This window comes from Falco punctatus (assembly GCF_963210335.1).
Source record: "Falco punctatus genome assembly, chromosome: Z".
NCBI classification, from domain to species: domain Eukaryota; kingdom Metazoa; phylum Chordata; class Aves; order Falconiformes; family Falconidae; genus Falco; species Falco punctatus.
In genome coordinates this window covers 83,556,443-83,800,235 of record NC_137586.1, presented here as the reverse complement: position 1 = coordinate 83,800,235, position 243,793 = coordinate 83,556,443, and the positions used below count along the sequence as shown (strand labels likewise).

The following is a 243,793-nucleotide window of genomic DNA, read 5'->3' as shown; positions in this document are numbered from 1 at the left end:
CGCAAATTTCTCTGAAAATGGCAAATGAACGCCTGTACTCTGACTCCACCCACTCACCACCATTTCGTTTGCAGGGCACATGAACAGAAGAGCAAAATTTGCTGTTTGTACACACAAGGCGGCATAACTTGTGCCTGCACAGAGGACACTGAACTAGCCAAAATTCAGATTTACTTGTTATTAGTCACACAGATTCCATGACAAATTTTGGTAAATTTAGTCCGACTTGAGGTAAAAGGGGAAAAATAAAAGGAGGGGGTGGGAGGGTGGGGAAGAAGGAATAAAAGGTAACCTCAGTGTGATAGTTTGTCTTCTGTACTCTTGGTTTGTATACTCCCATTGCAGCCTGACTTGTAACAAACTATGTAAAGTATCTCCCTTTCTAACAAGTGTTAAAAGCTGGTCATCAGCTCCAGCTGAGAGCAAATTCACACAAGGTTAACCAGAACACTGTAATCATGACTTTCTTGTCCTTGTCAATAGTTAGCATTTAAGTGCACACCTTTTCTTTTTCCCTTTATCTAGTATTTCCATTTAAAAAGCACTGTTTAAATGTTGAAATAGTATCTGGAGTGTCTGGAATATTTTGATACTGAATTGCGTGTTTAGTATTCTCACGGAGTAACTTTTTAACTCTTCTTACTAAAAGCACCCAGTTACATATGTATTACTATCTCCTGGAGGGTTTGTGTTATGCATATTTAATAATCAGGCAGGCGTAGAGAATGTATTGTATGCGAGTAAAGATAAATCTGGTGCAGCATGTTCTGCACTAAAAAAACCCCAGCCTGGTAATGGTGGGGCAGTAGATGCAGCTACAATAAACAGAAAGAGTTTGTGCATTACAGTCACCGTCCACAGTTAGCTGGTGTAACGATTTAATACACAGATGAAATGAAAGTAACTGGAAGAAAATGCTTTAATCTCTTCAGAGTGCAACCAGTGTGTATTCACTGAAGGCTAAGTCCTATACTCCTAATTCAGTTACAGCTGAGGGAAAACATCAGAATTGACTGCATCGTAAATAATCAACTAATGTTTTAAAGAGTCCTCAGAATAGTAGATATGTGTTACCTGGTGCTAACTAGGTAGTGTCCAAAATGTCTGAAATCAGATACATTTTTTTTCTAAATCTAATCTGAGCTATAATCTCTGCCGTATTTTACACACAAATTGCTTTTATTTTAACTGCCTTGTAACTGTAAGTGCATCTTGTGCATATTTCTAATCCAAACCCATTATTTACCATTCATGAAGATGCTAGTACAGTATCTGGGCAGAACAGCAATAATCAAAAGTCCATGGACACAAGGCATCTTTGCAGGACCCTATGACTGCTTCCACTGAAGCTGGTGACAAACCACACACCCCCACCCCACCCCCACCCCCCGTCCCGAGATCTCATGGGTACAGGATCAGTTTTCTAAAAATACTGTGGTAATACAGATAAACAGAAATAATAATAGTAAAAGGGGAGATGAGTAAACAACTGGAAAAACAAAGTGTTCCATGGCCTACGCAGATGAAATTAATGTTTTTCTGAAGTTCTCATGCTTACTTTTTGTTCTTCCCTGCAGTTGATAACCATCTCTATGATGTTTTGTGCAAGAGTAATTTTATGTTAGTGTTGATGCCAGTTTTAACCCAAGAATAGCTTGCCTTAAGTTGGAATCTGTGGCTGTTTTATAATGTGTATCATGTTTTTACATGTTCAGCAGCAGTGCTAATGAAGGTATGATATGCAGAGGGTGTGCTAATTTTATGTTTAGCAAAAACATGTATAATGCTTAGGTTTGAAAACGAAGGTGGTAAAAACTAGATTAATGAGGTCTGGATAAACCATTGCTAATGGATTAAATTATAATAAATACTCAATGTATTACTTTTTTTTTTCTAACAAAAATTGCATTGTACTGTCTAACTGTTAGAGAAATTTCTTAGCCTAGAAGGAACAAATGCTGAACAGAATAATTTGATAACTTAAGAGTTATTATCTCTTGAATTGCTTTAGATTTGGCCAGCAGTTTATTTATTGGTACAGTGGCTAGCAATCTTCTAGTCATGAATCATGGCAGACTATTTAAGTTACCTCTGTGGACAAAATCTTAAATCTTTCCCTCCTATGGCAGAGCTTACAAAATGTTTTTGCTCACTGTTTTAGGAAATTACTTAAATAATGCACCAAATGCCCATTTAGCATGTGGCTTGATTCATTAATATATACAATAAGAAAACATAAACATTGGAAGTGTGGCTTTAGCATTTCCGTAGCTCTCTAAAACGTGAATACAGTCAGCAAATGAAATTGCTAGGAAACTGAAAGCTATATTTATATCCCACTAATGATACAGGTCTCAACCACAGAGCAAAGGAAGGCAATAGTGACCGCACAGTCCTGTGTCTGACAGTCGTTACGTAAGGTAAACCTTTGTGCTCACTACCTCATTAATTATTATTGTCTGGGCAGAGGCTTACTGCTATATTCATGATGATGCATAAAACTAACAAACATCCAGCTTGTTCTGTTCTTTATGCACTTTCTCTGTTTGCATTTCTTTTAGCTCCACAAGTTAACAGTCATATTAATCTTAATTTCTGTTTGCAATAAATCTTACAGAAGACAGAGGAGGTAAATATGGGAAGTATTAAGATGCAGCTTCTGTCAGGTAAGTTTTCTGACTATTGAAAGCATTTCAATATGTAACATATGTCAGAAAATTTTATTCTGAATCCTGGCTGCGCGGCTGGTGAGTTAGGGTGCCACTTTGGCAGTACTTGGCTCCTCTGATCAGTCAGGGGCCAAACCTTGATCCAAGTGTTGAGCGATTTCAGAGACTTTGTGCACCTCTGTTGCTCAGATACACAGTATGACCAAGAACTTTGAGACTGATCTTGAGAGAGTCTCTTCCCTGCTGAAAAAAAAGGGTCATGATCTACACTTTGTTGATCAGAAGGAGGAGAAGGAGGTCTGATGTGGGTGATGTCTGCGGTGGCTTCAGGAGGTGCAGAATGGCCCGTTGCAGGAGGAAGGGATCAGTGTGATGCAGTATGAACAAGGACAGTTTTGGAAAGAGAATGAGTCTCCTGTGGTAGTACCAGCCCATGCTAATGGACAGCAAGGTAGCCTGGCGGAACCGTTCTTCAGTTCAGAAGTGAACATGGCTGTCCCCTGGAGCAATCTGGAAAAGGTGATTTTAGAATAGTGCAAAATGATGTTTTCATATACCTCCGTGTGCTAGTGCAGCTCCCACAAACTGTAGCTGGAGTTACAGTGTAATACACCAGAGCTAAATGGCATGCCACTTGAAAAGCACTCTCAGTCTTTTGCCTGTACATTTTTTGAAGGAGTGCTGTGATGCTCTCAGATTGCATGTTAAATGTGTCCTAAAATTAAAAGTGTTTTGACTGATGATGAGAAAGATTAAACCTGTCATCTAGAGCCAACTGTAATAATACAGGGATAGGGAGCTTAGCTAGCAAGCACATTTAATACTGTGTTTTGATACAAAAACGTAACAACAGTTTAAAATGTCCAAATACTGTTCACAAAAATCCCGTGAGAGCTAATTCATTCTCCATAGCCTTGCAAGGATTCATCATTGGCTGCCACCCTGCTCAACCTTAGCTTTAATTTACTGTTCTGTGGTAATAAAACAATGTATCCTGCCTGTTCTGTATTACTAGTAGTTAAAGGCAAAGATGTAAAAAGTTCTCCTCCAAAGTGAAGCACATCAGCATAGTTTGTAGGTGCACTCCTGCTGAAACTAACTAGTGTAGTAAAGGACTTTTGTGAACAGAATTACACTGGTTGATCTGATTGGTTCTCAGAAATGTGTTGGTTATGTAATTACATAGCTATTGCAGACTGGCATGCTTGTATTTATAACTCTTCTGTGTTACTACTATAGTTTTTCTGCACCGTTTCGTGTGTCCTTCATGTTTTCTTTTTGGCGGGTGGCAGTGGCAGGAAGTGGTTACTGCTGTTGTTAGACTGTTAAGTCTAGATATTAGTATTTTTGGCTGGGGAGAATGGCTGTAACATCACCAGACTTGCATAGATCTATGCAAGTATTCTAAAAATGTACATGTTGTAAACTGGGAGGGAATAATAGGAGCATGGAAGACTGTAGCTGGTGTTAAAGAAGCAGATTACTCAGTTGTACAGAGTAAATTGTATTCCCTCTAAAAAAAATTAGCCGCGTAGGGTGTAATAATCACAGACTCATTTCTGGGAGCTGAGGAGGAAGAAGTGAAACCAAAGCAGAGCTAGTGCTGCTGTTTTTTAAAACAGGGTCTGTGAGGTATTTGGAGAAAGAGAATGTTTGGGCAACATTTTTTTTTTTTTTGCCTGAAGAAGGAGAGAGGAGGAAAAAAAAGACTAAGCCAGTTCCTTTAAGTTTTTTTGGAAAGGGAATAGTTTAGAACTTCTGCTCATTTTCCTGGAAGAAAAAATCCTCTTGATATGTTAGGAGGTCTTTTTTCTTGCACATTGAGGAGGAAAGCAATAAAAGAGTAATTCCTGAGGGACCCAGGATCCCCCTCCCCCAGCTAGCCCAGACTTTTCTTGTGGGTTTGTGCAAGAGCAATGACAGTACCAGAAAAGAAGTTCTTGATTTTAGTCCCCCTACTAAAGTCTTCTTGTGTTTTTGGGCTACAGAAATCATGAGGAGATAATAGGTGAGCGATTCTGAGAGGTTGGAAGTGACAAATCGGCTCCCAAAGCAACAATGGGATCGCTCCCTCCATCTCTGGGGCTCAGGCTACCCACCAGCTCAGGCTGTAGCACCACCCTTCCTCTGGTCTCATTGGAAAGCTCTAGTGCTTGAACTGCAGAGCTGCCGCAATTCAGTCACAGGACGGTTCTCTCTTAGTTTATCCAACACCTTAGTCTTTGTTTCCGTGGAGAGGGTTCCAAGCCAGCCCCCTCCTGTGATTACCAAACTCCTTGCCTGCGAGAACTGCATGCCCCTGGTCTCCCGTCCCTGGTCTTTGCCTGCATGCATCTCTTCAAGCCTCTGCTCTCTGAACTTTCTGTTCTGATGTATTCTGTCCCTTCTGTATTTCCCCCTAATCCAGGCCTAATACACTCAGTTCATGTGTTTTGGTAACTCTGAGTACTAGACCAGCTATTTTAAATGTATTTGTGTTACTAAAAGTTTATTGTAAGTGGTGTGGTATGGATAGTAACTTCCTGTGACCGAGACGGCTCCCGCTGACGTGTTCAGTTGGTAATAACTTTGCCAGTCTTCTGGCTGAAGTTTTCCAGACCAGTTGTCCACATCCAACTGAGACACATAAACATGCTTATCTATCAGTTAGGTGGTCATGTGTTGTTTTTCACAGGCGCTTTCCCCTTGTCAGTGCTCAAGGTGGACAGATGAACTGTGACTTGTAGGAAGTGAGGATGTTTTCTGTAGGACCTGTAACTCATTTGGTCTGGAAGGTAGAAGGTATTTGGCTGGTGAGTCAGGATGTTGCTAACACAGAAAGGATGCTTTAATGATTAAAACCATTGAATGCTGCTCTGTTAAATCCCATGACCGGGACACAGTCCTGTCACGGGATTCATATGTGACATGAAGTAAGGAATTTAATCAAATTTATCACAGGTGGTCATTGTCCTTGCCCTCCTCTTTTTCTAGCTTCTAGACTGGAGACTCTGTGACCTAATTTGTGGAAGCTGTGAGTGCCCATGGCTGCAGACAAAATCAGAGGGGACTGTCCTTGGCACATATAAGTTCTCTGAAAAAAAATGAAGTCCTAGGCACAGCAAATTAACAGATATCTCTGGTTTTCTTATGTGCACCACAGTTCTTTCCTATGAAACAGTGTACAGCCATAGGAAGTACTGCCCCGTGTCACACAGGGACTGTGAAGACGCCTCTGATGAAGTGGAATGCTTCCTTTATCAGACTCCCCAAAAAGCAATTAATAATTCAGTCTCCCAAACAGGGCTTAAATTCTGTACAGTAAATCAGACCTGCAAGAACATACTAGAGAATGCAGAAAAGCATAAAAAGTGGTAGCTGCTCACTGAAAGAATGTCATCTATTCTGGGCTCTGAAAAAGTGGGCAAGCGCTGAACAATTCAGTCACTAATGACTATAACAGAATGCTGATCTGTAAGGTGGGCAAATCAAAGCTTAATTCTGTATTTTGTGACTTTTGAGTACTTGACTTTGCAAGTGTAATGATATTTTAACATATTCTTTTGGGTACAGTGTGTGTAAGTGCTGATAGTTTTGCTAATACAAATATTGCTCTTCAGAGGGCCACTTCACTAGTGGGAGGGTCACTTAAAGTCCTGGGCAAATCCCCATTTTATAAAAGCAAAAAAATAATAAACATAAAAGTGCCCAAAGAAATAAGCCTCTATATAGATTTTAGTCCCTTAGCAATCTTCCTAAAATACTAAAGGGCACTTCTCCTTAATGAGGCCAACACAAGCAAAATCAAAGCAAAGATTCCAGAGAAAAGTTCAGCTAAAATAAAACCAAAAAGCATTTTCAGGTTGCTTTCCAAACAGTGCAATTCAGGATCTTATTTTACGTATTTTACCAACATCTCATTTAAAAACTTACTTGGAAGTGAGAAAGGATGCAAAATTTTAGGGGCGGTTGTTTTTTTACACAGAAGCTAAAAAGTCCAAAGGGAAGAAAATGCTTAGGAATGTGTTTATATCAAAAAGCATTTTTAAAAATTTTTTTAAATCTTTTTTATATTTATCTTTTTTATTTTTTTATATATTTATCTTATTTTAAGATTAAAAATTTTTTTTTACCTTATCTGGAAAGTAGCTATTGCAACCTTTTAATGCAAGATCAGCACAAATATGAAGACAGAGATGATGCAAAGGTGAAGAGGCTGGTTTTGCTTCATATGGCAGGGTTTGGAGAGACAGATGCAGTGATTTCATATTTGATTGAAAACTGCAGCTTTTCTGAGGAATTATGTTTTAATCGCATAATAAACAACTGTACAGTAAAACTGAGGTCTGTGACAAAAGTCTTAAGATGTCTGAATATAGTGGTATTTGTGCAGGAGTGTTACACATTCCTATAGCTCCGAGTGCTGACATACACCCTGCCACTTCAGATAACAAAAGTAACTCCTCGGCTTGTAGGATAATCCATGCTGGAAAGGGACTTCACAAGGTCTCTAGTCCTACCTTCTGCCCGAAGCAGGGTGGCTTACAAGATCAGAACAGATTGGTCAGGGCTTTTCTCAGTTGGGTCTTGAAATTCTCTGAGGCTGGAGACTGGAGACTGGAACACCTCTCCAAACAACCTTGACTGTCCTCATAAGGCAAAATTTTCTGCCAGTATCTAAGCCAGAACTTCTCTTGTTTCAGCCTATGGCCACTATATTTTTTAAAAGTGTGTTTTAATTGGATTGCAAATTATTATACCTGACTCTCATTGATGACATTTTCAGTAAGTACATAATTTCAGCTGTAGCTGAAACTGATTGATGCTAAAAGTGATTTTAGTATGGAGTAGTAAATTCCTATGATTAAAATGTTTCAAATTCCAAACAGAATTGTAACACTAAAATAGAAAAATCACTGGATGATAAAATACGTTTGTTTGCACCATTACCGTAAATGATGAACAATGCAGGTATTCCCCAATGAAAGTAAAACGCAGCAAAATGAATTTTAAAAAAACATTAAACAAGCTCAGATTTGTACAAACTTGTCCTGCACACACCTTCAAGTAATATTATGTACTGCTGTGATCAAAAGAATCATCTGCAGTTTCCATGATACCATCATTTTATGACTGGCATTTAGTATTCTAGCTCATGGATACAAACTTTGAAGAATATGAACAATATCCCATCTAATGACCCTGTGTCTTTTATATTCTCTGTCTCAGCATGCCTGCTTGGAGAGAGACTTTCTTCTTTCTAACAAGTTTCTCTCAGTACCATTCAAGAGGTTTGTGACATTATTAGTTCACAGTGACCGAAGACATACGTGGCACTGAAGTGCTCATTAAATAAATCAAAAAAAGAGCATAGAATGACTAGGAAGGAGACATTCCCTCACACTGTCAAACTTCTCTCACTCATCCATCCCATTAGGCAGCAGGTCAGGGCTAGAGTAAAGTACATGTAGGGCATGTAGGACAGAAAAGTTCCCGTTGTGGAGTATATGCTTTTTCTAGCATACATTTCTGTGGGTAAAAAGTGAGTCAGAACATTGCAGCATTTCAGGCTACTTCTTTATAAAGCTGCAGGACAAATGATGTCTAAAACACGTAGTGAGACTTGGCTGCCTATAACCAGCTGCTATAGATGCTATAGAGTTGCCTTAAAAAGACTATTCACAAATAGTAGAGGATAAAGGGATCTATACTTACAGGATGGATACATGCTTCAGAGGTAAGACCAAGTGCCAACAGAGTAATGAAGATTATGTTAAGCATTACGCTGTAACCACATGCCCTGGAATGAATGATTGAGCTTCTTAAATGGTCATGCTAATGTTTTTACTTATGAGTTCTTACCTGTAGAGGTATGGTCTCATAATTACTGTAATTACAAGGCTTATGAGTCTCATCAGTCAAATCACCTTGCTCCCTCAAGACATTCTCAAAATTGCTATCTGTCTGATTCCCACACACTAAAAAGGTAATTCTGGAGTGAAGTTTTCAGACTAAAAAAACAACCCAAAGAGTCAGAGGAAAGAAATATGCAGCTATGTCATTCAACCCTTTACACAGTCACAGGTTTCCTTTCTAAGCCCCTGCCATGTCGTCCCCACCATCCACAGCTGAATCACTGAACCCCTCTACCTCGGGCTTGCACACCACAGCATGTACAATTAGGTTCTGGTGACAAGCACCGTTGGTGTAGATTGCTCACATTATGTAGTGAAAATGACTGCTCATAGTTTTCTTAACTGGTATTTGAGTTCATGTCAGGCAAGAGATGGTGATGGAGAAACATCTAGCTGCAGTTCCACTCTTGGTACTCTAATAGCATCAGCTACAGTACTGAGAGCTGCACTAAAGGGGTTACACTGGCACATGTACTCAGGAATCAGGTTGCTGAATATTTCTTGGGTTTTTATTTTTTCTTCAAAATTGTAGAATGGTTTGGGTTGGAGGGTCATCTAGTCCAGCCCCCCTGCTGTGGGCACGGACACACCCCCCATCCCAGGCTGCCCCCAGCCCCGTCCAGCCTGGCCTTGAGCCCCCCCAGGGACGGGGCACCCACAGCTGCTCCGGGCAGCCTGGGCCATCTCACCACCCTCGCCGTACAGAATTCCTTCCCAATATCGAATCTAAACCCACCCTCCTCCAGTCCCAAACCGTCGCCCCTCGTCCTGTCACTACAGGCCCCGGTAAAACATCTCTCTCCACCTTTCTCGTAAGCCCCCTTTATGGGTCAGGAGCCCACAAGAAGGTCTCCCCGGAGCCTTCTCTTCCCCAGGCTGGACAAGCCCAGCCCTCTCAGCCTGTCCTGACGGGAGAGGTGCTCCAGCCCCCTGACCATCTTCGTGGCCCGGCTCTGGACCCGCTCCAGCAGGTCCGTGTCTGTCCTGTGCCGAGGGCGCCGGGGCTGGACGCAGCGCTGCCGGGGGGTCTCACCACAGCGGAGCAGAGGGGCAGAGCCCCCTCCCTCGCCTGCTGGCCAGGCTGTGGGTGGCGCAGAGCCCGGGGTACAGCCGGCTCTCTGGGCTGCGAGCCACGTTGCTGGGTCATGCTGAGCTTGCCCACCAGCGCCCACAAGTCCTTCTCCTCAGGGCTGCTCTCAATCCGCTGTGCGCCCAGCCCGTGTTTGTGCTTGGGATTGCCCCGACCCACGTGCAGGACCTGGCACTCGGCCTGGTTGAACCTCATGAGGCTCACATGGGCTCACTCCTCCACTGCCCAGGTCCCTCTGGATGGCATCCCTTCCCTCTAGTGAATGAGCTGCACCACGCAGCCTGGTGTCAGCTGCAGACTTGCTGAGGGTGCACTCAATCCTGCTGTCTATGTCACTGATGAGGATACTCAACAGTATTGGTCCCAGTATGGACCCTTGAGGGACACCACTCATTACTGGTTTCCACTTGGATGCTGAGCTTACATTGTTGAGTTACATTGACTGTAACTATCTGGACACAGCCATCCAGCCAGTTCCTCATCCATCCAACAGTCCATCTTTCAAACCCATCTCTCTCCAATTTACAGCAAAGTCTGCATTCACTTAAGCATCATGTAGAGTTAAGTAGTTCCCCTGGCTATCAATGCAGGAATTATTTAGAATGCAAAAGAAATCTTCTATCCTACAGGGAACAGCTGTATGCTTGATTTTGAAAGTTCAGAATTGCCTTATGGCTAAATATGTGCATGTGTGAAATCCAAAATTTGTGGAGATGGTGGCTGTTTAGCCCCAAAATACATAAAAGAAAAACAAGAGAATATGTAAAAGAGGAACATAAAGAAACGTATCGTCTTTCACAGTCCCAAAGAATTTGTAAAGAATTATTGTCTTTTGAAAAAATACTGGGTAAATTTTGTATCTAAATTCAATTATTAAAGATACCTTAATTCTGCTTTATGTGCCTAATTACTGCCTTATTGAAACTAACGAGGAGGGGCATCCAATGAAGAGAGAGTATGCTATAAATAGAAATCCCAACTAGAGGACTGCTAATGGAATCTTCATGATACTGTGTAATCTAAACAAGGAGATAAACTAAAGAAAGTTTTAATAAATGAAATGTAGGGTATTATAACTTACACTCTCTCAGTGTTATATCTCATTTATGTCTGATTTTACATCATCCATGGAACATTTATAGTTAAACCTGATTTGTGACAACCTGAGATTTATAAATGTCATCCCTTTAGCCTTTTCTGGATTGAGTTGCAGATACTCCATTTCATGAAGTACTAAATGTTTTCTGAAAAAGAACATTAGCTACAGAAGTAACATTGCCTTCTTAGGAGCAGCCAGGGGACTTGAGGGCAACGTGGGTTAGTTTGGACCTTTCATCTCTAAACAAATCCAAATATGGCAAATCTTCAGGTACTTTTTGATTACATAATTCTTAAAAAGTCTCACTCATATTGTCTGCAGTAGGCCTTTATCTGATGGTATAACCAATAATAATGAGACAGTAGGGACCTAAATCTGGACTTACCTTATAATTGTTGTAATCACTGGGACTGTGAATATGGTTACAGGATTGGGCCCTTAAGTTACTATTTTACAAGGTTTTATTTCCAGTACTTCTGCAACATCTTGCATCTTGTTTCAGATACTGACACAGGAAAAAAAATCATTAAGAAAATAAACATTGTTTGGTAGGAAAACCCTCCCCAAGCTCAATTAAGTATTCTGCTTTTTACTTAATATCATGTCTCAAAATCCTTCAGTTCCAGTGGTCTGGTTATTTTATCATCCTGCCTTCGATACCCTTTTACTCTGAACGATAATGTACATTTTAATAATAATTATGCTTTGATTTTCTATACACCCATGTTTTCACTTGAGTGTCTGAAAGGGCCTAAAGTACTGTTGAGTTAATCTTCCAAACAACGATTACATTATCATTCTCATCCTCGTTCCACTGTTAGATGAAGGTAACAGCAAGAAGCAAGTAACTTGCCAAAGGTAACAGAGAGTGGTAGTGGCAGAGATGGAGGCAGATGTGAGCTAAGAATGGATGACACCACCCTCATCATTATCCCCCAGTAATTCTCCAGTTGATAAAACAGGGTACAGCAGCTGTTTCTCAACTTCTGGATACCTGCAAAGAGCTGTCATCTCCCAGGGCACTAACCACCGCTTTCAGCTGCCTCTGTGTCAAAACATTTTTCTAAAAAAAAGGGAAGATATCTACCAGACAGACAACATTTTTAACGGCTATTGAAAAGGTACATGAAAATTATTTTTATGTAAACAAAATGTGTCCACCCATAAAGCCATGTTGTTTCACTGTGAGCAGGTAAGGGGCCAGGAAAAGTTACAAAGTGCGGTGATAAAGGGGATTAAACAGAAAGTGACCTGAATTTGTGTAAGCCTTCTGGATGGCAAACAAAAGAAACAGGGCTGGGAAAACACAGCACTCCAGTTCTGCTGGGTGGGTCTCATTTGAATTGGTGCTTGGGGGTGCATTCCACTATTGTTAGACACGAAATTACTACCTCTCTGCCCTCTAAATTACAAATCCCGTACAGTATGTATACATTGTACATTAGGGATCTACAATTTAAATTTACATCTTATTTTGGCTTTGCTTCTTGAATTTGGCTGTTTTTGTGAAAATTCCTAGGAAAAGAAATCTGTCTCTTAAACATGATTTAGTTTGAGTCATATCCAGTTAACTCTCAATTATCTGTAGACAATATGTGCCAGATGTGGCCCATTTTGGTATAGAGCTATATGTAAGCTAAATGCTTATAAGCTATATTTTAGCTATATATCAGCTAACACACACACACACACCATCACTACCCCCCCACTAAATCCACGTCAGCTCTGTGCAGATCCAGCCATAAATCTCAGCATTGTCCTCCAGCCACACGGAACATGGGGATGCAGTTGCTTTTCTGATTCTGTGTGGACCTATCCAGCTGACACTGAAATGTAGCTGGTAAATCCGGCCAGCGGGAACCTGATTCCTGCACCATTGCACTGTGCTGCTCTGTGCTCGGGATGGATGCACTAGCTCTGCAACATGTACCTGGTCTGCAGGGGTTTGGAGCACCATACAAAAGATACCTGAGAAGTTCAGCAGAAGTCATTTCACCTCCAGTTCTGGGCCTGGGGTGGCTGCACTGGATCTCAGTTATATCCCAGCACGGTCACACGGGTGATTTCAGCCATGCGCCACAGTACCTGTGTTATCTGGGTTTGTCATTCGTCATTCAACACACCACGACTCCAGATAATGGAGAGTAATGGCTGGACTAAATTAATTCTGACATACCTTCATCGACTTCAGCAGAGTTACATCGGAGGTGAATTTGGCCCATGGATTTCATTGCTATGTTAAGAAGCTTTCAATACTGTGTACAAATTAGGGGAGCTGACACTGATGAGCTGGTGAAGCTAAAGTGTGTTATTTCACAGTGTTATTAAATAAATCAATCCCATTTCAGTCACAGTCATAGAATCATGGAATAGATCATATAACCATTTAGGCTGGACAAGACCATCAAGTCCAACCATTAACACAACACTGCCAAGTCCACCACTGACCCATGTCCCTAAGTGCCACATCTACATGGTTTTTAAACACCTCCAGGGGTGGTGACTCAACTGTCTCCCTGGGCAGCCTGTTCCACTGCTTGACCACCCTTTTGGTGAGGAGTTTTTTTCCTAATATCCAATCTAAACCTCTCATGACACAACTTGAGGACATTTCCTTTTGTCCTGTTGCTTGTTACTTGGGACAAGAGACTGTCACCCGCCTCGCTACAGCCTCCTGTCCAGCAGCTGTGGGGAGTGATAAGGTCTCCCCTGAGCTTCCTTTTCTCCAGCCTAAACAGCCCCGGTTCCCTCAGCTGCTCCTCACAGGGTTTGCTCTCTTTACCAGCTTCATTGCCCTCTTTGGACATGCTCCGGCACCTCAGAGTCCTCCTTGTGGCGAGGGGCCCAGCCCTGAGCCCAGGGCCCGAGGGGCGGCCGCACCAGTGCCCCGCGCAGGGGGACGGGCACTGCCTGGCCCTGCTGGCCACGCTGCTGCTGACACCGGCCAGGGCGCTGCTGGCCGCCTCGGCCCCCTGGGCACGCCGGGGGCTCACGCCCAGCCCCCCCAGGCTGCTGCCCAGCCCCCCCAGGCCCTTTTCCCCCGGCCCTGCCCAGCCCCCCGGCCCAGGCCTGCAGCGCTGCCTGGGGCTGGTGTGACCCGCGGGCGGGGCCCGGCACTCGGCCTTGTTGAACCTCATCAGTTGGCCTTGGCCCATCAGTCCAGCCTGTCCAGCCTGCTCTTCATCCCCGTGTCTTCCTGACTTTCTTTGACTCTTACTGTATTATTTCCCTTATGAAAATGCTGCACATGACTAAAGCAGAATGAGAAGCTCAGGACTGGAAATGGTTTGCATAACCTCTACACCTTCCCTGCGTGAAATATTTTAGTGCAGTGTGACTGTGTTATGAGTAAATAGAACTTCAGCGAATGAAGTAGAGTTGCAGCCTCTTATACCAAGGTAAATTTGGTCACCTCAGTCAGTGCATTTGGGAATCACAGGCAAGAAGTAAGAAATTCCAAGGTGAGTATTAGGAGGAAAAAAAGTGTGCCAAGATTGCAAGATAACTTATTTTGAAATTCTGGTGACAGTGGTTTGAAGGACTGGACCCCTTTTTTTTGCGCTCATTTCTGTGGTGGCAATCATCAGCAGTTTCAGGGTCAGGAAATTATTCCCACGTCATACAAAGTATCATCTTACTTGATATACACAATAATTTTATGCAGCCATTCTGCCAGTTCAACTATATCTGAATAAATGTACAGTTTTTTCTGGGGAGAAAAAAAATTACAAACTGGATTTGGTAATACCTCAGTAATTCAATGGGTGATTTTAATTTTGAAGGTCTGGTAAATTTCTGGACTATGTAATTCAAGCAATTCAATTCAAAGTGGCCTTTGGCCTTGTCCAAATAAGGATAAACAAAAGCATGAGTGTCATATATTAGCTTACATTAGTCAACAGATAATTTTATGAGGTTTAGTATAGAGATGGTATTTTAGCACATGCTAACAGTCAATTGCTCAGGGCTTACTTTTATCAGGATGGCTTCTGATTTTTTCCAGTCTTAGCAACTGACGTATATTTTTCAGGGAACAAGAATTTCCTTTGTCAGTTAGAATTGATGAAGAAACAAACTTAGCAGACTGACTCCTGAACTCTCCATTGATAGCCTTTTCTTCCACTGGGCCTCTAAAAATCTCATTTGCATATCCTGATGAAAACTCCATCACTGGGGGAAATGGCGGTTTTGTCTTGCATTCTGAAGCAATCAGTACATTTGTAATTTTGGCAGTAAGTTTGGAATACAGGACTCATGACCATAAAAGATGATGTGTTAGGATCACACATCATGTGTGATCATAGGAGTATAATAAAATAAATGTAATTTTAGAACATTCTTACCATGCTGAGGCTATTCACGTGCTAGATTTCTCACAAACGGAAGAAAGAGGTATAGTAAAAATACTGAGTTAGAGGCCATGATGTTACATTGATGATGACAATAAAGTATGGGGCTTTTCTCCAGCGCTTTACATCAAACTAGATAAACACTCTTCCACCCCCCCCCCCCCCCCCACCCCCCCACCCCCCCCCACCATCCCCCCATTTCTGTGACAGGCACTTCAAAATAAGAATAGGTGACTATACCATTTGGAAGGTTGAACAAGTGGTGAACAGTCCAGCTGTTCAGAAAATAAGAACCAACAACTGACAATGTGTTTGAGAAACAATACCAAGTGAGGAATACAGGAGGCGGACTTGGCAGCTATGGAAAGGAATTGGCAACAGAAAGTAAAACCCTAAGAGACAGCCTGGTTGGTGAGATGAAGGGCTCACGTAGCCGACTAGTCTGCCTCTGGTAACAGCAGCAGCAGAGGTCATTTCAGGGAAGAAAGCGAGCCCAGGCACTTCTTCGGTCTGCTCCTTGCCATCCATAGTTGCTCTATTAGGAACAGCAGAGAGTAATAAAACTTTTGAAAGCCTTAACTTCAGGCACAAGAGGCCTGAAGGAGAACTGTGTAGTCACCCAGTGCATCCACAGCGGATTTTATTGACTACCAGGTCTACGGTGGTTAGTGCAAGGGCTGTGCCAGTGCAAACCCATCCCATTCCTTGCTGTACACAGCTGTACTTACTGGGTTTGGAAATCCTGTGGACACCTTCAGCCTTGGCATGGAGAGAGGCCAACACACTTGACCTTCTGCTTGGCCCAGCGCAACAGGCGTAACAGGTATCAGGAAAGGCAGATAGGGGGCTCGCCAGGCGGCAAACAATTCTCACTGCACCTGGCTGCAGCTACCGCTTTCTCTGTTGCATATTACAGTTCAGTTCAGTGGTTTAGATTACTTTGTTTCTTCAGCCATTTAGCTTATACTTTGAAAAGTTACATTGAACTGGTAACAGAAAGATCATCACTAGGCTATGCACCTGCACTTGAGAGATACTTAATAACATTTTTTCCAAGTAAACTTGTAAACTACTTGGTGAAGTATCTCCAATCCGTTCATAAACTTACAGTAGTGTTAACAGGCGTACTTTCTGACAGCACAAACCAGTTTAATTTCAGTAATGTAGGTCCATGTTCAGAGCCTAGTGAATGTTTTTTAGGGTATAGAGGTCTAGAGTCATGTCCACAACTTTTTACCTAGGCTGATATCAGAAGTGATTTTCACAGCACCTGTGTGTCTTCAGTCACCCAGATGCACACTCTAGTTCCACTGTTTCACTGCTACATATATAACTGGTTTTCCTTTTGGGACCTGTGTAGTTAGGGAAGGATGTCATGGTCTTTAATAAGAGAAATTAGTTGTTACAAAAGTAACTGGGAGTAGTAATACTCCATGGGTAACATGCTACTGGGAAGGAGTTTGACTATGAGCTTAAGCACTAGGGTTCATTACTTGGTGTCACAGGCCTTACCGTATTTCCCACATTGCTGTTCAAAACACCATCCTTGGCATCCATCAAGACTTTACTGAGCTAGAGTGCATTGTGCTTTTGACTGGCGTAACTTTTTAAGGACAAACTGGGTGCATCTGCACACCCTTCATATCTCCAGAGCTATCTGGGACCTCATTCAGCTACAAAAGCGTTTGTCTCTGAAAGCCATTTATTTCCTCTTTTGCAGCTGCAAGGGGATAAATACAGTTTTGCAAAGCAAAATAAAAACCAAGAAACAAACTAATTCCTGGAAAGACACCTATGACGATCCCCAGAAATTCTGAAATCAAATATGTAGATCATATAAATCCCTAGTGTGCAGGATGTTGTGTGCATACAATGCTGTGACACGAATAACATACATGAAGTCAAACTTGCTGGGATATAGAATGCGCTGAACTATACATAAACACTTTTTAACAGGCATGATCTTGTTGGCTGTACATTAAATGCTCAGAGGGGGTTCCATGGCAAGAAAAAGGTATAGCATGGATTGGAAAAAAGCCTCGAAGGGATTATTTCAGCCACTGAGTGACCATAAAGGAAAGTTTGTCTCCTGAAATGAGGAAAGGTGCTTGCCTTTCTTTCACTTAGCTGCAGCATCAGTGCAGATAAGACTAATACCCTGATCCAAATTGCAGGCAGGGTTCAGAGTATATTTTGCCTTGCACAGAACTAACAACAGAACTTGTTAAGAATGAACTGCAAAAGAGTTACTGGTATATACCCCTTGGATGAGGGTGCACACCTGCAGTCAGGAATTTGCCATGATAGACAAGATCAGCTCTTGATCCTGTCATAGAATCATAGAATCATTTAGGTTGGGAAAGACCTTTAAGATCAAGTCCAACCATTAATGTAGCACTGCCAAATCCACCACTAAACTGTGTCCCTAAGTGCCACATCTACACAGCTTTTAAATATCTCTAGGGATGGTGACTCAACCACCTCCCTGCACAGCCTGTTCCAGTGCTTGACCACCCTTTTGGTGAAGACATTTTTCCTAATATCCAATCTGAACCTTCACTGGTGCATCTTGAGGCCAGGCCAGGCAGATTTCCAGCCACTCTTACCCAATGCTAGCGTTGCCTTGGCTTGTTGTGATCCCAGTGCAGGACCCAGCACTTCTTCTGGAATCTCATACAATTGGCCTCAGCCCGTCAGCACAGCCTGCCCAGGTCCCTCAGCAGAGCCTCCTGCCCTCAAGCAGATCAACACTCCAGCCGAGCTTGGTGTTGTCTGCAAACTGACTGAGGGTGCACTCGGTCCCCTTGCCCGGATCATTGGTAAAGATATTGAACAGGACTGGCCCCAGTACTGAGCCCTGGGGACACCGCTTGTGACTGGCTGCCAACTGGATGTAACTCCATTCACCAACACTCTTTGGGTCCAGCCATCCATACAGTTATTCACTGAGCAAAAAGTACACCCATCCGAGCCACAAACAGCCAGTTTCTCCAGCAGAATGCTGTGGGAAGCAGTGTCAAAGGCTTTAATAAAGTCTAGGTAGACAACATCCACAGCCTTTCCCTCATCCACTAAGCAGGTCACACTTTTGCCCTCTCCCATACAACAACTCCTTGGTAGCTGCATGTTGGTCAGATTGGTCAGAAAGAGGTGCCCAAACAGAGTATCTTAATAAATATGGATTGGTGTTAGATTTGTGTTAAGACTTCTACCAGATTAACTAAAAACCAACATTTTTTTTAAAGTAATGTTCTATGCATTTTGGTGGAATTTGAATTCTTGTCACTATTCATTTGTTCAAAAGTATCTGCCTCATAATAACAGGAATTCACCTGCAATTTTGACTAATGATCAGTAACATCATGTGATGTCTGCTTCTACTTGTATTTATTCTTGCTTGACTTCTAAATGAACAATTTCTTCATAATATTTTTCTCTGCAAAAACGATAGTGGAAGGTGCAAGCTTCTTTTATTTTTTTTTCCCCTCAGTTTTGGGTAGTTTCTGCTGTTGAATTACCTTACCAAAAAATGTACAATCTGCCATTCTTCATTCAGGAAGAAGTTCTCCCTCATTCTTCAACTTGGTCACTCTCCTTAAATAATAGAGTTCTTAACTTTTACAATAAACCTTCAAGTTAAACTCTGAGTCTTTCCTCTACACAGGGCAGATGATAATTGGTCTGCTCTTGCCTGTCATTTCTCATCCAGGCAGCTTTCCTCTTGACCTTTCTACCTATCATCCAAGGAAAATATACTCCAAACCTAGATCTACATGTCACATTATATAATTTTGGGCTCATAATATTTTGTAGGAATCAAGAATAAAATCCTGTTTTCCCATCAGCAATATCTGTGTGTCTTCACTCTCTTCAGTGTTAATTAACGAGCTGCTAATTTTATATGTGGGTCTGTAGACCTATACCAGATGAATAACTGGAACAATTTACTCTGGAGTTTAGCAGTAGGCTTTATGTTATGTACTTTGTATGTGTACAATGAATCATAGTTCTGATCTAGCTAACAACCGGAATAAAAATATTTTACCATCACAATTTGAACTGGTTTCTGATTTGCTGATTTTAGCAAACTGGACAGTGGTAGCATAGGTTTTCTGGTTTAATAAAACAAGAGAGACAGACGCTAACTTGCTTATTTACTGCTATTATATATATTTACTATAGGTTCTTATAGTATTCTTTTATCGTACTTTCATATAATCCTGTTCTAATGACCTTTGCTCCATCATCTGCAGATATATTTTAATGCTGTTTTGACCATGAACTTGTAATCTGATTTCAAAATTTATCTTTCTTTATCAATTAGTCCTCCTCATTACTCTCAAAATCCCCCAAATCCAATTTCCCTGCTTAGGAACAAATTTTTTAGGCCTTCAACTGCTATTATCTTTTATATTAATGACCTGAGTATTTCATATGTAGCCTGTCTCAAGCTGATTTCCATATGTCTTGGTTTAATAAGGAAAATACCAAAACAAAACAAAAGAAATTCATGAACGGAACACGAATAGCAGTAACAGAAAGAGAAAACAAATGAAAAAAACCCCAACACCAACCTTGAAGCCTGAAAGAAGAATTAAACTTTTAGATAAAATAAGTAGAAAGAAGTAGGAAAAATTGCTGAAAACAGAAGGTGGCAACAATTGCTGCATTATGCTAGTACTCTCTTCAGTGCTGGTTGGTAGCTGCTGGAGTGGAATAAAAATACACATGAAAAATGAATGCTGTTTGTATACCTCTTGGTTTGTTTCCTTTTGAACTTTCTCTCAGAACTATCACAGGGCCCAAGAGCAGGTATGCGGAAGGCACAGACCATGCGTCTACAAAATTCAGCTCCATTCGCCAGCCTAACACAGTCACCACAGCCTTCAACAGTTGAATTAATTCCCCCTTTTTTGCCAGCAAAAGGAAAATAACACTACTTGTCTACTTCATAAGAGCACTGTAATAGTACAGTGATTACTGGAAGATAAGGTTTGTTAACAATTTTGAAATAGTAACTCTCCACCTACCAAGATCTAGCTGGGAATTTTCAACTATCAAGTCTCCTAAACAAACAAGGCAAAAGAATGTTAAATACGTTACTTTTAATTCTTATTATTTATTATTTGTGCAGAATCTCCATAAGCACTGTTAATTTAATAACAGATTATTACGACATTTGAATTAAGCGATCAGCCATGGTGAATAGTTGCTAATATCAACTTCAGCTGGAATGAAATCCACCATTTAACTTTTGCTGAGGTTGCCTGTATATACAATCCTTCTCAAACTGTAGATAGGGTATGTTTGATGCTGTGACTATATCAGCACAGCAAACGAAGAAACTATTTGTTATCGTACAAATGATATGTTGGGTTTGAACATGCTGTCTGATAGCCTTATGAGACATTTTCGCAAGCATTTCAGTTTGGCTATACCATTTCTTATTTGGCTTATTTAGCAATATTCTTTTATTGTCAAACTTTGGGACCCAGGTACTGCCAGGTGCTGGCCATAATAGATTTTCATCTCTTTTTGTTTAGCAACATTGCTCAGCCTTGAAAATGAAAATTAAGAGTAATGAAAAAACAAAGTGGAAGGAATAGCATTAGAATTACTGTGAATTGCTCAGGATCCAAACCACACTAAGGAGGATTTGTGAAACTGGATTTAGTACATTAATACAATAGTACCTTGTATTAATTCTATCAGCCTGAGAGCTGTAATGTTAACTTTTTTCTTTGGACAGTAGAATGTTGCCTGAACTGCATGACTGTTCAATGGGTTTTGGTCAAAACTATGTTTCCTGGGACCAAAAAACAGAACAAAGAGATGAAAAAGACCTTTTAGAGATCATTCAGTTCACTGCCTGGCTGATGGACTATTATCCATGATCTTTATTTAGTTCAGTTCTAAAATTCCCAACCAACAAAGGTCTTACAACAACTGTAGTTTACACTCAAAAATTATCAATATGTGATAATATATCAAAAACAACCAATATGTGATAATGTATAAACAACCAACAATACGTGATAACAATATTAATCTACATAGTATATTAATATTTTGAATAAAACAAACTGGTCCAATGACCTATTATGCATTTGTTTGAAGTATATAAACATCTAAGTAGTGACACAAGGAGCAGGACTATTAAAATGCTTTTGTATAGCAGAGACGAGATGGAAACCTGAGGCATTTATGCAGAGTATGGGCAAAAGAAGGAAGAGAAAGGAGAGAAACCCCCATAAAGGGACTTCTTGTCAAGTAATTTTAGAACTATAGCAAATGCATTTCCCTTGATAAACTGGCACTCAGAGCAACTTACTGAAATGCCCTGGCAACAATACTGGAGATGACCAAGATGATACCAGATGCTGTAAGAATATACCGTGAATCCGACCTGTTCTGCAGACAGACAAAAAGGGAAATGGTCAAAGAAAACTGAAACTATTATCCCAAGTTTGTCAACAGCAGAGCCAAGATTAGAATCCACCTCTAGTAGGTACAGTTTCCTCCCTACACAGAGATATATATAGTATTTCTGTTAGCAATAATGTATGGATACTAACAATTTATCAAAGTTAAGTATTTTAGATCTTAACTTCTGCAACACAAAGAGTTAGTGACGCTTGACATTAGGAAGCCAGCAAGTCCTTAAAGAGGATATTCAGGTCAACAATTTATTATTTTTAATAATACCTAATTACTTCAGATTGTATATGTTCAGTTTAAGATCCATAGATAATATTGCTTGTTTGTGACACTCCAGCAGTATAGCTAAAGCCTATACTCTTTAATAATTACAACTATGTTGAGATCCTGGATGTCCTTGTCCTTGATTATAATGGGGGCTGTGTACTCACAATTTTAAATAAAGTAAATGGATCTGAATATACGAAAACTATGGCTTAATTTTCTGGAAACTACCAGTCATGGTGACTCCTTTGGTAACTTCAATGCAAAATCAGGGGTCTATCACCCACTTTTTAAATGAGCTATGTCTTAAACCTGATGATTCTTTCCCTAAGAAAATCCAGAGAGGCAGTAACAAAGCTAAAATTAGAAATCAGGAGCTGTAGCTTCCAAGGGAATGCACATAACGTGACATTTTTTCAATACCACAGGCATTTTCTGTTAGTGAAAAAGACTTACAGAATATACTCCACAATGTAAAAATCTTCCTTCGAAACTCAGTGTTGGATGACAACAATGGTGTTTATTTACCAAATTTTAAACCCCTAACATTTAAAAGAAACAGTGGAGAACAATATAAATAATTAATTCTGATGACTAAATAACGACTATAGCATCACAACTTGTAGTTACAATGGTATCACCAAAGCTATGCAACTGCTTTAAAAAATAATACATGCAGTCAAAACAGTAATCTGTGGAGGTACCATAATTTGTTCAAGGCACATCATGCAGTTAATCATTCTCCAGAATACCTTCATGAAACAAAACTTTGCTTATATATACACCCGATGCTGAAAACTACAGACTTGGGTGGAACATTTCATTGTTCACAGAGAGTGGTGAAAACCGTCTGTAATTACAAATCATGGCACATATTTGAAGAATGCAGCTGCTAACAGCCAAAATACAGAAAATGGAATTTTAAGAACAAAGAGAAATGATTTATCTCAGGAATATTCCAGCAAAAAGTTTTGGCCCCTGTGAGCTCTCCACACCCAGCAAGTCACAAGCAAATTAGGAACTGCACAGTTGGAAAACGTCACATTACAACCAGCTAGAGCAAAGCACCATTTGCATATGGAGGTTCCCACTGAGGAGTATGGTCTCCAAAAGCTGATGGGATAGCTCTTGTTTACTCTTAACGCAACAATCATAAACCTCTTTAAAATAATGGTTTACAGCTGAACAGGTAAAGCCAACATTTTACATTCCACTTAAGTCTACTGAAATGCAGTGCGCTCTGCAGATACTATGGTTTGGATAGCTTAGTCATGCCAGACAAGACTTTACCACTGAGAAATATAGGGTTTAACAGACTTGTAAATTTGAAAATAATTCTTCTAACATTTGCATAGCAAAGCAGCCTCTGTGCACCTACCACATTCTCAGTTCTAAGAGCAATTGCAAAGGCAACACAGCTGGGTCACAAAATGAGCACTGGGCATATGCTGGGCATCTCCTGGGAACAGCTCCGGGCCACGCTGTGGGGGACGACCTGCATTTCTCCTCATTTTCATCCAGACAACTGTATAACCGACCACTTCGGATTACTCTTCTACTGACCCCCATGTTGTGTTACACGACAGTGCTTAGGTGACCAGCCATTTTAACTTCATGTTACCCCCTCCTCACCTTCGACAGGGAGTAGTAGTAACATTATATATCTACATGGTAGGGGAAGAAGGGCAATTAAGTTGGCGAAACCGATTAGAAACATCGAGATAAAAACCGGCACTGCCGAACTCCTGGAAGAAGGCCAGCCTAAACTACCGTTATCTCGGTCTAATATTTTTTGGGGGCGGTAGGTGGAGGCGGGCAGCAGCCCTGGGCGAACGGAGGGCCCTTCCAGAGGCTTGCTGGAAACGCCCACGCCCGACCGACTCATACATCGCCTCACACAGCGGCTACGCAAGGCCAGAGGCCGGCGGGGGCAGCCGGTCCACACCCGGCGCCGCCCGCCACAGCTTCCCGCCCCGCGCGGCTGCGAAGGGCGCCTCCCGCTGGCCCCGGCCCGCGGCAACGCGCATGCGCTGTGGGCGAGTGTGCGGCCCGGAGCTGCAGGGAGAAGGAGGAGGAGGAGGAGGGCGGCACGGTACGTGGAGGGCGGTGCGGTGGGGCTGCTCGCTCCCGCTTTCCCCTGCACCCTTCTGTGGGGCCGTGTCCTCGGAGCTGCGTCCCCCTTTCCCTCCGTTCGCGGCTGGCACCGGGCCTCGCCGCGCCTCGCCTCAGGCGGGACGGGGCCGTCCGCGCCTCCGCCCGGGCCCCGCCGCTGCCTTACCCCCGCGCACGGTGCTGCCGGTGGGCGCCACCTGCCTGCCCCGGTCGGCGGGACCCGGCGGGGGACGTGAGGGGGCGAGGGCCAGGGGCACCCGCCCGGCGGGGCGGGGGGGGCTCGGCAGCGCGTGGCGGGCACGGAGGAGGCGGCCTGGCCTTGCGGCCGCGCGTGGCACAGTCGGTTCGGGTCTGCTCGCCGCTCTTCGGGGTAGTTTACAGAAAGGAAGAAAGCGAGGTGCGCCGCACAGGTGCCGGCAGCCTGGTATCCCTTCACAGCCGCTCACTTCCTAAAGCACATAACTCTCCTGAAAACGTGTGTGAGAGATACGCACTCATTAGGTGCCCTTGCTGCAGTTTTGCAGTCTGTCGTCTGGACTGGGGAGTTTGAGAGTCACAGAAACATTTATAGTGTCAGTTTTCCACGTTTCCTCTTTTCTGACATGCTGACAGCACAAACAGTAACTGGGGCTTGGGTTAACTGCCATTGAAAATAATTTATGTTCAAGTGCTAGATAATTTATGTCATGGGCAGGCAGGATGATGTTATGATGCAGGGCCGGATCCTGAAAAATAACAAACATCGTATGAGGTGCTGTGCCCTTTGTATTTCTTGTTAGGAAAAGGTGTGTTCTAGGTGTAATAGTTACTGAATATTTGTGGTGCTGCAGTGATGCCTGATGTCTATGAACATATCGAAACAGCTACATCGAAAATGATACATCTTTTTTGAAAGGGGTAAAAAACTAAAAACTGGCCAGATTTTCTGAGAGAATCTTTCTGTTAAGACCCTGGGAGGACAACATTTGAGGGGCAGGGAAGGCGGTCATTTGAAGCAGGCTATAACCCCCTGAAGCCACGTTGGCCTGCTGGCATGAGAAGGAACAGTTGCATTAGCTGGACTCTGGCCATCGTGAAGGCTCTGAGGCCACAAACACTACAGTTGTTAAGCTCCTGTGAGCCATTCAGTTTCCCCAACAGAAAGATGCTAGGCCCGTGGAAGTAGCCCACAGGTGGATTCAGGTTTCTGGTCACCAGTTGAACCATACTGCTAAGGAAGCATATGTCAAAACTACAGTACTGTGTGTCCAGTTGTGGGCTCCCCAGTACAAAAAAGACAATGCCATACTGGAGCAAGTCCAGTGATGGGCCACAAAGATGATTATGTGTGTCTGACATGTGAGTTGAGGCTGAGAGAGCTGGGACTTTTCAGCCTGGAGAAAAGAGAGGCCAGTGGGATCTTATAAATGTATATAAATACATGATGGGAGGGAGTAAAGAAGATGGAGCCAGACATTTTTTAGTACTATGCAGGAAAAGCACAAGAGGCAATGAGCACAAATGATACATTAATTATTTTCATTTAAACAGAAGAAAAATTATGTATGGCTATGGTAATTGAACACTGGAACAGGTTCCCTACAGTGGTGTCTCCATCCTTGGAGATAACCAAAACCTAACTGCAGATCATCCTGAGCAACCTGCTCTGGTTGACCCTACTTGAACAGAGGGATTGGACTAGACAAATCTCCAGAGGTCCCTTCCAACCTTGCCCATCTATGATTCTCTAACGTACTTGTAGAAATGTGTCTTTGTTTTATCTAAAGAAACAGGTTTGGTTTTTTTCCCAGTGCTTTGTTGTTTTACTATTCAGTTGCTGTAAAGCAGTGAAAGTTTTTAGTGTTCATTTTATCTGTCATTAGTAATACTTAGTTTGCTCTGCAGATGTCCTGTAGCATGGCTGGTGAAGAGGACTTTGTTTTGGAAGAAAAAAGATTCAAGCAGTACTGTGAAGAATTTATTAAATGTTCACAGCAAATAGGAGATGGTTGGGAGTGGAGAACTAGCAAGGTAAAGTAATCATAGTGGTACTTTTTAGGTACCCTTGCTGGCATTTTCTGACATTTTTGAGCTGTTGAGAACACCACAAGCTGAAACATCCTTCAGGGGAGTTTACAACATGTGAAATAAATGGCATTTTACACAGCTGGTCCAAAAACAAAATAGTGCATAGGTGGTTTATATGAGGATTTAGGCCAGTACGTGTATTGAACGGGGTTTGTGAATTCAGAAACAACTGCTGGGATAGTCTAGTGCCACTTACGTAACAGAGGTGTAGGATTACCTGAGGTGATATCGATCTTGATCAGAAAATGTCTCTTAAGGCATTATGCAGTCTTCATTTTCAGAATTTCCAATGATGGGAAAACAGTCTCAGCTCTTGACAAGACTTTTGAATGGTTGGCTATGCTTAAAATTAAACTATTTGAAAAAAACCAAAACACTGTTACTTCTAAATTTAACTGCCCAGCTTAATCTTCCAGCCATTGGTAGTTATACCTTGTCTGCTAAGGTGAGGAGCCGCCTTTTATTAGAATTCTCCCTGTTTTGGGACTTCAGTTTCAGACCTTAACCTTGTCATTGTAAAAGCAAAACATGCTGAGCTCCCTGACTGTTAGATGTTTTCTAGTATTTTAATCATCCCTGTGGATCTCCTTTGAATACTGTCCAGTATATGAAAATCCTTTCTCAGCTGTGAGCAGAACTAGACAATGAATGTGCTATCACTGTGAAATTCAAACCTTCCTACTCTGGGCAAGTGCTTGTGCTTATATATCGAAGGATAACTTTAAACCTTTAAGCTAAAACAGTACATAGTCTTTGTTCTAGGTGTGTGACTTCATGTTTTGTATTAAAATACATGTTAGTTGCATACAGCAACCTGAACAATCTGTCTGTATTAATCATCAGTCCTTATTATTTGCTGCTTCCCCATAATTTTCAAACCTCACCAACAATAATTACATATTGTTTCTAGGTCATTAATCAAAATTTTAAATAGCGTGGGGCCAAGACTAGTCCCACAGGACACCATTAGAATAATTTCTTTTATGATCATTCTCTATTTTTTAAGTTACACTTGAAATCTATGAATTAATCATTTTTTCATTTGTTAGTGTATGTCAGATTAGTGTGGGATTATTTTAGTTTTTTAATTTCTGCTGATGGAATCAATAGTTGAGCATATATTGTTACAACGTTTATGCTTATCAACCAAACATGTATTTTTAAGTTACCTGACAAAGTCTATTTTTCTTAAAAAATAACTACATTTATTGAATATATTTCTACCCAGTATATAAAAATAGATAGATTTATGCTGGCTTTGTCCAAAGTTCAGTTGAACTTCCACAGTGCTTGAAGACTTAAATAAGATCAGCATTTCTTACATACTGATTTAAAAATATCTAATGATAGCCATTTCATGCTAGTGTCCAGCTTAACCACTGCTGTACTAAAACCTTTGTAATAGTTATGGATTATGGCTACATGATTTGTGTTTGTTCTGTAATAGCGGAAAGATTTTGAATACTTGCTTTTTCTACTTTGTATGCTTCTGTTATTTTCCATCTATCAGTAAATTCACACTGTTTTAGGATTTCATTTTGCCACACTTTTTATGATGGGTGAGCAATATAGGTTTTCGTATGTTTATTTGCTTCTCTGACCAGTTTTCTGTATTGGATGGTTTGCAATACTCATTATTATCTGTGTATTACTTCTTTGTGCTGTAGAAAATTTACTGCTGTAGCTTCCCTGGCTTCCCCTGCTGCCACTTTAATTAGTGGTTTCCCATGCTTTCATGAATTTTGAGGAGAAAAACCATGCTTGTACCATTTTGAAATGCAGGAAGTCTCAGGGTAAATGTATGCCATCATTTCTAGATAAGTCATTGTCCATTAGCATTTGTAACACTTTCATCACTGATGAAACAGAATTGCAGTAAGAAGCAGGATTTTGGCTTAGATGCATTCTGTTTAGAAGTCTTTAAAAGACTGCAAATATTAGCCAAGTGTTACAATGCACCCTTTCTTACAGGCAACCATTTGAAACTTTAGTTTTCAGTCCAAGGTTATATTTGTGCGGATTTATTCAACAAGGAAAGATGCTTTAAGCCTCTATTGGGAATTTAATACGTGGGTCAAAGTTTGAACTTACTGTGAAATAGGAAGCTTTGCTGGAAATAGCAGAATGAGGTAGATTTTTGTTCTCACGGATAAAAAAAATGTAAGAATCTTTTTTTTTTTAATTGGTGACTCCATGATTTCAGTGTGTGATAAAAACCTGACTATTGAGACCATCCTTTTATAGTGCGTAGTCTGGGAAGGAAGCTTTTTGTTAACAAGATGTCTCATTGTCTTTTTGTGGGTTTTTGTTTGGGTTTTTTTTTACCAACATATGTGTTGTGGGTAATTTTGCTGATGTAATGCACTTGGATCTCATTCCTCATTCCATACTCACGTGAATACACCCATTGATAGCAATAAGACCACACAAGTAAACCAGTAGAACTGTGTTCTTGTGTTCCCATGTTTTCTGTAGAGATTAAATTTAGATGATGAAATACTCATTGTTTTGATGGAGCTGGATCTTGTGGCATAAGTTCACATGGGCAAAGCAGAACACTGTATTTACAACTGTGAGTGAAATGTTCTAAACTATGTTATTTTTATAAACTGTGTTGGTGGGTTTTTTTTCCCCAAGAAGAAAGCTGTAAAAAATCCAAGAGCACCTCTGCTGTCGGACCTGATGGAGCTAAACTTGGGTGCTGTGTTTAGGGATGGATAGCTAAATCAGGGTGTGAAGGCTGTCCCGTGTTTGTTTTCTGCTTTATGTATTTCATATCTAGTTAGGTTAATCTAAGTAATCATATCAAAGGCTTTATTAGTTCACTTTTGTTTATGATACTCACAAGACAGCTGGAGTAGAAATGGACTCCCTTTCCACATTAATGAGATCAAAGTCCTTGTTAAAGTATCGATTTATTTACAGGGGTGGAAGTGTACAAGATACGTGACACTACAGGGAGTGCAACAGGAAGGGTGCTTCTCTTCCTTGCTACCTCTCCTCTAGCCTTTGACATACAGCTCTCAAATGCAGAGACTGCTAACTTCATGTTTCTGTCTATCCATAGATATTTTTTCATGGCACTCAAATACTACAGAATTTAAAGGCAATGGAGCTTGGCTCTTTTATGCTGACAGGACGAACTGGTTCGGGGAGGTGAATGTTGCATCCAGCCCTTCTCTGGCAAAGCTCATGGTGCCTGGGGGCGTTTACCTCTGTGGGTGGCTGTAGTACTTCGCTGCTTGTAGGGAGATAAATACCTGTGCAGGTCACTTTGCTCTTGCTGACACTCCCTTGAAGCTGCAGGAGAGACTTGAGAGTGAGAAAAGTGGCTTTGGTATCACCACGTTAAGCTTAATTTTTTTGTCACTGTTGCATAATTCTTCACTGCACAGGTTGCAGTTGATACTGCAGCTAGAACATCCAGCACAGTTTGGCGTATTCATGCTTTTGATGAGATTTAGTGAGAAAATAAGGCATGTGGTAGGAGAAGTTATGAGCAAGGTAATTGCTCATAGTATGATTCATGCTTGAAAATTCATGGACAAAAATACATGTAGAGACCATTACTGTTTTTTATGTGTGAAACTCAGTAAGAACAAAGTAAACAAGTAGCCCATAGTGATTTTGGAGGTACGTATATTCTATACTGTCCTTGAAAAGAGAGAACTAGTGTGTCAGAATAAAACCTATGTTGATTGAAAGGTCAGAATACATGAGATAAACTGTCAGCAATGACAGATTAACCGGAGTTGAATTATAGTTAAATTTGCAGCCTTGTCAAGCAACTTAGTGCTACAGTAATGAATTTTATATAGAGACTGTTTTGAATAGAATCCTTTTTCATCAGATGTTCCACATGTGCTTTCTATGTTTCTCTAAAATAAAACATAATGAAACAGCTAATAAACCCCTGATTTGTTTCCTTTGAGAAATAAGTTCTTAACATGCAACTACTGATCTTTGTGTTGTGCATACTCTTTTCTCCCTTTCAGAGTGTATGTTTTTCCAGTGATCAGTTATTAAACTTTTTTTCTCTTCTAATTAAAAAAAAATAATGTTTATGTATGTGTGTGGATAGTCAGGTCAGCAAGGGGGAAAAGCTCCTAAAACCTTCTCCTGCCACTCTGAAATTGCACAAGGGTCTTTTACAACAGTAGACCACGTGGCCTGGGAAGCAGAATGATAAAAAGGGAACTGGAAGAAGGTACAGCTTTCTCTTACCTTTGGCCCTCAGAGGTGATTAAGAGAAGGGAACAAACTGTGACTGCACGCATAAGTTCTGAAGTGTCTTGTCTGGTTTTTTTTGGGTTTTTTGAGGACTTTGATGAGAGCGAACTGAGCAAAAATAAACCAATCTAGCAAGAATTGGGAAGTTTATACTGGGGTGAATTCATTGCTTGAAATAGGTCAAAAATGTTAATAGCTGTTCCTCTCTTCATGACCTTAGTGAGCTGTTTTCCAGTTCTCTGGCACTCATCCTGATCTCCAGGTAGCAGTTGTCTTATTCAATTAGTAGCTATATTAAATTTTATTTTTACTGTTCAGGTGTTTGACTTCCTTTAACACCAAGAACTAGTGCAAAATACCTGTGAGAAGATACTGAGAAGCAATGCAGTCATTGGTGCCTATAAAAAGACTTGGAGCTTATGCCTAAATAGCATGCTCTGTTTATTTTCTAGAACAGTGATGGCATTTAGCATTTTGGTTACAGAAAATGTTTTTCTTTTTTGTTTTCTGAACACAGGACCTTGGTGATGGTTATCTTAGTAAAACACACTACCAAGTAAGAAACAGAAAAATCCCACCAGATCTCAAGGAGAAAAACCATGATAACTGTGAACAAATGTTATGTACACATGTTGAAGTAAGTACACGTTTTAGACTTTTGTGTTTATAAAATAATTATCAGAATTTTGAAAAAATACTATACTATTATGTCCCTCCAGAAAGATTACAGAACTTAAGTTAGCAGTGGCTGTTAATTATTCTTCCTACAGTTGTACTTGTTCAGTTTCATAGCTATATTGGTGATGAAAACTGGGAGGAAATGCAAAGGCTCCAGCATTTTTTATATATGTATTTTCCTCACTGAAGGGTAATGTTTGTTTGTACGTTGATTCACTAACATTAAGGAAACTTTCCTTTTCTGGACAAAGAGTAAGCATCAAAGTTTAATTATTTTAGAGATAAATATTAAAACACAGAAAACTTCTTGAGGATAATATTATTTTGAAGTGATATTTACTGAATAAGTTATGTTCAAGAGTTTTATACTGGGTGTATGCTTTTTTACTGTGAAACTAACTTAAAATACTGAGCATTTTTTTTGAGACTGGTGGTAGGAAATAAAATAGATTTTGTATTCTTGAAGGAGAATAAACTTTCTTCCAGAAAATGAAAACCATTCATTAAACTCAGGGTGAGCTTATCTGAATAATTATTTGCTTGTTTGATTCTGTGTTAAGACTTCCAGTTTACTGACTAATCAAGATATAAACAGTAGAAATTCACTCACTTGTTATGTTGTTACCGTAAATACAAAAAGAAAGCTTAGATTATAATTGACTGAAAACAGTGTGTTCTATATATTATAAACTGTTGAGTAGATGGCTATGGAATATTTTTCAGTTACCTTGTTCTGCATCAATTCCTTTTCCTTTTTCATCAGCACACTGTTGTTTTTTTTTCTCCCACAGAGACTCCGATACGGGGTCTGAAATGAGTATTCTTTTGGCCTAGTTTCGAAGGAAATGGCATTTAAAACAATCATGCTGTCATGTTAGTCTGTAATTTAGTTATTTCTACTGATTTTTTGAGTTCACTTGCAGGTTTCAGCTGTATTTTAAAGAGGGGTAGATACCAAAAAGTATTTGTTTCTTAAAAATTTTGTGAAAGCAGTTGGCTGGCTAGATGAGCATTACTTTTACTAGTAGGTAGAAGAATGATCTTTATGTTCTATTTGGCTAGGCAGTGCGCGTACAGAACTGGACTGAAGCAGCACCTTAGTCACTCAGAGTGCCATGATGGACACCTAGGGTTCACATAACATAAGTAAGCTGGAAACAAGACATGGTTCTGTTACCCATATGGCAACTTTATTCAAACTACTAACAAAAAAAAAAAGAAAAAAGAGAGCGAGAGAAAATTTTACAACTTTATTGCTGATAACACCAGCTTTGATATGAATTGAAATCCATATAATCTTTAGAATCTTTTGCTTGCATATGTTTGATAAGTACCAATTATAAGTATAGTATGTAAGTTATCTGAAGGGTAACTGAAGCATTTAAAGTGTTCCTTTAATTTAAATTCTAATGCTTCTTAAAATTAAGGCTAATATCAATGCTTCAGAACTTGTTACTTAATTGTCACTACAGCAGTGTTTGTATGCTTTTGTCCTGACTTGTAAGAACAGATTTTTATTTACATTCAGAACGGTTTTTGACGATTGACTTTATTTTAGTAATGAATCGAATCTTCATTACAGAGCATATTGTAAAGGAACATCTTGTAAAAAGCTGTTGAGTCCTTCTTCTGGAAAGAAGTATCAGCTATAGACAAAGTACCACAACACAAAAAGGGCTTCAGAGCCTGTAACATACTGAAACAGAGTCTTTAATATACTCAACCGTAATCATAAACAGTCTTTCATAGACTGAAATATGATTCCGGGCCAAACTATGGTTTATCAAGATAATAATATTAGTAAGTACCTACTGAAATACTGTGAAAGATTTCCACGTTTTGAATCATAGAAATATCTAGGTTAGAAGGGACCTTGATTGCTAGCTGGTTCTCTTTGAGAAGGCCTTTGTTCATGTGTAGTGAAAGTAAAGGTAAGAGTGAAGCAAGCAAAAGGTCTTAGAAATTTTTCTAGGTTATGAGACCTGAGGGTGTGGAAAAAAAAAAGCTTCCTCTCCAAAATACTCACTGCCTAATAGAAATTATGTCAAATTTATATTCGTCATTGGACTGAAGGGTAACCAGGCTGTTAAAGTTACTTAATCTAGAAAGTGGGAGAAGCACACCAATAGGTTGGAAAATGAATTTTTCTATGGATACATAAAGTAGGACTATATATTTAACACTAGAAGAAAGATGGGAATGGTGACTGCAGAGGGGGATAAATTTGCTCAGGCAAAGCAGTGTATGTATAAGATGCATTTTTTTTTCTGCAGATGTTGCATGTGAGAGTCTTGTTGCATTGTTCTAATGCTCTGTTACTTAAATAGGTTTTGTTTTTGTAAAAATACACATTACACCCATAAATCACATGGGTGTTAATGGAGTTACTGCATCTCTTTCAATTAGTTATAGAAATCCATTCTGATGCATAGAGTTCAGCAAAAGTTGTGGTTTTGGTAGAACTTTGAAAGATTTCCACTGGTTATATGCATTCAAGGTTTAGCATTTTTTTTCCTTAGAAAATCTGTCTGTCTCTCTATTTGAAGACTAACGGAGCTCTAGACAAGAATTTTAATTTATTTTGGAAAAAAAATTGGCCATTGTCTGATACTTGCATATTTCACAATTTTCAGTTCCAGAATTGCTGTTACAATTAGATTTTTCTATATTGTATCTCTACTATTTGTGTCGTATTAGAGATATTTCCATCTTTCAGTAGTCTGATCATCTTCTTCAAGGCATGATAGGACATATGACACAATTTTACATAAGATAATTAACTAGGAACAGTAAGAAAGGGAAAATAAGGAAAGTAAGGTCCCAGTGGTCAATATCCATTGTTAGGAACAGACAGTGTTGACAAAAAGAAAAGGGAAAAAATGTACTGTAGTATATTATGAGGCACAAGAAGCCACAAGATTTTCTTCTCCTATTCCTGTGAATCCAATTCAGAGATAACAAATAGAAAGTTAGTTTTGGTAGGCAAGCTGAAAATTATGAAGAAAATTAGAAGACAGATTTTTGAAGCTGGGTAGAAATACAGGAAAGTTATCCATCGTGGGGCTTTAACTCCTGTTTAAGTAGTTGAACCAAAGACACATCAGGGTAGAGGTGATGTTGAATATATCAGTGAGTATATTGTAGCGAAGAGTAGAATTAGGATGTTGAAACTGCAAAGAAGCAATATTATTACTGTTCTGTTCATTTTTAATCTGTGAAGGGATACTGAAGTCTAACGATACATATAATGTTAGGGAAAATAGAATACCTGAAGTAACTTTATTCAAATAGAAAATAAGTTACCACAGTATCAAAAATGCACTAATCTTATGGGATCTCCAGGGAACCTGGTCAAATTATTTATTGTTTATTTTGGCTCATTGGTCTTATAGATAGTTAAGGTTTCCAACTTGCCATCTCATTGTCTGGTATCTAAATACCTGAAGCCTTTCTGGTGAAGGAGCGATGAATAACTATGTATTCTGGTCTTTTCTACAGAGCAGTCTGTATTACGTGGTGTGCTTGCTTCCATTTATACAAGTTGTATTTTCATCTGAATACCAAGAATAAAATTGTGTGTGGGTTTCTTTCCGCTTATTTTAGATATCTGCAATATAGAGCTTGTCACTTAAATCTTTGTTTCAGCCTGAAGAGGTAAGAAAGCATGTTGAGGTATAAGTCAGTCAAACTATTTTAGGTGTCTCCTCTAGGAGGAAGGTGAGTCTAAAAGTGTCTGATTTTCTTCACTGATAATCAAGAGAAACTAGATGGTTAACCTGGATATCTGCATTTTGTCATCTGAATCTCATACAACAAAATATGGATCTGAGCAATTTTTGCTGGTGATTTCTCTGAGACCAAGATTTCACTGTGACAGCAAAGCTTGTACTTTGTAGAGGACTGTATTTTGTAAAGCAGCAACTCAGGAGGAAAAAAAAAGGGATTTAAGGATAAACTGTTTGAGCAACTGACATTGACTTAAGCTTGATTGAAGTCTTTACATTGAGACTGGCCTGCTTGTGTAGTGAAATGCTATGGCCTTTGTGATACTGGGGGTTGTCAGACTGGGCAGTTACAGTTAGTGCATGTAATGGATCTGCACATGGTAGTATGCCAGAGTCCTTTTTTGGGGGTGATGTAGTGGTGTGAGTTGCTGCATTCTAGCTCCTGTTGGAACTTCTTACTTGCACAGAGGTTCCTGTATTGCAGGTATTGTGAGATAGTAAGGATTAGCTGATTGGCAGTAGGTTGCTGTAATGGGAGGCAGCCTGCTCTGTAGGACCAGCAGGAATACGGCAGAAGCTAAGAACAGGTTTGGGAGCCATTGTGCTGTACTGCAGCAAGTTGGCATGTTATCTTGTATAAAGCAGGTTTTCCCTTTTCTGGAACTGAAGGGTTCTGTCATATGCATAATAGTTAATTGATGGTTCCTTCAGCGCATTGGCAAGACTGCAGAGTTCAGACTGTCTCCTTGTTACCCTTTTGCATGTCAGTGAACCTTTGATATCTGCTAGTTTGCAGACGCACTCTTGCTAGTTCCCGAGCTGTCCCAGGCAGTGTAGGAATTACCTTATGAACTCATACGAGGACTGTATAGGGTATTGGGAGCTGTGAGAAGCTCACAGCTGTAAATGGGTACAGTATAAGTGCCATCAGTTGGGTTTTACTCTTTGTATTGAAATGACCCAGCTTAGATGAAGGTAGATGTAAAAAAGCATTTATGTCCACGTAGATGCACTAACAGTATAAAGAAAGGTATCTGGAGACAGGTATGCTGATATGATAATATCTACTTAGAGCAGTTTAAGAAAGTTTCTCTCTTTATACTTGGCAGTAACTGAGTTGTCAAACTGTTTATCTAAGCAGGTGCCTGGGGATCCTGTTTTATGCAGACCCTATCTTTCCCTTTGCCATCTTACTAGAAAAGAATTGAAAATGTTCCTCTGGAATGTCATTCCGTGGTTTATGTTGGTTTAGTGTAATCAAGATGTTTGTTTTAACGTCCAGATTGGTAAACAGAAACTACTAATGATGTTGTGACTAGCCATAAACAAACTTTTGACTGAGTTTGTGAAGGATACCCTTCTAGCCAGTGAGATCAGATTTGGTCCCTAGGATGTGAGCTGAAGAGTTCATAAATCTTCTAAGAGTATCTTCCAATAAAATAAAATCATCATGAGATGCAGAGCAAGGAACTGATACAAACACATGGTGCCATTTGAAAATTTTTAAGTTGCAGTCTTGTTCTGGTTAAATTTTTATTGAATCGATTGTTGCCTTTCTGTGCTGACTTTATGCCAAATGAGTGTCACTTATACTTTTCCATAGACAGCATAAATCTTGTGTAACCACCATACTGTTGTTCTGGCTAATTCAACAACAGTTTTCAGCGTATATTCTTTCTTGATCCAAATCAAATCTGTCCTGCCAAGAGATATGTCAGGGTCTGTATCAATGAACGTGGAATTGTTTCTTCTTTTGTGTAACTTATATGTGGAAATATCTTTCAACTATTTTGTTATTGACAGTCTTATACTACTTAAATTTATAAGAGAGATTCATATAAGTTGTTCATCACAAGCTCTTCATTGAAACGAGATGCAATGGTGACCAGCTGTGGGGAGTATTAAGTTTGATGAACTTAACCTGGGCTTGGTGTTGAGGGATGCTGTGGCACTGGAATCTTGACTGTGTGAGGTAGTAGCTTCTGTTTCCAGTGAAACTGGAATCTTACCCTTCTATATTTGTGGGGTTTTTTCCCTTTTCAGTCATCCTATTTTGTTCCACTTCAAGTAAGTCACAGTGAAGAGAATAGTTTTTCCTGCCTGTGCTTAGAATGCATATTCAAACGCTACAAAAAAAAAGAATATTTCACTCCCTTTAATATAAGCCCAGGTCGCCAACTGCACTGAAAGGATGCCTTTCATTCTAGACTTTAGTATTTACCATCATCCTGCTTCAGCTTTTGTTAAGTGCTATGTAGACACATTTTAAGCAAAGACAGAACAATTACATACATTATTATGTGAATTGTTGATAATGTGAAAATATGGTACAAAATTCAAAATGAAGATAGTCCTCTTGGCTCAAAGAGCTTATGTTCTAAAAGAGTAAAATAGGAAAATCTGGATTCACTTTATGCATTCTTTTTGTTTGGTATTCAGATAGCTCAAGGGAAGTAATAACTTGGAGTAATAATTCCTGCGTGTGGTTTGTCTCGGCTCTTCTGGATATTGCAGAAGAAGTGAGTCAGCGTGGAACCATTTCTGAAGCTAGAGCCATTGCTACTTGTTGAAGGAGTGGGCAGGTTGGGAACGTCGGTTTGTTAATACCTGATGAGCTTCACAAACATGTTAAGTTACGTATTTACGTTTACATGGAATCCACCTTTACTGGCAGATGTTCATTAGTGTTGGTGAAGATCTGCCTGATGGATATATGGGAAAGAGTCTGACATCTATCTTAAACTTCATGATACAATGTGATTTGCTGTTTAGCTGTGCTGTTCAGTTTATAACTAGAAAATTACATTCTTAGTAATTATTAATCACTTTTTCTCTAAACAAATCCAGTGTTTTTAGAATTAAGAACAACTCTTTTGGTGCAAAACTAAATAAGATGAATTCAGTGTAAACATTTGCATAACCACCATATTTGTTGGATGGTTAAAACATGTGAAGTAGAAACCCAGCAACGGTATTTAAGGAGAAAAATGTAAATACATTTAGTGGAATCTAGCACTCATTGCAGAAAATAATGAAAAGACCTTAGTAAAAAGGGAGAAAATAAACTATTACATACTCACCTAAAACATCAGTTTGTAATGAGTGATCCAAGCTTAAGAGCAGTGCAGTCGCTCAGAACAGGTGAGTTTACCCCTAATTTTTTTGGTAGTTTCCCTGTTGCTCTGAGAAGGGAAGTAAATCATGCTGCCATCTGTGTTCAACCCAGAATACGTTCCCTTGAAAAACTGATGTGGGAAGCTTTGGTAGCTTTGATGAGAAGGAAAATACTCTTAATTTCAGTTTGTTTTGGATCTGCTTGGACCCTTTTCATCATGCTTGGCTTCCTATTCCAATTCGTTTAGGTCTCCAGGGAGTGAGCTCTTCCTTTGGTGCTGCTGCCCATAGTGCTGTTAGTCAGCCTTCGCTGGGCAACAGTACATGCTAATGCCCCATAATTCTATGTTAGCCAGGCCAGTATTTGGCCCCATCTTCCAAATTCCTTCATGCTTCATTGTCTAGCATATATACCAGCAACCTTTTCAAATACCAGATCACAGAAAGGAAACCCAAATTGTTGATGGAAACCTGTAAAAAAATAAATGAAGAAACAACGTATTCTAAAGGAGATCTAGTGTGTTGCAAAATACAGTAACGCTGCTTGTGATTTTGCATAAAAATGTATTAATCTGAAAATGGAATTAGCCTTTATTGAACCACACAAAAAAATTCTGGTGTGGATTTTATTAACTGTTTTGTACATGAAAAAGCTTGGCAAAAGAATGACATTGTTTAGAAATACCAAGGCGGGAAGAAACTTCAACGTTACACCCCTTTCTTGAGCTGGAGAAACCTCAGTAGAGTGCTGTAGTGACAAGTAATTTGAATTCTAGATATGTCTTGCTTCTGGGTTCCTTCACTGATGGGATGTCTTAGTCTTCATGGAAGAGGCTAAATGTTGCTTATGTAAAGTTCTGGAGACATGGGAAGTTTTTGTCTCCCATGCATGGACCTTTGTAGATAATTTTCTGTGTCACTTTGGTGTCCTGGCAAATCTTGTTAACAGTAGTTACATTTAGTTTTCAACAGCTTTGATGATCTGATGATCAACAGCTTTGACTGTCATTGTGGGTTCTGGGACTTTGATCTGAATTACTTATTTTGTATATTCTTTGATTGCTGTTCTGTTTTACACAGTAGGATATACCTAATAAGTTTTCACAAACAGTAGAAATTGTATCAAAGCAAATATATAAACTAATTATGAAGCTTTTGGGAGAACTGAAGAAGCCATATGACCTCCAAAGGTGATTTATTTTTAGTTTAGATGTTAGCATACAGTGTTTTGAACTTTTTGTCCACTTGTCTTAGTATTCAGTGTTATTGATTAATATTAGCAAATAAATGCTACATTAAACACAGGAAAAGAAGCTCTAAGTCAGATTTAGTAACTGAATATGACAGTTTAGTTAGAGTTACCATAGTTGAAGGCATGGTGTAATCCCAGCAGAATGTCTTCCTTCTGCAATAAATAAATCCTCATCTCCTATGGAGCACACATAGAGACTGGTATAGGTATAGATACAGCTATACATATAGCTATAGATACAGCACACACAGAGCACACATGGTAAGTGAAGATGGTTTTCCCAGAATCTGATCTTTGAGAGACCATTAATGCCACTGACAAAATTATTTATAAGCTCCCTCATTTGGCCTGGTGATGCTATATTATAGGTATTAAAAAGAAGTATTTTTATTTTATTTCTATTTAATGCATTTATTCATGACATCTAGAAAGTTGTTTTGAAAAATGTGTCATTTTAGTGCATCTAGAAAAAAAAATCCAGACTGAAGTCTTTAAACTTTTGTAATTTTTCAATTTAAAATACAACTAAATAATTTGTAAGTAAGATTTAATTTCATAAGTGTACAGTCTTTCTTTTCATGTATGCCTTTATTATGAGATTGTAAAAAAGAATTTTATTTTTTTAATTTTTAAAAATAATGACAGGGTGGACTTCAACAGCAGTTTTCTTTGCCCTGTAAGTTATGCTGACTGATTTACATTAAAGCTGTAATTGCATATATAACAGAAGTGTCAGTGGTATGTAGGCCACACATTCAGATACTTATGTTCCTGGGCTGTGTGCTTCCCCTCTCAGCTTGCTAGGGTAGTGTCTTTTTTTTTTACAAGTCTTCGTGAATTTTGCATCAAATGTTTTGATAGCCACATGCTTACCATGCCCTGATCCAGAGATTCCAACTTTTACAGTTTCATCAGTGGAACGACTTGTGAGAAATTAAAATCTGCTTTTCTGTTTTCAATTTAAAAATATACTATAGTAGTCTTAGTAAGAAAAACTGTTATAAAAATAGGCACTTGTTTGTAGATTTACTGATTTTTAAAAGAAACATTCACAATAACAGTGGGGTTTGTTATGCTGTATTGTGTTGTGTGTCTGTTCCCCTCTGCCCTTTTCTTTTTCCCTCCAAAAAAGATTCAAATTGAGTGGAAGAGTTACTGAAGTCATGGGCATATCAACAGTACTTACGGTGGCACATACAGCCACACTGTGGCATCATTATTATATTTTTTAACATATTACAACTTGTGCATGTTGTAACGTAGTATCATTTTGGCATTTCCTAAGCATTGCTGTTCTTGGGGATAATGGAAATGAAGTTTTGAGGGAGCATATCAGTAGGATACAGTGGTTCTTCATCACCTATGAGCAAGCAGATACCAAACACTTCTGCAGTTAAACCTCCAAAACTAGATTGTTCAGGAGTTGAAAGAAGCTGTACACTACAGTGTTTTTACTCAGTACAACTCATAAGTGGGGTGGGCATATGGTTAAAAACGTCTATGTTTATGGAATGCATAAAAGACCCACATGCACTACTCTGAATTTTACTATCATAGTTGGCTTTATCTCTAAATTGTGAGCATTCTGTACTAAGAGTATACACTTCAGGGTTCAGTAGAACACAATATGTATTGGTGGTAGTTCAGAATTGATTAAGCACTGAGATACGCAAAAAGATTATGCTCCAAGCATGTACATTGAAACTAACAGTGATGTTAAATATAATAGAAAGATTAAAATAGAAAGATTGCATTCCTAAAAACAATTATTTGTGTATGTTTGGAACATTCTGGCCTTAAGAAAGTAAAGGGGAGGTGTTTTTGAGCAACAGAAATACTTCTGAAATGAAATGCTACAGAATTATATTTTGGTTTGGCCATTGTAGAGTATGGAGATATGAGAGAGCTGCCCGAATCATGAGTGACATTTTGGAAGCCTGGATTTTAAAGTGTACTTCTGTTTTATGCCCGTACATACGTCATAAATTAGTGATGGTGGCAAACAGGGAAGGACAGAGTGAAGGAGAAGGAGCCTTGCTCCCAGCAGTCTGGGTGGCATTGCTGCCCCAGCACATTGGGTGGTATATGCTGTGCCAGGTGTAGATTAGTTTGCTCTCTCCCAGAGCGGCAAGGGAGTCCTGAGGGAGATTGCAACAACCCTAATCAGAATTTCAGCATTTGGCTGCTCCAGGGGCAGTCTAATGATGTGCTGCCCTAACTCTGGGCAGAGTATTGTCTTTTTGTCCAGACTGTATTTTTCAAATGTTTATGGCATTAGCTCACAAACAAGAAACATGACACTATAGTATTTGTCAATACTGCTTTACCACAAAGGAAACAAAATCACAATCCAGTCAGTTGTTAGCATTTTCCTTTTTATGGTGAACCTCAAAATACTTTGTGTTGCCAGTCTCACATATATGCCTGCCTTTGTTTCTTTTAAATTAAATTGTACTGGTACAGTATTCTATGCTCTAATTTTCTGGAGACAATGCTCATCTGTATTGGAGAAATACTTTTATTTTGGCCAAGTGCCTGTATTTTCTAGCAGTGTTACATGATTCATCTTTCAGTGTGTTTGGATTGTTTGCCTGCAACACACAGGTCATGTTGGCTTGGAGTGAATATTGCAGATTTAGAGCCTTAGAGTGAGCAGTGGCTTCCTGAGAACCAGGCAAAATGGCCAAACTTCCACATGTCTGTGCTTTGCAGAAAATTCATTGTTATTGCCCTTTTAGCTGTGAGGTCTGACTGTGAGTTTTGTTACCTCCCCAACACCATCTCACCATCATTGTCTCTGAACTGTTCACGTGGGTCACTCTCAAGATCATAAAACAATCCTTTTCTCCCCTTTGTTAGAAGGAACAGTTATAATTTCCTACTCTGGAAAAAAATGCAGTCTCATACTTTTTTTCTGCATGGTAAATCTTTCTATGCTGCAAATCTTGTTAGCCTTATTAATTAAAAAGCAGCCACTGCTGCTTTTATGTGAATACTGTAAAGGTAGCAATTTAGCTTTCTTCCTAAGGTCAGAATGCGGTGTTCACTGAGGACATTATATAGTTGTACTGTACAATCTCTGTGTGATTTTGAGGTCTAATCCTTCCTAGAGATAACTAAAGAGCATTGAAGTTGATGGAGATTTAGGAACTTCCGCTGCAGGAAAATACATTCTAGAGATACAAAATACTTTGTTGTCAGGAATAACTGGTGGGGGCGTATCGGCAAACACACAGTGAGGAGACACTGCTTTCTTACCTTTTAGGAGTCGAGTCTTGGTATACCTTTTTTAAAAATGTAGCTATGAAAATAAGACTTTTTTTTGATACTCAACTGGTATTCGACATGATACTGCCAAAGCAGAGTGTTAAAATTTGGTACGAATGTTATTATGAACACCCCAATTTGAAAGTTATTTGTTGCAGAATGGCTGTGTGATCACGGCCATGACTCCCTTAAAGATCTTTGTGAAACAAAGTTAGCGTAAGTTAGCTGAAGCAGGCCTTGCAGCTGTGCTGAGGCATGCTGATAAGGAAGCTGAGAAAAACACTGACCTTGTGCCTAATGTTGTAAATAACTTTGAGGAATTCGCGTAGACAAGAGAGAAAAAAATATATGTAGCTAGCTATCCGCTGTAACCGCAAGTAGGAGGACGTATGAAAATGTAACCCTTTAGAGCTTAGCCAATTAGCAGATGATTTGTAGGCATAAATTAACTGGAACTGTATATAAGACATAATCGCGCCGTAATAAATCGAAGCTTGCTTTATCACTCACATTGAGTCGGCTGCTTGCTTCCCCTCGCTCGTTGCAGTTATTTTTCTGGTTTACAGCAGAAATTAACTTGGTTCTCTGAATTTGTATGAGATAGGTGTATTCCTGAATGACTAAGAGAATATATCTTTAGTACATAGCAAGTATTTTTTACTTGAATTCAGGTTATTAATGTTGTGCAATCTTTCTGCTCTGGTTTGCCAGGGACTAGTTCAGGCATCACTTAGACATGCTTATTGATAATTTAGATGGGGCACTCAGTTCTACTGTATAGAAGATACTGAAAGTACATACTAAGCAAAGGGAACATTGTTTAAATGTTCATAGATGTTTAGGGACAAGAAAATACACTGCTTAGCATAAATGGATGTCTGTAATTAGGAATATTTTGCTGGATGCATAGCTCTTGCATGATCTGTGGTGGTAGCAATGGAAATTAAGTAATTTGAATTGACTCAAACATCTTTTACCATTTTGCTCTGAATTTTGAAGGAAGATGTAATGTCATGCTGAAGAAGATTTAAGTTTGCTTCTGAAAAAGATAAAGTGTAAAAACTCCTTGGGATCATGAGATAGACATTTCTCTGGGATAAATGATTAAGATATGGAAAGGCAGACGTCTCTGGTACAGAAGAGAAAGCTGCAGCTTGTAAGAGGTGGAAGGCTTGTGCTGTAGATAACAGGTCATACTTTATAATGTGGGCTTTGTGTCTATTTAATGATTTTTGTAATATGATCATTATATTTATTTCCATCTATATTTTGTATTTTTCCCTATTTGATAGCTTGCCAATATAATTTCTTTCCCAGACAGCTGAACCTAGCTTGCAGACTGACAGGGCACAGAAAAAAACACCTTCAAAGGAAAGCACATTAAAAAGCTTAGAAATCACCAGGAAGCGTTAACGGCTCTGTTGGCTGTTACACAATGGGATGCAGGAATTGCAATAATGTTCTTCTTCCATCTGGTGCCTGCAAACTTGGTGTTTTCAGAGGCTTTCATTGCTGTAGCAAACTGTTCACTTATTCATTCATGTGTAGTTGCCCATTATTCTTTGGAAAAGACTTGGGTTGAAATAGGCTCTGTTCTTTGTTTCAGAAGTGCTCAGTGTCAAACGTATTACAAGAAGATGTCAGTCCAAATGCAAATATGATCAAATTTCAGAGCATCTCGGCATGTTGTATATATTTGGAATGTACTGTGAAGGTGTAGTCCTGGGAGTGAGGATCTTGACTGACAATACTCAAAGGAAAATCATTCAAAATCTGTGCCAAAATGTCTGTCTAAGACTGAAATTTCAATTTCTGTTTTAAATTTCCTGGCTTATGTTAGCTAACATCCCAGCCTTAAATGTCTTACTTTTCTTAGGATCTCTGTAGTTATTTTGTTTGTTACATCTGGACTGTTAATTTTCAGGACTGAGAGATAGCTACTGACTGGAAGTTGTCACTTTGAGAGGGAAGAACGGTTTTGTGAAGTAACGGATGGGGAAGAGGTGGGCCTGACACGTTTCACTCCCAGTAGCAAAAGGAATGTGCTTATATTTCCTTATATTGGTTGGCAACTGGGGCGATACTGGGGTCGCAGCTTGTCACTTTACTGCAGAACAAGGACCATCTTAGATCCTCATGAGGAATATTTGGAGGAAAGACAAGCCCCAGTCTGCTGACAGGGTTAGTATTTACAGCTTTGATAGGAAAAGCTTCAGAGTTCTGTTAGGAGGAGAGCGAGTGAAGATGAAGACAGGACACTTACTTCTTATTGCCAGACCAGGAGATAAAGCAGTTAGTTTGTAATTTCAAAGCACAAACCAGTTAAAAATGTCCATCTCTTGGTCCTCCCTAAACATCTGGAATAACCATGTTCTTATGGCAAGAGACACTGATGATGTGTTCACAGTAAGACAAGCTTGTTGGGTTAGCCATCACCTATTGTACATTCTGTTCCTTCAGAATATAAATTAATCTCTTCTGTCCCATAGTGGTAAGCAGGTAAATTAACTTTATTGTTTTCCTGAAAGTATTACAGGAACTCCTAGTATTCTGCCCGTTTAGTTAAATGTCATATAATAATATGCATTTATGCAAATCTTGTCTAGCTTTCAGAAAGTGTGAACAGCAAGGGGGTTCATTTTGGCATATGGGAACTTCTAGGTGCTTTACTGTATAACTGTCTTTTTCACCTTTTTCTTGAAGAATTTGGTGTTCTCTGTATTCATGTAACTATGATAATTGATGGTGGAATTTGTCTCTGTGTTGTATACCTACGTGCTACAGGTGCAGTGACTGAAATACTAACCACCAGTTACTGGACTGAGGAACCTGTGTGAAGAAGGAGCAGTTTATAGCAGCTAGAACATCACTGATGTTCATCTACTATTGATATGTTACTTAGGGAATTAAAAAAAATCAGTATTTCATGGAAAGGAAGAAGCTCAATTAAGCAAAACACTTTTGGTATTATAGCTAATGAGAGAAGTTTGAAGAAATGAGCTGTAATTGGTAGGATGGCGGTACTGCAGAAAAAAAAAATGGGAAGGTGTAAATGATGTCCAGACACATAGAACTGCAATGCATGCAGTAAATGTGCTTATAAAAGTTTCTTTAAAATTGTACTGTGTTTTCTCCCTACACAGTTTTAAAATGTTCACATCCTGGCCACTTTTTACAATCTATTACTATAACAGGCTGAAAACGTACACATTTCTATTTCAAACAAGATCTCAAAATAAGTAAATACAAAACTTTGTATGAAGTGTGGTTTATGCTAAGGTCTTCCCTAAAGCCTTTCATTGTTAAGGACATTTAGGATGAAAGCATAGCTCCTATAGGCAGTAATATGGGAAAGCCAGTGATTGTGAGTAACCATTTTTTGACTGACTGGCTTCATAAATGATCTTAAAGAGCTCATACTGTCTGTCTGTCACTCCACCACAACGTACTTTTGAAGTTGTTTGCCAAGATCAGTCACATCTGGCAGAAGTTGCTCATATTCTGAAAATGCTAAGTTCCTGACATGTTTTGAAATACCAGTCAGTAAAATGGAGAAGAAAGGCACTGGTAATAACTCAAATGACTGATTTCTACTCAGGGATGTAGAAGAGAGGAGGGAAGGATGGGAGGCCGTAGTGAGATGCGGAGATTTAGCCTGTGTCTACATTAGTGTGAGTGTTAAGAGAAATAGTATAGTTTTGGAGCAAAGCCCCCAGATGTCCCTGCTTACCCTGAGTTGGTTAGTTTCGTGAACATGAACTGGAATACTTTTGGAGGAAACTAAACTAGTTGTACTGTATGAGCACCAACTTGTAACGGAGGTATGAGGGTCCAAACCAATGACTGATTGTAGGTACAGGTTTGACCCGCATGTAGTTGGTCTTTCATTTCAGAGAATTGGGCTAAGTCCAGGCTGCAGCAAAATCTTGGAGCTGGATACAGTGTAGGTTTTGTGATCTCCACACCAACTATTGGTGCCCTTGATCTATTCCTGTAGTGCTGTATTACTTGCTGATGCAGATGTAGCCCTAAGCACCTTAGTGTACCATCACTTGTGCCTAGTAAAGTAGTCCTCCTAAAATAAGGACCTAAGTTCCTCCTGTGTGGTCAGTGAAGAGCAGTATGTGCTTTTGAGTATCTGTAAATAAAGATCTTGTCTGCTTGAGTTTAGGAAGCAGTTATGCAGAGATGATCTGCTTCTGGAGACATTCAAAGCCCGTTACTTCTTCACCAGCTAAGTTAAGCCCTGAATCTGAATTAATGAATCTGAATTAAGTGTCTAGCTTAAGCAAACTGAATCCCATGTTCCACCTGTGTTAGTTCTTTGGCTTATGAAAGTTTTGTTTTCCCTCCTTTATGCAGCGCTTAGGCAAATCTACACATTGGAGATGTTAGCAGATAATATTTATCATGTTAGAAGCCAGGTGACAGAGGAATCAGTTAAACTTTACTAAAGATCATCCCATTTTTGGTATCTGGACCATCCTTTGGCTATCTTTAGTGGAAGCTTCTGAGTACATGATGCTTTGGAAAATTGGGCCACATAAATAGAAACCTGCTAATCTAAATGGAAATTTCTAGTTTTGAGGGTTTTGTCCAAGATTCAGAAGCTAAGGCATGGTTAATTGTCTGGAGTAGTTACTTGGTTTTTACTTGGGTTTGCAGAAATCAGCACAAGAACAACAGAAAGCTACCTATATGAAATTCTAAATCCCAGGTAGGATGCATGGAATGCATTTAAATACCTCCTTTGCAGGATCCTTGTGCTTCAGCAGTGTCACAGCATATGTTTTAGTGTACGTTTAATGTATGTTTAACCAGTCCAGTGATTTAAGATGTAGAATTGCATTTAAAAGAACAATTACAGAGAGCATGCAATCAAAATTTTGATGCTGTGGTCTGGTATTAGCTAGAATTATTTAGCTTTCAAAAATAAATATTACAACTACAGCCATTTAAATACAAATTAAATGGTAGAAACTCTCATGAGTTTCTAATTTTTAAAAATTTTTATTTGCTGTCTGTTGTTAGATGCTTATTTTCATGTTCTCCAGGTTTTTTTCCCCACATTTTGAAAGGGTGGAAACATACTTGCCATTTAACATCAAAGACATAGTTTTTGTGTAAACTGTAACTGCATGAATTTGAATTCTAAGAAAAATGTTAAACATTGGAAAGATGAGAATGTGAAAGGTTTTCTGTTCCAAGATTTAGCAAGGTATAATACTCTCCTTTGGATTGTATTAGAAAAACTGTTTTGATCTGATTTTCTGTGATGTGAGTTTCTGTCTCTGCCCTTGCCTCAACTCAGAAATTCTTCCATCAGTGGAATAATGTTAACCACATACGAGCAAGGTAGAGGTTTTTAAAGATAATTAAGCTCCTGTAAGTTTTATGGAATTAAATGGCTGAGTGGAGGACAGAGACCATAAAAGTTCTCTGCCTGAGGGAAAACTTGCAGCATATGCTGATAACTTTACTGTGTCCCAGAGAATCCGCATGAGAAAAACCTTATAAATGTCCCAGCTGAAGGAAAAGCCCTGTCCTTCTTTGGACCTAAACTCAGTTGACCACAAGATGCAAAGCTGAAGGAAACAAAAATCAATCAGACAAAACATTTCAAAAGAATTCAAGGTAATTGTGGGTGTACAATATTTAACAAGCAACTTGGATGAACTATTTCAAAATATTTTGTCATGTGGATTTGATGCAATATGAAAAAACAAACATAAGTTGATTGTAGAACTATGCTCACATAAATTAAAGATTGTTTTTATGCTGTGGGATTTTTTTCCCCCCTCTTTCCTCAAGTGCCTATGCTTTGGGATGCCAGGGAGTGCATTTGACTAACTGTGAGTAAAGTCTCTCAATGGGCAGCCTTGTAGCCTGTGAGAATATGCTGGGTATATGGATATTGAAACATTGCATTCCTTGGTGAAGCCCAGCATACCTTTGTTGATGTAACATCTGTCCCTGTGAATGGAAGTATTGAATGCTTCTGAATAGTAAAACTGTGCTGAACCTTTCTGATAGCATTTTTGATCCCACATTATATAGATATTCAGGTCTTGCTAAGTCTGTCCTAAATCTCTGGACACGTACAATCCTATCCAAATTTGCTCTGTGTGTATGTGTGCATAGTAAAGTAAATGCATAATCTATACAGCAGGCGCAATGACTCCACCAAGCTTTATTACCCAGTTCTTCATATATACAAAAATTCTTAACACTTCCAAGGAAAACACTGGACTTACTGTGCAGGCACTCTGTAGTGCTAGGCATCTTTCATATTTGTGGGAGATGGCCATCTTTGAAGGCAAGATGTAATGGAAATACTCTTTTTCAATTCACTGTGAGGAGTACTTACTTTCCTTGTCTTTTTGCGTAGTTGAAGGTTTCTTTTCTGGTTGATTTCGTAATTTTATAACTGTAGTATTGCATGGGCATTGGTTGCTGTAGCAGATTTCAGAGCAAGGATATATTAAAATTCTATCCAGCTGTGTCTGATTTTGCTTTACAGGTAACAGTGTTATTAGTCAGACATGCAAAGCTCTTTAATATCCAAGTTTTTGAATGAAAGTGAATCATACCTTACTGATGAAGTAAAGGTATTTCTAAAACTGTTTTCAAACAGTGGAGCTAGTCTAAGCTTCCTTTATCTAGAGCTTCTTGCATACCCAGAATAGTCTAGCCATCAGTAATCTAGGCAAGGTATTTTTGCCACTGCTAATCAGATTTGTTGTATTAGACTTTTATCTACTGCTCCATGTAGTTCTCCAGGTTTTCCACCTCTTCTACCAACTTTGCTTACTCTATTTGCTCCACTTGAGATGGGCATTCTGCTGCAGCATTAGAGTCTCATTACGGAATTTTATTTCAATCCCATCTCTAGGAATACCTCTAAAAATAACTAGACTTTAATGTCCTTTTTTTTAAGTCTTGTTTCTGAAAACTGTCCAGATACCACTGTGACAGAGCCATCAGTAAAAAGGAAGAGATAGAAAAATAATAACATGAGTGGGGTCGTTATTAATGTCTTTCTGTTAATGCACTTCATTATCTTCAAGTGAAATCACTATTGTAATCTGATACGCTTATTTTTCTGGGAGGTGTCCTCACAGGAAAAAAACTCACAGTATTTTATTCAGCTAGTCCTTTCAGATTTTTTCCATTGGTATTTTAAACTGTATCTAAGAATTCACTTCTGCCGGTTGTTTTTCAAAGGCAGCCCTTTATCATAGATCTCCTGACTATGTGTAAACATCAGTTTTATGAGTCTGCTGTACAGACAGCTGGTTATGTTGTAGGTGTTCCAGTGAACGGAATCTCTACTTTCAGTCAGGTCTAGAAATCTTGCTGTGATGAGCTTTTCCCTTATATGTGTGAAGTACTTCATAAAGGACAGCTCTCTTCGAAGATGTAAATAATATGGAATTAAAAAACATAATCAGTTTTCTTTAGCGGTAGAAGAACATTTAATAACCATACATGAGTAATATGGCAAAGTGCTTAAGCAAACCAAATCAAAATCAAGTGCCTCAAAAATTTTTAAATAATTATTATTAAGAACTGAACACTTAACATTTTGAACGAAACTCACTAATAACATGTAGACATACAAGGAGTGAATGGATGACTAGAAACTAGTGTTAAGAGTAGGAGGGAAGTGAGCTAATGCCAGTACTTTGGTAAGGAAGGGGATGAGCAGATTCTAGTCAGACCCTACCTTTAAAGCAGTTTCTGAATACCAGAAGTTAGATTACAAATAGTTTCATTTTCAGGATCAGAAGAGAATGGTGGTTTTTCCCTCCTTTCCTTTTTTTCCACTCCCTCTTTTGATCTCTTAAATTTTCCCCTGCCAGTATCAAAGAACAGGTATTTAAAAATATCTTATCTCTGACTGTAGAGTAAATGCAGTTGTATTCAGCTGCTTCTGAAATGAAATGCTTTTTCTTAAATAATAATTCAGTAAAATGCTAGAAATTAAAAGGGTTGGTTACGTTTTATGAACCGTACTGAATTAGCCAATAGCAGGTGCCAATTAGCGTTGGGAGAACCCTTGCAAATGAGTTCTGCCACTGTACTCACACAGTTTGCTGTTATATATTGTATGTTGCAAATAACAGAGAAGAGAGAAAAACTGTTTTCAAATGTTCCAAACTGGACTATAACAAGGAAATAACTTGGGTCATAAGCTGTTTTACCAAGATGTTCTATTTATTCTCTTCTGAAGGAGTTGTCCGTGCTTTCTTCTGGAGGCAGAGTAGCTATAATTCATACATTGCTTTGTTAGACATAATTAACTTCATAGAGAAGTAGCATATTATGTCAACACAAGCAGAGTATCATACTTACATGGCTACGTTCCTTCTGGTACCCAAGCCATCTCTCTAGAGGTTGTGAACATGCCTTTGCTGAAACAGATGATTCATTCTGATAATGTCGGGAAACCAAACAATATAATAAAATGATTGCATACGTTGTATTGTTTCCATCTGTCCATACCTTATTTGTGTTCAGTAGTGTATTATTCCATGAATCTTACTGTAAAATAAACAGTAATACATGTAATTCTTTCTCTTTCCTTATTTTCTGTCTTTCCTTTTGCTGCACTTTATAGTGCTTTTCTTGAGTATTTTCAGTAATGGTAGGTAAATAGCAGTCAAATCTGTAGTATTTGGAAGAATACAGAAGGCTTCCTAGACATATATTTCCAAAAATAGGTTAGGAAAAATATTTGTGATGGAACTAGAAATAATTTCTGAAGGATCTGAGACTTTTTATGTTACAAGTTGAAACAATGAGTTTTTACCATATTAATAATAGCATTTGAAGGCAAACTTGTAGAATTCTTTTTCCCCACTAGTCTGTTGCAAGTGGTTTATTGATAACTATGGCATTATTAAATTAATTATTATTCTGGTATTATTTGTTATAATGGTAGGAGTCTTTTGCATGTAACAGTGATGGATTTTTTTTTTCAGCAGCTGGGATTCTTAATGAGCAAAACCTGAAACTTTTAGGTTTGGTTTTAGCATGTAGTAAGAATTATAGAATAGCTGGCCTTAGAAAATAAGCTTGGATGGATGTATCATGAATTGATTCTGTTTGAAATAAAGAGACAGACAATTTCAGTATATAAGTTTCTTTATTTCAGAAGGAGGGTTTGTAATTTCTTTAAGGTATTTAATGATTTTGGCTGAAGCATGCTTTGACTTCCTTTCAGTCAAAAGTGCAGAATAGTCTGAAACCTAACTATTGTAGCAAGATCATTAGGAAAATAAAGCAACCTTAAAGGATGGAGCAAAGGTATAGCTTAGATGTTTTAGGTATAAAATAAGAATTCCCCAGAAGAGAATCTGTGTTGTAAAAGAAAATAGGTCTGAAAAGATGCTAAGACAAGTATTAAAAGGTTATTTAACCCTGCATATAGAAAGATTAAAGAAAGAGAAGCAAGCCCAGAGGAAAGATTGAAGACAAAATTGTATTTTACTCTCTCCACCAGATAAACGGAAATAAATTCTCACTTTCAGTAAAGATGATTTCAGAGAAGGCAGGATGGCTAATGAGAATGGGGGTGTACATAGACAGAAATGACTTTGATCAAGGGGGGAACAAAATTTGAGAGGAGATTGTGAAGTAGAAGGTAAGAGGTAACTTCAACTGCAGAATTCCTGTCAGGTGTCTGTTGTCTTGTGTGTTGGAATACAAGAAGAAATCTGGGTTTTTTTCTATTTAAAAAGGCAAAAAGCTATAGGATTATTAGCCTAACATCAGTGGTATTCAAGGTTTTTGAATAAATTCTTAAAGAAACAAAGTTGAAAATGGAAATAGAATAGAATGCAAGATGGGGTTACAGAAGGCAGTGAACCATTACCTCTTATTTGGCAAAATAACTGATTTGTTGGAGAAACAAAGTTTGGTGCTCTTAATCCATTTAGAGCTTAGAATTTTTTTTTTTTTTAATATTAATAGCATACAGGAAAACAAAGCTTGAGTTATAATACCACAAAAATTCACTCTTGGACAAGTCTTATACTTTAACTAGTAATTGTAGTACAGGAAGTGGGAGTGTTTTAATTATATTTGCTGATGGCAAAATATCTGGAGGCATTGTCAATACAGCAGAAGATAAATTCCTGTGGAGAGAACCAGAGGACCTTGAGGACTGGCATAACAAAGACAAGATGAGGTTTAGTGATGCAAAGTGTAAGGCCATGTATTTAGGCAGTAAGGATAAGATAATTTTGTTTCAAAATCTCGTGACTCTTTAGTTGGAAATGGCTAGGGAGGAGAAATATATGGGTATTTTAGATGATCATAGGATTACTGTGACCTGCTAATGTGCATGAATGAAATAAAGACAGTTTTAGATTCTGTCTGGGCGTTGCTTTCAGGTGAAACTGAGTTGAGGACTTGTCTGTCATGTTGTATGTTTAGTTTCAGTTACTCCCACTCCAAAATAAAAGGGTATTAAAAAAAAATAGTAGAATTGCTATGGTGATTGGAAAATCAGATTGGGGAAAGCCTATACTATGAGAAAAGACCAGAAGAATTCATGTTGTTTAGCCTAGGAAAAAAACAAAGCCTGAAAGGAAGTATGATTTATCTGTTAATACATTGGGGGAAAAAGGTTTGAAATGCCAGGGAATGGAAAAGCTATTTAAACTAAACTAAAATGTTGGCACTGGAATTAAAAGTTATAAACTGAACATGGCTAAACTTGCACAAGAAGCAGAGGGGAAGTGAGGTGCTGAAATGGCTTTCCAGAAGAAGCAATAGTATCCTGAAGCCAGTGCGTTCTTAGATAAAACTATATACATTTAGTAAAAGGCGTTGTGTGATGTTTGATACCTATGATAATGAGACACTGGACTTCATGATCCAAAAGGTCCTTTACCCTCCTATTTCACACATCATAATTATTTATTTTGTGTTATGTATGACTGTGATGAAAGGCAAGTGTTTAGAGTTAATGCCTTTGTGGAGCTATATATCTATATCAGATTTTGCAAGGCTGCTTGGAAGGTCAGGAAATTAGAGCAGAGATTGCACAGGAATGTGTGTTTTCCCCTGTAAACCAGGACCTTCATCTTTACATTGTCTGTGAGAAAGATTTTCACTTTTGCCCTAGATAAAGGATCCTAAAAGCCTGGGATTTAATTTTGCGTAAATCCAGTCCTCAAAATCCCTGAGATTTTCTCCTTTAACTGGCGTCCAAATTCTGTTTTCATGTAAGGTTTAGCTAGGAATTTCTCCTTCTTTTATGTTTTTCACAAAACAAATAAGAGAGGTACTTCACAGCAGAAGAAAAGAAGGAAGAAAGTACAGGAAGTTTGTCAGGAATTAGGCTAAAAACTCACAGTGCTAGCTAGCATTTCCCCCTTATTGTATGGAGTCCTGCTTCATCACTGAGACTCCAGTGTATCATGGGGAATGCCTGTCTCAGGATAAGGCTTCAAAAGAAAATGAGGAAGTAGTTTGGTTTCATTAGAGGAAGCGGGCTGAGAATTTGCGGGTGAGATTGTGTGCGTGGTCACCCTTCATACGTGTGAGAAAGAGGGCAGGAGTGTTCACTATGGTTGGACTGTGAAGAGGAACATGAGGAGGAAGTCTGGGATAAGTAGTCATTGTAAGTTGCTTAATGATGGCACGCACTGCATTTTTCTGCCCAGAGGCTGAACTGAACTTTCGTGCTTCCTTGGTTCAGACCCGATACAGCTACTCGGTATTAGTATTAGCAATGCTAAGCAGTGCCCGTGGGCTTCAGGTAGCTTGTGTCCACTTTGTAATGAACATCAGACATTTAGGAGTTGTGATAGGATGAGACCAACGAATGATGAAAACCCCTTGATTGCTTTTGTATTTTTTCCCGCTGGGATTGAAAATGTGACGTGTCATAGCTCTTTATAGTATATCTGTCTAAACCCTGCATTCTTATCTGAGAAAAAGAAGGGAACAGAGGGGATGAGAGGTCCTATTCTGAACACAAAGCAGAGAAAGTGAGTGGAGGGATCACTGCTCTGAGCAGCCTCAGAGTATGAAAACTTGGTCCCTGCTCTTGCAACTTAGCTTTAGAGCTGAGCTCTCATGGGTGCTGCAAGGTTAGTCATATATTTCACTTTTTGTAGCGAGGCTTTGCCTTGAAGCTGAGAAACACACTGAGGGTTGAAAATGCTGTTTTTAATGACACATAATTTTAGATTATCCTTAGCTTTAGATTTTTACCTTTTTCTTGGTAATCTTATTTCCAGCTTTGTTACCCAGAACATCATCTTTTGCTTTACTAGGTGAAATTTGTTTTCATTTGTAAGTCATCTGGTGTTAAAAAACCAGAACTGACAGACAGGCTTTTCCAGAGAAGATGTATCTAGGAAAGCAGCATGTAAAACTGCCAAGGAGCAGGGACCTACAACCTGAAAGAAGGTCGGGATTTTCTGGAGTTGTGTATGAGTCCTGCCAGCTGGAGGGATCCATGTGCACCTGGTATCAGTTACTGACTGGTAGGAAAACATCCTGACAGGCAAGGTGTAGGTGGAGTAAAGCAGAGCCCTGGGCAATCCCTCAGATGGTTACATGCTTCTACACACTTCCAGCTTCAGAAAACCACTTTTTACCCAGTCTTTGCAAATGATGGGCACTTGAGAACCATGATGTGGGTTGAAGCATATGTGCTATTACAGTCCGTATTACTTACCTTCTATGGCTGAAAATGCAGTTGTTTGGATATCTGTGCTGAAAGTTTGCCCTAGTGAAATAGATGAATTTTGAATATCAGCATTGTCCTTCATTTCCCTTGCTCTTGTTCCCAACCCACACTCCTTCACAAACTTGGTTCAAGCTGCTTATTTGACTTCATGTTAGAAAAATGAGCTAATACATAGTGAGGATTTGAGGTGAATACTTTTTTGATGATGATAAAATGAAGACTGTGTAGAAGTCATCTACAAATGTGATGAATTTTCAGTTCTTTTTTCTTAAACCAAAAGACCATTCTGCTTTTTTTCAGAAATCCTGTCTTCAGTTCTGTTTCATTTTTCATACTCAACTGCTCGGCAGCCTTTATGTCTAAGGCCAGTAGGTCTGGGTTTGTGTAGAGGCTGATCTCTTGGCCTATAGCAGTGTTCTACCACTAATGGGCCTCGAAACCTCAGGAAGATACCCAGGAGACAAAGCTGTAGTGCCTGTAAGGTTTGTGTATGTTTGATAGAGGTTTGTGGAAGCCTTTTCTTTGGTCAAGTGTGCCTGCTAAAATGTATCCATGCAGTCATAAGTAGGGAAGAGGATAGACCATCAGTATAGTCGGTGTAAAAAGCTGATCGTGATTATAGAATTATAGTTGTATGTGAGAAAATCTAATACTAATGTGCTCTTTTTAGGTTAATTTTGTCTGAGTGACTCAGACAGTTCCCAATTGTGATTGGCAATCAATAGTAATAATATGAGCACTAAGTCATGTTTCTTCATCAAAATGACAAGCCTCAGAGCAGACAGTATAATTGTTTGCTTTTCTGCACAGATAGAGACAAGATTGCTTTGCTTTTTTTTTTTTTTTTCTAAATAATGAGTTCATGGGGGCTAAAGAAATTAATGTGTAAAGTACCAGAGACAAAGGCTTATGTAAGAATAGGGAAGTGTAAATATGAAACAGAATGGGCATTTAAAATGTCATGTTAAACATTTGCAGCACTAGCTAATGACATGTATTTTATAAATACCCTTTAGAAATTTCAAACAGTGGAGGTTCTGCATGGCATCTCAGAAGGACTTGTTAACGTGAGAGTAGAACAGTGTTATGTATGTACATACATGGTCTTTTAGGAAGAGAAGCAAGGATTTTAGAGTTCATGCAAATAGTACAACTTATATAACTGCTATTTCTCAACAGTGTCTAACCTTAAACCTTAAAACCAAAATAAAATCTCTGGTAAGTTTTTTTTCAACATCCCAACATGGCATATGGTTTTTCCTGTTCACTTGAGTCTTATCTCCATAATGAATTAAGTATCACTGTTTTCTTTCTATTTTTAGTTAGCAAAGTTATATATTTCTATCTAACATCTGATTTTTGTGTGTGTGTGTGTGTTCCAAATGGTATGTATCTTTTTGGCTCAGTTATACATGTGTTACTTAATATCTGCTATATCAACAGTTCCTTCAATACCAGTGTGGTTAAGAGATGAGCCAGAAGAAGTTATTTTGAGACCACCTGATATCAAAGGGATGAAAGCTACAGAAATCATGTTGAAAGTCAGATTGTTTCTCGCTATGAAATTTCAAAACTGTCAGGAGGAGGAGCGGCGTGAGGAGACTTAATGGTGTCAAGATGGAGTTAGCAAGGCCAGTGCTAGGCTTGGTGCAGCATCCTGTTCCTTGTTCATGATCATCTCACATTTCAAGTATTTTGGTTAAAATGCAGGCAGGAGTTTCATCTAACATGTAGGCGTTTTGGAAAACTGGACCTCAATAAAGCCCAACATGCAATCTGCCAGGCTAACATGATTCAGGTATTTGGCATTTATGAATATCTTTTTAACTTTTTATTCCATATAAAATGGAATTATATAAAATTGTGTCATTATCAGGAAGGTTGCCTATGTACAACCACCGTGAACCCTGGCTAAATGAAGCAAGGTAGATACACTGTAACTAGTCAGTCTGTTTTGGAAAGCTGATACCAGCACTTTTTTAAACACATGTCATCCTTCGTAATTTTAAGGAAATACATGTATATTTAGTTGTTACAAAATTCAAGTTTCTTTTTTCTTTCCCATTTTCATCATTCCTTCAATGATTATGTTAAGAATTGAGATTTCCTACAACTATTCTATGTAAAAAAGTTAAGATTCTTTACTGTGACGAAGAACTGTATGATTGAAAAGCTAACAGGAACGTTAACAGAGGAAAATGTGGGAAGAGAATTTTTAATCAGAGTATGTTAAACTATGTTTTAAGTATGCTTTCAGCACCTACTTTTGTGATTAATCCTTATTTGAATAGTAGACAAATTTGTGAAGGAGTTAACTGTCTCAGTGCTTAAATTATTATACTTCTGAGTTAAAGGCACAAACACATCTTGCATCTGCTGTTGGTGCTCTGGCATCAAGTTCTGTGCCTGGGTTTACGCTGGGTTACTTAGTGTGGCATGATAATACTAGTTTTACAGGCACTGTCATGTGGTTTTCCTTGGGTATATCTAGTAATAAGCTTGCACCAGCTGAAGAAATTCACTAATCTTGGTGTTAACAGGTTCAAGTATTGTTGTGTTTTGTTCTTCAAGGTTGCTGAAAACTAAATTATAGTTTTGCTGATGTAGGGGCATCTAGCTTTCGAAAGCGTGCTGTCTAATAGTTCATAGAATATCTTGGCAGTGTTTTTTGTTTTTGAGCTTAGGTATTTAGTACAGGGAGTTATTCTTCTTCTTTAATTGTTCTTCTTTAATTATTCTTCTTTATTTATTAAATTGTTTCAAAGCTCAATTTTGATACTGGCTAAAGCTGTGAAGGTACCAGGATGTAATAGAAGGTCTCTCATCTGAGACATGGTTATGTTAATACTGTCCTGTGGTTAAAGGTGGTGCCAACCTTGGATAAACTATTAAGCTTGATTTGTACTGATTTAAATTTTAAAATTAAACAGTTACAGAAAGGACTTTCTAAACATGTTGATGTTTTGCCACTGAATGATTACAGCTTGATAATATTTGATTTTCATTTTTGAAGTTTTGGTTTTGAAAACAAAAACATCTTGTAATATGTCTTGTGTATTACTGCCATCTCTTGTTTTAAAGGCTGGTAATATTCATCAGTGGCTTACCTACTGAAACTTCAGAACTGGTTTTTAAGTTATTTTACTAAAATAGTGAGTCGTCAGCTAGCTAATTATTGTTTTGAGTGTTTGGAAATTCACATTAATTTAGCACTAGGAATCAGAATAATTAAATTATGCTCTTGGGTATGTTGTGAATTTACTGCATAAACTTGATCAAAGCACTTCACCTTTCTGTCTCAGTTTTCACAGAGTAGCTTATGTTTGTAGGAGGTAGAACTTAAAAACACAAAATAACTTTGTGAAAGAGTAATCTTGATACAGAATATCCATTGAATTTTTCATGCCATTTTGTATTGAAAAACCTCCCTGTAACATTCAATAAAACTACTACGGCAAGAACTTTACCTGAGTCTGTACTTGCATTGTAATGTTTACTTTCCTTTCAGCTCTTCCCATCTTAAACAAGGAATAGATACATTTAGGACCTTGCTGTCCTCTGTTATATCTGGGTCCTCCTGGGCTTATTACTGAAAATTTTGCCTGATTTTTTTTTAAAGCTGGAACTGTAGAATAAGCAGACATGGTGCAACTTAACAAAAAAGATCATGTGAGTAAAGACTGCTTATGAGGGTGAAGAATCTCGGGACCGAGCTGTCTGGTATTTATGTTACAGATGATCAACATATACTTCAAATGTTAGAACAATCTGTATTACACAATAGAACTGTACATAATCAGTGTTCGTGCAATGGTCTACATATTTCTTTCGGATGACAAACTAAAACGTGCAGAATTAAGCAATGGATAAATATGACCCCATTTTTCTGGTTTTTATTGTCATCCAATTTTAATCTTACCGTTTTCCCTGAGCAGAGGAGAGGGGGAAGCATTATGTTGCCCAAATGAAAGGCAGTGTATGATGTGAGGAATTCCTACTGCATGTTCTATAGTAATGAGAGTATGCTTATCATTATGGATTCCCTTGCTGCAGCTTGAGCAGCAACCATCTTTTCTATTGGAGTACTAACATACTGCATTGTAAGTAGTTATGTATTTCTCTAGTGACTCGTATCTCTGAGCAATTGGAGGATAATTCAAAACTAAGAAAAAGAAGTGACATTAGAGGAGGACTAGAGGGCTAGTTTAACCCTCTCTATCCTCAAATTTAGTGTGAAATACAACTTCCTGTTGTGGAGGTCTGTGTCTTTAGCAGGAGTGGGAAGAAAACAGGATTGTTTTCTCACTGGTTGTGGTCTAAGTGCTGGGAAGGATGGAACAGGTTCAAGAGACAGGAACGTTGTTTCTAATTCCATTGAAATACAGACATTTTAGAAAGCTCTTTTAGAAAAACGTAATAAACTATTTGGAAGTGTCTCAGTAATATGGCAAGTCTGCACTAAGTATGCTCTACCAGCAGGCTGTACCAGCAAAGTGCTGCTGGGGTGGGTGTAGTTCAAGAACCACCACTAGTGGTTCTACTGTGGTAGTAGATAGAACCATTCCTGGCCCAAATCAGACAAACTTGGCTGGTAAACCAGATTTGTCCCTATGGCTGCACCTCCTGCACTATATTAGAGGCTGCTACTATCTCACTTCTTCATATTACTGAGCATCTTAGATGTTTTAGGCAATGTATATATGAGGCAGATCTGTAGAGGTCGTAGGTGCTTTAACTCTAGACCTTGAGGACTGAGCTGTTTTGAAGTTAGACCTTCGGTTTTATTTTAATTCAGATTTGTGTATTGTCAGATGTTTTCAGAGGCAAAGAGCAAAACTGATATAACCATAGCCGCCTATATGGTGAGCTGCAGTAAACTGATTTTTGTTTTACATTATGTCATGTAAATACATTGCCTCTTGAAGTACTTTTTCAGTGTGCTCAATATGTTTACATTGTAAATGCCTTATACAAGGGTTTGAAATGTCCCTGGTATCAATACAAAATAAAAGAATCTTCTTAGACTAGTAAGTGGCTATATTTTTCCATTTTCAGAGTTGCAGACAGGTTTATAAACATGCAGTTCTCTTTTGCTTAGCGCTGTATATATACTGCAGCAGAGGTGAAGGTGTTAGAGAATTTTTTAATGGAAAATTCATTTTCTACACACTCAGATTTTCTTCAGGAATGAATTTTTCTAGTTAGACAAATGAAAAGAAGCAGTTTACCTAAGATCAGTTTAATCCTACTGAAAGTGTGACAATGCATTAAAGTTTTCTGGAAGTTTTTTTAGCAATGGTTCAACAATATGCTGCATTGCCGAGCAGAGCTGTATTTTTTAGATCTTTCTCCACCAGTGCTCTGTTGGGGAAAACGGCATTATACTGTGGTGGTATGTTGTTGCCTTTGACTATGTGGCAATTAGAGTAGTGAAGTGCCTTTGGATGCCTCAAAGTAGAGGTAGGCTGGCTAGAACCCTGTTTTACGGATGAAAATCAGACGTGCATTAGGTTATGCACACTACTAGGATTATCAAACCAAATGTCCAGCTGATTATAAGGGAATCAGTTCAGCAGATTTATATGGCAAAGTTTAATTTAGAAGTACTGACATTTTCTTTTTTAATATTTACCATCTCTAACCAGAAAGTTTTTGTTGTGTGAAAAATGTTGATATTTAACTTTTATGTTGATTTTAAAAAAAGACAAATGTTAAAATACTGGAATTTCTTGTGGAAATGAAATCACAGTATTTGGTCAGATCTCAGTATTTCGAGTCCTCTTTTCTTTGTCTAACACATAGTTGAGCAAATGAGATATGTGAAGTTGGGGGGGGGGGGGGGGGGGGAATCCCTAGCTGCAATAGAAGAATGAAGGGTGTTAGTCTTTTGATTTGTTGACACTGTCAATAGTTTTGTGACAAAGAGGGAGGGTAGAGCTGAGCTCAGCTTGTGAGTAATCTTGCTGTGGCAACACTTGTGTTATAAACTCGATTTCCTGTAACAGTTTCTAGCTCCTGCTCTATTGACCCTGTTTCCCCGCTTTGTATCATCAGCACAATTTGTCAACGATCTCTTGCTTTTGTGCTGAGGTTATTAAGGAATATTCTAACTAAGATTACTTTACAGACCAGTTTTAGAGGTGCTTAGTTAGTTGATTGTCCCCTAGTCAATAATTTGCCTTTTAGCATATCCCATTATCACCCCTTTTTACAGTTTCTTATGTATTACATTTTTTATATAATCCACATCATCTCCAGTTTAAATAATTTTCCGTTTGGCACAATATCAAATGTTTTACTGAATCCAGCCAGATTGAATCGCCTGCATTTCCTTGTACACAAAGTTAGTTAACTTATCAGAGGAAAATACCAGGTCAGTTTAGCATGCACTTTCTTTGGTAAACCAATGTTATGTTTTATCCCAGTTTCTCTATAGTTCTTTTATAGAGAATTATATTTAATAATATTTATAAATATTGCTATAATACTGTTTATAATAAATATAATAAAATTATTATAAATATATTAAATAAAAATATTTAATTATTCTTTCCTTCAAAAATGGTTCTGACCTTGTATATACTGAGGTCAGACAATGGTTACCTAAAGAGCTTTTCCCCCGCTTTTCTTAAATGCAGATACTTCATTTATTATTTTTCATTCAGGTACTATCACTCCAGCATGTTTCAGTTATAAAAAAACATTGCTTGCTGGATCTGTAGCTTCAAGTGTACGTTCTTTTAGACATTTACACTGAAGCTTGTTCCTGTCCCTCTCCTTGGCTTTTATACCAGTGACCAAGACATGTCTTGGTTGTCTATCATAGGATGAATTAACCATTATATCATACTTCTGTTTTCTACTGTATGTACATGTATGTAATGCACATACTGGGCACTGAGACAAAATATGAAATTAGGCTTGAGGCTGTTCCTTCATTATTTTTAATTTAAACCTCAATCTTACTACAGTTTTGCACCACTTTTTTTCTTGTTTTTCTTCTACTCATGTCTGGTAAGCCTTTTGCTGTTCTTAAGTGTAAATCCAGTTTGAATTTTGGTAGTTCTTATTTTCTCCTTCTAACTTAGACTTCAAGATGTAGCTTTTTTTTCTTGCCCCTAGTCTTTTTTATTCTCTGTAGGTTTTTATTGCGTACTCGGGGTATTCTTTTCTGGGGTGATTATTCATTCAGTTAAGTCTGCAACTTTATCCTACAGTGAGGTTTTTTTAGTGGTTCAGGGTATAAATTTTAGGCAGTTTTTGTATCTCTGATTTAAATACGTGTAAGCCTTTTCCAGATTCCAGTCCTTCACTTTTTTTATTTCACCCTTGGTTTCTCAAGTATTTTAAATAATCTTAACATAGATTCAGGAAAGCTTATCATGGACAGTTTATCTCAACAGATACTTAGTACAGGAGGATCTATAAAATACCCGTTCAGTGTTCATCTGCATATTGCAGGCCAAAACACATTTCTCAGTTCATCATACTAAGTGAAGCTCTGTTGTAAAATACCAACAGCCAGTCCTTTAATTCGTAAAATTCCTAGGTCATCCTAGAACGCAGAGCATACTGATCCATCCAAGGCATGAAAATTTCGGTGATCTCTGCCAGTCTCATGGTGGAGAGATTCCCATCTCATTTGCAGTCTTGCAATGTGTTGGTTTTGAGAGTTTGGGCAAGACACAACAGTCAAATAAGCTTAATATCATGTGTACACCTATCTTTCTATATTTGTTTGTACTTACATGTAATTGAAATCTTTAAGTCAGATTTATTTTACATAAGCAGCTATCTTGTAATTGTCTTGAAACAAGTTTCAAGACATATATATAAATAAAAATATTTTAATATATAAAAATACAACAAATAAAAATATTTGTTAATTCAATGACTTTTTGGTGAAGAAGTAGTTCAAGTATCGCATCCAAAAAAAAGAGATTCTTGCCAATATTAGAAACACCATCTCCTGCAGTTCTGGGCAGTACTAATCTCCCTAACAGTATCAGAGATTCCTATCTGAATAAAATCCTTTCAGTCCTATTTGTACTCTTATAGACCCTATTTTTATAATTCTACCCCTAGATAGTTTTTGATCCAGGCTGAGGTATCTCCATCCATGTCACTTGTATTTCTCTGCAGCATTCACAGCTGGAATATAGGCATTGAAAGCATTTTCTCCCCAAGGAGAACCAACTGTAATATCTTCCTCCAAGTCTTGCACCAGCCATCCACCAGAAGTCTCTGGTTCTTCCCACGCTGCCAGAGTTCTTGAATCATACTGACAGTGTGAGCACTTCCCTTTGACCTATCTCTGTCTCCTGTATAACTGAAATACAGCCCTTTCACTAACTGTGAACACTAGTATCAAGGATCGTACTTCCTCTCTGCTACTGATGTTTCCAGCACTTTTTTTTTAAGTTTTATTTATATTTTACTATGTCTTCACTTATGGTTTTATTCTCTTTTTGGATAACAGACAAATCTTTCACAATACTTTTCTCCTGATTTCCTGTTTTAAAAAAATTCACTGTACTAGACATGACTGTAAACATGAATGACCCATGCTCAAATGATGTCTTTTTGTTGAGAGAAGTCAGTTTTGTGTGCATGCCTACCAATGATGAAATGTCCCCAAACCTTCCAAAATTAATTGATGAGTTGTCTGCTGATCAACACTATGATGTCATGCCTCCACCTTCCTTCCCTTGAAAGGGCAAATCCCAAAGAACCACAGAATTTCTACTGAAAGCCCCATGAAACCTTCATTTCTTTGAGCATTTTCCTCTGCCTGGTATAGCTGTGAGTTATTTCTGTAGTAATGCTGGACTGTGGTGTGCCTCAGTATGAGGGATGTGCAGGAGAGTTTCCCGTGCTTCATCCCATACGGGCCTTGGAAGCCAAATAATGAGTGACAAGAATAAGAAGTATGGTGCTGCTGCTGACTCTCCTGTGTACTGAACAGGATGAAGAGACTTCGGGGGAAAAATTACCATTCATTATAGAAAGTAAATTCCGTGTATCTACACTCATGCCATGCATAGGTATGCAAATGTTTGTGAAAACGTATGCATTGGTATAAAAAGCCAACATTTCCCTTTTTTCTATAAACTGCATACAGTTGTGTAGAATTCAATGTATGAAAGATCCTGGTACTTGGGAACTGATTTCTACAGCCATAAATTGTTGATCTGCTCACGTATTACTACCAGAGTTAGCAAAGTCCAAAAGGCAGAGGTCCTGTTTTACCTGAAACATTACAGAACAGGGACCTCGCTAATACTGTTTGAAATAGCATATGGACACCAGGCCTTTATTCTAAAATTATTCCTTCAGGGATTGCAGTTGAGTTGCAGAAGCCTATAAACAGCAAGTTAAGAAAAAATCAATTAAATTGTGTCTTTGATTTTGGTGCAGCCGTACCATTCATAGTCTCTGCCTTATGAACAATGTTACTATATAGGAAGTTAAAAATGTATGTAATGTATTTCAGTTGCTTTTTCTTCCACTACTTCCTTTGTTTTGTACATGACTGAATTTAATATTTAGGAAAGCATGCTCTTAGTTGATTCTAGATAGATTCCTTTACATAAGCAGAAATAATTTAAGTAGTAAATATCTTGCTGTTTTCTTTGAGACCCGATTTGGGGTACGTGCAGCAGCACGCAGTACAATAAAAGGTTCTTTCGGCAAATGTTTAGGAAAATACTTTCCAAGAGATCTGCACATGATTAGAATTACTGAGTGCTCTCCTCTTTGGCTTCCTGTTTTGGAATTAAATGCCTTCGGGACACTTGGAAAATCTCTGTTTTGAAAAGCAAGAGCAATTTAACCAATTAAATACTTAATTGTCTTAGCTGTGATTTCAGTTAGTTGTAAATAGGGACGAACATATGAAAAAGTCCGTGACATACCTTCATCAAATTGAAGGAATAAATTAACTCCAGTAGCCATAGAGTAGCTTTTGAGGGAAATGAGAGCAGATAAAATGTAGCAACAGTAAAAGTGACGTTATGGTGCTTTCTCTGCACATGCGTACAATTACTAGCTCTTTCCTTACTTCTTGTGTCCTGTGTTTCTGATTCTGTGCGATACTGAGTGAATCACTCTCAAATGGTCAAAGAAGTTGGGGCTGTGAAACCTCTCATGCTTTGTGCCCTCTGAACACAAAAATCACCTGTGGAGGCTAATATGGCACGGTGTCATTCACCAGGGCCCTGGGGTACCCGGGCTATGTTCTCTGCTCCAGCGAATGCTTGGTGACTCATACAAATTGGAACAGCAGAGATGTCACCTCAAGTGCTTTGTGGTGTCTGAAGTGCGTTTCTGAGGGAGGAGAGATGTGCCTTCAAGTTTCCCCATGCCGAAGGAGGAACTGTGAAAGTGGGAGAACGCAGCTTTCCTTTTCAAGTTTTCTGCTTGAAAATTGCTTAGAGTATTTTACATAGCTTATTTATAAAGTTTGAAGGAAAATACAAATATGCTTGTTCAATGGTTTTACACAGAACAGTCTCTTCAGGTCCCTCCACCTAGTATGGAGCAATTCAACTAGAAGAAGAATTCCCTAAAATGAGATGAGTTAATGTACCTAACAGCTCACCCATTATGTGGATCTTGCATCTGTGTAAAACTTCTGTAGTAACACTGTATGTGAGCTTGGCCCCATGCAGCTAATATACAGTGTGTACCATTTTTTTATTTTTGTAAACCTTGTGCTACAGTGGTCTTGCCTGGTTGTTGTATTTGTGTAGTATTGTTGAGCATCACAGGTGTTTTCCACCCCATACTGTGGGCATTCCTAATTTTGTACTGAGCTTTCTTGTCAAATAAAACAGAGTTTGCATGAAGATGGAAACTGTTACATTCCAGACAGAAACACTGTAAATAATTAATACAGTTTTTTTACTTGGCTTTAAATAATTATAAAGCAAATTCCAAATTCTTAGTTTTGGAGTATAGCTGGCTTCAAGGTGCAGTTGTATGGAGTTGTACAAAACTCTTGGTGGTGTATTACTATAGCTGAGATCCTTTTCTACTTCTGTATTTTATTTATTTTTCCGTAGAAGTCTCCTAACCATATTATTCAGCCATAGGAATATAGTATAGCTATCTTTATTGTTAGATAATGTTTTAACAGACAGTTTTTAATTACATGAATGTAATGCGTACTGTCTTCTCATTTGAATTTTGTGAATTTTAACAGCATTTTGTCAAACTACAATTACTTCTTTGTAAAGCTTGCTAGCAGTTAAATTTGCATCGAGATCTATTATGTACGGGATTCCTGGAAATGAATAGTATCATGTAATACAGCATGGCAGTTTTTATTTGAGATCACATTAATAAAAGAAGTAATTCAGTACTTTCTTTCCAGCCACTATGAATGTCTCCAGTATACATTTGGGCTGTTTGTGGTCAGTGACATTTGATAACATTATATTTATTAATACTTAGAATATTCTTACAGAGTATTTTGTTTGAAAGTGAACTGAAGGGCTTTTGACCTGCCCAAATCTGAATTCAGAGCTTTGCATTTCCTATGTAACCGTGATGAGAGAGTAGAAAGTAAGTACATCTGTATTACATCATATATTAATAAAATAAACATTTTTCAGGGCAAGCAAAAGCTGAAATTCCTTGACATGGTAGGGTCTGGCCCTATTCCATTAAAAAATACCTTTATTACACTTAAGCATTTCCAAAAAGAAAAAAAATCGCTGGATCCTAATATGCTACCAGTTTTTATTTAAGAGTAGGAAGAAATTCAGGTGGTTTTTTTGAGAATTTGCAAGTAAATTCATAATTATTTTGAGTGATAGTTAAAATTTTTGAATTAAGATTATTTTGAATTTGAAATAGATCTTTGTATTTTAATTTCATCTTCCTATTGTCCTAATAGGAGAGTAATGTATATACTTTAGCTTCAATGTATAGTTAATATGATTCGATCTTTTGTATTCAAATAAACTGGTTGTAATTAAGCTACATTTTTTATGATTATTGTTTTTAATTGTTGTGCTTATATAGGCTATGGCCAAGCTTAGACTGGCATCTCAGGTAACTTTTAAGTTGTAGCGTTTTGACGATACTAACTTAATCGGATGCTATTTACTTTTAAGTTGTAGCGTTTTGATGATATTAACTTAATTGGATACTGTTTTCTTTTTCAAGTAGGCAGCATGCAACTATCATACTTGCAGTAAGTCACTGCCTTTCTCTTACAGTGCCCTGGGTGGGTGTCTGTGCAGGCAAGCCTCCGCGGAGTGCTTGCCCAGCTCCACTGTGGCTGCCAAGCCTGTAGCACAGCAAATAAATCCAGAACTGCACTGTCCCTGTGTCCCCTTCAGCCACTTTTAAATGTGGCCTTCAACTTCAAATTTCTTGTTTTTATAATGCCAGATTTTGTGACAATTTGAGCATTTCTGTCTGTAACTTTTTCACTTGAATTGCTGCTAAACACTGTCTGTCAGTCTTGGCACCATTTTCGTGCAGCTTCCCATCTGAGAAATTAATGAGGATTTGAATTTGTCTTCTATAAAGGAAAGGTTTGTAGGCATTTGCTGTCAGTCTCCCCATTGAATTAAGTATGGCCAAAACTGGGTTGCTGCTGAGATTCTCAAAGCAGAAATAATAATCCTTGTTCTAAAAAAATAAAATTGACCTAAAATACAGCTGAACTGCTACCATTGTCTTCTAGTGTAGCATTTTTTTTTTTTCTTTTTGCCTATTATAAAACATAGAGCCCAATCCTGGAAACACTTCAATTCAAAACAGCAATAATCTTGTGAAATAGTAATAACCTCAAAGTAGTAACTTATTCTAGTTCATCCAAATGCAAGATAATGACAAAAATAATCAGAAAATCCTGCAATTTGGCTTATGTTTGGATGAAATTGAATTATTTAAAACTTTGTGTGTGAATTTTAATTTTTTTACTCTGATAATTATTGCAAACGAACTGCAACGATGTGTAGTTACACCAACTTGATCCATTTTTCATGAGCCTTGAAAACGCTGTGCTCCTCTGTGTATATGCATAGCTTGTGCTCATGTGGTAGCACTGTATTTGCAAGTATTTTTTGTGAAGACTTGCGAATGAGATTCCAAACCTTTCTATTAAACATAGCTATTTTGTTGTATGCCTAGAGTAGGCAGATTCACAGATCTAAATCACACTATTCCACCAAATGACATAGATGCACATGGTATCTGTGGCCAAAATTTGGTCTGACAGAATTCCTTCTCACCTGTCCCTTAACCTGCGGTATCCCAGGGGCTCCTGAGAGCGCAGTCCCAGGTTGGTCATGCCATGGACTCCCACAGCTCATCTTGCCCTCAGCACTATTACCTAGCAAGGCTTCTGAAAACACAAGTACCAAAACGTGCCCTGTAAAAGATTGCCAGAGGTGCCCTACAGTACGAGGGAAGTCATGAAGCCATCCTCATTTTGGTTCTCTCCTCTGGCAGAGGGGCTGGAAGCTGCTTTGAAAGTGCCTGACTCATAGGTTTTTCAGTTATTGTGGAAGCTGTTCTGCTTCATGTGGAATAATTAAGTATACGCTGGATGAGACAGAGGGATGGACTTTGAGCTGACGTTTACCGTACTCAGAATAAGAGGCAGGAATTCCTGTCCCAGCAGAGAGGCATATGTGGAGCATTCTCCATACCTTACCTGTCCTGCATCAGTTTTCTTACAGAAGGGCTAGTGGTAAAAAAGAGGGGGTATGAGTGCCACCATCTCCAGGTGTTTCTTATCTTGCCATACTTCCTTAGAAAGAAGGGCTGCTGTAAATGCCTAATTCCAAGGAATGATACTGACAAATAATGTTGATTGGAGGTAGTGGGAGTAATTGAATCCCTACAGCTTACACCTGAGGTTGCTCTGTTCTTCAGCGAGGTGTGTGTCCATAGCTTCAGGTGGACCCTTCTTTTAAGAATTTCAAATAGACTGGGTTAGTCCACGTGGGCCATGTCCCTCTTGCTCCTTTGATTACCTTGCCTCATTTCCTAGCTTCACCGGCTGTTAGCTGTAGTTTCCACCAGACGAGGTTTCCTAAAGTACTGTGTCTCAGTGCTTCAGCCCTGTTCAGAATAGAGTCTTGTACTTCCTACGTAAAAAAGAAGATGTTTCTTTGGGGGGAGGAGAGAAGCCACCAAATTCTGCATTTTGTATGTGACAGCCTGGGAAAAATGAAGAATGATTTTGATAGAGTTCCCCACCTTTATGTGAAGAAAAATTTCCCAAGTGTTCTGTTTTCATGGTCTGTTGCCTCTTTTGCTTGAATAGGTTTTGCTTTCACTTGTAATAGCAGTTTTAAAGCAATCAGAAGACAAATCTAATTTACAACCATTAGAAATGATTATTAATGCATGAGGAACTACTGCAAGTTTATGTGCCGTATCTTTTTGGGGTGGAAATCTAGGTATTTTGGTATGCCTTGAATGACAAAAGGCTGTGGGTTTTTGTTAGTAACCTTTATTTTTTTTTGGGGGGGGGGGGGGGTAAATAGTCTTTCTGATTATGACTGGTACTTTAACAGTGTCATGGTCAGGGTGCTGACTGGCAGTCAGAGGATTTTCCTTTGGGAAATGAAGTATTTCAGGGATCCATTGCATGTTTACCTTAACTCAGACTCGAGTTTTTCCATTGGTGACATAGTGGCTTTTCAAGGTAGCCCTGTCTTCCAGAAGAAGGCTCGTTGGACATGGTGTTTAGTAATACCACCGACTAATACAAGGACCAGTTTCTTTCTTCGGTAGTGACGGGCAGTATTTAACCAGGTTCTGCCCTTGGCCAACTGAATTTGAAGGCATTCAAGATAGTGGGGAAGATTTTGTCACTGAATACAGGAAACAAGTCCATAAGGTAACTTCATTATTCTTGAGACCTCTTCTGTTATTCTCATATGGCCTCATCTGTCAGTAATGATGCTGGCATCAGGGAACATATGGAGGCTGTTGGATTTCCCCATATATACTTCACATAAAAGAGCAATTTATTAATGTATATAAAAATGATGCAACTAGTGGCAAAGGCATTTGTATACCATTCATCTTACACTTAAATTCTTCAGGAAGTTGTCCACATTTTTATGCATTTTTATAGACCATGACGTAGTGGGGTAACTTTGATTACAGCCTAAAAATTTTAGCATAGTATGAATAGTGAACGGAATATACTGACAATCACTTAATGCAAACTGAAATTCTTGTACTGTATTAAAATAAAAATCCCCATGTGCTAGGGTGGTTTTGAGATTCTCGGTTCGCTTTTTTTTCCTCAGCATGTTTAGCTTTGCAAGGAGATTTTTTTCATTTTGTAGGTCTCCTTGCAATTTTCAAGTAATACTTCATTTTGAGATTTTATTCCAGGCACTGGGCGTACTGGCTGTTCAACCTTCATTCAGTCAGCCAGGCTTCTGTCTTCTGCCATCCTCTGGCTTGTAGGGGTGATCCAGGCTGGTCAGGAGGGTGTGAGGTGAGCTGCTGCCCGGAGGTCTGACTTTTCTCTCCAATGAGGCTCATCTTGCTGACTGCTCCAACGCCACACTGCATTTTCCACATGGAAAGGAAAGGGAGGATCAGACTGGAGATTCAAGATCTTTGTAAGGATGAGAATGACTTGAGACTCTGCACAGGAGGTACAAAAACCAGCAGGAAAATGACCTGCAGAGACTAGACCTGTGGGGGCTGCAGGCAAGAAAGTGAGACACAGTCCAAATAAATGTGGAGAACACCTGGGAGGAAGAATGAAGAGTGCAGATACTATCTCACCACGCTGCCACACCCTCCACATTAAACTGTGCTTTAATTCTGTCTGCTGAACACTGTCCTACCATTCAGTTTCCATGTTCAGATCTCCCTATTTGCCAAAGTGTTGAATGGGGAGGGGAGCTGCTTTCTGAAAACTCTTGTGTTTCTCATGGTAGCTCACAGTTGTCTCTGAAGAAAGAGAAACACCACGCTGGAGAAAGTGTGATACATTTGTTTTCAACTGCAGAGGCTGAAATGAAATTAAGTGTAAATGTATTCCAAGCAATGAAATCAGATTTGCATACTAATCTGGATGGCATCTCCCCACCCCCCCCACCCCAGTGAAACTAGCAGTACCAGTAACTGTGCCTGAGTCACCTTTTCTGAAGCCCAGTCCTGCCCTGCTCCTGCAGAATATCTCAGGAGGCTGGCCTGCAGCAGGAAGAAGTAGAGGTCAAGATGGCAGGAGAAGAGATGAGGAACATGGGAGTGACTTGAGATCCAGGAGATATGTACCCACTGTTCTTTAAACCACTTCTCTTACCTCTTCCCCCAAAAAGGGTGTTAGGGCCTACTTAAGCATTTCAAAGGGAATTTGGGCTGAGCAAGGATGGCTGTCTCAGCTGGCCTCTGTGGGTGAGGTGGAGAGAGGAAAATGTTTTGTGTCAGCACAGGAAAATCCCTTTTTTATTAGGTAATTCTGTCACCTCCTCAGTTTACCGGGTCCATCACTTCCCTGGCCCTTCCCTTTCTTCTGAAGCCCTCCCAGTCTGAAGGTCACCTGCCTTAACCCATACCTTCCTGCTGCTTTTCAGTCTGGAGCAATGTTACTACTAAAGAGTATCAAAACATGCTATTAACTCTCTCCTGCTGCCAATTAGCTTGTTACCAGGGTTTTAAACTTGCCTTCTTCATCAGGAGAAGTAAGAATAGTACAAATATATTATTTTGCCTTTAGAATGACATGCGGCATAATTTATCTATTGATTTAAATAAAGTAGCATTTTAAAAGGAACAAATCAACTTAATTTGTTCAGGGGGTACTTAAAGGTTGAGAACAATTTTGTATCAATTAAAATTAGTGATAACTCAGTTATGATGGAACTAATGTAATTAATTAGGTGGTTGCTGCTTATCTTTTTTCTAATACATACATTACTTTTAAACATCTGCTCAGTAGTCCGTTATGATAGCATGAGAATGGTTTTACGTGAGAGCAATTGAGGAACAAATGCTTCCTGATGACAACTTCCCTATTTGTTTAGGAAACAGTCAGAGAGTCCTGGATTCACAGTTTTAACTGGAAGCATGGCAAGCATGCAAGGAAATCTGCAAAGCAGACACAAAAAATTGAGAAATCAAATTACTTCATAGCATTTCTAATGATTGCAGTTTTGTCAAACCCCCTTTTTTGTTAACATTTCAGGGTTTTTTTAAATGCGAGTATGTTTGTTTTGTCTTTACAAGATCTAAACAAAATTATGAATTTGTTCTGTGGTGTGTATGTGTGAATGTTTTGCAGCAGTTACAAAATCTTGCAAAGTTAAAATTTATTTCAATATCGTCTATTATAGTAATTAAGATTCAGCATTAGCTTAAAAAGAAAACAACAGTATACATAAAAAAGGAAACTAGAACAATTATTGGAAGGAAAAATTTCAATAGGATATCATATAAAGTAGATAAAAATAAAATTCTGTTGTGATTTTTTTTTTTTTATAAATTATACCCGTGTTTTATATTTATGGCTTTGTCAGTAGTTGGTTAAAGAGTGAAAAATAAATCCCTTCTTTTGGGCTGATATAAAACTCTCTGAGGCTCCATCGCTTTATTCAGCCAAGCACAGATTTTTAGATGTTCTAAAGATCACCTAAAATGACTGTACTCATTTTATTCATTTCATCAGCAAAGTTAATCTCATCAGCTAGAGAGATATCATCAAAATTTTTAGGTTCCAAAATGTAGTTTCTCTGCATAAATACTGTGCATTGTACTGATAGAGACTGTGAAGTACAGGATTACACATCAATGCTGTATCTTTTTCTGTAAGAAGTCTTGAAACTGCTGTATACTGAAAGGAAAGGGGATTAGAGGCAGCCCTAAGAAGGATTCAGCTATCTGCCTTTGTATGCAAATCACACATACAGTGTACCCACTCGTCACTAGAAACAGCAGAAAAAGACTGAGTTTCAGAAACTTAACTTTGAGTGAGTGTTGAAACTTTGTAGTAGACTGAAGTACATTTTGTTACAGAGCAGAATAATGTCAGTTTTAAAACTTCTTTGAGCCTTGCATTCAGCTGAATGCTTGATTTCAGAAACTGCCTAAACTATCAGTCAAAAAAAATCCAGAATAATCCAGAATAAATGTGTCCACATGTTCTGCTATCCAGAAGAGTAAAGCAGCAAAGCTGTCTTCTTCCCTTCTCAACTGCCTCTCCTGCCGTCAAACTATGTACGTCTTCTGGGAAGGCCACTTCTGCATAAACCCACCTTTCTCTGGAAGTAATAGGATATTTTGGGAAGTAGTCAGTCATCTAATGTATGTCTGGTAATGGCAGGAATTCTTAAGATTTCTTAATGGCTGTCTCAAAGAGCAATGAAATCAGAAAGTCTCTCCTTTGCTTTCCTTTTCCTAAGCCAGCAATTGAAGGTAGAAGTTTTTTACCAGCTGAAATCTTGTGCTAACCCAGTAAATTGAATTCTTAATGACGCAGTTGTTCCTAGGTTAATTTATGACCTTCTGAGTATACCTAAGTATACTTCTAAGCAGTGGTTTTCTAAAGCACGTTTTCCTAAGGATATACAGATTTGAGTATTTCATTTTAAGTTAGTATTAACTTCCTTTCCTAATTATTTGGAGATAGTGAAGAATATGGCTTCTTCGTTATTCAGTCTAAAGTAGTCACAAATTAGGTATCAGTGTTTATGTGAGGGTATACAAGTCATTTTACCCTTGTATACAGAAAGTGGGAGAGTAGTGTATACATACAACTTTTTTCTAAAACAGTAGTATTTAATACATGAACAGGTAGTCTTGCCATATCCAGAAGAAGTTTTAGGGCAAGGTAAACTGGTGACTAAGCAGTAGGCAAGACCATAATATCTGATGAAACACTGATGTCTGTAAAGCAGTATGATTTTGATTCCAGGAGGTTGATCCAGAAAGGGGTTTGTAAATTTTAATGTAGGTTCGGTTCTGAATATGGATGCTTTCCCACCTCTATGAACTCAAAAGCCAATTTGTAGTTGTTTATTGGTTTCTTTTTCCACAGGTGGCTGCTGTTCTTTCTTTTACTATTCTCACTAAAGCATTGAAAATAGATCCATTTTCAAGAAAGTTCATCTTACCATAGAGAAAAAATTTCCATTTTTCTGAAGTGATCTTTTTAAATCTGAGTATCACATCTGATCAGAGGGTATGATGTTTGTGAGGGGGAAAAGAACTTGCCTTCTTAGCCTGTTATACATTTACGTTGGAACTGGACATAGCATGCCTAACTGTACCTGGCCCATGAAGTCAGATACAGTAATCATCACTGTCCCTTCTGGCATGCTGTCTTTAGTATCCATTCACATACAGTTTTAAAAATTACGTTAACATAGAGAGCACTTTCTTTGAAGATTCCTTCCCAAGGTCTGGGCTTGCCATTTGTGATCTTCTATCCATGTGCCTCAGCAGCATCTGGTTGTCTAATACACTAAATTTGGGGGAAATCACTTTTATGTGGGCTATCAAAAAAAAATATTTAAAGTATTTTGTGTGTCATTACTGTTATAGTTTATCAGTTCTTCATAGATTAATTCATCATTGAGTTCAGTTAAGGATGTGAGATAAAAGTGCAAAATAGCTTTAAGTTTCTCGTGTGTTAAGTCCGGATGGTGTTCAAAAGATGCTGGTTCTTCTTTCCTGATCAATCTTTATTTTGCTTGGACAGAGACAGGAAGAAAATATTCACAGTTGCTTGGCAATAGTCAGGTTGGAAATACACACCCAACCTGTGGGGCATTATGGTTGCTTAGTTCATGCATGCAAATTTGGGGGTTTGAAAACTGAACAAGTCCACACCCATAGTGTCTTTTTTGAAAGTTTATTCTAACAATCTTAATGGCATTATTAATTTAATGGTTCCATTTTCAGAGGTGTTGAGTATTGACAATTTTTAGATAGGTCAAAACAACTGGGTACTAGAACTAGCACTACTTTGAATATTAATTTGAAATGCTAAGGAAATATATGCTGCAACTGGGATATATCTCAATGGTGTAACGTTCTATCCTGATTTATTTCAAATCTACAATAAACTTTACTTACTTTACACTTTAAATATATATTAACAGGAAAAAATAATCTCAGTTTTAGAAGTATTATTAGCAAAAACGACCTCTGGCAAAAAGCCTTTCAAGAAGGTAGAACAAAGAATTTTCATGGATACATCTGCTTTGTCTTTTGGCAAGGAAAACCAGATTACTTAAGGATACACTTTTAAAATTATCTATACTAAAGGTAATGAGAGGGATGCAGCTGTAGTCACCTTACTGTACCAGTTGTTGTGCCATGAAGATTTTAGAGAGCTTTTGTCTTTTGTTTACAAAAGCAGCCTGCACTTAGAGGGACCTCAGTTCTGCAAATGCATAGTTCACAGTTGCGGGAGTTAAGATGTCTTTGTAGGTTTTGAACTTTTGTGATTTTCTCGCTAGTATTGATAAATGGCTTTTGAAAGTTAAGTGAGTGATGCTGTGAAAGGGATGATTGCCATTATTTCTGTTCTGTATATTTATTGAATTTATTACAATATTAGTAACTACTTTTCCTTTATACAAACACAAAAGCTGATGTATTACTGTGTTCATGTTTGTTGTTTTAGGAGTCTTTGGATGATTCTCAAGCAGCTGGAGTTTGTGCAACAGAAGTGATTCACTATGAGTATCATGTCTTGTACTCCAGCAGCTACCAAGTACCTGTGCTTTATTTTAGGGCATGCTTTTTAGGTAAGACCAATCTTCTATTAAACAAAAGGAAGAATAATATGTTGGGTCAATAGATGTTAAGAACACAGACTTTATATTAAATTGAGCAACAGAGTAATAATTATATGTAGTAAAAAAGTAAGAGATTAGGCTGTTCACAATTCAATTTTGTCATACTCCCAATACAGAGCTTCAGAACCTTGGAGTAGATGATATCATCTCAGTCTGAAGGAGGCTGATCTTTGGCTCCTGGCGTCTTGCCTGTGGTTGACTAAAACTGCTGGTCATTTTTCTTGTTCTTTTCTTTAAATTAACACAAAAACTTAAAGGTGCAGTTTTGAATTTGGCTGCAATGTAAGAGGACATAATTACATACAGTGCTTCAGCAGAACTGTGTCGGTTTCTTTGGAGCCTGAATTTGAGCCACAAGGCTGTGGTCTAAATGTACCTTTAAAAGTGTATGCTGTTTTTTTTGTATTTAAATTTGCTGCTTAAACAAAACAAAATTGATAAGGTGTTGCCTTTTTCTGTCTATTAAAACTGGCTCTTGAAACACTAACTGATCTTCTTTCCTCCCTGATACGTACATCTTGTTACCTGTTACTCAATTGCTGTAGCCACTGTGATTTCACTCACCATCCTGTCAGAAAGGAAGGAGGAACACACAGTCTCCCTCCAAGGCCGCTGGTGGTGACACTTAATCAGCAGAGTGATCACACTGCAGCACTGGCTGTGCTCTGTTCCTCTCTGCCCAAAGACTGTGTACCTAGGGTGGAGGGATTGAAATCTCCAATCCACTTCATTCAGTCTCCTGCATGGTAGCATCAGCATCTTTTGTGTTTTGAATAATCTCCTAACTTTATCTAGATAAAAATGTCTGAATGTTGCCAGTGATATCTTTTCCTATTTAATTAAAAAGTAGCTTAAGCTGCTTTGAATGTGTTTGGTAGATTTAATCACTCTCTGGTTTACATTGTTTAATGGTTTCTAATTTTGCAGTGTTAGCATTTTAAAAGGCACTTCAAATTTAAAATTGAAGAACAAATTCTCATAGACTCCCTGGTGGAAAGATTTTAGTCTGAGGTGCAGTTTCAGGAATGGATAATTTGGGGTAAATTTTCAAACTGGGAAGTGGGGAACTGGGGACATTGCTCCGCCTTTACCACCAACAGAATTCATTTGCACACATCCTGCTGCAAATTTATTTCTAGAATTGTTACAGGCATTTACAAATGTGCAATGTTTTGCCCTTAAACTTATTGTGCAGACAGGAAGATAAAGAAAGTTTTGCTGTAAGAGAGAGATTAACCTATTTGTGGCCCTGAAAAATGTCATCTTCTTGGGTTTAGCTGAATTAATAGTGCAGTGTCACTACAGAAGAGGATGGAGACGCTGCAGGTAGAGGAAATAGGACACTGTTTCTAATGTACTGTACTTTCATATAATTAGTATTCACCATAAGCAGTTAATCACCAGAGAAGAGCTCCCAGAGACAAAACAAGTTGTTTAGCTTGTCAGCATCAGGGAATTGGAGGTGTTGAAACATGACTCCTTATAGCTGGAAGTGGATATTACAGAAGCTAGTGGATGATCTAATGCACAATCCTGGTATTATGTGCCAACAGCTCCCCTTGCAGTACAAATCCGTAATTGTTCCTACAAGTATAATTATGTTTGAAAATACTTCTTGGGAACGTTTCACAATGGAAAACAAGGACTGTTTTTTAGATAATTCCTAAAGTCACCTGGGTTCTCTTCAACATTTAACATTCTTTTTTAACATTTAACATTGTCTGACTCTTGAAGAGAGAATGATACGAAATGCTGGCAATAATTACTTTTCCTATAATATTTTCAACTATTATTCTCTGATTTTAATTATGGATAGTGTACTTCTGAAAATAGAAAATTCTGTTGTCCCTGCAAGTTATTTGCCTGCTTGTGCCGTGCTGTCTCCAGGTCCCGACATGGGGTTGTCAGGAACGAGCAGATGACAATCGCTTTCACAATCACGTGAGATATCTGAGCAAAATATCTTTTGTCTGATGCTGAACCCGGTATAAGGAAAACTCTAGGCTAGGCAATGCCCTGAGATTTTTTTCCTTTGAGGTAATAGTCTTCATGTGGTAGGCTCCTCACCTTGTTTCTCAGACAACTAGTAATACTCGCTGCATTCCTCATCTGAAATAATCAGGGAAGAATCTTCTGAGACGTATACCAATTTCCCAGTCTAAATTCCTATGATTATTTGTAGATTAAGTAACAGAAGCAGTTTCTCACAAGTCTCTTGTGAGCTGTTCGTGGTTTCCCTTGAATCCTGTCCATACTGATCCTCATGTTAATTAGAGCTTGTTGGGGGAGTGGAGGTGAGCTATAATCCTTCCAGTGTTTCCACAGCCCTGCCCTATCTTGCCTTCCCCAGCAGCAGGGCACAGAGTTTGAATTCAGAACTCTGCTTCCTCTATGGCAGTATGTTAAATGGCCATTACGCCTCGAGGCCTGCCTAGGAAATAACAATTCTGTTCGACCTAAGTGGTTTTGCTTGTTTTGCAATATTCACTTGCTCACTTTGTATGTTATGGTAGCAACTGGTGTCAGCCTCTCCAAATCTGCACTCTTCAAAATAGGCTCTTTGAAAACATTTCTAGAATAATTAAATCCTACCTTTCTCTTTGAGTCCAGTTTCTGTTGACTTGGTCTCTTGCAGTCCCACCTAGGAAAAAGGCTTCCAGTAGAGCTGCAGGGGAGATTTTCCTGTCACGTTCAGTGTGGTTGGCATCTTCAGGAGCTTGTGTCAGTGAGGACATCCAGTTTTCACTGCTCTCTGCTAGCAATTGTGTTTAAACATCACAGTTCAGTTCTTCCTGCAAATAGGGCAAAAGTTGTATCTTTATCCTTGCTGGTGTCTAAATTGGATGAAATAACTTGTTTTCCAGACTTCATTTTTAGACCTCTTTTTTGAGGGAGAGGAAGTGCGACATGTAAGGTAGTGTAAGGTAAGGGTTTGACATTTTAATTGCCACAGAACTAAAACCTTATGAGAGACATCTAAACTTTCTGGTAGTCTCTGGGAATAGATTTAAAGGAAGATCTTGTTCTGCGCAAGGACAAATTTGAGCTGAATATAATGATTAAGCGTGATGACTCTTGTCTGGAAGGTTGTTGGGGAACATCACAGGATACCTGAACATAATTTTAGACTAGATATGTGTAAGAAACATTTTTCCTCTACCTCATAATATTTCCCCCATGGGATATATTCCTAAATTCAGACCTGTTGAAGTCCTAGCTTGTGTCAGGAGCTCAGAACAATGCTCCTCAATACCTCAGTCTCAGAGAACTAGGTGTCATTTGTCCAAAATCTGTCTTATGTATGCCATACTTTTCAGAAACGGGAGCTCTTCTTTCTTTCTTTGGCTTCTGAGATTACCAAATAGGTAGTTGGAGAAATGCATGAACCCCTGCTGATACCTGATGTCAGCAATTAGCCCTCTTAGAGACAGATGGTATAGGCAATTAGCCTTCTCCTTCAATGCTGGCATCAGCCAGATGGGCTGAGCTAGGTCCAGTAAGCTTTCTTTAATCAGCAGAGTATTTTCCCCTTTTCTTAGTCTTTAAGATGTCAAGGAACTTGGGTCTTTTCCTGAGGTGTCGTCATCTGAAACCATACATTCAAAAAACCTCTTGCACCAACAGTGAGGTAGCAGCAACACAATCACAGGTGGACACAGGCATCATTCAGGAATCACCTGAATTTGAAGAAAATAATGGCTTGTCTCACACCTCTCTTCTTATTTTTCCTACAAAGGTAGAGGAAGAATCATGAATGCCGGCTAAGCACTAAAAGAGCAGAACTAATGGGAGTCAATAAGGACTGCAGCCTAACTCCTCTAGGAAAGAGAGAAGGAATGGGATTCTCAAGTTGACCTGCTCAAAATACGTTTTGTGCTCTGATATACAGATAGATCCCTGCCAATAAAAAAAGTGCTAATCAGCGGTTAGAGGGAGGGAGCTTGTGAGATAATGTAACATCCTCCAGCCCTGAAGGCATGACTTTCTGTATTCATAACCATACTGGGCCTGGTGGATGCACTTTCCAGAACACAGACTTACTGCCTGAACTCAAAAGCATGTAACCACTATGTCATTTCTCAGAAAGATAGCTCCTCCTAAGACTGTGTCCCGTATGAACTTGTTTTATCTTGGCTTTGGACATAAATAAAACTGAATAATTTGTATAATCAGATATTCTCCCAAGCTGTAACGGTTTTTTATTCTTTTGTGGTAAATGGTTTCATAAGAGTGTTTCTTTGGAAAATATGCCAGAATGAAGCCTCAAAACAACTCGTGCACCCATTCACCAAAAGAGTCAAATAACCTTTAATTGGAAACCTAAGAAATTATTAAAAGCCCTTAGTAAACAGTAACTTGGGAAGCCTGGAAATTTTCTCTGAAAATGTATGTGAAAATTTGTGTGCCTGAAGAATTTCCACCCTTTGTAGAAGTTAAGGTGCCAAGTCAGCTGGGAGCTGACTCATATGTGGTCTTAATGACCACACCTTGCTGCTGTGAGGGGGGCACTCAGCTGTCTGCTTTTTAATTATTTCTTACCTGTGGTGATATAAATGAATTAACCCCAATTGGACCATCTAGAACCTTTTCTCAGAAAAGTTTGTTGTAGTCTAGACAGTTTAAGTAATAAAAATCCGAGTTTGTGATAGAAAGGTTATAAAGGTTGCAGTTGTTCTTGCTGACTGTTAAAGCAGATGAACTGGTTGATTCCAGCCCATAGTTAATTAGTGGCAGAAACAGAACCCATACTTGAAAGAGTTCTTGACTCCTATCCTTTATCTCATTTCTCTTGGTTACTTCCCAGGCTCTTTTGGCCTTTCTTGCTGGCTAGATGTCAAGTTTATTTTATCAGAGTCTGCATTTTGCAGAGCCTGGGTTATTACTGATGAGCTGATGATGTGTTGCATGCCATATTTGTGGCACTACAGGCATGGAGCTTCAGACAAAGATGCAGTAAATCTCGCACGACCCACAAGCAGTTATTGCTGTGTGGTGTACGTTTCCTTTCATGCTCTGTAATTACTTAGATGGATTATACAAAAGGTACATATAGCCACAAACTTTCACTTCTGTCTGCACGCCCGCTCCCAGCTAGACTTGGGATAAGACTTGGGACAAGCTGCAAGCACCTCAGCAGCTGTGTCATTGTGGGTGCACGGTGAGTTAATGTATTGCTCTGCCTTCCTCTCCTGCCACTTCTCTTGTCTTGATGCTGCTGTTGCCTGCTTTTTCTGGCTGAACCCTTTGAGTTCAGCTCCATCACAGGAAAGAGTGAGAGAAGAAGCAGAGAGGCTGATTGGCTCAGCAGGTGCCACAGTGGCCCCTTGTTGCTAGCAGCAACAATTACAAAGTGCTCTGTCAGCACAGCTGGATATTTGAGGTCTCAGTGGGTTGCAAGAATGTTTAACAGGGCTGCTAAACACGTGAATGGTGACAGCCCTTGAAAAAGGGGTCTATGGGCGCCCAAAGAATACAGATGTGTGTTTTGTGCAACTCTGGGAGCTTGCAAATAAAGTGGATTCACTTACATTACCCTAAGCAGATGACCAAATTCACACAAACCGAGGAGTTTTAAAACATAAACCACACTTCCAGCCAGAATACCTGAAATGGGTTTTATTGTCCACACTTACCTTCTGACACTGCAGGAACAAAACCAAAATGGACTGCAAAACCTCCGAACTGTTCTTCTTTCCCTTGTGCTCTCTAACAAGCAGTCCTTCTATCAGTCATTTTAAGATCTTAGAGTAGTTGTTGTTTGGGGGTTTTTGTGGTTTGTTTTTTTTCTCTTTTTTTTTAGTTGAGAAAGAAAGCACCAGACTTTCAGGTCTTTATCCCAGAAAAGAGGATGGGGAAACACACCATCCAGACTGTCTTCTTTCTCCAGCTGAACTCACATCCATTTTAAGTATTGATAATTTAATATTTCTTGCTGCATCTGGCCTTCCATCTAGTCATTTAAATAAGAATGTACGGGAACATTCTGGAAGCATGTATGAAAGCTAACTCCATTTAAAATGCACACTTAAACTCCTTTAAAGCTTAGTGAAATATATTAAAATATTGGAAAATGAAAAATATAGGGAAATGTAAATCCAAACATATTTCAATATATAAGTGCATAATCAGAATGCCCAGATCAATTTTTTATTCCTATCTGAAACGTTGCAATTACTCTATATTAACTACTGAAGTATTTTATTGTCTGTGGTCTTGCTATGATATGAGCTGAAATTTTCAGTATGGATGTTATTTGTATTTTTCTCTGAAGTGAAAGTAATTCTACACTGATATATGATGGAAGATACACTACTTCTCATACATGAAGTAATAAAATCCATGAGGTGAAGACAAAACTAAATTTAACTATAATATGCTTAATGCTTCAATAATATTTGATCATTTCTGTAAATGAGATTAATGGTTAGAGTCAGAGTCATCAATTTCCTGTGTATGATCTGGATTTGCTAAAGTGTTATAAAAATTCACAGATACAAAGAAAGGTGTACAGAACAAGATCTAGAGTGGCAAATCAAATTTTGCATTAGAATGTGTGTTGTTCTAGATTTTCCATTTGGATTTCCTCTGGATTCTCTTTGCAGGTTGAATAAAAAACAGAAAATCACAAGTATGTATGGCATCTCATATTCATAGAATCACAGAACAGTTTGGGTTGGAAGGGACCTTAAAGACCATCTAGCTCCAACCCCCCTGCCGTGGGACACCCCCCCCATCCCAGGCTGCCCCCAGCCCCGTCCAGCCTGGCCTTGAGCCCCCCCAGGGATGGGGCACCCACAGCTGCTCCGGGCAGCCTGGGCCATCTCACCACCCTCGCCGTACAGAATTCCTTCCCAATATCGAATCTAAACCCACCCTCCTCCCGTCCCAAACCGTCGCCCCTCGTCCTGTCACTACAGGCCCCGGTAAAACATCTCTCTCCACCTTTCTCGTAAGCCCCCTTTATGGGTCAGGAGCCCACAAGAAGGTCTCCCCGGAGCCTTCTCTTCCCCAGGCTGGACAAGCCCAGCCCTCTCAGCCTGTCCTGACGGGAGAGGTGCTCCAGCCCCCTGACCATCTTCGTGGCCCGGCTCTGGACCCGCTCCAGCAGGTCCGTGTCTGTCCTGTGCCGAGGGCGCCGGGGCTGGACGCAGCGCTGCCGGGGGGTCTCACCACAGTGGAGCAGAGGGGCAGAGCCCCCTCCCTCGCCTGCTGGCCAGGCTGCGGGTGGCGCAGAGCCCGGGGTACAGCCGGCTCTCTGGGCTGCGAGCCACGTTGCTGGGTCATGCTGAGCTTGCCCACCAGCGCCCACAAGTCCTTCTCCTCAGGGCTGCTCTCAATCCGCTGTGCGCCCAGCCCGTGTTTGTGCTTGGGATTGCCCCGACCCACGTGCAGGACCTGGCACTCGGCCTGGTTGAACCTCACCAGGTCCGCACAGGCCCAGCTCTCCAGCCTGCCCAGCTCCCTCGGGACAGCATCCCCTCCCTCCAGCCTGTCGACCACCACCAGGCAGCTTGGTGGTGTCAGCAAACCTGCTGAGGGTGCGCTCGATCCCACTGCGAGTGTCGCCCACAGAGATGTTAAAACAGTGCTGGTCCCAGTACTGACCCCTGAGGTACACCACTCACCACTGGTCTCCACTTGGACATCAAGCCACTGGTTGCAACTCTTCAAGTGCAACCATTCAGCCAAGTCCTCGTCCACTGAGCAGTCTGTCTGTTAAATCCATGTGTCTCCAGTTCCGAGGCAAGGATGTCATGTGGGACAGTGTAAAATGCTTTGCACAAGTCCAGGTAGATGACACCAGTTGCTTTTCCCTCATCCACCAATGCTGTAACCATGTCATAGAAGGCCATCAAATTTGTCAGGCATGACTTGCCCGTAGAGAAGCCATGTTGGCTGTCACCAGTCACCTCCTTATTTTCCATGTGCCTTAGCATATCTTCTAGGAGGATCTGCTCCACGATCTTGCCAGGTACCAAGGTGAGACTGGCTGGCCTGTAGTTCCCTTGGTCTTCCTTATTTCCCTTCTTAAAAATGGGAGTTACATTTCCCTTTTTCCAGTCTGTGGGCCCCTCTTCCCTCCAGGGCTCTATCCCTTGGTACTCTACCAAGAAGATCCCTGCAGAGGCCAAAGTCTGCTCTCCTGAAGTCCAGGGTGTGGAGATTGCTGTGTACCTTCCTCACTGCCATGACTGCTCAAATATGATGGATAGTGGCCACTTCATCCACCAGTCCTCTCAGGACCCATGGGTGCATCCAATCAAGTCCCGTGGACTTCTGCACCTTCAGGTTCTTTAGACGCTCTCAAATTATATTGGGTGGTTCTTCATCCTCCCAGTCCCTGACTTCGCCTTCCGTGACTTGGGCAGTGTGGCTGGGCCATTTGATGGTGAGGACCGAGGCAAAAAAGTCATTAAGTACCTTAGCCTTCTCCATGTCCCAGGTAATCAGGTGTCCCATTTTCTTCTGGAGAGGGCTTACATTTTCCCTAGTCTTGCTTTTATCACTGACGTACCTACAGAAGCTTTTCTTGTTGCCCTTTGATGTCCCTGGCCAGATTTAATTCTGTCAGGGCTTTAGCTGTCCTAAGATGATCCCTGACTGCTTGGACAATTTCTCTGTAATCTTCCCAGGCTACCTGTCTTTGCTTCCAGCCTCTGTAGGCTTCCTTTTTGTGTTTGAGTTTGTCCAGTCGCTCCTTGTTCATCCATGCAGGCCTCTTGGCATTTTAACCTGACGACTTCTTTGTTGGGATGTCTTGCTGCTGAGCTTGGAGGGGGTGGTCCTTGAATATCAACCAGCTTTTTCTGGGCCCCTCTTCCCTCCAGGGCTCTATCCCTTGGTACTCTACCAAGAAGATCCCTGCAGAGGCCAAAGTCTGCTCTCCTGAAGTCCAGGGTGTGGAGCTTGCTGTGTACCTTCCTCACTGCCCTAAGGATCTTGAGTGCCACCATTTCATGGTCACCGCAGCCAAAGATTACCTGCACACAAGTGATCTGAACATAAATACATCCTTCTAAAGTTAACTTACGCTCTCATAACAAATTTCTTGGTAGATGTTAGACCATCTCCAGCACAGCTGTGGTATCTGCCATCGTAAGACAGAGGGCATGATGGTCTACCAGGTCTCACATTCATGAGGATGGCATAGTATAGCTAGTTAATATGCTGTTTACCCCTTCGGATACTTCATTTGCCACATGCTTCTGCTATATGGTGCTTATGTAAGTTCAGAACTTGATGCTTTTTTATAAATATGTGCTGAAAATAAGATAAAACAGAGACTGTAGGCAGCTGGTTTTAACTTATATCTAAACATGGCATTCAAATGTTAATTGGGTGAATAAATCTTGTTCATTTAACAGACATGAAAATGTCAGTGGAATAAAACTTTATCACAGGATAATGGTTTCTGACACCTAATAAATGCAAGATGAAGCTACTTATTGAAAGTAGATCAAAATATTCTGTTGCCGTTTGCCAAAAACAAATATTCAGGAAAAACTGACATGCTTGTTTTCTGAAGTGCTTGACACTAATATCATGGCTTAATTCTGACCATAATTCGCAACCAAAACCTGGTGCACCAATGCTATATAAATGCAACTCGATAAAAAACTATGGGCATGTAGGTTACCGAAACGCAGTAAACTTTTGTCTGCAGAATTTTGTTCCTTAGATTTTTTCCACTCACACTGTGAATTGCATGTATTTACATGAGACAGCTGTTCACGAAACTGTTTTGTGGTTTTAAATATGTCTTGTCCGAGCATTGTTACACAAAATTAGTTTAACTTCACACCTTACAACCAGAGCAGTAAGTTGTTACTCTCAGGTGACAGAGAAGAAAGCTGAACAGGGAATTTGGGGTAGTTTTATCAGCACCTTCAGTCAGGGTTTCAGCAATGCTGGTTTTGGAGTTACAGGGGCAGAAAGATGTCAGTCATGTTTTGCTGTTATTTTTTACATCTGCTTCCGGATAATCTGTATTTTCAGATTTACTTTTGCTATTCTGTATTAAAGATATAGCATGATTAAGAGCTTTAACTGTGGGTGGTTGTTTCCCTCTCCCCCCCCCCCCTCACAGATGGAAGACCTTTAACTCTGGATGAAATATGGAAGAGTGTTCATGCATGCTACCAGGCTTGTCTGCTGGAGGGGCCCTGGGACACTATTACACAGCAGGTGAGAAACCACTGGTCCTTTGCAGAATTGATGAATGCAATATATGCCTGGATCCTCAATGGACTTTTTCCCCTCCTGGACACAGATAAAATGCACAGAAGTCTTAACTGAGTTTGTGCTGAGCCAGTTACCAACAGTAGTTTTAGTCCTGAATTTTGAAGGATATGTAGGGGTTCATCATGTAAGACTTAACATGACAGTATCTCTCATTTAAAATACTTCTCCAAAGCTGGTCCTGCAAACTTCAGGCAATTTCTGAGTAGTCATGGAATTGAGTAAATACAAAAGTAGACTTATGTATCTAAGTAAAATATATTTGTGTGACATTTCATGGATTGTCTATTAATCAAATTACCAAAAAAGACTGTGTAATTTTCCATTTTAAATAGACCTGCAAACTCTGGGCTTGAAGGAGAGAAAATTGGTCTCTCAGTCAAATAATAAATTATTGCTGACTAATGTCTTGAAGAATCAGTAGTTAATGAATGCCATGTTTTAGAACAAGAAGCAGATTAGTAAACTCTGATATCACTGCCTTCTGTTAAAGCTATTCAAATCACTTTTATTTAAAGTGGTTTTAAGTCACCAGATCATTTCAGCAACAGTTCCCAGACTTGTGATGGCTGTCTTGAAAACAGTCATACTCGTTCAAGGAACAGTGAGATATGGTTCAAGCTGAATTCGTTGCTCTGGTTTCTTCCCTCGGCTCCAGGCCTCCAGCACGAGTTTGGACAAAGAACAGAGACTCTTTGGGTGCGAATTTGTTACCATCAGACAAAGATACTAATGTGTTCTTTCTTCCTCCCCTTTCCTTCCTTGACTTTTTGATTTTAGCTGATTCCAGGCACACAGGTCTCTTACTGTAGCAGATGGCACAACAGGGATGTAACCTCAACTGAATTCTGCAGGTGGTTCCTTAATTCAACTAATACAATTTAATTACAGGATGCCTATTTGTAGATGGTACTCAATTATGGGAATGCAAGCAGCACTCATGTTTTTGCAGCCACAAACTGTTATTTATGTTATAATAGCTCCCTGAGAACCTTACAAGCATTGGTTTTTTGATGTCTGCTGGACTTGTCTGATTTCCTGACTTGCCTGCTGCAGAATGAAGGTGAGAAGGTTAGGTTTTAATAAAATAATTTAATACGGTAGCAGATAACTGCGCAAGAAAAGTATTGTAGTTTAGATTTTTCAGTAAAATTTTACAATTTGTAGCTGAAGTTCCACATTTGCAGCTAAATCATGAATGTTTCTGCATAGAGAGCCAGAGGATTCGATTAACTTTGCCTTCACAGTTCCCACCTTCTTACATTCCTAGACCAGTAACTCTGTGGTCAGATGCTAGGTATCCCGTAGGGCTGACACCTATGGTATTTCCCAGGTGAGCTGTTCTGGCTTGTGGGTAGTTTATATTCCCACCTGCAAAAATGTACAGGGGAATCTGCTATGTGCACTCTAGAGGTAGTGTGCCTTCTCGATGCTCATATTATACTGTGGCCTGAAGCCATGTTCAGGCTCCTCTCTAGAAAGCACAATCTCTTTCTGTTTGTCTGCAACAGCCTGCAAGAACCTACAGCTCTGTATAGGTAATAAATCATAATGCAATACTACTGAGAATAAAGCATAAACAGTATGTTTGGAATGTGTAAAATCAGAGTGGTGGAAGCCAAAATGAAAACCAGGTCATTCCCACGCAGAGATTATTTTTACCTCTTAAGCAACAGTAAAGTAAAACTGTCCTGCATCTAATAACTAGAGATGTGTGTGAGATACTTACACTCAAAAACTTGCAGAAACAGGTTTTATGGCTGATAAAATGTGTAGAGTGCTGAACCTGTTGTCTTCGTGACACCTCTCCAGATGTGGTTCAGCCAACATGAGTCCAGTGACAAACACAAACGGAGATGTAAAGAAACAACAGCAAGTTGCCCATGAGCCAGCAGTGTGCCCGTGTGGCCAAGGTGGCTGTGGGATCCTGGGGGGCACGAGGAGGAGCGGGGCCAGCAGGTGGAGGGAGGTGAACCTGCCCCTCTGCTCCGCCCTGGTGGGGCCGCATCTGGAGTGTGTGCCCAGTGCCGGGCTGCCCAGTTCACCAGAGACATGGAACTGCTGGAGAGGGTCCAGCAGAAGCTACGAAGCTGATGAGGGGCCAGAGCATCTCCCTTACGAGGACGGGCTGAGAGAGCTGGGCCTGTGTAGCCTGGAGGAGACCGAGAGGGGATCTCATCAATGTCTATGAATGTCTTCAAGAGCAAGTGTCAAGAGAATGGGGCCAGGCTCTTTTCAGCGGTGCCCAGTGACAGGGCAAGGGGCAACGGGCACAAACTGCAGCCCAGGCAGTTCCACCTGAATACGAGGAAGAACTTCTTTACCTTGAGGGTGATATTAAGGTGACTTCCATTACATAAGATTACAAGCTAAGTTAAACTCTTTATCCTAGAGTAGTATAGACTATACTTCAGGCTGATAGCACAATACTGGAACTGCTGGCAGGTAGCAGAAGCCAGATAAATTGAGATCCTGTGGTAATTGCACTGCATGATTTGGAATTAGTTTACTTTTTTTCCTGTGCCATTTGTATGTACACCTTCTCCCTGAAGACCCTATACCAGTGGCTCAAGGACACTGAATTCCACTGACTTCAGTGAAGTTAGCCTGCTTTACATCAGTATTGAACTTGGTCCGAAGGCCCCAGCTGCATTCCTGGATTGCAAATGTACTTTCCCACATGACTACAAGGCCTCCAGGAAAGTGGCTTCAAGAGGTCTACAGTTTTGATTTTAGGTGAAAGCAGAAAGGCAGCAGGCAGCGAGAGTGCATTTGCTTATGGTCATTCAGTCAAGTGATAAGAGGGAATGTATTGTTTGTGGAAGCATGCATCTCTGGATGTATCAGAGCATCAGAGCAGAGAAGAGCACCAGTACAATTAGCGGGGTCAACGCTGTTGCGTTTTCAGTGTCAGCAGCCGCTAGTGCAACAAACACTTCCCCTTGTAAACTGAGAGATGCATACGCCAGTGCAACTGTAAAACAGCGGTAAAAATCAGAGTATTCTCAAAGGAATTATGAAAGACAATAAATTCATACTGTAAGCACTAGCCTGCAAGCCTCAGATCAAAGCAAGCGTTGGGTCTACAAGAAAAAGAGTACTTTTCTCCCCTCAAATGAATCAGGGTTCTGAACTGAAATACTGAGTTTTCTCTTCTCTTTCTGTTTTTCTGCTGACCCATTTTGTTATGTGGGTTAGGCTTTGCCTGCAGGGACACAGATCGTATAATGCAAGTCACTGGGCAAACTCACAAAGTCAGGCTTGAACTCTCAGTACACGTGAACAGCAGAGAGAGAAAAGGTTTAGGATTTTGCTCCAAAACAGATACAAATTTTAAATTCTAAAGCAATCCACCACTGAGAAGAAAAATCGAGCTTAGCATTGTTCACGTGTAATGTTCCTTAACTTTCAACTAGTGCTGATTTTGTACTTTGATTCAGTAATTGACAGATTAGGAAAAGAAAGTAACACTGCCTTTTTTTCTCTCAGATCCAGGATCTTACACTAATAATTTAGAACCTACATTCCATGTATGTTATGAAATGTGGGTGCCATGCCTGTACCCAGTTTTGATACAACTATATTTTGGCTTATAGTCTGTATGGTGAAATATAGCTGAGATCAAGAACCGACACATTGCCTAAGCTGCAAAAAATACAGCTTTTTGGCAATTACATTGCCAACCCCCCCCCAAATTTTAGGTAAAATTTGAACTTATTTATTTATTTATTATTATTGTGGAAAGTCACGCTCATTTTCAGAGAACGCATCTTCATATACTTTTACTGACTAGATTGTTTTTATTGCAAAAAGCAGAAGTCAGCTCATTACCTTCGTATAAATAAATCAACATGATAAGGTTGCATAGTATTTTATAATGATAATTGATAAATGGTGATGATTTAATTGCACTTCCTCTAGTAATAATCTTAAAATGCTCAAATGAAGTTCCTATGATTGGCTTTCTTGTGAGTTAAATCTCCCTGGAGTCTTCAGTCATCCCTTTTCTACATCCAGTGATAACTTGCTTTGGCTGTTTTAAATAATACAAATCAATTATAACACACAGCTGTTTAACAAAACTTCTAAATGTTGCTACAGGTCTCTGTGGGTGTTTCCTGATGGCTTATAATGACATCAATTGAGCACACCTGGTAAGATCTGTGTGAGCTGGAAGTAGCTTAATTCTGCAATGACAGGAAAATTAAGGAGTATTTATGGATTACTGTTGCATTTCAGAACTGTTGCCAATTGTGATTTTAGCTTCTTTTTACCAAGAGCTGGAAATGCAATTGCAGACATTGCATGCCCAACTCCTGAACAGTTTACTTGTTACTTGGTGGGTGCTTTCAAGGGTATCCTGTATGAGTTAATTCTCTTTACACGTTCTACACAAAAGAATGTCTCTTCACTTTTTTGCATTAATGGATTCTTTACAAGAAGCTCCCTTCCAAGTCCGTGTACCTTTCCTGAACTGCAGACAAATACAGCTTTCCTCAGTTGGATTTTCCCATTCAGCGTGACTTAGGGTGGAATCCCAGCCCTGCATCCCTCATACCACCATACTGGGTAACCTTCCAGGCCCCTCTGGCTGCCAGCCCTGGTGTTTTTCCTGACTGCACTGCTGTTTAAAAGTACTTATTAAGCCAGTTAAGTATCAGCTGTAAAGAGCTGGTAAGAGATCCAGATGTTTGGAAGAGGACAGGAGAAGACAACAGATGTCAGGTTGAGAGAGCTTGCAGATAGGGTGAAGGTAAAAATAACACTAGGGCTCCTGGGGAGATTTCAACTAATAGTGGAAAACAAAACCGAGACACATTCTCCAAAATCTCAGGCAAGTGTGTCCAGCTAAAAGAAAGTTACAGTAAATGGGAAGAAAAGCCTAGACAAAAGAATAAAGTAAGTTATTGTGGTAATGGATGGCAGCAAGAGACACATGTATTTTGCTTGCATGTACTCTGATATTCAGCAGAGAAATCCAGTACAGTTTTAGGTAAGTGTATAGTGGCATTGGGTAAAACATCTCAAACATAATGGTCCTTTGTGTAATGCAACAACAGATCCACCACATCAGTGTCCAGGTATAATACATCAGAGGCATAGTTAAATCGGCAGCATTCCAAAAGTGCCATGGTCAGATGCTAAGTGATGAGGCAATTTGAAAGGAAAAAAACACCAGAATTGGAAAAAGTTTCAAAAACAAGGAACAGAGAGTAGAGACTAGAAATGAAACAAGGGAGAGGGATCTTCCCGATTATAAAGGTGAACATACGGTAGTTATCAACTAGAAATTTAAAAAATAAAGGTAACTGAAGTTTAGTTAAGCTGTAAAGGCTACATTTTACTTTTTTATCATTTTGGAAATCTCCCCCAGGGTGAATGGGAGATGTGAAGCAGCAGAAAGTGACTGTGTGGTTATAGCCAGAACTTCAGTCTTGTAACTATGTAGTATTAGGTCCTTGCTGTAGAAGTTGCAAATACAGAGGACATAAGTACCTGACAATACCAGATTTTGTCCTCTTAAATTTTAGAAACCTGCTTTTCAAAATTATGGCCTGGTAATCACAAGGATTTAAGATCATAGTAACTTCACCAGGTACTATATACACACTTCCATGTAAGCTGTATGTATTATTGCACACAGCAGTAAAGCTGCTTTGAAAGTTTTAATGTATGTCTAGTGGCCAAACTTTCAAATAACGATTGAACCATTTAAAAATGTAAATAACAAAACTGAACAGACATGCTCAGCTTGTCTTAGTGAATCATATTTACGTTTTTTCCACTGCAAGGTAACTCATTGTCTGTGAAAAGCTTTGAGATGACAGTCTTCAAGACTGAAACTCTTTTTTTGTTAGAATGGGTATGGGATAGGTGTTGGTAGTACATTAATTTTCATCGTGGAGTGGCTAGGTGCTCCAAACCTATGAGGTACCTACATCAAGGACCAAGAGAATAATGTAGTCTCCACATCCAGTTAAGTTTTCTGCAGAGAGTGTGAAATGGTGCTGGACTGGTGATGTATACAGTTACCTATTAAAAGGTAGACTGAGATCCGTTTATTTACCAGGCACTTTCTGAAATTTGTTTAAGAGTTATAGAATATTTATTGCAGTGAAAAAATGGCTAAAGACACTAGTAATTTTTCATTCTTTCTTTGCCCTGATGGGTATTTATAGAAGTGTATACATAGTAGAATGACTTCAGCGGGAAGAAGTGAAGCATTCTGACCTCAGAGTACCATGTAGGTCAGTGGTGAGCTGCTCTCCTAGGAAGTCAAGAGATTTACTCTAAATCAAGCAGAAAAAAAATTTGAATCTAGGTCTCTTATGTCTCAGGTGAGTTTTCTACTTGCTTGTGGAGTAAAGGGGAGGTAGTAACTGCCTTCTCGTCTTTCTTTTTGATACGTTTGTGCAAGATCTGCTTTGGTAGGCATGCTGCATGAATGCCTACGGGCTACCTGCATTGCTGTCATAGACATACTCTGGGAGCCATATCAGGGCATAGGCCATAAACTGATCACCGTTTCAAGATGTAATTGTTTATGCACATGCCCAGTGACATAAATGTGTTTTGGGTTTTTTTTCTGTGGGGAGAGACAACACCAAGCAGCATGCATTTCTAAGACTACAGTGAAGCTGAGCAGTAATTTTAAGAATTTTAGATAGAAGCCCTTGAACATATATGCCCAAGCCCATTTTTTTATTCTTGTTGCTTGTGCAAGTCGATGTCTTCGTTATTTTTTGCCTGTGTGGAAGCAAACTAGCATGAGAATTTTAAAAGCCGATGAATGAACCTGGCCACAGTCAGTTCCAGGTATAACCAAAAATGTTAACAGTGTGATGTCCTAAAGCCTGACCTTCCCTTGAGAAAACAAAGTCATAAACACCACCCAAGTATATGTGCTAAGGCTTAATCAATGCTTAGTGATGATAGGATATAAAGTCAAACATCTGAGGATAGAAATCAAATTGCATTATTACAGGAGGCTTAACAGTTGGAAAATTGCCCAATAAAACAAGAAGGAAAGCTTGCTGACTTGAAGGTCCTGCAGAAATAGTCTAAAAAACTAATCTGTGAATCAGGGCTCGGAAAGATTGTGGAAATTACAGAGCATATGTGTCTGTACATCCCTCCCCCTCCTACCCTTTTTAGCCGAAACTGTTCAGATGCAGTTACTTCTACTATCAAAATGTGACTTAGAGGTGTGTGTGCAGGGCTTGGTTCTGGATTTGCCAACCATAAGTCAGCGTTTTGCTTGTTCAGTGCTTTGCTGTCACTTCAGAAGAAGACATTCAGATCGTTCTGATACTGACGGTAAATGCAGCAGTTTGTGAGGACAGTGCAAAGCCTCTACATTGTATTAACTCAGATCTTCTGCCAGTCTGGAATTCTGCTTCCAGAAGGGTGAAAAAAACCTTCTGGATTCTTAAGAATGATGCATTTCTGTGGTTGCATTGATTTTGTTACTCTGCCACTCCATCTTCTCATAACACTTGTTTTTCATGAGCCTCCTTCATGGCACTGCAGAAAAGGTAAACCTAGTAGTCTTATGAATAGTGATCTGTGCAAATACACTTCCCTTCAAAGTTTATTTGTCCTTTGTTGTGTTCCTGCAGTTCTATAACCTTGCATAAATGCTTAAATATGGCAGATCATTGTTGTCTATGCAGTGGTCTATTAAAAGATCCTCTAGAGCGCTTCAAGTCTTTGCTTAAAGGCTCACCTTAAAATAAAAAACTATAGACTGTTGATACCGATACTAGTCAAGTGAAGACTGAAAGGCATTCCGCTGGTTTCCTTCTTCATTGTTCACGCAACTTCAGGTGCAGACTGTATAACCCTTTTTGGAGTCCTCATCTACAATGAATAAAGCTGTTTCCATTTGCTAATAGCACTTCTGCTACAAAAAGGGATGAGTTAGCGACTCTGTCCCACAGTGTACTGGATCTTAAGTTTCAGGGTAGTAAGTGATAAGGAATTCTGTGTCTCTGAGAATCCAAGTCTCTGAGGAATGTTGTTTTCCTCAACATTCATTTCTCAGTTTTGTCTGAGGTGGGTGTTTCTTTTCTGTCATTTGATACTTAGCAGGTAGCTGTAATATAATTTCTGTTACATGTCCATTCTGTCATATACAAAGTAGTCAACCAAACCTAAACTACCCAAATTACAGCACAGAACTGCACTATTTCAATATTTATCCAGGGTCTGCTCTTTTTCAATATGTAGTTAAGAATCTGGAAGATGTATTCTTTATAGTACTTCAATAATCCTGTCCATTACATCACTTAATTTATAGCAGTGTTAACAGAAAAATCAATAAACATTATTTCTAAAATGTCAAGGATGTTAATGATGTGATTTAAAAAAGGAAAAGGATTCAAAACTCTGAACAGAACACATTGATGTAGTCTTGTAGAGGCACATCTTGCTGAAACTGTGGTAGGGAGGATTTAAATCATTATGGCTCAGTCATCTTGAAAAATGTGTGTAGGTCGCTATTCTTAGACATACAAATCTTTCTTGCCATATTGTGGGATTTTGCTAAGTGGGGGAGACTGTATACAGTATATCTTAACAGAAGGTTGCTAAGATCGCTCTTAAATCATTTTGAGTCATATCAACAGTTGCTATGGAACCCCTGCTAATATTTTTGGAAAATTATTAGTACAACTTCCTGAGGAAAGGGAGTCTTACCAGTATTGATTAGAAAGCTGTTTCACAGAAAAAAATCTAAGAATGAGAAGGCTGGGCAAATGCTTATTTCCAAATAAAATTTTCTGTCATGTATTGAACTTCTGTGGTTTAAACCAAGCAGTAGTATTGTACAAGCTAGCGAGTAGGTTTATGTTAAAACTAAGCATTAATTAATATTGTGTAGCTGCCCTACAGTTTAATCATGCTTTTCCCAGTAAGGCTTTATGGACATAAACTTAGTCTGACCAGTTTCATAGGAGGAAAAGATCAAATAGTGGACTGATAATAAATGATGTAGAGTAAATACAGAGGTGTAATGGCTAATTTACATGTAGAGAGAAAAAGCAGTAGGAGAATCTGGGTGCCAGTTTCTGGGGCACAGTTCAGGGTAGACTTTCAAGCACTGGTACTGTTGTTACTTGAGTTGATCAGCTATTCTGAAATGAAGAGATGACACTATTTTCCAGACAGATACATAATTAATAGAACAAATTGCAATCTAATAGTATTGATTTTTTTCTATTTCTGTAGAAAAACTTTTCAGTGCTACACACTGCATTTATCTCGCAGTGACTTTGCTCTCACAGAGCTTCCCGGCAGAGATTTTGTGGAATAAGTTGTAATAGCATGTTCCCTCCCTGGTCTGGCATTTCCCCTTGTATGCTGCGGTGGGTTGCTCTTCTGTCTTTCCCCTGCTACAACCTCTAACAATTCACTACTGGAATGAAGCTGGTTACTGACTTGTAACTGAATACCCCTTATTGAATGTTTTTTGTGAGAAATTATAAAATACACAACAACATTGACTGCACAGTATGAAAGAAGTGGATATCATATGTGAGGCATTTAGCTCCATTTGAAAGGCAGTTGGTATGGTCACAAAGCATTGATAACTTTGTAACGCATTCCCTTTTTGTTTTCTGCAGCAAGGGCTTTTGGCAGGTGGGGTTGGTTGTTGGTTTTTTTTGTAATTAATAAAAAAAAGTATTCTAGGTGCTATTTAAATGTGAGTTAGGTATCCGTGTTAACAGAAAGCAGTTTGTACTTAAGCGCCTGTGCACTCAGGTTTTGAAAGTAGATGGTATCAGCAGTTCAGAAGCATTTAGACAAATTCATGAGACCACTTGTGGATGGACCACAGTAGATGCAAAATTACCAGGAAGGAATGTGTCCTCCGTCATCCTTAGTAATGCAGACGTGCTGGAGCAGTACAGGGGCAGTTGACCACAGAAAGAGGCCAGACTTGTATTCTCCCAAAATAGCTTTTCCAACTGCTGCGGATGGAGTCAGGATGCATTGCTAGATGGGCTGTTGGGGCAATCCAGTCAGTCACTTAAGTTTTTAAGGCAGTCTGGGGTTCAAAAAAACAAGGAAGTGAATTCTTCCAAGGAGGTGAAATTACTCTGTGTAGTCAGACTTGTATATGAAGCTGTATACAATCTCCAAGGATCACAAAACCGGCTGGAAGTCAGCTGGAGTCCCTTTTTGGCGCCTCTGTTGGTGTATTGTGTTTCTAACTGCACAGCAGCCTGGTTGAAGAATAAGGAGAACGACCACCCAAAATCCCAGTGCAGAATGGGCACTGTGGCTCCTGTAGGAATGGTGGGTTCAAGCTCCCATAAGCTGCAGCTCTTCTGTGCTCTCAGGAGAAAGCTTGGTGTTTCAGTCATGTGTTGACTGAGACACTGATGTGATCAGAGTCTTTTAAACTCTGAACGACCATTTCAGTGTCCTTTTGACATTTTCTGTTGCCCGCCTTTTTCATAGCAGCATTTGTTGTTCTGGTGGTTTGCTAATCCCTGTTCTAACCTCTGACTCCACCAGCCGTGCTGCGTACAGAGAACCGTAAGTACATTGGGGAAACTTGTGGCAGAACCGACTGTTTATAGCTTTATATTGAATCTGTCATTAGAGGAATCACCATGAATACTGACAGTCCTACAATGTCTTTGTTAGAACATTGGGTATTCAGTTTCGGTAGTGATTCAAAGTACTTGGTCCAACGAACGTTATTTCAAATGACAGGTAATACAAGGTGCTTTGACTGGAGGAGGGGAGCACAGACATCGGCTGCTGCAGGGAAAGAGGATGAGCAAAGAAAGTCTTCCCTTGGCCTGAACTCGAGGGTTGAGTCACAGTTCTGCGGACATGCCATTGCCTCCTTATATCTGATACTGTTAAATTAGTGTTCTGCTCTGCTGCAGCAGAAATTTGCTTTCCACATTACCTTGTGGTAATTGTCTGTCTTCCGACTGTTACAGCTATCAGTCATACTACCTTCTTGATAAACAGTAAAGAGAGAAGACAGGAATATATGGCTTCCTGTTTGCTGGTTACACTATTTCAAACTCAGAAGTCTTACGAAATCTCTCTTCCCAATATCTTTTTGTCCAGGATTTCCCGGGTTTATAAAACAAACCCTTTTGGGGCACATTTGTCAAATGCCAGTATGGATTTTTTTTCTTAATTTACCATTTTTTAATCAGGGTAGGAAATCTGTCTCCAATATCTTTCCCATACTTCCACAGCTTGTTGGATCGTTCAGTTTTGCACCTTAGATGAATCTCATAACTTAAGAACAGATTTTAAATAGTAATTAATTAAGACTATATGCTACATAAGTAAAATGGTGACAACTGAATTAATCTTATTTTGGCAAGCATGGAAGAAGAATCATCTGTTTATTTTCTTAGGAAAATGGCTGAGATGCCATTTCTTGACAATATAACTATGGACCTGCCAATTTTTAACTATAAAGTTTTCTCAAAGAATCCAAAATGCAAGTTACATGCTTGTGAGAAGTTTAAGCTTTAAAAATGTAGCTTGGTCTGAGCGTCACCTAGTGCTTTGATTCCTCTTGTTGTTAAAATTTTTAATTCAAATCTTACTTTATATATATGTGTGTATATATATATACACACACACACATAAATATAGAAATATATACTAGCAGTGTTGGCTGTTCTTAATTAATGTTGTGCTTGTCCTGCATGATTACCTCTTAGGTATGCCTTTGAAAGGGTCCTGTTAGCTATTCAGTAGCTTTTAAAAAATAATGAGATTATGAACTGTAAAAAAGGATCACCATCCTCTCAGAACTGTAAATATTCTATAATCACAGAGATTTTGGGGATGAAATACAAAATAGGTCTTGGTCATCTAGTTATTATATTTATGTTCTGTAGTATCAAGTATTACAGTAGTAAGTTAGCTCTGCACAAAAAGCACATTTGTACATCAGGTCTTACGGCAGTCCTCTGTTGTTATCATTCTCCTAGTTACAGAAATCACTATATAGAGAATGTATTTATCTCTTGAGTACACCTAAAATAGGAAGGCCTTGAAGATGCAGAGTAAACTGAAGTAAAACTTCTGATTTAAAACCATTTCCATCTGCCACCTTTGAAAGCACTTTACTGCTGGCAAACTGGCTTTGTCTGTGACTTTCTAACTTGCACTGCGCGTTGTACAGGAGAAGTAAAGCTGTCTTCGAAGATAGTGAATAGAGCTATTGTTCCTCTTTCGGATGTACCCTGATAGTTCTGATAGCTTTAAAAATGGAAAAGCAAGATTGATGTTTTTGTGGCATCAAACTGTAGACATGCTCAGCTGTCACATTCAGCAGAAGCTGCAGCTGTCAATGTAAGTAGCAATAAGTTAGCAATATAGAAGTGATGTGAGGTCTGTCCGAATGAAAAGATGGTTTTATCGCAAGCTGTAGTCAAGAGGCAGCAATGAGGCTGTGGTCAGCCAGGCTTAATTACATTAGCAGGGTTTTCGTTTACGAGAAGAGCAGTTTGTGCCATGAAGTGTTTATTTCTTCAGAACCTGCACTTCTACGTTTGTGGCCACGATGGATTTGAAACAGCGGGTACAAAGAGGTAGATGTCGTTCGTCTTAAGAAAGTTCTGGCTGCGTTAAGTGTCCTGGTATGTTTGTGTTGTAGGATGTGCCAAAGTGACTCCGTTTTCCTCAGAAAAACTTAGCCGTTTCATTTGTTGCCTCTTCAGCTTGGACTTCATATTTGATGAAATAAGGATAGGATCCAGCTTAGTTGGCTGTGTGGCGTTAGTAGTAGTGAAATATTGATAAAAACTTGTCTCTAAAGTTAGTTGGTATGTCTTTCGAAATACACAAGGAACAGATAGATTAAATCATAAGGGCAATTGCAACAGCTCTTCTGCAAAGAACTTGAGCATAAATCAAAATCCCTCTGCAGCCTTCTTCTCAAAAAAGATGTTCAGTAATGACAGAAATTTGCTTTTTTTGGTCTAGTTTGCACTTATTTGTCTCATCGGGGTCCCTTCAAGTTTTCCCTTGCTTAGTAGCATTGCAGATTTATTTTGATTGTCTAAGAAAATGCAGGAGAACAGCGGTAGTTGCATTTTCGTAGTCATTCTTCAGCACCCGTTACAGACAGAAGTAGGTTGTTTCATCTTCAATGGGCTTAGCAGTGGGAGTGCTTCTCCCGGTTTTATGGCGAAGTTACAGAAACTTTCCTCACTTTTTATCAGTAGAATGGCTTGGCTTCTGCTTGTAAATTGAAATCAAGGTGACTATAAATATGTTACCTGTCCCAGATAATAAACTGTGTCCCATGCCCCCAAGGATAAATAGCTTTTTTGGAGCTGATGACTTTTTTTTAAGCTTTTTTTGGAGCTGATGTCTATTACAGCAAGCACATTTCTTTCAAGAGCCATTTTGCCTTTTCTGATTTCTTTTTTCTGTTTTTTTTTTCCAATTACAATTTCTCTGTAACCAATATCAATCCTATTAATAAAACATTATTTTTATGAATGGCTGCATTAATAGAAATGTTGTGACCTGTGTCAGTAGAATGGAGAAGCCCTATAGAGTTACTATCCTAACAACAGCTTTGTTACTATGATCTATGTCTTCTGTCAGGATGATAAAAGTTCCCTGTGTAATTATAGTTCCTTAACATTGCGTCTGCTACATAGTGATTCCGTAGTAATAGAGTTTCTGTTGTAGTAATTCCATCATTAGGGGAAAATCTTCTGTGTGAAGAAGACGGGAGAAGTTTGGAACATTTTTCTAGTGACAGCTGTGGCTGTCCTGTTGCCTTTGCAATCACCATTACCAGTCCTTGTAAACACAACACGCATATACTCATCTGGCTTCAGTGCTCAGGCTTAAAGTCTCCCTAGACCTCATTCATAAAAACATTACTCAGTTTTTACACCTGAACCTGAGAACATGTGTAATTTAAGCATAAAGTAATCCTTTTGACTTCAAGTTTAAGTTCCACGTGTGCACAGTTACTCTTCTGGTCGTGGGACACACAGTCAATCTGGAGAACATGATTTTATTACTTCCTTTCTCAATGAGTAGACTTAGGTTTTATTAAAAAGTAAGTTATTATTGATGTATATAAAAATAAGGGATGAAAAAGAGATAAGACTGTGATTTCAAGAACATAAAATATTTATAGTATCTTGAGTGAAGGATTTTTACTTAAAAACAGGCATTTGTTTCGGTAACCGTGGTCAAAAATTGGTGAAAAGGGAAGAGCATGCAACTTATTTATTCATTGCATCACTATTTCCATTTCCCTAAAAAAGAGATGATAGGGGACATGTTTTATTAATCCTGCCACCTTTTTCTGATCTGATGACTGGAATTGTGAATGATGCTGGGAAAGCGTCTGAAAAGAATTGGTCCTGGCTGTGGTGTTTGGTGGTAGTATCCTGCGTGAAAGTTTTGAAACCCCTCCATGAATGTATTTTTTCAAAGCAACATCATGCAGACTGGATGGGAGAAGAGGCAGTTTCAGGCACAAATCCATTTTGCACTACCATAAATGTTATGATGGATGCTTGAAGGCAGTTTAATGTAGCACTGGAGAAAATAGAAGCCATTACTACTGGAAGAACTCCAGTAATGACAGAGAAAATAAATGGTGTAGTTACAAGAGATGTATTGACAACAAAATATCTGCTGGCTGCGGGAGAGAACAGCAGGTACAGTACAGATACCTACAGGCAATTACCTGAAGTAATACTTATTTTTAGTTTAAATCTGACATGGATAGGATTTCCTATAGGCACTGCTTGATAGAATGTCATAATCCAATCTGACAGGCATTTTAGACTTAATTATACTTACACTTAGGAACTACCCAATCTTTGCTACAGTTCATATTCATGTCTTAACGTTTCACTGTACTGCAGAGGAGAGAGGATGAAATTAGTTTTTTACACCTTAACTTGTGATGACCCTGTGAGGGGCAGTCCAGTTTCATTAGTAAGTGATGACGGGACAGGTGAAGGATGGTTGATCAAACCTTCACTCACATCCATGATGGACTTCGTGGGAAGAGGCCTTCGTACACCACACAGTAATAGCTGCTGCTCAGCTGAAATGTTTTCAGTGCTCTGGGAACCTGCAGCATTCATTTTTTGTGGCTCAAGCGTACTATCTAACATAAACCTCAGTGGAAGAGGTCTAAGCTCACCAGTTTAACCTCACAACTGAGGCAGCTCAGCGACTGTGCACAGATGGCTGTAGTTGCGCAGCTAACAAGCAGTAAGCTGTTGTGCTGCCAGTGCTCAGTCACGTCCAATCTTGTGTGGCATTCCTAAACGTAACTACATTCATTTTCGATCTGCCCAAACAGACATTTCACATCTTTCATCCATCTCTCTCTTGTATGGTTTTGTATGGGAAGAGTTGAGGTCACATCTACAGAGATGGGTACAAAACATACATTGTTGCCAAGTCTTCCTTCAAGTCAGCTAGTGAAGACGTTTTTCTACAGAAAAAGCAAAAAAAGCATTTTGAGTTTTCAGATTCAATGGAGCTAATGGCTGCCTGTAAAAGTTTTATTTCCCATGAAAGTTGGGTCAGACTCAGAGGGATATGCAGATGTATGATGGACTCCAGTGTACGGTGCTGAACAGTGTTAAGTATCAGCCTCATACACAGATGGATACAAGATCATAGAGGTACAAGAAAATAATGCTGTTGATTTCAAATAAACTGTATGTCAGTGTTATTACTGTCCAGAAGAGCTGTGGCAACCTGCAAATGGGTTCTTGCTGTACAATGCCAGCGAGTAATTGTGAGAATTGATTTGAAACTCTCACGCATTACTCTCTAAAATGCATTGCTACATGACCAACTGGAAAAAGATTAATTGTAAACTAGAAGTGGTAACACTCTTTTACACTCTTTAAAGTGTTTGTTGTTTGTTTTTTTTTTCCCATGGAGTCCTAGTAGGACTTCATATTTTTCATGTAACTGGCTTACATATCAGGCTAGCTGAAGGCTAGTGTTGCTGCCTTAATATTTTGCTCAGGATACATTGCACTGCGTGTGGAATATCATCATTCCACCAGATGACTGCAGCAGGTAGTAAATATGCTCATGAAGCTGGTGCAGCACAAATTTTCATTCATTCTCACACCTTTGATAGTGTTTGAGAAGGACTCAGGATTCACTGCACTGGCGATCCACAGCGCTCTCTCAGGGCATGCCATGAGCAGTGGAAGTGCGAGTTTCCTGATTTTCCTGACTTCAGAGCTGACCTGCAGGGACTTGCCCCTGTGGTGGCAAGGTAAACCAACATCTTCAGTTCTGGACTCACCTGCAGTGACCACCAGCATGGGCACTAATTAATGGCACTTTGACTGTGTGAAACTTGACAGTTGCATGTACAGCTGTTGCACAGTGATGAGTTCTGGCTGCCACCAGCCCAGGACACATCTGAGCTGGTGACCTGGCAATGAAAAGGCTGTGTAGCCCGTTACCAATTCTGAAATCGTTGAGGGCTTTGATAACTTCTGCATTTTTATTGGCAGCTGTCTGGTACTTCCTCCTCAGAGATGCTGGGTCAGGGATTTCACCTTGAGTATACATTAAAGCCTCATGGGGACGCCATTATACACAGGATATGGAATTTAGGATTTGGCTGAATCAGATCTGATGCTCTCAGAGTGTCTTCCCTGATCCTCAACAGCTCTTCCATGCCTCAGTCTTTTCCCTTTTTAGAGACTCCTGCTTAATGGGTCTTACCTCAGGATTTCTTTTAATCTCTTAAGCTTTTGTGTTTCTCCTAGCAGTGTGTGACAATACTCCTAGCTTTCAGGTTTTAAATAAATAGCATGGCTTTGCAGTTTCATACCTTTTGTTTAGGGTAAGAAGATACATGCAGCAAACTTACTGAAAAAAATCTTGACTTTGGACACAGCTGTTTTGCATGACATGGTGCCTGTGGACTTTCAGTGCTGAAGGATCAGTGTGGTAATGAACTCAGTTTTCTGGATTAGAGGTAAACAAGTAAGTGACAGTGCTCTGTTTTCAAAAATACCCGGCTAAATTGAAATCAAAGCAGCTCATCCTGAATGTCCAGACATGCAGCTTTAGTGCACATGCCGTTCTCAGAGCCTGGCCAAGGAGCAGCATGGATTTAGCTAAACCCCGGGGTCATTTCATTGTTGCAGTTCAAAATTCTGTGGATTATATTGAGATTTACACCAGCCTGGAACAGCTGTTACTTCAGGATGTGTATGAAGTAACCCTTGATAATTTGAAGAACTAGGAGACAAGCTAGGAAGACGGTTCGACTAGCCAAGACCAAGTGTCCTCAGAGCCTTCGGGATTAACCCAGAAGCTGATCGCTGGGTCCTGTAGCCAAAACCTCTGCCTTTACATCCACTGGATCTGGAGGGGAAGAAAGAGCCTTCCACCTGTTGAAGAAGAATGGAGGAGAGAGTGCAGGGAGTTCAGAGCGTTAAACAGATTTTACCTCTATCACATGCTTGTGAGTTGCAGACTAATGTCAAAGATGGTGGGACCAAGCATGTTACCCTTTTGAAAAACAGTAGTAATGCGCTCTGCTTTTTCATACAGACATCTAATTGTTAGAGTTTGGGAATTTTTTAGCATCACTCTGTCATGTTGTAAGAAGAGGAAGGACTACATGAAGAAAGATGTAGAATGTAAAGTTAGTAAGCTATTTAAACATCTAGTCTGGCCTCCATTTGTCACTCACTGGTGGTTTGCTGAAGCAAGAAGTGCAGGACAGAATCAAATAGCAGGCAGCAGGATGGTTGGGAGTGACTTCAGGCAGAATATTCAGTATTTGGAATTATTTTTATACCTTGATTGTCGTGGTTTAACCCCACCTGGCAACCCAGCACCACGCAGCCAGTCGCTTACTCCCCCTCACTCGGAGGGAGGGGGAGGAGAATCGGAAAGGAATGTAAAAGTCAAGGGTGGAGATAAGAACAATTTAATAATTTAAACAGAATAAAGAGGTAAGAACAACAATAATAATAATAATAATAATAACAACAATAATAATTATAACAAAATGGAAAGGTGGGGGAAAAGGGTAAAGCAAAAGCCGCGCACGCAAGCCAAGCCAAGCAGGGAATTCCTTCCCCACGCCCCACGGGCAGGCAGGCTCAGCCATCCCAGGGCAGCCGGGCTCCATCACGTAACGGGTACTCGGGAAGACAAACGCCATAATGCCAAATGTCCCCCCTTCCTTCTCCTTCCCCCGGTGTATATACTCGGCATGACGTCCCACGGTATGGAATCCCTCTCCGGCTGGCTTGGGTCACCTGTCCTGGCTGTGTCCCCTCCCCATGTCCCGTGCCCCCCCAGCCCTCTGGCTGGCAGGGCCCAGGAAACTGAAAAGCCCTTGATTTAGTAGAAACATCACCAGCAACAACTAAAACCATCAGTGTCCTGTCAACGCTGTTCTCCCATCAGAGCCAAAACACAGCAGCGTACCAACTACTAAGAAGAAAATTAACTCCATCCCAGCTGAAACCAGGACACTTGTCGGTGCTGTCACTTAATGCCCAGATTATCTTCTCTGTTCTTTCTGGGAGTGTGTGGTACATCTTTATCGTCTTTCTTTGTGTGAGGATGTTGGCTGAAACTGCTGCCTCAGTCTACTTTTTTTCTTCTTTGCCTAATAGTTTTGTAAATATTGTTAACTATTTTTAGTACTATCTTTGAGGAATACCATTGGCATAATCTTTGCATTTTCTAGAATTATTTGGAGACATAAGCTGATTTAAGATAGAAGATAATTAGAAAGGATTTTTAATCCAAACTACTACTTTTTCTAAACAGAAAACAGCATCAGTTCACTTTTACCAACAGCAGATGGTAGCATTCTTGCACGAGTTACCTGTTCGCACTGCAGTGTACAATAATGCTATCTGAACATTATTTTTTTATGTTCTAGAGCTTCTGGAAGTTTTTTAAAGTTCTCTTAGACATAAAATGATTGATCATCATGGATACATCTTCAGCATGAGCCAAGTGTCCTTCAGCTGTAAGAGACCCTGTTTAATATTTAATAATATAAAACATGTCCTATTTCTGAACATGACAGGCTATGATATGTTTTTTGTTTCTAGGCAAGGAGTTGGAAAAAGGGTTTTTACTGTGTAGAAGGAAGACTTCATAAGCATCTTCTCTTCAGTGCAGGCAATTTACAACATGCCAAGATGAAATGGCATCACAGAATTAGGGTAGTCTGGCTACAGTTTTATCAGCTTGGACAAGGGAAGTCTGTGTTGGAGCATCAATGTAGTATTTCTTCTTTGTCATCAGGAGACAGAGCCACATAAGAGGCACATCTAAGGAAAAGGGTCTTTACCCAGGTCAGTAGGTTAGTTGAATTGCATTTGCTATAGATAAAAGTGAAGGAATAGTGCCATGTAAAGTTATTTTACGACTGTCAAGTGTGCCTGCAATTCAGAAAAGGTTGGGATAATATGTTTATGGTGCTTTTTTGTGTTTTGGTGTTTTTTTTCCCCTAGACACATTAATCCTCGTAGTCAGTCCCTGCTGTGGCTCTGGTGAGTAGCATAGCGTAGTAAGTCAGGCTGACACAGCTGAATGGGGAACGGCGTGCAGAGGTGGTGACGCTGCTGTTTTCTCCATCGTGGCCCGTGCCTGCTTCTCCCCACCCTGCCGCCTTGTGTTGTGTGCAGCTCAGCTCTGGCAGAGTCTTGGGCTCAGCAGTGTCTAAGCACAGCCTGTGCTTGGCTGTGAACAGGCTATCACGACGTTTCATACGTGACATCTTTCTTGTCTGGAATCCCATTCCAGCCATCCCCTGCCGTGCCGTTATGCCCCTTATTGCACAAGGGGACAAGGTAGGGTTTGTTTAAGTACTAGCAGTGACCTCGGCAGCGTTAAAGGAAAATCACTTCCCTAGGGCATGGTGTGTTAGACAGATATGCTGATCTTGTGGTATCATCCATGTAGGAGCTGATGAGATCACTGTTACAGCTTTGCATCGAGTGCAGGCTTGATTAAGTCAGAACACATATGCTGTTCAAGTGCTGGCTGGAGATGAAAGTGAAAGCTTTATGGAGCATTGGATTGAGTTTTCAGCAGCACTGTGTGCAGTGTGAAGGTAGAGAGGAACAGACAGGGCCTTGTCATGTTGTAGGGAGTGTGTCTGACTGCAAACTCTGTCACTAAATGATGTTCTTTCCTGAGGATGGTTTGACTGGGCTTCTTGAAGAACGTCTGTTCTAGGACATTTTTCTATAGAATAGTCTAAAATGAGGATGTGCCACCTAGTGGAATTTAAAGACACCTTGAGAGCTCTTCTTTCTTGCTCCCCCTCAAACCCTCAGGTTGCAAATTAAAGCATGCTTACTTCCCAGCACCAGTCTGAGAATATACAAGGATAAGGCGTCAAGGATTTTAAAGAACCTTTCCATGGAGTGGATTTGTTTTCTGTATTACATATCGTAATATGATGTGTAATATCCATATCAGACACAGATCAGATACTTGTTTACACAATAGTTTTGCCTACTTGCATTCAGGCAATGCTGATACAGTAACTTCACTTCTGCAAACCATTAGATTTTAACTAAAACGGTGGCATAACCTGGTTGGTGATCTTATTTCCCTTTCAAGATAGGAGAATATGGTCTCAGTTATTAATTTGTCATGACTATCAGTAAAAGAGCAATGTGGGCTAGACTCCGAAATGAGAAAAGTTGCATCAAGGATTAATTGGACCTTGCTTTCTCTTTTCCAAATGCATATGGTGTCTTTTCTGTCTTCTTCTTGTGTAGTAAATCAACTGATATTCCCTCGTAGGAGCACCCCATACTTGGGCAGCCGTTTTTTGTTCTGCACCCCTGCCGGACTAATGAATTCATCTCTTCTGTACTGAGCAGTTCACGGAAACACGACAGGTGAGAAATGCTACTGTGCCGTGCAAGGTTTTATGCAATGCAGATAAAGTAAATCAGCTAGGAAGTAGAAATGGTCAAAACAATTTCCTTGGTCCAAATAAGCAGAATAAGAGTCTGTATTGTCACCTAAGGGCTGAAAGTTGAATTGCATTTGCTATAGATAAAAGTGAAGGAATAGTGCCGTGTAAAGTTATTTTATGACTGTCAAGTGTGCCGGCAATTCAGAAAAGGTTGGGATAATATGTTTATGGTGCTTTTTTGTGTTTTGTTGTTTTTTTTTTCCCCTAGACACATAAATTACATCACTTTGTGGCTTAGTACTGTAGGCCCAGTTGTGGGTCTCAATCTGCCCATGAGTTATGCAAAACTAGCACCAGAGCAGGATACAAATGATGATTCAGTTGAAAGGTAAGAAAATGAAATTACCTTTTTTCTTTCCCATCCTTCTGTGAAATTTAAAAGTTCAGATATCTGGCAAAAGTATTGTCTTCTCTTTTGGAGCTCTTGGTTCAGCTCATTTGTGGGTGCCCCATCCCTGGCAGTGTTCAAGGCCAGGCTGGATGGGGCTTGGAGCAACCTGCATAAGGTGTCCCTGCCCATGGCAAGGGGGTTGGAACTAGATGACCTTTAATGTCCTTTTCCACCCAAACCTTTCTATGATTCTATTACTTAGAACTCAACTTTCGATATTTTGCTTACATGGCTGCCTTACGTACTTTGGAATGAAAAATTGCGCTGAGAGAGATGTGCTTGGCACATTGCTGGCAACCTTCATGATTGTCACAAGGTCCCTGATAATCCCACAGTCTTTCTTAGGTGTGTAAAAGCATTTTATAGTGGTCCCTCCAGCACATGGGTGGTGGTGTGATCTAACATAAGTCTGCTACAATGATTTTAATTTCATCGCCTTTTTTCTGTTCGATGTTGCCACTTCAGACCTCTGAGCTGAAAGACAGATGATGGCTAGCTCTTGTAAAGTTACTGCAGATTTTCCTAGGGATGAAATCAATTACAGGAATCCTTCCGGACTGGTAAGAAATGCAGTGTGGAAAGATGACTGTTCCTGGTTGTTTCTCTGGCAAGAACTTGCCTGGTTACAGTAGAAGACCTAATAGTTGGTTGCAGTTGTAATTAAAACTCTCAGGCACCACCAAGACCTGAGCTCCCTTGTGATTGCGTTGGCCCCCTGAAGTCACTTATTTCCTGCCGTCTGTTTTGCTGTGGTTGTGGCCTTAGTAAGACCACGCAAATGCGCAAGCCTATGGTTCCTTGACACAGAGCCGAGACACTGGGTTTGGATCTGCTGAACTTAGCTACTAAAAATCACGGCTCTAGAAAATCTACACCATCTGTGGGGATATTTACAGCAAAATACATGGAGGATGTGGTTTAAGCTTGTGGCAATCAGTGTATGGGCTGAGACTGCTTCACCTAGGGACCACCTTCTCTACCACCCTCGTGTGCAGCACCGCACACAGAATATCCCAATCCGAGGACTGAATAATACTTTCCTGAGGATATTTTGTGTACATCATGCTTCAGGGAACAAACAGGATCAGGATTGTAGACAGAGTACTTGCAGTCTACATCTGACTAAGCATGTACAGTTCTAGAATTCAAGGTGCCTAATGCTAGCGTATGAGAACATCTGGCTTTTCTGTGCTTCACTGCCTCCAAAGGAAGCTTTGCTATACCCTGTGAGAGTTACTGTTGTAGTCAATTAATATTTCTCATTGTACTAGGAGTTGTTCACAGGTTTAGTCCCTATCGTGCAGTCTTTATGCAAGCCTCCTCTGACAGCTGTTGATTTTTGGGCAAGTAGAAATTGCATGGTCGTGCAATCAGTGAAAACCAGATTAGAAGTAACTTTCATACAAGTTGTCTTGGATTCTTTTCAGATCACATTTTATTTGTAGTATAAAACAGACCGCAGGTCCTGAGCAGTGGAGATGGAATTACAAATCTTACTTTTTATGTTCAGCAATATGTCACTTGCATACAGAGTCTAATGGATGCCACATCAGAGCTGGAAATGTGAAATGCATTGGGTTTCAGATTCTGGAGTTTTAGGTATTTTGATTGGTTGCATATTTTTAACTTGCATCGTGTGTTATTGGTGAATTGAAATACCATACAGTCTTTAAAATTCTATTGGTATGTAGTTATTTTGCCAGCCATTTGGAATTAATAATGAAAACACATAATTTGTCTAATTCTGGATCATAACAATCTGAAAAGTCACTTTTCTGTGTAAGATCTATAAAAGACATCCTTCCGTTCATGTACAATGCCAGCAACTACATTGCCTTTTTTAACACTTTGGTAACGTATGCTTGATAATTGCATCCGTAGCCCATTTTCAAATGTAACAGAACTTAACGAGAAGGAAAAACAAAAAAGCCCCAGGTAACAGGAGTTTTAAGAGTTGTTAAGTGTTCATCCCTGCTCTGTGATTTTCACTTCAGACAGTGGGGTGAGAGCTGTGACCAGCAGCGCAGAGCCTGGCTGGAGGCCTGTAGCTGGCGGTGTTCCCCAGGGGTCAGTGCTGGGTCCAGCCCTGTTCAACTTGCCCATCGGTGACCTGGGTGAAGGGGCAGAGGCACCCTCAGCAGGTTCCTGATGACACAGAACTGGAGGAGCAGCTGACACACCAGGAGCCTGCGCTGCCGTTCAGCGAGACCTGGGTGGGCTGGAGAGTTGGGTGGGGAGGAACCTCATGATGTTCAACAGGGACAAGTGTAGGGTCCTACCCCTGGGGAGGGACAGCCCCGTGCACCAGCACAGGCTGGGGGTGACCTGCTGGGGGGCAGCTCTGCAGAGCAGGACCCGGGAGTGCTGGTGGGCAGCAAGTTGCCCATGAGCCAGCAGTGTGCCCGTGTGGCCAAGGTGGCTGTGGGATCCTGGGGGGCACGAGGAGGAGCGGGGCCAGCAGGTGGAGGGAGGTGAACCTGCCCCTCTGCTCCGCCCTGGTGGGGCCGCATCTGGAGTGTGTGCCCAGTGCCGGGCTGCCCAGTTCACCAGAGACATGGAACTGCTGGAGAGGGTCCAGCAGAAGCTACGAAGCTGATGAGGGGCCAGAGCATCTCCCTTACGAGGACGGGCTGAGAGAGCTGGGCCTGTGTAGCCTGGAGGAGACCGAGAGGGGATCTCATCAATGTCTATGAATGTCTTCAAGAGCAAGTGTCAAGAGAATGGGGCCAGGCTCTTTTCAGCGGTGCCCAGTGACAGGACAAGGGACAACGGGCACAAACTGCAACCCAGGCAGTTCCACCTGAATACGAGGAAGAACTTCTTTGCCTTGGCGGTGGCAGAGCGCTGGCACAGGCTGCCCAGAGAGGCCGTGCAGGCTCCTTCTCTGGGGACATTCCAACCTGCCTGGATGCGATCCTGTGCAACCTGCTGTAGGTGACCTGCTTCAGCAGGGGTTGGACTGGGTGGTCCCCGGAGGTCCCTCCCAACACTGGCCATGCCGTGATCCTGTGATTTCTGATACACTGGACAGAGGAGTAAAATCAATCAGCCCTTCTCAGCTGCCCAGCATTGCTAAACATCTCTGTGTCAGCTTCTGCTGCCTCTGCACGGCATATTGGCACACGGACACTGTGCTGGCTAGCCCCTAGGACCTTTACTCCTGGTGTAACTTAGAACTGGCCTCAGGTAGCTTTATTTAAAGCAAGGTCTGAGTTAGCTTCTCCTGACCTTGGATTAGAGAAGTAGAAAGGATTGATGTAGTTGTCCCCTGTAAGCCATCGGTACTGAACTGAGATATCAGTGTATCTGAGGATCAGTTATGCATATTTTCACAAGCAACACAGAAGTTACTTTGTACTGCACTGAGGGTCAAATATACAGAAGAAATTCCACTTTTAAACAATATAAATCACAGAGTACAGTCCTGAATACAGAGTGTCTTTGGAATAACTTACAGCTGAAAAGCTGGTTTTGGTGTTCTCATATACTGGACAAGACCTTCCTTGAGAACGGAGAAGAAAAGAGCCTGAAACAGCACTGAGTATTATTTCCAATACTAGTTAGACCTTGAGAGGATTCAACTGCTAAGCTGTTGCTGTGCAAATTTTATAAGCATGGTTTCACAGGCATTTCTTGGAGACCAGCTCTTGCTGTTTCTGTCTTGGAAACAGAAACTGTGATACAACAATATTAATTGACCAGTTGGGTTTCTTCACTCTAGGCAAGACTTCTTATTGGAACTCTGTAAAATGTCATTGCTCTGCTCCGAATGTCAGCATCTCATCTGTGGGATGCTGTACATTAGACAGTGTAATTTACAGATTGGAATTACAGACAGAAAAAAAACCAAAAACAGACCTAAACAAATCTGAGAGAATGTACTCCAGTCACTTTCTCCACCTCATCAGCCTTCCACTGCACCTTAATCTTCCCTTCTTTTTTTCATGAATTAGAATAAAAGTGGAATTTGTATATAGATAGAAAAAATACTTTTCTTTTAAACGGAAGAAGTCTCAAAGCTCATTACTTTCTACCTTAATTTATCGTTTCTAAACAAGATCAAGAAGTATTTGGACAGGGCATTACACGTTGTACTAGACTTAAAGTTTCCTCTGTGGGAGACAGCCCTAGGCACTTGTCTAGCATAAGGTCGCACACAGCGGGTACTGCTGTGTCAGTGACATGGCAGACACTCTTAACTCCTAGACATCCTCTTTCAGCAGTCACCCTACCTCCTGGATCTTACAACCATGCATTCACTTGGCTGGACACTTAAGTTGTTCCCAGTTTCTGAAGCTGTCTCTGTCTTGCTTCCTTCCTGCTGATAATACCCCTCCAAATTCCTCTTCAGTGCCTTGACCCTGTTCCCACAGTTACTGAGACACGATGGTGATAATAACGAGCATGGAATGGATAAGCAAATTGACAGTTGTCCTGCCCTGCTACAATTCTTAACCATTTAACACCGTAAACAATGAAATAACAGAGCAGTGTCATCATTAGTATCAATGTTTCCCTGAAATTTGTCTAGAATACCACTAGGTAAAAATTCAGCTCATTAGTATGAGTACACTAAGCTTAAATTGAGAAACAAATGTGGGATAACATAAATACTTGGGATCATGGAGAGAGGTAACGCTGTTTAGATACATGCTTTCTGATAGCTGAAGTGGGAGGGAGGTAGGCATCTAGTTTCCTTACATTTGTGCCTTAAGGACTTAGAGGGTATTTTGTACATAATGTTTGTGTACAGAAATGCTATTTTATTTCATAATCAAGTTAATTGCAGCACTGTTTTATAATTTTATTTAGAAAATCTATTGGAGAGTCTTAGATCTGAACTTCGGTTTTGGCTATGTACATTATCTGAAATCTTGCAGTTTACTGAAAAGAAAATTTCCAGTTCCAAACGTTTTTTGTAAATTTGCTCAGTCATTCATCCTTGCTAATCTGGGAAGACATATTGAGGACCATTGCTTCTGGGGACTTCTTTTTTTAAGAGAACTTACTCATACCTGCCCTTGGTTACAAGAATCAGCAAGAATTAATTTTATGTGTTCAGCTAAGCCAAAAACATGCCTCTCTTTGGAAGGCAATTGCTACCTACATAATCCCTCATTTGTGTCAGCGTGATCGGGTTAGAATTTAACCCCCATCTGGTCTGCCAGAAGGTCTGTAGTTGGTTGATTTTGGTTACTACAAGAAACATTCCTTCAGTCAAATCGCATGCTTGTTTTCACAACAGTAAATGATGACCTAGTTAATGAGAGCTGAATATAGTGAAGTAATCAATATCAATTCTTGTTTTGACTCCATGAATTTCAGCAAAATTTTTTCAAGAGCTCTTTTTTTTTTTTTTTTTTTTTTTCCATTTGCTACGACAATGGCTTAATGAATTTGTTTGGACATCTATATTTATATTACATAGCATTTCTGTTACAGCACAAAGGAAAAATGATTGCTCTTTCCTCTGATCTGTGAAGTTACAGTTATTTCCTTCAAAATGCTCTCTTTCAGAGAACAGTGTATATATGTATATTTGTGCATATTTTTAGTAACATGGGGGCTTTTAAAAGTATTTCAGGGAGTTTAGAACATTTCTTAGCAATAAGTTACCATCTAGAATAAAAACAAGTATACCTGAAGTTCATAGCTGCAATACTAACCGTGTATTGACTACTCAAGAAGAATTAGGGAGGTGTCTCACCTGTTACCTTTATGTGCTAGACTTCATTAGAGTCTTAAAAAACCCCGCACCACAAGGAAGCTTTCACTTCTCCACTTGAGAGCTTGTAACTGTGACCTACTGAAGGTGAATTTCAACTCGAGGCAAGAGAGTGGTTTACTGCTGTGTTTGAAAACAGAATGGATTTACAGAGCTTTGCCTTGAACACCTTCTTCCTCAAGCCTGTTAGAAAACAACATGTTTTCCTGTAGTATTATTTTTCTGTAATGTTGTTAGTACAGCATGGTGGAAGAGGTAGCCCTGTCTAAAGAGATTAAGCTGCCAGCTTCTCTGTGCGCGGCTGGGCTCAGCAGCCATGCTCCATTAGCCTCATCAGCAGAGACCAGACGGGGGGAGAGACCGTTCAGGGGCTTCCTTTCCCCCTTGGTTGCTGCTTAGGAATTAGGCTACAGATAGAGAGGAATCCCAGTAAGAAGATTTTCACCCATAGTCACCTGCGTCATCACCACAGACAGTCCCTGGTGCTGAGTCAGACCCTTTTGGAATACATCACCTTCAAAAGCAGAATGATTTTTGCTTCTGCTGAGCAAGCGCCATGGTTGATGCCACGCCACTTTCAAGGGCAGTTACAACAAGCTCTCTTCGCAAGTGGTGAAGTGTCAGCGTGATCGGGTTAGAATTTAACCCCCATCTGGTCTGCCAGAAGGTCTGTAGTTGGTTGGTTTTGGTTACTACAAGAAACATTCCTTCAGTCAAATCGCATGCTTGTTTTCACAACAGTAAATGATGACCTAGTTAATGAGAGCTGAATATAGTGAACTAATCAATATCAATTCTTGTTTTGACAGCAGGGGAGAACATGGGCTGCGCATAGCCTGAAAAAGATTTGTCAAACTGTGGAAATGAACTAATCCTTCTTTCCTTTGCACCTGATCCAAATCAAAATCCTGAATTGAATTTTGGTGGGTTCCAGCCAGGCCTCACTCCGCCAGACGTCTGATTGCTTCTCCACGGTTTGTAAAGGTTCACTCCCATGCATCCATCAGTCAGGTATTGTTAGCTTCATATGATTAGCCAAGTGCTTTAGTATTTACTAATATGCTTCACTAATGAAGTAGAAACATGGCCTGCCATGTCTGCTGCACAAGTTCATGTCTTCCCTGATCTCTGTGGATTCCCCTCCATTTGGTTTGTGTAACACGTAGTTTCAATGCTTCTTCGTTAGGCTTAAAACCCCTCTAACACTGATGGGGTTTGGCTTGGCTCATCTCCCTTTGACATTTTTCTAGTGCCCAGATAACACAAGTTATTCCTGGGTGCTGACAGAATCCATGGACACGTTTGCTAGAAGAATCCTGGTACCCGAGTGTTGACTAGATGTCACGGGCTAAAGGTGCTTGTAAAACAAATAATAAAACGCAATTCAAAATATGCGACTGTCTTTAATAACTCTGTGCTTTACTGGTTCTGCTCCCAGTTCTGTGTGTTCTCGTACTCCTGGTAACTATTACTGTCCCTTCGCCTTAACAGCAGTCTCACTTCTGCTACATTGCAAGAAGTGTAAAAAAAAACCACAACCCCCCCAAACAAACCCTAATTCAACCAAACCTGTAAAATAGCTACAGGCTTGGTAGAGTAATAAGGACTTGGTGTTCTTCTCTTTCATGTTTTTGATCTAACAAGGTTTCAGGTGAATTTACTCCATAAGCTCCTGTGCTTCTATGTAGCATCTACGCACCATTTAGGTACGCAAAGGCAACAAGGCTGCAACCGTCCCGTTTTCCTAAAAGGAGCTCACTGACCCCAGTTAAAAGCGAAATTTCCCATTTTGAAGATTTCCTTTACTGAAGTCCCCACAAACAACTTTTTTTGGCTTACACCTTTTGTTTCAGCTCTTCCCCTCATTGTACCGATAGCAGCATCTAGTGGCAAGATCCCTCATCACCATGCCCTACTTTTGGAAGCTGGTCTGGCTTCATTCACCTCCGGGTAAATCTTCACCTCCTCTGCTGCCAGACTGACTTCACAATTCGAAAACAACTTGAACCACGAGGACTTCGATGGTCCTCTTCCTTTTTTTTCGAAGGAGTATTACTGGCAGCCCTACTAATAGTTTTCACTATGCAGGGCAAGCAAAACCAAACACTCGGTTTGCTGGAATAACGAGACCAAAGCTGCTGATTTTTTTAGTTGAAATCAGGTATTTCTTGTAGAAATTGAGCTGAAATCCTAACACCAGCAGGTCTGTAGGATAACATTTGCATACATAAGACCATGATTTCTAGATTAAACTAGCTGACTGAGATCTGCCTCTTCCACCAGCAGCTGCTGTCAGATCTGCAAGCTGTGAGTCATTATTTCAGTGTTCGGGTTTGCTCATCCAGTAGCTTCCAGTCTTACTGTAATCAGGGATCACCTGAAAAAAAATTGGTGATGTTCTAGCCGTCTTACATGTAATTTTGCATCTGATTTCTCTCACACGTGTGTACCTGCTGTTGGCTTGATGTTTATTATTAGTAAATACAGCTGTACTTCTTTCAAACCTGGCTGTATACTTTACTTACATTGTTCTGCTGCTAGACAAAGGCTGGGTTTCAGACACTTTGTAGTAAAATACGCACACATCTCTACTGTGCGCTACCTCTGATTGCTGCATATCTGTTCCAAGTTTCACAGAAGCATTAGGCAGAGCCACAGCAGACGTGGTAAGGACATATCTGGAATTTCTGGGCATGTAATAGCTTGGTTGAAATTTCCATGCGTAAACAGTAGCTTTGAGTCAGTGAAGCTGTAAGAAATACTGGACAGGTGTAGAAGATTCTCAAAATGCATCCGCATAGCATTTTGAGTGAAAAGAGAATACATCCAGTACATGCATATGGTTGCACGGAAGAAGAAAAAATGACGAGCTGTTAACTCTCCACTAGCCAAGAAAACAGAAGGTCTAGGAAAACGAAGTACAGTAAAAATAAAAATTATAATGGGTACCCCAGGGGGCTGCGGGGATAGCTGGTGGCATGGTCACCCAGCCTCCTCGCTTGGCCGCTGAGGTGCTGAGTGAAGTGCGCTACAGGTGACGCGCATTCACGCTGTTCGTCAAAGCATGGAGGCCTCCCTCTGAAAACCTTAAAAGGGTATTTAAGCGAGATTCCAACAGAAGGAGTCTTAATTCTGGGATTGCAGAGAGCAGATTTTCCAGAGTTCCCCCATAAAGCTGGGATGGGGCTGCAGCAAGAGCATATTTCATTACGACTGGGGCTGCCACATTTACAGGATAAGGGAAGCCCAAGTTCAGTGTTGCTTCTGTGCCTGAATGCGAAGGATTTGAATCCAAATCTCACAAATTGCCAGATGACTAAACTACAAAATACCCAGTAGTAAAGATTCCCAATCTGTTCTTAAATTTAACTCCCATTTGTAATATAAATTACTGAATACTAATCAAAGCAGAGCCTTTTGGATCAACACACAGATGAATTGTGATTATAATGGGGGAATTGTTTACACTCTTTCACTTCAGCCGAGTAAGTATTTTGAGGTTTTGTTGCATAAGGTAGCTCTAACCAAAGAACCCTATAAGCTTTGTGCAAAATGTACTTTTGGGAGCCAAATTCAAGATAAAATACATGAGTACAAGTATCAGAGAGTGGAAGATCTGGTGGCAACAATTCAGAGGCTGATATAGAGGGGCATGTCGGCTTCTTGGTTGATGTTCTCTTCTGTAATTCTGTATTAGTTCTGTATTAGTCAAATTTTAAAGCGATGTTGAAAAACTGGACAGTAGAGAGGGGAAAAATGCCAAGATAAGAACTGATTAAATACTTCAGTTTTTCAAATAGCTTGATTATGGTGCAGACATCTTTGGAAAGTAAAAAGAATTGAACTATTTAGAAGTTATTTCTAATCTAGCAAAGAAAGCCAAAAAGCCCTACTGAAAGACATGCTCAACTCAGCACACAGCAGGTGAACGGTAACAGCTGAAATGCACTGAAAGAAAACGGGTGTCTTCAAATCAGGCAGACTCACCCAAGTTCAGACTTAATTTGCACTCAAGATGAAATCAGCTGGGTGATGTTCTACTGGCTGAGCGGGACAGAGGCGAGATGAGGCAAATGGTTTAATAACCCCTTCGGGACCTAAATCTGATGAATTGTGTCACATGCCATTGCCTGTCTTCACACTAGGCACCGTAACTGCTGTCATTTGAATACCATGAATAAATACCATTTTCAACATTTACAGTGACGATTTTCAATTTGAGGAAGGCTGATTTCCAAAATATGCATTAAAATTCATGCAATGCCTCCTCCCAACTTGCTTGAGGAAATGTTTTGATTCCTGATGAATTTAATAGTCCCAGAGAAACATTAGAATTTTTTGGCCAGACCTAGTAGTAAGAAATTTAATTTCAGTTCCTACAAGAAGAGCTTTATGACTGACATGACTACTGAAGATACAATTCCAGCTACACTAGGCATCTGTCTCTTCTAAAAAAGATTTGAGTTAATTAAGTTCTGAATTGCATTATTTATTAGTTAGTATGAACATCTCCCAAACAGTATCTGTGCTCAGCCGCTGGACAGGCAAAACCAAGAGTAATACATTGTGCTTCAGGCTTTGAAAAAATCAAGCAACAAACATCCTCCTTCACATAGTTATGCAACAGTTAACTATGTAGTATCCAAAGGATAAGTTGTTATTCTGTAGTCCTGAAAACTAATTTGTTCTTTCTTTGTACAGTGGCATTTTATAAAACTGGAATTGCCTCATTAAAAAATATTTTGAATGACTACAAGGTCACAGTAGATCTGACGTTAGTTCTCTATCTTACTCCCCGACATTTTCATTGAATGTAAGTCTTTACATTCCCTCTGTGTTGTATTAACATCCAGTAAGAAGTACCCACTCCCCCACACCGACAAGAACAAGGAAACACTGCAAGGTGTGGCAGGGAACTTGCTCTCCAACACCTTCCACTGCAGAGCAGTCACCCCTTGCGATACAGATTTATGATGATGCAGCCCCTCCAGATTATTTAAGACTGTATGACCCCAAAGCAGTAGTTAGCCCACTGCCGGTTTTGGTGTGCGTAATACTTGTCCGCTCTGTACTGGACCATGTGGCAGGGTGACGGTGCTCTCCTCCTCCATGCTCTTACAGCACTCCAGCCCCCAAACTATGTAGGCAACGGAGGAAATACTGGAGACCTTTCATTTCTACAATGCAGCGTACTTTCTTGGGTCAGAGCCCCATCGGCTGTGTTACAGTGCCACACTAGGACCCAAGCTTCAGTAGCCTTACAGCTCTGCACAACTGGCAGCCTAACAGCCCAGAAATTTTTTCATGGGGCCCTTTTCATGACATTCGCAGGAAGAAGGGTTTGTGAGGGGACAGAGGCCTTAGAAGGATCTACCAATCCATCCCGACAGCGGGACAGTCACTACTCTAGTTAATAAGCTGAAGAAGCATTCATGAAGGTGCTGCCGATTGGGGATGGTCCGCAAAGCACTGTAACACCCCCTCCATTCCATGAAGTAACTCTGAGGTTCCCAGGAGACAGCTGTACTGCTCCACACCACAGAAAGGTAAGTTTGGAAACACAAGTGCTTTTCAAGCCTACCTGCTGGTTATACAGATGCTCTGGCTCCCTTTGTCATTCAACTGCAAAGCATTTCATACAGAAGGGAAAGCCAGCTGCCAACAGCAGAAGACTACATGCCAACATCTGAGGCATGTCACTTGCAGATACAAATTAAAAAACAGTACGCCTTAACAAACATGAAAGTTTTTCCAGTCAAAAAATTTATTGACATTCTTGGCAAATTCCATCTAAATTTATGATCTTGGTCTCTCCTTCTTGCCCTTGTACAAGGCCAACAGAGAGACATTGGCTACTTTGACAACCTTGAAGCGAACTCCAGGAATGTCACCAACAGCATGACCCTTCCGACCAAAACCAGCAACCAGAACTTCATCGTTTTCCTGCAACAAAAGACCATGTAGTTACAAAGGTGTAAATATTAAACCTGTACATAACTCTGAAATGGCCGATGCTAAATTTGAGCCGCACCGTAGACTTCCTTAAGCAAAGTGTAGAAATACTGAAGGCTACACACATGGATAAAGGACTATTACCTCTTCAGTGTTTGGAAGCATCAGCTGAGATGTCATTTAGCTTGCAGCAGCATGGCTGAGAACTTTACTAAGGATTCTGGTAAGTACAAAAACATCTCTGGTGTTTGTCATCTGCCTCTGCAGCTACAGCTTTAAGATACACATGGTGCAGAATGCCATGAACCCTTGTCCAATTGTTGTCTAGAACTCCCAAATTCTTTAACTTTGATTCAGTGCACAGTGTGCACAGTTCACGTCAAGCTGACCCTCTATAGTTGTCAAGAGTGCTGAATGAAGGGACTTCCAGTGAAGGGAGTCAGATTCGGGAGAGAAAAGCAAAGAACACCCTACCTTTGTGATATAAGTCACGTGCACTCAGGCTACCCGGTTTATGTTATAGTTAGCTCTTATGGTCTTCAGCCTTGCCCTAGAAGTGAACTCTCCTCATTATAATACTAAAAATCACACCCTCAAAAGGGAAGACCCAGGGCCCACTAAAAGACCCTTCCTCAGAGCGTGCGTAGTAGTAAGATAGGTAATGGATATGTAGATGTGTAGCAAATCATCTATATGGAGTTGCTCTCTGGGCAAGGAAACTGTGGTAAGGTTTTACATACAGTGTTTGTACTGCAGTATACTAGCACTGTTTGCTAGCATCCACACTCAGTAACAGAACAGAATCTCTCTCAGCGTGCAAGACTGGCTTAGTGCACACTGGGAATGGACTCACTCGCACTTTTAGACAACAAAACCACCCCTTAAATCTGTCAATTACGTGGTTTTTTTCCCCCCTGACATGTAACTTTTTATAAATTCTTGAAAATTACCTCAATGAAGTTCAGGCAACCATCGTTGGGAACAAAAGCTGTTATTTTTTTGCCGTTCTTAATCAGCTGGACTCTAACACATTTTCGGATGGCAGAGTTGGGCTGTTTAGCTTCTACTCCACTAAAATGGAAGTACATGGAAGTTAGCAAAAATCAGTTTAACGAACTAGCAGATACTCATTACACCACCAAAAATCACCTGATTACTCTGTTACATGCAAGTTTGATCTGTGCTTCAAAACCAAAACCTATTAGCTATTTATTTAGCTACTCAATATATAAACCCACAGTTCCCAAGCTGAGTAAAAACTTACTATCACCTACAGACACATGCTAATTCAGTAAATTAAAACCTGAAGGGGGGGGAGTGGAAAGGGAGAAGAGAAACACTTTGGAGCCCTGGCAATGTCCCAATAAAGCTTATAAATTATGAAATGGAAAAAAAAAAAGGGCAGAAAATAAGAAGATGGGGTCTTTGCCACAAAGCACACGCACAAGGTTTCTCCCTCCCTCCAAATCCTAACCTGAGGTAAATACTATTTTTATTCTTTTGCTCCTAAATAAGCAGAATTTTCAGCGACATGTGTGTACGAAAAAAAACCCTTTCCCCACAGGCATCTGGAAAAAATAAACCACGTTTCCAACCAAGCGTCAGGAAGCCAATGGAAACGTGGCACGCTGCAGGCAGCAAAACCCCAGGGGCACCTCCCCAGCCCCCGGGCTCTACCCACACTTTCTCCAGGACGATGCCCTTGGCGTGGGAAGCGCCGCCGAAGGGGTTGGCCTTCAGCGCCGTGCCCAGATGCGCCTTCTTGTACTGCTTGTCGTGCCACTTCTGGTCGCGGCGGTGGCTGCGCAGCTTCCGGGCGGTGCGGAGCCCTCGGCACTTCCCTGCGGAACGGGGCGGAGGGGGATGAAGGGGTCACTCCCGCCGCCGCAGCCCCCCAGCCCGGCCCCGGCAGGCGGCCCAGCGACCCCCCTGCCTCCCTCCCTCCCCTCCCCCCAGCCCCGCCGCGTGCGCGGGGACGGGGCGCAGCCGGGCCCGGCCGCGGCGCTCCCCGGAACCGCTGGGCCCGGCGCCGTGAGCGCGCAGCGCCGGCGGGGCAGGCGGGCAGGGCGGCGCGGGCGGCCCCGAGGGGCGCCCCCCGGCCCGGCCCGGCCCGCCGCAGCTCACCCATGCTTCCCTCACGGCGGCGCGGAGCGAAAGGGGCAGGCACCGCCCCCGCGCGCCGCTTAGCTGCGGCCGGAAGGCCCCGCCGCGGGCTGCCCGCGCCGCGCCGGACGGGAACGCAGCCCGGCCCCGGCCCCGGCCCGGCTCCCTGGCGGCCGCAGCGCCTCGGCGCCGGCGGCGGCTCGTCCTCCGTTCCGTTCCGGTGCGGCGTCGGCGGGGGCTGCCGGCCCGGCCAGGCAGGGGGTCAGGCGGCGCGCAGGCCGCCTCCCGCGGCTGAGGGGCGGAGCGGCGCGGGGCCGCGGGCGGCCGGGGTGGGGCGGGCCTCGGCAGCCGGCGCGGTGCGGCCCTGCCCCGCAGCGCCGGGGTTTCCCGTGCTCCACGGACGTGGGGGGTGGCTGCCGGGGTGCGGCGGGCACGGAGCGGTCTGAGGAGCGCGGAGCACGGCGGCATCGCCCCTGTTGTGCGGAGAGCGGCTTCGCCTGCAGCTGGGGCGGCCCCTTCCCCCTGCCGCGCTGTGCCCGCAGCTCGCCAGGCCCCGCCGCTGCTCGGACGTAGCAGCAGGCGCCTGCCGGGCTGCTGGCAACGCGAGCAAAAGCAGAAATCTCCGGTATTTAGGGTGAGCGAGGAAAATAGCAACGAGTTCTAATAGTAGCTGAGCAGAGCCAGGAATTCTTACTTCCAGCTTTTGACTTAAATGACTACATTGCCCCCAAGTCTTCCAATGGATCTGCACCAGAGTAAAATCACAGAATCACAGAGGGGCTGGGGTTGGGAGGGACCTCTGGAGATCACCCAGTCCAACCCCTGCTGAAGCAGGTCACCTACAGCAGGTTGCACAGGATCGCATCCAGGCAGGTTGGAATGTCCCCAGAGAAGGAGCCTGCACGGCCTCTCTGGGCAGCCTGTGCCAGCGCTCTGCCACCGCCAAGGCAAAGAAGTTCTTCCTCATATTCAGGTGGAACTGCCTGGGCTGCAGTTTGTGCCCGTTGTCCCTTGTCCTGTCACTGGGCACCGCTGAAAAGAGCCTGGCCCCATTCTCTTGACACTCGCTCTTGAAGACATTCATAGACATTGATGAGATCCCCTCTCGGTCTCCTCCAGGCTACACAGGCCCAGCTCTCTCAGCCCGTCCTCGTAAGGGAGATGCTCTGGCCCCTCATCAGCTTCGTAGCTTCTGCTGGACCCTCTCCAGCAGTTCCATGTCTCTGGTGAACTGGGCAGCCCGGCACTGGGCACACACTCCAGATGCGGCCCCACCAGGGCGGAGCAGAGGGGGAGGGTCACCTCCCTCCACCTGCTGGCCCTGCTCCTCCCCGTGCCCCCAGGCTCCCCCTTGGCCACCTTGGCCACACGGGCACACTGCTGGCTCATGGGCAACTTGCTGCCCACCAGCACTCCCGGGCCCTGCTCTGCAGAGCTGCCCCCCAGCAGGTCACCCCCAGCCTGTGCTGGTGCATGGGGCTGTCCCTCCCCAGGTGCAGGACCCTACACTTGCCCCTGTTGAACATCATGAGGTTCCTCCCTGCTCAATTCTCTGGCCTGCCCAGGTCTCGCTGAACAGCGGTGCAGCCTTCTGGTGTATCAAATCGTCTCAAAAGAAACATTTATTAATTTTGAAAGGTACTGTTTGTCCACACTGCGAAACCAGCAGTCTGCAGATGCCAACTGAACAGTCACAGCTGCCTCATTGAAGCAGTCCACTCCCTAAAAGAAAACCTCGCGAACTTTCACATTTTGGAATTACTGTGAAGGGGCAGTAATCAGATCTAAATGTATCTTTAGTAACATTAGTAACTAAATGTATCTTTGGTAAGCTTGTGTTTACAACTTAAATACAAAATACATACTTTGTGTGTTTATGCAGGGGTGTTTTTACATTCAATCTGGATAGAATAAATAATAAAACCTCATTAAATAATTTAACACCCTCCCATGAACCAACGAATAAAACCCAGAAAACCCAGCAACAGTTTCAGGAGGAAACATTACTATTATGAAAAGCAGCTCTTTAGAAGATGCAATTCTAATGAGGAAAACGCAATCGCTACTAATTTTAAGAATAGGGAAGTTAATCTTGTAAAAATGCTACAGTTTTGCTTTACAATCTTAATACTAGGAATGCTTCAAAGCTGACTAGGAAGGAAATTGATAATATCTATTATTTGATATATGTTTGATATATATATTGAAAATGTAAGGTGAACATACTGAAAGAAACTACAGCATTTGGTGCACAAATATTCACTAAGGCATGAAGATCTAGGAAAGGTGATTTGAGATGCTGCTGCTGTAGGTTTTGCTGTTACTTTTTAAACTTTAGGAGGACTTTGGGACACTTCTGTTACGACAGGTTTTCTTCATTTCACCATGTTCTTTGAAATCAGTATTGGTTTATTGAATAGCAAAGGGAAGTGCTCAGGTTTAGTTAGGTGTCATCCATGACAAAAATGTTCACTCAGACATCTCACCCAGCACTTAATAACATGCAGGGGATATATTTGTATAAACAAACCATTTAGTATGACACAGAAAGACATACAAACATTATCCAATGAAAATGTCTGTCAGTGCTTTGACTTGCACAAAAGGGACTTGGGAACTTGGTCTCCCCTTCCTGCCCTTCTACAAGGCCAGCAGAGAAACACTGGCCAACTGACAGCCTTGAACTCCAGCAGTGTCTCCAACAAGGTGATCCTTCCAACCAAAACCAGCAACCAGAACTTTGTAATTTTCCTGGAATTTAGCAGCAACTGAACTGCTAAAAACCACTGTATGATTTAATTGAAATAGCATGTAAGAATAAAGTCAAGGAAGGCTGGCAACCGAGACTCACTCTAGTAAATTCACACGCATACGTACAGCGGAGGAGCTGCCCCTGAGTCTGTTGAATTAGCCTCAGGTTGGAAAATTGGAGCTCCATCGTTTTGCAGCCTGTGCTTACTAACCCGCAGATCAATCACAGTAGTTCTCCGCTCCCCAGAGTGCATTTCCCAGCAGTTACACTGGGACAATTAACTTGATTGGCTCTGGATGCAGGTTATTTACCTCGATGGAGTTCAGGCACCTGCTGCTGGGAGCGAGGGCCGCTATTTTCGTGCCGCTCTGGACCAGGGGGTGCTGACACGTTGCCGGACCCTGGAGCTGGGCCGCTTTGCTTCCTCAACTCCGTGTGCCGGCGGAGCCAGCGGGACCCCCGGCAGCAGCCCCTGTCCCTGCCACCCAGCCTGCCCGTGCCCCTGCTCCCGGCCGCAGGAGCCTCGCCGGGCTCTGCAGCCCGTGCTGCACGGGCAGCCGCCAGGCCCTGCGCTCGGGGGTCCCTCCTCGCCCCGGCCGGGGGGTCTGCAGTGCAATACCCCACATCAGCGACCCCGCGGGGCACGGCCCCCGAGAGGGCCACCGGCAGCTGGGCGGTAACGGGATGTTTTCCTTGGAGGACACCGGCACTGTTACATAAGCGCTTCTAAAATTAAATGTTTCGGTTGGCCGAGCAGATAAATCCACCCTAAATCCCACCATTTATCTTAAAACTCCCGGTATAATCCGATCTCCAGCGTTCCCTGTGAAATCTGTCCCCAGACGCCACGCAGGGCTGTAAAACAAAAGCCCCAACAGGCAGGGCTCCGGGACCGAGCTCTGCAGCCAGCGCCGCCCGCCGCCCGCCGCCCGCCGCCCGCTCCCGCTCCCCGCTCTACCCGCCCGCCGCCCGCTCCCCCGGCCCGCTCCCCCCGCCCGCCGCTCACCGCCCCCGCCCGCCGCCCGCTCCCCCCGCCCGCCCGCGGCCCGCTGCCCCTGCCCGCCCGGGGCGGCAGCCACCCGCCGCCCGCCGCCATTCTGGGCGCCCTGGGCCCCGCCTGCCGCCCCTGAGCCTCGGCCTCGGCCCGCCCGCTCCTGCTGCCGCAGCTCCGGGGGTCCCTCAGCGCAGCCCCCTCTGCCAGCGCCTGAAAGGCCTGAAACGGGCCTCTTCCAGCGGGGAGCACAACAAGGAGGTTGAACAAAAAGCGGAGGGGGAGTCAGGGCTTTGACCGCCTCGCCTGGTGCCTCAGAGCCTGTGGGTTTCCCTCAGTTGAAGGGAAAGTGCCTTAAGAATGCTGGTGGGTGTAAAACGGAGCGGGCCCTCCGGCTGCCACAGTGCTGTCCTTCAGGGGAGTGGAGATACACAGTCCCGCGGCCTGTCTCCAGGGGAGCGGGCCCTCTTCCTCAGTGGCAGATGTACCTTGTAACACAGCCTGAGCTTTTCTGGTTTTTTTTTATTATTATTATTTATTTATTTATTTATTTTTAATTTTTTTTTTGGGGGGGGGTGAGGGGGTTTGGGGTTTTTTTGGTGTGTGGGCCCTTTACCCCCCATTGCCCATCCCCATCCTATCCCCCCCCCCCCTCCCTCCCCAAGGTAAACCAGGAATGAGAAGCTTCATTCTTGATTCAGTCTCTATCCAGAGTAGCTGCAGCAGGGCTGGGAGCCTGTGTGGAGGTTTCTCGGGATAGGATTGGCATCATTTGGGGTTGGGAGTGGAAGGGAGGCTGGAAAGAAAGTTGTAACAGGATTAATTTTTGTATCATCCTGACCAGCGTGGTGGAGGTGAAGGCTGAAAGGCCTGTGGGCAAATCGGTTGCCCAGAGAGGATTTTGTTGCAACTGAGACAACCTTTTCCTGTGTGTTAAGGCCAGTTTTCTGCCCATGCTTCTGTTGCATTGTCAGGGCATTGTGAATGCATCTGAATTAGAGGAGCAATCATGTCTTAAAGTAATATTAATGATACACTCAGTGCTAATATGTCATACAGTGGCTGATACCTCATACTTCGGTTAAGACATTTATTTTAGAAAGCTGCACAGTTCATGGTGACCAGATATGTCACCTGAAGGTAAGTATAAACTGTTGAAAATAAATAGTACCATTGTCTTGTCAAAGAGATAAATTATCCCTGGTTAAAAGTATGTCTGCAGTCTCATTAGTTGCACTCAAGCTCAGTGTGTGTGTGATCGTTGCAGCATCAAGCAAAACAGCTGTCATCTTGGGGTGTCCATCAATGTGTATGCAATCGTCTTGTGTCACAGGGGGTCTGCTGGACTGTGGTGACACATTTGAGGATGTGTGGGATGCCAGAAATACTGACAGGGTAGCCTGTCAGCTTGATTGTTTGCCTCAGAAACCTCAGAAAACTGTGAATCCTTGAGCTGAATATAATTGCCAGCTGCTTTTTTAACTATCTTTTCTGCAAGGTAGATCCAAAAAAAAGAAAGTGTTTAAAGTACAGTAAGATCTGTGCCTCCTCCCTGGTGATGAAAATGTCTGAACTGCCATGGTACTAAGTAAAAAACTAAGTGATAGCCGCTTTATCATCAAAGGATGAATCTTGCATTAATCACGTGCAAAAACTTATTGCCAGAGGGTGAGGGAAAGATGATAAACAGCATTCTAGTCCTCTTGTTTGGAATATTTGCCACTTTCAGAGTACCATAGCTCATCTTGTAGGACATGAACAGAACTGTTGACTTCCCATTGACTTTGCCCTGCAGGAGGTTCACTGGGTGCCTTTGTGGAGCTGAATGTAACCTCCTGTGTTCGACAAAACAGTGTGGGGGCTTTGCTTATGATCCTCTCTTCACCCTTTTTCCACTGTGTATGTATGTAGCTGAAGCATGTGGCCGAGCAAGCTTTGTTTAGCTGATTGCAGTGAAAAACAGGCAAATGTACAACAGCGATTCATCAATGGAGTCACAAAAGCACATCTAATCAAGCCCTTGTCAGGACTACTGCATGTAAGGCTCCATTCAAGTTTTTGTTTCGAACTTAGTAATGTGGAGGCGGTTTTGTCATCATTCTTCACCAGAATGAACTAAGTGCTTAGGGTGATTCTTTGCTTTCAACACATCTAATTTCTTTTTAGATACTGTGTGAGTCTGCTTATGCTTGAACCTCATAAAAAGCAACATATTTGAGAACAAATATGTATCTCAACATACTTAAGAACTGTATATTGCATAGAGAATATTTAATACTATTATTGCTGTTATAGTATTACTATTATTAGCAAGTGTCTGTCACAAACAAGTGGTTTATGTTAAGTCGTCTAAAGAATTGCCATCAAAGGTATGAGTGAAACAGTTCTTGTAGGAATTTGTGGGAGTGTGACTTCACAGAGTTTGGTAGTACGGTTCACTCTGTCATCTATTACACAAATAAATCAAATCACACAAAGAAGAATCAAAATTAAAATTAAGTTGGAATGATTTACATAGCAACTAAAAACTCAGAAGGGTAAGGGAGACCGTCCTGCTGAGTCACGAGGTTCAGAGTGGACTCTCTTGCTTTCTAAACTCTTAATAGAGTTTAGGTGCAGCTAGATCCGATCCTAGTCTCAGAGTTAAGTCAATGCTTTATGTCTCAAGGATCTCTTAAGGTTTTTTTGGAGTTTAGAGGTAGTTTGTAGGATTTTAGCAGCACTTAATCATTGACTCATTTATCATTTACAAAGTGCATCAAATGGGTTTAATTTAAATTATAAAAGCAGCTTACCTGTGGATGCAAAAATGATGATACATATACTTAATATGAGGTACCTAAATCAATTCACACAACACACACACAGAGACACAAAGGAACAGATGTTCAGAGACACATGTACAAAGCTGTACCTGTTAAAAATTCCCCTTGAGAGCAGTGAAATACTCACGTCAAATGCCTTTGCATTTCTCAACAGACAAAGGGTGGAGCCTCATGAAGTGGGAAGATCAGCCCAGGCCCCATCATCAGCTTTTGGTCTTGGTCACCTTAATACTGCAGACTTGGGAGTTCACAAGTTCTGAGAGACGTCCCACACAGAAGGAGATGCTGGCTGCAGCTTGCTGCAGTCCAGGACAGCTCAAAGTGCCTCACTTAGGACTGCTTTTTATGGGGTCGGGGATGATTGGCTTTCATTATCAGTAATGTTCTGTCCTGGCTGCAATCTGAGTTGGTAATTAATGCATTTTAAAAAAAAAATCCATTGATGGTGGTATTGTGCCACTTGGAGTTGTAATCAAGACTGTTCCCAGGCTCGTTATAGGATGTTATGGTCCAGATAAGGAATGTTCCAAGGCTAGCAGGTGGTGGTGGTGTTGAGATAAGGGATGTTTCTGGTACAGCCAGTGCAGTTTGCCAACTCAGCCATGCAAGAGTTGCTGGTACGGTCAAGGGACACTTAACTGCCTAACTCATTACACAGAGGCCAAGGCCCAACAGGGATTCCTGTGATTATAGAGCTCAGGGGAGGGGGTGAGATGCACCACCACGGTGTCAAGAGGTAAGGGAAGATTTTTCTTCATGCTCTTTACTTCTAACATTATTTCAGATGATGACTGCTGGTGAGTGAATTGCTATCAGCACCCATAGGACTAGTGTATAGTGAGAAGGTCAGTACACTGGTTTAACGTCTGTTTACAGTTTGATGTTACATGTTTTCTTGGTTTTCTGCCTTTGTTTCTGAGCAAATTGACATGTACTTTTCCCCTCTTTGACTATCTGAAACAGTGGTCTAAGAAGGAAGGTTCCCTCTAGAAATTGATAGCACCGTGGAAACACACAGGCTGGAAGTACAAATAAAGATATATTCTGTTGTCACACAAGACTACAAGACATGATCTTGGATTAAGCTGGTGCTGACTTTAGCTGTTGCCTGCCACGTGTTGTTTACACTACTTTCTCTCACTTTCTCTGCCCTCAAAGCACACATTATTTGTTCATTTGTGCCATACTGGTTTGTATTTCAACGTTTTTATTTCTTAGCTTTTGCTCCCATGCTGTTGAATAACACTTAGAAAATAGCAGCGTGTGAATGAAATCTCAAGGCATCATCAAAAAGCCTCTCTGTGCCTTTTCCTCCCCACTTATTTAGGAGGGCCTATGGGTCAGGAGTACTGAAATGTTTAACAGGATAGTGACATTAGTGGCTTCACAGTTTTTAGAAGAGTGTGTGACAGTTCTGCCTGTTCCCAGGGCCACTTAAAATTTTCAGCTGAGCCGCATCTCTGTACTGGTGTAATTATTCTAAATTTAGCATCATACATTTCTGGTGCATCACGTAAAATTTAGACATTATTTTCAACTGGTACTTGTTTATCACTGCGTTCCCTTATCTCATTTTTCAAGCTGGGATTCTCACTTAAGTATCTGTACTCCTCCTTAAATTGGAAAGAAGCAGTACTACTGAGGACAAGCTGTTGATAGATTTCTAAGTAGCGAATACTCTGTGTATCACTGGAGGAGAAATTAATTAAGATGGTAAATCCTTTTTAGTAGTTACAATGCTAAAGCCCCTATCTTTATCTTATATCTGGAATGCAACAGACAGGAGATCTTAATCAGTGAAGTAGGGCTTACCGTGTGGTCACATCAGCAGATGGCTGACATTAGCTGCTGAGTGAGAAAGCGGCGGTTGTGTGTGAAGTATGTATGTACGTAGATAGATATATACATACATGAATACACACAGCTGTTAGCAGGAGCAGGTTGTGACTATGTCCTGTCTGATATTTAAGTGGAGAAGGGTGCAGTGTGACAAAATGTCAGGTAAGCAGTGGTCCGAGCTTCCTTTTGAGAGTGAGCTGCCCATGCTGAAGGTGGGTACTAAGAACCGTTTCTGCCTGGACCCCAGAGTTCCCACAGATCCCACATATCCATGACCGTGTTCGTGAAGGTGGCCAGACTGCACATCAGCATGCTGCAGAGCGCTGTCATTGCACCCGGTCCACAAGTAAGAAACCTGATTTCAGCTTACCTGGTCCTGTGTAGACACTTTGAATGCAAGTGAGCAATGTGTGGAGAATGCACGTGGGTCATAGGGTTTGAGATGTCAGCTCAGGTGTCTTGCCGTCTTCTTTGCCATGACGAGCACAGCTGATGTATATTTTCAGAAGGCCGTTGAAGACAGAGGGTCTGCAGAAGAGGCACTGGTGCCTGCGACCCATGTATCTTTTGAGAATGACCCATCCCAGAACCAGCCTGCTGTATTCACAGTGTTGTATATGCACCTTGATGTCCTGGTCTGACAGTCCGGAAACAGAAGCACTGTAATTCTGTGGGCATTTAACAACTGTGTTCTGTCTTAGAGTTATTTGTTAGTATAAAAATGATTGAACCAGAAAGCTGGACATGCACAAACTGAATTAGGGCTGAAGAAAGGAAACTGCTTCCAAATATTTGACTTCTAAGCTTGCTATGTCTGCTTTCACATTTGTAGAATGGGGATAATACTACTACTCTGAAGGTATTGTAAGACTTCAAAATACATGTAATTCCTTGTTTGGTTATCATGCTGAAGGAGAAATTTCAGAACTGTTTGGAAACAGCACCTTCAGCTTTCTTTAAGGTTAGTTGGGTACAGGTAAGAAGGGCTCTGTGGTGTGATTTCAGAGGCTGGAGAGACCATCTGATTTTATTTCTCTTTTCCTTAGCAAACTGCTCACATCCTGATACTATTTCCCCAGAATGTGTAATCTTTGATTCACAAGGAAGCTGGAACGTGGCAACGGTAGGTGGCTGCTGTCAGAACAGATCTGAGCAGATGAAGGATTTCTCCTCTGGGTGCCGGTGCAGTGATGGAGTGGTGGATCCCACCCACGATTGGCTGGACCTGCTGCCCATCACAGTGCCAGGCAGAATGCAGGCAGCTGGCTGCCCGCTGGACCAGAGGAGCAGATGTGCTGGGTGTGGAGGGACTGGCTGTCTTCTCAATGGAAAGAAACGCTGCCGTTAGATTATTACTGTTTTTTTTGTATGTGGGATTTACAGTGTCTGTGGAGCAAATGATTGCGACAGCGGATGGCAGGTCAGTAATCGAGTGTGTATCAACAAACTGGTAGAATTGAGTGCATCTTTTAAATGCTGTAATTGGTCATTTTTGCTGTGTGGAAGCAGATTTCATTGCAGTTTAAAATGTCAGGACGTGGTTTTAATTTTCTTTTTAGGTTTGGAAATGCTTGGGTCAAATATAGAAATGAATTATTTTGAAGTGTACAGTGCATTAAAAATGTAACTTTAAAACAATTTTATAAACAATACTAGAAATGGTATTTAAATAAGTATTTTCTGGGCATCTGTCATATTTAATTACATTTTAATGACTCTCAGACTGTCTTTCCCTGGTCTGTGTGGGAACAGATTTCTAAATAGGGTAATAGCAAGGGTGTGAAAACTGCTCCAAGAAGCACAGGTGTTAAAATATTCTACTTGTGTAGAATGAATATTTGAAGCATGAATTCAATATTGCAAAGAAGTATTAAACTTAGAAGATTACTGGACATTTGGATTTATCATTGTTCATAGTGCTATTTCATTCTCTAATGACATATAAATAGGAAGCCCAAATCACAGCAGGGGGAAGAGGGGACTTTCTAGAGCCAAGCATTACAAAAGTGAAAACAGCCTAAACTGTATTACTTGAATCATGCCCCAAAGTCACTAATAACAAACAGATCAAATATGCTGATGAAGGTCAAAACTGGCAATAAAATCTGTGCATTTAAGGCAAGAAGGACATGTGGTGATTTGTTTAAGCTTGTATTAAGAGATCTGGTAGTCAGTTACCGATAAATACTACAATACGTTTTCATTTAAATAGCTTACTTGCTCTTCTCCTCTGCCGGTTTTTGGATTTGCCAGTGTCTTCTTAGTAAAATTGCACTTTTTTTGCAATCAGATCAAAATCTGAGAGAGAGCAAGCAGTGGAGCATTACAGGAACTTTAGTACAATAAATATTAACAAATGTATTTGTGATCCTGATGCCATTGAATTGAATGGATGTTTCGTCTTTGCATTCAGTGGACGTGGGATCATACCCGCACAGTGTTAATCTGCTAGAAGTTCTATGAGCTGTTTTTTTTATATATATATATTAAAAAGGAAAGCTTGAGTATCTTGTTGTTCTGATCCAGTTCTTACTGAACTTCCACTGAAGTGCGAATCAAACCCCCGTACTCAGTGCATTGTAAAATAATTGCATAAATCTGTCTCTGTGCCAAATCACGTGTAAGGCTACCAAAACATAACACGGAAGACTTAAAATTTAAAATTATAAGAGTCATGGGCTTGTAGATGTATCTTAATGATAGAACTTAAAATTTAACATTTAAACATTTAAAATTTAGTAAGATTTTTTGTTAGGGTGTTTCTTAGAAGGAACTAGCTTTTGCCCTGAATCTGGACTAGCAGGCTTACACATTTATAATTTTAATAACTTCTTTGAAATTACTTATGACCAATGTCCCTAGGACTACAACCAGTTCATTGCTACCAGGTGCTCAGCAAGCATTCATCCACCACCTTTAATCATAGCTTATTTTTTTAGTGTGGTTGAAGGTACACATGTTTTTTTCCAATTATTTCCAAATATTTGGAAATCCAGTGCTTCATAAATTAACTGAAACTAGTTCAGCAGCCAATGAGGGAGTCTGCAGCTGGGCAACATTAGTATTAGAGGGATAATTCTGCAGTAGTCGCCATACTGCAGTAGAGTACATTTTGCCATCTGATGCGCTTAGTCAGAGCAGCAATATGAAGAATAAAAGAGAGTTTTAACTTTTTTTTTTTTCCCTTTAACCTGATGGAGTGGAAACTGTTTATGGGCTCCTCGCTCAGTCACTGTTGAGTGCCAGGCTTATCCATGCAGCTTGTTTGTGTGTACGAAAGACTGCTCATGTGAATGTCTTCAAAGTGCAGTCTATATAAACTTTTCCAGACAAATGAGCCAGACTTGGTTATCTTATGTAGATGGATAATGTCATCTGATAAGAGGGAATTTACACTTCTTTATACTTATAATCTTATTTAATTGGGTCTTACATAGTGATCAGTCATCCCGGTGCTTTGTATTAGGGCTAATCCAATTTCATGTGAGTTCCTGACGTACTTGGTATGGTAAATTTGACATACAACTTACATGTCTGGGTGTATCTGAGCTGGTTATTTATGAATTGATAAGGAAAAATACTAGTTATCAAAAGATATACTACATGTGCAAGTGAATTTGAAGTTTTAGGGTAGAGTGGCTGAAAAAAAAAATAATTTAAAAGGCTAGTCTCTAATTAAGTGTGCTAAAATTATTTGTTGTCACTGAGTTGCAGGTCTAGCCACTGTTTGCTGATAGTCTTTCAGGCAGTGGAGAAGAAAGCTCTAGTGCTAGCTAGTGTCCTGTTTCTGACATGTAATTAACATCTTTATAGACAAAAAGGAATATATATTTGTAATGTGGTGGTGTTGTCCCATTTTTCCTTTCAATGCTTTTGTTCTGTGAAACATAGTCCAGCTGAGGGCGAAAGGGCTTCGCTGCCAGGGACCACCTGTGAATTCCCCAGCTTGCCTCTTATCGGAAAGGTTGCTGATTTGACAGCAGGATGGCTACTGAAGGCCACCCATTCCTGTCACAGATCACACACCTTTGTGACACCTCTCAGGGTTATGGGTGTCAAAGGCAGCTGAAAGACCCAACTACATCAACATCAGCTTGTGCTTGCTCAGAAACCAGGAGGCCAGCCTTCCTTTACACCACTGATAGAATGTGCCATCGTGATCTGGCTTTAGTGAGACAAAGCGAAGACTGCAAGCCTTGCCGTAACGGATTTCCCTCATCTTCTCTCTTGGGGCTGTATACCTTCTGCAGGAGGAAAGGAAGCAACCAGCATTGCTAATAAACAGATAACGAACAGGAGTGCCTAGGTGGAGTTTATTCCCTTGCGTGCCTCCACCTGCCTCCCGAGGGTACCTGCCGTGTGGCTGGTCATACTTGTTGTACTTGTGGTACTTAGCAATTGTTCCCAGGTCACTCTCTCCACTGCATTCATCATGAAAGCATGACTATTTTATTAGCTGTGCAGTCATTTATATTTGAGTATCTTCATCCTGAAAGCAGAAACTTGACATTTCTTCTGGAGTGGCATGGCTGCGCGTTGCTATGGCAGAGGAGTCAAACTGCATTGTCACGAGCTCCCACCCTGTGCCGGCAGGCTCTGTGAAGGTCGGTTATAACTGTTCCCAGGGTGTAACCCTACAGGGGTGTTTGCAATGAGCTATGCCTCGTATATTCATTGTACACTCTTCTCAAGACTTGATGTTGCCTACCAGTTAGCGTTCCTTAAGGTGATGTAATTGGCATGACCACGATATTAGCCTTACCCCAGATGCGAAACTAAGGGATGATTTTTTTTTTTAAACTGATAAACATGAAAAAAAAATAACCCTTTCTTTTCCCAGACCGGCATAAAAACCTTTCAAGTCCAGTGAGGAGGTGAAATGTATTACACAGTTTTACATCAGTCTGGTGTCTTCTTAATGTTTTAGTCTGCACACTACAGCATGGTGATTTCCAAGCTGGAGTAGTGGGCTGTAAGCTTTTAATTATGTATATAGGGAGGAGCTAAACATATAACTAAGTGTAAGCAAATAGATATATAGGTACAACTAAATATGACTGAAGTTAGTTCAACTAGATGATTTTCATGAGTTTGCTTTTGGTGTGCCTTATTATTGTAGCTATTATCATGGAAAAATACCCCAAAATTGCCTTTTCTAGCCAATCTGTCATGCAGGAACACTAGAAAAGAAAAATAAGGCTGCATCGAATCACAAAAATATTGTTCCTAATAGTTACACAACGTAAGAGAGAATTTTGTCTGAGCAAGAAAACAAGATTTGGTCCATTTTAGCCATGTCTTTTGTTACCTATCTATCAAAAGTTGGTTTTTTCCACCCATCTCAAGGCTGCTTACTGTAGGTGCAAGACCTTTGAACAGCTCGGTGACCTCAGCCCAGCACAAACCTTGGCACCCAAACCCCCCAAAAACACTTGCTGCTGTCCTAAACCTTGGCCAGTGTGAGAAAGTGGGACCCAGCCTGCAAGTGTACAGCCTCTTTGAAGTCACTGGGATTTAACAGCTGCAGCTGAGGAGAAAATCAGTCTCACTATATGTGAATAAAACTACCAGATTGATTTTAAACAGTGTCATCTACATTAAACTTTTTTGAACCTAAGATTGTCTTAAGGTTCTTTCAGCTCGGATCACAGTCGCTGCTGCGGTGCTGCAGACGCTAACTGTCTTTCTGGTTGCTGAAGGGACTGAGCAGCTTTCCTGATGGTCTGGAGCAAAGTCGCTCATCAGACATGGTGTCTGGTGGCAAAGTGACAAGCTGGTATATGGACTCTGCTTCCCTTTTGTCTGTTTTGCCTTCTGGGTTTGAGGCATTTGCAAAGGGACAGAAGAGATTATTTGTGGCAGCCGAGAGTATGCCTGCAAAAGGACATTCTCACTGATCAGAAGAGCCTGCTGCTGTCCTAAACCTTGAGCATAAACAAGACATTGCACATGAAATCTGGGCTTTGCTGAAGCGGTAACATTGCCATGGGTTTCAGGCAAGCTGCATTCAGTGTGATCAAACTCCCTGACTGCCAGATCCACAAGGGCATGGCAGCAAGCAGGGCAGGCTGTAAACCATCCCTCGATCCTTCTTTGATGGCGTTATGTTGTTTAGACTCATATTTATCTGCCATTAAGGATACTGTGATGGAAAGTAGGTCGGGATCACTCCTGCAGTACATGCTAGTGGGTAACACGGATCCCCGTACCCAGGGCGTCCACTGGAGAGTGGGTTCACCCAACAGTTGGAGAGCTCCCCAGTGAGGTCAAGGCTTGACTCCGCAATTGAAATGCCAAATACCAAATCTACACACAAACAGTGAAAACTGCTTTTATTCCTAGTCCTTACATGCTGTTCTTTGTGCAATCTTTTCAAGTATTTTGCTTCTGTGATGGGTGGGAAAGGCAGAAAGAAACAAGGCAAGAGAAGAAAATGGAAGCGTATTTCCACGTGAAGTGGTGGTGAGGGAGGTCTGGCCCCACCATCATTTAAGGCCTGGAAGGCAGTGCGCGGGCAGAAGTAGGGCAGGCTGTGCAGTGTCTCTGTGGAACGATACTCAGCTCTGCGTGCGGGAGTGCTGGTGTGTTCACTCGCTAGGGAACACTGGTGGCAGACTTTAAGATGTGGGTATGTGTCATCAGGTGAATCCACTGTAGGGGGCTGCAGGTCCCAAAGAAGCTGCTGTGGTGTGGAGGGGGCAGAAAGGAGTTCCTGTGACTCAAGGAGTGGAGTCTGGTCCTAAGGGAGAGACTGGTTTCTTGGACTTTGGTCATGTAGGTCTTTTGGGGATGTTTGTGAATCTACTGGCTTGATTCTCTGGTTCAGGAAAGCAGATCATACTTAAAACACCTGAAGACTTATCCCTAAATTATACCAAAGAAGAAAATCAAAGGCTGAAAATATCACGAGCCTGGATGTTGTCACCTGAGATGTGCTTTGGTTGCACCCTACCTTGCAGCTGACTTCCATGGGGTTTGGGATTGCTTGGAATCACTGAGGAGCTCTCTTTAGGTGGCTATAAATCTGGGCATAATGCGTGCTAGCCCAGTGCATTTGCTCTGTCCTGGAGAAATTCAGCATGTTGCTTCTGATTATTTCTGGGCGCTGAGGATGGTGCAGTGCTATCCTTGTCTTCCCCTGCTTGTGGGCTGGAACTGGTTCAGTCTGTAATCCAAAACTGTTGTCCCATGGAAAGGGACAAGAGGGGTAATGAAGCCTTTAGTAAATATGGTAAGGATATGGGAATGCCTGGCAGGGCTGATCCACCTGAGGGATCTCTGAAAATGTATGCATTATTGCCCTGGGTACACTAGCTTTGGGATTAATTTGCCCTGTTCCTGTGACATTAACTAGCCAAGGATATCAGTTACATTTTGAATGTTTTATTGAATGAACAGGAACAGGAGCTCTCCCCAGTCAGCTTGCTGCAGACTTTAAATCCAGATGCTGTACAGTAAATATTTTTTTCCTCTCTTCTAGTTCACATGCATTCTCAGATCAAGATTCTCTGCAAAGAAATGGTAAGGCTTTCTGTGAGCTGAATGCCTGAATACCGGTTCTCTTAGAGCAGCCATAAAAGATCCTCATTCCCAGATGTTGCTTCTGTTGGCATTAGTGACTTCTGTTAAATGTTTTGTTAAAGCATATCTCTCTTTCAAAGACACCATTTAAAGGGCTTGTCTGGTTAAAATAATGATTTACCAACTGACTGAGATGCAGTGAGAATGTGGAAGAAAGAAGTGTTTTGTCTTTTTGGTGGGTTTTTTTTTTTTTGTTTGTTTTTTTAAACTAAATGAAAACAGAGTTGTATGTTTGAAGGATGGAGCTGTGAGAGCGTCCATGAAATGATCTGTGAAAAGTCACTCTCCTGGCAAGCAGTCAGACAGTCAGGTTATTTGTCACAGCTTCCCATTGCTCACCAATGCAGAGAAAGAAATTCCCACCCATAGTTAACATGTTTTTGCCATGCACTTATACACACACCCTTTGACAACAGAGTTTGCTGTATGAAGAAAGAAGAAGCTTTTGTTAAGTGTGTTTGGGATGAATAACGGCTGAATCTTGTAATTTTGGGGCATTAGGAGTTCTTCCCAGTAAGAGTGGCAAGATGTTCAATGGAAAGAAGCGGAACCTTGTTGTATGAGTAAGGTAAAGTAAACCAGAAAATACATGTATTGAAAGCAGTATTTGCACCAAGCCAAATTACTTTCCAAAAAAAAATAATCAGGTATTCTGAAATACAAATTTTATGCAGGGTTAGTTGTTGTTTGCATAGGAACGTGCAAGAGCATGCTTTTATAAATGATTGGATGTTTTCTTTGTAGGCTAACAACACACTTTCTTCTGCAGGTCGACGTTATTATGATGGTGGTGTGAAGCCAAAATTTAATGTAAATCAAGTAGCAATTACGCAGGTAATGTTTGAAGGACTGGATCTGTAAAGATTTTTCATAGCACATCTAGATCTCTTCATTTACATTATTGAATTAAATAATACATTGTTTACAAGAAATAGCCAACAAAACTGTCTAAATCATTGTGGTATGATACTGATCCACTACGTGCTGTACAAGATACCTTCTGCTTTTCTGAGAAGTGAGGTGAGACTTCAGTTGCCATTGCTGGTGCTGACAGGCAGTGAGTTGGGGCACAGGGTCTTACTGAAAGAACCAAATCCTATCATCCATATTCTGTACAGTGTAATTTGACTGCTGCGGCCAGTATTTTGCTTGTATCATTTGGTACTAAAAGAATAGCTGAAGCAAAACTGCAAGACTGGTTAAATTTAGTGGGAGTTTTCCTGAGGTCAGTCATTAGGTCTTGTAAAAAAGTGAGCATAAAAGGCTTCCGTACCAAAACCCCTGCAAATGATGCAATCTAATGTAAATTATCTGTTGATTAAATATCTCTCATCTGTGCTTCTGGGAAGACAGCCTTAGAATTTATGCAGATGACAGTCACAGTCAGTGTTTCTTGCTGGCTGTTGCATCACGTTTTCTGGCCACGTTCTTACCTTACTTTCAGCTTGTTGCTGTGAGTACTTTAATCCTAAAGCGGTCTTGGGCCATACGTAAGGTCAAGTATCAAAAGGGGTGTTTCAGGGTCTGAGCTGGGAGACATGATTTGCTAATCTGAAGAGCAAAAAAAAAAAATAAAAAAAAAAATAAATCTCTCTTTAAGCCAAGACAAAGCTTTGGAGCTTAACTGCATCCCTTCTGGAACCTGGTAAGATGCTGTTTGTGACCGGGACTCACAATACTTCTCTTGTTTGTACAGGATTTGAGCTTGCTTAATTATATGACATCTAAAACAGCCATGCAGACATTGTGTACATTATCATAGTCATACTTGTAGATGGAAAAGAGCCGGTGTCTGGAAATTTTAGTCTGAAACATGGAAATGACAGCTAAATTTTGAGGTCCTTTCTGAGCTCTGACTCACTGTCTCAAATTATTTTGCCCAACTGCCCAATTGCCCTCCTTTTGCTATGAAATTTAGCTTAGAAGGGATAGCATTTTTCTGATGTCTACAGATGACATGAAGCTGCAGTCCCCAGGTTTTCATCTTGCCAATGACTCATTTTGTAAAGGCAGGGATCCATACTTGAGCCATCCTGTTCCGCAGCAAGCATTTTTCTGCTTTTAAAGCCATCAGGAGCCAAACTGTCTGCAGGTAGATGTAGACTTGGACATTTTTTTCACCTGGACAGCTACCTAGTGTGCTTTCAGCATGGTGGGCTGTGTCCTTGGCCCAGGCTGAGCCCTCTTTAGTGTGTTGAAGTAATTCGGGCAAGTGTCCTAGATAGTCTTCTGCTGCGATCAGCACCTTGTGATTCTGACTCTGCTTTAATGTTTTGTTGGCAGCTCTGCAGTGTGCTGGGGTGAGACGGGAGCATGCTAAGAATGCAGTTTGACCCAGTGCTACAACCCTAGTAGAATAAATATAACTTATATTGGCACTCTGGCCAGCTGTGCTGGAGCTAGAGGTCTGTGTGGTGCCATTCCCGTGATGGGAAGGGGCTAGTCAGAGATTTCTCTGCTTCCTTGTTTCAGTACTGCTGTGGCTGAGAACTGGCTCCACAGATGCTCTCAAAGTGCTGGCCTAATTTATTCTGGTAGGATGGAGAGTCACTCCTGAAATACACATCTTCTGATGCCGGTTTTTTGTGTGGTCCATCAGGTTGTCAGCTACAACTTGAGCAGGAAAGGACAGTGGGAAAGAGCATCCTGGAGGCCATTCACCCACAGCCACTACAGCCCTCTCAATGTTACAGTGAATGGCATCCCCTGCATTCTCTTCTGGGCCAAGAGGATCATGATTAAGTTTGAAAACCACACACAGCTGGATTTGACGGAGAAGACGTTTGGTGTCCATGCAACAGTGGATGTTGGAGATTCAAACTGCAGCGAGGACAGTGCAATGTAAGGTGGCATTCTACCCTGCCAATGGACAGATAACAAGTCTAGTAAATACACACTGAAGGAAACCAGACCTTGTGTATCATGCGGTGTAGAGCTCCAGGGGCAGGCTCCTTCCTAGAATGTCCTGGCATTGCAGGCAGCAGGGCAGCATGGGTTATATGCTTTCAGACCAGTCTTTCACAGGGCACATAGATATACCTAGCTGTCTTCATCTCTTGCAGTGGCGCAATTAATCCCTGTGGCCAGCCAGTTTTGCTCTTGGTGCCTATGAGGCTGAAGCTGTCGATCTCTTTAGTCTCCAGCTGTTTTACGTAGCTGCTTGGGAGACTGGATAGAGGATCTTACACTGAGTATGGAGGCTTAGGGGCTGGCTGTGCATGGCTACTTATCCCTTCATAGGATGCGTGGCAGCAGTAGCATAAACCATTGCTACAAGATGCTGATGTGTGTTTAGGAGCAGTTTGGTAGCCCCAAGTACCAGGATGTGATAAGTGAGTTACAGAAGCCAGAGAGTGAATTCACTGTAGGTTTGCATGTGATCTGAAGAGTCTCCAAAACCCTGATCTCTACATCCCAGTCTGCCGTGAATTTCTTCAGCATGAACAGTATTTAGCAGGTTTGCTTTTGCTAAACCTGAGTGAGAGCTATGTATTAACCTAACTGAACCCAAAGGCCTCCAGTCCCATGGCTATACTAGAAAGGCATGTAGATTTTTTTAATTTCCTTTGTCATGTACCTGACTAATTCTCTCCCTCCATGTGGTATGCTGACTGGCTTCATGTTTAATACCAGGTCATTGATTCCATTCTGGTAGGCAAGAGTCTAGAAATTAGGAAGTGGATACTTAACTGGGCATGTGCTGAATGTGAGCATTGAGTGATAAATGGTGTTTGAATCTGTAATGACACAAACCAATAAAAATAACATGACCAAACCCTGCAGTTTCATGTAGCTCCTATACAACATTTCACCTGTACATCTAAAGACATTTTCATAGAAAGTAGGTGTTACTTCTTTCTGATTATACACCTGTGAAGAATAACCCAAGGTGCACAGAAATTCTAGTGAGGTTACAAGAAAACTAAAAGTGTAATTGGAAAAGAAGCCAGATTTTCTGCCTGTGGTACCATAGTGTTCATCAAGGTAGTCTGAATTTTACATCATCAACACGTGAACTAATCTGGCACTATGTTTTGACAGGCAGAGGTAGAGAACAGAATAATATTATTTTAAAAATAAAAAGTAATAACTTAACCAGGATTCATTCTTCTCTTCTGGTCTGCAATTCAGAAATAGTTTAGTCTTATTAGTAACGAGTGTAACCTCACAGAAAATATACTGATGCAAAAGTAAGGATTTCAAAGCAAGAAGTATAGTTTTATAGTTGTTCATAAGGCTTGAAAAATCAGGAGTGCAGTGGCAGAGCTCCTGTTTAGAGACTTAGATTTCAGCAGGCTACTCCGTCTACTTACCTGTCACAGGTACCTCGTACTCTGGTTACAGTAGTGGATGCTTCAGTCTGTAAATACTGAGTTCTAAGAGATTAAGAATTGTCCCAGTTCTGGCTGGAATGGAGGTATTTCTCTTGTGTTTTGTGTCTGTGACTAAAACTATTCATAACACACCGGTGTTTTGGCTCTTGCTGAGCCAGTGTCCAGGCTTTCTCTGCTTGTTGTGCTGCCCCACCAGTGAGTAGGCTGAGGTTGGCAAGAGGCTGGGAGTGGACAATGCCTGGACAGCTGTCCCACGTTGACCAGAGTTATATTCCCTACCATATAACTATCATGCTCAGCAATAAAAACTGGGGTAGAGGGAGCAGGGGATAGCGGTTGGGTTTTCTAGGGTAGCCATTGCTCAGAGATTTGCTGGGCATCAGTCTGCTTGTGGGAGACAGTCAGCGATTGCCTTTGCAAAACTGTGGTCATTTCCCTCCCTGTTTCCTTCACTTACTAAACTCTTATCTTGACCCATGAATTCCCTCCTTTGCTCTTCCTTTTATTCCCCCTGTCCTGCTGTGGAGTGGGGTGCAAGCAGAGCGAGTGAGTGTCTGCATGGGTCTTAGCTGCTGGCTGGAGTCAGTCCACCACAGGGATGCATATTCTGCTTGATGCATTATGTTGAAAGATATTTGGGGATTTATAGAATACATTATTCATTAAAAAAGGAAGAGTCAGGAACCAGAACTACTCTACAGCATACCCTTGACATGCCTTTTCTCAGTGTTTCACCAAGTTTAATTTCAAGCTCTGTACTGTCCAGAGCCATCTTACCTGCCATGTCTTTTGATCTTTCTCTTTGTTTCTCTCATAGTTTTCTGATTAGCCCTGAGCTAGGGGTGTGCTGCTAAAGGCAGGCAGGACCTTGTTGCTTAGTTTGAAGCTGAGGCTGGCATGTTTTTCTGGTCAAGACACATACTGTGACTACTGAGCATTTTGTCCTCTTTTCTGTGGAGAGAGAGAGGAAAATGCTACCCATCCCCAATGGTTTTGCTTTCTTGCATGTTCTATACTTTGCTTATTTGGGGTACATTAAGAAATACTACTCCCACTGACTCCTGCCCTTTGAATGTGCTCCAGAATCCTAATCAAGAAAGGACTTCCTTATTCCGAGCTCTCTCTAGGAGGGGTTTGTCAGGACATTTGACAGTTTGCATGAACAGATCTGTGGCATCTCTGCTAGATTCCATTTATCAAGTAATTAAAAACTATATGTTTCAAGTATCCATTCATTCGTTGCCACTGATGACATCAAAGTACTGGTTGAGGTCCCTATATGTAGAAATCATGCTCTATGGTTAGGAAAATAGATAATCTGGGCTCATGAGTCAAGATTAGACTCAGGTGTAATTATCAAATAAGAGTCTTGAGTAGATTCTTAGTCAACCTGCATTTGACTGTAGCAGAGAAGAAAGGGAAACACTGTCTTGAATGTTACCTGTAGTCTCATGTTTAAGGGCTGACCTAAATTATACCAGTTGATGGCTGAGTGCTCACAGGATGTATTGCTCTGTTTTTCTCACCCCAGAAAAGTCCTTTAAGCTTCTCCCTTCTCCAGCTTTCTTTGACTCTGTTGTGGCTTTATGCCAGCTTTCAGGGTGGTTTACACTGCCTGATCAACGCAAAGTAGCTGGAGTCAGGAAAAAATATTTGACACCGAGCACATACACGTTTGCTATACAAATATAATAATCCAACCTGCAGGTTTTTTTTATGCACCAACTTCTGGATCAGGCCACTGAGTTGAATGCCATATTTGCCTGTGTCCAGTCCTCAGCTGTCTGTGATATCCCTTTGTAGCAAAGCAAGGGGTAGTCTAGATTCAATGTCCTGGTTTATTGTACCAGTGTTAGTCAAGGTCAAGAAGTCCAGATCTTCTCTGAAATCATAGGGCTAGCTGTTTTTTTTTAAAAATATTCTTCAGCTTTAAGTTTGGAAGTCTTTCCAATGCTGCATGTTTTCACTATGTTTTATCTCTACTTAGTCTGAAAACGTTATGTCAACAACGAGAATCTATTATGCAGGTTTTAAGAGGCAAAACATTACTGTTAAGCCAAAAAAACATGCCATTTAATCATGCAGTGCTACAATGCATTAATTCCAGAGATGGTAGAAGTGTGGTATTTAAAAAGACAGGAATAATGTGGCTGTTTACACTTTCTAATGGCATAGAGGTGATGCAAGACAGAATCATCATGGCATGAGAAGAACACCGATCAAATGGACCTAATTGTCAGCTGACGTTGAAAGAACTGAAACTGAATTGTGTGGAAAGTTAAACACGCAGTACTGTTCTTTCTGGACGGTCTAGGCCTCACTCAAATTAACAGGTGAACTACTGGATTTCACTGGAGGAAGATTTAATCCTTTCAGTTTTTTTCTCACTGACTTTGAAGGTATACTGAGCAAAAGGTTCCAGGTATAACTGTGCTTGATCTTTTGTGATGCTTTTTTCTCTTAAGATTTGTGAAGTTTTTTATCTAGCCTGATGTTACTTGGTTTTTGGCCTAGGCTTTCTCTGAAGTTTGGTGACATTGGCAATCTAAAGGGACTTGTTATTCGGTAAGTTTATATGATAATGTAAATATTTGATAATCACATGTTAATGTGCATTGTTATGCAGTTGCTTGTGGAATTTGTTTTAGGAGAATTTGTCTAAACAGAAATAATGTGATAAAAGCTGTTGATTATATAATAGGCACACCTGCATTTAATAGGTTTAACATTTGCCTGCCTTGTTTTATTAAGGCATTTCTTCTATGTTGACTTTTCTGTTAATGAGAAAAGTTTGGGTCATCTCTTTTAAATAGAATCTTCCCGTGTCTGAAATTTTTGCTAAACTTTGCTAATTAGCTACATCTTTGTCTGGAAATTTTGCCACAAGAACTGATAGTGTGGGCTGCTCAGGCATCAGACTATGACCTACTTTATGTTTGTTTCTTGTCAACAGAACAAAACAACATTTCTTGAAAAATAATTTTCTGTATCTTTTATGGAAGTGCAATACCAATGTTGCATACAGATTTTTCGAAGTAATTTAGTAAAAACCCCTCAGTGTGTGGGATGGCAGCAAACTCCTTCAGCTGCAGCAGTGAGGAACCTCAGATCACTTTCCAGACTCAGTAGAAGTGGCTAGAGCTCCCACTGGTATAAATGGGTGAAACTCTGGTAATACCAGTGTGTCTTCTAAGATTGTTCAACATTTGAATTTAATAGTTGTAACTCTTAGGTAGACTTACTCACCTTTCTTCCCATACGTATTTTCAGATTCTTGTTAACAGCCAGCTATTACCAGCTGTCTGTTCAGAACTGGTTTAGTTTACACAGACTGCAGCTTCTTTACAACCACTCCATACAGGCAACGTTCAATGCAACCAGAATATATGCACCAGCAAGTTACTCCTACCACTGTGAACACGTGAGCAGCTTGCAGAGATACGATGCACTTCTTGTACCCAGCTCTGCAAATGATCTTTCAAAGCTTTGGGAAGTCACTTTTATTGATTTCCAGGTAATGTCATGGAATTAAGCCAAATGGATTCCATAGGTAGACTGATGGGAAATTTTGCACTTCACTGCCAAGAAAGTATATGACCTTCCATGTACAGTTTACAGGATGTCCATGGAACTTGAAATAGAAATGAAGACTTAAATTATTATGCTCACTTTCCTGTCCAAGGAAATGAAGGGCTATATACATTTTCTGTAGTCTCTTGTGTGGGTTTCGCATTAGTGTGTGGAATGAATTTAAATGCTAGTGTTAACATCTCTCTGAGCTGGGCTCTTCAACCTGGCATCAACAACATCAGTCACCAAGTATGGGATTCATCTCACTTAACTTTTGATGCCTAGTAATTTTAACCTTGTGCCCTGATTATAGTCACCCCAGCCTGCCTCTAAAGCCAGTGGATAATTCCTGTGACTCATCTTAAGTCCTTATTTTAGGATGAGATTAATCATCTTCTGAAAGTGCCTATTTTTCTGCATTTGACAATAAGGGAGCCTAAGATGACTGGATGAGGATGTCTTGGTTTTAGATACCTAAGTCATAGGGCCTGAAGAGCTGAAAAGGGGGATTGAGGGGGAAAGCTGATCCCCTTTTCTCACCACGTGATAGATGCCCACAGGCTGCTTTAGTGGAGCAGACAGTCAATTCCCCGAATGCTAGTGTGGTAAACCATGTTAGAATCAAAGGCACAAGTAAAACTTACTGGTAGTTTGGTAGTTTTGGCCATAGCTGAATGCAACTTCACGTAGTTTATCTGGTTTCCTGCCATATACCGTGCACATGGATCAGGTGAGAAAAACTGAATATTAGCATAGGCAATTGAGTGTATTTCTTTGTTTGTCATGTTGAAGTTTATGCATTGTGAAAGAGAGGCTGTCAACAAACAGTACTGGAAATGTACTGTTAACCTGAAAGGTACCACGATTACAATTAAGTGTTACTGGGGTCTGATGAGTAGTCATAGAAGATTTTGTTTGAAACACAACTGCAAATCCCTTGGGCAGCAGAGTGAAGTGGATTAGAATAACTGGTGGTCTCTAGAAGATTGACATGGGTAAACTCTGAGCATTAACTCCAGCTAGCACTGATAGGTACAATTTTGCAGTATGCAGGTATTAAATGAAAAATTCTGCCTGCCACCAGGAGCAAATTCATGAAGCTGTATGTAACTGAGACACAAGTACTTTATTTAATATAAGCCCTTTTGTTCTCTTTGTAGATTCAAGGTTTTAACATTCAAGAAGGACATTTTGCCTATGCAAAAGACTGTGCATCCATTTTCTCTCCAGCGATACTTATGGGACTGGTTATGTCACTGATTCTGCTGTTGGTTCTTGCCTACGCTCTTCATATGTTGATCCACCTGAAATCTCTTGACAGGCACTATGAATGCAAAGCTTCTCCTGCCTATTTTACGCAGATGAAAGACAATGACATGGGAGATGAGAAAGAGCCACTGAGAAGCAGTGGAAACGAGTCCTATGAACTTAGAAACCAACAGTTCAGTAAAATCTATATTTAGCAGTATGCACCTGTCTCAGTGAAACAAGTGGTATTTTCTTCCTCTGGCACGGTTGTATGTAGGTTGTGCAGGATTTTCACCAACTGATGAAAGGAAAAGTAGGTAACAGACTGTTTAACCAGTTACTGTCTGTTATTTACTGATAACCTCAAAGATGACTTGGGAAACAAGATGAGAGGAAAAAAAATGCCATTGTAAGAGATTTCATGTTGTGGGAGTTTATTCCTGTAGTACAAAACGAAGATGCATGTATTTTCATCCAGTTTATCAAGTCTTGAAGAGAGAATCAGTAATGGACACTTTGAAATTAAATACAGATAGAAAAAGTTGTAAAATAAAATAAAATATCTCTTTGCTTATTCTTTCAGAAGGCAAGATTTTCCCTGCTTTTGTATTTACTTCATCCACCCTGTGCTGTCTCCTGACAAAATAGCATCCATTCCTTTCTCAGTGTATGTCTTCCTTTTATTTTCCAAATTACATCCACTCCTCTTTGTCTTCATAAACTCCTTTTCTTCCTTTGGAGACTTCAGAACCGTATAAGCTGGTATTATCCACTACACTGATGAAATAGTGATGGCTCCAGCACAGCAGCATCTTGGTTCTTTTCTCTGTCTAAGCTGGAGGCTTACTGTAAGGATCTAGTGGGAGAACGGTAGACATCTGGTCAAAGGCTTACCCTTAGCTCCCCGGATCAACTCCACGCCAGAAGATGGATTATGAGCATTATACCCTGTAATTCTAGGTTAATTTCTTTTCTATCAAATCCCATCAGTCTCCTTTGGGAATTTTACCTGAATGGAGATAGCCAGTGCTATAACTGAAAATATAAACAAAGTGGTGGAGGTTCCCTAGCAGTGAAAAGGATACCGTGATACAGTTTTCACTCCTCCTCCTGAGTGTTTAATATACGGTCTTCCCACTCATCCTTTCTTCTGTTAGAGTCAGGATTTGGCAACTCCAAATTAGCCTGTAATTTGGCCCTGACTTCTAGCAAGGAAGAATGCAGCAATGTACTAATTGTACTGCTTTTAGGTCACAAGTAATACAAAACCTAGCATGTTAGAAAATGTTCTGCAAAACCAGATTCAGTAAACAAATGCCCTTTTTATTTTAGATAATAGATCTAATTAGTTGGTTTTGGTCTTTGTAAACTACACTGCAGTGATCTCTAAACACCTTGAGAGACATCCAAGAGTCTCCTGTTTATTAGCACTGTCCAAAGCAGTTAGCTGATTTAGGAAGGCACTTCAGAGGAAAAGAAAAAACATCTTTGAAGTATAACCAGACATGAGACAAGCTTCTGGGGACTTGGCAAGGCTGTCTGTGGGCAGTTACTGCCAAGCCTCAGCTGTTTTATAAAGGCAGCAAACAAAATCATGAATCTCTGAGAACCTGAATGAGGTTAAAATGAGAAGGTGCAAATAAAACCCACACTTTTCTATGTGGAGTGGCAAAACACTCGTGGGATTGGTCTCTGCTTACACACAGCAATCACAGGACACAGGCTGATAGTGTTAGAAGGATGCCAGTGCTAAATCAGTGACGCTCCTCAGAGTCTGGAGAACAGTGCTGTTGTGCCTGGGGTTTGCTTGCCTGTCAGGCAATGAAAATCTGACACTAATCAGTGGTAGTCTGACTGTCAAAATTAATGTCATTCACTGATGTAAAATACCCACGCTGCAGAGCTGTGCAGGGTGGCTTTGGGCAGGGCAGTGTTCTGTAAACCTCGTGTTCTCTGAGACACAAGCGTGCTAGCTCCTCCCACAGAGCTCATTTAACCTTCTGGTTAGCATCTGATTATGCTGTCAGTATTATTCGTACTGTCACTTTATTGCATGTTTGAAACAGGCAATATTAACACTGTTGCTGTAAGAGGTTCCTATGAGACTGATAAATCAGGAATAGAACAAAGGAGCTTCCCTCTAATCATGTCCCTCATCCTCATGTCCTTCTAAACCTCCTTCCCTAGCTATTTTCCAGCCCACCTATGTCCTCTTCATCTTATCCTAGTTTTGAGGGTGAGGTGATACCTGCTGGCTTTCTGCTTGAGAGCAGCACTGCAAATCTCCAACATGTGTCAGTGCAGAATGAAAGGATGAGTGGTGTCCTTTCAGCAGGAATGCACTTTAACAGGATAAATTAACTTATGCCCGCTATTTACACAAGAAAAGGAGAATGCAGATAAAAATTTAAAAAAGTGTTGAGAAAAAGAAAATAAATTTTATCAGCTTTTTCTAAACCACGACAGAACTGGTATTACACCCAGGATCTCTTGGGTGGAGAAGTACAGTGAGTAGTTACCTTCTCTCTGCTGGGACTTTTTATGTTGCAGTCCTGTCTGGCAGTGGCAGGCGATTCTGCTCTGCCGGGTATGCTCAGTGTCATCACATCTCTACACAGGTGCCTGCAAGAGTTAGAAAGGATAAATATACTTACTAATTGAGTTAGACAGGAAATACAACATTCAGCCATAGGTCTGGAATTATGAGCCATATATGTGTAAAGAGTTAATGATGCTTTAGTAGAAAAAGCACCAGAAGAAAAAATCATTATTATTGCAGTTTCTGTCTCCTCGTGCCACATATAAAAACAAGCACCGATGGTTGGAAAAGGTAAAATGTGGATATTTGCATTCCTGGTAAGCTGCGTTTTCTGTGAGCCAATCGATTCTTGTTAAGTGCACATTTTGAAACAACAGATGCCTTCCATTCCTCTGGCCCTGAAACAAGAAAATTCAAGTTAAAATTGTTTGCTTGCTCCATAAATAAGCTAGATTATCAGTAACAGAATCATTAATAAAATACAAGCTTTTTTACATGGTCCACATTCTGCATAATTTCATTGCTGCATGAGACCACAGCAGCCTTTCAACATATATACATTCATACAAACAGAAGCCTTATAGCATCTTTTCAAAACTGATTCACTTTCAGATTCAGGGCCCCATCTCCTCTCACTCAAACAGGATAAATTTCACAGACTATGCAGCTCTCACTGTGTGATGATAACACTGAATTGAACAAATAAATGCATGTTTCTCATACATTTCAGCTGCCGTACTTAAAATTTTAGATAATTGCCCCTCACCCCGATGTTAGGCAACGTCTGCAGAAGACTCTGTTTCCAGGCAGTACATAAAGGAGTGTTGTTAAAACTAAAGTGGTGGCAAGACTGCAGGCATAGTATTATTTACAAATGCACAAGGAATAGCCAAAGCCAAGGTCGCTGTGAAGAAAGAGAGAAAAAACATGAGTCTGCTAGCTGGTAAGTAACACTGAATTCCACCAAGCCAGAAGAAAGAGATTTATTTCTTCCCTTCAGGTTTTTAAAACAGTGGTGTTGCCCTCCCCTCCTTTAAACGTTGATTCTTGCTGTAGCAGCAGCTGATATTTCTGTCAGGTTTGTTTGTTTGTTTGGTTTTGGTTTTTTTAATGGAGGATTTCCAAAAGGCTGGATGCAACCTTCAGTTTCAGAACTGTCCCCAGCAGCACAGAAAGAAGGCGTGTTTGGGAAAACGGTAGCCTAGTACACAAGGGGAAATATAACCACTTCAATCCTGAAAAGCTGAATCTAACCATGACTATCAAAGAACCTTAGCCTTCACTGCTGTTGCTTCTTTCTTGGATGCACAGAAAACAAGAGTTGGTGGAAGAACAATTCCCATGGGAGGATCTTTACTCAGCATCATCCTAAGAAGATCTTCCAATATGCAACACCAGGGCTTTGGGCTAACGGTCAGGTTACCGTTACTGGTAGTCTGTCACATGTCTTCTTTTGGTAACTCATATAGTAGCAAATCAGTCTTCAGTTCTCTCTATGACTTCCATAGGTCAACTTACCCTCTGGTGACTGCATTTTTCAGGGTGAGTCTGTTCTTCACAATTACTTGAAGAGCTGTTAAGGTTTTCTCCGTTTCCAGAAGCCTTGTGACCTGGCATTTAACTCATGTATGGTAGATCTCAAATCTAAATCAGCGGTTCCTAGCTCACCCCTTAATTTATTTGCTGTAACATTACAGGCCATATCTGACGTTACAGAACAAATATTCGGAACTACCTTCAGAGCTGCACAAACTCTGTTAACAGCCAGTCATTTGAGTCATATTCACTGTAAGAAACTTCTCATTTGAATTCAAAATTAGCCCCAGCTGAAGAAGCACATCAAGAGCTACAACTTGTGTGTAGCCACCCTGGTTGAGATGCCATGCTGTGTGGTCTTCTAAGCTTGGTTTGCTTGCAGTAATAGAGTCAAGAGAAGTGAACACAGACTGAACAGCCAGTTTGGGATTCATCATGAAGTCAGCAGGTGCGCTATCCAAGAGGACTGTGTTCTGGTTCCCTGGACCACTGCTGCTCTCTGTCTGTCTGTGCAGGTAAAGCCTCGTCGTGGAGCCATTCTGAAATTAGCACGAAGCATTTTATTAAGGAAGAATTTGCATCGCCTGAAGGAGATCGAACCTGCCTCAGTAACCCACCTAAGGGATGTCAAACTTTACAGAACAGTACATGCTGCCAATAATTCCAATAAATGTGATTTTTTGTGTGTGTAGCATTTCCAGGGGTAATACAGATGTATTTGGAGCTGTTTCTGAACAGGAAAGCATCAGTAGAGAGACATGAGAGCAGCTATGCCAGTATTCAGCTTTTCTGGAAAGACAGCTGTACACAGATTCAGGGTCTGCTGAAAAGTGTTTTTCATGACAATTGGTTCTTGGCCTTCATGGGAACTTGAAAGCTAAGAAGTGATGTCCCCCTGGCAGAATTTTAGATACAGGATTAACCTCGGAGGAACACTCTGTTAATATCAAGCCATTCATGAGACAGGAAACCAGAAGAAAGTGCTAAACCTTGTGTACACATTTTTGTACTTTCGTCCCTTCAGCTCATAGCTCATAATTTATTGGAAAATGTAACTTGTTTCTTCCAAGTCAGTGGTGTAAATTTGCTTGTGAGCCATGTTACTCTTGAAGCCTAATAACAAGATTCAGTTCCTGCAAATTTCAGAACAAGCCTTCCTGAACATTCTGCACCTGCCTGATTCTGAATGCTTTTTCTGGATAAGTTTTATAATTTCAGTATATCAGCATGCCTATTGCTAGCTACTTAAAGTTTTGAACCAGTTATTGCAAATAATTTCCCAGCCTGTTTGTAGGGAAACACTGCTGCTTGGGAACATAAAGGAATATTGATTTAGGATGGAAACTCACACTGACTTCTGAATGCAGCTTTATTCTCTACTCATTTCTCTGCTTTATAACCCTCTCCTCTTACATATGACAGATTTTTTTTCATCTTAATACCATGATTGGCCGATCCATTTTCTGAGCTCGGTTATCAGCGTTCATAATCAAAGTGCATTATTCTATTTATTTCATTAAATCCTGCTGGATGAGGCAGAGCCAGAGTTTTCTGGCTTGCAGTCAGAGAGCACCCTTGGAGCTGTAAGCTCTGCCATTCCTCCAGGCTGGGAGAAAGACAACCAGGCCGTGAGCAAGCACCATCCACTTGCCTGAGGTGTCCCCAGCAATGGGGCTCTGCTGCCTCCGGCTCTACACCCCAGTGTGATGAGTGAACTGACGGGTGATGAAACCACCTCTAGCAACTGCTCTGAGGCAAACTCCTGCACTTCCAGCATGTAGGCGCCCTTTTGTAAAATTAAGTTTTCCAAATAAAGGAATTTTTTTTTTTTCGCTGCATCCTAGTAAGCTTTTTTGCATGTACAGAGCGCTTTATTGACACCAGCTACTTGGACCATTGCAGCCTTTCACCTTCCTCTCCTGGGGAAGGGCAGTCTCCTGCCTTCAGCTTGGAGGTTAGGTGGATTGATCAGGGCCACAGGAAGAGCAGCAACACCTTTTTTTCGGTCCCATGCTGTCTCATAGGCTACTGAGTTGCCTCTCAGACATCCAAGAGCCAAGCTAGCTGGGCAGAGAGGCAGCAAGTTTAGCTGCAGGTCTCCAGAAGGAATCTGAATGGGCCATCACTGTGAGCTGGATGCTTTCCTTTCTTCCGCATCCCTGCAAGTACCATCACATGGTCAAGCATCCTCTTGAGAAAAAACAATTTTTTTGCCATTCCTGCATGTCTGCAGTAGAAGACATTTATTATCTGTCTTCTCTGAATGAAGAAATGAGTAAGTTTTCCAACATGATTTCTCGTTGTTTTCTTCCAGCTAAGGCTGGTCTTCCCAGTGAAAAGGGCACAGAAAAGGGCCCACAATGGAGGTGCCCAGCTCCACCTTAGTAGGAGCAGCACCGCTGCAAATGCTTTTATTTAAAAAGCATCTTCAGGAGCATGACGGTTTAGAGACATTCAGTCCCCAGTAGATGAGGCGGGGCAGCTTTCTCTGCCTTAGGTGCAAGCGGCACGGAACAGCTGGATTTTTGTCAGGCTCTGAAGGGATGCTCTGGGTGTCTGCAGTGTGGTTTGGAGGTGATCCGGGTTGCCCGGAGGAGGTGTAGTGTGATGGGCCATGAGAGGACAGTGGGATGGGGATGAGAGGTGGGAACTTGGGGTAGGATGAGGGACTGTGGGGATGGTCAGTGAGTGCATCAGCCATTTCTGCTGCTTCGCAAGAGCTTGCCTCTCTGTTTTGCAGGGCAGGGCATGCTGCCTACTTGCTCTAGTCAGTGGCTCTCCACAGTCTGAAACTCACCAAGCACTGAGGTTGCAGCGTTTTTTTCTTATCAACAATAAGCAGGTTTTTCACGCCCAGTTGCAGTTTTCCGTCACAAGGTATTAATCAAGTCTCTTCAAGTAAACCGAAAAGCTTTGTTCCAGTTGCAACTGTAAATTCAAAAATATGAAGCCTAGGGGAAAGGGATTATTGTAGCCTCACTCCTTGAGAATCCCACATTCAACCAGTCTAAACCCACAGCCTGTGAAATGAGGTGTGGAGTCATTACAAACCCTGCCCCTAATCAGCGAGCTGTGGAGCAGAGGTTCATTGCTCTAAGTCTGAGCACTAAACAAAAATAGCTGTTGTCCAGGGCCCAAATCCCTGCTGGCAAAGTGCTGTCTTTGTGAAATATAGGAGCAATGTGCTGTCCTTGTATTTTACCTTGCATGGAAGCATTCCTCCAGCAGTAGAGCTGCTTTTCAGAGTAAAGAAACTGATATTAAAGAAGACAAACATTGAGGCCCAAGGGAGCAGACGGAAGAAAAAGTGGAGATGATGGAGAAGCTGAATTCAAAACCACCGTGCAGTTATCCTCCAATGTAGTCATGTGTTGCTTTGCAGTTATCCCTAAAAATGCCTTGTGCTTGTTAGATTTGTCATGTAGAGAATGGTATGTCCCTGGAAAAATCCTTTCAGGTCTTTCTTTCCTTTTTCGGTATTCGTGGAAATCCTTAAAGCTCTTGCCAAACAAGCATACCCCTCAGTATTAATGTTCTTCCATTTCAAATGTGCTTCTGTTTCATTTGGCTTGAGGTGACTTGGCTCTGTGCACAACACAAGAAGGAATTTTAAATCTAGCTGTTCATCTTGTGGATCCCTTTTATTATTGTGGCTGTTGCCTGTAGTATCAGCTGGGAATTTTTAAGGGTTGAAGTGGTTTATATAAACACTTACAGTAAAAATAATTATCTGCCAAAATTCCTTGAGAACTTTTTCCCTGGGATATGCCATGCATCCTCGTAAATTTTGCAAGAACTCCATGCTGAAAATGAAAAAGATACAAAATTAGATGTATAATCTTCATGTGGCATTGAGAAGATTAATGGACCATAAGGGAAGTGATGGCATAAACCTTTCTGAAGGCAGATCTTGTATGATATTAAAGTGATTAGGAAAAATTCAGTTCCCCTGAAAATCTGCTTAGTGATTTACATAAAACCCTTGTAGGAATTTGTGTGGAAGTAGCTGGAGCATCATATTCAGTGTCCGAATGCATATCTGGCTAGGTTTCTGCGGCTAACCGATAGAGAGGCGTTTCTATGCATAGAAGTTATATAGATTATAATGCACTTCTCCATTGTTTGCTGTGCGAAGGGGTGACTTTGTGCTGTGGGGGATGGCAGGAGCAGGGCTGTGCCACCTTGGTAGCTGGGCTGGCCCGGTCAGAGCAGGGCAGCCTCCCGGTGAGCGCGTCCCACCACTGCAGCTCCCCAGCCAGAGAGGTTCAGTGCAGACGGAGAAACAGAAACAGGGTAATTCCCCTGTGGTTTTCTTCTTGGGTGTGCAGGCCAAGCCACAGTCACCCCGTCACAGGGCATTGGTCGTTTTGTTTATCAACACATTACAGAAACAAATATGACCTCTAGTTAAGGGACTTTGTTTTCCAGCCACTGCAGGAGCCCATCCAGACACATGAACTGCACCTGAACACAAGCTGCAGGAGAGATATAAAAGCATGTACAGGAGTGAACTGCTGACACCAGCCTGGGTCTTGCAAGCCATTCCAGGCACTGGCGGTCTGTCATCTCCAGAAACCCCACTAAAATCAGAATGTTACAGTTCCACGATGCTGCAAGTCATTTGTGCAAACAGATGACAACAAACCAGAGAATACTGCTGTGCCACCAGCTCCAGTGGTACCTGAGGGCTCGGCAGGAACCCTCACATTACGTGCAAGGTGTGCAGGATCTGGGCTTGGTCCTGGGGTCTCACTATTTCTTCTTTTCTGCTTCCAGATTCAGAAGGGATTGCTGCAATTATTAGTGAATGTTTTGTGGTCCTTTAGGAGGCCTAATGTCTCAGTTGTTTGGAACAATAAAATGTCGTTGCTTCCAGGACAGACTACAACTAGCAGCTGGGAATTTCAAAGGGAACACAGGTAATGTTTCTCAGCTGCGTTACGGAGAACGAAAATCCTCGCGTACTGCTGTTGGAGAAGTGTCGTCCAGCTGTGCCTGGTGTGTGGCGTCATGGGGCAGGAGAGCATCTACAGTGCTGAAGGGCAGATGGCAGTACACCACCAAGACCAGTGCCTATGTCCAAGGACCCCTCCTACCTAATTGTGCCAATCTCATTGCATAATCTCGTATCTCCCCCCCAGCAGGAGACTTGAGACCTCTTACAGGCTCCTGCCATGTGGAACCAGGTGCCACCTCCACTAACAGCAAACGGTAAGGGCTCTGTGTGGAGACCCAGCTGAGTTTTTTAGCCTGACGTGAGCCAGGACAAGCAAAGTGCCATTGCCAAGGCACAGCAAGGATGACTCCCTAAGGGTCAGGGAGGTGTCCCACAGCCCCGAGCGTGGTAAGCAGGGACCATGGAGCTGGGCTGGGCTGAAGTGGGACCCTGGGACATGAGTGTGGCAGGGTGCGTCCCCCTCCATCCTGACCTGACAATGAACAACTGTGTCCGGCTCAAAGTGGAGCTGGGAGTGTGATGAACAGCGTGCTTATCTCACAGGACAGATGGTGGATGGTGTCTGACAAGCAAACCAACCGAGTGCTGCCTGGGGTGAGGCGGGGACCTCTCAGCCCGGTGTTGCTTCAGTGATGGTCAGGTAAGACCCCGCACATCTGTAACTGTAAATCTGTGTCTGTAACAAATGCTCCGGCTCTGCACCGTCGGACCTGACTGACCTTCCCGAACTGACACCTTGTTAAGGGCCATTCTCCACACAATAATAGGCTTAGTCCCACCTCACCAGGAGTATAAAATCTGGCATTTTGGAATCCAACTATGGGACAGGTCAACAAGCCTGGACTGTCCTCCACCCAAGCAGGGATGCCTCTTGGGCAAGATCTGCACCTCTGGCGGTGTCGGATGTTACCCAGGACAATATTACTAACAAAAGCTCTGTACGCTGAACTCACACTTGGTTTTTGCAGTAAGTGTATTTATCAATCACATCTCCAAAGTTATTATATCTGTTGCCTTAATAAATAATATGTTTTTTCAAGTTTGCGAAACTGTTTCAGTGAAAGTCCTTAACGGGGCTGTGACAGGCAAATGTTGACTCTGATGAGTCGCTGTACATATAATCCCTTAGAATTAAACCCACTGACCAAGCCTGAGACTAGGATTGGATCTAGTGGCAGCTAGACTCCTCTCTGAGAAGGAGTTCAGAAAGCGAGGGGGTCCTCTCCGAACCTCATGACTCCATGGGAGGGCTGTCCTGGAGCCCCCTACCCCTGCTGCTCGTCAGACTCAATGAGTGTGTGTGTGTGGGGGGGGCGGGGGCTGGGCAGGGGCAGGAGAGCGTGTTAATGCCCTCAAGGGCTCTGACAGATCCCTCTTATATCTCATGTTGTTTTCTGAAGAGTTCACTTTCTTCCTACACTTCTCCCTGGAGGAAGCAACATCTTCAGTTCCCCGTCCTTTATAAATGCACACAAAGATTGGGGCCAATTGATACTGGAGTCTGATTAGCCCTTTTTGATCTTCCTAAAATTCTCATGATGCGAGGCACCTTCACTGCTTCAGCTAAGTATTGGGGATTCTGGAGTTTTCTTTAGGTCATACAATTTATCAGACATCCTTGGATTTCCAATAAATTAAATAAAAATTCACGAGACATCATTGAATTGCTAGACTAGCCCTAGCTTTGTAGGACCTGCTTTGTAAAAGCAATTATAGAACAATCTGAAATTAATTCTTGTAGTTGAAGCTCAAATAAATTTTGTTGCTGTTGACCCTCTACATCCAATGCCCTGCAAAAGTGGCCTCCCTCTCTTGTATTAAAATTCTACAAACAAAACAGCTTCATTAGGTCAATTGGTTTGCATACATACATTAACAAAAAAATCTTCACTGTTGGGCAGGAAAAATTCAGCTGAAAAATCAATCCCAAATTCAAGGAATTCAAGGCATTAGTACCAAATTAATGTTTTTTATGGACTACTTCTCTGACATGGGTTTATCTAAACTTCATCTAGATTTATTTCTCTGTTCTTAGCTAGGGGCATTTTTTGTTCTTCTGAACCAGCTTGCCATACACCATCTATTACCAGCAAAACTTGCATAAATTCCTAGAATTGAGACTTACAGAGCATCTGAGGTTACAAATCAACAGGATAATTCCAAAAGATTTAATGTACACAGGGCGATGACCTTTCCAGAGCAGCAACACTCCACTCCATGCAGCCCGTGAGATGTTCTGGTGCTTTCAAAACCCTCTCAGTTGTGAAGCCCACCCCGGTGCTCGGTGGCTGTGCAAGGGACTGAGGTGCGTTCTTGGTAGTGCACTGTGAAGAACAATAGCACCACCATTACCATTACAACCACAGTGATTTTCTAGACAGCATTTCTTCTCGATAACCTGAGAAAATACCCCTTGTGAAACCACTGATCAGTGGAGCCAACAACTAGGCAAACCCCCAGCTGCTGTATGATGCTTACCTGGGAGGGTGTGATGTTGGTGAATGTCCTTTAATTACGGTTAAAGACAATTGTGTTGTCTCCTTGACTGGCACATGTAGAATAAGAGAAGTGTTGGATTGCTGGCAAATTCTTAGCGCCTGTCACAGCTTCTTTGGTCTTTAGGAAAGCTCAGTTTCAAGTATCAGGGAAATGCAGAATGATGTTGCCGAAGCTGTAGTATTAATAGGCTCCTCACTCTTTGTGGTCATATGCAGGAACAAATTAAAATAGATGCACTAGACAAGAAGAAATTTCGCTGGGACTATTAATCTAGATAAGAGATGTTCCTTACATAAGTTTAAAGTGCAATGTTCTTCCATAGTAAAGTCTGGGAAGAGTCTGTAAAATCCTTCGGTTTTATGTTGTAGCAGTCTCTAGAGTCCACAGTGCCCCTATTTGCTTAAACTTGTCTTGTAATCAGTTTGGTCACTGAGGGAGGGAAATTGCCACTTCAGACAAAAATTTCTAGGGCTTCGCCTCACAGTGCTGTGCTTAATATATATCTTTTTTAATGGCTCAACATAATCCAGTCAAAGCTTATTTTCTATCATGTACTTAAAATCTTATTTCCTCAACTGATAGGTACATAAAAGTTTTATGTATGTTTCACAGAAGAGCAGAAGTCATAAAAAAGTTCTGCTAGGTGCTAATTTTGTCTTCCAAGTCACTTGTTCTAATAAATTTTCTTTTTGATATTTGACAAGTGGACCTTAGCAGAAAACTATCTTGTCTGGGGTCAGCGTATAATCATGCCAAAACTGTGATGAATGATACTTAAAATTGACAGGTATGTTTTTACCTCCTCATTCTGGAGATAGATGATTATTCACACATTTGCTATATCCAAATTCAGTAGGCATTATATAATATGAAAAGGATCCTAAAAACATAAAAAGGATTAAAAAATAACGTGGGGTTTTTTGTCTGTTTGGTTTTTGTTTGTTTGTTTGTTTGTTTTTTTCCCCTCCCCCCCCTTTCAGGCACTTTGCCTCATTCTAATGGGTATTTCTTAGCAATACTGGCGGCTTCATCATGTCACTTGGGTGAAGGTGGTGTTTGTAGGTAGACAGTCATCTTTCTGTGGAGGACAGATGTACCTCTGATAACTCCTTAAAGGTGGTTTTAAATCAATAAACATCTCCATAGGCTTGCCTTGGTCAAGACTGAAAACACAAGGCTTAATATACCTGTGGCACTTTCAGTGGTGAACCTGTTGTCTCTGGAGCCGGCAGGAGATATCTCTTTCCTCAAAAGGCACCTTGATTTCAATACCTTTTCCACAGCCCCTGCCTGAAGCCACTCTTACTTGTGATCTGATACCGGGGAAGGCAAAACCGTCAAGAAAAAAGGCAGTATCAGTACCCTTCACCCACACATTGAGATGTTACAGTCTTTTATGTGGAACAAGAGAAGAGCAAGAGCTGGCCGAGTATCTCCAATGCTCTTCATCAAGCTTTATAAATTTTTATTTATTTTCTGCTTTTTAGCAGTTACAGGGAGACTGAAATCCCTTGTCAGGTTGTATTTTGTTGAACCTTCAGTCTTGTAAAAACCTGCTCAGCTGTTCTCCTTTCATCCCAGGATAACAGGACTCTTCAGTTCTGAGGGTATGAAGTCTGGCTCAGGTATATGCAGTAGGTTCTTTAGTATGAACGGCTCTTCAAAGGGTCCAAGAAGCAAACTATAGTGATAAGCTTTTAATGATTTCTTTTAAACCAGGTGATTTCCCTGCAAAGCCTATTTCCTTCTTTTAGACAGGGAAATAAATAAATAATGGCAAACCTATTTGTATTTATTTTGCTTAGCAACTGTTTTTATGTTGCCTATCCTAGGTCCTTGCATTGTTTTTCTATTGCACAGAAGTGCATGCAAGGTTCGTGTTTCAGCAGAAGTCATCAGGATGTCCCAAAATGCAGGGTTTTTTGCTGTCTAGATTGGAGATGTGTGGTGAGGTAACTGCCTTCTCCTCAGAGAAAACTGTATAAGAGGGTGCTGAGACAGGGTTGGAAACTTCTGGAAAATTTCTGTAACACAAGAAAATATCGGCTAGGCTCTCCTTATCCCCAAAGACTTTATTGTGAACATAATTCTCTGTTTCTTCTTACCACCTTTGCTGTTATCACCAAGGTCTTCAATGTGAACATACTGTCTTTGTGTCTTTCGGTCTGTATTTCAGATTCAGCACATCATCAAGATTAATTGGTGAGGAAAATACTGGACCTTCATTAGCTGTGGACTCAGCCTTGCTGCTGTGAACAATTCCCTATTGACTTTTATGGGAGCAAACAACACACAGGAAAGCAAGCACATGGTGCAAAAATCCCACATGCAAACAATTAGAAAAAAACTAACAGTACTTTAAACTTGGGAAAAAAAGAACGTGCTGTAAGCTAGTATGAAAGAGTAGATTTGTTAGGGTGTCCTTCAAGGTTTCTAGAAAATTTGCATTCCTTGAGTAGAAGATGCATCTGGTAAGACACTACATTCTCTGCCTACCATTACATTTTCTCTATAACGGTGCTCTGTAATTTTTTTGTAAGCTAATGAAACTGTTGCTGATGCTAGCACTGGAAACTCAGACAGACCATCATATTCTCTGAAGACTGGTATTCATTTATTATTTGTAGGATATTTTCACCTTGTTTTTTCTTAGCTCTGAATGTAGAATCTTTTAAAGAGACAAACAAGCACTCTTTGCTGCAGAAATGAAATAGTTTCTTTCTTCTGACTAGTCGAGCTGGAGACAGGGCAGGAACTGACCTTGTCTCTAATCTGTGTGAGAAGTGAGATAGGTTATGGATATTTATCTGTTGTATTCACCTGGAGTCCTCTAGAGATGCCATGCAGAATCAGGTCCCCATTGTGCTGTACATTGCAGCAACACCAACAGAAACATAATACATGTTGGTTGGTACGTCAGTTACTTTCTATAGCCTATGAGTCTCTTGTCCCTGTCCAGAAGTACTTATATTGACCAATTTGTCCCCTTCTGTGTCTAAATTACTATCCTCAGGCAAGTTGTCCCATGCCTCAGAGAAGGAAACCTACCCAGAGTGCTAAAATTGCCTGCCACCCACCCTCCTTTGGGGCAGGATTGGAACCAGCTGGTGTGGCTTGTGGGGCAGACCAGAGGGGAGAGGTGGACAAGGCAACTGGGATCTGCAGAGCTTCAAGACATCTTCCAGTTAACCTCCAGAAGATGATCCATGAGCTGCCTTCCCCGGTAGAGCCACCGAGTAACGGATGAACACCTCCCCTAGCTCAAGGGTATTGAAATACATCCCTTTGTGAACTCTGAAGGGTTTAATCTGCCTGTTGTAAACAAAACACTTGAGAACATCCCCTGTCAGCCTCTGCTTGTGTGTTGAAAGAAGACCTCTGGGGAAAAAGAGGGCAGCTTTAAAGTATTTCAACAGGAGACGGAGCTATTTCTAGTCCACGCTTTTCAATCCAGCACACTGAAAAAAGAATTTGTGAAGAAATTGGAGCAGTGCGGTGCTTTGAGCCTATCCTGTAGCTGCAGTGTTCTTACACCTTCGTTATGGCTGCTCACAGCCAACAGGATTTTGTTTAAAAGAGTTTGTTTTCACATATCAGCCTTGTCTGTTTCTATCTGATAGGTGTCCATCATCATCAAATGTCACAGTCACTTTTAACTTGCCCAAAGGCACTCCGGTTAGGAATCAGTTTTATTCTGGAAAACCTGCATAGGAACCCAGGTTTATGCACCTTTCCTTTTATCAGGTGAGCAGCTGGACCATGTGCACTGAGGCCAAAAAACACCAGGGCGAGCTGGGGGTACACACAGAAAGGTGTCAAGTTCCTGATCTGCACAAATGGGATGAGACCCTGCCTGGTATCCTGGTACCATTTTCTAGGTTCCCTGAGACACCAGTTGGGAGACAGGGGAGAAATGAACTCAGAAGAGAAGTAAAAATAATTGTGAGTCTGAAGATGCCTTCATTCCCTGCCCAGGCAAAACCTGTTGCCACCCATTCCTGCCTTGCCTCATCTGTCCTAGGCTTTTCCTCCGCCACTGCAACTGTTCGGCTGCCCTTGTTGGATCTGCTTTTAGGAAAAACTAAAAAAAAAAATAAAATAATATTGCCTTATAAAGAGGCTTTACCTGGCTGTTTGAAACTCTTCAGTCTGTTGAGTCAGGTTCTCAGCTGGCGTGTAATCAGTTTTGGACAATGTATGTGCTGCTTTGCCTTTTCTATTCTTACCACTTCTGGCCACATGCTCATTTTAAAATATAGGATTCTGACTGAAATACCAGAAAAATGAGTGAGGATCTCTCCAGGGATTTAGTGGGCTTTGGAGTAGGCACGAGTGGGTCAGACCCGTGGTCTGTGTTTCCCCCTCCATCAGCAGTGGATAACAAGGGAGTCTGAGACTAGATGAAGCCCGGGGTGATGCCAGCAGCCTGCGCTGTGCAGTACATCCAAGGCAAGTCCTGCCCGACCTCCTGTGCAGGCACAGTCTGTGCCCCCGGCAGGAAGAGGAGCCTCTTGCTCCGTGTTTGCTAGGGAGCCTCATTTTCCTCTCTGCCTCTCTCTCTCTCTGTCTCTTTACTTGTTCAGCTTGGTTTCTCGTGATGTGATCTTCCCCTCCTGGCTGTCAGTCAAGAAGACTGACATCTGTCTTGTGCAGAATGGCTCCCTTAATTAGTCCCAGGAGCATCCTGCTTGTGGTCTTTTTCCCTCTTCTGCCTCCTGCCATGCAGATGGCTGGTGAGAGCCTTCCTTCTGTTATTTTTGCCCGTGCCCTTGTCACATGATTCCTACCTGACCTTTCCCACAGCTGCTTACCAGTGACACTTGAGTAACCCAAAGCCCACCCTTTGGTGGAACACCTTACTAGACAACAGGGAATTTTCTCCTTTCTGCCTCCTGCTCTCTTCCCCCTCCTTCTTTTTCCTCCCAGCGTTTTTTGAACTCTGAGAGGTTTATACTTAACAAGCCTGAGCGCTGCTGCTGTCTGCCCTCCCGTAGATTCATTCCTTGGGGTCTCTTCTTCCCCTCTTCGTTCCTTGTGGTTGTCTGATGTGATTTCCCATGGTCCCTTACAGAGGTGATGCAAAGCAGAGGAGCAATCACAAGCCTCAGGCATTTCCCTCTTTCAGAAGAAGGTCAGGTCAAGGCCGACTGTGATGAGCATTGCCAGTCTGATGAAGGCAATCTGTTTAATTAGGGGATGCAGATGCTTGGGGAGAAGGCAGCTCTTCCACACTCCCAACTTGATGCCACTAAAGATATGGAAAATCTTTTTCCTCCTCATATCCTGAAAACCTTTGATGACTGCGTCTCACTGGAGAAGAGATTAAAGGAGGGTATTGTCTGAGGCAAAAGGTCCAGAGTTTGGCAATTAAAATTGCCCAGTGCATGGGGAGGAGTAATGACATGAGGAGAACTTAAAGACCGTAAATGTTTAGTATGAATAGGAGGAGGAAATATGATATCGCGACATGTTTTATTGTAGGATGTAAAGACAGCCAAACAAGGGATATTTTCTCAAATAAACCCCTTGATCTAAGGACACGGGGTCACTTTGCAGCGTATGAAGGCAACATCTTTCTGACAAGTCAGTTGAATTTATTTGTGTCATGCATATGTGCGGTTCACAAGGACACAAGGAAATCCAGGAGCAGAGCATCAAGGAATATGACGGCTCTGACAGGCCTTGCTTGCAGAAAGCGAGATTCATGTAGCTGGCTCTGGTTTTGCATGTCCTCATGGATGGATCCATGCTGAGCACATGTGCAGCACAGGCTACAGTCCTCTCCTCCCTTCCCCTAGATGTGAGCTGGCTGTGTCTGGCACATGGGATGATGGAGCAGGAGGGGAGCTTTGCTACTCTGCAGATGGAAGTGCACGATCTGGAAGAGCTGTGTTGATCCCCTGCCTATGCCTGCACCTCCTCCTCTGTTGTGCATCCCCCTCTTGATGCTGGGGGAATATGTGCTTGAGAAACTGGAGTATGTCATGCACCCATAGTAGGCTGGAGGAGAAAGGACAATAGTCCTCGCAGTGTATACTCCATAGCACTATGTGTGTGCATATGCCCGCGTCTGTATAGATCTGTTATAATTCTTTTAGACACGACATACTATTTTATGGGTTTCTTTATGCTGGGAGGTGTGGGACCTCCCTTGAATTGTAGGCTGCTGTTAAAAGCAGCAATGTCAAACAGATTGACCTTCTGTATATAGGTGTGGGGCACTGCTCTGTAGAAGGCAGATGCTGTTATTTGAAGAGATGTGATTAAAATGATCTGGAGACACATACAGTTTGCTTAAATGTAAGAACTGGAGATTTCCCCCATGCCAGTATCTGATGCAGATCTTTACCTAATTCTTAATGTTGACAGTGTGACTACAGTTACAAGAGGTTCATTCTCCTTACTTCTTTCTGTAACTTTCTTCACTGTAATAAGCGGATGCATGTGTCTGGCAGTGAAAGCTGTGCACATCGCTTTCTCACTCATGCGTGTGAGCTCGTCAAAGGCCTTTGGCAGGGAAGTGTCATGGAAGAGGGGCAGGGCTGATGACACAGGATTTGATTTCCTTCCATCTGCCTCTCGCTGCAGCTCTCGTTCTGCTTACAAGGTTATTTTTCTACAACCTCAAAGGTCTGAATTAGGTCCTGTGTCATAACCCAGGAGGCTTTCCAGTGCCTGAAAACCAAGGATCTCCATGGTGAAAGACCTCCCTGGCAGATAGATGGCAGCTACCCAACTTGTGATGCATACAGGCAGATGTCTGGGAAATAACTGACCACAAAGATTTTGAAGCTTGGGTCAAAACTGTCCAAAGCATCAGCTTAAGGATTGGGCAAGCACGGTAGAAACTGACCAGGCCAGGCTGCAAAGGTGAGCAGCAACCGGAGAGAAATGGCAGAGCAAAAGTTCACTGGTGAGAAGGCAAATGGTCTGCAGGCTTGGTAACCACCCAGGGCTGATGCCTGCTCTCCAGCCAGGTGTGTGGGTCTTGGCATGAAAAAGAAACACCTTGAGTGGTTGTCTTAGCTTGCAGACCTGCAGTCCTGCGCCTTTTCCTTCCGTTAACTGCTGTGCATCCACTTGGAAGCACATGGTACCTAACTCAGCCTGTCTGAAAGGCCACATTCCCCTCGATGGGAGCTGAGAAGCCTTAGGATCTGTAGAATCACATTCCTACAGGGGGAAACATGAGAAACTCATTATTTGTTAACAGAGTTTGATTCACAAACTGCTCTGAAAACAATCCCTTATGGGATTAAATTACCAGCAGTTTTACAACATATCAAAGGAAGCATCTGTAAACTCAGACAATGACTTACAGCTTATGACACCCATCTTTAAGTTCCAGACCTGCTAAATAGTTCAGAAGTCCTCAGTTCTGGAATACGGAGCCAGGCTGGACTATATCGTGTTGATTACACGGTGTGGTGTGGCAGAGGGCGTGGGCAGCGGGCCGTCTTGCATGGCTATGGAAAGCAGGTGAGGAAGACAGAGCCTGAGAAGTGTGAATGCAGATAATATTCCCAAAGAGTGATCGGAAAGATCCCAGGAGGTGTTGCTGCATTTTCGCTCTTAGAGAGGTTTGAAGACATCCCCTCCTTCAGGTCTGTGTCTAACTATCCACTGAGACTGTTTTGCAGTGTGTAATGGTTTCTGAATAGACCTGTAAACTGTGGGTCTGATTTCACTCCTGCTGAAGTCAGTGGGAGACGTACAGTGTGTTTAGCAGGAGATGGATTGCCCCTGGCCTCATTAGTATCATTTTCTTTTACAGATGTGGACCAGCCTTGCTCTTGCTGTCACAGGGAGGTAAAAATTAAGATGTACTGCACCAGGGTGATCTGCCATACCTTGCATAAATTGCCCTCTCCTGTGTCTTTAGTATATTCCCCTATGACTTTTGCAAGGACTCCGTGGAAGATTGAGGAGAAAAGAGTTTCTTAAGGTTTTCCTGACGGACTGCTGCCCCACCATGCTTTTTTGCAGCTTTACAGATTGAAGCCAATCCCTTCATATATAGCTTATATCTCCCCCAGGGAATTTACACAGCCACGTGAAGCCTTTATGAGCATTAATCATAGCATCCCTTTTGAAAAAAGTATTTTGGTTTTGGTTTGTTTGTTTCTTTTTTTTTGTTTTTTGTTTTTGGTTTTTTGTTTTGTTTGGTTTTGGTTTTTTTTTGTTTGTTTTTTTAGTTTGAGGGTGATTACTGTTTTCCTGTTAGAATGAATTTCCCAAGCCACTTGCCCCTTCTTAAAGGTTGTGCTTCATCTCACATGATCTGTGGATTGGCAAGTACTCTAAAGATGAAGGCATGTCTGAATCCATGCATCTCCAATCGTGTGTACTTCCTCAAAGTTTTCCAGAATGGATTTGTCAGTATTGGGTGATGGCTGGATGTATTTATGATCACTGTTTCAAAAATCAGACAAATGAGGGCTACAAGAATACAGTCTTGCTCTTTGCTGGGGAAGAAGCACTACCAAGGAGCGGAGGAAGGCTGATTTATGGAAGTCTTAAGCAGAATAAGTGCACAGGTCATAGGACCAGAGATGATGCACCCGAGGATGTTGAGGTTACCAGTGCACATCACTGAGAGGTTGTGTCATTTTGAAAGGTCTTGGTAATTAGTGGAGGCTTCTGGTGCCTGGAGAAAGGGAATTGTCACACTCATCTTCAAAATGGGCAAGAGGAATGATACAGAAAGTGATATGGTTGGTCTCCCCTCAGCTGCTTGTGATGTTTTGAAGCAAATCCTATTGGAAGGCGTAGCCAGGCACAAGAAATTAAAAGATACTTGGGAAAAGCCAGCAGGTGTTCCTCAAGGAAAAAAATCCTGCCTGATCAACCTAGTTGCCTTCTATGATGACTGGCACTGCAGGTGAGGGGAGAGCACTGAATGCAACGTGCCTTCATCATCTGTAGTGTCCTTCTGACAAATTGTGGAGATGTAGGTTGGGTGGTTGGAGTACAAGGTTAGTGAAACCTCAAAGTGTGATAGTGATGTGACGTTTAGCTGGCAGCACGCTATGCCCTGCACGTGGCAGGGAGCAACCCCATGCAGCTCTGCAGAGGTCTGTGTTGACAGGGTAGGAGGCATCTTTGCAAAAAATGGATCCTGGAGTCATGGTGGACAGCCAGCTGAACTTGATTCAGCAGCACTCCCTTCTGGTGACGAAGGCCAGCCCTTGCGAGACTGCATTACCAAGTGTGGGGTCAAGGGAAGCAGTTATTCTCCTCTACCTGGAATTCATGTGACGGCATCTATGTCCGGTTTTGGTGACCCCCCTATGTGAAAGACAAGCCCAGCACAGGGCCACAAAGATGATTAGGGTGTACAACAGGAGGCCAAGGGAATGAGGTTTGTTCTGGCTGCAGAAGTTAAGGCTAAGGGGAGGAAATCTACTTGCTTTCTTCAACTACCTACCCGATGCTTGTAGGGACTCTTTTTTGAGGTGCGCGGTGAAGGCGTCAGTGATGGTGGACACAGGAAGAAGCAAGGGAAATTCCAACAGGCTATAAAAAGAAAGTTGTTCCATAGTGGCGTCGTTAAGCTTTGGAATCGGTTGCCCAACAAGTCTGTGGACTCTTCATCCCTGAAGATATTTGAAACTCAGCTGGACAAGGCCCTGAGGAGCTTGATGCCACTTTGAGGCAGGCCCTGTTTTGAGCAGGAGGTCGGACGAGATGACCTTCAGAAGTCTCTTCCAACCTAAGTTATTCCATGACTGTAATGCTACAGAGTGATTTTCTTGGGTTTCTGCGGCACCGGACAGGCAGCTGGGGCGGGGGGTCGTTTCCCTTTTGCTTCTTTGCTTGCAGGAACAACAGTCTCATTTGCTATTTCTTCTCTTTCTGCTTCCCTCTTAGTTTCAAATCAATTAGCAGTTTCTTAAGGTGAGGCTAATTGATAGCTCACTGCTCCTAGAAAGAGGCGGTCTGATGCCTTGTATCACCTCTAACTCCTCCTTTACTCGAGGCATACTTTCAGTTGACTTTGGTTCTTGCTGATCTCAGGGTAGATGTAGAGACCAGAAAACTGACCTAGCAGATTTTCTAGTTACTTCATTTACTTTTTCTGACCCTAAATTAATAAATGTTAGTTTTCCAGTATACACTTGTTTATATGAGCTTGATAGAACTGAAGTAACTACATTTCTGCAGTACTCCAAATGAAAGCTGTTTTGCTTCAAGAAAATGTTTAATTTTCAATTATTTGATTTTTTACCTAGCTAATTTAAGCTTGATCTAAATAAATCTGGTTTAAATAATCATATGCAGGGGCTGTGGAGCAGCAGCCTTTGTTTAAATGTGACAGCAGGGAAGTGAACAAACTCAGCTGCAGATGTAGTGATGTGAGTTCAAACCTTGTGCTCAAGGCCATTTTCAGTTAATCTGATTTCCTCCGTGCCACAAGCTGCTGCAGCTTTTACATTTTTACTAAGGGAGCATAATGGCCAGTGAGAGTCAGGTAGATCTTTGCCCTTTGAGTCAGCTTCTGTGTGTGGGCCAGGTCAAACCGAAGAGTGGCATAGACTTTATTTTTAACCAGTTCAAAGGTGTAAGAAGAGGAATGTTCTCCAACCAAAGAAAAATCCCAACAGCTGCACAATCAGATCATCTTAAACTAAAAATACCCTGATAATCCTTTTTTTTTAATTATTATTATTATTTATTTTTTTTAACAAGACTGCATATAAAAGGCATTTATCAGTGAGAAATAATGAAGGCTGCAAGCTTATTTCCATAAGATATTGATAGATGGGAAGCAGATGCTCTTTTCTGCAAGACAGGATTTCCCTTGTATCCCATGCAGTGCAGTCTGATCAGCCTTCACTGCAGGGATGTGTAGCACCTGGATTCAGGGAATTTTTAATTAGGATCTATAGGACATGCGAGTTCAGTAAACTAAGTAGCTTGTTTAAAATATGTTCCAGCTGTTGCGTGATTAAACCCCTGTGATTGTAAGATTGTCCTTTGCTTCCACTTTTGCAAATGCTATTTGCAAATGCTGTATACTACTGGAGTGCCAGCAGGACATGTGATGTGCTTAAAATAAACACCAGAAATATCATTCCCTACTTAGACCCCCATGTTTCTGCAAAAAAAAGCAGTGGGAGCCTCTCCCAGGGTATTCACATTACTTTCTCCTTTTGAAAACAGGTTTCCTTTGAAGAATACAAAATTTTCACATGGTCCGTGCTGAAAACCCAGGTCAGTAGGCCCTGTGCTATGGCCAGTTATTTATTATTGGGCTTTGAATCATCTATTGGAAATCCGCAGAGTTGGTTTGTCACTAGGTACCATCTTTGCCCTCTTACACAGAGACTTTGTTGTAGAGTACGTCGAAGCGTAGAAAGAAGGGATCATTATTACTTACATGTTCTGATCTGCAAGAAGATGTAATTGATGGGGAAAAATAATTTTGGTTTTTTGAAGGTAAAGCTAGCCTTTCAGTGTGACAGCATCTCTGCATACAGGTTTTTGCTATATGCCTGGTGGTACTGTGGGAAAAGAGGGAGTCAAGCCAGGGACATTTATGCAAGGGAAGACACAGGATCAGGATGCAATATAGACAATGCTGTCTGATTCATTTGGAAAAGAGTAAGCAAACACATTAAACAACATTTAATTCTATGAATTCCATACTATAACTTTTATAGTTTTGTCCTTGAAGTTTTTCAAGGACTGTCATGAAAATACTTTTGACATTAGGGTCAGTTCTGGAAATAGGCAAATAACCAGCTGCCTTCAGAAGCAGACTGCTAGCTTGGAAGAAGGCAGAAGAATGGTTGTAACTCTATAATGTCTCCTTTGCCCACACCAGAACGCAGTCGTGCCTCAGGGGCTGCTGAGAGGGAGGTCTGGCCTAGGGAAGAAGGTCTGGATCCCTGCAGTGGCAATTGCTGTCCACATGTGTGGGAGGGTGGCGACACTCCAGCCGTGGAACGTGAACCTCAGGTGGTGGTGGTGATATGCATGACCTGGATAGGAGGCGATAGTAAACAGAAACCGTCTTCTTAAGAAACAAGCTTATATTTAGGAAATGTGCCAGAGGGTGATGGAAGAGGCAGTGTGTTTGTTTGCCCGACAAAGGAAAATGCCATATGAGCTGGAAAGTTGGGACAGCATGCAAACTGAGCAGACTACACAATGCTCAAAAGTAATTAACTTTTAAAATATGACTATGACAAACTTATCTTGGGTCTAATATATTCTGTCTTACAGTAGATAGATCAGATCAGTAACAGACCAGTGCCGGTGAAAAGCTTGGGGATAGCAGACATCAGATCTTCCTGCAAGGAAGCACTGAAGGTGACACCACATGCTGGTTTGCTGTCAAGAAGACCTGAAGTTCCCTTTGAAGTCTGTAAACATACCCCAGAGTAGGAGGACTGATCTTGAGAGGGATGAGAGATGAGCTGATCTGCTGCCATATGGTGGTCATGGTGGCCTCCAGGGACAGGGCAGGACAGGGTGATTTCCAGACCAGGAAGAATGCTCTTGCAACACACAACCGAATCCCAGCAGGAGTCATGCTAAGGAAGTATCAAAAGGTACTGAAAAATACAGAGAACAGCTTTATGGAGCTATACCCACCTCTTCCCCTCACCCCTTGTGTGTCTTCGGTTTATTGTGTGCAACAAGAGGCCGCTGGGATAGGCTTGTGGGAATTTTGGCATGACTGCTAGGACTTCCCTCAACTTTGTCCTGAAATAGAGCAAGTCTTTAACAACAGCCTCCATTTCTTAATTTGCAAATCGCCAGTGATGGAAAATGAGTTACAGTATGGACTAAATTGTTTTAATCTTTTTCTACTTTGAACTGTTTTGCTGCCACTTCCAGTTCCTGGCTACTTGCTGCAGCTGTGCCTGCTCAGCTGAAAAACACTGTGGTAAATGTCTGTTCTCTGTGGAGGTGAGTAGGCTAAAGAGATGAGTATTCCTAAGCCTTCCTCTTTCCCTTAATCATAACTTTCCTATTCCTCAGTCAGTTGTGCCAGTCTTCTCTATCAATATCCTATTTACCTGCTGATACTAGAAACCGGCAAAATTGTTGTAGCAATTGCCCCTCTGCTAAATGCAGAAGCATTTAGCATCCTTACCCCTGTTCAACATTCCCTGTGTACACACCCTAAATTGCCATTATTACACTGGCTATACTTAGCGTTAGCAGATCATGATGCGGAGATTTTCCATCCTTGAGTCTTTTAAAATCTTTGCTTCCCATGACAAAAATACTGTATCCTCTATGTATGCTCTATATTGTTTATTGTATGCATACGGTTTTCTGTCTGTCTGCATAGAGTAAAGTGTACCATTGGTATGTGCCAAGGCTAATCCAGATTGTTCTCAGTGCCCTGTTCTCTCTTCGTTGTTTACTACTCTCCCAGTCTTACTGTCATGTGCCAAGTTCAACGCTGACAGTTGTATGTATTTCCCTTGGATCATCAAAACATTATGCAGTATAGGGTCAATAACCAATTTGTGTAGTTGCAGTAAAAGCACATCTACTTGGTTTTGGTTGTCTGCTTACAATTACCCTTAGAAATCTGCTATTTAATGTATGCCATGTGTGGGTTATTTTCATTTTATTTTTTTTTTTAATTAGAGTGTTTTGTGGTATCAAATGAAAATGTCTTGTAAAAGAGTATTATTGCATCGGTTGCATTATTGGACTGACTGACTGATTTCGTATAAATATTTGAAAATTAAAATTTTCTGATGACCTGGAGATTTTGTGAATTGATGATTGATTCAACGAAGTGTTTAGGTTCAGGAAAATTTAAAAAGTCAAAACGAATAACTAAGATTTTTTTATAGTAGAACATTTAAAATTTGTGTCAAACAACACTCTGGTACCAAGATGTGTTTTAAAAGACGTTAAGAACTTCTTAAATCATAAAGGAACTTACTGTATTTTATTAAATGAGATATGATGCAAAATCATTCAATTTTTTACCTTGGTAAGAAGAGTACTGTCTCATGCACTTTTTCCTGGCAGAACTTGTTTATCAGTCTTTACAGTTTTATGTGGGGTGTAAGGCTGATGACTGATACTGGCAAAACCTGGAAAACGATGATAAAATGTCACATATTAACCGGGAGGAGACACATCAGGACTTAAGTGGAAAGAGTCCTGAATAAATGAAATGTAACAAAATAATATAACATGGGCAATAGGAGTCAATGGTAGGGTTAAAAAAGTAGAGGATATAATGGACTACATCATCAAGCTCAGACCATTATCGTGGTCTGTTCTGCTATATCATCACTGTGATTGGTTTGTCAAATGCCGATTTAAAACTTCCTAATTTTTGCCCTTCATTGCCTCTGTTGGAAGGAATCTTGGTGATCTGAAGTGTTAGCCATCAGGTCGGAGGTCCAATAGTATTCATAGATATTCTGTACACTTTTGGTACTGCGCCAATGCTGTCACTTAGCTCGATCTGAAGTTCATCCACTGGTGTATTTTTAGAAATCAGTCCCACTCCCTCTTGATGCTGACTGTGATATGCTATGCAAGCCTTTCACATACCCTCTTCAATGGCGGCTGCCCCCTCCCCAGCAGTCCAGCCCTATACGTTCCAGTTTCGGCTCCCCTTTGAACGCAGGTGGCTCAGCTGTATAGCTTGTTCCAGATGAAGTTTCGTCCCTGTTTAATAAAAAAGCATTAATGGCTTACCTGTCTGTTGGACACTCGCCTGATGTGGCAGAGGACTGCATTTGCCTTTTCCACCTGACTTTGATGATAAAGTGGGTCTAATCAATGATGTACTAATCAAAGTGATGTAATAATCAATGCAACAGGCATACACACTTGAGCACATGACTGTGGTCCTGTGTTTGCTTTGTTCCAGCCAAGCATCATCACTCAGATTTTACAGTTTTATTAAAATCCTTGAAGTGGAATGTGCAATTTCATGTGGCAGTTCTTCTGGTGTTCCAGCATGAAGTTATTTGGTCTCTCCTATACATAACATGCTATATATGTGGAGTTCTGTCTCTGCTGGTTGCTGATGGCAGGAGCGTGGTGGAAGCCATGCCATGAGCCAAACTGGTTGATAAATAATTGATGAAAAATTGGATGATAAATAAACACTAAAGAGACCTATGAGATGGAAGTGCCATGTTAGAAGAGGAATGCTTGTATCTAACCAGGATAAGGAGAGCTGACAGCTGTAGAGGCTGGTGTATACAGATGAGGTTGCTCAAATCATTGTCTGGGGTTGTAGTTCAGGTCCTGTGGGATGTGGGACTGGCCATGACTGTCCTGACAAAACCAGATGTTTAAGAAGGGTTTGCAGTTTCAAGCTCTGGGAGCTGTAAGGCACTCGTAGATAGGGGTCTGATGAGGTGGAGAACCTGAATGGAGAAAATCCCTGGGGCTTTGAACCAAAGGTGCTGGCCAGTACGGAGCTCCCATCCCTAGCAAAGGGCAAGCCCTTGCAAGGAAAGCATTGAGGTCTGCTTGGGTGGATCATCCCTTCAAAAAGAAACGAAGGGGAAGCATAGGTCAGTAAGGAAGATGATGAATCTCAGCACACCGGCAAAGGCAGGAGGAGGCAGGTTAAGGATGAGGATGTGAGGGTGGAGATTAGCATGTCTGAATGACACAAGGTTTGTGCTGAAATCTGAAACCCAAGAGGGTTTCTTCTTAACACTGAAAGGCTGTTGCTCTTGTCTTATTTTTCTCTAAAAGAGTTATTTTTCCTCATTCCTTTTTGCCCCTAATGAACAAAATACAAATCTTAAGTTTTCCTTTCTGTAGTGAGAGACAAAATCATGCCTTCATCATTCAGTATCACATAGATGGGGTTTTCAGAAGGTCCTATAATTATGCTAATTGTTCCCACTGGTGTCTATGATGAAATACCTATAGATTTCAAAAGCAGCAAAATCAGGCCAGTGCTGAACAGTTTGGAAAGTCCCACCCTCTAAGTGAATAAACATGATATAATTTAATACAGGTAAAGGTCCTTTGCTGAGCATGAACAGAGGTTCCATACTAGAAAAGGTTGCTTCTGCATTTATTCACTTCATAATCTATGGGCTTGACATAAATTACTCTGCTTCTGTGATTGTATTTGCAGCATTAGTCTCTGACTTTGTGAGGCAATCAGTGTGGTCAGTCAGAATTATCTATTATGTTGGTAATACAAGATTTCATTCTGTGGCACATGCCTTTACCTAGACATTTTCAAAACGCTGTTCCTTGTTTTACTTATTCTACCTCAAGCTAGACTACGTAAATACCATCACTGTGTTGGTGTAGAACATGCTTTCCCCCTCCTTTTATTTATTCATAATTTTGGTCATCAAAAATCCATGATGCATTATGATCGCAGGAAGCGGCAATTCTACAACCTCTCAGTGATATCTCAGAATATGGATTACCTCATGGTTTGCACCAGATTCCTGCCTGTGTGACTCCATTTTTCCAGCAAGACTAATGGGGCCGGCTGGCTTTGATGTGTCTTCATTGGGCCAATGCACCTCTTTGGTCGAGGTCCTCAGCCAAGCACTGCGTTAGAGGCTCAGTCCTCTGCATCTTCCTGCATCTTCCCTCCCTTCGGGCCAGCGGGTGGGTAACCCCTCACCTCCTCTTCCAACAAAAAGTGCGTCTGCGGTGGTGCCATCTGAAGTGCCCACCCGAAGAGGCCACCACAGTGTGCTTTTCTGGTGGCCTTCTGCTTTTGTTCTTCTTTTTCTTTTAACTCTTTTCTTTTTCATCTCTTTGCACTTTCCACTTCTTCCCCTCCTGCACTGTGCTAAAGAGCCCGCCAGACGGATCCCACCTGCATGCCACGGGGCTTGCAGACTTGCAGCGTTTGAGTGGCAATGAGCAGGGGCTGCTCCAGGTCAAGTCTCATCCATAACCCTGGGGGCAGTCTTCCTATTCCTTCTTTGTATTGATGGCTTACAAAGCAGCAGCTTCACTGTGTTAACCATCAAAAAGTGGTTATTAAAAGCCGTAAAGTGAGTTTCCAAACAGTAATTGGGTCTTTTAACCAGATGACACCCACTGACTTCAGAAAGACTTTAGTGATCCTGCTCCCGTGGAGCTGCCCCTAGTGACTGACCTTAAACACCATCTCTTTTAATTATCCACCTTGCAATTGAAAAAGAAAGAGATTATTTCTCAGTGTAAAGGAGTGGGTGTGGATGCACATCACATAACATAGAATAGCAGAGGGTGTAATTTCACATCCCGATTTTCTCAGCGGTAACTTACTTACATGCCCAAAGTCAGATATTTCAAAAGGGCTGATGTCATTTCATACAAATGTAAGGTCAGAGATTAAATCCTTCTAAACTGCCACCAATCGCACCACCAGTTTCAAAAGCTGGTTGCACCATTGCCCCTGTTAATTGTACCACCAATTTCAAAGCCTGAGGGCTCTATGTTAGGAGAGTATTTGGCAGAAATACACATAGTTCAACATGCAGATTCAGTATCAGATATGTTCAGTTTACTCCTGAATACCTTGAATGCTTTAGCTGCTTTCAGTCATAGGTGTGGTTTGCTTCGTTTCTTTGGTCTGCATTATTTGTGTGACTGATAAGGGAAAAACTCTGGGTACACTCACCATTTTTTTTCTAGCCGTGGCTCTGCACTGATAAAAATGTAAATATTTCTCAGCTCCAAGTTCCAGTACTACCATGTTGATAAAAGTATTGTCTTTCTTTTAGGTTCTGTTAGGGAAGAAGAGGTGATTGTGGTATATTTGAGCAAGTAAAAAAAAATTGATTTTTCTGAAAATGAAATGGCTGCCTAATGAAAATTGAAATGTGTAGATCAACTCTGTGCTGAATGCATGATTCTTTGAAAAAGATGGAGGTTTTTGTGAGCTGGGAGGCAGTATTGGAAAACAACTGGGTGATCATGGGTGGTGTGGGTCCTGGCATTGGGCAGACTTTGTAATGACAAAAACCCAAGGTGCCTGTATTTAAGCCTTTGGGATGACAGCTACTGAAAAAAAAGGCTGAACAAACTCTTCAGACTCTGATTTGTAGCTTTTCATGAAACTGCACAATTGGAAATGTAAAGATGTAGAATTTTGCTTGTAGTATTTTTCTTTATCATATTCTGTCTGTATCTGCAATGTAACAGGTAAATGAGTTGCTCTGCACAACAGACCAGGTAATGCCCAGTCATGGTCTTAATATGACCGGATTTTACAAACGCTGGTCTGAATCAACATCTATCCAACAACTCATTGAAATACTTTATATGATTTTTTTTTTTTTTTCTTTTCAAGCAGTCTAAAGGAGAGTCCAAAACAGTCTTTGGTAAGAAGACACATTACACTACTATATCCCACTGTGGCAATTACACGGAGGACCTGTAGAGACTGAATTACGTATATTGCTCTGCTGCTGAGTTTTTTCACATACAACAGGTTCATGGGAGTTAGGACAACTCAGTACCTGGCTCGTGGCGAATGCCTCTATAGTGAAGAGGCTGAAATCTTTGAATTAGAGTATGCAATAGCCTGCTTTTAGAGCCTTGGAAATTGCACTACCCACATACCAGGGTGATATGCAATGTTAATTCCAGTTACATTTTTATATGCTATTGCTATTTTTATATATATTTATATTTATATATATTGCTATTTTCCAATACCTGTTACCCAACTTTGAAATAGTAGTTTGATTTGATTAAGGTTAGCATTTTTCTCAAACTAAGAACTCTGGACCATATTTATTTAAAAGAAAAAAGGAAAAGACTCTAGGTAAAGCCTGATGACTGTCTTTATGAAAACCACTTTTCATGAGGGATAAGGTCTGACAAGTGAACCAGGCCAAGCAGCACGCATTATCTCTTCAGAGTTCTCCTGAGTCATGCTTTTAGTTTACTAATAGCTCTATTTAAAGCTCAGTTCTTGATTTTTTGATTAGGAGTGTCTGATGACTGGTGAAAAAGTAGACATTACTTTGCAAAAAAAGGGCATAAGGTGGCTAAAAGTCCTCTTACCTCCTCCATGATGACAGTGAATGCGCAAACTTTTTGGCATTTGTAGTTACAGACCTCTAATCTGAATGTCTGGCTTAGATGGAAAAAAAAAGATGGACAAGTTATATATAATTTGTGAAAAAGCCTGATTCAGGAGTTAGTGGGCAGGTGCAGACTCCCCCGTTCTTTCACCGGGAATTATACAAAGTAGAAACAGTGGGGGGAAAAACAGTAACGCAAGGACTTGGGGGTTTAAATTTGTCTGCACTAGACCGGGGTTTACACCCAAGTGCGAGCAACTAATTGTTATAAATCAATTACGTAGGCCTGTTGTGTTAACACCAGCTCCATCCTGAGTCATTTTGGCCTTCTTGAAAGTCACTTAGAGTGTTTGATGTGAAATTCAGAGAAAACGAGTCTAGGCCACTGGCTCACAGTAAAGTACATTGTGAATATAACTCATTCACTCCGTGTAGTCCCTCTCCAGCTCTAAAAGCAAATGAAAAAGATAATTATCAGAAAGCTGTAAACTATGCTTGCTGGCTTAATTTTGGCATCGGATGGCTCAAGAATTTATAATTTTACAATGAAACTTCCATTTCAGACCGCTTAAAAACTGAGGAAGGGAGAGGTGTGGAAATTGTAATTTCAAGTTCACCTGCACTCCCTTCTGACTGCAGCCCCAACGCTGCCTGCATCTGGGTTGCAATTAGACAATATTCTTGGTCTAGACCTAACTAATGATTAAAACCAGACCTGACCTTCTTGTCTGAGGGAGAATTGAGTTAGCCTTTATTAGCTTGAAGTTATTAATTTCACAAGTTACAAAGGAATCATTGAAGCGAAAACTCTATTTTTAGATTTCAAACTGTACATGCTTTCCAAGAACAAGCTGTACGGGGAGCAAGGCAGTAAAAGTAGCTGTTTCTTTACTGAGCATTTAATTAAGTGCCCACCTTCAAACAGAAATAACTACAGCCACCTAGGACTTGCCACACGAAGCTTTTAGCTCCAGCCACTTAATCCCAGCACTACTTGATCGCTTACTGCTCACGGTGCCCACAGCCATCCTTGGGGATGTGCTTTGGCCACCACAGCGATGGCCCGTTTATGACTATGTTACAGACACCTCCTCTTCTCCTTTCTCCCCAAAATATGTTTCTGGTTGGCCCTGAGATAGAGGTCTACCAAAAAGCTTAGGTACTTAAGCTGAAATTCATCCAGCACTTGCTGGAGCCAGATTTTTTATTAGGTTAATATTATTAATATACATTCCAGTTTGGTCTGGAGATCTGAGTTATCTTTTTTTGGACTTAATCTGAAAGAAGCCATGGTTAGAGTTGTCCCATGCTTTAAATACTGGTTACTAAGAGACTTCAATGGAAGTTCATTGTGTCCCTTTGGATTTGTAGATTGCGAGTGAGTCCCTGGTACCCCTGCTCAGGAGCTGACGTCCCACAGGACAAAGGCTACAGCATTCCTCAGGGCACATTCCTCTATAATCAGATGAACATGGGATTACATAGTTATAAAGAAAACCCAAACCAAACCCCAGAGAGAACAGCCATTTGACAAGACTTTTTTTCTGTGTAATTCATCACCTAGCTTTTTCCATTTCTCAAAAAACATCAGTGAATCTGAAGTATTTAAATTTTCTAATCAGACAAGCATGACAGTTGCTTTCTTTTTGGAAAAAAGAAAAGGTAGGAAAGAAATCTAAAGTGAGCATTTAATTGTTCATTACCCAAGTGAGATTCTCCATGGAAAATGCCTGCAGAGCCACTGCGCTTTGGGATAGCTTTTGTGTCAGAGGGCAGAGCCTAATTTGTGTCTGGGGTAAGGATGTCTGAGGTTCAGCTGGTGGGAGATTGCAGCCAGCTCTTGCAGTGACTGTCCCCGCCAAAAAGGGTACAAAGGCACTCAAGTGCCATGGTCACATCTCTCAGTATAGGAGGCTATGTTTGATGTTCCTCCACCAAATACTAGGCTGTGACCTCTGACAGGGTAACTGAATTTTGGCTGGAACAGGCAGCCAGTAGTGCCAAAATTAATGGGCTTTAGTATTTAGGTATTTCCATAGTCCAAGTGCCTTTAAAGAGTAGCTTTGGTGCCCATTTTCCAAGGATCATTTTGAAAATCACAGCTAAAATCTCAAAGTAAAATGAAAGGTGCTATCTTAACTGACCGCTTCTAACATGATAGAAATAAACACTTCTTACATGGTCTTTTAAAAAGAAGCATATAAATAAATGCATAATGTTAATAAATTGCACACAAGCTTTTAGCTCTTACATATTAAAAAGTTATGGTGTTGCCCAGTACTAGCTTATGCTAATGGAAAACGCTCAAAAGACTTCCCATCAATATTGTTTAACCTTAGAAACTTGTATGAGAGAACAAGTGTCAACACCTGCTTGAAGTCTCATTCTTCAGAGTTATTCTCAGTGGTGAGAAGAGGGTGCTTGACCGAAAAGCCTATCAGGCTTAATCTGGAAAACAGCTCCATGAGCCCAGGGAAGGGGACAGCCTGCCAGTCACACAGTGCATCATGAACATGGCTGTACCTAGCGTGTGGAAAGGGACTCTTGGTTACTCCAATTTCAGGGTGTCATGAAAACAAACAGAGGACACCAACTTCCTCAGCGTTTTTATAAATCTTCTGTTAGGCATTTTACTTTGTCCTTCACTGTCACTCCCTTTGTCTCAGTTACTTTTCCTCCACGGTCATGATTTCAGGATGCCAAATTGACACTTTTTCTCTTAACACGTCTCTGAGTTTTGGGTACTTTCATTTTGCCCGTCAGGAGATGGGACACTGTCACTTTGCCTAAACTGCAAGACTGGAGAGAGCTTGCACACTCCCTCGGCTGAGTCTCCCTCCTGGCTGTGCTCCTGCTCCACAAGTCTTGCGGGTGCCTCCCTTCCTGCTTCATTTCTGTGGGAAGGGAACCTGTGCCTTCCTCTAGGGCTCAAATTCCCAAATTTAAGTACCTTGATTCAGGCATCTGATCCTCCTTGCTATTGCAGACTGAGAGGCGATACATCTAAAACATGTGTGCTACGGAGCCGGTGATGAAGCAGTATCACGCTGTCCTAATGGCGTCTTCTGCAGTAGCAAAGCAGGAAAGAGGCGATGATGAAAACTGAAAGCATAATAGTAATGGAGCTAAGTTGCCATGTATAAAAAGAGAGACAAACACAGACTAATGAGAAACAGAGTGGCCTGTGAGGAAGGGCAAAACAATGCTTGTACTATGGGGGGAAACATGAGAAAGGCAAGTAAGTTGCCAGCTGCATGACTTTATTGCAAGTAAAAAAAAAAAACCAAAAACCAACAAAACCCAACCATTCTGCAAACAGTGACAGTCTGAAAGTATTTGCCAAGTGGAGAGTGACAGTGAGATCTCCTTGGATGATATTGTTTTCACTGCTTCCCACTGCGCTGGAGCCGTGAGGAGTGAAGCAGCAAGTATGTTCATCTAGCTAAAACTTGGGGTTGCATCGAAATATGGGCTCAAGCATGCAAGCTTCACACCCAGCAGCAGCTTGATGGCCAGCTTAATGGGGTTTAAAAATTACTGCAGAATTATACTGGATACCTCCTGCACATTGCAGGAGAGCAACTTCTGTATTCGTCACTGTACATGCTTTATATGGGTGCGTGGCTAAGGGCAGTCACTAGCTAGGTTTCAAAACCTCTTCTTAAAAGAAACCGTTGCCTCTACCTTCAACAAACAGTTAGGATTAGGGAAACAGTTAGGACTTGTCATTTGCAGGTGGAGTGCTGACGCTTGCTGCAATTTGTAGTCCTGCTGATGGAGCCACTCCTGACACAGACAGGAGAGGGAGTGCAGGGACGCAGGATGAGAGAGGGTGATCAAAGCAATTTCAGATGATGGACAGATGAATAAGTAGATACTGTGAAGATTAAGAGCTAGTGTGTATCTGTCAGAGTATGCAATTCCTATGCTCTGAAAGACAAAAACCTCCTCTTGTTGCCCTTTTTTCATATGGCCCCTTTCACCAGCTCTTAATATGTCTATTTTCTGATGTGAGTGGTCAAAAAGGAGTAGAAGGGGCAGATTGGATCAATTCTTTATTGCTGTCCATAATCTTACAAGATTTTTCTGGTTTCCTTATAAATCCACTTTTCATTTACCTGATTTTTTTTTCTCCTTAACTGCAAACTTGCTTATAACACTTGCACAGCACTACATGTGCCTGCTTCTCCCTCCTTCCCTCCCTCCCCGTCTGCTGCTCGGAGCCGTGTCGTGCAGTTTTCATGTCAGCCCTTGTCAGCTGCATTTCTTCAAGCATCTTTCTTTGTTCAAACGTAGTTGCCAGAAGTGTGCGGCGTCCGAGCTGTTACCATGACATGTGCTCAATGGATGTTGCTCTGAGCTGCTCTGGTCACTCTCTGCTTTCATCTTCTGTGCTGTCAAATGGTTTTCACCCGTGATGGCCCTTGTCTATCAAACATACTCTCCCTGTAAATACCCTCAGGCAGGAAACCCATTAGCAGATGGACTCCATGACCTTCTCCAGAAAGCATTGAATTTACAGCTGTGTGCAGTGTGCAGAAGTGAGAGAAGGTTTATTTATTCTGCTTTGTTTTAAGATCTTGTTTTCTTCTGTGAGAGCAGATTTCTTCATGCCTGGAGGGAGGAATCATCTCGCTGGGTTGCTTTCTCCACCTGGCTATAGCCTTTTAATTTAGTACTTGCTAACAAGAGGAAATTGATATTTCAGGGACCGAGCGCTGCCAGCGCTTCATCAGGTGTCCTGTTTGAAGTGCTGCTAAAAGGTGGTGCTAGGACTGGAGTGAGATCTCACACCAAGAAGGTGGAGAGCCATCCTTTGTTCAGGGGAAAGAGAAAAAAGCCCTTGAAGCGAGCTCTTTTCCATTGCAGCTGATGGAAACAAGGGCACTGCCACATCTGACAAATGCAAGCCAGGTGTGGGGCTGGTTAGCAGCCTGCGCTCTGCAGCCAGGCTGCCTGCACCGAGGGCGAAATGCAAACACATGGACCTTGACACGGTCCTGCCAAGCTCTGTGTGTGTGTGTATGGTAGACGGCCAGAGGAAGCTGTGCACAGGCATCCTTACCTCAGGTCAGCCCTGCACCATCTTCAGCCACCCCTGGCTCCTCCTTGCTGACTGCCCATGTTTTCACCCCTGAAGGTCTGACGGCCAAGCTGCTTGTGTGCCTGCTGCTGAACTTGGTACAGGTGAAAACAAGTAGGTATAGCAAAGACCTATGTTTTTAAGGTGGTTAAGCCAACATTGCTGGCATGAGGTGAGAGAGGAGGATGTGAGCAGCTCTGTTGGCACCTTCTGATGGGCACCTATTTTTATTAAAAAGAGCTGTGCTGAGCCACCAGGAACAGGCTGCTGCTGGGGGACCATCCTCTGCGCCGACGGAGAAGCACTCAGAGCAGTGCAGATATGTGGGTGGAAAAGCCAGTGAGAAAGGCCACAGACAACCAAGGCCACGTTTGCAATGTGTCCATACGGAAAAGGGTAAGCAACAGTCTTCAGGAAGAGTCCTAGCTGGAAAACGTTTTGGAGTTTTGAACGGAAAAGTCTTGTCTCCTGCTGGTTGAACACAATGGGGGAAGGGAAATAGGGCTTTGTACATTCTCTGCAGAAATATAGGAGTGCATCAGAGAAATATCTAATTTCTTCATCAATTACTTCTCCTAATGGAAACAGTGTGTCTGTCCCCAAATCTTGGCTAACTGCTCAAGCTGAAATGGGTGACAATGCTACAGGGTTATCCCACAGAGCTAACTTCCCCCCATTGCTGCAGAGAGATGCTAACTTCGCGTTCTGTGCTGGCGAGGTTTGCTTATCCACAGAGGAGAAGGAAATGTGGTTTGTTGTTTTTTTTTAACTCTTGCCCCTGTTGCTGTCCTTTGAGGTCCAGGCAAGCTGACTTCTCTGAGTGAGGGGCCACTGGCTGCTGTGGTTTCCTTCCCACCACCAGAGCAGCGACCTGGCTCTCTCTTGCTCCATACGGTACCAGATTCACCTTCCCTGGGTGTGAGCGGGGATCCCTATGCTGTGTGCCAAGCACATATGTGCTACACAAGCATACGCAAGCATGTGAGCAGTGGCTGCTGCCTCCCAGTGCAGATGTAGGTGAGCAAAGGGTTACTAACGGTGCACTGCACAGCACCAGTAAGAATTGTCATGATATACCCATCTATCACAGCGAACTTTCAAAAATGCAATTATTCAAATGTACAACGTATAATCAGGGCGGCATGACAAACCAGACTGGTTTCTGTAAATGCTACTGGAACGACAGGATTTGATGACTGGTATTTTTATTATAATGCCCTTCTCTCCTTTTCCATGGTATTGTATAAATTGCTGAAATATTGACGCAGCTTGTTATCTTTAAAAAAGAAAAAAAAAGAAGAAAAAAAAAAAAGAACTTACAATTTAAACTGGAGGGGAGAGCACTGTGATGAACAGTTTGTTCTGTTGCCTGGTAATAGATTTCTGAGTTGGAAAGTATTTTCAATAGCTTGTTGACAAGACACACATGTTTATTAGGAGCGAAAACGATACCTAGTAGCTTAATCTTGCTCTCTGCAGAAACAACAAAAAGCCTTCAAACCGACAGCAATGCAGCAGCAGAGGGCATCAGCAGCTTGCGTGTAAAGGCTGTAATGAGGGAGCATTTGCTAGCAGAGCTTAATAGGACAATGCTGTTTTAACTAGTGGATGGAAACCCTTAAAGCATCCTTGTAACCATGACAAGCCAGTGTGGTGAAGCATTTCATGTTGCTGTATTTTCAAAAATAAAATATAAATACGGCAAACAATGGCCTGGCACTGGAATACAGCGGGCAATATCTGATGGCGGCGATAAACTAGGCAGGTCACTTTGCTGTGACCGCCTCTCCAGCTGAAGTCGAGGGGTTCACTCTGGATTAAACAAAGCCATGTGCTATTTACAATGTGGTTTGAGTTTGTGCTCGCAGAGGTTTGCAGTACCCCTATGGAACAATAGCTCACTGAACAGGACAAATGTAGAACAGCTTACGAACAATGAACAAACAGTGAGAGGGAGCTGGGTTGTTTTAATTCTCATCCAAAATCCGAGGCAATTGGTTTCTTAGCAGAAAATAAAAAGCTTATGAAGCTGCTGGTACATTTTCACCAGGCGAGCAACCATCCAGCATCCTGGAAATTAAATTCAGATTTTTGGGAAGCTTCTTGGCCTAGTGGACGGAGCAACACTGGATGGTGCCAATCTTCCCTCATGCTGTGGCCTTTGCTGTTTCCTTTAAAGGGTTTTGTCAGAAATGGAGGGCTCTAAAATGGCTGCGGCCCGAGATATTTAGCAGTCTGCCCCATGTACCTAGCTCTGAGTAGGGAATTCGGGGAAAAGGGAAACAGAGAGGACTGGTTCATTCTTGTGCCGTGAATGCTTTTTTTCTTGCATTTCATGTCCTCTAAATTAGGATAAAGCTGGACCATTTCAGAATCCCACGTTCTCCCAGGGAGAATCTCAGGCCTTCTGCAGCCCGAGGGCAGGCTTTGCCATCGCTACAGAGGGGAAGAACCTTGGCTTGCGTGCAAAAGGTAACGAAATTCTTCTTGAAAGTGGTGACCATGGCCTTTGTTACGATAGATTTACTGTGCTCTTACAGAGGGGAGGCAGTTGCTGCTTTGCCTTTCTTTTTCCTGCATTTCAGTGAGCAGAGAAAGAAGGGGATTGCAAGAATATTGGCTCCAGTGTAAAAAGATACAGGTCTTAACAATTTTATTTTTTTTTAGGGGTGCTTTTATTTCCTCTGCTTGTAAATCTCCCAGAAACTGATAGTTTAACTGCAAGCATGATGCTTAGTGAGGAAAAGCAAATGAAGACAAAATCACAGATGCAAGTGAAATAAATGGTGCCTGAAATGCTAACTAAATATCTTCACAGTTCAAAGGAGCTTGCAGAGGCACATGCATTGCTCTTACATTTCCTGCCCCAGGATCTCATTTGTCACCGGCTTCGTTTCCAGCGAGCCTGAGGGCTGGCTTCTCAAGAGCCGTGGTGCCCGGGGAGGCGAGCGAAGGCAGCACGCTGTGGGAAGCTCAGCTAACCTTGCCTGCGTGTACATCGGCTGCCGTGCTTTCTCATATGTGCTGGCAAACAGAACCATAGCTCCAGTAACATCCCCGTCGTGGAGCTAGTACAGAGGTTAGTGGTGACAGCTTGGGTCCATGCCAAGCAAGCCTTTCAGCCCAGGCTATACCGTTGCATTCCCAAAAGACCTCTTATGCCAAGTGGAGCTTAATTTCATGCGCTCTGGAAGTATCTTGCACCAAGGCTTCCACCAGACTAGCAGACACAGCTCTCTTCCAAGCCATAAACTGACCGTCAGCACCGTCTCCACTTGAATGAGCTTGTCCCACAAGTTTTGGGCTGCTGGGACCTGCTCCTGCTCGTTGGCTGCTTGACCCAGCCCCAGGCTACAGCTGTGAGAAGAGAGTCTGGGGCGCTTCACGCCTGCGATGGCTGGTGCACTGACACTCAGATAACACGCATGATTTCTGGGGCGTTTCACCAGGGAGAAATAAAGGCAGATGCATCAGCAGCAGCTGACAAAGCATGCCAAGAGTTGCTCCTAAATTCCAGTAGATCTTCCTTAGGCACAGATTTTCTTTACATCTTCAGGGCATGTGCACACTTGATTACTCTCCAGATACAAAGAGACCTTCAGTTTTTTGAACACATGGGAAAGATTATGTCAGGGTGAAAATGTGGGCCTCACCGAAGCCGGGAAGGAAGTAGAGCCCAGCATATTTTCCAGAGGTGTGGATAAGCAAGAAGATTTCATGCAATTCATGTCAGTCATTACCTTTTATCTGTGCTGGAAAGCAAAGCGCTAATAAAATGGATGTGCTAAGTTTAAACACTTTTCCAGAAAGCTGAATTTATCCAGAGGGGATTTTTTTTCCTGGAAGCAATGAGCAGTAATAACTTTTGGAGGAATTCTGCAGCTCCTATTACTGCAGCTGAGCCTTCTTCCTTCCTTTTGTCACTATCTTCTCCCAAAGACATTCTCTTTGAAGCCTCTCTTAAAAGGTTTTCCTAAATGGATCTTTTCAAAGGAGACTTCCCATAGATAAGTCTTGCTAGTTCACGAGTACATTTTTACAGTGGGTTGGTTAGTTGGGTTTGTTCCTTTAGTGCGAGTTAAGGTACTGAGTAGAAGACAACGGGTTTTGGCCATGGTAATATAACAGATGTGAAGCAAGATCATGTCCTACATGTTCCAGGTGTGTTTGACCACAGGGTCTAGCAGAGGAATTCAGGCAGTGGGGTATTTTATTGCAGTGGTCCTGAAGGGGGCTGCAGGTTGAGCTCCAGGAGACCGACGGTTCCCGTTTCTCCAGCAGCACACAGGGAACAGCACTCAAGTTGAGTGTGCTGCAGCTCACAGCTGGGAAAGAAATCTTCGACAACTCATTTAGATGTGGGTCCTCCTGCTAAGAATGTGGGTCTCCATGCAGAGGCATAAATGCATGATGTCGTTTCATGTCTTAATGTAACCAGCCCACCACAAGAAAACAGGAGGGTATGGATACCTCCTAAACTTAAGTAGAAATAAATCTGTCTCCAGGACTTAAGCTCCAGAGCAATACTGGAAGGTGCAAGCAGTCTGTAATAGAGTAGAAAAGGGTAAGCTGAATGAAGCTGACATTCATAACTCTGCCGAAGCTGCTCTCCTCCCAGAAGAAGGATAATGCCTTGTTTTTGAACTATGGATAGTCTCTTTGCTTATTCTGACCTCCCACCTTGAGAAACAAATTGGTCTTATTTCTGAATTATCAAGACTGACACAGGGTGTGCCCTGGAATATTTTTAACAACAACAACAACAAAAATCACCAACCAAACCCCCAAAAAACAAACAAACAAAAAACAAACAAAAAAAAAAGAAAAGAAAAAAAAGAAAAAAGAAAAAAAAAAAGAAAAGAAGAGGAAAAATAGAAAGAAAAATAACTCAAAGTACCCTTTGCATTATGCTGGCCTACTATTTTTTTCTAGAAACAACATTGTGGGTACAAATGGATTAGCACATAATGTTGAAATATTGTGAATATGCTGACATCTCATTGTTTTGCTCAGGAAGTAGTCTGTCATTGTTAAAAAAATGTAACATGACTGTTTCAAAGTTAATTGAATATGTTGCAAGAATTTTTAAAATCTCAAGTGAACCCACTGGTCAACGAGCAACCGTATCTCCTTGGATGTTCCATATGGGATTGCCATATGAGAGTGGGAAAACCTCCAAATAACCAGTAGGTATTTATTCAGGGTGCAAGATTAATGGCATGGTCATGCTTAAGAGAGCCAGCAAGAAGCCAGGGTAGTGAGAGATCAGCCTGAGCACTTTTTGCAAGGAAGGAAGCTGATGTAAACAAAAGTCTCTTTCCAGACCTCATTATCTCAGAGAGCAGTGCTGGATGGGGTTCAGGAGGCTGATTTCAGCATTAAGGCAGTCACTGAATCTGAGCAAGAAGGACGTTTCAATGTGATGCCATCGTTTAAAGCCCCATGATCTCGTCATTGCGGCAGCGGGGGAACAGTCAGCCCCCACTCCAAGGAGTAGGTCCCTTTCCCGGGCAGTGGAAGAAGTGGTCCTCACTCTGGCTTAGGACATGCCTTAGCTGAGTGAGGCGACCACAGTGTTTTCTGTAGCTCTGAGAGCAAAGCCACGGGCCCCAAAGGCACAGAAAGACCTCTTCTGTGAACCTGCTACAGGCTCACAGGAGACAGGTGTAAACAATTGCGTGTTGTGAAAGCTGAGGATCTTGTACATGCCCAGGAAGCAAACCTTTAGAGAAGTTGGAATTTAAGGACTTGGACTTACATGGCAGCTTTGTGAATTCCAGCGACTTTCAACAATGGCAGTAACAGCCCAAAAACTCCTGGAGGCATCTGTATCTCTGCTGGGAATCTTGCCATGTGATTTTAAGTCACTGAAAAAAGAGGTGACTTGAAGTACCGGTTGATAGATTTATCCTTTGTAATGAAATTCTCGGATGAATGGATCTCTTCTTCTGGTTTGTGAACAGCTCAGAGCTGATCCTGTTTCTGCCTATGCAAGAGTTATTGGAAATATTGGCTGAAAAGGTTCAGTGTGTGTGGTTGCATTCATGGACTACCTTTCTGCGTTTTCAAGCATCCAAATCTAGCCATGTTGAACCACAGGCATCCTTTAAAGTGTCAGTGGGATGCTACTTAATTCCGTAAACACCCCGGTTTCTATTACACATTTATGCAAGGGGAAGCAGCAGTCACTTTGAAACAAGATGCTTTAAGTGGGTTTTCTTCACTTTTTCACAGATATGGTGTAACTCTCTATCTATATTTAAAGCATGTTTAAAGCACCAAGGTGGAACCATGTGTCTGCTCCTGGAAAATCCCAATGCTTAGACATCCATATGAGTGACTAGGTTCTGGTCCCTTCTTTTCTTCATTTGCAGGGAGCATTTGAATGTGTTCCTGCATCCCTGGTGGATGCTTTAGTGGCTGGACTATTGGTTATTCAAAGTGGGTTTCTTTCATTTTCTTTTGGCAGAGATGGTCTGCTCTGCATAAAAGTAAATAAATCCCATGACTGGGCATGTAAGCTTATGGCTATAACCCAGCACACTGGGGTTTTATGCAGAGTTCAACAGCTCCAACAGACAGAGAAAAACAAAAGAAAAACAAAGCAAGAGACAGCTGGGTGCTCACCTGGGATATGCGTTCAAGATACATCTTTCCAGCACTGGCTCAACGTGCATCTCTCACATCACAAAAATTTGGATTGCTCTATCCCTGGATGCTTTGAGCCTTCATTTTCTGGGCTTTTCACAGGCAGCAGCCACCTCCAAAAGAGCTCTCTAGTTTCATGGGCCTGAAGAAAGTGAACGTCTTTCTGGCCAGAGAGACCGCAGGAGTTTCTCCTTGAATCTTCTTACTGTAGACTGTACAAAAAGTGGAGGTTATTTCTAGACAGGAGGTGGTCATCTCTGGAGAGGATCAAATGGAGGTCACCTCATCAAGAGAGGTTTTCAAGATGTGTTTGAACAAGGTGCTAAATAATCCTGTTGAATTTCCCTTTCCCACAAAGGTTTGAACTGGACAGTCTTTGGAGGTCCCTTCCAACCTTACTGTTCTGTGATTCCATGACAAAGTGCATCCGAAGAGGTAGGAAATTCGCTCCTTGGAGCTTTCTTAAATTTTCCTGCACATAAATGTAGAGCTTGGGCGTCTTAATTGAGTCTGCAGTTAATTTTACCATGCTAAAGAACTGGCTGCTCTAACACCTTGTAAGGTGAAGCTCCTGAATGTACAAGCCGAACTAATTCGACTAACTCAGTTGGAATGTACCGATCTTAATTAAATTGCCTTTTGTGGACTGTCTTAAACTGGTTTACAGTTGCTGTCTTTTAGCACACATTAAATCAGAAATAAATGTTAAGTCAATAAATAGGCCTTTCCTCAACTGAAGTAATGTAGCTTTTAGGAGGAAGGTTGTTAAAATGCTTTTTCAGTGCCTAAGAAAACAGAGTTCTTATCTCTATTTAAGCAATAATTATAACCCAAAATTGTTTATTTGACCACATTTAGCCAGTTGTTTCCAAGCTGATGTACACAGAACTCTACAGCTTTCCTGTATAGATAGATCCTGGATCACAGGGCACTGGTTCCTGCTTCAAACAACAGCATAATGATAGCAAATGAAGGATAACATACAGTAAATGACAGACGCATGAGTTAATGAATTCCTTTACTTCGTGTAATTGTGTATAGCCGGGTGGTTATCAGCCAGTTTTTGTGAACAAAAGCCCATTTATGGACAACAATAAGCAAATAACAAGGATGTGTTGCAAAGAAATGGCTACTGAAATAGCAAGTGTTGAGGATCGTGGGTTTTGTCTTGTGACATGAGCTCTGCAGTTGCCCCATGTCTTTTGTTTTGTGCCAGTCTGAATAAATTAGATTGAATTTGGAAGTTTAAAGCGAAGTAAAATGATATCATTAAGCTGTAATAATAATACTTCGCACACTATTTTGGGTGAGTTTCTGCTCCTGTAGTAGATGACAGTAGCTTCCCTGACTCTGAACTCAAAAATTGTAACTGACAACAAAATCTGTTTTCATGTTCTGTTTCTATTCAAAATGTGTTAGAAATGTCAATGAATTCCTATCCTTATGATTAATAAGTAGCAACATTTCTATTTTACAGAAGCGAAACGGCTACAGGAGACGTCAGCTTGAGGACTATCAGACCGTGGACTAAAAGTGGCTGTGTAAAGGTGGTGGAATAGCTGTACTGAAAATCTCTTCTGTCTGAGCGAGCTTGGTATTTTCCGTCTGCTCTTTAGTTCTGCTTTAAGAATAGTTGGACTGTGACAATAAGTTCTTCATTTAGAAATTTTCCTTCCAATCCTTTGAGCTTTTTCTAGTATCCTTCTTTGTGTTTCTGGATGAAATTCTTCATTGCTAAGTTATATTGTAAACAGTGCTGCAACGGAGTCACATGGATGAAAAACATATATGAAACCAGAATCAGGCATTTTGCTCTTCTCTGGTGGCTAGGAGTGGCAGTGAAAGTTGGGGGCCATTTAGTTTCTTTAATAACATGTAAATGCTTTCTTCTGCAGTTGATTTTCATGCTAAAATAACAAAAAAAGAAATTAGGCAAAGAAGAGGACAGCAATCTTTCCCTAAGTGGAGTGTTATTTTGCTGATGAGGTAAACCTAATGGACATCAAGAATAGCTTAAGCCTGCCAACTACATGCTGATATTGGCTGGCTGTGCCTTTCCTTCAGCCGCTGCTATAACGGAGGTTGAAGTCATCTTCCATGCTTTCCACATTGCGCATGGGGATTTAGGTAAGAGCAATAGGATGAAAAAAAGAAAGCGGAGGTCATTGCAGTGGTGGAATAGACCTGTAGAGAAATATTGGAATCCATGGCACGTGGGACATTTAAAACCAGATGTTACATCGTAGTATAAGAACAATATACCACAACTGTCAGGAAGTAATGGAAACAATTGTCCCTATGTAGAGCTCCATGGCATTGCTGAAGCTCTCGAAACAGGATCAGGTGCCTGAGAAGATCGATGGTCTTACTAAGCCACAGGCAGCAGCTGACACGGTTGTGTGGTTGCTAGTGGCTTTGGAAGTCAGCACCCCAGCACAGTTAAGCATCTCATTGCACTGGACATACTGTACTTAGCAAAACAGATGAAACAGTGATTTTGTTTCCCTTTAGAAAGACTGAGGTTATTAAAAGGTGTGGGTTTAGGAGATGCGGGATCATAAACCAGCAAAAAGCAGAGCAGAAATTGATCATTTATGCATCTGCTCTGAGGCCAAGAGGGCTTGCAAAACACAGATCTGTCACGCTAATCTAACTACAGGGAGCAAGAGATGTATGAACACTGTTCCTTCTATGCTCCAGGAATGAAAGGCAATTTTTTTCTGTTTGCACCTGATTTGGCCACTGAGTAAAACCTAGTAATGGCTACCCATTGAGTTTTAAGAGGTTTTGGTTTCTTGGTCTTTTTTCCTTTCTTTTTCTTCTTCTTTTTTTTTTTTTTTTTTTTTTTTTTTTTTCCCTAAGGCTTCAGGCACTATTCTATTTGAGGAGTTTGCCTAGAGACTTTTCACATGGTTGATTCCTGTGGAAAATTTATTGTCATCAGTAAAAAGGGTAAGAGGGTGGGGGGTAAGAAAAAAAAAAAAAAGGAATCACCTGGATTTTCTTCTAAGCCCTTTTCCAAATTTATTTTTCTGCCTCAGTTTTCATGGGAAAAATCCCTCTGTGTGGTTATATATCTATTTCTGTGGTTTTACTTGTCAGTATTTTGTTTTTGTAGCTTCTCTGAATCTTTTAGTTTAAAAACTGTTACGCTGTTTGTTGATGGAGAAAGAAATGGTACTGGAAGTTACAGTGATGTAACATTTGGAGACACTGCAATTAAGAGCCCAGTTCCTCTCATTGCTAATGTCCACAGCAGAGCCTGGGGTTATCCAGGCAGCAGTGTGACTCCTCAGCCTGTTGCTGGCTTTATGTCAGCTCCAGCCAAGGGATGATCACTCACCTGTCAGCTGGCAAAAGGTGTCCAGATCCTCCTGGGAGACCTGGCATGAAAATGGTATTTCTGCGGTGACCCAAGACATCTGTAGCTCCCTGTTTTGCTGGTAACTACCTGATGCAGCCCCAGAAGTTGATGTAAGGAGAGGAACTGGGGAGGATGTGGAAGGATGGTTGCTCCTGAGGGATCTGGAAATTCCATGTGGTGATTTAAAGGTGTTTTCTGAGGGTGTCCCTGAAGGTCCAGCCCTGGCAGAGAAGACAACAGGGGGAAAGAACCACACATTGCAGCTTGGGCTGAGTTTCAGGAAGGCTTTTTTCTCCAGGAGGGTATTGCAGCATTGTATTGGGTTAACCAGAGAAGCTGTGAAATCTCCATCCATGGAGATTGTCAAGAAGTGGGTGGTCAAAGTCAATTCTGACCTGGTCTAGTGGTGGTGACTGTCCCTCTTGGAGCAGGAGGTTGGGCTGCCGACTCCAGAGCTCCCTTCCAGCCAACAGTGATATGATTGCATGGAGGGGCTTTTAAACAGTGTTATGGAGCAGGGGTGGATCAAATACCCTTTTTCTATCTGGAGATGCTCTGCCTTTGGTCCTGCATTTTGGGCTCAGGAGAAAGGGTATCAGGCAATCTGCAGAGGGAGACTCAGAGCATGAGCTTAGTTCAGTGAAGAAAGGGAAGATAAAACAGACACCTTCTTACATGGATATGTAACATGTGCTTAGTTTTTTCCAGCTGAACTTCACCTACTACACAACCTGTTAAAATGGACAATTATTTTTCACACAATGGCATATTTTAACGCCACATGAATAATTTAGATGAATGCCTTCTTTTTTTTTTTTTTTTTTTCCTCCAAAGAAGAAGATTAATATTAAATAACTATGCAATTGTATTGATGTAAAAAGATGAATAGAACTCTCTCCATGGGATTAGATGTCCAAATTAAACAGTAAGAAATACTGGAGCTCTGCATTCCTGCAGTTCATTGCAGTGGAAAAACTTACACTGACAAAGACAACAACTGCAATTTTCTGAAGAGTACAAATAAATTTACTGGAGGAGATGCGAGCAAGCCTGGGCAGTAGTTAGAGAAGAACAGTGATTCACAAATTCTGTCAACATTTTTTCCTGTGTCTCAGGGTCTGTTTGCAGCTCTGTGACAAGAGTGACTACATTTTATGGATTAGAAGTGGCTGAGGAGAAAGTGACAAGAATGTTTGGGGACTTGGAAAGATGTCTTTCTGGTGGGCAGCTGAAGAGGTTGAGCTAATTTGTGTTACAAAGAGACGAATATAGAGGGAAATGGTAAAAGGTCACAATAGGACCAGCACTTTGGAGAAGGATGTTCAGAAGAGATGAGAGCCACCATTCTCTCATTCTCATAACACAGGAAACGGCAGGCATTAGATTTTGAAGCTGCCAGATTTTAAGTTCACATGCAAAAAATAAATACTTGGTCCAGTAGTATGTCCTGCCTGTGGAGTTACTGCTACTGGATGCTCCTAAGTCTAGAAATCAGAAAAATTCAAAGGTCACTTTCTGTAAAAAAAAAATAATATTTGGAGCTGGATGCTTCTGACAAGACAATGAAGTCTCTTGAGTTTTTAAATTAATCTCTAGTGTCTTGTAATTAATAAGAGATTTTTACTCAGCCAATCATCCACCCTGGCCCTGTGTAGCAGATTGTGAATCTTCTTTTTAAGCATGCAGTGCTTGTCAAATCCCTTACAGCAAGAAAATTTCTGTGCCTTTATAGATTACTGTGTGCTTCTGGCTTCATTGTACTCTTTGGGAAATCAGTGGGATTTTTACTTCAATGGAAAAAGGGATTAATTGGATTCTAGCTCATTTAATAATGATTTTTAAATGCAACAGATTGAATATTGTCTCCTGCTTTGTTTTGAAACCTTTTATGGATTATATTCACTGAGCAGATGTGTTTATACTGCAGTTCTATCTGTTGTGCACACCTGTTTATGGATTCATACTGGGATGAGTATACGTATGGCTACAGATGATGGGTTGTCTTTATGTCTGCACTTCCCTGTTCCACTCCCCCCACCCCCCTTTATGTTTTAAGTTGTGTAATTGACTTACTGGAGTGTGGTTTGAGTTCCATAAACTGTTGGTAGCTATGGTTTGATTATAGCACAACGGCTGGTTCGCTGTGGGTGAGTTACAGGGATGCTTTTCTCTTATATAGCAGCTTTCCTTGCTTCACTTGCAATTAAAAGAAGAAAGTTCTACAGTAGTACAGGTGCCTTGACAGTGAAATCCCACTGCCTATTGGACAGGGTGGTGATAAGTGATAAAGTCAAAGCCTATCTAGTAATGATTAATGGTATATCACCGTTCACCCAACATGCAGCCTTCCGAGGCACACAAAAAAGTGGCTTATTTCATGGAAAGTAATTAATTTCAAGCTCTGGTCACCCTGGTCCACGCCTCCACTTTGGCCACAGTGAAGCAGCGATGTTCTTAGCAGTGACAATCAGCTGTATAAGAGAACAAATTGGTTGTGACGAGCCACACCGAGGTTCGCTTTCTTCCCCCTCCTTCCCTTTCCCTTTGCAGACTTGCAAAAACCTTGCTCCATAGTAGACTGGTTTGCAGGCTGAAATTTCCACAGCCAATCGCTGTTGACAGGGATGGAGATTGGGGAACAGAGCTGGGGCTGACAGTTTTATAATCCAGTTGTGTTGAAATGTATCATTGCCAGTTCTGTTATTTAGAAGAAAATCCTCAGCTAAACTCAGAAGATGAAGATTTATTGTGTAAAAAAGATGAAATGTCAGTGTCTGAGAAGACAATATGTGAAAGTAACACACCAGGCTCACTGTCTGTTCCTGCGTAAATGAATTATCACCCGGGTATGTCTTCAGCTGAGCTTCTCATCAAAGCAATATTTCAGTGGGCTCCACAGATGGGCATTTCCCCCTTCCCCTTTTAAGAAACAGGAAGAAGACAGAAAGATTCTGGGGCCATTTCTGAAAAATTTTGTCTGTGTAACCAGTCCTTCGGCATCCAGAGCGGAACAGTGTACAGAAACCATAATGCATAGCCTGTGCAATTAGTCTTTACATAGTGCGATTTGAGAATAGATCTTTAACTAAAACTGTCCTTACAACTAACTTGAGATTTTTTTCCTTTTGCTTCTTCCCAAGTCCTTCATTTGTCATGGTGTGCTATGGACCAGCCTTGCAGTGTGACATCAGGTTTGCTTCTGTTTGCCCTCCAGAAGCATTCAAGCAGAGTCTTTTCATGCCATCTCATCTGTGGTGAATGCAGCAGGTAAAACTACCTGCCTGATAACAGGGGACAAAAACCTCTGAAGCAGAGTCACATCTGGGGCCAGATTTTCACCTCAGTTTTTCACACCCATGGTGCTTTCCCCGACTTCTGCAAATGCACCAACACGACAAGAGGAGGACTTGGCCTCTGTTTCACTGGGGGTGAACGGTTGTTCCACAGGTCTTGACTCCTATGAGGGAGAGGGGAAGAAAAAGAAATCTCTTTTTTGTCTGTTTGTTGCTAGATGCTTCTGATCACTTACACAATCACTTATAAAAAATGCCTTTTGCGTATGCATCTGTCTGAGTACGTACGTACGTATTTATCTGTCTGTCTGTTAATTTAACTGTCTGTCTGCATGCCTACGTATGCTCAGAGACTGACCCTCACTCATCACTGCCTAATGGTCAGGCATTATAACCGTTGCATCCCATTAATAAGGGTATGAGAAATTTTGTTAAAAAATATTACAGGAGAGCTCTGAAATCCAGTAGTCTCTGAAGAATTTCTTGAACACACGGCGTATCTGGAATGTCAAAATGGTCCTTGGAGATATGCAAACTAATAAACCAGGCAGGACAGCCATATCATGTTTATGATTATACATATTCCCCCATGAAATAAAACTGTACAATTGTGATTGGAGGCAGAGAGTTATCAGCTGGAAACAGCTGTGCTGCTGAAACACCCGGTGGCAGGCTATATAAATATTAACAAAGATACCCCAAACTCAACTGTGTCTGTATTTATATATGTTTTGTTGCCAGCTGAGGCAGCTGTCAAGAGGGTTGACTTTAGGGAAATGGATGTGAGTTAGGAATTGCAGAGTCTGAAGCCTTTCTATTCATTTCGCTTGTCCCTTACCAATTAAAAATGTGTACTGAAAGGATCCATCAGACATACAAAGCTGTGTGCTAGGGAAAGCCACTTCAAGTGCCACAAGTTCATTTTAAAAGCAGTCTTTTAAAAAGGAGGAACCATCTTCCTTAAGACAGACTGATTCCAAGCAGGTTTTCTTGTAAGGAAACTCCTTACACATGCTTCTAACACTTGCAGTACTTCAAGGACACGGTGTATCACAGAAATACACTTCTCTTTACAGTGACCAACCCATGGATCATCTCTTTGCTTGCACTGGTACAAATCAGGAGCATGCCCCCGAAGTTAATGGGGTCATGCTAGACAAAAATGGTGTTGGAGGTGTTCTTATTCCTCAGCTTTTCTGATAGCAATGGGAAAGGTCTGCAGTCCCCATGAGCACCTGTCCATGCTCTGGTTTGGTGTGACACACCAGTGGTGAGGCATGAAATGTCACCAGCCAGTCTAGGGGTGGGCCAGCCTTGCAGGATAATGTGTAGAAACAACTTTCCTTTATCCTCGTTATTTAGGAACTGTTAGCTCGAAGTACAGGATGGAAACATGGTATTCCTCGCTGTGGCTCATAGGCAGTTATCTGTGCTTACTCAAAGGGAGGACTTGGGAAGAAGCAAAAGGAAAAATCTCAAGTTAGTTGTAAAGGCAGGTTTAGTGAAAGATCTGTTCCCAAATTGCACTGTGTAAGGACTAATTGCACAAGCTATGCGTTATGGTTTCACAAGTGATGCTCTGCCCTTTTTTGTTCTTTGTGAAGCAGGGATTTACATTCCTCCCAGCCCTGCCACTTTCCTTACCACCCTAAAATCTATGCCCCTACTACAGGTACCTGGGCAATGGTTATTTCACCTCACAAAAGAGTTCAGTGTTTCAATATTTCCTTTTGTTGTGAGTCAGACAAACACATTGAAGATTTTCTATACAGGTCAATGCTAGCAAAAATATTTTGGACTGTTGTAAGCAATTCATTTTGCCTAGCTGATTTTTCTTCCAGCTAATTGCACTCCAGTAATTTCAAAGTGGGATGCTTTAATTTGGCCAGAGATCTTTTGTGTGTGTTATTCCATCCCACATACCCCCGTCTCAGCCTAGGTTTATGAGGAATTCGGAGCCTGATTCTACTGAGGTTCCCTCGACAATGCTGCATGCTCAGGGAGAACAAAAGCCGGCGAAGAATCCCAGTGATGTGTGTCGGGATAATTATACCCCTGTCTTGACTGAAAAAAGAAAAAAAAGAAAAAGAAAAGAGCCCAGCTGCCTTCTTATTTCCACTCTCATGCCAGAGAGGTTTTGCTGACAGGTTGGTTAGCTGTGGGAGCAGTGATGGCTGAGGTGCACACCTGAGTATCGTGCCTGAGCATTGTCAGACGGGATGCTGACAGATTGCGTGAACCGTGGTCCTACATACTTCAGATTTAATCTAAGCGCTCTTCTGACATGCATTTGATTTCCATGGTGTTCTCCACTAAGCTGTCCCACTGCAGGTACTGTACAGTGAGCTGAATATAGCTGAAGCAGGAAGGAAGAAAGCTCTTACCTATATTGTTTTAAATAAAAATAATAATTACCTTGTGACATCTCATTCGTTAGGTCCTTTAGTATCTTAGATGTTTGGAAAACACCATCAAAAGGTATCAGTTGGTAAGCTTCTACAGAAATCAATACTGTAATACAAAGTGAGATACTCAAATATCTCTCGAGGTGGTGGACTGAATTATTTGGTAACCACTTTTCTTTTTTCCGCAGTCTGTATGGGATATCAGCTTGTGACTGATTTGCCCTTCCCTTGGCTGGAGTTTGAGAACATCTGTGTTGAAATGTAGACCAAAATGCTATATGTAGCCTGTTTGGGTCTTGTCTTTTTTCTTTTTTTCCTCCCCCCCCCCCTCCTTTTTCCCTTTTTTCTTTTTTCCTTTTTTCCCTTTTCCCCTTTTCTTTTTTCCCTTTTTTCCCTTTTTCCTGTTTTCCCTTTTTCCCTTTTTCCCTGTCCTGCCCTTCCCCTTCCCCTTCCCCTTCCCCTTCCCCTTCCCCTTCCCCTTCCCCTTCCCCTTCCCCTTCCCCTTCCCCTTCCCCTTCCCCTTCCCCTTCCCCTTCCCCTTCCCCTTCCCCTTCCCCTTCCCCTTCCCCTTCCTTAAGAAGCACAGACCCCAACAAACCAGCCCTTCCTTCTCCACGCGGACTTACCCTGCAGTTAGAGGGAAGGATCAGACCCAAAGCTATAGGCTACTCAGCTGATAGAATTTTTTTCTCACTTGAATAAGTAAAGTTGTCAGCCAGCAAAGGCCCAGGAGAATGCTTAACATTCACTAGCCACAAATACTTCAAATTAATCACATGCTTAAACGTTTTGCATATTTAAAAGAGGATAACTGTGATTCAGGAGAGTAATTCTGTTCTGGGAATTAACACCATATGGAAGTATGTTGTCAGCTGTACGTGAGTGACTGTTTATATGGAGAAATGATAACAATACAAGCTTCCCAGGTGTGTACTCTTGTCTCTGTTCAAAGCAATACATATTTCAGGGTTACATCTGTGTTATTTAAATGATTTAGTAAAGTTTATTGAACGGAAAACAAAGACAAGAAAATCAGACAAATACCTCTGACAAACAAAGAAAGGTGCGCTCAGGGAAATTTAAGCAGCACGTATGAGGCAGCATGGGTGAAAGTGCTGGCAGTGTTTCAAGTGTCTGCAAGATGTGTTTGTTTTCTCAGATCTCTAATTTACTCTAATGGGCATATTATGTTCAGGCATGAACAACTAAATCCCATGTGAAATGAATGAAAATGCTCAAAATACATGGTACAGCGAGCCTGTATACATTTAAGCATATGAAGACTTGGCTTCTGTCTGTTTAAGCCTGTTTAAGGTTCACACGGAGTAGGGTTTTTTTTTTCCTGTTTAAGCACAGATGTCTAATGCCCAAAGTTTACCCATCTCAAAAGGAAGGTAAGAACCTCATCTGCTTCTCTGGACCTCTTGGTTACCAGTGGAGACAAGGGGGAAATTAGCCCTTGGAAGACAGGTAAGAGGAATTGTTTTTGGGGCAACAGCCCAACTTTTCCCGTTGCCTAACGAGGCAGTGCAGTTTAGCAAAGGCATTGGCTTTTATGCAGCTTTAGTGAATAGTGGGGTGAATACTACCTGTCACATTGGTTTTGGCTTTGATTCAGCTTCTTTCCCACCTTTCTTCACTTGCCTTTGTCTTTGTTGACCATTCAAATGAAGTCCATTACAACTGCTACCATCTTGCCCATGTTGCTTGCTCCAAGCATAGCTTGTTCATGCAACACAAAATGTCAGTAACGACAAGAGTGGTGCAAATACTAATTCCATGAGGGAGAAGAAGGAGCTGCAAGTTAAGCACATGAAGATCATGGACAGCAGAACTACTAAGGCAAGCGCTAGAGATGCTGATGCATCACTCCATGTCATTCTGTTACTACTTTTGCTCTGGATTTTTGCAAAAATAAAAACGACTAACGGAAGTGTTACCAGACATATAATTTCATGCAAGCATAAGGAGAGTCACAGAGAAAATGCTAATTCTTGGATATAGTTCTTGTGGCAGACTGCAGGAGCACAAGGACTGGAAGGGTGAGGCAGGGTTCAAGCAAAACTTTCTAGAAGGTTTTCTGTGTTGTTTATGCATTGAATGTCCCTGACAACCAAATCTTGACTGGATGATAAAGGACGCAGACTATGGCTGACCAAAGAGCAACCACAATGGCACCAAGAAGTGGTAGCCGGCTTTGCAAACCTAGATGAATTTACTAGTTACTAGCTAATTCCAATTTCAACTACTGTAATAATTATTTATATTTTTTTTCTCCAGTGATATCACTTCTCTGGTAAAAACTTCTCTCTCTGCCTAATCATTCAGTTGGCATAAATGCCGCCAATTTTGACCATCTGGTCCACAGTTGAAAGCCCTTGCTTGCTACTGTTCAGAAATTGCTGTTTCACGTGTCTACCTTGACAGTAACTGAAGGGAATGTTTTTAGTGTAAATTCAAACAACTGTTCCAGCTTTACTAGTCCTAAGCTTCAGATTCTACCTAATTGTGGAAAAGAGAGCAGGCACTTCTGGGTCTGTCTAGACATGGCTCTGTTAAGTGCATGTCTGATCATATGAGTTATTCGCTGTGGTAATGTTAATAAATGGGAACAAGCCAAATAAAAGACAGTTCCATTAAATTCTCTGAGCTCATAGGGTGGTTATAAAGTCAACATGCTGTGCTACGTTAACATCTGACCAGTGAAATAGTTGTTTCCTGATCCCAGCTTTGGCCTTCAGCCACAAAAAACACAAGACAGATGCTATGCTTTAGTAGGGTCAGGGTTATCAAAGAAATGTGATTAATAGTCGGTTAACTTTGCTTTTTTGACACTTTTGTTCTGTTGATTGCAAAGGACCCCTAACCATGATTTTTCATTGATTCGGTGAACTATATGATAGATGAGAAGAAAGGAAGGACCATTCTGAATCTGAGCTCTTCCTGGAAAGGTGCAGGCAGAGGTGCAGTTGGGGCTGCTGGTTTGCTTTGAGCTTGTTTGATGTGGATGCTACTGATAGTGGGATCTTAGAGGGCAAAGGTGCTAATGCCTCCTCACAGAGGTAACAGATGTAAATGCAAACAAGGTGTTCTTAGCCATTTAATGATTTCCTATCAGGCAAAAATGCTGGAGAATTGGAAACACTGACTTTAGAAGTGCATCAAAGTAATTTGTAAGTCTTTGAAGTAGGAAGTTATTTATAATGGAGGGTGTTCTCTGATGGAGTGACAGGCTTGCAGTGTGCGTGAGTGATCCGAGTCAGGAAGAGGTTTGTAAAAGGGTATCAGAGTGCTATAACTCGAATTTGTGAGTGCTTTATTCTCTGGAACATAGGCATTCTACTCCACTGCTTTGATTCTTGTTCAGTTTTTCTTCTTTCCCAAGCACTGCCCCTTAAGCAGCGATACAAGCAATACCGATTTCCTTGATTTGACAGTGACATGTGAAAAATAAAATCCTAAGCAGGGCGACGCTCTCAATCCCAAATCACTGAAAAACAGAGATGGTAACCGTTCAGGTGGAACGTTGGTGAGTCAATTGAAAGCAGATATTTAAAACCTCTGTGCACGTGACTTAGATGGGATACATCACTAATGGGCTGTCACTGCCCAAGGCTGTTCTGAAACTTTCCCAATAACTAGATGAGGTAGAATGTAACACTGATGTGCCAAATCCTGCTGGCTGCAGAAAGCTGCTGATTCTCTTCTGAAATTGATCATAAGCCAGATTTTTTTTTAATCCCTTTCCCCCCACTTTTACTGCTCTTCCTCTTTACGTTTTAATATCAGCAAATGTTTTGATCACTGTTATGTTATGGCAGCCTTTCAGGTAGACTGATGATAAGGCTATACTGGAGGTCAGGAGACCTGGCTTCTGAGGCACCTCCTTGCCTTGGCTGCCTCGATTATCGTTAGCGGTGGATGGCTAGTGCAAAACCAGAGAGCGAGCAGCACAGTATGCTGTGCTGGGCATTACTGGCCATTTCCATATTTACCTTCTGCCTGACCTGTGGTGCTATGGTACATGCAGTGCTTCCTAAGCTCAGGTTTCTCCTTTAAATTTATCACTGTCTTCCCAAATTGTTTTGTTACCTATACCATAGCTTCATGTTAAATGTAACAAGGCACTTATTTGATGTAGGAAATAGTGTGGTAAGAATATTTTAGTATTAGTTTTTTTGCAAATTATATACATGCGTTCTTGTCTTCCTGGCTTGGTATTTTTTTAAAAAAAATAATCAGAAATGTTTGTGTACCTAATTAATTTTGACTGTTTGGTAAATTTCAGCTTAGCATTTAAATGTGTTTCTGTCACTCAAACTGTTACTTGCTGTGTTAGCTTTCATTTTTGTTAAAGGAGATTATAAATGATCAGAACTTTTGCTTTTAAGTAAAAGTATGCCTTCCTAAGTAATTGCCTGAATTGCAGTATGTTTGTGATAGTTTGTAATTGCTGATTTTCTTGATGCAGGTCAGCACCTTTTTGATTCAAATGTCCCAAGAATGAGTCACAAGAATAACAGAAGAGAATTTCATTGTAATACTGCTTGGAAAAAATAGTGCATGTAATTACTCTGCCCTGTTGCTCTTTTCCCTGGCTTAAATAAGATAAAATCCTGTTTTGTCACAAGAACAGTTGAGTAGCAGTTGAGGATGTCAAGAGGAGCAGTTTATAAGCCTCCTGATTTGAACCTAGAACTACTGTTAATCTGCTGATCTTTCTAGTTCCACAAGTGACAGTGAATAAAATTTTGTTTCAGGAGGTAGCTGAAAACTTAGCTTTATATCCTGTGAGTGAAACTATTTTTTCTTTTCTTTTAAGTATGAAAGAAAGTTAAAAACAAGGAGAAATCCCTTTCATATAACAGTGGGGAAAACAGTAAAGAAAAGAGAAAAAAAGATAAAGCCAAAATGTAAATGGTAAAAAAAGAATCGATGAACTTCAGGAAATGTTAGTATATATTGCTTAAAGGGAACAGTCTCTTGTGGAGTTAAGAGTAAATATTTACAAAAAGCAATGAAAGGAACCATCAGACATCTGAGGAAAAAAAGGTGTGTGTATTAGTAGAAGAGCGTAGTAAGAAGACAAAGCACCTATTCTGTTAACAAGTATGTTCAAAACAGGCTACATAGAAAATAGGCTGGACAAAGCTGGGCGGGAAAGTCATGATTTGTAGTGCCATCAAGAGATTTCAGCTTGGCTTGACCAAAGATGGAATTAAAATTTTATGGGATTAAGCATTATTGAGAGAGTGGAGTTCAAATAAGGTGGCACCTCTGCGCCTTAAGCTTGTCTCTGGAGCAGCACTGAAACTTCTCCCTGCATCTCATGCAGAATGGTTTTCTAAAGAAATCGTAGAAGCTGCTGAAGGACAAGACTGAGTTGAAGCCGCTGCAAAGAGGGAGGTTGATCCATAGAATCACAGCCAGAAGGTCAAGGGCACAGGCGCAACAAGGACAAGCGCAGCAAAGCACTTGGGTCTGCAGTCTGTTGTCCCCTCCCTGCTGGGGTACCTGTGTGGACATCCACATGCAAGTGAGAGCTCTGTCACTGGCAGTCAGCCTTTGCCCATGAGGTTTTGCAATAAAGCCTGAATCTGCAGAGCAGGCTGACGGGGCCCAAACGGCCAGATAGGTCTGGGCTGTGCCCCCTCAGAGCTACATATTGCTGGCAGAGCAATGAGAAACCATAGCTGCCTTCAAGGCTTGCTGCCTCTCCGACCTGAACCTTAGGCAGCTTTCTGCAGCTCTATGCAGTGGAGCTGCATGCTGGTGTTGGCAGAATTAGGCATCCGCCGAGGCAGATCAAGCAAATGAAGGAGTGAAAGCACGCAAATGAATGCATCCTTGCAGACTGAGAAGTGCCTGCTGAGACCAGCACACAGGTTTCCTGGCAAGATGGACTGAAGCAACTGCTCCTCAGGGCAGCACAGCTACTGAGTGTTGTACACTCAGAAGGCATTTGTCACTGTCACTAATGCTGACAGCTGGGATATGGGGACAGGACACAAAGTGACATGGTGAAGTGACAGCATGTGTCACTGCCTGCACTGTTTCCCGTGAGTGTGGCAGCAATGATGGAGGCAGCTCAGAGCGGTCCATCAGGCTGCACTGGAAAGCAGCTCGCCCAGTACTTGCGCAGCTTGCAGCATTGCTCACTAGAGCCCTGTCATTCCTTTTGACAGAATGAAAGGACAGGGCATACAGCAAATGTCCCATCGTAATTTTGACCTGCTGCCGCAGTCCAGGTGCTTTTGGTTGCATGGCAGCAAAGACCACGGCATGCACGTGATGCTAACAGTGAGTGAATGTCCAGTCTGATAGTGGTGGAGGGGTTATGGGGCCAAGCTACCAGCAGACCTACTGCTGCCTGCAGGCTGGGGCTCTGCCCCTGCCCTGCTGTGGGCTGGTGCACCCTGGGTGCGGGGCAGCAGCAGCTTTGTGAGCTGTTAGGGATGCTGTGGATATAGATGTGTAGGGTAGGTCCTCGCCCTGGGCTGAAGGGGGATGGGGTTGTGGTGAGAGGTGTAGGATGGAATGGGGCTGTGCTCCTGGTGCGGGGCCATGAAGATGGGTTGTGGGGACCTAGAACTGTGGTTATGGGGCACTGATGGTGGAAGTTATTGTGGGAAGAGGGAAGGTGCTTGGCTTTTAGCATTGCACTGTTTTCTTTTTTCCTTAATGGGGCTTTTAGCCTCAGGAGGGTTGTCCACCTCTGCTGCAGGCTGTATGAACACAGAGTGTCATAGGCATTTCTATATGTACAAGCCTTTAGGCAGGAACAGAGAAGAAAAGAGTAGCATGAGTAGTATCTACTCCCAGGCTTTGCATTTGCTCTTCCACAGCAAATAAATACCTTTTGCTTTTCAAGAATGTTTTGAAAAGTTTTGGGGTTTGCTCAATGCAGAATTAAAAAAAAAAATAATCCAAAATCTGCTTGCTATTATGGTGGTTGTCGCTATTATGTCTTTATGTAGCTCCAGCAACCTGAAGCCCTATAGAAAAGCGAACTCAGTATTTCTTTTGGTGGAGTAAGGTTAAAGAGCAACCTCACTGAGTGGAGAGGGCACTCTTGCCTGGGATCTTTAGGTTTGATTTTAACTTTGCAACACCTTTAAGTAAACCAGTTAAAATGCAGGACTGTTTCGAGGTGCTGGAATATCACACTGATGCTTTTAAAGTGAGTGGTCATCCTGACCAAACCAAGTTTGGGGGCGCGAGTTGAGTTGAGGGGGGAATGGGTCCTACCAGACGTGTCCCTCCTTGGGCAGGGCGCCCCTCTGGGGTTCTGCCTGCGGCCATCCTCCCTCTGAGGATGGAGCAATGTGCTGGCAGCTTGGAGGTTACATGCAGAATAAAGCTGTCTAGAGGAACTTTGAACCTGAGGACTGAAGAAGTGCTAGAAGGCGTCATTAGCCTCCACAGGGGCAGGAGGAGGTTGAGGGCTAGGAGTATTATGATGATGTGCTGGGGCATGGGAGGCTTGCTTAACAGATGTTGCTGATTCATTTGTTGTTGGCTTTTGCAGTATACTCTTCTGCCTTTCTTTCTCACTTAATATTCTGTTAAATTCAGATTTTGGGAATGGGGAAGTTGGCTTTGTACTGGCATTTGTGGAATGGGTTTAGTTTTGTTTGGGAGGCTGCCAGGCAAGGACGTTGATGTCCTACCTGCTCTTTATGAAGATGTAAATAACACTTCTCGAACCTGGCCATCTTTTTAACTGACAACAGCACCCAGAAGAAGAGTCATACTTGGATCCTGATTTTTCAGATGTAAGGTACAAGTATAGCTGTGCCTTTAAAATTAAAGGGATAGCTTGTATTTGGGAACTTGCACATTGCTTCAACCAAGAAAGCCAGCAGTCAGGTAACCCTGTTTATCTCCAAATCCTCACTCCCCAACCAAGTAGGGACACATAATTTCTTCACTCAGACGTCCAAACCTGTGCTCTTTGGCTCTGGATTTTGGCTCCCTCTCAAGGCTACACACAATCATTATTTCACTCTCCGGTGGCTCTTCCCTTGGTCCAAGCCTCCCCATTTTCTTCCTCTCTCTGCCTTACTGGGAGAACTTCATACAGGCATGGTTGTGGCCTCTGCAGAAGCCCTTAGCTTTTCTGAGAGTACTTTGGACTACCGTGCAGCGAGCAACTAATTTTGCAATTGTCATTAACTGTTCAAATAGTTTCCCCCTTCTTAAAAGAAAGTTCATATCCAACTAGTATAATAATTAAAATATGTATGTAATATGCTTCGAGCTTCTTGACCTCATTTCTAGGGGCAGCCCAGTATAGGCAGGCACTGGTAAGGTAATCCTGCTGCCGTTTGAAGAGGGTTTTTTAGCTGGGTGTTTGAAGTAAGAAATGAGGGATACCTATGCAATCATTGGCTCCATGGATGAAAAGCAGGGGGCAGGAGGAATCTGTTATCTTTTTGTGGACTGCTTGGTGGACATCTCAGGTGGACAAGGTTTCATTCTGCCCATGCACCATGTTGCCCATAGATGAGGGGTGCAGAGCCTGAGAAAAGTAAAGTGACCTGAAAATCTACCCCAAATCCTGCAAAAATGTGCTCTTTGGTGTAGTGGATGCAGTTTCCAGCTGTGGATGTCTCCAAAGAATGAGTTTCTGGAAACAAGAAGGATTCACTAATGGAAGGCGGAATCTCTTCATGGTTGCCTAAGCATCTGCTGTTGACACTTCTGGTATGGGAGGCAGGGACAGAAGGCAGTGCCTGTGCCCTGTGCCTCGTTCCCTGATGATGATTACAGCTGTGTCCCTACTGCCATACCGTTGCAGGGATTTGCTTCCAGCCTTCTCATGACCTCACCCTGCTGCCTCCAGCACCTCTTCATCAACAGCTTGCTGACCTGTTATTTTCTTGTTCCCTTGATGCGGAGAGTATGAGGGCACCTGGTGTTTGGGTATTGGAAGGGGTTAATCGGGTCTGTCAATCGGACACTTTCTAAAACAAATTGACAAGGAATTAAGAGAGAAGTCACTATACTCAAGCTCAGCATTAAATGTCAAATGGAATGTAATGAACCTCTAAGAGAACATTCAGGCCACTAACTTAGTCAAGGGAAAGAGTCATCTGCATGCTTTTCAATTTACCTGGCACATGCTGATTAGCATATGCTACAAGACAACTTATCTGCTGTATGGACAACAGTGTGTTGCCACTGCCAGCCTGAGTTCTGCAACTTCTCTGAGGAGTGCTCAACCTATGTGCTTTTCTTCTTCCCCGTTTGCCAGTGCTGGTTTTACATTTGGTGATTATTCTTTGGGAAACATAAAAAACAACACATAAACTGAAATCACCTGATCTGTTTCTCTCTAACGAGCAATGACAGAGTTTCATTTAGTTTTTTTACACCTAGCTAGAGCTGCTAGGACACTCTCCAAAGGGCGCTGCACTGGGAAAATTATGATGTCATTGTAGATGTCTTGCTTATTTCCCCAGAATAAATGAACATCATCATGAAACTCCAGGAGAAAAACTTGGCTGTGCTGGAGTTATGGAGCTATTAAAGCAGCTGAGACTAAAGTTTGTATTTAGTCAGGGGTTATTTGGAGGTCACCATCATACACTTTTATTTGGATTCCTAAATACGGGTTTAAGTGCCTCACTTAAATAATTTTGTCCATAATGAGGTTGGTTTGGCTTCTCTTCTCTGAAATACTGTAGAAGAAATGCGTTACTGAATCACTGCAATTTTTAAAAAAACCTAAAGCGACAAAAAGCATAACTTCTTTCATAATTCTTCAGGTGTCTACTTTATAGTGTGCTTTAAATGAAAGCTGTAACACGAAATCGCAAAGATTAGCAGTGCGCTGAAACTAGCTGTCTCTCCTTTCAAAGAACTACTGTCATTTCTTCCTTAAGATGATTTACCCCTCTAGGTTCAGTAATTGTGCATTCTTTGAAGCACAGCAGGAGAGAATCTGTATCAAAAGGAAGATAATTTCCAAAATGCTCTTCATAATTATTGTAATAATGGCCTATTGCTGCAATTTTCAGACTCTACAGCTAAGAGAATGATGAGCTTACTTGCACTGCTTGTTTACAGCAGAGAGTCAAACAAAGGCAAAGATGTAGCAGGAGGGTGGTGTACAGCATCGTGACTCTGGAGCCATGTGTATTGCTTTTGGCAGCACCGTCAAAGCTCAAAACCAAGGTCTAGCTGAGGAGTCGCACAATGTTGTGTACCAGGGCAATATTTCTAGCTCATGTCATTTGCAGGATGTAAATGTAAATAATTTGATTTCCTACTGACTGAATGGGTATCAGAAATTATCGAATACCTTAATAATGGGATCACTGAATGTATGATGTAGTTCTACCACACTGAACAAATTGAATTTTTCAAATTTTTATCAGATGCACTCTAAGTTCTTGAAGTATCATCTTCAGTCTATTAATAGCTTGAGAAACTATGTTGTCTCATTCATATTTTTGAATATCTGAAGTATCCTTTGTTCCTTGTTTGTGCCCTTTCCAAGAGAGTACAACAATCTTCAGTCTTTAGTATCTATGTTAAGTTAATCATGACCCTACCTATAAAGACCTCTTCTAGGAAAACTTGATTACTTCTATCAAAAGGGTTGTATTTATGGTGGTTCTGTGGATTTGATTTCTCATACTATATTAAATATTTTCCTGATGCATTCTTTGGTGTCATTTAACTTTCCTCAGAGTAAAAAGCATTATTTGTGTTCTTGTTGATACTGTTTCATTTTCATAACTCAAAACGTTAACACCCCCTTTTCATTTCTGTCTGCTCCGTCCTGTTAGTTTTGATGAAGGACCATGACCCCTAGCAGTGTGCGATCTGCAGAGGGGAGGTGACTGTGCATTTCTTTTGCCAGCCAGGGACATTATTCTTCATGGTGCTTTTGTTTTCTTCATCACTTTTTGGCCTGGCTTGGTTTTTCTTTCACAACTTCCATCTGGTTTCTTTCTGATCTGAACAGCCACTGAAGATGTACTGTATTTTAATTTATAGTATCATTGATCAAAGGGCTTTCTCATTTCATGGCTGAACCAAAACTTCACGTTAAAGTTTTACAGGTCAAGTAATGTTAATTCTGAAGACAAGATCATCCTGTGAACGTGTGTGATTTCAACTCTTTTCTTTCCTCTGGTTATTAATTAGTAGGCAAAATCTCAGTGTTTTATTCTGCTTCTTGTTCTTCAATATGCTAGTATGCTGAAAACTAAATTTTTAATTTTCTTTTTGACAATACATAAAACTACAGTACCTGTTTCAGCTCTGACTGTTGTAAGCTATAAACTTTCTTTTCCAATAATGAACGACAATTTCTTTCAACTGTTCCTGAGTTGGCAATGCAGAAGGAGCAGAATTATTTCCGTGAACGCAGGGCTTTTGACTTCTTGGCCTTGGGGCCAGCTCTTTGTGCTAGTTTTTCCAGCCACCTAGGTGGATGTTACACGCTGATTAGGTAAAATGGTGGATGCTTTGTCCCCCCTGTATGGGGAAAAGCCAGAAAACTTCAGTCTGGGGTCATAAATCTGGAATCATTCATAAGCATTAAATTCACCTTAAGAAAAAGCAAAAAAAGGGGAAAAAAAAAGAGCTTACACGATGATAGATGATGTTTGTACATCTCTCTTAGTATTTTGTTCAGCTTTATTAGCATGTAGAGTTTGATTGAAACCCTTCTTATTATTTTACTTGGTTGGAATCCAATTTGCAGCGAGTCAGTTGCTCACTGCCAAGGTTAACAATTCATAGGACAGAGAAGGGAACTTACACACTCTGCTTCTCACATGGTTTTTGCATTTTCTTTTCTAAAAGTGTATTGTTCTTGTTGTTCATCGTTCTACTCATAAACCATCATTGACACAATTTCCAGCTACCCTTCTTATTTTTTTTCCCATTGTCTCTTGCAACCTTGATTTTACTTTCAATAAGAAGTACCTCTGAAAGGTTTAGTTTAGATTTGTTTTAGAAAATGAGTATAGGCGTACAAATATAAGAGGTGAATATGAAAGTATAAAAGAGATGTTGTGTGATTATTGTTCGGGGGGGGGGGGGTTGTTTGTAGGTTGGGTTGTTGTTTTGGGTTTTTTTTGGTTTGGTTTTTTTTTCCTTTTATACATTATCGAAATTACCATTGCAAGAACAATTCAGAACGACTTCAAGTGCCATATTTGTCACTTTAGGGAACAGCTTCCCCCTGACCTCACGGCACCTCTCCATTGAAAAACCCATCCCCAAAAGCTTGGTACTTTCAGACTTAGGGTTGTCTGCTGTTTTTGTAAATCTCAGAAAGCTCATGCCAAGCCTTTACTTCATAGAAAAGAGTGAAAGTATATACCTGGGAGACCTCATGCCTGCCTCCAGGGATAGGGCAGTAGCTACTGTGTGGTGTGTTAGTCTGATAACTCAGTGCCTTGCAAAAAGAAAACGGGTTGAGTAGTGGGAGAAAACTAACAGTTGTTGCTGTGATAGAGCCCCTCACATTGCTCCTGACTTGTGTGCGTGTGTGCAAAGGGGTGAGGTATGTCTGTTACCTGAGAGCTGTCTAACGCAGGAGTTACCCCTTCTCTGGCGAGGTCTCACTGCTGTTTCAGCTGTTAAATCAGAGGTGACTGCTGCCTGCTGTGCATGAGCCATGCTGAAGGCATCACGGGTAGAGGTGTGAAGGACCGAAGGCAAGGTCAGGGTTATATGGTAGTCTTTCTATGGGTGTTAAGGTAGACGAGGCTACACCTTGCAGAGACATGGGGATACCACTGAGCAGAGCAGAGTTAGCTGGTGGGGGGGGCACCATCTCCTGTGACTTCTCATGAACTGCTGAACCTTAACAGTAAGGGACAAAATACCTCCAGATGACCTGGGTGGTACAAGTTTCACAGTGCAAACACCATCAACGTAAAACAAAGCTTCTTGTCTTTACTGCTCTTTGGTCAGAGATATGCATGGTTAGAAGAGAACCCAAGATACCCCTTAGTCTGCTCCTCTGTACCAGCCTGCACTGATCTCCTCCAGCCTGATAATGAGGTTTGCATAATCTCTCCATACATGCATTGCTTCCCTAGCTGTATTATGAAAAGGACATACCTAAGGCTTCAACCACATTTTGCTTCTTCAAATCGATACATTTATCCTGTTCTGCTCCTTCTGGTATAGTAAGTCCTAGCATTATATACTTGTGTATGGGTTTTTTTGTTGTTTTTTTTTTTTTTTTTTCCAGGTTTACAATCCCATGTTAACTTCTGGCTCCTCTGCCGCCTCAGTGATTATTGCCCATTTCCTGATTGTATAATTCTTTCCCCTTAGCTGCTTATTGCCATTACCATGAAGTGTTTTATTGCAGAGGTGACTATTTGATAACTGCAACAGTGAAAATGGTAGATCCGGTGTTCAAATGCATTCGCTGTTAGGTAAAGGGTGCCATGTGGTTCCTAAATTTTTGTAATTCCCTACTATACCCTTTGTTATAATATGATGGGAATTGTGGTTGTGCTGTGGTCTGTTTTCCAGCATCTCAACAGCTTTATTACTTAGTGTTACCCTAAACTGGGGTAATTTTTCTTGCCATTATTAAAACGGACTCTCTCTTACTTTGTGTGTCTGTGGCACCCAATGCTACCTACTATGCAGAAATCTGGGCCCTGTGTGCAAGTCCTCTACCACCTCACATAGCTAGGGACTGGAAAATTGGGGACCATGGGCTTTGAGTGAGGGCTTGATGTCGGTAAATTGCTTCACCTTGTGAACACCTTGAAACAACTGAAACTCAAGTATGCAAAGTAGCCTTTTACATTCAGAGCTCTTCGTTTGGTGGAAGGTGCTTTGAAAACAGGCATGCAAGCAAACTTCAGGTTTCGACGGAGCCTGTTAATTATTTGTCCCAGCCTGTCATTCAGGGACACAGGCTCAGCTGTAAATGGGACATGGTCTTACCAGCTCCATGTTTAACTGTGCTGTTGCATCTTTTTCCTCAACAATCGGGCTATTATAACAAGATGACTTCTGCAGAGCAAGATGAGCTACTCCCTCTTCTGTCTTTTCTTCTTCTGCTCCTGGGTTGCAAGAAGCATCTCACTGAAGAACTACAGGCCTCCTTGGGTACATGATGTGGGTGGGACGCTGGCACAAGCCCTGGGTCCAGCTGATTTCCCTGGCAGTCCCTGCCGAGGCTCCCCAGCCCTGCCTGTCCCTGCTCCCTTGGCCCAGCTCCAAAGCAATCTCTCTTCCACACCATACACTTTATATCTCAGTTTTATATTTCCTACTTTTTGATGTCTTCCAGCACTGACCTTACATTGCTTTCATACGTCACATGTGGCAGGCAGGCAGAACGGGGGTTGGACCATAAGGACACATGAAGGCTGGAGGGGTTTGTGGAGCTGGTGTAGCACTTAACTAGTGGTGGAAAATGGAGTCCCTGTTCAGCTCCTTGTTCCTCCCCCACCTACCTCCATGCCACCAATGAATGCTTAGATCACTGTTCATGGTTTTGGTTTTTTTTCTTCCTGGTGTTACATGTTTTGGTAACCTGCAGTTTAAATAACTCAGATCTGGAGCCTTATTTTATCATTCAATGTTGCAAATCCCGCTCTAAGGCAGTCTAAGTAAATACGTGGTCTGTAACTGTTAAGAGTCCTTAACTGATATCAAGTAAAACTATAGGGCACCTGGAAGACCCCTGTGATGTGAAGAAGAAAACTTGTGTTCTCATCTTCTAGTAGTGTGCCAGTCCTACAAAGTAGCTAAGATGCGCTTGCAACCACTGATTATTCCCCATAGGGAACAGGGGATGAAGTTCTTTTACAGAGATGAGTTGCTATATGGCCCTAAGTACTCAATACTGTATATGATGAAAGCAGTAGAAGATTTCTGATAGCTGTTACATTATGTCTGATGTTCACCTGTGTAAGCAATTTGCATACAGTATGAGCGTCCAGGTCCTCCAGCGAAATCTTCAAGGGGTCTTCCAGAAGCTGGGAGTGTGCAAAACTCAGCACGGGCCAGCCATGCTCCCTGTCTGTATTATTTTTGTGGATCCTCAGGAGAGTTTTCCTTAAGAAAGTTGCAAAAGGGGAATCAGAAACTGCCCATTTAAGATGGCTTAAGGAGGCTTTATAACACTATGGTGACAAAAATCAAGTACATGGGGCACATATTTGGGAAAAACATGCTCCACAGCAGTGCAGCATATTGATTCTAAAAATAACTTTCAGTACGGGGCTATCATGCATTTACATAAGAAACATTTATACAATGTACCTTATCATAGTTAAAACCTTTTTTGCCTTTTCCATCATATTAAATAACTAATGTAACCATTTGAATAAATCAGTCACTGAGCTCCTTTTACATATGCTAGATGGTATTTCTTGCCAGCAGAGTAATGTGATTTAACAGTTGTGCTTCATATTATACATCTCTGCAAGCTGGAAATCTGGATGATAAATGGTGTGATAAACATTGGAGAGGCACCAAATTCCAAGGAGGTTACTACTGCCTCTATTATATAAAACTAAATGAGAAAAAAACTATTTTTCATTAACTTTTCTTTCAAATTGACAGTTAAGGATATAGTAAAATGTGGTTGGATGGCAATCAGACTTTCTCTTTAATTATTTCACCATATCCTTTGTCACAGCCGGTCCGATTATATTTCCTTTACAGAAATCCTTGTAAAGTCCTAGCTGGGCATAGGATGCCCTGTTCACACTGAACGTTTGTTTCAGAAAAGTTGGCCAGTGGCTTCTTTTCCAGACATGCCCTCACACTGATCTCCACCCGTTAAAACAATGTTGTCATTAATTTTCCCCTCTTTCCAAAGGTGATGGCTTCGAGGTTCACAGTTGCAGTTGCCTTTCTTCTGCTGGCAGTGGATCTATAGTTTTTATATCAGTCTGGCTTGTTCAGTTTCTAGCCTGGAATATGAATATTATTATTTTTTTAATAAAGAGTAAATACTTATTCATGAGAACCAGGGTCCAGCAGTGAGGTATCGTTACTTTAAGCGATGCTGACTTTTCCTGGAGGGTTTCAAAGCCAGGATGCTCATTGGCTACCAGACTAATTGCTTTACACTGCAAATGATGCCCAGGGGTGAAATAACACAAATACTGAGGCAAATTTTCCAACATGTGTTCTTTAAAATTCCCCCCTGAGCTGGAAGACTGACCTTTGGTGAACAAATGTTCTTTCACCTTCAGTGTTCAAAACTATTAATGTTTTAGTATGCTTACATGATTAATTCACAGGCTTTCTTTTCAACACAGTGATTTCTGGACTCTGCCTTTCTTGTGGCCTCAGATTTGAGGCAATTTGTTCTCTAAGTCTGTCAATGGTTTATTCAGTACAACTATGTTTGATTATATCTTTAATAGTTACTGAGTAAGAGTTGCATTCAGTTACCTTGGCTTTAGCCTTTCAAAAGAGGAGCCTTTAGCCACATTATTCTGTAATGCTGGTCTTTGCAGCTGAGATGGCTTGCTGGAGATTTTGTGGGCAGGGAAGACCTATTAGTAATATATTTAATTTCCCAGCAGTGTTTCTTGTTTATGGTTTTGCATGGTGATGGGCAATGAGTCCTTTCTATGACGAAGCTTTCTCTTACCTTGCAAGTATTTAAAAACCTGGCAGAAGGGAAGCTGCACACTGGTTTTTTTTGTGTGTGTGTGCATGCATTTTTATATTTTTTTATAAAGCAAAATAATATTAGAGATGATAGGCATCCCTGAGTCTGAGCTGTGGGGTAAAAGGCTTGCCTGATGCTCTTTAGGTCATGTAGTAGCCCCGATTCCTGCTCTTTTAGCAGCATGTGTATAATTAAAAGTCTGCCTTAGGTGTTGTGGCATCTGCTTTCCAGTGGTGAACCCCACTCCCCCTTTGTTAATTACCCCACCATTTACTGCCCAGTAAATACTACAGCTGGAAGACAAGGGAAGCATACACTTATTTCTGCCTCCTGTTACTTCTGAGTGACTCTAAACTCTCTGATAAATGGTTTCCACTTGCTCAGATATCATTACAGCCTTTGCTCAGGAGTCATGGGATCCCTTATTGAAGATCTGGAAGCACAGCTCAAAAAATCAGAGACTTAGTCAAGATGTTTTCCTGGCTGACTTTTATATTGCTAATAATTAATTCCTATTCTTTGACCAAGACGGTGCTCTCTCTGAAGTTTATTTCTTGAACGACTCTGAATAATTCTTCCTCTTTTATTTTTCCTGCTGTCCTCATATGAGTATATTCTTTGTTCACTCAGTGTGTATTAAGGAGGAATCCTGCTCAGCTAGAGTTTGACTTTACAGATCCTTGCGTATTTCACTCTAGCCCTCTTCTGTGTTTTACAGTACACTTGGAGTCTTCGATAAATGTGATGTCATTTGCCTCTTATAAACCTATTGTCTATATCTCCGCCAACCCAAAATCATTGATGACTGTATCTGGTAGTGACTTGCTGTAATGCAGTGTCAGACGGCATTTAAAGTGTCCGGTCTGTGGGAAATTCTAAAAAAAAAAAATAATAATAAAATAGCTCTAAGTTGGAACAAACCTTGAAAATGTCTCACGGATGGAACTTTTTACGCCACATGTTTTCAAAACAAAATTGATGCTGGACCTCCAGTAAACACAAGGATCGTCAGCCCTAGCCCCAGGCATCTAGATGCTTTTTGCTGTGCAAACAGGAGATTAGGCTGCAAATCTCCCGGGTCTCTGTATCTTCATGGGCTGAGTGGAGAAGTCCTGAACACTGTGGCTTGTGCCTCTTGGGTCCTGGCTCCATGGCTGCCTGCAAGGTGGGATGCTGGGCAAGCAGGCAAACTGGCAGGGAACCAGACAGCTGGTTTCCTTCTAAGTATTTGACAAAATCAAAATGTACCGTGGGAGTCTGTTGATTTCATGGAATCAGCATTTTTCTAAAGGAAAAAATTTAGGTTGGAAAATTTCTGTCTGACTCTAATTGCAATGTTTCTCTCCAGCTCATGGCTTTTGACTTTTCCTATGGGAAATTATAGAAGCTCCAGCACTGACAATGCGAATATTATTAAAATAAAGAGACAGAAAATCTTTGTGTGTGTATTGTACACTACCTATCAACCCCCTGCCCTTCTTAGAGTATGATGAATGATTCTTATCCATCCAAGTTGCTTAGAATTTACTGAAATTAACACTTTATTGGAGTCTGCATGAGTGTAAAATACCTTCCCCCCTCCATTTAGGCAATTTTCTTTATTCAATACTCATTCTAATCTGGATGGCCATGTCTCACTCAGCATCCCTGGTCCAGAGGGGACAATACAAGCAAGGAACAAAGCGTCTTGTGGATCCGACAGGCTGTTTTGAGATTTGGGTTGCATATGGTGTGAGTAAGGAGAGGGAAACACAAACTCTCTTGACGGCTGTGTTCACTCGTCCTGCTTCCTCTCTGTGCAGATGGTTCACAAATGCTGCAGCAGGATTAGGAAGGGGCAGAGCCTGACCTGTTCATTAGTCTGTGTTGATGAGTAGGGTGGAGTGTCATCTACTCCTGCAATAAAGCAGCAGCTGATTTAGGAAACTTCACTGACATATGGAAATCGAGATTTTCTGTTGGGAGTAGTTCAGCTTAGATGAATCCCACTGCATGAAACGTTTTCAGGGGGAGAAAACTTAAAATTGATGAGACATTCTGTTTTGAGACTTAAAGCTGGCTTTTTAGGTCATTATTTTTGTTTAAAAATGTAACATAGAAGGGAAATATTGTTGAAAAGATGTTTCTGCTTACCTGGAAAATACATTTTTTAAATTCTTTCTTTTAGTGTGAAATTCTACCTTTCCTCTCTGAATAAAGAAGATAAAAACATCCCAAATGCTAACGTTAATAGATGAGAAAAAGTTTTTTCTGTGTCTGGTAAGCTATATATTATTATGTCCTCTTTTAATGAAGCATATCAGGAAGGGCCATGTGATTTAGGATTATAGCTCCATGATAAAAGAGCTTTTGGAGTAGGGCAACTTTAACATAAATCCTGAACAAGAAGTGGTACTTAAAGCTATGCAAAGAGCAACTCCTTCTCCAAGCAGATGTTCTTTTTGTGCATTTGTTAATGAAACAAAAATAAAAAAATCATGCTAAAAGAAGCAGAAATAGTAAGAATAAACAACAGTGACTGACAACTTTTACACCTAATAGCAAGCAATAACTCTTTTCTGTTCATTACTTTTGTCTGTTTTTGTTTAGGAGTCACATAGCCTATGTTTTGAAAGAATGGAGGTGTGCTCCAGAAATCAAAAGGCACTCAAGTTTGAAGGAAAGGAGGGACTTCTTTTTCTTCTTGGTTGGCAGTCTTTCTCCTGGCTTGAAGGTAATTGCAGATGCCTCTCCTCCTTGTACCTTCACACTCAGCACAACTGCTGGGAAGGCCAGAATCTGGACAGGGCAATGGAGCTGGGTCTCTTGTGGCTGTCCTTCATCGTTTGAGGATGTGATGTTGCAAAGACAGCAACAGCCTCTCAGAGAGCTGGGGAAGAAGATTGTTAGGGGGGAAGGAAAAAGCAGCTTGCAAAATTGCAATCCCCAAAAGAATTCAGATGAGTTCTGTATAGTACATGTGTTCAGAGGTTTAGCTAAATAACGTACAAAAGTGTCTTCTACTTGCTACAGCCCTCCATTTGAATAGACCCATGGGCTGTCTAGACCCACATTTTTCTGAAAAGTGATCAGGGCTACACATAACTGGAGAAGAGCAGAGTGATGCTGGAAAGGCATTATATGGAATATATACGTCAATAAGTTCAGTCCTTGTTTTTCTGTATCCCCTGTGTGATCACTCCTTTTATACAACAGGCACATGTGTGATCTCTGCTTCTCAGTACAAGAGGAAACCACTTGATGAAATAAAAATTCTATATTATTATGAGATCTTGAAGACACGCAACCCCACTACCTCAAGTATTCATTGAAATAAAGAGCATTGGGCTACAATGCAACCAAAAGTGCATGGATTATGCTCAGGAATTTTGCTGGGTTCTGAGAATAGTCCCCAAACTAAAGTCCCCAAACAAAAATAGTGAAAGAAAAGTCCCCAAACAATTGCTCCTTGAGGGTCTGTGTGGGAATGGCTCCTGGGATGAACCATCTCATGAGCACTGCCTCCTGGAGTGGCTTGTGAGCGTCTTGGCTGGCACAGGATAGGCATGCCAGGTTCTCTGGTTTGATGGTTTGAGAGTGCTAATGATGAAGCTTCAGTGTCTGGGAATATTCCTGGGCGCTGTTTTAGTTACTAGTATAGGCACAGCTCCAGAGATTTTTCAGTCTCTGCCTCCAAGTGGAGGAAGGATCATTATAATGCTAGAGCTTTATCTTGCTGAACCTTCTTTGCTTTACTTCAAATCCATTACTTCTTGCCACGTCTGTCAGGAAATAGAGAAAATCCGATTCTTTTCCTCTTCCCATTTGTCTGCTTTATATTTAAACACTATTACCATGACTCCAATCAGTCTCCTCTGGACTGAATACTTCTTTTTTTTTTTTTTTTTCCTTCCCATTCTTTCCTTGCAGGTTGTGTTTTCTAGACTTCTACTTTTTTTTCATTGCTTCCTGCTCTTCCTGAACAGACATTTAATAAAAAAGCATGTTTTGCCCAGGAGAGCTTAGCTAAGTGTTGAGGACAATATTGATAAAAATAATTATAGTAACATATGATTATCTTTCTCTTTCCATGCAAGAAGTGAGTGGTAGAACTGTTATTGGTAACATTTAAACCTTCACTTGACTAGACAGGATATTCTCCTGATATTTGACTCTCCCCTCGTAATGGAGCTGCAGTAGGGATGCTTCTGAGCTCTGGAACTTGTACAGTTCACATTATAAATACAATGGAACTAAATTTTTGAAGCTTACTTTTACCCTAGCTTCTACTCTTGATGGTATATAACAAAGTAACTTAATATAGAAATACGTTATGTACTTAATGTTTTTAATTGTTTTAGGTATAGTTTCAGGTTTCCTCTCACTAGTGCAAAAAGGCTCACATGGAGAATGCTCATAAGTTGTCATCTCGGCCAAGATGCATCGAGCCCAGAACGATGGAGGAAATGAGCCCAGCTCTGTGATTTGACTTGTGTGAGGTAGACCTGAAGGGTTGTGGAAACAACACCTAGCTCTGGGACTTTCCTGAATTTCCCCCATTCTGCACACCAGGTGAGAAAAACAAGTATTATGCTGAGTTTCCAGTGCAGGGGTAGGAACTGTGAATTAAGGTGGAGACAAGCTCCCTGGGTCCTTTTGGAAAACACCACAGCAGTGACAGGATTACATTTTCTGTCTGTGCTTACTTAACCTCTTGTGTCCCTGCCTTTGCTGTATCTGAGCTTTTCCCCCTTGGCTACCTTCCTCTTGAGTAACTGGAGAAAGAGACATCTCAAATACTTCCATTCCTTCATGACAAAGAGCAGGAACACCCATAGTATTCCCCCATCACTGTTCCTGGGAACACTCCACTAATACTTACATCCTGGAAGACTAAAATTTCTTTCCCAAAAGCCAGGCTGCTATTGAAACATTTCTGCAGTGGTTGTGAGCTACCTAGCAATATCCAGGGGATCTAGACAATTCCTGGTTTGCACAGGGAGATGTTTACACAGGAAAAGTTTTTAAAAACAATCATTTTTCCAAAGCAGTAAAAAAAGTTCTATTTGAGAATAACATCTTAAGGGCTTTTTTTCTTATCTTTTTTTTTTTTCCTTGTCGAGACAGCTAGATATAGCAATACTTTTCATATGGTAATTCATGATTTTCAAAAAGGATAAAAATGAATTGTCTTCTTGAGTAAACACCAGGTATGAAGAGCTTTGTAATAATATATAGAAGCTGAAACTTGTTCACACAGCACATTACTCGTATTTTTATACCCTGAAAAAAAACAAATGCAGCCCTATAATGTTGAACATCAGGATGCCGATTTAACGCAAGTCCTAGTTAAAACACTTGCACTTGTCTTGTCATCTTTCTGTAAAGCAGCAATTCTTATTCCCTAAGCCCAGGAGGGCCTATTTCCTCTGACTGATATATTGTTGAGGACCAGGAGAAACAGTCAACATCTATTAAGTTGTTTTGGTGATGGAGTCCATGCCTAGCACCCAGGATCCCTGAAGCCAAGTGCAGAAAATGTTATTTGAACCCAAAGGGTAGCTGTGGGGTTCCAACATGAGCTTAAGAAAACAAAACACTAAAACCAATTATTAAACATTTCAGTCGCAGGAATCTGGAAAGACAAGTCTGTTCTATAATGGCTACATGTCCCAGTGATGTAGGAAAGCCATGAATATAACTTTGGAGGAGTGTTAAAGAAAAAGATAAATAAATTCCCAGTGTCTTAGCAGTAACTGAAAATGGGCAAAGCTGGGGATGGGACACATTCCTAAAAGACCCTCTTTCATCTTGTGGAACAAATCACATTTCAGAAGGCCTGATGCTGGTCTGGGCTTCTGATGTGCCTTTTAAATTTTAAAAGGCCATTTTTCTCTTTCATATCTATTCCTAGTTAGAAAGGCAGAGGGCTTAATTTCACCTAATAGTTCTTATTGGGAAAATGTCTTTATAATACTTCAAGGAGTTGAATATGGGTATCTATGTGAAGCTGAAGATCAGCAACTCCAGCAGTTTGCTAAAACGGAGGGATAAAGACAGCTTTCATCTCTGCCTATATATATCACTCTCCACAGCTGCACATTTTCTGTCATGGATTTCTCTCCACCTGGCTGTCAACAGCAGATCAAGCCTGTTTGGAGATTTGGATTCAAATTCCTGACCTTGGCTGTGCAATCTCTCTTCATGAGCAAATATCACCCGCTGCACCTGTACAGCACAATCCCTGCAGTTCCAGAGAATGATCTGCAAAGCAGGCAGCTGGTCCACCACGCTTTATGCTGCAGTTCAAGAATGGAAACTGTTCAGAGATGAAGTGCTCAGAGCAGCCCTGGGAGAGACATTTAGGAGACAATGCAATGGTGTTGTACTGCTTAATGGAAGTGATTTAGCTATAGCGGGGTTTACTTTTTTGCCAGAAAGAGTAGCAAGATTAAGAAATACAAAGGCTGTGCTCTTTTGGACTGAATCTGGTTCTTAAAGGACGTTACGCAGGTTGCAAGGCGGTGAATAGTCTATTGTGCCATCAGCACAAGCTGTGCTAGTCCTTCCCTCACACACTGTTGCTGAGCCAGAGTATCGTAAGGTCTAAGTGTCCAGCAGGAGAGAAGTTTCATAAAAGACTACCGTATATGTTTCTTTCTTCAGATTTGCCAGTGTGGACTACCAGGTGTGGGGCTGAGATTGGGAGAAGTGACCTTGCTCTCCTGTCATCCCACCGTTACTGCTTAGCGGGGAAGGGCCTCCGGCATTTCCCAGGCCGCTCTTCCCACAGTATTTTGGGAATACCTGTGGTTGAGGCTGATGGATGTTAGAGCAGCCAGGCAGGTACAAAAATCTTCACTCCTCTATGCCTTGTGCTTTCTGCTGGCCACGGGGAAGAAATGACACGGCTGAAATGATCAATCTCTTATCTGCACAGCGGCGCACAACCACCTGCTTCAGTCATGTTAGCTGTGCAGGCCATGCATCCAAGTCCTTTCATACAGGGCAGTACTCTGTAATCTTTTTATGACTTAGTAACAAGAAATAAAATTTACTCTGTAAATGACTTAATCTAATTAATGTGTTGGGATAACTGCCCAATTAAGCAGTTCACTAAAACAAATAAACCTTAAGTGACTCAACTGTATGCAGAATAAAATGCTTTAACCAGATTTCTGAGAAGTCATATTTGCGATTTGCCTATAGGGCAAAAATATTCAGTATTTCCCTACGGGGCTTTCATGCCGTTTCTTGCAGTTGCAGTTTCTACATCTGCATGTAGAAAATGTGGAATTTTGATAATTGTTCACCTTCTTCCCAACAGCATAGTTGCTTAATTTCATGGGAGTTAATCTAAAAATAGAAGCATGTGTAAAAGAGCAGTAATTTTTAAAAATATATTATTAGGAGTATCTCAACATTGCAAAGGGCAGATATAACCTTGGTCTTTAATGTGGAATTCAGACCTTGAATATTGGTTCTTATACCTTGCTTTAGAGATATAAATCCACCATAACCTGAGTGCAAAAGTGACGATCTACAAGGTTTTTAAAGCTGCTCTACATTGTAACGGCAGTTGTGATAGTCTCAGCGGATGTGGCCATCTGGCCCAGCGTGCTGCCTTTTGTTGTTCCATTTATTTCCGAGTACAGGAGAGCTATTTCACTGTTCAGGCAATGCAAGTGGCAAGGGATGAGGTGCTGGAGTAGATGAGCATGAGGCATTAGGATGGTCCGATGGACCTCTTGCTTTGATAGCTCCAATGCCACTGACATCTGCTTGCCTTTTCCTGGTTATACAGAGACATCAGAGCTAGGGCTAAGCCAACACGAGTGGTTTAACCACAGGGACATGGAACTCACTGCAAAACTTGTTTGAGAAAGACTAGGCGTGGGGAGCCTTGGCACAGACGCATCACATCTTCCCAATGGAAGAAGTCTCTTGCCTGCTATGCTCTTTGTCTGTTGTACTTCATGGTTTTGATACTGGACCTCAGTCACATTGCTCTGGTTGCATTTTCCTGAGGCAGCTCGATTGCTTTCGTACAGTACTGCTTGGAGTTAGCAATGCTCCTAGCTGCCTAATCCTGATCAGAAAAGTGCCTGTAAAGCATGTGCAAAATAAGTACTTTTGCTGTTTTTACAGAATGTAGTCATTCGAAGTTTTTCTTTCTACTTCATTGCTTAATTCTTTATTAATCTTTGTTTCAATGTTCATAGATGAGAGGCAGACTGGGTTGCTAGATTTGCTCTAAGCTGTCTTAAAAAAGAGTTTGAGTGAATGTGTCCCACAGGGTGTGATAAAATACAATTCAGTACACTTTAGGCCAATATAAACTCTGCAAAATTGAAACCTTTCATATTGTTGGAATCATCACCGGAGAAGCTTTCCAAAAGTGCCAGGAAATAGTTTTATGTACATCTGATTAACCCTGTCCGAGCAGCAAAAACATTAGCAGCTGATTAGATAAAATGCTGGTCTACACTTGCGACTTAACTTTTTTTTTTTTTAAACTGGTTTTATAGCAGTATTACAGTGCACTGAAGCACATTCCTGTAAGTATTAGCGTTTCTGACCAAATCGCGGGACCCAAGCTTTTTAGATCCAGCTTGTCTGTGAACAAGAACATGTCCTGCTATGTTTGCAATTACTCCGCATTGGCAGCTGTGGCTTTTGTTTGCCTCCGGAGTATCTCTGTGCCTGAGCGAACGAGAGGGGTGTGCAGGAATGGAATATTGGCTTCTCCCCGGGAAGCGAGCTGCTGTGAAGTTTCAGCACGGGTCCAGATCAGTGCTTTTCCAATGTGTGGTGTGAGGATTCGGGGATACTCACTTGGGCTTGCATTCCAGTGCCTCTGTTCATTACTAAATATACCTTCAAAACATAAAACAAGGTTGCATTTCTCTTTAGTGGAAGTGCTGTATACTATCATCAAATCAAGAATGCTGGACTTCTCCCCCACACCCCCCGTATCTCAAGTGCTGTGGAATCAATTGTAATTCAGTGAAATTGGAACACATTTTCCTCATGTTTAAAATCATGATTCATATTCTTTTTCCTGTGGTTATGTTAGTGAAGTAGACTATTGTTACACCAAAGATGAATTTGGTCTATTCTTCACATATCTGCCAAAATTTTCATTTATTTGGCCTCTCCTTTTATCAGAGGAGTTAGTTTTTTTCTTTTTTTGAAGAGTTAACCTTCTGGCATGCATTACAGCTCCTTAGAGCCAGTCATTGCTACAGCTTAAATTACACAGGAGAAAAAAAAAATGAAATAGAATTGATATAAAATGGGATCATAACTGAACTTTATTGATGATTTCTCCCCCAAAAGGACAGACTCTTTAATCTCTGGACTGTACATTTTCATGTTTTAAGAGCAGTAGTGCCTCTCCTGTATTAATTTTAACACTCACTCTGGACCTTTTTTGTTGCAGTTCAGTAGTCTCAGATTATTTCTTGCTGGACAAATTATAATTTTAGATGGGTTCCAGTTTATTTTTTAAATACTAGAAAAATGTTATTCTGTTGTAGATGAAGGACAGACTAATTAAAATTATTGTTCCAACTCCTGCACAGGGAAATAAGATCATAAGTGCCTTCTTTGAGTGGACATGGGAATAGATATCAGAAGCTAATATTACTGTATTTTGATTTTTCTTTTTGAGTATTTCTCCTTTGGAAGTGTTTTGATTAGTCAGCTGAAGCATCCTGCTTGCTTTGTGGCTGAGAGAGTGGGAGTGGAGGTTTTAATTTGGCAAATATATCCCTTTTCTAAGGGCCTCTTGCTGAGTTTTGAAGTTTTCTCTCACTGGGTAATTTAGTGACTGCACTGACATCACTGTTGGTTTATAAGCCTAAAGCACAAGACATCAATGAGAAGAATGAGTTATTTTAGCTTGAAAATTGCTGTTTTTCTCTCCTCCCATGCAATTGGTGTTGCAGTATTTGGTTCTGATTAAAATGTAGCCTGAGGTCTGATATCTGCATGTAGCAATACTCTGTATCTGGCATACTATATAATCTACTGAGCATACTAGGTGATAGGTTTAGTACAGCAGGCTTTGAAACCAAGTTGATTTTTTTTTTTTTTAAATGAGCAAATTCTTCATTGTGAGGGAGTATCAACAAAATGTTGTAGCAGTTGCTGCCTGAAAGAGCTACATGCTTGCTATCAGATTGTTGGTATGTAAATGTCTGTAATGACAACATGTATAAGTGAGTGAGATCTGAAGGAGACAAGTAATGAACCTTAGAGACTCCGTAACAAAGCTCCAGCCACATCCTTCTTGACCTGTAAATAACAATCAAACTGTTATTCTCCAGGGCATTACAACTCTGACTGTACTTTTCCCCTTCTTTTTCGCTTGGCAACTTAAAATTTTGTTGAAAATGTTTACTGAAAAAGTCCCTTCTGTTGCTGGCAGTTGGTTGCCAACTCTTGTTTTTACTGCTCTTGCCAAATGGTCCCTCTGCTTTACAGAACATCACCTGGGCTTCTGTGAGCTGTAGGGAAAGAAAATGTTAGGAAACTTGGAAAAGGAGTTTATGAGCTGTTGTCAAGGGTAACAAAACACTGACTAGGACTACAGCAAACAAGTTGTTTGTAAATTATACAAGGAAAAAGAATGAAATTTCAACAAAATTACAAACTGACATTATTGAAGGATTATGTTAAGATTGTATGTGATACAAAACCAGTGTGAGATGAGACGCGATTAAAGCACCCATACCATGTTCCTAACTGTTATGAAGACAGCTGTGCCTTTGCCAGTAAATAAGGTTGGCCAAGGCCTGTTCTCTGGCTCTGAGAACAAGTTGCATGGCTCAATGTGTGTCCATGTGATGGACATCTGTGCTGCGGCAGGAGCCAAAGGCTAATTTGCAGGGAAAGAGGTAATTTTTGTCACTGTTGCTGCTATTTCTATCAAATAGTAGGATTCTGTGTTCTAGTATGACACTGTTGGGACTTCATCATCCTCAGATCAGGAAGGATACCTAAGAGGCTGCATCCTAAAAAGCAGGCGGGTAGTGACCACATAGTCCTGACAGCCTGCCTTTTTTGTTTTCCTTCTTCCAAGCCCATACTTGTCTTCTTTCCTCTCCCTGCTTTTGCCTTCTGCTTGAAAGTTTTCCTCAATCTGCCCCAATTTGCACCATTGCTAAGATTTCCTGAGCAAAATTCTCTAGAAGCGGCACTTTGAGGAGCACAACAGCCATGTAATTCTGCCAGCTCTTGAAATGGCTGATGGATGACTTACACCTGTTGTTTTCAAGACGTGTGCTTCAAAAAAAAGGCAGCGCTAGCATCAGATACTTTCTTTTATTTTTCTTCTTACTGCTTTACCAACAAGAACAGCACTGATTAGGACTTTAGCCTTCAGCTGAAAAAACCTTTTCACTCTTTCCCAGAATGAGTGATTAATAAAAAGATGTTGAACATACTCATTTATCTCTGTGATGAAAAGGAGCAAGAACTGAGTGCATCATTAAGATAAAAGCCATAATAGTGATTTGCTTCTCACCTGCTACAGATGAGTTGTTTCATTTGAGTAAGATAATAAACACTTTCTCTTTACAGGTGATTACTGCAAAAGTAGAGAATCTAAGTCTCTGCACTTCACACATTGGATGGCATTTAATGTACAAAACCAAAGGGTTATTTGACCTTTCTGGGGATATTAATCTCCATCAGATTTCGCGCCTGATCTCCCAGGATGAAGAAGGAGTACTACCTCTGTGTGTCATACTAAGTACTCTGTGAAACGCTGATGTAGGAAAGCTTTCATGAGGAAGTCTGGTTTGACTACTAGAAGCAGTCTTGCTGCAGTGGCGTGGAGCTCAGTACTATACACATTTTGCAAAATATTTTTAAGTCTGTTAGTCTAGCCTCCCCCAGCTCCGCAAATAACTCTCTCTCAGCTTTTCATTTGGTGGTGATTCCTGTTCACAGCTCTAACACATACACAATCCAAGCTGTTGCACCCTATAATCTGCTAATTTTCTGGCAAAGCCTGGCACTGTTCTTACATTTTACCTTTTTTTTTTTTTTTTTTTAAATTATTTTTTATTTTTTCTTGTATTGACAGCATCAATGCTGTCTCCAAAACATGGGAAGAAACAGCGCAAATTGTGAGGGTCAAATTTTATTTGGGTGGGAACACACTGTTCCTGTTGGAGTCTATTGAAGTCAAGATAAAAGTCTGATGACTGAATTTCCTTCTTAAGTAGAAAGAGGTCACTTAGTAAACACACTTAATACATCACAATGTGATGTGACATACACCGCAACTGGAGGGCACAGAAACTTAAGTCTGTTGTACTGAGTATGACAACATTTTCTTGTGTTTCTTTTGGTAAGTCCCTGATATTAAAAGGAGCTAACACACAAACCCCTAAGTCGGTGGATGTTATATATATATAGAGCTTCACGTTTCTCTCAGCACAGCTAGAAGCCCTGAAGTTAGCATAACTTACTTAAATGGTGACAATTTTGTGATTTTTCAGCATTCATGTGTTACTGGATTTACTAGACCAACTGTACCTCTCACTTTAAAGTGTTGTAAATCTGTAGTAATAGCACTGAGTTTGGAAGACCGCCAGAGGCATTTACAAGTCAAATAGAGAACTTGGCCCCATTAGCTGTTCACTGCTGTGCAATCTTCATTATGTACAAGACATTGAAAGCAGTGTCTTGTCAATTTTGATGCAGGTTGAAAACAGGAATAATTTTCCTGGAGACAAAAGAAAAAGCCCAAGACATAATATCAGTTTTATTAAGTCTGCTGCTGCAGGTTTAGGCAGACCATCTTGGAGTCACCATAAGCAGAGCTGGGAACCCAGGCAGCTGTGGGAAGGGTTTTGGTGAAGGCATGGAAACTTCTGACAACATCCTGGAGATGACAAAAAGTAAATTTATAGGTGCAGATGATGTGGGGAAAAACTGGAGGTAAAGAACACCCTAGAAACAAAAGACAAGTGAAAATTTCTTAACATGGATTGAGTTTTCATCATCTTGGAAGAAGTGTTCTATTAAAAAGGCAAAGGGTGAAGAGAGGTACTAACAAAGCAGGAATATTTATTCTTAAAATCCTGTGATTTAAGACTCGAGGAATGATCAGGAGCTGCACAGGATCTGGAGCTGCGGGTAAGCGTGCAGGTTGAGGGGATATGTAGAGAAAAGAAAATAGATTTAGGCTGATGCGCCATGTGCTGAACTGTAGAAGGCTGTAAGCTACTGAGGTAACCCCATCTCACTGTAGAAATAAAGAACCTTTAAAAATTATTGTTAATTCTCAGTTATGTTTTCTGTAAGCTGCCAAGTCGAGGTTATTATGTGGGTTTGGGGGTGCTAAACAGTATTTTTACTCTGTTTGGAAACTGAATTAAGGACAGATAATTCTTAATAAATCCCTTGATCTGTAGGAGTACTCTAAACCAAATAACATTACCAAGGCTGCTTGAGGTAGACCAATGTATCTAAAAGCAAGCTGTGCTTACCTGCATCACTCTGACGTACATGCTTACAGGCACTGAGCTCCGTCTTTCTTCAGCAGCACTGGGAAGGGTCCATGAATCTGACAGGACATGGTCAGTACTTATCCTCACAATCCTCTTTCTCTCTAAAAGTGTCAGGCTGAATCGTTCCCAGGTTTTTCTTCTCTTTTACTTCTACCCACAACATCTTTTTTGTAATGAGCTGGTACCCCAAACAGCTGACTGAGAACAGCCTTTCTTCCCTGACAGCACTGTACAAGCCTTTGCAAGTTACCTGCACTTTATTTTTTCCCTATGCTATAATGTAAGTTTAGATTATTTACATAGTGTAATTGTATATGTTTTTTTTACTGAGTCCTTCACACTTTGCCAGCCTTCTATTAATGAACAACTAGAATGCAAAAATATCTTTAGAAAATGCACGAGGCACAAGAAAAGTGCATTTAATCTTTGTTAAAGAACAACCTTTCCATTTCATTATCACAACGAGCTTTATGCCCTTGCACTGGCACGTCTAATAGTTCTTTGTGTAGGGCCTCCATTACCTGGTAACCCAAATCATTCACTACATCGTGCATTTTCTAAGTCTGCATTGAATTTATGGTTCACTTTGCAGTGTGTCAAATATTGCTACTCTGTATGAGAGCTACTGTTATTTTTTTACTGTTAAATTTTCTGTTAGTGCTTCTTTCTTCTTTGCTGGGAAGTGTGGTTACTTAAGACTAAATTATTGCATTTGGAAATGGAGGATAGTGAAGAGCACTGGATTTGCTATCTAAGCTTATGTTCAAAGGTTCTCATGACTCAGTTTCTTGTGTCTGGACCCAGTTTAAATAAACAACTCTAATATCCCAAAACTCATGCCCTTAAAGCCACAGGTGAAGCTGAGTGTATGCCATGTACTTTCCTAAAGAGGGAGCTTAGAAAATGATGGATAGCATATGCTTCAAAGGAAGGTTAACAGCACCCTATCCCTACAAAAAGGTTAAAACCCCACCCCACCTCAAACAAACTGGAAAGTAATTTTGTAATAATTTGTGCAGAAGAAAAATTCCCTCTTCACTGCAAACAGTAAATGGCCAGTTTATGCCTTGTGCCTGATTTAATAATCACTTCATTATTAAACAGAAAACATCCTGGGGATGATTTTTATCGCCCATCTCTTTTGAATATTTTTTATTGCAGGGATATCTTGTACTGACAACTTTCACAATATACTGTTTAAATGTATTTCTTATGATCAATCTGAAACCAGTTTTTTTTTTTATTACATTGAATAATGCCTTGCTGTGTTCTTTATTGTAAGTTTCACATAGGTTGTGACTGTTCAGATGCCAAAAAACTGCTAGCTGTTTGGAGTAGAATGTGCAGTGTCCAAAATTTAAAATTGTGACTAATATTTGTCACCTGCATTGCAGGACATAAATCCTTTCACTTCTCAGAACATTCTGGCACCTTGCAGTCCAAAATCAACAGGCTGCTTGGCCCTTCGGTGCATAATTTGAAAGCCAATGCTGTAAGTTTGTTAAAATGTGGGGAGCTACAGTGAGTCATAGGAATAAATAGTACTTGGAATTTGTTAAATAGTCATTAAAAGTTAATTGATATGAAAATTAATATTTTCTTTGAGTTATTCAATATGTGGGCTTGAATTCATGACAATGTCAACTGAGGAGTGAATGCAACGCTGAGTGCTATTTATTCTTCCAATAAATGAAAAATCTGACAAAGTATGTGTAGGGACCAGAGGCTTTGACTTGAGATAAATGGTAAAAAAAAGAAAAATTAAATTGTTTACTTTGTTTGGGTTTACCCTGAGCTATCCTATATGTCTGTTGAGTACAATGACAGTAGGATTAGGTATATTCTCTTTTAAACCAGCCCTCAGCACTGCTGAAGTGCCGTGGGCAATGCTTTTTCTCCTCCAATGAAAGGAAAGAAAAGGCAGAATTTGCTGTGGGAGCAAAATGGTAAATAACTTTAACCCAAAAGAATGTGGGAAAACATTTGTAAAATCTTCAAGAAATCAGTATGACATTTTCAAAATAGTTTTCACCTTTTTCAGAGGTGCCAAGAGGCTTTATTTTGCCTTTTTTTTTTTTTTTTTTTTTTTTTTTTTACAGAAAACCTCTTATTGCTTGCTTCTGGAATGGGCAATTTAAAAGCAGAAGTAAAGAGGATATAGAAATGATTGAACATCCTGGAAAACAAACCACTTCATATCAAATTAAAATTATCAAGTTGACCTTAAGATGAAATTTTGCTCTTCCACATCAAGAAAACTGCAATCATTTGTCCACCTCTACACGTAAGCTGAGGTTTTTAGTTGCTTACACTTTTATTTCTTTTGAAGATGATGACAAAGCCCAATGAACTCAGGAAGTCACAGCTGGGCTTTTAGTCAATATGATTGATTTAAACTCCCACACTAATGGTTGTTGATGAAAACTTTTATGCACCAAATAACACATCTTGCCAGATTATGAATAAAAGTGACTGTGATAGTTAACCATGAAGTAATTCCATCCTAATGAAGTAAACAGATGCAGAAATGAAAGAAAAGACAATGAAAAAAACCTGATTACAAGACAATTTATGTTTTCATTCGGTTTCATTTCAGTGAGACCAATTTACTTCCAATATGACCTTTTCAGCAATGAATGCCACTTCCTACACTTTTCTTGCTATGTCACAGTGTCCATCCGCACTCTGTTAGAAAGAACACCATACAGTTTTGGCAGTGTGCTTAGAAAAATTTCCAACTGAAGGTGGAGAATTCAACAACACATCAATAAACAAAGATAATCCTTTTCCTTGCACACGTTCTTTCTCTGGTATAGAAGTGACATTTTTCATTACTTTTGTTGTTACAGATGGGAAAAGAAGATTTTGAATTAAAATGGGATGTGCTACTTTAATAAAACCATCCTTATCTTAAAAAATGTAGTATTTACATTTCAGAGGGGTTTGTGAAGAATAATTCATTCATGTCTGCACACCACTTTAAGATTCTTGGGAAAGGGAAAGATCAAAGTACAGAAAAAAACAAAGAATGTTTGGTTTTTATGCCAAGGTGAAAAAGGACTGCAGAGGTGACTTAAAAAAAGAGCCTTTTTGTTTAATAGAGTGGTATTTACTGACATTGAATCAATTACTCTAATTACGTTGCAAGTCAGTCTCTGGCATAGGATGGTGGGATAGGATATCCCACGGTTCAGTTTTCACTATCAGAGTGTGTATTAAAGTATAAATTACAGTTTAGGAAACTGCTTGGGCTGAGATACTTATCTTTAAAGTAGATAATCTTGGCCAGAATACTTTAAAGTTTTTACTGGCCTTCTAATTTGGGAAAAAGAAATGAAGACTGAAATGAAAAGAGACAGACAGGGAAGTGGAGAGTGCAGGACCTGACCAGCTGTCAGTGCATCATGGGCCAAAACCGTATGGACAGCTGAAACTCCTTCCTCAAAAACTGAGGGTCATGAATATCCCTCTGTCTTGTCCCAACACTCAATTTTACCAATGAAATGCTGGACCATTTCTGGAGAAGCTATTCAGAGGGTGAATCAGACCTGACTGGGCACCACTGGGGTTGGTCACCTGGGACAGAGCAATGTCAGAGGTCACCTGCTCTGTTCACAGAGACGCAGGGATGTGTGCCATATGTCCAGCTTCATCGCTGAAAGGAGTTCAGCCTCATTCAAAAAGTCGAGGACAGGCTGGTGTGTTCCTGGTCCTCACTTATATCTGGAGGCAGGTTCTCACGAAAGGTCTCAGCATCCCTGCATACTCCCCTTTGAGTTTGAAGGTGACAGTATGTCACTGCAGTGTGACTGTGTGACACCTAGTGTGCCGTAATTTGAGTGCCTTATTCTGGAATGAGGGAAACCTGAGCAGAACAGGAGTCATTCTGCTCAGCTGGACAGGGTCTGAACAAGCTTATCCTGAGACCCAATGTCATAATTTTGGAGGAGTCGTCTACAGTCAGTGACTATGCTAGCAGGCTGCACTCACTACCTGATTATTAAGCATTATTAGGGTTAATTTTTGTTATGTTTTTAGAGATTTGCAAACACTTTTCCCCTTTTTTCATGTTTGAAAGGACAGTGTACATGAAAGCATGAAGGCAATCCCTGCTACATGGCAGTGCAGCTAGGAACTAGATTAAGGCTCAGGAAAGGCTGAACACATCCCATTTTACTACAAACTCCAGAAAAGATTATTTTTTTGTTCTGTTTTGAGAGGGAGAAAAAATACATTGCCTGAGGCTAGAAAGTAATATAGTAATAGAAACAGCGTACTACAGTAATAGTTCTACAAATGTACTCCAAAGAAAAACGAGGAAACTGGTATCGATTGTTATGTAGCAAAACAAGTTATATTAATGTTGGTTAAGACTTCTTTCCTCCCGCCTGCAACTATAACAGTCTTCAGCAAACCTGACAACATCTATTTGTTATTTAATAAACTTTCCTGCTTCCTCTTTTCTCCTGATTTAATACTGTCATATAATTCTGTTCCAGGACCTTTATTCCTGATTTATACCAGTCTAAGCAAGAAATAATGAAGTCAAGATCTTAGTAGAATATCAAAAATGTAAATCGCTGCCAGTTTTCTGCTGAGATAAGGCTGAGAGGTCTGGAGGTTATCAAAGAAAAGCCTGGACTACGTGGAAGACAAAGTTGGATGAGTTGGGCTTGACCTGGACCTTACCTGGAACTTACTGACCTGACAGACCCACTAGCAACGGTTTGGGAAAGGTTTGGGAAAAGGCAAGCACTTAGATGGCAGAGACAATGGCATCTGAAATGCTGCCTCCCAAGCAGATGAATGGGAGTGCTGCTCCCCACCCTTAGTGCTTGTGCAACACTTTTTTTCCTCCTCCTGCTGATACCCCAGTAGTCCAGAGGAAGGCTCTTTGCCTTGGCTCCTTGCAGGCCTCTGTGTCTGCTGGGGAAAAAGATAAAGAAATAACAACCTTCAGAAGTTAAGAGTAGCAGGGTTTTTCCCTACTTCTAACCTTCCAACCAGTATCTTTTTTTTTTGGTAAATGAAATTAAACCTTTTAAGTTTATGCCCTCTTTGGAATTGACAAGACTGTTTCTGTCCAAGTCACCTGTGCAAAGCTGCCTTCTGCAAATTGACATATTTTATAGACAGAATTAGCACAAGCAGCATGAAAGGTGTAAAAGTTAAGGACTCTCTCTGCCAGATGCCTGCAGCCTCATCAGCCCTGCATTTACCTGAAAATGTTTTTCACTACATACATAGTCCCATGTGATCATGTAAAAAAACCTGACCGCAATCTACTACCCTAATTTTGTACTGAGACTATATTAAAGTGATTTTATTAAAAAGTTACCATTTTTGAAAAGTTATCCTTATCTGAAAAAGTTATCCTTTGATCACAATTATCTAATTGATGCTGATCAAGAAAGTAAGCAAAATACGATAGCCTACCTTAGAATATATAAAATTTCTGTTATAAGTTCTGCCCAGTTTCTTCATCTGCATGTTACGGTTTTTGTCTCTTTCTGAAGGTTCCGAAGCATCATTTTTTTATTCTTCTTAGGCAGATTTACCTGTTTTAAAATTCAAAGCTAATGCATTTGGATAGTTTGTGCATGAGCAACATGAATGACATATCTGTGCAACCCCTTTGACATCTTGTAATCCCAAATCTGTAGTGATGTATCTGTCATGAGGATTAAAAGCAGAAGTGTGCTACAGGGAGTGAAAAAGATCTGCTGACCTGGAACCAGTCAAATCTGTAGAGGCATTTAGACTGAGAACTTCAGGAGCCAGGAGCACTACTTAACAAAGCATAAATTAAAACTTGAGAGATCAATTTAGGAAATGTGTAGAGCATCTGTGATTCCTTCTTTAAACAGCACTTTAATACATAAAAATGAGGCATGTCTTAAAGCAAGATCTAATGGATTTTGAAGATTTGTAATGCATCTTTGGGCACCTGACAAACTTAAGCCATACAAGCACAACATAAGGAATTCCACCAAAAATTCAGTGCCCACACAGGTGGCAAAAGAGAGCTAATTTTTCCTAAGTCCTGAGCTGAAGGCGTGAATTGAAAATTCCTTGATTATGATTGAAGTTATTTTTTTCTAACAATTTGAAATTTATGGGAAGAGAGAAACTGGCATATATCATGTCTTTGAGGGCAGAGTTCAAACCTGTGGTACTTCAAGAATTATAGGGCAAAGATTTTATTCTGGTCTGCATCATCCTGGGACCATAATCTCGGGTCTATCAGAGAGGTAAACCCTTGGTTTGCTGTAAACAATAGTATTGTTTCAATTGACTCTCATCTAAGACCATAGGTAGAAAGACTTTTCCTATCTAGTAGCATGTAGGTGTGGCAAAGATCTCCAGAGACTGCTGTATCACTCTAATAAGAGCTTCTAGCAGTCTACGTTGTAGTGCTAGCTTGCAGGTAAATCTCATATTCTAAAAATAGTTGGTACAACCATTTGGAGTCTGCATTGCTTTGCAGTCATATGAAATTGACATGATCTGTTTTCTTCTTATCAGATTTGGTCTTTTGAAACAGTTACACTGACGCTATTTGAATTAAATTGGTGTAAAATTGGCCACATAAGAGAAGACTCAGGGTTTGCTTACTATCAGTACCATTTAGAAATCTTCTCTGCAAATAAATGTGGTTTGAAAGGGCAGAGTGTGACCTACTGTCTAAACAGAAGGTACTTGAGCTATTGGCCCTGCAGCAATACCTTTGGACAGCTTTCGTTACAGAAGGTAATTGTAAAAATTCCTGTCGTGCTTGGGGAGGAAATGACTTCTCCATTCTTTTTGTATAGTTATATACGTACAAATTACATTTGTGTGAACACACATACAACACACACACATTTTATCTACAGATCAACAGAAGTCCATGACATTTTTTTTGAGCAAAGCCAGCAGTAGCCAACCTTTTCTGGAAGGACTCTCTTTTATGTACCTAAAGTAGAGGGGTAACTGGCATGTCTCCTTTTGGTTTATTAGGAAAGGGTTATTCCTGATAGAAGCAGAGGAGTGGGGCAACAAATATTTTTCTTCAGACAGCCATTCCCATCTATCTGTTTATTTTATTTACAACATGGCCACTGAAATAACACTGAGAGCACGTGGACTGGACAATTAACAGGTTTAAACCAAAACATAATCCGTTCCTTATTAACTGATACACGTTTACTTTGTTCAGTGTATAAGCTTTATATCTCAGCAGTGCAAACAAATTAGCATGGACATGAATTTCCTTCATGAAAGGTGAGTCGTTGGGCTCACCTTTGCTAACTTGCCTAGTACTTTGTAAGATAAAATGTTTTTACTGCATTGTTCTTGCCTTTTTCAAGATTGCTCTCTAGGACATACAAAGTCCTGCAAAAATCCCAGGTGTTAACCTGGTTGCACTCTGTGGACCGTGGTGCCTCGCAGGACCATTTGTCTCCAAACGTTCAGTGCCTCCTTGCAGAGCAGTACCTATGCTGAGTGCCTCTCCCACCTCATCCTTGCTCTGGTGCAAGTCCAGAAATAAAATCCTACGTGACAAGAGACCTTCTAGCACCAGAGGGTGAGTGCAGTCTTTAACTACCGGTCACAAGCGTTTTCACTGAGCAGGGAGATGCCAGCTGTCCCTGCTGGGAGCTGCCCAGTTCTTGCAGCAGGGAGAGGGAGCAGCCTGGGGGGTGAAGCTGCTGCTGGCCAAGGGACTGCAGGAGAAAAAGACCGCTTAAAGAAGCACAGAAGGAAGAGTTTGGGAAAACCATTGTTGTCTGCATTTATTACTGAATAATGGCCACTGATGCTGGTTGCTGTTCATTGCTGAGGATTCCTCTGCATGTTAGGAGTAAACCCTTGCTGGACTTTATCATCTATTTAAGATTAACTAGGCTGTAATGTGATTTACAGTTCACAATGTATGTATAAATGCCGTTTGTGTGCAGCTGATTCCTTCAGAAGGAACATGTTGAGTATGCCAGAATAAGTCCAACTGCAGTGATCCAGCCTGGCTGGGGGTCGCATTTTCTGGCTGCACGGGCCCATTAAAACTGGAATGCCTTGGAAGGGAGGAAGGTAAGCCTTCCCTCTGCCCAGCTGCACAAGGGATAACGACTTCACAGGGATGAAGTCGTTAAATCATTATGTTTCCAAAATGTTTCAAAATTTTTGGACGAGAGTTGCTGTAGGAGTGAAAACGCAGTCAGTGTCATGCTAATGCTGTCCAAGTCCGACAGCTCGGAAAGAGCCGGAGATGAAAAGAGTCTTTGGAGCTGGTCATTGTAAGTGTGCGTTGGACCTGGCAGATCCTGTTCCTGGTGCTTAACATTAATGTGTTTACTTTATGGTGGTTTATATCTTGGGTACCAATGAAAAATTAGCAAAGAGGAAAAGCAATGTGTGTGTACCTTCTCTAATATGTACACACATAATTAATCATTTTATGCAAACGGAGGAAATCACGCAAGGAAGGTGCAGTTACAGCAACAGGAAATGGGCCATTTTAAGAGGCCTTTGTTGTGCTTTTTCAGCATGTGGGGGGTGGCTTTAAATGGGGAAGGCTTATTATATTAATAACTCAGGAAACAGTAAATAAATAAAACGTGAGACAGTTAATCTAAGTTTAAGTGCCAGGGCTTGGATCCAACTTTGGAGGATAACACAGGAAACTCCAAAACATGTAGTGCTTTTTGCAGAGAAAGTTTATCTCGGCGTTGCTGTCTGGCAGTGAAGGATGGGGGGCCCCGCGGCTGACAGTTTATGCAGCCACAGCAGTGCAGATGGGTCAGATCGGCAGCTGAGGTGGGTCTCCGCCGCTCCACTCAGCAACGCTCGTGGCAGGAGCTGTGCAAGATGCGGAGGTGGCATGAAAGCCTAAGGGTTTTGTAAGAGCTTCCAAGCTGATTGTCACTTAGGGGTTATTTCACTTTCCAGGGGGGGAAGACCAAAGGGGAAAGAAATCTGCTTGAGTGATGTGGTCTCTGCTTCTTCTGGATGTGGCTTGGACCTTCCTCTGTCACGCAGTGTTGCAGAAAGGTTCACACAGTCAGTTGGTCATAATGATCATCAGGTATTTTAAGGTCTGTGATAACAACATGTACTGACAATTGGTCTTGTTCATGTGCTTAGAACAAGAATGATGAATATTTAATGTAATAGCTCAGAAATACACATTTATCACACTTTATTTCCTATGAACACATTGCTTTTAATGAGACATTTTGTTATTTATAACAAAACAAAAGATGAAACTTGCTGTGAAAGACCCACCTGTAATGTTCAGCATGAATACCTGTAATGTTCAGCATGAATGAATGTTAGCTAGAGCTGGTCATTTCTGAAAGCTACTCGCAAGTGTAATTAAACTCTCTAAAGTAATGACTCCCAAAGGAATGAGCTGCTTTAAAGAGGAAAGTGATTTTACACTCCCTCCTCCTATTTAAGAAGTCTCAGGTGTATTTTATAACCCTTCCAGGCTGTTCCTTGTGTAGTCTGGTACCCTTTGGCTGACCAACATCTTTGCACGGAAGTTTGTGTAGCAGTTGTTTTCAGACGGTAGGGTGATCTCTAGTTATTGACCAAGCGAGGTGGTTCAGATGTTTTATTATTTTGGGATGTCCAGTTGGCATGTCCTGAATATCAGCATTGTAATGGGGTTCCTGAAAATAATGGGAATGACATAGTATGTAAGAGTAGTAAAGAGACCACTAGAGGCCAATATGGCTCCCTTAATGAAGTAGTATGGTATGGATTTTGTAAAATATTTAATATTTTGCAGGAACTTCATTAAAAGAGGTGTGTTTGAATGAGAGAAAAGGTAGCAGAATTCAAAGACCTAGCTTTTAATGTGCAATTTCTGCAGTTTCATCGATTTTTTCCAACTGGTTGTTTTGCCAATCACTTACGTTTGTTTTTCTGTTCTAATTTTTTTGAATCAATTGTCCTTCTTACAAGCTTGGGAATTTTTTTTTTTTATGTTTTTCTAGGAGTAAAATTTAAGGGTACCTTGCTTCCCTCTTTGAAATTCTCAGTGACCTCAAATTCCTTGCGTCTCCACGTCAGACACAGGCAGAAAAGTGCTGTGAAGAGAGTGGTGAAGTGTCAGTGGATTGTCCAAAAAACAGCAATATGGTGCCATAAAGGTGCCTTTTGGGCTGTTTTTCTGTTGTTGTTTCCAGCTCCTAGGGAGTTGACCTTCATTTCCTTCCTGCTGCCTCTCATGTTTTTCTTGGTGGATGTGACTGCAGAAATAAATATAAACATATGCATGCTTATTTATACACACCCATACATGTACACTGCAAGTACACATGGTGTAGAGACAGCACAAATGGTGCCATTTGTAGGGTGACGCATGCATTCTCCACAACTGCAATTTCACTTTATTTTTTGGGCACTTTCTGTGTTGTACCTGCCTTGCACAGACATTCTTTTGCTATTGCTCTTGGAGCTGGAGTTGCTTTGGATGATGGTTCATCCCCTTCCACTCCAAGAATGTAAACTTCTTGGTCTTTTAGAGATTATATTCTCAAGCCACAGTAGTCACCAGGAGGAAAAAATATTGTTTTGCTTTACAGATTTGGAACTCATTTTTATGTACTATCTGCCAACACTTAATTTAAAAATATTTCAAACATCATATATTGAATTTCTGGGAGATTTCAAGCTGATGTGAATGCTTTTTTTAGAGGCATTGCTTCAAATTTGGGAAAGATTATTTCATTGGTTACTATTCTAGTAAGATTAATCAGAGTTGTAGCCATGCATGAGAATTATATACCTTTCTGCTATATCTTTTTGATAGCAAGTGTGTAACATAAAGACAAACTTTTCTGTTGTGACTCCCTTCCTGCTTTTCCCGTAATGCTACCGGGTCTTATTCACCAAGCTTTCATTCACCCACACAAAAAAATGAAATGTATTTTCTCATTTCCAATATTACTGCGTCGAATACATTTCAGAGGAACGGAAGCCATTAAATGTGTTTTGTGCTTGTGTTATGCAGGCGAATGTATTTGATTTCCTTTCCTGTTATGTGATACTGCCACAAAATAAATTAAAGGGAAAGACTCAGCTTATTAGACTCACTTCATTATTTTTTTTAAACTAGAAAAGAGTTTAACAGTGCTACTTGATATCAAGTCCACTTTTCTGCAGTTACTCTGAGCCTGTCTTCATCTTTTAGAGATTTCACCTTTTTCTTCTCCTGGCTGTCCAGCGAAGAGTAAGATTCCAATATATGAGAGTGACCCTTCAATGGCAAAGTGCTTTGGTTCCTAATTTTGCAGACTTCGCAGGTGCACTGCCATAACTTGGTGTCAAGCATATTGTTTGTTGTGAACTTTGTAGGTGTATTCAGAGACAAAAAGAAGCACTGAGATTACATCCCGAATAACAGCTTTTTTGTGACAATGCCAGGTCTTTCCATGAGTACACCTTCCCCTCATTTTGTCTGAGAACAAACAGAAACAAAGCAGAACAATGGTCTTGGAAGAGAAGGCTTAATCCCTACCCTCAGGATTTCAACAGATTCTTTGCAAAATCTGTGACTTCATCATGCAAAGTGCTGTTAAGTCTTCATTTCTGCTTGATTGTAGGATGTCTGCAATAAAAATAATTTCCATGTGTGGATAGTCTAAGCTTATAATTTTAGACTATTACACATTATTATTTAGCTCAAATAAATTTATAAATTTAATTTATGTAGGCTTTGTTCTGCTACCTACTGAGAACTGCTAATGCAAGTTTTCATTTGTAGTAGAGAATTATTGCTTTTGTAGAATAGTAACTATAAGTAATCAAACTGTTAGTGGTTACATGTACCAGAGTATTTTTTAAACCTATGATTTCTTGGTGCAGTGTATTTGTTTAATGGATACATGGTGGTCTCATATAATACTAAAGTTTTAAAGAGTCTACAAAAACTTTTCTCACAAGGAATGCACTCAACCACAAGAAAGTTGCTACTTGTCTCTATTATTGTCACTACTTCCACACTGATGACATAACCAACAGCACAAAGTGAGTCAGTGACAATCAGGGGAAAAGAATTTGGGGATCCAGATTCTCAATGTAAATTTCTAGGTATTTTTCAATTTATTCCTAAGCAAACTAAATAATAATAATGTTAATATGAACAACAACAACAATAATAATAGCAAATGAAACCAGAAGAACAACTGTAAGAATAGTGAAAGAGGCGATTATGACTGAAGTCCCACGTGAAGCGAGTTAAAGATTAAAAGATGTTTAACTGTTTTGCAGTCATCTTCTGTTCCAGGATTTACAATTTGAGCAAAATGGACCTGAACAAGACAGAAGTTACCTTTTGTAAAACACTTGTCCAAGTATGTGTTGCATGTTCTCCACATAAATGGTTGTGTTAGCACAAGGCTGTCAGAAACAGAGAACTGCCAGCCATAATATGTATATGGTGAAAACTTATGCCATGTTCTGCACCAAGGATGCTTGCTTTTGCTGTAATGAAGGTTTTAACATCTGCCCTAAGTTGCTTATTCTATTTTTTTTTAATTAAATATGCTTAGGAATTTTTAATTAGGAATGACTGTATTCAGTTTGCCTGATTTCTAACGCACCTGAACAAAAGTTTAAGAGTTCAGTTAGAACAAATGTTCTTGAGCTTAAGTTTTTCACGTGAGTGATTACGTAAAGAAAAAGCAGAAAAAAAAGGTTTGTGGACGATCCAATACACAAATTAAAAAGTGGATTAACAAAATGAAAGCAACAAAATGAAAATGGTGGATGATTCTCTCCTTTCCCATAAAAACAGGTAGAAATAGAAAAAGAAAATTCACATCTTAAACTAGATATATGTAACATTTACTTTTATGGTAGTTCAGCCATTTTGAAAGAATACATACAGGATTACCCACATTATTTACACATACAGGCTTTTTCTTAGCTAGAAAAAAGCCTCTGTCTTTAAACTGAATTGCTCTTGGGAGAGAAAAATGGTTTAAATTAAAGGAACAAAATTTTATAGACTCATGCTAGTTTGAAAACCCAAACAATTGTCTAAGAGGATTGCAAGCTCTGGACTTTGCAGCATTTATCCATTCTGGCTGTTAATGATTATCCTAAGCTCTCTGGAATTCAAGAGATGATCAGAAATGCTCAAGAAACTGGAGGTTTAGCTGCATGGATGCTAGAAAAAACAGAAAATGGTAATATGGTTTGAATGTGGTTTATTAATTTCAAAAGTATTTGGTCTTTTTTTTTTTCTCCTCAGCAGCTGACTCATCACTTGGTCTGCAAGTGATATTTCCATATTCCACTGGGAGTCTTGTGTCTCTGACAGGCATACTCAGCAGGGAAACTTAAGGATAAATGTACTCACCTTGGAGTGGTGGGTGCTCAGTGTTACACAGTGTGAGACTACAGCATCTTCTATTCCAAGCCCTCTTGCTCCCCTGAGGAGCCATGCCACAGCGAGCATCTCTGTGTTCCAGGAAGGCGTTCTTCAAGTGCAGATAGCTGGGACAAGAATGGTGCTTAGCCTAAACCTCCCCATCCCTAGACAGGATTTAAGAAGACTTTTGTTACCTTTCTTACATGGAAAGAGTGCATCCAAAGGGCAGATCTCTGTGCATATCCTACTATAAATCTATCTCCTAAGGTGGGGAGAAGGGTTGTGCAGGACAAGTTAGCCAACACCGATGTCTGCTGTGCATATGGTATGTATTTATGGGGAATGAATCTGAAGGGCTGCAGCTGTAGCCTTGATCAACTAATGGAGGAAGAGCCCATGGTGTTGTTGGGTGGTTTCATGTTGTATGGGTCTATTCCATATTCAGGTTCTGTCTGGAGTGCTTTACGTATGGAGGCATTAGTTCTTCAGGAAGATACAGAATAAAGTCTCTTTTTCGTCATGGTTGTAGGAGCTGGCAAATATACTATGTTCAACTTGTATTCTGGCCTCAGATAACTGCAGCTTAAAGATTTCGCAATAAATTTGATTTCTGTAGTAGATATGTCAGAAGGAAAGCCAGTTAAACTGAGCAATGTTGTCTAGATATAGCTGCTAATTGTCAGTTATCTGTGAAAAGGGATATCCAAAAGCATTGTAACATGCCTGGTAAAAAACTTCACTTATCCCCATTTAAATATCCTTCAAGTTTAACAGCATGGCAAACCAATTTCTTTGAGAAAACACATTTCTATACAACAGGTTATGGCTAATTTAGTAGCCCTTGTCGCTTTCTGGGTGACGACCATTCAGCCTTTGGATGATGGTCACTTTCTCATATATACTGAGCTGTTTGTTAACAGGGGGAGTGCAATGCGGTGGGTATCACCTATGCCAGCTAGGTTTAAAATGCAAGCTGGAAAGTCACTGCAACAGGAAAAGGTCATACTTTCTTTCCAAGGGATAGGCTGCACACTTTGCCTACAGACCTCAGAATGTTTCGCCAAGCATTGAGCTCAGTGGTCCACTCATTACTTCTACATACTATTTTTTTGAAATTAAAGTACATTTATTTTGGGGCATGGAATGCATTTTGGAGAAGCAGTGCTTTCTAATTTTCTTCCCACAGTCCTATCTGTCTCTGCTCAGTAACCATGCGGTTTCCCTTTCGAAGTGATCTGCTTAATTGCCTTTGAAACGGTCCGCTTGGTGTACTGAGTGCCAGCCCAGAAGAGCTACTGCTACGACACAGCTTTTGCCAAAAATAAATGCCTAGCTGCAAGTGATTCTGAGCCATGGAAAACAGCAACGGGATTTTAAATGGGTAGTTCATGGGCAAATCATTGCTATCAGTACCCTTTGTGGTCTCATACAACCGAAATACCTGACCCCTCCCCACCACCTCTGCCACGATGTGTTAGCTTTGTTCATGGGAGACAAACCTGGCACACAACCAGTAGCAGGCAAAAATGTAAAGCGACCAGGCACAGGAACCCTCTGGCAGCTCCTTGGAGTGCTGTTCTGTGCACTGTTTTGTGACTTGCACCTAGTGCAGCTCAATTGCAGAGTCCAGTTTTATTGGCTTAGTAAGTAACTAGTGAATAGCAGCAAAAAAGACTTTTGTTTCTCCTAATACAGAATTAAATCTGAAGGTGGATCCTGTCCATCCCTTTGTTTTGTTTATTTATTTATTTATTTTTAAAGACAATAGACGATGCTTTCAGATCAGAAATGAAGAGAGAGAGGGAGGTTTTTCCCAAGGTTTTACCTTATTATCTCTGCATGATTTCAACTGAATTCCTGATACTGATGATCTAACTACATTTTTCCAGCTGCAGAACTCTCACTGGTATTCAATTTGACAAGACAAATCAGCATCATATGTACCTCCAGAGTTATGAATACTATTTGCAACCTTAAAAGGTAGTTAAAGTATTGAGTAAATAAAATGCAATTACCAGGTGAGCAACAAAGAATAGAGCCACATCATAAACAAGGAAAATGATTTCTGGGTTCAAACAAGGAATCATCAGATCTTCAATAAAATGTGTAATTTAGATTCATCTTGACCATGAAAAAAGATTGTAACAACGTACCAGTAATTAACATAACAAATATCATGGCAACTTTCAGTATTTTTGAGCAAGATTCTTGATTCTAGAACTGTTTAATCTAAAAATTATGCTTAAGGTATTTTCCAAAAGTCTACCAGCTCTATAAAATTTTAAAAAATTAGATTATTTGCACACTTTGGATAAATATTTACATATTCAGTATTTCGCTTCCCCGTAATAAAATCACAGAAATCCAGTGGCACTTGGTGACTGGTGAGAGTCCGTGAAATGTGAGTGCAATACAGTTTGTACAAGAGGAATAAAGCCATATAGCTTGTGCCGCGTGAACTGAATGCTGTGGTATGTGTGGGAGCTAAGAATGCTACAGGGATATTTAGAGAAAAAACACATTTTTCTTTGTGGAATGCAAGAATTATTAATTAGTAATCTCTTTCTAAATTGCATTTCCAAACCACATAGATTGGCGATTTATTTATGGTACCTTGCTTTGTCATAATGCGGTTGATTTTTCTAGTCTGTACTTACCAATTTTGGAAGAATCCTTCCTACTGGTGAAGTT

General features: G+C 41.1%; 3 protein-coding genes across 6 annotated transcripts; 2 read left to right on the top strand and 1 right to left on the bottom strand.

Annotated features, from left to right (window-relative positions):
• The first annotated feature begins 15,282 nt into the window (after positions 1-15,282).
• On the top strand, positions 15,283-114,481 carry ATG10 (autophagy related 10). Of its 3 annotated transcripts, none has more exons than XM_080372576.1 (8): positions 15,286-23,895; positions 25,800-25,925; positions 30,730-30,849; positions 75,578-75,701; positions 85,840-85,937; positions 106,794-106,891; positions 107,180-107,299; positions 113,900-114,481. In XM_080372576.1, exons 2-8 carry the CDS (start codon positions 25,800-25,802, stop codon positions 113,925-113,927), a joined length of 714 nt encoding a protein of 237 aa, XP_080228702.1. In that variant the 5' UTR covers positions 15,286-23,895; the 3' UTR covers positions 113,928-114,481. The 3 variants fall into 3 exon arrangements, with proteins under 3 accessions (XP_080228703.1, XP_080228702.1, XP_080228701.1); XM_080372575.1 differs by having other exon boundaries at positions 15,287-23,895; positions 113,897-114,481; XM_080372577.1 differs by lacking the exon at positions 107,180-107,299 and having other exon boundaries at positions 15,283-23,895; positions 113,897-114,481.
• Positions 114,482-118,829: 4,348 nt separating this feature from the next.
• Positions 118,830-121,397, bottom strand: RPS23 (ribosomal protein S23). The gene is made up of 4 exons (XM_080372579.1): positions 121,164-121,397; positions 120,721-120,880; positions 119,990-120,110; positions 118,830-119,030 (listed from the first exon to the last, which is right to left on the bottom strand). Exons 1-4 carry the CDS (start codon positions 121,165-121,167, stop codon positions 118,884-118,886), a joined length of 432 nt encoding a protein of 143 aa, XP_080228705.1. The 5' UTR covers positions 121,168-121,397; the 3' UTR covers positions 118,830-118,883.
• A 4,113-nt stretch (positions 121,398-125,510) lies between these two features.
• On the top strand, positions 125,511-146,867 carry LOC308056749 (V-type proton ATPase subunit S1-like protein). Of its 2 annotated transcripts, XM_080372560.1 has the most exons (8): positions 125,511-130,510; positions 130,596-130,969; positions 137,030-137,070; positions 137,900-137,964; positions 139,730-139,971; positions 143,979-144,029; positions 144,735-144,978; positions 146,195-146,867. In XM_080372560.1, the coding sequence occupies exons 2-8, from the start codon at positions 130,740-130,742 to the stop codon at positions 146,495-146,497; spliced, it is 1,176 nt and encodes a 391-aa protein (XP_080228686.1). In that variant the 5' UTR covers positions 125,511-130,510; positions 130,596-130,739; the 3' UTR covers positions 146,498-146,867. The 2 variants fall into 2 exon arrangements, with proteins under 2 accessions (XP_080228686.1, XP_080228685.1); XM_080372559.1 differs by having other exon boundaries at positions 125,511-130,969.
• Positions 146,868-243,793: the final 96,926 nt, after the last annotated feature.

Excerpts from the sequence above, each read along its gene's own strand:
- ATG10 (XM_080372575.1), top strand. The coding sequence starts at position 25,800 with ATGTCCTGTAGCATGGCTGGTGAAGAGGACTTTGTTTTGGAAGAAAAA. Across the intron at positions 30,850-75,577 it reads TGTTATGTACACATGTTGAA|GAGTCTTTGGATGATTCTCA; the intron begins GTAAGTACACGT and ends TTGTTGTTTTAG. Across the intron at positions 75,702-85,839 it reads TTTTAGGGCATGCTTTTTAG|ATGGAAGACCTTTAACTCTG; the intron begins GTAAGACCAATC and ends CCCCCCTCACAG.
- RPS23 (XM_080372579.1), bottom strand. Across the intron at positions 120,111-120,720 it reads GGCATCGTCCTGGAGAAAGT|TGGAGTAGAAGCTAAACAGC; the intron begins GTGGGTAGAGCC and ends CTTCCATTTTAG. Across the intron at positions 119,031-119,989 it reads GTTGCCTGAACTTCATTGAG|GAAAACGATGAAGTTCTGGT; the intron begins GTAATTTTCAAG and ends CTTTTGTTGCAG.
- LOC308056749 (XM_080372560.1), top strand. The coding sequence starts at position 130,740 with ATGGAGTGGTGGATCCCACCCACGATTGGCTGGACCTGCTGCCCATCA. Across the intron at positions 139,972-143,978 it reads TGCAGCGAGGACAGTGCAAT|GCTTTCTCTGAAGTTTGGTG; the intron begins GTAAGGTGGCAT and ends TTTTTGGCCTAG. Across the intron at positions 144,030-144,734 it reads CTAAAGGGACTTGTTATTCG|ATTCTTGTTAACAGCCAGCT; the intron begins GTAAGTTTATAT and ends ACGTATTTTCAG.